Source organism: Heteronotia binoei, chromosome 18 (assembly GCF_032191835.1).
Source record: "Heteronotia binoei isolate CCM8104 ecotype False Entrance Well chromosome 18, APGP_CSIRO_Hbin_v1, whole genome shotgun sequence".
In the NCBI taxonomy this organism is placed as follows: Eukaryota; Metazoa; Chordata; class Lepidosauria; order Squamata; family Gekkonidae; genus Heteronotia; species Heteronotia binoei.
Window position 1 is genome coordinate 14,935,450 of NC_083240.1, and position 269,255 is coordinate 15,204,704.

The following is a 269,255-nucleotide window of genomic DNA, read 5'->3' on the forward strand; positions in this document are numbered from 1 at the left end:
TTAGGAAAATTCTATGATAGTGTTGAGAAAGAGGGAATGCAAGATGGTCACCAGAAGGCAAAGATTCTCTGTATTTGCCCCTGTGGCTAAAATGTGATGTTATGGCGAACACATGGCGGTCGCTGAAAACTGTAAGCCCCGTGTTTTCTGTTCCTCAGTACTCTGTAACGTCAGTCAAAACAAGAAAAATGTTGATTTGACATTGTCAAGTTCTGTGGCTCTCTGACCCCTACCCACCTCACTTTGTGGTATGTTTCTTGTGTGGGCAGAGAAACTCACAACATGATGACTAGATTCAAGTCTAGTAACACCTTAGAGAGACCAACAAGTTTGGGGGGGGGGGGTGCATGAAAATTTCCCTTTGTCAGATAGAAACGGAACTTTGACTCTCAAAAGTTTATACTTTGCAAGTCTTGTTGGGGTTGCTAAGGTGCTTGCTGCACTCATCTCTAGCTGTTCTCCTGCAAACCAACTCTGAGATATGATGACTGGATATGCTCAGGGAGGGGGGAAGAACGACGCACACGGCTGCTGTTTTCTGGGGCAGCCACGCATCCTCCATAACATCAGGTTCCAGCCTAGGAAATCACCCACCTGTGAGATGTTATTTTGAAGACTGTGCTTTGGGGAGTGAAGGGACAACGCTTGCTCTTTTGTTTCAACTCCTTGCACAAAACTCTTTTCGCTATACATTGCCCATGGACTGTTTAAAAAGACGTTATCCTCCAAAGAGCTGCTTCTTACATGGGCCCATCTACACATAGCAGGGTTGTATTAGTTTAACTGTCTGGACTTCCTTTAAAAGAATAGTAGTTTGGCAAATATTCAAATCCAGAAACACCTCGGAGACAAACAAGATTTTGGGGCTGTATGTTTTGGAGAGGGAAAGCTGTCTTTTCAGACTCTCAAAAACTCACACCCTGAAAATCCTGTCGGTGCCTGAGGTGCTACTGGACTAGGTGTTCTGGTAGGGTTGCCAATCTCCAGGTGCCACCTGGAGATCTCTCACTATTACAGTTCTCCAGGTGACCAAGATCAGTTCTGGAGAAAATGGCTGCTTTGGAGGGTGGGTTCTATGACATTCTACCCTGCTGAACGCACAGGAACACAGTTCAGGCTGGCTTGGCGTCAGGGGTGTGACCTAATATGTAAATGAGCTCCTGCTGGGCTTTTTCTACCAAAGAAAGCCCTGTGTGAAAGTGGTGATGTCAGGGGTGTGTGGCCTAATGTGCAAATGAGTTCCTGCTGGGCTTTTTCTACAAAAGAAGTTCTGCTTCTAACCCAAAGCTAGCAACCCTCCTGCAGAGCGACATGACTACCCTCTGAAACTAGTCTGGCAAAGACACTGAGAAGATGTTGTTAAAGGTCAATTGTCCCACCCCTCCTCACAGAAATACATATCCCAGAGTTCCCTGGAGCAAGTGGGCGGCTGCTTTATACTGTAGATTATCTGTAGCAGTTTTTCTGTAGTATAAATGCCCCCTTCAGGTGACCATTGACCTAATGGTGAGGATGCCTCGCAAACCAAGGTACAGGCAGTGTGTCTCGAAGACAAGGTTCAGATTTCCCAGGGCTGTCTTCTTTGAGCTGGGCACATGCATTAGCTGCTGAATCGTGTTTTTAAAAGTTTCTTGAATGTCATTTTCAGATTTCATTGTTTGCTTTCTAATTTAGAATTTATGAATTCAATGGGGAAAAGTTTGTCAATTAGTAGAATCAGTCATGTTGGAGATCAACAATCCACATGAAATTATTTCACACTTCCTGGGTGTTTTTTGAAGTTGGCAACCCCAGTCCCAGCTCTTTGGAAGGAGCAAAGGGTTTCCCCGCATGTGTTATTTCCATCGGTTGTGTACCCATGTTGCGTCTTTTTCCTTTTACAATGTGTTTTGCTTCCTCTAATGGTCGCTTCGATCGTTCATAACTGCTTCTCAATTTTTTCCCCTAAGAGAGGCTTTGACATTCCTCAGAAGCAGAAGATAGGGTTACCAGGTCTGACTCAGGAAATATCTGGAGACTTTGGGGGTGGAGCCAGGAGCAAGGGTGTGACAAGCATGATTGAATTCTGAAGGGAGTTTTGGCCATCACATTTAAAGAGACCATGCTCCCTTTAAATGCCATCTCTTCACTGGAAATAATGGAGCACTTTCTTTTGGGGCTCATAGAATTGGACCCCCGGTCCAATCTTTTTGCAACTTGCTGCATTTTTTTAAGGAGAGACACTAGATGCTATGCTGAATATTTGGTGCCTCTACCTAAAAAAAAAAGCCTTTCCAGAGCCCCAGATACCCACAGACTGAATCTCCATTATACTCTATGGGGATCGTTTTCCATAGAGTATAATGGAGTGCCCAGCAGACATTCAATCTCACACACACACACACTTTCTGATAACCCTGAGGCAGGGGAAGTGTTCCAAATCAGGGGATCCCCTGCCCCCAACTGGGGATTGGCAACCCTAGCCGAGGACAATTCTAGTAGGCTTTTCTGCATTCACATTTTATTTGCTAGTAAGTTCCTGTATCTTTGGGGGTCTTTTCCACCCACATTTTACTCCCCCCAGTGTTTGATTTGACATCACCTAGGTTTATCTCCAGCATAAAAACCTGCCGTTTGAATTTGTAGAGAGATATGCTGGAAACAAACCTGTGTAATATTTAATAGACCACTAGGGGGTGCAAAACGTGTGTAGAACAGGAAAAAAACCCAAAAGAAGCAGGAACTTACCAGTGAGTACAATGAGAATGTAGAACAACCCTAGTCTTTGGGGGACTCCTCTGAGCTCTACAAACCAAGATCAAGTTAAGGTACCCCATTCTGTTTCCCACTTTTCATTTGTACCTCTTGCTTCCTTCAGGGCATTGCCGCTCAAGAAGGGGAGCACTTGGTAGTGGGGGGTGGGGGGAAGAAAGGCAGGCTGCGTTATGTTTGGCTGACTTCACAAACCTTTGACAAGCCTCTATCGTCCAGAATTTTGACCAACCCCTGGAGATGATCCTTGCACATCCACTGTGTCCAAGATGTGCAAAGAGAATAAATTTGCACAGATCCTTTCTCCTTCTTCACAGAGGTTATTTATGCATCCCCCATGCAGGAAAGAAAGGCATGTTTCCCTTTCCCGTGAGACCCAGAAGCCTTTATAGAGGATGTGGGAATCAACTGGCACTTGCTTTTAGCATATTGTGCAAAGCAGTGCAGGAGAGCCAGTTTGATGTAGTGGTTCAGTGCACAGACTCTTATCTGAGGGAACCGGGTTTGATTCCTCACTCCTCCAGTTGCAGCTGCTGGAATGCCCTTGGGTCAGCCATAGCTATTGCAGGAGTTGTCCTTGAAAGGACACCTGCTGTGAGAGCCCTCTCAGCCCCACCCACTTCACAGGGTGTCCGTTGTGGGGGAAGGAAATAAAGGAGATTGTAAGCTGCTCTGATTCAGAGAGAAGGACGGGTTATAAATCTGCAGTCTTCTTCTTCTTCACATGGCTGTGTCCTGGGGTTGCTTGCCTCCCTTTGGGACCCTTCAGACAGCCCAAATTGCACACAGTCGCATCACTCGCCAAGTTGCCATCTGTTCACATCCTCGGCCAGGGAAGCACTCCTTGGGCGAGCATTTTCCTCTATCGCCCTCCTGCAAGAAGCCAGCCTTAAAACTGAGGCAGAACATTCCAAATGCCGGCACTGCCCATCCCATTCGTGGGCTGTGTATTTTCACAGGGGCCAATTTTTTTTTTTTAAATGAAAACTCAACCTGTTGGGAGATTTCAAGGGGAGGGGATGTGATGGAATTTTCTTTAATCTGTATATAACATGTAATTTTTTTTTTTTTTGAGAAAGGAAAAAAAAAATCCCAATTTTTTTTCCTTATTTTATTTCTTCCGTAACAGTATTTTTATTATATTTTTGTTTTGCTTTAGATATCATTATTGTGAAGAAATAATGTTAATATAAGTAATTAGTGAAGGACCAAAATGGTATAATTAAGGCTGTATGTTGTATGATTGATAACCAGGGAGTAGGGTTTGGTTATTCTTTTTTTAGATGTTGTCTTTAATGTGCCAAATGACCCTTGGGTAATAATAGTGCTGTTCTTGCTGCCGGTTTCCAGACAATCATATATTACATTTAACTATTCTTTTGGGCATTTGCATTTAGAGTTAAGCATTCTATTTATTCAAATCTTTATTTCCTTTTATGGTTTGGCAAAAGAAAGGAAATTACAACCAGAAATTTCAGAAGATGTCCTTTAAAAAGAGCCAAGACATTCCACATTATGGGCATTGTGGCATTCAGGGCAAATGTGCATACAAGATACCGATGACTTTAAGAAAACCCTTCCCCCCAAAAAATCCCTCCTCGATTTGCTAATGGTCTGATTCTAAGACTTGCTAAGTCTGCTCCAAAAACAATACCGCACACCCCTCCGCCCTCCGTTTGCAATGTGCTATGCTTGTCTTGTTCCACATGGGGTCCTGGCAAATGCACAATCATTCAGTAGGTGGTCTGCACTGCCAATTTTGCTAATTACCTTTTCAAAGTAAAGTAGAACGTGGACTGGCTTGGGATTCCCCAAACCAATGTTTGGAATTATCACAGTTCTTTTGTCTTGTCCATCTGCACCTAATCCAGTAATAGGTCTCGATGTTGGATGCTGGGAACCAGCCATAAATGCTCTCCATTGGAGCTCCATGTGTACAGGGATGTATGCACGCAAGCTGTTCCCAATTCAGCAGGAGATCTGTACACAGAAGTGGACTGCCCTGCTGGGTTGCTGGAAGACTACATGATTGGCCAGTAGATTAGTAGTCTTTTCAGCACACTGATGCTCACCACCAATAAGGAAAATGGCTGTATTAGAGTTTTGACACTAGAGTAGTGTGGTTTTTTGGGGGGGAACGGGGCCATTCTTGTCAACAGAGCAGACCCAACTGGAGTATAATTTTCAGATGTTCCAAACAAACCTGGAACAATTAGCACTCCACCTAAAGGGCTATCTGCACTGGAAAGGTCAAAGCTCTGTGGCCTACTGTGGGTATGTGCTTCTATTCCATCTAAGATAATCAAATTAAACAAATCTCAGTTAATGGGGCTTTCCCACATTCTCATTTTCCTCACTTGTGGGTTCCTGTCACTTTTGCTTATTTAGAGAGATCCAGGTGTGCAGCCGTGTTGGACTGAAGCAAAAGAACAAAGTAGGAGTCCAATAGCACCTTTAAGACCAACAAAGTTTTATTCAGAATGTAAGCTTTCGTATGCATGCATACTTCTTCAGACAAGGATTTTTTTTTCTTTGTTAAGCACATGTTTAACTCCCTCTAGGGGTCTATTTGATATTACATTGTCCACTATATCCCTGCAGGTTTTATGCCGGACAAAAGGGAGGTAGTATCAAATTGACCACTAGAGGGAACCAAACATGTGAGGAATAGAAAAGAGGGGGAAAAAAACCCAAGGCAACAGGAACACAAAAGTAAGAAAAATAAAAATACGTAAAAGCCCAGGGTTACATGAAGCTTAATTAACTAGTTAATTCATTAACTAAATATACATAATTTGCATAGTAATAAAACTCCTGAAAAAGTAAATATACCTTTTGGGGATATATCCCTTTCAGTGCGTACATACTTCTCAGCAAGTACCATGTCAGAAGAGGCATTCTGGTCTATCAAAGAAATAATGCTTCTTCCAAAACGGCACCCGCATGCCTCTTCCCTTACAGTCATCAAAAATGCTTGTATTAAAATAATTAACATTTTTAAAAATTTCTGTTTGAATAATTTGGGGGATCTTTTTTTGTAGTTGATCAAAAGCCAGCCAATTACATATTTCAGGCCTCCCAGGTTTTGTAAGTTCTTGTCCATCATATTGGTGTGGTCTCTTGTGCTCTCTTGAAGCTTCAAATAATTATTTGACTCTTTTAATTGCACTGCTTATAACATTTGATCAACTGCTAAATAGGGTACATAGATCCAGGTGGAATTCATTGTGCAAAAACAGGTCCTGGTATCTAATATCAGATGGGTTCTGACATGCAAAAAGAAGAGCAAAAGAAAGGATAAATTCTGTGCTTTTGTCTATGTTAGATTTTTGCCACTGAAATCTGATCCTTACAAATGGTTTGCGTTTCATACCCAAGACCTCAAAGTTACTTCCAACGTCCATTAGCAAATTTCAATCTAAAAATGTCAAACCAAACGAGTGTTCTTCGATAGTTTCTTGGCGAAGTGGGAAATTCAGTCTTAGTAGGGCAGCAGTCCCCTCCCCCCGCCCCCCCCCCCCCCCCCGGTGCCATTTTTAAGAATACTGACATAGAAGATGTCTTTTGAAGCGTCCAGAGTCACAACATCAGGCATTAGTTCCACAATCCCAGAACGGAGGAAGAAGCTAAGCTTGTACACTCCTCTAGCCTGTTCCTACTGGCTCTGAACTCAGGTTAGCTGATCCATACACTGTCAGATGACTGGTTCAACTAACCCAGTATAGTTTATTCTGATTGGCTGGCAAAGGTCCTTCCTAGTCCTGTTAACTAAGATATATGCTTGGGGCCCTAAATAATAAGGGCATTTTTTCACTTGTGAAGAAACAAGACAAAAATCTGACCAGGCTAGATGGGGAACTGGCTGTGAAAGGTCAACGGGGTATCACTTGATATGCATATTGCAAAGGAATGCTTTCTTTGAGGGTGGTCTCTGCTAGGATCACCAGTTTCCAGGTGGTGGGTGGAGATCTCCTGAGATTGCAACTGCTCTCCAGGCAGAGATCAGTTCACCTGGGGGAAACAGCCACTTTGGAAGGTGGACTCTCTGGCTTTATACCCCACTGAAGTCTCTCCCCTCTCCAAACCACACTCTCCTCAGGCTCCACCCCCAAATCTCTGGGCATTTCTCAACCTGGAGCTAGCAAGCCTATTTGGAGCATTACGCCCCAAAGCTGAGAGCCTTTCGTCTCTGCTCCTGACACATTTATCATGTCAATACAAAGACCAGCAACAAGGAGGGGATTTTAAAGTGTTCTTTTTAAAGGACTGTTGCAAGTGCCAAACTGCACGTCGTGATGGAAACGGGAACCCCGTTTTGTCTATTTCAAACAAACCCCAAGAATCAGCACTTAGAATAACACAAGAAAAACAAAATACTTCTTTCCCATCCCTGTATTTTCGGTGGAGAATCCTGTAAAGCACTTGTCGGTTGATGCGAGCACTGGGGAATTCTCTTGCATAAACTCCACAGGAAAAGCTGAGCGCGGCTCCTCTTGATTGCAGTTGCGCAAGAGAACATCCTGATGGGTTGCGTCATGTATACGGTTAGGCATAAATGAAGCATCAAAGCACTGGAATGAGGGGTTATTTTTTTTTCCTCCAACGTACTGCAATCTACTGACTTAACATTCATGATTTTTAATATGCTGTATTTTTTATTTCTTTTGTTGTGGTCGGAGGGAAAGCATCATGGGTGTAGAGATTTAAACTTTTTAAAAAATGAAGGAATAATGTAATCTGTTTGCACCTCTGCAGATGGTCTGCAGGAAAGATAATTTCCTTATACGGTGGTCAGTAGCGTTGTTCACAAAGCCATGGAAGTGTTTTCTCTTATATTTAACAGATACTGTGATTTCTTTTTAAAAAGGTTTTGTTTCGCCTTAATCCAAGTGTGTTTTTTCCCCTCTTCTTTCCTTCCTGAGTGTTGTCCTTTTTTTCTTGGTCCTTAATACCACTTTTAGAACTATTTTTTTAATAAGCAAAAATGGCAGCTTCCGTTTTCCAACAGACAATTCATATGAGAGCAAATAATTCTAAAGCCATTTCTCAAACGGGCACGTCTACACCACAGACTTAAACTGGTTTAATGGTCATTCCCTCTCCCCAAGGAGAGGGCAGGCTTAGCAGGAATTTCCGCATCCCCACAAAAACTTTGGTTCCCAAGATTCTTTGGGGGCAGCCAGTCCCCCATTAAACCGATTTCAGACCGATACAAATCTGTCCTTTAGATATGCCCGGTTGCCTATCTCAGCTGTCTTTCTTGCTAATTTCAAAATGCAAGCTTTTTTAATGCCCGTTGCCTGCCTGAAAAAAAAAGATGTAATTTTTCTTGTTTTTTAAAAGAAACTTATATATATAATGGTAGCAAGGATTATAATTTTGTGTTATCTGTCATCATTCTTCCCTCTCCAATCCTCCGCCGTTGTTACAGTATACAAATTTGATCTAGGATATTATTTTTTTTCCTTTTAGAACTGTATAGTCTTTTTTTTTTTAATCAATTGTAAATGTCGGGGTTTTTTTCAAATAATGTTTTAAAAACATTGAGAAAGAGGAAGGTGCTAGTTCTTTGGCATTCTGGAGTGTATATTGCTTCTGTTGTTTATAAGTAAAACTGCATGACTTGTGTTTTGAAAGTCATTCTTGTGTCCGTATGTGAAATTTTTATTAAAAACAACAAAAAAATCCAGTAGATGCACTTATTGTATATGTGATTAGGGGTATTTTTTCCCTTTTCTTTGGATTTTTTTTCCTGGTTTTTTTTTTTCTCGTTAGGGGCTAGAAGCCTCAAACTGCCAAGGAAAATTTTAAAAAAGTGGCAGTTATTAATTAATATGAAATCGCTTTGTTGGGAGAGTAAATGAAGTTAAAGAGAGAGAGAGAGAGGACTTGTAGAATATAATTAAAAAAGCGATTTTGCAAAAATTTCACTTGATGCTTGTGATAAAAAAGATGACTTGTGTAGAGAAATTCCTTTAAAAAAATAATGACTAGAAAGCGCTGATTTTGAGGTTAATGCTGTAGAATAGGAATGTATACCAAATGTAATCTTTCCAATGCTACGACGGATTTATACATGAGATTGATATGCAATAAACTTGTGTGCTTTTTTAAAAAAAAAGGATGCCGGTCAATTTTCTTGAGAAGCCTAGGGTTGCCAACCTCCAGGTGAGGGGCTGGGGATATCCCAGAATTATAACTGATCTCCAGACAAAAGAGATCAGTCCCCCTGGAGAAAATGGCTGCTTTGGAGGGTAGACTCTATGACATTATACCTTACTCATATCCCTCTCCAACCCCACCTTTCCTAGGCTCCATCCACAAAATCTTCAGGGATTTCCCCAGCAGGAGTTGGAAACCCTAGGGAATACATTAGCAACACATACCTGTAATGAACAGATGCAACTGCCTTATATCAAGTCAAACCATTGGCCCATCCAGCTCAGTATTGTGTGCACTGATTGGAAGCAGCTCTCCGGGATCTTAGTCAGAGAAAGGTCTCACCCAGCAACTTTTACTGAAGAAGCCAGGGGCTGAACCGGGGCCGTCAGCAAGAAAGATATGTGCTCCACCATCCATCCATTCAGACCTTTAATGGCATAACATACATATTTAGACGTATTCAGAGCAGAAAAAGAAGGTTTAAACATTTGAAATAAAACCAAAATATAGACATAAATTACATATACAGTCATACAGGGACAGATTTAAATTTAAGAATATCTGCCCAAAAGTTTGCTACAGCCTGAGTAATCTCCAATTTAGTATCATTCAATAAATATCGACGGGGCAGATTGGTCCAGTAATCAGTTCGCTATGCCAGGTGAGAGACTGTCAATCCCTCTAGGTTAGGAGTTAGCAATTCCAAAAATTTATTTTTCTAGGGCCCGTTGTATTTCTTCCTGCAATGGGCTTTACCACTAGTCATTCAATAAATGTCAACAGAGAGGCAGATTAATCCAGTAATCAGCTAGCTGTGCCAGGTGAGACCATCAATCCCTCTCGGTTAGGAGTTGGCGACTCCAAAGATCACATTTCAGAAGCTGCACCTAACAAAATTCCCCTCTTGTCCTCAACTCGGCTTCGACTGATGGAGACTTTCCATAGTCTCAAGACACAAAGAGGTCTTTCCCAGCAAGATCTCAGATTTGAATTTGGACCTTATGCCTATCGATATCCTCTTCCCATTTTTTTCTTTCTCTTGTATGAAGCATCATTGTATGAAGTTCATTACTGTAGTGTTGTCCATGAGATGGTGCCAGAAACTCTCATGAGCTGCTCCCATCAAGGGAGAAAGCCTGGGATTTCTGTCACCCAGGAGTGCCCCCTGAGATTTCACAACCTATGGATAACTCAAAGCGACAGGTCAAAGGGGGTATATCCAGAGGCAAGGGCACATCTTAGTAGCTTGCCCTAGAAAAGGAGGAGGACAGTCTGGGAGCCTGAAACCCCCTCACATCTGTAATCAGAGGCCTTTGGGGGAAATATTTGGGATATTGTTGCTGCCAGCTAAAAGGGCAGTTGGGCCAGAGTCCTGGGGGATCCTCATAACCGTAAAAAAAAACCATTTTTGATACTGCCATATAAAGGATTCCATCCACTTTACTTCTTTGTAGTGTTTTATTAATGCCCTCTGATGATGTGATGTAAACGAAGCCCGGACCAGCAGTATACGAAACACAAAACAGGAAACAAAGGGAACAAGGGAGGAGTTCTAAAGCACTAATTTCAACTTCAAAAACCAAGACCAACATATCACATTCTCCAGAATCTGGAGAGAAATTTAGATCATACAAGTCTGAGAAGCATTTCTATAGCAAACAAAAGCAAAGCACTTAACTGCCACAGCTGCTATGGATGTGAATGGACCTTCAGGATAAAGACACTGTTCAGTGCAAATATGGGGAATCTCCTAGTCCTTCGGCTTGCTATTATCCTTGGATAAACTGTTCCTTTTGGCTACCAGCCACACCAGGGCCCTCGCCACACTAAAGAACCAAGGGCTACATCTGGAAACAGATGTACTCTGATTCAACAGTCGGTGCTTTTGCTCCCACACTTGGAGAAGATAACGACTTCTCTGTCTTGAAAGATGTCAGCAGCTGTCTGAAGCATCAAATGGAAGCCTGTGTGTAAAGGGGTGTGTGTGAAATTTCTGGAGAGGAACCACCTTGGTCAAGGGCCCAAATGAAGGCAGGCATTATGTACAAGAGGTTGGGGGTTTCACATAAGGGAAAAGGCCTTGACAGAAAAGATCCATTGTTGGAAAGATGGGAACACCCTTGCAAAATTCATCCACATCTGGGCAGAAAACATATTCTCAATCACCAAATAAAAGCTAATGACCATGCTTTCCATCACAATCCCTCCCCTGCACTTGCCAATGAATAATAAAAGTGAACCACAGGGATAGTGTCTTCATGTTACTCCAAACCAATGTTCCCTCCAAACTGAGTTAGCAGGAGCTAGCTCACAGATTTTTAGCCTCCAGCTCGCACCTTTTTGTCCTAGCTCAGGAAAAAATGGCCCTAGAGCACAATAATTTATGCAGTAGTTTACAACTTCAATGGCAGTAGCTCACAAAGTAGAATTTTTGCTCACAAGACTCTGCAGCTTAGAGGGGACATTGCTCCACACTACTGTAGAAAGTCTAAAGGCATCTTTCTTCGTCTATGGTTCATCTTTAAAAGCCAGACTCTCTATGGAAAAAGAGAGATCAAGATGGGTAGCTGTGTTAGCCTGTCTGTAGCAGTAGCAGACAAGAGCAAGAGTCCTGTAGCACCTTTACAGACTGAGAGAATTTGTTAATCTGAAGAAGTGAGTGGTGACTCATGAAAGCTCACACCCTACCATGAATTTTGTTAGCCTTTAAGGTACTCCTGGACTCTTTTCTATGGGGAAAATCTCGGCACCTCTAGCTTTACATGCAGTAGTGATGAGCTCCACAGGTGATCCAGTACCAGTTAAATTTAGCTTGGCAGGAGTTTGTAACTAACCACAAAGAAAGTGGAAAAGCTCAAATGGTGAAAGATGAATGCTCACGCACACACTTTCCACCACAGCTGCGGCCATTAGGGGCAGGGCCTTTTTTGAGCAGGAACACAGTCCCGCTGGCTTGGCATCAGGGGGTGTGGCCTGATATGCAAATGAGTTCCTGCTGGGCTTTTTCTACCAAAAAAAGGTCCTGATTAGGCGTGATTTTGAATCCTGCATCCCTTCTATTTCAGCCTCAAAGCCTTATTTGGATTTTGCACCTTCCTACTATTCATTATTTTTATACCATTTCCTATTTCCCTGCATTCACTTTCCCCCTGCGAACTATATACAGGGCTTTGCTTTTGGGAGGAGGGGGGGAAAGGGTTGAAAAAACCCCAGCAGGAACTCGTTTGCATTCAGGCCACGCCCCCGAATACCAAGCCAGCCGGAACTGCGTCCCAGCTCAAAAAAAGTCCTGCATTTCTCTTGTTGATGGAATATTCTGCCATACAACCCTCCCCCACCATGTAGAAAACGAGCGCAAACAGAAAAGATCGGACTAGAAGTTCAGTTCGCTTATTGTAATTATTTATTTAATCAAAGGATACTCTGCACCTGATCAGGTACTATTCCCTCCTCTCTTGGCAGTAAGAAATTGCACTTAGGAGCACTCAACTTCACAAAGTTGCAAAAGAAAGCAAAGCTCCGGGAGAGTTGCAGACGACGGGGCTTTGGACAATGCCGCGTCTGAATTGCGATTTTTAAAAGTCCGACATTCTCATTTTAAAACACAAACGCCCGTTTGTTCCTGACTACAATGAACAACATTGCACAGCAGAGGGCGCGCTGAGACAGCAGAAGGAGCCCCTTCGCTGGGGGCGATTTTCGCTTTACAACCAAACTGGGGAGGCCGAGCCCCGCATTCTCGGGTGATTCTACTAGAAACATTACGTTTGTGACCGGCAAAACTTTTCTGCGGCTGTCGTGTCGTCGTTGCGTGATGGGGCTCTGAAAGGCACTGGGTCGGTCTGTGAATCGCTTCCTATCCTAAACTCTGTTATGGACCCTATAACCACCGGGATCCAATTAAAACACACGCATCACCTTTACAAAAACACCGCCTGTTATGGTCCCAACATGCTGCTTGCCGTAGAAACGAGGAGCTCCAGAGAGAGTCAGTTCAACTGTCTTGTTCAAACCCCTAAAATAGTACAATCTCCTGCAGGGGGCGATTAGGACTGCGAGGAGACTCCACGCAAGTGAACGCACCCAGGGATTTTAGCCCGAGCCTCTGCATGTTTACTTGGCGTGCAATACAACACGGTTTTACTTGCAAGCGTGCAGCTGGCTCCTTGGCGTGCAGTCCTATTGGCTCTTACTCCTGAGTGTTAGACACTTTGCCGCCATTCGGCTGCAAACTGAACTGTTTGTAACTTTACACTGCCGGGAGACCCTCGAGACTTGGCTTCCCCGGAAGAGCGAAAGGAAACGCAGCAGCAGCAGCAGCCGCCGCCTTGCAGACGGCTCCAGGTCGGAGCAGGGTCGACAAGGGCCCTCGCTGAGTGGCTTCCCTTCCCACGGTTTAGCCGCGGCTGAGCGAGGGAGTGCCCTGCCCAGGTGGCCTTCTGTCCCGCCCCGCGCCGGGAGGAGTCGCTTCGTGGGCGCGCTCCCTGGATTGCTTCGCCAGTTTCTGCTTCGCTCCTCTGCGGCGGCACCTGCCTTTTGCTCTCCAGGCCGGAGACCGGGCGATGGAGACCGGGGCGCCCCGCTGCGCAGGCCGGGACTGAAGCTGAAGCACGTCCTGCAATGGAGACGCAGGTAGGAGCCCGGGCGCATTTGGTGAGGGCGGCGCGCGGGAGAAGGGTCCATTTGGAGAGAGGCCCATTTGGAGAGGGGCGCCTGCTTGGAAAGGAAGCTAATTGTGGGGGAGGGGGGGGGTTTAAAAGAAGGACGCCCAGCCGACCTCCTCGCTTATGTTGCTAAGCTCCAGGCGGGGGCTGGACGTCTCCCGGAATTACACATTCCTCCAAACGACGGAGATCAGTGCCCCTGGAGAAAAATGGCTGCGTTGGAAGGCGGGCTCGTTTTAATTGAAGTCCCTTCCCAAATTCCCTCCTCCAGGCGTCTCATTCCCCCAAATCTCCGGGGATTTCCCAAGTGGGAGTTGGCAACCCTACTCTCACTCTTTGGTGGGGGCAGGCTCGCATTTTGGCCCCCCGCCCCGGAATGAAGGAACATTCAGTGAGGAGTCGGTCTCTGTCTTGGGCAGTCGGCGCATCGTTCGGTGCCGTCCCAGCCACTTCCGCGCAGAAGTGAGTTCCTAGGGTCCTGATTGCTAGGAAGCTCGATTGAGCGTAATTTACTTGTGAGTAAGCATGTCTAGGGTTGCCCTGTGCGCTCATGGGATACGGTCCCTCCTAAAAAGAACTTCTTGGCGACAACTACGTTTTAGCGAGGCGTTAAATAACTAAAGAGGGGGATACGATTTGTTCGGGAGTAAAACGTTTTGCCGCCTCGCCGGGCTTCGGGAACTTCCCAGGGGAAGCCTGCATCGCTCGCTTACTTAGGAGACAGCTGCGTAGCATTGGGTGGGATTGGCTTCCTCGTGAACAAGGGCCAGGAAGGAAAGGCAAGCCGTGGGGCTGACGGGTTGGGCTGAGAAGGTGAGAGACTAAACACGCTTGTCGTAAAGGGGAGTGGGGCGCTTGACAACTTTTCGGAGTAGCAACTGGTCGGGGTGTGGCCTTAGAACAGGTGTGGCCAAACTTGCTTAATGTAAGAGCCACTTAGAATAAATGTCAGATGTTTGAGAGTCCGCAAGACATGAACATCAGATGCTTGAGATCCGCAAGATAGGGAGGAAGGGAAGAAAGGTGAAAAGAAAGCAAACAGATAGGGGGAGGTGAAAAGAAAGCAATTTTAACTTTACATGCATTCTTCAAGCTGCCAGCTGGCTGGACTTAGAGGAGTGATCTGCCTTCTGCAAGCCAGCCAATGGGCAGTGTGGGCTTTGAGAACCACATAATATGTGTGAAAGAGCCACATGTGACTCCGGAGCCACAGTTTGGCCACCTCTGCCTTAGAAGAACTTTATGTGAAATTGTTGCATGAACAGTTTTAAAATATGTGCTTTTATTGCTTTAATGCAGGGGTCCTCAACCTTTTTAAATAGGGGGCCAGTTCACTGTCCCTCAGACTGTTGGAGGGCCGGACTGCCATTACTGTACAAGGCCGCGGGCCGTTAGTTCTCCGTCTTCTGCATCTCTCTCCCTTCCCCACACCACACACCCTGGCCTGGAAACTCACCTCACCTTGGTATCACCTCACACTCTGTCTCCGCCACCTCAGCCCAGTGCCGGAAGTGTGCGTTGCTAACGCAAGTTTAGGTTGAACGTCACTTCCGGTTTGATTTTGCCATAACCTGGCGGGCCGCATAAACGTCCTCAGCGGGCCGCATCTGGCCCGCGGGCCGTAGGTTGAGGACCCCTGCTTTAATGTATGTCTTCTGAACTGGAGACTGGAAGGTGATCTGGTTATTCCTGGTCTGATCCAAAAAAGAAGCAGATAAGTTTCTCTTTCCATGCCCCCCCCCTTTGCTGTTACATAAGAGAAGCCATGTTGGATCAGGCCAGTGGCCCATCCAGCCCGACACTCTGTGTCACACAATGGCCAAAAAACCCAGGTGCCGTCAGGAGGTCCACCAGTGGGTCTAGAAGCCCACCCACTGTGCCCTCCCCAAGCACCAAGAATACAGAGCATCACTGTTCCATCAATATGCTGTGGCTAATAGCCACTGATGGGAGACAACTGTGAGTCCATGCAATTAATAACCCTAAATGATCCCTTCCCAGTGACTTACTCCCCTCTACTTTCAGAAGTTCACATTGCTTGGGTAGCCTGGCTTTTTTTTTTTAATACTGACCTGGTGCCTCTGCCTGGAAGCACTGCCCCTGCTCAGCAGCTCAATGAAAATATTCCATGACGTTAAAACAACACACCAGAACATTAATCCAGATGGGCAACCTTGTTGGTCTGAAGCAGCAGCACAGATGGACCAATTTCCCACTCACCTTACACCGCTCTCACACGCCTCTTCTCTGCAGAGCTTCCGTGGGATTTCACACTATCTGCCCTGGGGCTGCAACTCGCATAGCAAACAGAAACTGGTTTTTAGAAGATCTTGTTTGCTGCAAGAAAAAGGCGGAGTGAGTTGCAGCCCCGGGACAGATAGTGTGAAATCCCATGAAAGCTCTGCAGAGAAGAGGAGTGTGAGAGCGGCATAAGGTTGGGTTTCGTTGCAACCCATTGCAAATGCAATCATTCATTGCATTTCCAGAGGCACCTTTAAGAACAACGAAAATGTTTTCAAAGTGTGAGCTTTGGGTGTGCAGGCACGAATGTATCTGAGGAAGGCGCCACTGGATTCAAAATCTGTTCTACTCCAGAACATTAACACTTCATAGACGTTCTCAGTCATCCTTATGAATAAATATGTTTGAATGATCCTTAAGCAGCCGGACTGAGTGATACTGGGAAGAGCAATTTACCTCTGGCTGCCAATGAGTTAAATATCAGAGTGGCATTCAAATTGGACACCTCCCAGTCCAAGCTGTTAACCTGACACCCAGTTCTTCTCACCGGGATTCTTTGTTCACCTCCCCACCCCTTTCTCAGACTGGCTTGGAAGAAACTCCCATGGTATTCAGTGGGGGTAATTTCCACATAGCAAAGGAAAACCATCCTGTTCTAGTACACACACCCCTGTGTGAATCATAGAGTTGGAAGGGACCTCCAGGGCCATCTAGTCCAACCCCCTGCAAAATGCAGGAAATACACAAATACTGCCCCCTCACACACACACAGTGACCCCTGCTCCATGCCCAGAAGATCAGACTGTTGCTTAAGGTTCCTGGCCTGCTTGCAACTTTGCCTTGATGGACAAAGCACAGAGGCCAAGGCCCCCCTCAAATCCTGCTCTACTCCAGAACATTAACAGTTCATATACCGTATGTGCTGGGGGGGGACAACAGTGGGAGGGCTTCTAGTGTCCTGGCCCCACTGATGGATGTCCTAATGGCACCTTGGTTTTTTTACCATTGTGTGACACAGAGTCTGGGACTGGATGGGCCATTGGCCTGATCCAACATGGCCTCTCTTATGTTCTTCCCCAGGGTTACCTCCTTACCCTGCCTATGCAGACAGGGATTTCCTTTAGTCTAGTAGCTAGGCTTTCCAACCTTGGCTTGGGAAATTCCTGGAGATTTGGGGGCGGAGCTTGGGGAGGGATGGAACCTCAGCAGGGGTAGAATGCCATAGACCAGGGGTGGCCAACGGTAGCTCTCCAGATGTTTTTTTTTTGCCTACAACTCCCATCAGCCCCAGCCAGCATAGCCAATGGCTGGGGCTGATGGGAATTGTAGGCAAAAACATCTAGAGAGCTACCGTTGGCCACCCCTGCCATAGACTCTACCCTTCACATAGACTTCCTTAGGGGAAATGATCTCTGTAGTCTGGAGTCCAGTTATAACTTTAGGAGATCTTCAAGTCCCGCCTGGAGTTTGGCACCCTGCTTTACCTATGAGAAAAGGCTGAAGAGCCTGGGACTTTCAGCTGAGAAAGGACATGACTGTTCTAAAAGTATGGATGGGGTAGAGAGAATTAGCAAGCAGAACCTTTTCTCCCTCTGCCATCCAGCAAAGGCGGAGATTCAGGATGGAGAAAAGGAAATACACAGCAAGACATTAAAATGGGGAATTCTCATTCAAACGGGAAATACGCTGCCAGAGGATGTAGGGATGGCCGCAGGCATAGACAACCGTAAAAGGGGCTTAGAGAGATTCGTGGAGGACTGGTCTATCAATGGCTGCTAGCCATGATGACTAAAGGGAACATTCAGAGACACCAAACCTCTGAGTCCGAGAGCCAGGAGGCAACATCAGGGGATGGTCTTGGCCTCTGTGCCCTGTTGTTGGCCCTCCAGAGGAACTGGTTGGCCACTGTGTGAGGCAGGATGCTGGACTAGATGGACCCCCGGTCTGATCCAGCAGGGTTCTTCCGATGTGCTTATGAAGGCCTTGGCCTCTGTGCCCTGTTGTTGGCCCTCCAGAGGAACTGGCTGGCCACTGTGTGAGGCAGGATGCTGGACTAGATGGACCCCCGGTCTGATCCAGCAGGGTTCTTCCGATGTGCTTATGAAGGCCTTGGCCTCTGTGCCCTGTTGTTGGCCCTCCAGAGGAACTGGCTGGCCACTGTGTGAGGCAGGATGCTGGACTAGATGGACCCCCGGTCTGATCCAGCAGGGTTCTTCCGATGTGCTTATGAAGGCCTTGGCCTCTGTGCCCTGTTTTTGGCCCTCCAGAGGAACTGGCTGGCCACTGCGTGAGGCAGGATGCTGGACTAAATGGACCCCTGGTCTGATCAGCAGGGTTCTTCCGATGTGCTTATGAAGGCCTTGGCCTCTGTGCCCTGTTGTTGGCCCTCCAGAGGAACTGGCTGGCCACTGTGTGAGGCAGGATGCTGGACTAGATGGACCCCCGGTCTGATCCAGCAGAGTTCTTCCGATGTGCTTATGAAGGCCTCGGCCTCTCTGCCCTGTTGTTGGCCCTCCAGAGGAATTGGTTGGCCACTGTGTGAGGCAGGATGCTGGACTAGATGGACCCCCGGTCTGATCCAGCAGGGTTCTTCTGATGTCCTTATGAAGTCCTCAGCCTCTCTGCCCTGTTGTTGGCCCTCCAGAGGAACTGGTTGGCCACTGTGTGAGGCAGGATGCTGGACTAGATGGATCTCTGCTCTGATCCTGCAGGGCTTATGTACTAGTAGCCACTGGTGGACCCCCTCCTATGATCACCTTTTAAAGCCATTTATACACAGGGCCATAAAATAGGCTGCCTTCTCCTTTCCCCCATTGTTGTCACAGCTTGTTCAATGGCAGCTCCTCCTCTGGTTTGCCGCACTTTCTGTTTTCCTAACCTGGGTGGGATTGTTATCAGCTACAGCCCGGGCCGTGCCCAGACCTGCTGGCTGAGAATTCAGAGGGTGTTTCCCGCTGGATTTCTGTTGTGCTCAACACAGCCAGGAGCCTTGCATGCTAGAGAGCAGGTCTCAGCAGGTGCAGGTTGTAAATAATTGCCAAAGGTGGCATGGTGGACACAGAGGCGGGGAACCACAGAGCGGAGGTGTGGGCATATGGCACTGAATGCTCCCCACAAGGGGGGGGGAACACCCCAAGAGGCCTGCTGTAGAAAAGGGACACAGCAAGGAGAAAAGACTAAAACCATTCTCCCTGAGAAGCTAGTTTTCTTGGTTCAAAGAAGAGTTTTATGTGTTTGGAGTAGCATTTGCAGGGCTTTTTTTGTAGCAGGAACTCCTTTGCGTATTAGGCCACACACCCCTGATATAGCCAATCCTCCAAGAGCTTACAGGGCTCTTAGTACAGGGTCTACTGTAAGCTCCAGGAGGATTGGCTACACCAGGGGTGTGTGGCCTAATATGCAAAGGAGCTCCTGCTACAAAAAAAAAGCCCTGAACATTTGGTTATACAGCCTGTGCTTGGTGTAGCCCTGTAGTCTTGGTAAGAACTAGAGAACAATCTCAGGTCAGATTCAGACGAAGTGGACACCCCTGCTTGTGGGTTAGCTGATTCATAGCGGCCTTGTAAAGTTTTCAGAGTTGGCTTGCTGTTGCCTGCCTCTGCAGAGCAACCCTGGTTTCCTTTGATGGTCTCCCACCCAAGTTCCACCCAGGGCTGATCCTGCCTGGCTTCTGAGATCTGATGAGATTGGGCTCGCCTGGGCTATCCAGGTCAAGGCATGTGGGTTAGCATAATAATTATTATTTTCTGTTGATTAACCAGGGCTTTTTTTGGTAGGAAAAAAGCCCAGCAGGGACTCATTTGCATATTAGTCTACACCCTGACATCACCATTGTTTCGCACAGGGCTTTTTGTGGGGAAAGCCAGGCAGGAGCTCATTTGCATATTAGGCCACACCCCTGACATCACCATTGTTTCACACAGGGCTTTTTGTGGGGAAAGCCAGGCAGGAGCTCATTTGCATATTAGGCCACACCCCTGACATCACCATTGTTTCACACAGGGCTTTTTGTGGGGAAAGCCAGGCAGGAGCTCATTTGCATATTAGGCCACACCCCTGACATCACCATTGTTTCACACAGGGCTTTTTGTGGGGAAAGCCCGGCAGGAGCTCATTTGCATATTAGGCCACACCCCTGACATCACCATTGTTTCACACAGGGCTTTTTGTGGGGAAAGCCCGGCAGGAGCTCATTTGCATATTAGGCCACACCCCTGACATCACCATTGTTTCACACAGGGCTTTTTGTGGGGAAAGCCCGGCAGGAGCTCATTTGCATATTAGGCCACACCCCTGACATCACCATTGTTCCACACAGGGCTTTTTGTAGGAAAAGCCCGGCAGGAGCTCATTTGCATATTAGGCCACACCCTGACATCACCATTGTTCCACACAGGGCTTTTTGTGGGGAAAGCCCGGCAGGAGCTCATTTGCATATTAGGCCACACCCCTGACATCACCATTGTTCCACACAGGGCTTTTTGTGGGGAAAGCCAGGCAGGAACTCATTTGCATATTAGGCCTCACCCCCTTATGCTAAGCCAGCCAGAACTGTGTTCCTGTGTCTACCTATGATTGGACCTTTGTGGAGCCCAGAATGCCACCTGGTGTACTGGGCCAGTTTTCCTGTTTTCAAATTCCATTTTGGTTCGGTTTGTTAGTGAGGTCAGGAGAGGAGGGGCGAAACTAGGAGCTCAGCACCTAATGGTGAGGATAAGAATTACATAATTCAGTATCCTTTTCCAACACATTGACTTTGTTATTTCTCATTAGCGACATGCTAACTCTGTATTTGCATCTGTGGCCACTCAGGCGATGACTAACGTATCCTTAATTCATTTGTTTGAAGGAAACATGTTTCAAAGATGCTTGACAATTGTTTGGTGTTTCTTGGATGCAGGGCTTCTTTTGTAGCAGGACCTCCTTTGCATATTAGGCCACACACCCCTGATGTAGCCAATCCTCCTGGAGCTTCCAGTAGGCCCTGTACGAAGAGCCCTGTAAGCTCCTGGAGGATTGGCTACATCAGGGGTGTGTCGCCTAATATGCAAAGAAGCTCCTGCTACAAACCCCCCCCCCCCTGCTTGGATAGGTCACATAATATCAGTTCCTTGGGCTGCCTGCTCAAGCTGAGAAACACCTGCAGATTTGGGGGATTGGAGAGGGGAGGAACATCCATGCGTTCTAATGCCATAGAGTCTACCTTCACCTGGAGATCAGTTGTAATAGCAGGATGTCTCCAGTCACTACCTGGTGGTTGGCAACCCCATCAGCCCTAGTCATACTGGGTGAAGAGGAGTGTATGTTAAAAAGCAACAGGTTTTGAAACCATCTCCACCTGCTAGGGTTTGTTTTGGTTTTTTTGTTCCAGTTCTTAGAATTCACCCAGCCTGGTGCCCAGGGCTTGGGCGGTGAATGCTGTTAGGTATGAAAATGCAATAAAAGCAATCTTACAATGCAGTGTGAATAAGTGTAATTATATCCTTCTCAATCCATTGCATAATTAGTTCTCAAAACTTGTGCTGTGCTGTGCCTTCAAATCTGGTTGCCGCGAGCTATGGGGTCACTTAGTCCTGTTTTGCAGGAGTGGTTTTTTGGTGACTGGATGCATGGTTGCGACTTAAGATCCAGCACATTTCAAATATGCTGTTAATTCATTAGTTGCCTTTAAGCAAGCGACACACTCTCGGGATTCACCCCCCCCTCCCCAAATCTGCGTTATTGAGGCGGAATCATAAGACAGGCCAGCTTTACAGGGCTGTTGTAAAGATAAAGTACGTGAAGTGTTTTGAACGCTGAAACAGATTAGCTTTGCTACTGGTTTGGGGCCAAGAGAGTGAGAGACCATGAGGACATCTCTGTGTTACATCTTAGGGTTGCCAGCCTCCAGGTGGGGCCTGGAGATCTCTCACTTTTACAACTGATCTCCAGCTGGCAGAGATCAGCTCCCCTGGAGAAAATGGCTCCTTTGAAGGGTGGACTTTGTGGCATTGTGCCAGGAAAAGGAGAAAAGAGCTGTGGCAGAAGACCAAGCTAGACATCCTTTTTCACAGACAAAGTCAGCCATTTAAAAATGCCGCAAGGGCCCATTCCTCAGCAGGCTTGCAGCACAGCGGGAACAGGGGATGTCCCGCTGTCTATTGTGTTTGTGAAACATAAACACTGACGTTGTGGATCCAACACAAAATAGAAGCATGCGTGTCCTAGTTGGTCCAGAGCCACGTTCTCTAAATCCTGTTATGGCAGTCTAGACAACATCACGCCTTGCTCTCAATATCTGCCAGTGTTAGAATTGCCAGCCTCCAGGGGGCGGCTGGAGAGCTAGAATCACAGCTGGCCTTCAGGGTGCAGGGATCAGCTGAGCTGAAGAAAATGGCCGCCTTGGAAGGTAGACTCTGGCATTCTACCCTATTGAAGTCCCTTTCCAAACCCTGCCCCCCTTCAGGCTCCACCCCCTGGGATTTTTCGACCTGGAATGGGTGGTGGGCTTGGTAGACATTGGCTGGCAGATGTACCCCGTATATCCTCTCCACATTTAAAAAAAGATAGATCTTTTTTTTCCTCAGTATCATGAATCAGCTTAACAGTTCTAATCTACCTCACAGGGTCGTTGTGAGGATAAAATGGGGGTAATGTTGTAAGCTGCTGTGGGTCCCCGGTGGGGAGGAAAGTGAGGTCTAAATTGTAATGTCCCCCTTTGGCTGTGGGTTCCCAGGTTAGAGTTCTCACTGTACTCAGGTCCATTCAGCAGAGACAAGCTGGCTCAAAGCATCAGCCATTTAATCGCAAGGAGACAACTCCAACCATCAGCAACTTCAGCTAACATACAAAACTGGAAACTGAAACAAGAGCTCCACCCAATAGGACCAAACTGAACCATATTAAGGAGGGGGGAGCAGACTGTTCCGTTACATATACGGAATAAATATACCACATAAATGAAGTGACTAAAGTGGTTGAAGGCAGGTAGCTATGTGGTAGGGCACATCGTGTTTAGTTTAAGAGAGAAAGTCTCTAAAGGAAGACATGAGAGAGGTTGGTAAAATGACACTCAGTGTGGAGAAAGCATAGAGAATTTGGCCTCCCTTGTCCAAGACAGCTCATTCCTCTTGACCTGCGGTCCCCAACCTTTTTGGCACCAGGGACTGGTTTTGTGGAAGACAGTTTTTCCACGGACCGGAGAGGGGGGCAGCAATGGTTTCAGGATGATACAACTGTGCACTTTATTTTGGTGTGGTGGTTAAGTGTGCGGAACTGGGTTTGATTCCCCACTCCTCCACTTGCAGCTGCTGGAATGGCCTTGGGTCAGCCATAGCTCTGGCAGAGGTTGTCCTTGAAAGGGCAGCTTCTGGATGAGCTCTCTCAGCCCCACCCACCTCACAGGGTGTCTATTGTGGGGGAGGAAGGTAAAGAAGATTGTGAGCCGCTCTGAGACTCTTCGGCGTGCAGGGCGGGATATAAACCCAATATCTTCATCTACCTCACAGGGTGTCTGTTGTGGGGGAGGAAGATAAAGGAGATTGTGAGCCACTCTGAGATTTTGAGTGGAGGGCAGGATATAAATCTAATGTTGTTGTCGTCGTCTTCTATTATTATTATTTTATTAAACATATGAACATATGAAGCTGCCTCCTACTGAATCAGACCCTCGGTCCATCAGAGTCAGTCTTGTCTACTCAGACTGGCAGCGGCTCTCCAGGGTCTCAAGCTGAGGTTTTTCATGCTTATTTGCCTGGACCATTATTATTATTAGTATTACTACTACTACTGCATTTTAATATATAATGAAATAATTACACAATTCATGGCCCGATTGCTAATAGGCCGCGGCCTGGTCCCGGTCCATGGCCCAGGGGTTTGGGACCCCTGCTCTAGACTCCTGGGTATGTTGTCTTCTTCTCCCATGAAGGGAACAAAGGCTTAAGATCCTCCAAGCAGCAAAGGGGGGGGGGGGGGACTGGCTGTTCCGTGGCCTAGGATGCCTGCTGCCGCTCCTCTGCAAACTGCCAGGGGTGTAGTTTCATGTTATGTTTCTCTAACACTTGTGAGCATATTGGAAGGCAATCATCTAAGCCAGGGGTGGCCAACGGTAGCTCTCCAGATGTTTTTTGCCTACAACTCCCATCAGCCCCGGCCAGCATGGCCAATGGCTGGGGCTGATGGGAGTTGTAGGCAAAAACATCTGGAGAGCTACCGTTGGCCACCCCTGATCTAAGCAAAGATTCTTGCATCCAGAAGGCTCAAAAATATTTTTTCCTGCCTGGGGATCTCAAAGAATCTTAATCTGGGATTGCCGCTCAAGGATACTGGATGGGTGACTCCATAGGCACGCGCCGTTCCTCTGGAGGAAGACTAAATCGTTGCTTGTGGGCCTTGCAGGGAGAACAGTTCTAGCAGGCAGTGAGCTTTGGGAAGTCGTCCGACCAGTTGGGCTGCATTTTCACCCTGAACAAAGCTGTGACTTTTGCGTTTGCGCTCTGAGGAAGGAGGGACTTCTCTCTCCTCCGCTTCGTCATCTGCAATGAGACTCCAGCCTTGGATTCAGAAATGTCTCCATCCGGATGTGTTCTCTGCTAATTTAGGGAAGCTGCTGTCTCATCCTTGGCTTCTCTATCTCTGGTCTCAAGCAACTGTAGTTCCTGTCGGACAGCTCCAGTAGAGCCATTGCTGTTTTTTCCCCTGGCCTGTTACCCAGGATGTTCCCAGTTGTCTGAGTCTTGAATACTGAAACTGCTTAGGGGGTCTGTAGGGCTGCCCAGTCTCCTCAGCCAGTGGTGGGGAATGGAGGGCTGGGTTGCCATCTCCAGGTTGGGGACTGTTGGGTGGAGCCTGGGGAGGACAGGGACTTCAGTGGGACACAAGGCCGTCGAGTCCCCAATTCGAAGCATCCATTTTCTCCAAGGGAACTGATCTCTGAGTGCCAGTTTGGTATACTAGTTAAGTGGGCGGACTCTTATCTGGGAGAACCGGGTTTGATTCCCCACTCCTCCACTTGCAGCTGCTGGAATGGCCTTGGGTCAGCCATAGCTCTGGCAGAGGTTGTCCTGGAGAGGGCAGCTGCTGTGAGAGCCCTCTCAGCCCCACCCACCTCACAAGGTGTCTGTTGTGAAGGAGGAAGATAGAGATTGTGAGCCGCTCTGAGATTCAGAGTATAAGGTGGGATATAAATCCAATATCATCATCATCATCATCATCATCTCCTTCTCTGTAGTCTGGAGATGAGCTGTAATTCTGGGAGATCCCTAGGTCCCACCTGAAGGCTGGCACTTCCCTCTAAGCTGCAGAGGCTTGTGAGCAAAAATTCTACTTTGCGAGCTACTGGCATTAAAGTTGTGAGCAACTGCATAAATGGTGCTCTGGGGTCATCCTTCCTGAGCTAAGACAAAAATGTGTGAGCTGGAGGCTAAAAATCTGTGAGCTAGCTCACGCTAACTCAGCTTAGAGGGAACACTGCTGGCACCTGTAACTGGGCCTCCCATTTTGGTATGTTCTTTCCAGGGCTTTTTTTGTAGCAGGAACTTCTTTGCATATTAGGCCACACCCCCTTGATATAGCTAATCCTCCAAGAGCTTACAGGGCTCTTCTTACAGGGCCTATTGTAAGCTCCTGGAGGATTGGCTACCTCAGGGGTGTGTGGCCTAATATGCAAAGGAGTTCCTGCTACAAAAAAAGCCCTGATCATATCGCCTTTTCTTGGTTATGAACTGGACTTTTATGAATTGTTTGCTGGTCTATGATCATTATAAATAAATTAATTCATTCATTGGTACAATTTTTTTTTCTGATATCCATGTTGGAAAGCAGAGTCCATCATGCCTTCTTTCCCTCCGCTCCCTTTCTAGGCTCCCTGAAGCCGTCCGCAGCACTGGTATGTCCCAGCGGCATTCAGACTCCTCCTTGGCAGACGAGGCCCCTCTGCTCTGGCGCCAGCTCAGCTCTGAGTTACAGATCAGCGCCACTGTGGTGACCCCAGAGGGAAAGCCCAACGCTATGGCAGCCCTGGAGAACACCGCCTTTTCCGATGACCTCTCGCCGCCTGCCAGCGGGCCCCGCCGGATCATCCTCAGCACTGAGAGCCCAGTGGTGGCTCTGAAGGTGGGCACCCAGCAGCTCATTCCCAAGGGCCTGGCCGAGTCTCCCCGAGCCAAGCCCCCCTCCCGGCACCAGAGCTTCTCGGCCGTGGTGCTGAGCAAAGAGACCTCCCCACGATGTGACCCCAAGCGCTTGTCGGCCCCCAGCATTTCTTTCGAAGATCTGGAGGAGGAGCTGGGCGAGGGGACGCTGAAGCGCAACCTCCGCAACATGTCCTACCGGGCGGCCATGAAGGGCCTCGGGAACGCTGAGGCATCGGAGGCTCCCAGGTTCAGCGCCACCTTGAGGCCCCTCTCGGAAGAAGCCAACGGACAAAGAGCTCGGAGCCCTGGCAGAAATAAGGTAGGCCAGGGGTATCGAACTCATTTGTTACGAGGGACGGATCTGACATAAATGAGACCTTGTTGGGTCAGGCCAGGCCACGTCGGGTTGGGCCAGGCCATGTATGTGCCTGTTAAAGATTAGGTTGCAGAGATATACATTTTATAAAGAATGCAGACACACACAAATTTTTCTTTTCTTTAAACATGTTTATAACATTAGCACTCATTGGTCTTAAAGATGCTTTCTTTGTTTTTCTCCCGTGGGATCCAGGGAACTGGACAAATGAAGCGCAGGCTCTTTCCTTCCTTCCCCAGGGAATGGGGGAGAGGAGCCTCAGCCAATAGAAGGAAGAGAGGCTTGGCTCAGTAGCTCTGCTGTGTGATTGAGAGAGCCTGGCAAAGCAAACTATTCCTCCCCCCCCCTTCCTTCCCAAGGGAGGACCCTCAGCCAGTGGAGAAAAGAGAGGCTTTGCTCTGTAACTCTGTGCAATTGAGCAAGCCTTGCAAAACAAGCTGTGATGCAGAAGGAAGCAAGAGAGAGGGAGAAGGAAGCAGATGACAGCCAGTTGCTTGAGGGCCTGATAGCAGCCCTCAGGGGGCCTGATTCAGCCCTTGAACTGCATGTTTGACAACCCTGAGGTAGGCCCTTGCAATGAACTGCATCTTGAGCATTTAGGGAGACCAAGGCAAACTCAGCCCTGACTTGGATAGAAGCTAAGCAGGGTCAGCCCTGGTCAGTATTTGCGAGGAAGACCACCAAGGAAGACTAGGGCTGTGATGCAGAGGCAGGCAATGGCCAACCCCCTCTGAATGTCTCATGCCTTGAAAACCCCACCAGGGGTCGCTGTAATTCAGCTGTGACTTGACAGGGGGTGGCGGCAGGGGAGGGGTGGGGGGGAGCAAACTCAGGTCAAGAAGCTCTGAGCTCTCCAGGAAGGCAGCAAAAGATGACCCATCTCAGTTTTCTCCCAGTGTGTGTGTGGATAGATCTGCAAATGTGAGTGGCTGCATTTGCTGCTTGCTTATATACTGTTTGCTGGTATTGCTTTCCCAGTAGGGAGCATAGTTTCTTGCAATCACTAATCTGACCTTTGACACTTTGGGTGGGTTGTCCTAAGTTGAGGTATGAATTGCAGGGACCAAGTACGTCCACTCGCCTGGTAAAGTCTGGCTGGAAAACTGAGACATTGATATTCATGCTTGTTTTGGAGGGTTTCGGTATTAAGGAGCTTTCCTTCCCCCCACTTCTAAGCTGCTGAACTATTTGGAAATCTTTGGTTTGAAAAGCACTTTGCAATTAGTTTTGGATTTTCTAGTCTCTAAATAACACGTTGTTGTCCAAGAGCGCTGCTCCTGCAGCGTTCTCTTCAGTAGGCATTGCAGTGAATTGGAAAAAAAAAAACTGGTTCAAAAAGGAAGGATTGTGGCTCACTGAAAGCAAACAGCCAAATTCGTTTTTTAAAAAACAAGGTGGGAAGAATTTGAGCATTTTGAACATGACAAATCTTGAAAGAATGGCAAATGTAAAGGTTTTTGCTTATGGAGTCTTGATTGAATGGATCTTCACCCCCTCCCCCTCCAAGATTCAAAGCGGGGTGGGAAATCTTTACAGTTTATGTAATTATTCTAAAGCAGGTGGTGTTTGCTAATAGGATTTAAATTCTTATGCCTTCACAAATGGCCAAAGATGGCTGTTGCACTGACAACTTTGAAAGGTGTTAAATGTTTGGTGGTTCTTAATGCAGCATGACGTAGCAGGTAAAGGTGCAGTGAGCTAGGTGTGCTTCACCTTATAAGTCTAGGTAACTCTAGATAACTATAGTTTAAGAAGACTGAAGATTTATACCCCCACCGTTCTCTGAATCAGAGTCTCAGAGCGGCCCACAAACTCCTTTATCTTCCTCCCCCACAACAGACACCCTGTGAGGTGGGTGGGGCTGGAGAGGGCTCTCACAGCAGCTGCCCTTTCAAGGACAACCTCTGCCAGAGCTATGGCTGACCCAAGGCCATTCTAGCAGGTGCAAGTGGAGGAGTGGGGAATCAAACCCTGTTCTCCCAGATAAGAGTCCACACACTTAACCACTACACCAAACAAGTAGCCATGTTAGTTTGTCTGTAGCCACAGAATACAGCAAGAGTCCAGGGGCACCTTAAAGACTAATGGAATTTGTGGCAGGGTAAGGGCTTTTGTAAGCTCACTTCCTCAGGTATCTGAAGAAGTGAGCAGTGACTCACAAAATCTGCCACAAATCTCGTTCATCTTTTTAGAAGCCCCTGGGCTCTTCCTCTTCTCTAAGCACCCAACTGTCGCAAGATTTTCTCCTGCCAGTCCCCACGTTGCCTTCTGCGTTGTAGCTCTGTGTCCTGACGCCCTTCTCCAGGGTCTCAGGTGGAGGTCTTTCCCATCCCCTGCCTTGTCTTTCTAATTGGAGATGGAACCCAGGACCTTCTGATGAAGAAGAGGAGGGGAAAGCAGTGAATAGGAGAGGGCAGGAAGTGCCGTGGTGCAGGCAAACACTAGCCAGGCACCGGCGGGAAGCTTCAGCGCCATCTTGAGTGGGGACCCCTAGCTAGTACCCAGCAGCGAACCTTTTTAAACAAAAAGTTACATGGGGCTTACCTAATTTGGTGCCCTCCCCAGGGCCAGCACCCTAGGCAAATGCCTAATTTGCCTCGTAGAAGGGCCGGCCCTGCTCTCATCCCTCTCTTCACTCCCGCTTCTTCCAAACTGCTAGCTGCTGTTGTTGCCGCTCACACCCTTCCACCTTCACTCGGCTCTGATAAATAGGTATTGTTGTCAAACTTCAGAATATGGCAACCAGATTCATTTCAAGTATTAGCTGCAGAGATCACGTAACGTCGGTTCTCAGTCAACTCCCAATACTTAACAGTACGCCTTCTGACCCAAATTAAGGTGCTGGTGATTGCAGCCCCAGCAGTACAATGGGTGGGCAAGAGTGGGGGAGGGGCAACGCAGAGACAGAGACACACTTAGTTGGAATATAAAAAGGCCACAACTTTATTCATTACAGCTGTAGAGGTTTGGCGTGGCATGGGGTGCTGGATCTAGCGTCGTATGACCTGCCTTGCTTACGTCTCTCAGCACAGCCTCTCTTGATAAACCTGCACAGTTAAAAGGAACGCATGTTTGTCTGAGCTTCTGGTTTGCCTTTCTTCCTGCCCTGTGTGAATACCTTCAGAATGAGCCAGTTTGGTGTAGCGGTTAAGTGCGCAGACTCTTATCTGGGAGAACCGGGTTTGATTCCCCCACTCCTCCACTTGCACCTGCTGGAATGGCCTTGGGTCAGCCATAGCTCTCATAGAAGAGCCAGTTTGGTGTAGTGGTTAAGTGCGCAGACTCTTATCTGGGAGAACCGGGTTTGATTCCCCACTCCTCCACTTGCAGCTCCTGGAATGGCCTTGGGTCAGCCATAGCTCTCATAGGAGAGCTAGTTTGGTGTAGTGGTTAAGTGCGCAGATTCTTATCTGGGAGAACCGGGTTTGATTCCCCACTCCTCCACTTGCAGCTCCTGCAATGGCCTTGGGTCAGCCATAGGAGAGCCAGTTTGGTGTAGTGGTTAAGTGCGCAGACTCTTATCTGGGAGAACTGGGTTTGATTCCCCACTCCTCCACTTGCAGCTCCTGGAATGGCCTTGTGTCAGCCATAGCTCTCGCAGTAGTTGTCCTTGAAAGAGCAGTTTCTGGGTGAGCTCTCTTAGCCCCACCCACCTCACAGAGTGTCTGTTGTGGTGGTGGGGGAGAAGATATAGGAGATTGTAAGCAGCAGAATATAGGAGATTGTAAGCAGCAGATTGTAAGCAGCAGAAGGGCGAGGTATAAATCTGCAGTCTTCTTCCAGTGTTCCCATTTTAGGATATCTAGAGCAGCTTGCTGGAGCTGGCCATATCTGGCCTTAATTATCATGCTTGCATGCTGATGCACAGCCAGAGAAGGGTCAGAGATCCAAGCGTGTGCAGGAACATCGTAGCTTAACCCTGTGGAGAGAGGAAACTGGTGGTTTTCGATCTGGGTGCAGGCTGGCTCTGAAGCGTCATTGGAAAGTGGCGAGTTAACGGACAGTTTGAGGATCTCTTTGGGATGTGAGTGAACGTGTCAGGGGCGGGGAGAGGGGGAGGAATTGTGTAACTTAGAAAGGGAGTGGAAGACTGAGAGATGAAGCCATTGGAGACCTGGAGGCCTAGCATCTGGGTTTTCCTGGAAATGTTAATTTAATGAGACGAAAAGGATGCTGTGGGTTAGAGTTCAAGGGAAGATTGTCTTTGAGGGAAGATGGAGCCCAGCTGCTTTGGGGGGAAGAAGATGAAGAAGAAGCATAAGAAGAAACTTGATTTATGGTGGAAGATGGCGGCCACGGTGTAGCAGCGTCCACAGAGACTCTCCTTGGCTTCTTAAAATTATGTATCTAGAGCAGGGGTGGCCCACGGTAGCTCTCCGGGTGTTTTTTTTTGGCCATGCTGGCTGGGGCTGATGGGAGTTGTAGGCAAAAAGCATCTGGAGAGCTACCGTTGGCCACCCCTGCTCTAGAAGAATAATTAGAACTTGTTTGAGTTATTATACTTCTTCTAAAAGTCATTAGTTTATTTTGACTCACTGAACTCACCCAGACAGAAAAACGGGAAAGAAAAGTTGCCAGACAAAGCTGACAGGAATCCTCCTCCTCCCCTCAGCTACTACACCCCTGCAGATAAGGACTCGAGCTGCTGAAGATAAATGCTTTCTATCTTCACAATTTAAACCTGGAGTCTGTATAAAGGACACTCTAATTTGGTAAGCTGCAAAATATTGGATTTATACCCCGCCCTTCACTCAGAGTGGTTCACAATCTCCTTTACCTTCCTCTCCCACAACAAGACACCCTGTGAGGTCAGTGGGGCTGAGAGACCTTTCCCAGAAGCTGCCCTTTCAAGGACAACTCTGTGAGAACTATGGCTAGCCCAAGGCCATTCCAGCAGCTGCAAGTGGAGGAGTGGGGAATCAAACCCAATTCTCCCAGATAAGAGTCCACACACTTAACCACTCGCCAGACTGGTGTAGTGCTTCTTGAGCAGGGGGATTATTTGTCACTTCCGCTCTTGGAGCCCTTTTGTGAAAAAAAAACACAAACCTGAGTACAGGGAGTCACTTTTCAAAGAAGGTCGAAGAGGCTGCCACAATTGCCTTGTCAGCTCAAGCCTTCGCTCCAAGGAGCGATGAAGTTGCCCACGGTGCCAGCAGGGCGCAAACAGCCACGTCATTGGCTGTGTGCTTGGCCGAGACTGGCACAGGTGTGTATCTGTCTCAAAGGCTCTCTGGGGCAATAACTTTTCAGTCCCGCGGGGACAGAGATCCGCTTCAAAGCAAGCAGAATCACTCTGGGGGAACACTTCCTTCTTGAGAATCAAAAATGAAAATCTATGAATAAATTGCCGTGCGTGGAATCATCCCTTGGGAAAGCACCTTGCATTCGGTTTAACTATTTGTCATCAAGTCACAGCTGACTTATGAACCCATGGGGGTTCCCAAGGTGAGGGATGTTCGGAGGTGTTTTGCCATTGCCTGCCTCTGCGTAGCAGCCCTGGCCTTCGTTGGTTCTCTCCCATCCAAGTACTAACCAAGGCTGACCCTAAGGTTTCCAGGTCTGGATTGGAAAATACTTGGAGACTTTGGGGGTGGGACCAGGAGAGAGTGGGGTTTGGGGAGGGGAGGGGCTTCAGCAGGGTCCAGTGCCTTAGAGTCCACTCTTCAAAGCAGCCATTTTCTCCGGGGGAGCTGATTTTTGCCAGCTGGAGTTCAAGATGTAAAAGCGGGAGATCTCCAGGCCCCTCCTGGGGGCTGGCAACCCTTTGGGGCCAGCTACAGTCTCAGCTCAGCCTGGCTGGCTTGATGATAGAGCATTTGCTCGGCTTGTGGAAGGCCCCATCTTTAGTCATTGTCATCGTCTTCGTCGTTGTCTTCGACGTCTTCATCTTCTTCTTTTTCGTCGTCGCCTTCGTCTTTTGGTTTGGGAAGACATTTTTCTCCTGAGCCGACTGGAGAGTCACTACAGATTCAAACACCACAGATGGATCAAAGTCTGCTTTTAAGGCGGCTGCTTCTTTGTTTGTTTTACAATATTTCTGGCCAGCCTGTTCTGATGTCTGTGAGCACAACCCTGAGCATTATGTGTAGCAGAGTCACAAGACACTAAAACAAATAGTAATGCATCATCAGACTGCAGAAGTTTGAAACCATTATACTTATCTTAAGCATAAATATAAGGTGCTCAGATTCCAAACAATAGACGCATTTCTGGGAACAGGGGAATGTTAAAAGGAAAGTTTTTTAATGTGTTTATGGAGGGCCTGTGGTAGGGTTGCCAACCTCTAGGTAGTGGCTGGAAATCTCCGGCTATTACAGCTGATTTCCAAGTGACAGAGATCAGTCCATCTGGAGAAGATGCAAAGTTCCCTGGTCCTTTTGCCCATCTGGCAGTGGGGTGCGGTGGGGGGCATTCCAGGGGTGGACGGGAACATTGCAAGACATCCCCAGTGCAATGACATCACCCAGAAGTGATGCCACTGTGTTGGGGATGTGGTGCAGGGGATGCTCTGGGTTTGGGGCAAGCTGTGGTTAAGTTGGGCTTAAACCATAGAGTTTGCCCAAAAACTAGAAGAAGACGATATTGGATTTATATCCCACCCTCCACTCCGAAGAGTCTCAGAGTGGCTCACAATCTCCTTTACCTTCCTCCCCCACAACAGACACCCTGTGAGGTGGGTGGGGCCGGAGAGAGCTCTCACATCAGCTGCCCTTTCAAGGACAACCTCTGCCAGAGCTCTGGCTGACCCAAGGCCATTCCAGCAGGTGCAAGTGGAGGAGTGGGGAATCAAACCCGGTTCTCCCAGATAAGAGTCTGCACACTTAACCACTACACCAAACTGGTGTAGAGTGTCCCCCAATGTGATGACATCACTTCCGGGTGATGTCATCATGTTGGGGACATCATGCAGTGTACGGAGGGGCTGTGACATCTTGCGATTTGGTTGTTGGCTTCTGTTAATACACCCCAAGATCACATTGCCCATTTTTGTTGCTGCATCACACTGGGTACTCATATTTAACTTACCGTCCACCCATATCCCTAGATCTTGTTCGTACACGCTGCTACCCAGAAGTGTATCCTCCATCCTGATTGCACCTGTTTTTTTGGCCACTGTGTGACACAGAAAGTTGGACTGAATGGGCCATTGGCCTTATCCAACATGGTTTCTCTTATGTTCTTATCCAGTTTGTGTGTTCCTCATTTTTGTTACCCAGATGTAGAAATCGGCCCTTATCTTTGTTAAATTGTATCTTATTCATTTCCACCCACTTTCCTAGTGTGTTCATATCCCATTTAATTATGTCTCTATCTTCTGCTGTGTTTGCTGCTCCTCTCAATTTGGTGTCCTCTGAAGACTTAAATAGCCCCTCCACACCCTCATCCAGATCATACATATAGTAAAGTAACAGCCTGATCTCGTCAGCTCTTGGAAGTTAAACAGGGTCTGTATCTGGCTGTGGAAAAGAGCAAGAGCCCAGTAGCATCTTGAAGACTTAACAAAATTTGGGGTAGGAGATGAGCTTTCATGAGTCACAGCTCACTTCTTCAGATACTTCAGCCCATGGCTGGGAGACCACCACAGAAGACTCTGCAGAGGCGGGCAATGGCAAACCACCTCTGCTTAATGCCTTAGAAACCCTAGCTGCGGTTGCCATGTCAGCTGTGCCTTGATAGCACTTTGTCACACACAAACGTTTAAAGAGGGGAAATGCAGGGATCAGGGCTTTTTTGTAGAAAAAGCCCAGTAGAAATTCATTCGCATGTTAGGCCACACCCCCTGCCATTGCCAGAAGTGACGTCACCCATTCAGTAGGTTGCTTTCTGCATATTGCAGTACAGTGCCATCAGCTGCATTTCATGGATGTGTGTTCTCACACAGCCCAGTGAGAGACCTTGTCTCCCCCCCCCCCTCCAAACATGGCTAAAGAGAGAGCCACATGTGGCTGAGTGGGCAGTGGCAGGCCCAGCTTCTCCTGGGAGGGAGCGCTCATGGAGAGCCAGTTTGGTGTAGTGGTTAAATGTGCGGACTCTTATCTGGGAGAACCAGGTTTGATTCCCCACTCCTCCACTTGCAGGTGCTGGAATGGCCTTGGGTCAGCCATAACTTTCGTAATTGTCCTTGAAAGGGCAGCTGCTGTGAGAGCCCTCTCCAGCCCCACCCACCTCACAGGGTGTCTGTTGTGGGGGAGGAAGGTAAAGGAGATTGTGAGCCGCTCCGAGACTCTTCGGAGTGGAGGGTGGGATATAAATCCAATATCTTCATCTACCTCACAGGGTGCATGTTGTGGGGGAGGAAGGTAAAGGAGATTGTGAGCTGCTCTGAGACTCTTCGGAGTGGAGGGCGGGATATAAATCCAATATCATCATCTTCTCTCACTCTCTTCACAAGCCCGTTGGAGGCTGGAGGCAACAGAGAGGACAGAGCGCACAGTCTGGGGGCACGTGGCTGCCTAGTGCCTTCCCTTTGCCAGAGACCTTTTTTTGAGCCGGAGCCTTGGCCAAGCCAGCTGGAACTGTGTCCCTGTGCATTCCTACTTAAAAAAAAAAAAAAACCCTGTCAGAAGCAGTGTTTTCTTGGGGGGGTGTCATGATAGGCGAACACCTCTTTGCTCAGCCTGAAATGACTCTCGTTTTGCCAAGCATCCTCATTGAATGCTCAGGTGTTTGTGAGCGTCCCGGATGTACACAAATCTGTGTACATAGGTCGTTGCTGCTTCCTGCTGAAGGGAAGCAGGTCCTGCTGTTGTGTAGTAAGTCAAACAGCCTGCAGCAGCCTCTTCTGAATTCTCCTTTAGTCTCTAAAACCGCTGCCTCTCCTGGTGTTCTACTTTGGCCGAAATCTGCGGCTCTCCTCAGAAACTTCTTAGTGGGAAAACGAGCGAAATGAATTCCCCTCACTGTGAGCTGGCTTTCGTTGCGACGTAACTCTGTGTGATTGGCGGCTGTTTTCCTCAGGCCAAATCCAGATGATCTCTCTTTCTCCCCCCCCCCCCCCCATGACGATATTAGTACAAGGGTCAGAGGCAGCCGCAGGGAGGAGCGAGGCTCGGTAAATCATTAAGAGCCAGAAGGCTACCAAACAGGCCTGTTCATACTGGATTTGTGTCTTCCTCTTGGAAACACTTTAACAAACACACTTTGTTTCAGCTGCAGGACAAGGAAACAAACACACACAACGCTTGGGACTGAAACTGGGGGCCATGAAGGGACAACAGACAACGTTGAACACTGCCTGAAATGTTGTTTGTGTTCCTTGCTTAGTAAATCATCATCCTCATGTTCACTTGAGAGTGTTCCCAAGAGAAGCCCTGTTTTGATTTGCAAGTCCCCGTTTCAGGGACGAGCTTTCCCTGCTCGGGACTTAACTGAATTGGGGAGGCGATACAACTCAGTGGTAGAACATCTGCTTCGAATGCAGAAGTCCCCGGCATCTCCAGTTGAAAGGATCAGGTTATAGGTCAGGGGTGACCAAACTTACTTCATGTAAGAGCCACATAAAATAAATGTCAGATGTAGGTAGGTACATAGGTAGGTAGGAAGGAAGGAAAGCAAAATAGATCGGGAGGGAGAAGGAAGAGGTGGAAAGAAAGCAACTTTAAATGCATTCTCCAAGCTGCCAGATGATTTGGTTTGGAGAAGTGATTTCAACAGATGGGGCAGTGGAGGCTTTGAGAGACACAGAATGTGTGTGCAAGAACTACATGTGGCTCCCAAGCTGCAATTTGGCCACCCCTGTTATAGGTGATGAAAAGAACTTCTGCCTGAGACCCAGAGAGCTGCTGCTGGCTAAGTAGGCCGTGAGCCAATGTGGCGTAGTGGTGAAGAGAGCTGGACTAGTAATGGGGAGATCCAGGTTTTAATCCCCCCTCATCCCGTGGGAGCTCGCTGGGTGACCTTTGGCTAGTTACACTCTCCCAGCCTAACCTCCCTACAGGGTTGTTGTGAGGGTAAAACGGAGGAGAGGAGAATGGCACAAGCAGCTTCAAGTCCACGCTGGAGAGAAGGGCAGGGTATGAATGAATTATATAAAGTAAATAAACAGTGCTGTTGATGGACCATTGGTCTGATTCCGCCTAAGGCAGCTTCCACGTGCGTTTTGCCTTTTAAACTATTGCTGTTAAAATTCCATAAGCATAGCATTATAGCAATACATATAAATGGCTATCAAACACCTGCTCATCAAGCTGCCTTTATTAAGGCAGTCGGCCGATGCTGTGCAAATTGCACTGGTTACTGGCTGAGTACCGGATCCGCTTCAGGGTTCTAGTACTAACAATTTAAAGCCTTACGTGGCCTGGGACCGACATACCTGCGGGGACCGCCTCTCCCCGTATGAGCCCTGAAGATTGTTGCAATCTGCCAGTCAACATCTTCTGGTCGTCCCTTGGCCAAAGGATGTCTGACCAGGGCCAGGGCCCCGCCCAGGTGGAATCAGCTCCCCATGGAGATCTGGGGCCTACCGGACTTGTTACCATTCCGTAAGGCCTGTAAGACGGAGCCATTCCACCAGGCTTTCGGTTGAGGCAGGTGGGCGTCCTTTATTTTCACTGTCTACACCAGGGGTGGCCAATGGTAGCTCTCCAAATGTTTTTTTTTTTTTGCCTACAACTCCCATTAGCCCCAGCCATTGACCATGCTGGCTGGGGCTGATGGGAGTTGTAGGCAAAAAACATCTGGAGAGCTACCGTTGGCCACCCCTGGTCTACACCACCTTTATCCTCCCCCACCCCGATGTACCATCTGAACTATTTGGGCCAATAACTGTATTGTGCTCTGCAATAGGAGCCTGCCCCACCTTGCTATATTTACTGAGTTAAGAACATAAGAGAAGCCATGTTGGATCAGGCCAATGGCCCATCCAGTCCAACACTCTGTGTCACAGAAGAACATAAGAGAAGCCATGCTGGATCAGGCCAGTGGCCCATCCAGTCCAACACTCTGTGTCACATAAGAACATAAGAGAAGCCATGTTGGATCAGGCCAGTGGCCCATCCAGTCCAACACTCTGTGTCACAGAAGAACATAAGAGAAGCCATGTTGGATGAGGCCAGTGGCCCATCCAGTCCAGCACTCTGTGTCACAGAAGAACATAAGAGAAGCCATGTTGGATCAGGCCAGTGGCCCATCCAGTCCAACACTCTGTGTCACAGAAGAACATAAGAGAAGCCATGTTGGATGAGGCCAATGGCCCATCCAGTCCAGCACTCTGTGTCACAGAAGAACATAAGAGAAGCCATGTTGGATCAGGCCAGTGGCCCATCCAGTCTAACACTCTGTGTCACAGAAGAACATAAGAGAAGCCTTGTTGGATCAGGCCAGTGGCCCATCCAGTCCAACACTCTGTGTCACAGAAGAACATCAGAGAGCCTTGTTGGATCAGGCCAGTGGCCCATCCAGTCCAACACTCTGTGTCACACAGTGGCCAATATATGTGTGTGTGTGTATACACACACATATCACACACATATACACACCACGCACACACACACACATATATACACACACACACACACACACACATATATATATATATATATATATATATATATATATATATATATATATATATATATATATATATATATATATATAGTTGTGTTGCTTAATTGTATTTTATTGATTTATTGCTGTATTTTAACTGGTTTTCTTATGCTGTCATCCGCCCTGAGCCCACTTGGGAAAAGGATGAAATATAAATCCACTGAATGAATAAATAAATAAAATCCTTGGTGTGTCAAAGTGGATCTCGTCTCCTAAGGCTGGCAGCAGATCTCCAGGGTCTCAGGGGGGAGGGTCTTTCACATCACAGGACTGTCAGATCTTTTTAGCTGGAGATGCCGGGGATTGAACCTGGGCCCTTTTGCGTGCAGCGTAGATGCTCTTCCACTGAGCCATCCGTGGTCCCTTCCCCCAAACAGATGAGTCAGAAGCAGCAGTGACGCTTGGCAATATGAAACCAAGGGTGAGGCCACAGTCATGGCATCCCTGCTAAGCAGAAGGTGCCTTTCCAGACATATGAACATATGAAGCTGCCTTATACTGAGTCAGACCCTCGGTCCATCAGAGTCAGTCTTGTTACTCAGACTGGCAGTGGCTCTCCAGGGTCTCAAGCTGAGGTTTTTCACACCTATTTGCCTGGACCCTTTTTTGTTGGAGATGCCGGGGATTGAACCTGGGACCTCCTGCTTACAAAGCAGCTGCTCTACCACTGAGCCACTGTCCCTTTCAGCTCTGCATGCGCACAAAAACTTCTACCCAGAATTACATTTGTTGGTCTTCAAGGTGCCCTTGGACTCAGACTTTGTTCTGTCGCTTCAGACCAAGAGGGCTCACAAACTGGATCTGAGGGAGAGGCTGGGAGATCTGGTGGGGATCAGGACAGGGGAGGAGGCTGGTTGGGAGCAGGGTCGTTTTGTAGAAAAAGAGGTGCCAGAGCTCATTAGCACAACTCACTTGCACCTGCCGCACCCCCCTAACATCACCGGAAGGTGTACTAAATTATATCAGCTCAGCATCTACCTTAGAATGCTTCTGGAATTACAACTGTCATCATCAAACTTGACTCCCGTCATACTTTTAAAATTACTTTCTCCTATATGGCCACAGTGGCATGAGGAAGATTTCCATCTGTCTGCTTTACCTGTTTTGGTTATTTTCCCCTTTTTTGTGGGGGGAAATATTAGAAAGTTTGTCCAATCTTAGAGTTCAGCAGAAGTTTCACAAGGGGATTGAACAATGGAGGCCAGAAGCAAGTATTTTTTTTTTGGGGGGGGGGGAGGATAAGAAAGAAAGCACAATGAAATGTAGAGCTTCCGGAGCTCCGCTCCTGTGAGCTCCTGCCCAAAACGAGGCCTGTTTGAGAGCCACTTCTGGATTTCTGACAGAGGTATCTATGTGCACATTGACTAAATCTCTCTCGCTGGTTTTTTGACAGAGAAACTTTGGGCGCAGGCGGATGCAACGGCATGGTGGCTCTTTCAAGGATGGTGAGTGCGGAGTGGGAAGGCTGCTGGATTCTAGGGTGTGTCCTGGGCAGAAGAAGGAAGATTGAGGTAGTGCAGTGGTTAGAGAGTTGCTCGGACAGGAGCAACTCAGGTTCAAATCCTCACTGAGTGGTCTTCAACCCATCCTGCCTTCTTGCTCAGCCCAGCTTATCTCTAAGATGGAGGAGAGAGCTGTATACACTGTATATGAGTGATCAAACTTGCTTAACGCAAGAGCCACGTAGAATAAACATCAGATGTTTGAGAGTCACAAGACATGAACAAATATTACACACACATCTTAATTAAAACTCTTAATACTTCATTTGCACAGAAAGATAAAATACATATGTATGCACTTTACAACACGACCATGCAAGGAGGAGACTTTTTTTAAAAAACAAAAGCTGGGAATAATAGTCCCCATAAGACCAGCATAGGGAAGTCTACAAATACTGCTTTTCAGCCATAGAGCCAGCTAAAATCACAGTGTTTGAAATAGGATCTGTATCCAGGAGAGCTTGCAAAGGCAAAAGACAGTGAAAAACAATTGTCTCCAGTTCTTTGTAGGAGGATTGTTCTCCCCGCCCCACCCATGTCTATACAAACTGAGATGTCACAGTGAAACACGTTTTTTTCAAAAAAATTTGAACTAAAAAAACCCTTTCAGATCCAAATAGATCACAGTTAGCCTTTTTAGGTCTAGTAAACTTTCTGTATGAGAGAGAAAGTCAGGGATTTTCTCACATCTGCTGCCTAGGAATCGACTTCTGGCAAAAGTTTACTTGGAAACTACCCAATTTAATTCCTATTACGTTCATGAAGCTGCTAATTAATTTGATGGGCCAATAAAAAAATTTCTGCTTGTGCAAGAACATAGTAGAAATATTTCCAACTCCTTGATGGTGCTTCTTTGAGGAGTGGCATTTAATCAGCAATAAAAGAACAGCCCGCAGAAAGGCACTTCAGAGCACTGGGCCTACAATCAAAAAGGTGGTTAAGTGCACGGACTCTTACTGAGAGAACCAAGTTTGATTCCCCACTCCTCCACTTGCAGCTGCTAGAATGGCTTTGGGTCAGCCGTAGCTCTTGCCGGGCTGTCCTTGAAAGGGCAGCTTCCGTGAGAGCTCTCTCAGCCCCACTTACCTCACAGGGTGTTTGTTGTGTGAGAGGAAGATAAAGGAGGTTGTGAGCTGCTCTGAGATTCAGAGTCAAGGGCGAGATATAAATCCAATATCTTCTGGTGGACACCCAAGTGCAGCTTTCAGATCAGCTGAAACTTGGGCTCACGTTGTTCATTCTGCTTTTGTGTGTATCCAATCCTCCTTTCCTCTACCATGGCACTTGAGGGTTCCCAGGAATTCTCCCATCCAACTGTAGCTTCAGCAAGATGGTTGCATTGTGTGTTGTGGGATGAGTCTTGACTGACCTGAGACTACAGGGAAGGAGTACGGGAGGCCGCAGAAAGCCATGTGGAGACTTCTGAGCATCTGTCTGGCTTCTCTTCCAGACCCCCGCCTGTATCAAGAGATCCGAGAGAGGGGCTTGAACTCCATCAGTCACGAGTCAGATGATGATCTGCTGGAGGTGGAAACCATCCCTGAGGAGCCTCCCACGGCCGACTCCGTCATTGTGGTGAGGAACTATCGCCCTGCCCACGTCACCTGGAGCCAACTTCCCGAGGTAAGAAAGAGGGGCTGCCGCCTTTCTGGAAAGTGGTCTTCAATTCACTTTTTCTTCTCGTGCCTCGTTATGTGTTGACCATGAACCTACTACAAGGTAGGTTGCCCTCTGCTGAGTTAGGCCACTTTTCCTTCTAACCAGGCACAGAAACAGATGTAGCTGAATTAGACCCTTGGTCCATCAAGTTTAGCATTGTCTACTCTGACTGGCAGCAGCTCTCCAGGGTCTCCAGCAGAGGTCTTTCACATCATCTACTGCTTGGTCTTTTTCCTGGAGATGCTGGGGATTGAACCTGGGACCTTCTGCATGCCAAGCAGATGCTCTACCACTGAGGCACAGCTCTCCCCATTGTCTACTCTGACTGGCAGCAGCTCTCCAGGATCTTGGGCAGAAAATTGTCTCTCCCCAAAGCTGCTTCTGGAGTTTCTTTAATTGAAGATGCCCGGGACTGAACATGACACCTTCTGCATTCAGGAGTATATAATTTGCCACTGAGTATTAGGCATTGCAGCAGCCCTGTGGTGCAGAGTGGGAAAGCTGCAGTACTGCAGTCTGAACTCTCTGCTCACGACCTGAGTTTGATCCCGGCGGGAGCTGGTTTCAAGTAGCCGGCTCCAGGTTGACTCAGCCTTCCATCCTTCCGAGGTTGGTAAAATGAGTACCCAGCTTGCTGGGGGGGGGGGTGGGGGGGAGTGTAGATGACTGGGGAAGGCAATGGCAAACCACCCCGTAAAAAGTCTGCCGTGAAAACGTTGTGAAAGCAACATCACCCCAGAGTCGGAAACGACTGGTGCTTGCACAGGGGACCTTTCCTTTAAACATAAGAACATAAGAGAAGCCATGTTGGATCAGGCCAATGGTCCATCCAGTCCAACACTCTGTGTCACACAGTGGCCAATATATGTGTGTGTGTACATACATACATACATACATACATATATATATATATATATATATATATATATATATATATATATATACACACACACACACACACACACATACATATACATATACATATACTGTGGCTAATAGCCACTGATGGACCTCTGCTCCATATTTTTATCCAATCCCCTCTTTCCTTTCCATTGGGCATTGCAGGCATGTTGGGCAGGCCACTCACTACACTAAATCCATCAGTGGATGGAGGGTTAAAGCCCCTCCCACTTCCCTGCAAGCCCTGGGGCAAATTGAGGCTTTGGATGCCTGCAGTTTGCATTTGAATTTGATGGCCCCTTCCAAGTGAACAGATCTATCCCATTGAAAAGCTGCTTTCGGGTGGTGTCCACTCCTTTTTTGAGCTGACTGTGCACTTTGGTTCAATATTTGCATGTCACTCCCTTCCTTGCCTGTGAGGTTCGGTAATCGACGCAGACTCTGGGAATCCCCTGCAGCAGCCACACGCATTTGAGGAAGTCATGCGGAAGAGTTTGGCTTGGGTGGCCTGGCCAGAAGGAGCAATTCCTTCCGGGGCTGCCCTGCTGTCCTCTGGCTGCTGTCCCACCCTCCTTTCTCTTCATCATGATGTTTCTTTGAAACGTCCTCCAAGGAGGAGGAGGAGGATAGATCCAGAGAAACTGGCCGTGTTAGTCTGTTGCTGCAAAATAGTCAAGAGGCCAGTAGTGCCTTTACTTGCTTACCTGGCAGGGGAGACACCTTGATCACGAAGGAAGTTTTCCCAGGTAGAGGCTCATCCATTGTACATCCATTGCACTCCTGCGATTTCCCCAAATGTGGGAAACTCAACTGCATAATTTGTGGTAGCGGGGGACTGCATTCACGCTTTCCCCTAAAAATTTTTAGAGAGCCAGTTTGGTGTAGTGGTTAAGTGTGTGGACCCTTATCTGGGAGAACAGGGTTTGATCCCCCACTCCTCCACTTGCAGCTGCTGGAATGGTCTTGGGTCAGCCATAGCTCTTGCAGGAGTTGTCCTTGAAAGGGCAGCTGCTGTGAGAGCCCTCTCAGCCCCACCTACTTCACAGGGTGTCTGTTGTGGGGGGAGAAGATATAGAAGATTGTAAGCCGCTCTGAGTCTCTGATTCAGAGAGAAGGGCGGGGTATAAATCTGCTGTTGTCTTCTTCTTTAAGACTAACACATTTTACTACCACGACAGGAGCACATTCAGCCAGTGCTGAGAGAGCTGCACTGGTTGCCTGTTGTGTTCCAAGTTCGCTTCAAGGTGTTGGTATTAACCTTTAAAGCCCTTTATGGTCAGGGACCTGCCTATCTACGGGACCGCCTTTCCCCATATATCCCCCAGAGAGCACTGCGATCAGGGACACAAAATCTGCTGTCTGCCCCTGGCCCAAAAGAAGCCAAGTTATGCATAACGAGATCCAGGGCTTTTTCATTGGCAGCACCAGAACTTTGGAACACCCTCCCAGAAGCTATAAGGGCCCTGCGGGATTTGTCGGCGTTCCGCAGGGCCTGTAAGACTGAACTGTTTAAACAGGCTTTTGTGGTTGATTGAAAATGGGCTGCCACCGGACATCCTACAGAATGCTGGCGATCATAGTCAGAAGTCAATACCGCCTAGATTGGACTAAGACAGCGCTAATAGTTTTAAAATTGATAAGTAAATTATGGTTTTTTATGTTTTATTGAATTGATTGTTTTTATGATGTTGTAAGCCGCCCTGAGTCCGCTTGCGGAGAGGGCGGGATATAAATGTAAAGTAATAAATAAATAAATAAATACTGGAGCATAAGCCTTCAAGAAACACAGCTCTCTTCATCAGATGCACACCCTCCATGCATCTGATGAAGACAGTTGTGTTCCTCAAAAGCTTATGCCACAGTAAAATTTGTTTGTCTTAAAGGTGCTACTGGACTCTTTACTATGATGACTACAATGATGATATGGTGGAATAATAATAATAATGCAGAGTGGCTCCACCTTGCAGTGAGACTGCCTGAGCTGGTTTGTTCCAGAGCTTTAGCAAAATCCACCTCGACACCTGTGTTTGCTTTGGCAGCAGATTGCAGGTGAGACGGTGGCTGCGTTGGAAATCACACAGAATGCAGCTTTGTTACCGCTGCAGTTCCCAAGAGTATCCCTGCCCGATCGAGATCAGAAGTTCAGCATCTGGTCTCTGAATAACCCCCCAAAGATTTCCTAGGAGCAGGGCATGGAGGTCAGTTCCTCCTCTGGTCATTGCATCCAGGAGATTGCACTTAAAAGTCCCCTGCCTTTGAACATGTGGTAGCAGCAAGTGCCACAAGCTAATGGGGCATTGTGCAAAGAAACGTGTCCTGAGACTGTTGCTGTTCAGGCAGGCAGTCGAGTCCGACTCTTTGTGACCCCATGGACCAAGTCATGCCAGGCCCTCCTGTCTTCCACCATCCCCCGAAGTCTGCTCAAATTCATGTTAGTTACATCATAACGCTGTCCAGCCATCTCATCTTTTGCCGTCCCCTTCTTCTTTTGCCATCTGTCTTCCCCAGCATCAGGGTCTCCTCCAGGGAGTGCTCCCTTCTCATTTGGTGGCCAAAGTATTTGAGCTTCAGCTTCAGCATCTGGCCTTCCAGGGAACAGTCTGGGTTGATTTCTCTTAGGACTGACTGATTTGATCTTCTTGTGGCCCAAGGGACTCTCAAGAGTCTTCTCCAGCACCACAAAGTATTTGAGCTTCAGCTTCAGCATCTGTCCTTCTAGGGAACAGTCTGGGTTGATTTCCCTTAGGACTGACTGATTTGATCTTCTTGTGGCCCAAGGGACTCTCAAGAGTCTTCTCCAGCACCACAAAGTATTTGAGCTTCAGCTTCAGCATCTGTCTTTCGAGGGAACAGTCTGGGTTGATTTCCCTTAGGACTGACTGGTCTGATCTTCTTGCAGCCCAAGGGACTCTCAAGATTCTTCTCTACTACCCATCAATTTCATTGTGTGCCCCTGAGTTCTGAGAGAGGGAGAGTAAAAAAAAGACCTTTCTCCACACCGTGTGTGGTTTTCTAAAGGTGTCATCTCTCTCCCCGGCCATCTTTATTTTTCCTTGAGGCATAGCCTTTCCCCCGGGAAGCTCAGAGCAAGGTGGTGTGGGGGGAAGCCAGAGATGTGGGCCTTTCTCACTCACTCAAGGTTGCCTTCTGCAGGTGCAGGAAGCTGGCATCTTGGAGCTGATCTCCCCTGAAGAACGGAAGAGGCAAGAGGTGAGTGCAGCCCCAGGGGGGAAGAAACAGTGAGAGAAGGAATTGGTGCCTGCCAATGCTGGGAAACTGAGAAGAGCCACACTGAGAAATGCCTCTCCCCAGCTTAGCGCTTCTCCTGATCATCGAATCATACAGTTGGAAGGGACCTCCAGAGTCCTCTAGTCCACGCCCCTGCACAATGCAGGAAATTCACAAAATACAGCCCTCATTAACCCTTGGAGAAGCCCGCAACACCCTTCTCCACTTACGTGATTTTGAGCAGCAGATGCCTTTTGACTGGGGGAGTTGGGGAACCAAGGAGAGCTCCAGGTGAGCCAGGCCTGCTTGGGCTGGCTGGGGGAGGTGGCATATGCTAATGAGCTCCACCACCTATTTTTCTACAAAATGACCCCTGCTGCAAACACACAACTGCACATGTAGCATTCCAGAGCAGGATTAATATTTGTGCTCTCACTTCCTCTTTCTTGCCCTGCGCTGCCACACTTCTCTAGTACAATCCTGCAGGCCCTGCAAAACAGAGTAGGGCTATGGTTAAGGACAGCATTGGGTGCCTAGCTGATGGGTGCAGCAGGTTTAGGCTCCCCATCCTTCCCTGCCCTCCCTGCTTCTCCCCCTCCCTCCCCTGCCCTCCCTGCTTCTCCCCCTCCCCTCCCTGCTTCTCCCCCTCCTTTCCCTGCCCCTCCCTGCTTCTCCCCCTCCCCTCCCTGCTTCTCCCCCTCCCTCCCCTGCCCCTCCCTGCTTCTCCCCCTCCCTCCCCTGCCCTCCCTGCTTTTCCCCCTCCCTCCCCTGTTTCTCCCCCTCCCTCCCTTGCCCCTCCCTGCTTCTCCCCCTCCCTCCCCTGCCCTCCCTGCTTCTCCCCCTCCCCTCCCTGCTTCTCCCCCTCCTTTCCCTGCCCCTCCCTGCTTCTCCCCCTCCCCTCCCTGCTTCTCCCCCTCCCTCCCCTGCCCCTCCCTGCTTCTCCCCCTCCCTCCCCTGCCCTCCCTGCTTCTCCCCCTCCCCTCCCTGCTTCTCCCCCTCCCTCCCCTGCCCTCCCTGCTTCTCCCCCTCCCCTCCCTGCTTCTCCCCCTCCTTTCCCTGCCCCTCCCTGCTTCTCCCCCTCCCCTCCCTGCTTCTCCCCCTCCCTCCCCTGCCCCTCCCTGCTTCTCCCCCTCCCTCCCCTGCCCTCCCTGCTTTTCCCCCTCCCTCCCCTGCTTCTCCCCCTCCCTCCCTTGCCCCTCCCTGCTTCTCCCCCTCCCTCCCCTGCCCTCCCTGCTTCTCCCCCTCCCCTCCCTGCTTCTCCCCCTCCTTTCCCTGCCCCTCCCTGCTTCTCCCCCTCCCCTCCCTGCTTCTCCCCCTCCCTCCACTGCCCCTCCCTGCTTCTCCCCCTCCCCTCCCTGCTTCTCCCCCTCCCTTCCCTGCTTCTCCCCCTCCCTCCCCTGCCCCTCCCTGCTTCTCCCCCTTCCTTCCCTTCTCCATATATTTTAGACTTCCCCTCTGTTTGAGTACACTGCCTTAAGCTTGTATACTATTGTTTTATTTATTTGGTTGCTATTTATTAACTTACGTTGTATTTGTTGTTGTTACCTTCTCTGAGCCAGTTTCAGGACGGCGGGTTAGAAATTAGTTGAGATAAATAAATTGTTCCTGCGTGCATCTTTTTTTGTATTAATTAGAAAAATGTTTTCCTTCCTCCCTCCCTCCCTTCCTTGCAGGCCATTTTTGAGATCATCACATCCGAGTATTCCTACATGCGCAGCCTGGACGTTCTGGTGACCCACTTCCTGAAGTCGGAGGAGCTCAAGGAGACGATGACGCAGACGGAGCACCACCACCTCTTCTCCAACGTTGGGGATATCCTGGCAGCCAGCAAGAGGTGAGGGCGGAAGACCACCTGGGGGCATTCTTGGATGTCAGTGTGGAGGTCTTAAGTTGTAGGTATTCGTCGAGCCAGGGGTCATCAACCTTACAGGGCTCTTAGTACAGGGCCTACTGTAAGCTCCAAGAGGACTGGCTACATCAGGGGGTGTGGTCTAATATGCAAAGGAGCTCCTGCTACAAAAAAAGCCCTGGAGGGTGGGAAGGGATGAACCAGTGCTTGGCTCTTGCGACCCTTTCGGATTGGCCCAGGGATCCTGGAGGTTGTTTTGTCTTTCTCTGGGCATAGAGCAGGGATCGCCGGAGGAGTAGGTGGAGGAGGTAGCTGCAAATTTCCTGAGGTGGGCAGTGGGTTGGACTAGATGACCCCTGAGGTCACTTCCTGCTCTGAGTTTCTAAGAAGAAGATGATGATATTCGATTTATATCCTGCCCTGTACTCTGAATCTCAGAATCTCAGAGCGGTCACAATCTCCTTTACCTTCCCCTCTCCACAACAGACACCCTGTGAGGTAGGTGGGGCTGAGAGAGCTCTGATAGAAACTGCCCTTTCAAGGACAGCTCTGCGAGAACGATGGCTGACCCAAGGCCATTCCAGCAGCTGGAAGTGGAGGAGTGGGGAATCAAACCCGGTTCTCCCAGATAAGAGTCCATGCACTTAACCACTACACCAGACTGGCTCTAAGACCCGGGACCCTCCATTTTTAGTCTGTAGCAGCTCGTGCACACAAGAGCTTGCGTACGTTTAGGTATTAAACAAGTTAAGAGTCCAGTGGCATCAACTTTGCATGTGCCCACGAAAGCTGAATAAAACTTCATTGCTCTTAAAGATGCCACTGGATTCTAACTTTGTTCTTCTGTCTGAGATCAACACGGCTGCCCATTTGGGTATGAAAGGCTAGGCTCTGTGCAAGCGGGATTGTTTAGTAGCTGGCGGTTGGATACAGTGACCCCAATCAGCCCCCTCTGGGCACTCCTTTTACTGGAGGTGGTGCTTGAAAGAAACTTCTTTTGACCGTGAAAAGTGGTTGGGCAGGGAGCTAAAGATCCTCTTGTGTCTTAGTTTCTTTGAGGACTTGGAAAAGAGACACCAGGAGCATCTCTTGATCCCAGACATCAGTGACGTCGTGGAGGATCGGGCAAACTTCCATTTCCACCCCTACGTCATCTACTGTTCCAACGAGGTCTACCAGCAAAGGACCCTGCAGAAACTGCTGTGAGTGCCTGCGGCCATCCTGCACTTCAGTGATTCTCAACAAGGCTTTGTTTTTGCCAGGGTTGTGAAAAGGGGGCCTCTGAGCATGGGCAGAGTGTGTGTCCCTCCCATGCCCCATCCTCATAGTGGAAAGTGGAAGGAGCTGCTTGGAGGTAGCAGCCCCCAGGAGGCCAGGCTAGCCCTTGCTCTCCGTAGCTCAGAAACGAAGGGGGATGGGTCCTTGGATAGGAAATGGCTGACAAGGGCTGGGGCTGCTGTGAAGAGGCAGGCCATGGCAAACCACTTCTGCTTGTCTCTTGCTTTGGAGGCCCCACAAGGTGGAGCTTCATGGAGCTGCCATGAATCAATTGAGTCTTGATGGCATCTCTCTCCCTCCCCCCCTCTCTCCCTTCCTCTCTCCCTCTTGATGGCATCTCTCTCTCTCCCTCCCTCCTTCTTCTCCCCCATCTCTCCCCCTCTCCCTCCCTTCCCCTCTCCCTCTCTCCCTCCTCCCCCTCCCTCTCTCCCCCTTTCCCTCCCTCTCTCTCCCCTCTCCCTCCCTCTCTCTCCCCCTCCCTCCTCCCCTCCCCCTCCCTCCCTCTCTCTCTCCCCTCCCTCTCTCTCCCCCTCCCTCCCTCTCCCTCCCTCCCTCTCCCTCCCTCCCTCTCCCTCCCCCTCCCTCCCTCTCTCTCCCCCTCTCCCTCCCTCCCCCCTCCCTCCCTTCCTTCCTTTAGATTTTTACACTGCCCTTTCTGCAAGCAGGCTTAGAGTAGAGTACAGTAGTTATCCATAAAAATACATGTAAAACTCAGTAAGTAATTTAAAATACCATCCTATAAATGCCTAGTACCCATACGGCGCTGTAATACAGTTTTATTTTACATGAAAAGTGGGGAGGGGTGGAAGCAGTTAGCGGGCTGGGTAACTGTTGAAGCCTCTCAGACCTTTAGACCAATGTTAATAGCCATTGATGCTGAAATTGTCACCGTCCTCAACTGTATGATTGGCAGGACATCTCTGCCTTACAGGCATCTCTGCCTTCAATGAAATGTATTTCGCTATTTTATTTATTTGCATCGTCTGTATGACGTCTTTCTCACTTGGATTCAAGGCAGATTACGCAGAGTGAGTCAATAGAATCGACAGGAGGGGCAGTCAACAAACGATACAATAGAATCAGGGTGGTGGAACCCATTGGGAATCTAAAAACAGTATTGAAGTACACCGTAAGCCTTAACATGACACATTAATTGATACAAAAATTGCATAGCAGAAGCCCTGGCTGCAGGAAGCTGAAAACAGTAGTATCAAAACCTAGAGCTGGAAAGTCATAGACCACGGTCCCTAATAATTTATCCAAGTAACTTTGTTATTCATTTAGTGCAGTATAACTCTGTTGAATGCATAGAAAAGTTCCCTTTGCATAGTTTTGCACAGGTTGCAGAAAGCCAGGAGAGTGGAAGCCATCTTGACCTCAGGCATGCCATTTTGCAAGGTTGGGGCCACAACAAAGAAGGCACAGAGCCTGTTCGCCAACCAGGATCCCTGATTGTCTTGCCCTCAAAGGAACACCTTTGAGGTTGGGATAGAGACAGTTGTAGGTACTTGTGGCTGAAGCACTGAAGATGGGCAGGGAAACCTGATTGTGCTAAGCAACACCCAGATCTTGTGCAGCAAATCTATGCTGGCAAAAGCATAGTGACATTTTGCAAATGACAATTGTGTGTTTCACCATCTGGACAGGCAGACTACATTGTTAAGACGTGTTGCATCTTGTTAAGGGTTTGGTAAAAATAGAACCCTGCTTCCCACTGTGGCCCTCCAGGTGTCTCCAGAACCACCCACAGCAACTAATTCAGGGAAGTATGCTGACTGAGCATGGAGGTTTCATTCAGCCATCATGGCCAATAGCCAGTGGCAAATCTCTCCTCTGTGCGTGCTTCTGAATCTGGAACCCTCCCTCCCTCCCTCCCTCCCTCCCTCCCTTCCTTCCTTCCTTCCTTCCTTCCTTCCTTCCTTCCTTCCTTCCTTCCTTCCTTCCTTCCTTCCTTCCTTCCTTCCTTCCTTCCTTCCTTCCTTCCTTCCTTCCTTCCTTCCTTCCTTCCTTCTTTCCTTCCCTCCCTCCCTCCCTCCCTCCCTCCCTCCCTCCCTTCCCTCCCTTCCCTCCCTTCCCTTCCTTCCTTCCTTTGGCAGAACTATCTCCCATCAATCTGCCCAGCCCTCATTTGAATCCCTCTAAGCTGGTGACCACCACATCTTGTAACGGTGAGTTCCAAAAGCCCAGCTATCCGTTGAACTTCAGCCAAGCCAAAGGAGAAGCTGCTGAAAAGGAGCCAAAGCAAGAACTTAACACAATGTTCCCTCAACCTCTCGCAGAACCACAAACCCTGCGTTTAAAGACACGCTGAAACAAATCGAGCGGAAGCCAGAGTGCGGCAGCCTGCCCTTGTTCTCCTTCCTCATCCTCCCCATGCAGAGAGTGACCCGCTTGCCTCTCCTGATGGACGTGAGTAAAAGCTCAGGGCAGGAGTAGTTTGAGAGGAACCTTGCCTACTTATTGGCCAGCCACGATCCCTGATTGATTGTCTTGCCCTTCAGAATACATTAGTGAGCAACACCACTTTCCTACCTATTGGCCAACCAGGATCCCTGATTGATTGTCTTGCCCTTCAGAATGCATTAGTGAGCAACACCACTTTCCTACCTATTGACCAACCAGATCCCTGATTGATTGTCTTGCCCTTCAGAATACATTAGTGAGCAACACCACTTTCTTACCTTTTGGCCAACGAGGATCCCTGATTGATTGTCTTGCCCTTCAGAATACATTAGTGAGCAACACCACTTTCCTACCTTTTGGCCAACCAGGATCCCTGATTGATTGTCTTGCCCTTCAGAATGCATTAGTGAGCAACACCACTTTCCTTCCTATTGGCCAACCAGGATCCCTGATTGATTGTCTTGCCCTTCAGAATGCATTAGTGAGCAACACCACTTTCCTACCTATTGGCCAACCAGGATCCCTGATTGATTGTCTTGCCCTTCAGAATGCATTAGTGAGCAACACCACTTTCCTACCTATTGGCCAACCAGGATCCCTGATTGATTGTCTTGCCCTTCAGAATGCATTAGTGAGTAACACCACTTTCCTACCTATTGGCCAACCAGGATCCCTGATTGATTGTCTTGCCCTTCAGAATGCATTAGTGAGCAACACCACTTTCCTTCCTATTGGCCAACCAGGATCCCTGATTGATTGTCTTGCCCTTCAGAATGCATTAGTGAGCAACACCACTACAACCTGGTTGGCTTGACTCCTGGCTGCACGCAGGCAAATTGTATATTATAATGAAAGCACCTTCAAGGATGCTTAAAGCAGTGATATTGATCTGGTTTGTAAAATCTAATAGGATGATGGTTCTCCTTAGCTTAGGGTTGCCAGCGTTGGGTTAGGAAATACTTGGATGTTTTGGGGACGGAGCCTGATGAGGACGGAGTTTGAGGAGAGGAGGGGCATCAGTGGGGTAGAATGCCATAGAGTCCACTTTCCAAAACTGCCATTTTCTCCAGGGGAACTGAACTGGAGTTCCGCTGTAATCCCAGGAGATCTCCAGTCACCACCTGGAAGCTGGCAACGCTGCCTTAGATTCATAGGCACAACGTCAATAGAGCGTGGTCCTGCCCTTGTGTTGACTTAGCTAATTTGCATGCTTAGTTGAGCAGGGCCAAGGGGTCTATGCAAGCATTGAGGGCCCTTCCTCCCAAATTCCTGGAAAACGTACTCCCCCTTTTGGCCTGTTTGGGCCTAGCCTTGTGGCCAGAAGAGCTTTAGGTTGGAAGAGTTCCCAGTTTCCATGATAGCCAACTTCTGCTCCCCCATCTCCTGAGGAACTACAGTGAATCCAGTGGCTTTTGATTTGACGAGATGCAGTCCTTGTTGAGTTGCCCTTTTTTCAATTGCAGACGGTTTGTCAGAAAACTCGGATGGGCAGCGCAGCTTACAATGCTGCCACGAGGGCGCTGAAAGCAATAAGCAAGGTGAGTGCGTTTACTCATGTGCAAGGTAGCTGTAGTGGTGGCTTACTAGGATCGTGTTCTCTTCAGGGGCTGAAAGGCAATTTAAATGTGTCCCAACAAGAGCTTCAAGCGTTAATTAATTGGCGAAGCAGTGTGGCGCAGTGGTTAAGAGTGTTGGCCTTGTATCTGGGAAATCCAGGGTTACATCTCTACTTGTGCCGTGGAAGCTTGCTGGGTGACCTTGGGCCAATCACACACTCTCAGCCCACCTCACAGGGTTGTTGTGAGGAGAAAGTGGAGGAGAGGGTAATGATGTAAGCTTCTTTGGGTCCTCACTGGAAAGCAAATCGGGGTACAAATGAATTGTCAATACATAAATTGTATGTGTGCGTTTCATATCAGCATATACCGCAATACCAGCTGTTTATCAGCCATTGAATTGATTTCTTTTTTTAAAAGAAAATAAATGAAACAAACATGCTAATAAAGGTAAAGGTTGTCCCCTGTGCGAGCACCAGTCGTGTCCGACTCTGGGGTGACGTTGCTTTCACAACGTTTTCATGCAAGACTTTTTATGGGGTGGTTTGCCATTGCCTTCCCCAGTTATCTACACTCCCCCCCCCCCCCCCAAGCAAGCTGTGTACTCGTTTTACCGACCTCGGAAGGATGGAAGGCTGAGTCAATCTTGAGCCGGCTACTTGAACCCAGTTTCCACTGGGATCGAACTCAGATTGTGAGCAGAGTTTAGGACTGCAGTACTGCAGCTTTACCTCTCTGCACCACGGGGCTCTCTAAACATGCTAACAGGACAATCTTTAAAGAGGCAGAAAGAAGGAAGATTGCTTTGTATGCGGTGCCTACCAGGATCATTCCTGCTGGCTAACTTGTGTCAGCTTGTAGCAGCAACATAAAAGCAGGAGTCCGGTGGCACCCAAAAGGCTATCCACGTTCATTCCACTGTGAACACTCATAAATCAGAGCTTGCTTCATCCGCTGCATAAGGTGGAGATCCCTGAGGCCAACGCTTCTTTATTCACAACAGAGAGGATTCCTCCTTCCCTACCGATGCTAATATCCTGCATGCCTGGAGGTTGAATCCATTCAGCTGTATCTGTGGAACTTCCCAATAACATCCGCTTATCTTGTTTTATCTCGCACAAGCTGTTATGTTAATCCTGCTTTGCTTATCTTTGGGGCACCGAGCGAGCCCTTTGCCTTCCTCATTGGATCTTATTTTAACCTGGCCTTTTCCTGGAACCTTCCTCCACCGCCCCCCTGTTGTGAATAATGGATTTGCAGTCCCCTGCCTTTTATGAAAGTGAGCACCGACTCACGGAATCCTTAACGCCTGCATTAATTCGGTGCCTCTCTTTTAAAAAAGGGCTGCTGGACTGCTGTTTTATTTGATCTGGGTTGCAGATTACATAGGAATGGGCTGAACCCTCGTTTATTAAACCCTCGTTTATTAAGTACTTGGGATGTCAGCACTGCCAAGCTGACAACCTTCTCAACAGAGATTCCGTACAGTGTCGCCATAGTCCAAGAAATGTCTTTGCATATCATAACAGGCTTCCTCGGGAGGTGGTGGGCTCTCCTTCCTTGGAGGTTTTTCAACAGAGGCTAGATGGCCATCTAACAGCAATGAAGATCCTGTGAATTTAGGGGGAGGTGTTTGTGTGTTTCCTGCATTATGCAGGGGGTTGGACTAGATGACCCTGGAGGTCCCTCTGTGATTCTGTTCTATGATTTATCTTGTGGGTGGATCCTGCACCTAAAAGATCAGTAGCTCAGCCTTTCATAATTTCAAGGCCTCCAAGCCCTTCAAGTCAAGTTGGGAACCAGTTTGGTGTAGTGGTTAAGTGTGCAGACTCTTATCCGGGAGAACCGGGTTTGATTGGCCACTCTTCCACCCACACCTGCTGGAATGGCCTTGGGTCAGCCATAGCTCTCGCAGAGCTGTCTTTGAAAGGGAGCTTCTGTGAGAACTCTCTCAGCCCCACCTACCTCACAGGGTGTCTGTTGTGCGGGAGGAAGGTAAAGAAGATTGTAAGCCACTCTGAGTCTCTGATTCAGAGAGAAGGGGTATAAGTCTATAGTCTTCTCTTCTCCTCCCCAGTGTAAAATTTCTGGCGAATCCAATGTTTGGATTCTGAGATTCAGAGTGTAGGGCAGGATATAAATCCAGTATCTCCTCCTTCTTTGAAACCATTTTTTTAGGCACTTAAGCTGCCCCTCTAACACAGTCTGCCCATGTGACACAGACAGGAAGGGGCCATGGCTCACTGAAAGAGCCTCTGTCTTGCATGCAGAAGGTGCCAGGTTCAATTCCCAGCATCCCCGATTAAAAAATATCTGGCAGTAGGTGGTGTGAAAGGCTGCTCTGCCCGAGACCCTGGAGAGCTGCTGCCAGTCAGAGTAGACAACGGTGACCTTCGTAGACCAATTGCTTGACTCAGTGTATGGCAGCTTCATTCATGTTCATGATCAGTATGATTAAATTAGTACCGTAGTTCTTAAACAGCTTGCAGAATTAAGTTGATTTTATTAGCATATCATGGAAAACTAGAGCTGGTCATTCTTGATGGGTCACCAATGAATCATAGAACAGACCCAGCTTTTCTACTGGACAGACCCAGCTTTTCTACTGCTGAAACAGGAAGAAATGAGTCCCCTTTGACCATCCAAAAGGCCATGCTTGGCCTCTATGCCTTGTTGTTGGCCCTTCAGAGTAACTGGCTGGCCAGTGTGTGAGACAGGATGACCCTAGATTGGACCATGGGTCTGAACCAGCGGGGCTTTTCTTAAATTCTTACTGTGGGGGGTGGGAAGAGAGGAATTGAGTGAGTGAGTAAAAAGCAAGACTGGATCCAATCTGTCAGAGTTTGGAGAACTGTGTTTGGTGTAGTGGTTAAGTGTGTGGACTCTTATCTGGGAGAACCAGGTTTTTCCCCCACTTTCAGCTGCTGGAATGGTCTTGGGTCAGCCATAGCTCTCGCAGAGCTGTCCTTGAAAGGGCAGTTTCTGTCAGAGCTCCCTCAGCCCCACCTACGTCTTTTATATTGCATAGTAGTAGTCTCAGGGGTGGCCAAACTGCGGCTCAGGAGCCACATGTGGCTCTTGAAGCCCCCACTACCCCACTGGCTGGCTTGGAGAAGGCTTTTCTCTCTTTAAATCACTTATCTAAGTCAAGCCAGCCAGAGGCTTGGAAAATGCATTTAAAGATGCTTTCTTTCCACCTCTCACCCTCCCCTATCTACTTGCCTTCCTTCCTTCCTTCTTCTCTCCCTCCCTCCCTATCTTGAGAGGCTCTCAAACATCTGACGTTCATGTCTTGCGGCTCTCAAACATCTGATGTTTTTTTATGTGGCTCTTACGTTAAGCAAGTTTGGCCACCTCTGTACTAGAGCCTTTAGGCTGGACATGGCAGGGGCTGAACCAGGGACCTTCATGCCAAGCAGGGTCTCTCCCTCCAAATCACAGCCCATCCCTCCCTTAAGTTTGCTTTATCTCCCCCCCCCCCGTGTCTAGCTGGTGAAACAGTGCAATGAGGGTGCCCACACCATGGAGAGGACAGAGCAGATGTACACACTGCAGAAACAACTGGAGTTCGGGAAAATCAAGGTGAGAACAGAAAACTGCATGTTGCCTCCTGGGTAAATGCCAGAGTACAGAATGGAACAAATAAAAAATAAACAAAACATCTTCTTCGTGGTCTCTGTGCATCACACCAATGGGAGAGGCGCCGGCGCCGATCACGATCGGTAACTTCAAAGCCGCGGATTTCCGCGCCCCCGCCCCGGTGCGCATGCGCAGGCACCCCTCCCCTGCGCATGCCCAACGGGGCAGGAGCGGACATCCCGCCAGTTCTCTTCTGACCGCCGCTGAGATCAGTCGATCTTTCCTTCGGTCGGTGGATTACTTGCTTCAGCCTTGCTGGTTTTCTTTCCAGTGCGGATTCTTCTAGCGTTATCGCTTTCCTTCATTTCGTGAGTGGGGTGGAGTGTTATTTTTGTTATTTTTCCTTGACTCCAGTATCCCTTTCCCTTCCCTTCCCTCTTCCCCCCCTCACCCTCCCCACGCTTTCGCGTATGGAAAAGCGCTGGGGCTTCTTCAAACGGTGCAGGCGGTGTGGCAGTAAGATCGCCCCTCCGGACGGCCATACCCTTTGTTTGCTGTGTTTAGGAGAGACACATAAACCGGACTCCTGCACCCATTGCGCGAGGTTTTCCAGACAAACCCGCAAAAACCGAGCGGCTCGTCTCGCGGCAGCCTTGGTCGAACAGGCACTGTCTCCGAGGAATATGGCGTCATCAGAAAGCGCGCCAAAATCCTCGACGTCGGTGGTCGATACCGACAAAACCTCCCTCGATGCCGATCGCCCCCTGAAAAGAGCGGGCTCGGCTTCGTTACCAGAGACCTCGACACCAGCGAAGAGGTCTAAGGAGGATAAAGGAGCTTCTGCGGGGTCGAAGAAAAAGTCCGACAAACAGAAGCATAAGAAGGTTCCTGCGACCTCGTCACCGACATCGCCGCCCGATCTAACAACTCCAGTGTTACCGCCTTTAAAGTTGCTGGCCTCCCCGGCTCGGCATCGACCGACTGTGCCGCTCGAATCGATGTCGACGCAGATAGCGATCTCTTCCGACTCCGACCGAGATCTGGAATCGGCGCAACGTCTGGTGAGCGATGACAGCCCTTCGGACCTCACTCAGGAGGAGAAGGACAGCTCTCGAGATCGACCGGAGACGACTCCTCGGGATCGATCCCGCAGTGCGCAGAGAGTCTCCCCTCTAACACTGAAACGGGTGCCACATCCGGACCAGCTTAAGACATCCCAACGGGACCGATCCTGGAGTCCTCGGTATCGACGGGATCGTCGGTCATCGAAGGAGAGATCTCCGGAGGATCGATCTCCTAGGAGGCACCGAGAAGTTTCCCCACGACTGCGAACACCGCCACCGCTCTCGTGGGACCAAAGGCAATGGCAATACCTCTATGGGTCCTGCCCGATGCCGTCTATGTTTCCCTGGTTCCCTCCTCGTCAGCCTGATTGGGACCAACGTTCGGAAGCATCTTACCGTTCGAGGACATCGTACCGCCCCCCGAAGTGCAAAGCGTCGGCGTCGATGTCGAAGCCTCCGGCCGAGGAACCGGCTAAGAGGAAGAAGTCTCCTCCCACCGAAGAGACTGTGGCCCCGGAACCGATTCGCGATCGACCCGCTCAGTCAGACCAGTCGGAGTCCCCGGACTCACCGAGATCCTCCGAGGGCTCTATCCAAGAGGAGCAGCTGTCCTCAGAGGAGCTATCTCCCCCAAACAAGGTCGGAGAAGACCAGCCCATCTCCCCTTCGGAGGACTTAAAATCCTATGGGGAACTGATAAAAAGGATGGCTCAGTCTATATCTTTGTCGACCATTCAGCCTGTGCCTGTCGTTACCGATAGCGTATTCGACATCGTTCAGATGGATACATCGACGGCCGTAGCGCTTCCATTGACAACGGTGATGTTACACACTGCAAAAGCTTCATGGGACAAGCCTGCTTCCACCCCTATTACATCGCGCAGGCTTGATCACATGTACCGTATTCAAGAATCCTCAGCGGACTTTCTCTTCAATCACCCCCGACCCAATTCAATCGTAGTGGCTTCATCCTCCAAGGCCAGGAAGACCCACGCCACCCCTCCAGACAAGGAGGGTAAGAAGCTAGATGGTCTGGGGCGAAGATTTTACACGGCAGGGGCATTGGGCCTCAAGGTCGCCAATTACGCGGCCTGCATGGGGCGCTATCAATACGCCCTATGGGATCGTGTGTCCACCTTACTCCCAGGGCTTCCAGAACACTCCAGAAATGCCCTTAAGAAAATCCAGAACGAGGGCACGGCATTGGCCAAGCAGCAGTTAAACTCCGCTAAACACGCTGGGGATATAGGTGCCAAGACTCTTACTTCGGCTGTGACTCTTCGGAGACACTCATGGCTGAGGTCCACAGCCTTACAGGCCGACACCCAGGCTTATGTCGAGGACTTACCTTTCGATGGAAAGGGGCTATTCAGCGCCACCACCGATACGGTGCTCCAAGACATGGACAAAAGCATCCGTACCTCCAGGAATCTGGGGGTACCGGCGTCATCCAGGCAGCAAACCAAGCGTCCATGGTCCAAGGCATGGAGCAAGAAACCCTTCCAGAAGCAATCTGGGGACCAACAATGGCGGCCCAAGACCTCGGGCTCCTTCAGCAAGTCCCAGTACGGGGCTAAGGCCAAATACTCGCCTACCTCCTCCCAGTCTTCCAGGCAAAAGGGGAACAGGCCGGCTAAACAGGGCCTTTGACTTCCCCCCCTTCCTTTACCACACCCCCACCAATTCTTCAGACCACCCCCGCCTCTGGCCCTTTTTCCGAGCGTGGTCGTCCATAACAACAGACCACTGGGTGCTATCGATAGTCCGGATGGGCTATCTAATCGAATTTCTACAGGAGCCGAAGGCTCCAACATTCGTCTACACCACCCCGTCTCCCACCCTCCGAGAGGAGGTGAGGACTTTGCTCGAGAAGAAGGCCATAGAACCCGTTCCGCCAGACCAAGTCCGAATGGGGTTCTACTCCCGCTATTTTACCGTCCCGAAGCGGGATGGGGGCCTGCGGCCCATAATGGACCTTCGGGGACTCAACGACTTTATACCACACCAAAAGTTTCGTATGACATCCCTGTCCAACATACTTCCTCTGCTAAACCCTGGAGACTGGATGGCTACATTGGACCTCCAGGATGCTTATTTTCATATAAGCATCCATCCAGCTCACAGAAAATTTCTAAGGTTCGCCATTGGGACTTCGCACTTCCAATACCGTGCGCTTCCCTTTGGGTTGTCAACAGCCCCAAGGGTATTCACAAAGACTATGGTAGTGGTGGCGGCCCACCTCAGATTGCAGGGCATAGCAATATACCCGTACATCGACGATTGGCTTCTGGTGGCCGGATCCGAACCCGACCTCCTGAAGCATATCTCCACCACCCTGAACCTCCTCCAACAGTTGGGGTTACGAGTGAATATGAAGAAGTCCTTCCTCCATCCATCCCAAAGGATCCAATTCATTGGGGCGATTCTGGACACACAACAGTGCAGGGCATTTCTGCCGGAGAAAAGAGCAAAGGACATTATAGACTTAATACACATTTTCCGGTCAAGCCAAACCGTAACTGCACTCCAGATTCTGCGATTGCTGGGACTAATGGCAGCCACTACGGCGGTGCTGACGTTTGCACGGCTGCACATGAGGAGTCTTCAGTTGTGGTTCCTGAGACGATTCCGTTGTGGGATGGACCCTCCGCTACGCAGGTTTTCCATTCCGCAGGAGATCCTGGCGTCTCTGACATGGTGGTGCCACAAGCAAAACTTGCTTCAAGGGGCACCGTTCCACAGGCCACAGCCGACAGTGACTCTGACCTCAGACGCATCCCTATGGGGATGGGGGGCACATGTCAACGGTCTTTGCGTGGGCAGCAGATGGCCCAGGGACCACCTGCAATATCATATCAACTTCCTAGAACTTCTGGCGATTCATCACGCTATCCTCTCTTTCAGGCCACTGCTAGCAAACCGAACTGTAGCAATACTGACGGACAACACCACGGCGCTGACCTATATAAACAGGCAGGGCGGCACGGTGTCTCGCAAGTTGTGTTTTCTAGCATTGCAGGTATGGCAGATTTGCATGGAGATGAACACTTACCTCTTTGCAGCTCACCTCCCGGGCGAGCAAAATGTATGTGCGGACTTCCTCAGCAGGGGAGGAGCGTCCCTGCACGAGTGGGAATTGAACTGGACCTTCCTACAGCCGGTCTTCCAGGAGTGGGGGACTCCGGAGATAGACGTCTTCGCCACTCGGGACAACAGAAAGTGCGAGAACTTTTGTTGCCGGGGGGGGAAAGATCCCTTGTCGCTGGGGGACGGTCTTCTGCTTCGCTGGTACCGCCTCCACCTCTATCTGTTTCCCCCGATCCCGCTCATCACACGGGTAGTGCAGAAACTATACTCAGAGCGTCCGAGGGGCATCCTGATCACCCCCTGGTGGCCCAGGCAACACTGGTTCGCCCCTGTGCTACAGTTGTCCAAGGGCAGGTTTCACCACTTCCCAGGGGAGCCGGACCTACTTTCCTCCCAGCAGGGCAGGATAGTTCACCACGACGTCCCGCATCTGAAATTGACGGCATGGAAGCTCGGCTGAGCGAGCTGTCAGAGAGGGTGCAACACGTCATCCTTAATTGTAGGAAGGAGTCAACGAGGAAGTCCTATGCCTACAAATGGACTCAGTTCGTTAAATTTGCCTCTCAAAGGGGCAGTGACGCAAGGAGGGCGGGCCTCCCTAGCATCCTTGACTTTTTGGTCTCCTTGTTGGACAGGGGACTGACGGTCTCTTCCATCAGGGTGTACCTGGCGGCCATCTCAGCCAACCATGAGCAAGTTGAGGGCAGGTCGGTGTTCACTCACCCTACCACCAAGAGTTTCCTGAAGGGGCTGGTGCGGCTGTACCCCTCTGTCAGGGCTCCTTTGCCTTCCTGGGACCTACCCGGGGTTTTGGAGGGTCTCATGGGAAAACCCTTTGAGCCTATGGCCACTTGTTCCCTGCAGCTTCTTTCATGGAAAGCGGCTTTCCTGGTGGCCATTACCTCAGCACGTCGGGTGGGAGAACTGGCGGCTTTGCGATGTGACCACCCTTATCTGCAGTTCAGCACGGAAGGGGTGCGTTTGCGACCAGATGTGACCTTCCTACCGAAGGTGGTGTCTGCCTTCCATTTAAACAAGGAGATTTACTTACCGGTCTATTTCCCGAACCCCACTTCGGCTTCGGAAAGACGTTTTCACGCTCTTGACGTGAAGCGCGCACTCTCCTTTTATTTACATAGAATCAAACCGGTGCGCAAGGACTCCAGGCTCTTCGTCTCGTATGCCTCGGCCTCTATGGGGCAGAGAATCTCCTCACAGAGACTGTCCAAGTGGTTGACAGAGACAATTAAGCTGTGCTACTTGCTGCGTAAGCGGCCTCTGCCGGGGCCTATCAGAGCTCACTCCACGAGGGCAATGGCTACCTCAGCTGCGTTCATGAAGGGGGTGCCTTTGCCGGACATTTGCAAAGCAGCTACTTGGTCCTCCCCGCATACGTTCATCAAACACTATGCGCTGGACCTTCAGTGGAGACAGAGTTCGTCGGTGGGCAGTGCAGTTCTGCAGTCGCTCGCCTATTGACGGACCACACAACCCTCCTCCAGGTATGTGGTGAGCTTGCTATTCTCCCATTGGTGTGATGCACAGAGACCACGAAGAAGATAAACAGGTTTCCTACCTGTAACTGATGATCTTCGAGTGGTCATCTGTGCAGTCACACTACCCGCCCACCTTCCCCACTGCTGCGGGTCCGTCCAGGGCTCCTGCAGCGGTCAGAAGGAACTGGCGGGATGTCCGCTCCTGCCCCGTTGGGCATGCGCAGGGGAGGGGTGCCTGCGCATGCGCACCGGGGCGGGGGCGCGGAAATCCGCGGCTTTGAAGTTACCGATCGTGATCGGCGCCGGCGCCTCTCCCATTGGTGTGACTGCACAGATGACCACTCGAAGATCATCAGTTACAGGTAGGAAACCTGTTTTTCCATGGTTAGCCAAATGCAGGGCGGCAAGCCTACAATCCTTCAATTGGGGTGGGGGGATTCCCCCCCCCCCTTGCAGTTTTGTGTTTACAAGAAGGTGAGGAGAGGCAGAGAGAGAGAGAGTTGTCTGGTATCCATGGTAGGGATGTAGCAGAGAGCCGTGGAATGTGTCAAAGCAGGAATCTTGGGGGGGTGTCTCCCTTTTCTTAAGTAGAGAAGATGCCTACAGGGCAGGAATGTAGTTTTGCTAGGGAGCCACTCTAGGATCAGAAGAACGGGGTCCTAATACCCAGTCTGCCATGGAATTTTGCTGGGTGACAGTCACTCATTGTCAGGGTCGTTGTGAAGGGGGGAAGAGTACAGGAGAGCACTGTAAGCTGGTTTACCTTCCCACTGGGGAGAAAGGCAGAGTGTAAATGAAGGAAATAAGTAGCCAAAAAGACCCATGTTGTGTGCTCAGCCCTAATCCTGTGGCAGCGAGTTCGGTGAATAGCCATTTTGTGGAATTCACTGCCACAAGATACACAAAGGCTCACCAGCTTTTTAAAAATAATAATAATAATAATAATAATAATAATAATAATAATAATAATAATAAGCCGTTTAAGTGGCTGGGCTGTGAAAGTAGACGTTTCCATGGTGTCACGACATCCTATTCAGCATTTATTATAACGTAACCTGCCTTCTCTCTTCTAGAACTTTCCCCTGATTTCTGCTTCCCGCTGGCTCCTGAAGAGAGGGGAGCTTGCCCTGCCCCTGGTGGAGGAAGGGGGAATTTTCCGGAAGGGCTCTGGACGGGGGAGCTGCTACCTCTTTGTCTTTAATGATGTCCTGATCATCACCAAGAAAAAGAGGTGAGAGGTGGAGGTCAGGGTGGGGACTGCCTTTGGGGTCTTTTGGTTCATGAGAAGTTTCACCTCCTCACAAGTGGGACAGGGTGGAGAGGACATACACAGCATCCTGGTTTTCATGAAGACAGGAAAGGTTGAAAGTCAGTGTGATGTAGTGGTTAGAACAGGAGTCCCCAACCTTTTTGAACCTGTCAGCACCTTTGGAATTCTGGCACAAGATGGCGGATTCAGGCACAAAATGGCTGCTGCAGGAAGTTGAGCCATCCACAAAATGGCTGCTGCAGGAGGTGGGGCCAAATACAGAAGAAGCCCAAGTGAAGGAGAAAAGAGATTTAATTTTAAAAAACGCTGTAAGAAGCAAGAGAGAATAAAACCAACAGTAGGGTAGCAGCCACCACTGAAACATTATTTTGATATGCATAGGCAAATGGATCTTCAGTGGCCAGTCAGAAGTCCTGCTGTGAAACAGCATCTATTGGCCCTGCCAGCTTTCTAAAAACATTTGGTGGGCACCAAGAGAAGGGGTCAGGAGGCATGATGGTGTCTCTTGACACCACAATGGAGACCCACTGGCTTAGAACTTCAACCTAGGATCTAAGCCAGGGGTGGCCAAACTGCCGCTCGGGGCCACATGTGGCCCTTTCACACATATTATGTGGCGCTTGAAGCCCCCACTGCCCCATCGGCCAGCTTGGAGAAGACATTTCTCTCTTTAAATCATTTCTTCAAGCCAAGCCAGCTGACAGTTTGGAGAATGCAGTTAAAGTTGCTTTCTTTCCATCCCTCCCTCCCTTCCTTTCTGTCTTGCAGCCCACAAACATCTGAGGTTTATTCTATGTGACTCTTACATTAACACAAGTTTGGCCACCTCTGATCTAGGAGATCTGTATTCAGATCCCTGCATTGCTATGTAGCTTGCTGGTTGGCCTTGCTACAATGGCACGCTCACTGTTGCCTTCCTCATACAGTGGCTGGGAGAATGAAATGGGGAAGGGGAACCAAATATCCCACCCTCAGCTCTGTAGGGTCGAATTTTGACTAATCAGTGATAACCCCAAGATGTGATGTATCACTCAAAAAAAAAAGTTTAGTGTGCTTCATGCATGTAACCTTGTTGTGGTCCTCAGACGGGGAGGGACAGTGGCTCAGTGGTAGAGCATCTGCTTGGTAAGCAGAAGGTCCCAGGTTCAATCCTCGGCATCTCCAACTAAAAAGGGTCCAGGCAAGTAGGCGTGAAAAACCTCAGCTTGAGACCCTGGAGAGCTGCTGCCAGTCTGAGTAGACAAGACTGACTTTGATGGACCGAGGGTCTGATTCAGTATAAGGGAGCTTCATATGTTCATTTGTTCCCAGGTCCCCTCACCTCTCCAGCAGGGGGGTTTGGAGGGCATTCCGGGATGAGTGGGGGACATTGCATGATATCCCCAACACAGTGACATCACGTGGGGGGATGTTATGTGGACGATGCTCTGGGCTTTGAGTAAACTCTACGGTTAAATTGAGCTTAAATCAAAGAGTTTGCCCGAAAACCAGAGCATCCCGCCCAGAAATCAGAGCATCCCCCCCCCCACAAACACGATGTCCCTCTTTAGGGGAAGGCAATGGCAAACCACCCTGTTAAAAGTCTACTGTGCAAACGTTGTGAAAGCAACGTCACCCCAGAGTTGGAAATGACTGGTGCTTGCACAGCAGACCTTTCCTTTCCTTCTCCCACTGGTCAGCTGGTTCGTGGCAAGGAGCAAGCCCTGAAACTGGTGGATCTCCCACTGGAACCTGGAGGTTGGTAACCCTGTCCTCAGAATAGGCATGCAGGATTGGTTGGAAGAACCTTTCCATTGTTGTGTGTGTGTGTGCGCACGCCTGGAGGCCACCTGGGAAGTTTGTTTTGGTAGCCAGCTTTATGCTGAGAATATTCCAGTCTGCATTTCAGTTTTAAAGTTGATAAGCTTGCTTTGGTTTCCGGAGGGTCGTGTCCTGAGCTGAAACTTGGGCAGAGCCTAGGTCAGTTCTTCCCCGAGGCAAGGCGTAATGGGGAACAGCTGCAACAATGGGAAAATCTACATGGAAAAAGGGGTTGCAGATAATCCAAAGACAACTTGGCTCTGACGCACAAAGGGAAACCCATCCATCGCAGGCTTTGTGAAGTTTGGTCTAATGAACAAGAGATAGAGATGAGAAGATTTGGGGGCAGGGCGGATGGGTTGTAAACGAAAATCTCTTTGCCAAGCCTTTTCTTACACCTGAAGAAAGTACACACAGCTTCCCTTCAGTTGCCTCAGAAAGTCCATTTGGGGTTTATTTTTCACTATTTTTTCCCCAGCTTTAGGGCAAAGGTAGAAATGATGGGCAGGGAGGCCGATATCCAGCTAGCTGGACCAGCGGTCCAGTTTGCCATGAGCCAGCTTCCTGTGTCTGAAGTTGCAGGATACTGTGCACAAGCAAAGGGCGCTCCTGCCCTCTGCCGCAGAAACGCTCCAGAAAACGTGGTTGACGAGAAGCAGGAAGCTGTGGAATTTGCTCTGGAATGCCAAGTGGCTGGATTCCTGGGGGACTGCTGATGGCCTGGTTATGAGAACGAGCTTTCCCTTGTGGAATTTTCCCCCACTCTGTCTGGAGACTCCCTGTCGCTTCTCCTCCCAGTTTCTCTCCCCTTCCGCTCATCTTGTCGTCGCTTGAGTGACATCTCAGGGGAAATTCTTGCCCCTAAGCTTGGAGTGCTGGTTGCTCAGTCATGAAGGAGTGGTGAGGAGACGGACGGAGTGTGGGAACGGCAGATGTGGGGCGTGACCCGTTTTGTTCCCAGGCTTCATGTGGCCATTAGAATGGAGGGGGCCAGACCCATTCCCATCCAGGGTAACCTCATCCCATCTTTTTAACAGCCTGCTGTAATTTTTCCAGAGGTTTGGAAACCGGATTGTCCTGCTTTGGTTTGATTCAATTTTGATAGCACAGAAAAGGAGGCTTAAAAGCAAAGTTTCCTTTTTTTATAAAAAAGGTCAAGGTAGTCCCCTGTGCAAACACCAGTCGTTTCCGACTCGGGGGTGATGTCGTATCACGAGTTTTTAAAACGTTTTTAAAGTTTCCTTTAAAAGATCCCAATTTTTTTTTAAAAAAAGTTTGCCTGGTGATGGGACAGAATCCACTCGTCACAGTTCAGAATGATCTTTGTTTCCTCCTGCCTCTTTGGAGAATGGTGTCAGTGTGGGGTAGCGGTCAGGGCTTTTTTTTGTAGCAGGAACTCCTTTGCATATTGGGCCACGCCTCCCTGATGTAGCCAATCCTCCTGGAGCTTACAGCAGGCCCTGTCCTAAGAGCCCTGTAAGCTCTTGGAGGATTGGCTACATCAGGGGTGTGTGGCCTAATATGCAAAGGAGCTCCTGCTATATATGGCTGGCGTGCTGTCCTTGGATATGGGAGCCCTGGGTTCAGATCCTCACTCTGCCATGGAAGCTTGCTGGGCAACCTTGGCCCATTTGGGCTAACGTCCCTCACAGGGTTGTTGTGATGACGGATTGGAGCTAAGGAGCTGTTTTGGGTGCTCATGGGGGAGAAGGACCCGGAACTTCACCTGCCATGGCAGTAGCCACCTGCAATGCTTGGGTTTGATTTGACTGAGTGCTACTCGAATGATTATTTTAATATTGTAAAGTTATGTTTTTAATTATTTATTAGGATGTACCCCACCATGAGCCCTGCTGTGCAGGGAAGGGCCAGTTAGAAATTGAATGAATGAATGAATGAAATCAAGTAAATTCTCCCAAAAACTTGAGACTCCCCCCCCCCCTCCCCGCTGGAGATTTCTGTGGTGCTCAGAAAGGTCCAGCTGAAGGGAACTCCTCCCCTCCATCACTCTTTTCAGGTTCTGCCTCTCCCCTCTCCAGACTTGCCCAAATCTACTAAGTTATAAGCAGGTGAGGAAGGGAAAGGGGGTTTGAGTGGTGGATTCAGATTTGGGGGGAGGGCAGGTTTAAATCTCCCCTCTGCCATGGAGGCTTGCTGGATGATCTTGGGCCAGTCACGCACTCTCAACCTAACCTACTTTGCAGGGTCGTTGTGAGGGTAAAATGGAGACGGGAGAACCCTGTCAGCCTCCTCACTGGGGAGAAAGGCAGAGAATAAATGAAGTGAATGCAAATGTTAACAAAGGCCACTTTATGGCAGGAGGAGAAACCAAGTATAATTTTAGGATGTTCCTTGCTTGTTGTGACTTCTGACTTATGAAGTGCTCTGAGCTTGTATTGCTTGTGTGATTCTGGGAAGTGTGGCTGAGTACAACACCACCACCCCCCGAGTCAGATACAAGGGGAAACTCCGCAGTTCTCAGAGTCCCACTGGCAATGAAATTTGCTGAGAAGCACCAGTATGCTGCAGTCCTTATAGCATTGGGCTGAAACTAGGCATCCCAGATTCAAGAGAGTGGTGAGTTTGGTGTAGTGGTTAAGTGTGCAGACTCTTATCTGGGAGAACTGAGTTTGATTCCCCACTCCTCTACTTGCACCTGCTGGAATGGCTTTGGGTCAGCCAGAGCTTTCATAGGAGTTGTCCTTGAAAGGGCAGCTGCTGTGAGAGCTCTCTCAGCCCCACCCACCTCACAGGGTGTCTGTTGGGGAGGGAGAAGATAAAGGAGATTGTAAACCACTTTGAGTCTGATTCAGAGAGAAGGGCGGGGTATAAATCTGCGGTCTTCTTCTTCACATCCCTTCTCTGCCATGCCATTCCTGATTGAGGTAGGGTCAAGCTAGGCTGAGAAGGGCCGTTACGAGGAGATTTTGGAGCTAAAATGCAGGAGGGAGACGTCATGTGAGCTCTCTTGAGATCCTGGGGGAGGGGGGAAATGTTGGCTAAAATTTGTGATGGGTGGCAGTCACTGGGAAGAAGAAGATGATATTGGATTTATATTCCGCCCTCCACTCTGAAGAGTCTCAGAGCGGCTCACAATCTCCTTTCCCTTCCTCCCCCACAACAGACACCCTGTGAGGTGGGTGGGGCCGGAGAGGGCTCTCACAGCAGCTGCCCTTTCAAGGACAACCTCTGCCAGAGCTCTGGCTGACCCAAGGCCATCTCAGCAGGTGCAAGTGGAGGAGTGGGGAATCAAACCCGGTTCTCCCAGATAAGAGTCCGCACACTTAACCACTACACCAAACTGGCTCTCTGCAGTTTGGTGTAGTGGTTAGACTGCAGATTTATACCCCGCCTTTCTCTCTGAACTCAGAGCGGCTCACAATCTCCTATATCTTCTTCCCCCACAACAGACACCCTGTGAGGTGGGTGGGGCTGAGAGGGCTCTCACAGCAGCTGCCCTTTCAAGGACAACTCCTGCTATGGCTGACCTAAGGCCATTCCAGCAGGTGCAAGTGGAGGAGTGGAGAATCAAACCCAGGTCTCCCAGACAAGAGGCTGCACGCTTAACCACTGTACCAAACTGGCTTTCACCAAACTGGGAGCAAAATGTTATGTGGAACTGTGATTTAATTCTGTCATGGCTGTTGTCGCTTAGCTTTGCGATTCCCATCTTATATTGCCTCTTTCTTTCTTGTAGCGAGGAGAGTTACGCAGTCCTGAACTACGCCATGCTGGATCAGATATCGGTGGAAAAAATCGAGAACCCCGATGTTCCCTCTTCTCCCCCAGGCAAGCCGGGACCCAGCAGCATTCCCCGTAGCGGCCACTTGTTCCGCGTGATCATGAACAGGGACAGCGAAGGCAAGCGGGAGGTGGTTGTGCTGGCTGCAGAATCCCTGTGAGTATTGTGGGTTGACACAAGGTTCCCTGTAGAACATGCAGCTGTTCGTGTTTTCCAAATGCGTGTGATTCAAAATCCTGGCTCCAGATTAGACAAGGGTCACAGCAAATACAAGACGTCGAGGGGCAGAACGATCTTGCCTGGGCTCCGAATTTTTTAACCCCTCCCCAAATGGGAGATATGGTTTCTCCTGCTTTGTACTCATCACAATTCAAAATCCCATCCCATCAAAGGGCCTTTTCTATGGCCTGATGTCATATTTTTCCATCTGCAGTTGTAGAGGGCCGCTGTAAAAGAGATCCCAATATTTTTCTTCAATTGTTTTGAAGAAAAATAGGTGGAGGGACTTATTAGCATAATCCGTTAGCATATGCCACCGCCCCACCAGCCTAAAGCAACCTGATGCAAGAAAGGAGAGCGCCGGGTGAGTGAAGCCTGCTTGGGCTGGCTAGAGATCCAGCCAGCCCAAGCAGGCCTCGCTCACCTGGGGCTCTCCTTGGCCGCCCCCTCCACCCAAAAAATGCCAGCATGCCACCCACCGCCCAAAATCACATAAGAAGTGGAGAAAGGGTGACATGGGCTTTTCCAGGGATTAATGAGGGCTGCTGGGGGTGTGGCAAAGCTCCTGGTGGCTGGCTGGCTGTTCCCTCTTCTAATCCAGGGATTGTTATGCAGCTGCACCTACTATTCAATGGACAGAGTAGGTGGGGAGGAGGAGGGGGAACCCTCAGAAAGGTTCAGGAGCTGCACTCCTTTGAGCTCTTGCTGAATTCAAGGCCTGCCAATAGCGGAGTGTGTTTGCCTCTGTTTAAACTATCAAACATACCTTGTTTGATTGTGGGTATTATCAAGAAGTATGTGTTAAGTACATCCAACCCTTATTAGAGCGATCTCCAGGTCACCTAGATTCAGAATTAAGTATAAAATGCTTTTGTTGGATTCTAATCTCAAGGTTATGTTTGCTTGCGCTGCATTTCTGGCTGGAGCTTTTACAACCCACAAAAATTATGTAAAGAAGTGATCGAGGGACTTTTGAGTCCTTGTACGTTCCTATTTTATAAAAGATAAGTTATTTACTTATTTTTCTTCCTTGAATACTATAAAGTTCCCATTTAATTCTTTTCTTAGCAATGGCTGCATCTTCTGCACGGCATTCAGCAGTGTTTTAACCAAGTTGTGCTGGTTACATACTGAAATAAACCGCTTTGAGTTTTGAGTTTGATTCCAAATTGGCTCATGCAAATTTAACACGTGTGTTGATCTTAAATTCAGGAATGTGTGCAAATGTACTGCATGCACAGAGCCGCTCATCTGATGACATTCTTTCCAGCACAAAGCTAACCCAGTCTTACCTGTTTCATCCAGGAGTTCCCAATTGTTATGGGCACTTGGCCGTCTGCCCACACCTTTCTTGGTGCCCAGCAAGTGTTTCTGGGAAGTGGGTGGGACTTCTGAGTTGCCCCTGAAGACTTGATTGGCTTTGCAGATGAAAATGACCTGGTTTTGCCCTGTCCTGGATAGCCCAGGCAAGCTCAGTCTCATCAGCTCTCAGAAGCTACGTAGGGCCGACCTTGGCAAGTACTTGGAAGCAGGGGTGGAATTCTAGCAGGAGCTCCTTTGTATATCAGGCCACATCCCCGATATAGCCAATCCTCCAAGAGCTTACAAAAAAGAGCCTTGTAAGCTCTTGGGGGATTGGCTACATCAGGGGTGTGTGGCCTAATATGCAAAGGAGCTCCGACTAGAATTCCACCCCTGCTTGGAAGGAAGGCCTCCAAAGGAACACCAGAGCCGGGCTGCAGAGGCAGACTTTAGAAAGCCACCTCTCTGAAAACATCCAAGCCCCCGGAAGTGCGTGACTTCCAGGCACGCACACGCAAATGTGCACACACATGCAAATATCATTGTTTCAGTGGCAGTTGCCACCACGGTATTGGTTTTATTACTCTCTTTCCTGGTATAGTTTTAAGTTACCCCTTTTCTCCCTTGCACTTCGGATTTCCGGTGTGTGGATTTCCGGCTCTGCCTCATGCAACCGCTCTTTTATGTCGCAATCACCACCTGTATCAGAATGGGTCAGTTTCAGACTTTTCAACCTGTAATCTTAGTGGTTCACCACATGGGGGCAGCAGCACATCACTTTATGAGCCTCTGATTGCAGCCCAGGCAGGTGGTGTCCACAGCTCTCCCCGTTACACTCTCCACACAGGCAGCTCCAGAAGGCTGCGGAAATGATCAGCCCAACAGTAGGGCAGCAGTTCTGAAGAGAACGTATGTCTGTCTGCACGAACTTTGGGGGATAGACTTCCTAAAGATACAGCCCCACACATGCTCTTTGCTTTCGGCAGGAGTGATCGCGCAAGATGGATCACAGCTTTGATGCACCGGGAGGAAAAAGAGAAGGACACAGCAGACAAAGGAGGTACAACTTCTGGCATGGAATCCTTGCCTTTTCCTCTATTCCTGCTTCTTTGTGCCTTTTCCTCTATTCCTGCTTCTTTGTGCCTTTTCCTCTATTCCTGCTTGTTTGTGACTTGCATGTGTGAATGAGCCCCATCCCAAATCCAAGTAGCTTCTTTCCACTAGTTTGACGAGCTTTCTCCATTAAAAAAAATGAGCATTTTTAGCAGTGGGTTCACATGATTTTGGTGCAAGCATGTTCTCATAATGCTGCTTAGAGCTGGGATGCAGAAGCAGCTATATGTATTGCACAAGCAACTATATTATGCTTCCACAATAGGAGAAGACTGCAGATTTATACCCCACCCTTCTCTCTTAATCAGAGACCCATAGCGGCTTACAATCTCCTATATCTTCTCCCCCCACAACAGACACCCTGTGAGGTGGCTGGGGCTGAGAGGGCTCTCACAGCAGCTGCCCTTTCAAGGACAACTCTGCCAGAGCTATGGCTGACCCAAAGCCATTCCAGCAGGTGCAAGTGGAGGAGTGGGGAATCAAACCTGGTTCTCCCAGATAAGAGTCCGCACACTTAACTACTACACCAAACTGGCTAACTTTGAATGTTTCTGGGCTCAACCCAGAGCTGAGTGATCCCACAGTTTGCCTGGCACTTTCACACCCCAAAGGAAGGGATTAAAGGACCCCAGTTTTGAACATGCATCAAGAGCAGTTACCAACCTTACAATGCAGTGTGTGCACTATTAGAAGCCCCTGGATTTAGCAGAGCATAATTCTGTTTGGGATTGTACTGACGGCCACTTGGGCTGAGGAATGCTGACCCACACAGGTGCAAAAACCACGTGTCAGCTTGAAATATGTCTGACAATTATGAAGGGGAGTGAGAGTTTCAGGGTGGTGTCGTAAAAATGCAAAAATTCCTATTACAAGCCCATAATTTGTATATTTGATTGACACTGCAGATAAGTAACTTTTCCGCTGCCACCCCAAATGTGGTGTTTTCCAGGGCAGATGATCCCTCCCTTCATCTGCCATTCATCAAGTGCAGAGAAGTGCATGGATCGTTATAAACACCCAGCCCACATTTTGATGTGTGACAGTTGAGATGTGTGAATGAACTCTGCTGGTCCTTGCAGGCATTTGAGGCGATTTGAGCCCATAGGGAGGGGCAAGGCTTTTTTTGTAGCAGAACTCCTTTGCATATTAGGCCACACACCCCTGATGTAGCCAATCCTCCCAGAGCTTACAGTAGGCTCTGTACTAAGAGCCCTGTAAGCTCTTGGAGGATTGGCTACATCAGGGGTGTGTGGCCTAATACGCAAAGGAGTTCCTGCTACTAAAAAAGCCCTGGGGAAGGGTTTCATTTCCCCCTCTTTTGACTGCCTGTTTGCAAATGCACACCTTTGCTCTGAGGTTGCAGTTCTCAGTCAAGGAATGTATGAAACAGCCTTGACACTTGCTGAAATCTCATGCTTTGTACCCTTAGCTGGATATGCTTTTTACCCTTAGCATTTTGCCCTGAGGGCAAATGAGCAGGAGTGGCTGCCAAATATTCTTGCTCAGATTGTCTTTCTTGTAGGTCTGTCCTGTAAAACACTCCCTACTTCTATTTTCTGGGTATTGTTTGAAGTAAAATTGGTGAGTTGGAATGTTTAGTGTTGGGGGGAAAACATAGACATTGTGGGAATTTCAGAAACTTGGTGGAATGAGGAGAATCAGTGGGACACGGTGATTCCTGGATATAAGTTATATCGGAAGGATAGGGAGGGTAGGGTTGGAGGTGGGGTGGCTCTGTATGTCAGAGAGGGTATACAATCCAGTAGGACTGAGGTCAGAGAATTAGATTCCCTTCTAGAAATGCTTTGGGTTGAAATAGAGGGCCCAAAAGGAAATTTAACTATGGGAGTTTGTTATCGCCCACCAAATCAAAAGAGAGAGGACGATTATAATATGATGGAAGGATTAAAGATAGCGGCTAAATGCAAAAACTGTGTCGTAATAGGTGATTTTAACTACCCACCGATTGATTGGATCAATATGTGTTCTGGTCAAGAGAAAGAGATTGAGTTTCTAGACGCTCTCAATGACTGTGCTATGGAACAGATGGTCACAGAACCTACCAAGGGTGGGGCGATCCTGGATTTGGTCCTAAGTAATGCCCAAGACTTGGTGAGAGATGTAAAAGTGACTGCACCGCTTGGGAGCAGTGACCATAACGTTATTGATTTCGCCATTTGTATAAATAGGGAGTTGCCCCAAAAGACCAGCACAACCACGTTTAACTTTAAAAGGGGTAAATTTTCTGATATGAGAAAGCATGTGAAGAGGAAACTGAAAGGAAAGGTAAATACAGTCAAAACCCTTGGGGAAGCTTGGAGGCTATTTAAAACTACAATCCTAGAAGCTCAGATAAAATATATACCACAAGTTAAGAAAGGCACAAACGGCTGTAAGAAAAGGCCTGCATGGTTAACAAAGTAATGGAAGCTGTAAAAGGTAAGAAGGATTCCTTTAAGCGGTGGAAAGCTAGTCCAACTGAGATTAATAAAAGGGAACACAGGCTGTGGCAAATCAAATGCAAGACTGTGATCAGGCAAGCAAAAAGGGACTATGAGGAGCATATTGCAAAAAACATAAAAACAATAAAAATTTCTTCAAATATATTAGAAGCAGGAAACCAGCCAGGGAGGCAGTGGGGCTCTTGGATGACCATGGGGTAAAAGGATTACTGAAGGAGGATAGGGAAATGGCTGGGAAGCTGAATGCATTTTTTGCCTCCATCTTCACTGTGGAAGATGAAAAGTGTTTGCCCACTCCAGAACCACTAATTTTGGAAGGGGTGTTTAAAGACCTGAGTCAGATTGAGGTGACAAGAGAGGAGGTCCTACAACTGATTGACAAATTAAAAACTAATAAAGTCACCAGGTCCAGATGGTATACATCCAAGGATTCTGAAAGAACTCAAAGGAACTTCTGGATCTCCTGACAAAAATATGTAATTTTTTATTGAAATCTGCCTCCTGAGGACTGGAAGGTAGGAAATGTCACCCCCATCTTTAAAAAGGGTTGCAGAGGAGATCCAGGAAATTACAGGCCAGTCAGTCTGACTTCAATACCGGGAAAGTAGGTAGAAACCATTATCAAGGACAGAATGAGTAGGCACATTGATGAACACAAGTTATTGAGGAAGACTCAGCATGGGTTCTGTAAGGGAAGATCTTGCCTCACTAACCTGTTACAGTTCTTTGAGGCGGTGAACAAACATGTGGACAAAGGGAACCCAATAGATGTTTACCTTTACTTCCAGAAAGCTTTTGATAAAGTTCCCCATCAAAGGCTCCTTAATAAGCTCGAGAGTCATGGAGTAAAAGGACAGATCCTCTTGTAGATCAAAAACTGGCTAATTAATAGGAAGCAGAGAGTGAGTATAAATGGGCAGTCTTTGCAGTGGAGGGCAGTCTTTGCAGTGGGGTGCCGCAGGGCTCAGTACTGGGTCCCATGCTCTTTAACTTGTTCATTAATGATTTGGAGTTGGGAGTAAGCAGTGAAGTGGCCAAGTTTGCAGATGACACTAAATTGTTCAGGGTGGTGAGAACCAGAGAGGATTGTGAGGCACTCCAAAGGGATCTATTGAGGCTGGGTGAGTGGGCGTCAACATGGCAGATGAGGTTCAATGTGGCCAACTGCAAAGTAATGCACATTGGAGCCAAGAATCCCAGCTACAAATACAAGTTGATGGGTTGTTAATTGGCAGAGACTGACCAAGAGAGAGATCTTGGGGTCGTGGTAGATAACTCACTGAAAATGTCAAGACAGTGTGCGATTGCAATAAAAAAGACCTACGCCATGCTGGGAATTATTAGGAAGGGAATTGAAAACAAATCAGCCAGTATCATAATGCCCCTGTATAAATCGATGGTGTGGTCTCATTTGGAATACTGTGTACAATAGCACTGGAAAAAGTCCAGAAAAGGGCAACTAGAATGATTAAAGGGCTGGAACACTTTCCCTATGAAGAAAGGTTAAAACGCTTGGGGCTCTTTAAGCTTGGAGAAACGTCAACTGAGGGATGACATGATAGAGGTTTACAAGATTATGCATAGGATGGAGAAAGTAGAGAAAGAAGTACTTTTCTCTCTTTCTCACAATACAAGAACTCATGGGCATTTGATGAAATTGCTGAGCAATGGGGTTAGAACGGATAAAAGGAAGTACTTCTTCACCCAAAGGGTGATTAACATGTGGAATTCACTGCCATGGGAGTTGGTGGCGGCTACAAGCATAGCCAGCTTCAAGAGGGGATTGGATAAAAATATGGAGCAGAGGTCCATCAGTGGCTATTAGCCACAGTATATTATTGGAACTGTCTGGGGCAGTGATCCTCTGTATGCTTGGGGGGGGGCAAAGTGGAAGGGCTTCTAGACCCACTTGTGAATCTTCTGATGGCACTTGGGGTTTTTTGTTGGACTGGATGGGCCATTGGCCTGATCCGACATGGCTTCTCTTATGTTCTTAAGGTAGGAGCATGCAGTAGAGTGGAATGCTATTTAAGGGCATTGCAGGGAGGAAAGACTCCCCACTAACCATGTTAAAAAGAAAGCAAAACCTTGATGCATCTGCTCAATTGAGATGTCAATCACGAAAGCCTTATGCTCAAGTAGATGCTAAAATGTTCCTGGTGTCCTTTTTAATTCAGATAAAATCCAGTGTCAGCATTTGAAGATGATTTAGTGCACCCTCTGCTGGTCATTGTAGCACATTACGCCGTGTAGTTTGCTCAGGCCCTGGTAGCAAATTGTCTCTGTGTGGATGACTAGAGTACCCATTTCTGTCCCTTCTCCCTGGCAGGGCTGTTGCGCTCTTAACAGGTAGCACTCTAGCTAGAGGTGCAGCACTTTCCCTATAGTCTCTGAACTGTTTGGGTTTATAGGAAGAGTCCCGCTGGATCAGCCCAGAGGCCCATCTAACCTAGCATCCTGTTTCAACCATACCTTTCCAGGAAGTGCTTGAGCAGGGTAAGAAAGGTACCGTCCCTCTGCCATTGGTTGGCTCTTAGCAACCGGTATTCGGTTATACTGTCTCTGAAATATGGAGGCTGCCTTTAGCTGGCATGGCAAATAACTATTGATAACATGACTCGGCTTTTTTTTGTAGTGAGAACTCCTTTGCATATTAGGCCACACACCCCTGATGTAGTAAGTCCTCCAAGAGCTTACAGGGCTCTTCGAACAGGGCCTACTGTAAGCTCTTGGAGGACTGGCTACATCAGGGGTGTGTGGCCTAATATGCAAAGGAGCTCCTGCTACCAAAAAAAGCCCTGCACACACACACCCCACAATGAATTGGCCTAGTTGCCTCCTCAACGAGGAGCTATCACTACATCTTGTGGCAGTGAGTTCCATAAATGAAGTGTGAAGAAGAGGCCTTTTTTTGTCTGTTGCCATTTACATTCATTGGAGGAAGCCCTTGTGTTATGTAAGAGTGAGAAAAAGTCTTATTTCTCCACTTTTCTGTGTGCCGTACATAAACTGTATCAACCCGTATTGCGTTCTTCCTCCTTAAACCACTCCACCCTGCCCCAGTCTTTCAGCCACTGGTGGCTAAATGGAACCTCCATGTTCAGACACAGTATACCAGCTTCTGGAGGGCAGCAACGGTGGAGGCTTTGGCTTTGTGTCCTACTTATAGGTCTTCTGGGGACATTTGGTTAGCCGCCTGGGGAAGCAGAATGCTGGACCAGATGCACTTTTGGTCTGATCCATCAGGGCTGCGCTTGCTTTCTTACAGTCTGGGGGTTGTCATTGTATGGCTGTGGATCATTTAGTGAAGAATCTTCATGCTGTTTTCCTGCTAGGGGATAGCTGGGAGAGGTGTGACAGTTCAAGCAGTTATAAAGGATCGGGGGAAGGAGGCGCAGTGCAAACGCCCTCTTGGGAATGGGTGGTTTGTCTTGGTCTTTTATCCTCCATCTCTGTATTCCCTCCCGTCTGTCCCCAAGGTCTCAAACAGGTGGAGATAACCAGAGCTTACCTGGCCAAGCAGACGGACGAGATCTCCTTGCAGCAGGCGGACGTTGTCCTCGTCGTTCTCCGAGAGGATGGTGGGTGTTCTTTGTAAAGATTACTTTGTGGGGAGGTGTCTCCTACTTGGAGGAGCTGAAGTTGACCCGTGAGGTTGTAGTTTCAGATCTTGTCTCCGTCACAAACTTATTGTAGGGCCACAGGCATAAGGTACTTTCTCAGCCCCGCCTCATCTACGGTATGGCACAGATTAATACTGGCCTGCCTTAACAATAAAAGCAGCCCCGTGGCACAGAGTGGCAAAGCTGTGGTACTGCAGGCTGAGCTATCGGCTCACAACCCGAGTTCGATCCCAGCAGAAACTGGGTTCAGCTTAAGCCTCCATTCTTCCAAGGTCGGTCAAATGAGTCCCCAGCTTGCTGGGGGGAAAGTGCAGATGACTGGGGAAGGCAAATGGCAAACCACCCCGTAAAAAGTCTGCTGTGAAAACGTCGTGAAAGCCGCATCACTCCTAAGTCGGAAACGACTGGTGCTTGCACAGGGGACTACCTTTACCTTTTTTTTTTTCCTACCTTAACAATATTGCTGTAAGTATCGTTGTAATGGCATCTGTATACAGTGCTTTGAACACCAAAAGCAAGCGCTGTATGTTAGTATTATATCTACGGTGGGAGAGTCAACAGAGCGCCAGACGAAGACTTGGGGGTCCTGAATTCTGATCCCCAGTCAGCTGTGGACCTTCCCAGGTGATCTTCTCCAATACGCTCTCCTGCTACCTAACCTATTGTTTCAGAGATGCAATGGTTGGAAAACCAACAAGGAAGGATGGGCTAAAATGGTTAATTAAAACGTATCGTTGTCAGAGTAAGCTCCACTAGATGGATTTTTACCTTGTCGATTTTGGGTGGTTAATGTGTTACACAAACATGATGAAGATCTGGCATTTGAGAAGGTTATGGTTTGCTGTGGAGTGGTAACTGGTGGCTTTCACCACACGAGGGTGCTTTGAGACTCCAGATTGGTGTATTACCATTCCCTGAGATTAGCATGCTCAAGTGGTTTGGAGTGTGCCACGTTCAGGGCACAGCATGTTTTCCATATCTGCATAATGAAGGTGTAAAAATTCACCATACTGAGCCCTCAAGCTTTAGGGTGTATTCCCTTCCCCCTTCTTAAGCAAAGCCACCCATGTTTCTAGTCCCCAGAACTGCAAGGCAAGTTCTGATCTTGAGGACTGTCAGGTAAAATCTCACATGCCAGGCTGTAGAAGGTGGATCAGTGTGCAAGAAAAGAAGCCCGAGAGCTGGTGGCTGGCTTCCAGAAGCTTATGGGGTAAACTCTCCACCCATCGCTCACCTTGAGCTTAACGCTTCATGTCAAGAGGATGTTATCAATTTTGTCACACCCTGTTCAGGCCCCAACCTGTGTGGCCCAGGCTGGCCTGATCTCATTTAAACCTGGAAGCTCAGCAGGGTCCAGTACTTGGATGGGAGACCACCAGGTTTTTGTGCAGAGGCAGGCAATGGCAAGCCATTTGTTTGTCTCTTCCCTTGCAAACCTTACAGGGCCACCCTAAGTCATCTAAGAACATAAGAGAAGCCATATTGCATCAGGCCAATGGCCCATCCAGACCAGCACTCTGTGTCACACAGTGGCCAACAAAAAACCAGGTGCTGTCACAAGGTCCACCAGTGGGGCCAGGACACTAGAAGCCCTCCCACTGTGCCCCCCCCCCAAGCACTAAGAATACAGAGCATCACTGCCCCCTGACAGAGGGTTCCAACAATATGCTGTGCAAAATGGCCACTGATGGATCTAGGACTGGGCAGCGCTACCCACGACTATGCTGATCCCAGTAAGCATTCATAAGACCATCCCCAGCGCTTGCTTAAATTCCTGCCATCTACCTGTCTGCCTTAACTCTCTCCTTCTAGGCTGGTACTTAGGAGAGCGTCTGCGTGACGGGGAGAGAGGCTGGTTCCCTCAAGCCTGTGCCCAAGAGATCACCAATCGCAGTGCCGTGCAGCGCAACGTGCAGCGCATGGAACGTCTGCGCATAGAAACAGATGTGTAAGCTGACTCCTTTTTGCCACTGGGGACGTGACGCCTTCAGCTGGGCCAGAAACGGCAAGCCTGCTCGTTGTTCCCTGTAAAGTTTTCTCCAGGTTTGGAAGAAGATACTCCTGTCAACGTTTTGGATCTAGAGCTGCTGTCCAAAGATGCAAACACCCCTTCAGCCTGGCAGATGCGGCTTGTTCAGCAAGGGGTTAGCAAATTGGAAGCCCCCAAGCCAAATTCACACACCCCCTCCTTTTCTGCCAAATCCAAAGGCGACCATTGAAAGATCGGTGTCCGTGACAAGGTAGCTGGCTGGCAGATGGTTTGGGGAAGAGGGGTACCTTGTACTTGCCCCTCTCTGTTGAAACTCAACAGCCCATCAGGGCTTCAAGAGAGTCGTCTTCTGGATCAAACCACACTTTGGCAGGCATTTTAGGCAATCTCTGCGAGACGCTGGTGAGGAAACAAATGCAGACCTGCTTCTTGACAATGGACGTGTGCCCAGTTTGCAAAGGACAGGAGCGTGCCCGTCTGCCTCTGCTTTTATGCCAAGCTCTGCCATCGACAGGGCGAGCTGCCCTGCAGCTATGATTGTCCTTGTGCTAACTGGGGTGACCTTGGAGCACAGCTGGATTTTTTCTTTTTACTGTGCAATTTTAGAAGTGTGAGTGCTGCAGCGTACGACGGGAATAAACCTGATCGTTCAGGGCTTGGATGCTAGGAGAGCGGCTGCGTCTCAGAGCAGATTGCTTTCCACTCACTGGCCTTTATAGAGCAAGAGAAAGAGCCCCTTGGGCCAGTGGAGGAGGGACAGCCATAGCTCTCCTTCCTTATTCCTCCTCGCAGATGCACACTGGGTCACTTGCAAGGAGAGAGAAACAGGGCAGTGAACCAGATTGTCATGCCTTTTGGATATAGGTGGAGTGTAGAACCTTTGACAGTGCTCTGACTTTGCGAAGGGTCACAGGAGGTGAGTAGCGGAAGGGCTGGGTGGATCACCAGGGTCTTTAACATGCCCTCCAAAGAGCAGATCCACCTGCACCATTGGGGGGCTGGAACTGGTCCTAAACAGACTGCAGCAACTGTTTCCAACTTGCCTGGAAGCCACACATTTCTGGGACCTTTGGCGGGGGTTGACCAGTTGTGGAATTGGTCTGCCCTTCTGTGGTCAAAATGGGTGGATTTCACCTTCATGAGGGCCAGCCTTTTTTAAGGGGAGGAATTCTCCGGGTTACAGAGGAGAGTCTACTAGCCCCAGTGGAAAGGGGGGTGGGGGGGGGATCATAAAGGCCCCTCCCTCTGCTCACCATTTTGGTTTCTCCTTGGAGGGCTTTTTATCTACAGAGTTGCCAAAGGGGGTGGCCGCTCAGACAGCTGCACAGAGTGTGGAGGAATGGAGTATTGCCACGTTTGAGGGGTAGATGGCCCAGAGCGATTGAGCTGGGGATGCTACCTTTTTTTAATTCGCTGCCCTCCTGTAATGAATATGGTTGGTGTTAATAGTTAACGTTGCTTGCGTCTGCTGCTGGTGCATCAAGACACCAGGAAAGCAGCAGGCAGGTAAGAAATTTTCTAGGACAGTTTCTGTTTTTACTTTGGACGCCATTCTGGATTCTCGAAAGTGCATCTTGCTGGTCTCTAGAAAATGGTTAGAGGAACCTGAGGTGTGTGTGTGTGGGGGGGACATGGCTGTTAAAGCCGCACAGAGCAAGAGTGGATTGTTCAGAGCAGAGCTTTTTTTGTAGCTGGAACTCTTTTGCTAATATAAGGCCACACCCCCTGATTCAGCCAATCCTCCAAGAGCTTACAGTGCTCTTAGTACACGGCCTACTGTAAGCTCCATGAGGATTGGCTACATCAGAGGGGTGTGGCCTAATATGTAAAGGAGTTCCTGCTGCACAAAAAAGCCCTGGTTCAGAGCATGGAGCTCCATTGGATAAAGAGGGCAAGACGACATTGGGAGAGCGGTGGCCTGTTCTGGGGGATGGGATCTGAGGAACAAGGCTGCGTTGTCCTAAGTAGAAAGATTCCTCCTTGGTAGAAGAACCATCCTTGAATCCTGCTCGTGTTTGCAAAACTGCAGAGAGAAAGGAGATTAAAAGAACTGAATTGGGATCTTTGTCTCCCATCCTAAGGGGAATTAGCGCATGGGTGCAGAACCAAGTTTCTACACCAGAGGTCGAATCTTCATAAACTGTATGTATTGCGGTGTGAGAGGGGGAGAGAGAGCTTTTGACTTGTTCTGAAGCAGCCCTTTCCGGTGGGGAAAAAATGGAGTAAATAAATCCTCTGAAGCCAAACTGCTGGGGAAAAGACAGATGTGAATATTCCTGCTTTCTGTGCCAAGTCCAAATTTACTTCCTTTTTTTTTTTGTCCGTCATCTTTAGGTGATTTGTGTAGCTGTGTGCGTTTAAACCCTGAGGCAACTTAACTTCAGAATGGTTTGAAGTGTGCCCACTTCACATGCTAAGAGATAACTAGAGGAATGTTTTAAATGTATAGCGGGGGGTGGGGGGGCAGAGAGATGTCTGATTTTAGTGAAATGATGTTCATCTGGCAGCTAGCGGGGGCTCCTAACAGCAAGTGATACGCTTTAAGCAGAACCAGTCTTTTAAGGGACCTATTCAGGCCAGGGGGTTGGAAAGCGGGGCAGATCCTCCTTGCTGTTGAAACAAAAGCATAGATAAGGAAAAGGATTCAGTCTAATTCTTCCCTGTTGCTTTTTTTCATGTGTGTGGGGGGGAGGGGAGTGCCTCCATCACTGGGAGAGTCTCAGACCTTTGCCATGCCAAATGATACAGTCCAAAGAAAGAGCCTTGATTCCACTGAACGTAGATCTGGTTTTAAGCCACAAGGTGAGCTCCCCTGTAGATTCCCCCATGCCTGTTCTTTCCAAGGTTCCTTTTCAGTTGTCACATCTCTAGGCAACCAGGGCGGCCTTTGAAGGAAGAAGCTTGGAAAGATTATGTGGAAATGTCACCTCATGGTAACGTTTGCCTATTGCATTTTAACGTATTGCTGTTTCCACTCACGCAGAGTTTGCAAGACGTTGCCGGCATCTGAAATGCAGGGAATCTTCTTTCCCACTCTTGCATTCTCTGATTCTTTAGGCTTAACTTACTGATTTTCCTCCAGCACCAGCCAGAATAGCAGCCCCCCCCCCCCTTGCTGTTGTAAAGTCCTTCTGCTTCAAGACCCATCTTGAGGCTGTGGCTGGCTCTTTTAAACGGTGTCACCTTTACCGTTTTCGCACACAGCTAACCTCGCAGTCACAATCCTGTTCCCTCCGCAGCGTCTGTCAGATTTCCCACCATCTGCGCTGGAGTTACAGGAAGTGCCGCAGCTTTTGCGTCGCAAACGTAAACCGCTAAAACCCAGTTTACGTTTGCTACGCAGAAGTTGCAGCGCTTCCTGTAACTCCGGTGCAGATGGTGGGAAATCCGACCGGACACTGCGGAGGGAACAGGATTGTGACTGTGAGGTAAGCTGTGTGCGAAAACGGTATATGTGTGGCCACCTTCAGTTCCAGTCTGCTGTCCTGGGCAGGAGTTTAGCAGTTAGTTCTGGTAAGTCAGTGATGCCTGGGAAAGTGAGTGCGAAGCTGGGGTAATTCCCAGGAAACAAAGTATGTGTATATAATACTGCTGTATATTTGCATTGTGTCAAATATTTAAGTAAATAAAGTCTTTTAATTTGCTATATATTGCAAACCAGATATTCTTTGAGGGCGCGTGTGCCCTCCAGAGTACTTGCGAGTCCTTGCGTTAGGTTTGTGACTCTTTTAAACATTAACCAGCAGCTTGCCCAGCACCACCATTCATTTTCATTTTATCCACACTGCTTCATGCTCAGGGAAGTGGCTGTCCCGTCTTCTGTCTGTGTCACAATAACTCTGTGAGGTAGGCTGAGAGGGTGCCTGCCCTTATGACTGAGTGGGGATTCAAACCGCGATCCCTGTGCCTCCCCTCAACAATTTTACTCTCTTCTGAAGCTTAAAGGAATTCCTTAAGCAGTGTGAAGAGGTGGAAGATACCAGTGGGTGTAGAGCAGGGGTGGCCAAACTTGCTTAATATAAGAGCCACACAGAATAAAAGTCAGATGTTTGAGAGCCACAAGACATTAATATCAAGGAAGGAAGGAAAATAGATGGGGGATGGAAAGGTGGAAAGAAAGCAACTTTAAATGCATTCTCCAAGCCACTAGCTAGCTTGGCCTGGAGAAGTGATTTAAAGAGACAAATGCCAACAAGGCTGTGGAGGCTTTGAGAGAAACACAATATGTGTGTGAGAGCCACAGTTTGGCCACCCCTGTTGTATAGGATAACTGTGGCAGACGAGGACCTGGAGCAACTGTGGTTTGGATCCACACTTCTACCTTGGAAGCTCACGGACAAGTCACAAACTTTCAGCCTGGCCTACCTCGCAGCGTGGTTGTGAGAAAACCGAAGACAGGAAAACGATGTTCTGAGCCACTCTTGAGTCCCAACTGGGGAGAGAAAAGTGGAATATAGTAAATGGAAATGCATGAACCAAAATCCTGATTAGGTACACCAAATGGGTCTGACGAGTGTCCTCATGTGAACACACAAAGGGGCTGTGCAAGCAGATTCTTCTGGGGCCCAGCTCTGGTTTTCTCACACACCTCTCTGGATCCATGCCAGTAAGGCAAGGGCATGTCCCTAACTCTGGTGGTCAGCAAGAAGATGCTAGTGGTGGAAGGGGGTTCCCAAGAGGCAGAATGCTTAGTTGGGGATGAGGGTACAGGGGAATGCCACGGAGCCAAAGACCATTTTTCCCTTCCTTTATTTAAAAAAAGTTTTCATTTTGCTTCTCTTTTTTTGGACGTAATACTGCCGCCAACTCCACAGAATACAGGGGAGCATAAAGTTGTGTATAAATGCCTTTTTTTATACAAACGAGTAAGAACTCCGCTCCTTTTTTCAGGGATACATTTTGTGACGATGCTCGAAGGAAAGTCTCTTGCTGCCAGCAGTACAAAGGGGAGAAGTAGGAAGGTGGGTAGGGACGGTGGCTCAGTGGCAGAGCATCTGCTTGGTAAGCAGAAGGTCCCAGGTTCAATCTCCGGCATCTCCAACTAAAAAGGGTCCAGGCAAATAGGCGTGAAAAACCTCAGCTTGAGACCCTGGAGAGCCACTGCCAGTCTGAGTAGACCATACTGACTTTGATGGACCGAGGGTCTGATTCAGTATAAGGCAGCTTCATACGTTCAAGGTACAGCAAGCAGACCTGTAATGGATTCTGCAAAGGGAACAGGAGCTCGACCCACCAGGAACAATTTCCTCCTGTTCCCTCCCCCCACTGGATGGTTAACAGAAATGCGCTTGTGTGCCACTCCTGATCGGCTGGATACCACATCATAATTAAATGTTCTTTCGAAGGTGCCAGACCTGTGCACATTCTGCTCTTTAGGATTTGCTATTGAATTTAGCAGGCCCCAAATCCCAGCTCTCATTTTAGTGAGAAAAAAAACCTCCTGGTCTCTTAGACTTGGAGGTATATAATTTCAACAGTGATAAAATCGCTGTAGGGGTAATCGGTGAACTTTCTGTGATTTACCTTGGAAATAACTCTCTTTCCATGATTTTGAGGTTCATTGGGAAAAAAGATGATGATACTGGATTTATATCCCGCCCTCCACTCTGAATCTCAGAGTTTCAGCAGCTCACAATCTCCTTTATCTTCCTCCCCTACAACAGTCACCTTGTGAGGTGGATGGGGCTGAGAGAGCTCTCCCAGAAGCTGCCCTTTTAATGACAACTCCGTGAGTGATGGCTGACCCAAGGCCATTCCAGCAGCTGCAAGTGGAGGAGTGGGGAATCAAACCCGGTTCTCCCAGATAAGAGTCCGCACACTTAACCACTACACCAAACTGGAAGGGTTCTCTCCCTTTCAAAAAAAAAAGCTCTAACACTGATCTCCCTAGGAGATCTCCTCACTAGTTCTCCTTTTCTCAGAATTTTCACCTTGCCAGGCTTCCTGCATAAAATGTCCTACACCAGCAGGGAGCCTGGGAACTGGAGTCCCAATTGGCCTGCCTGTTCAGTCCGTTCTTGCAAGAAGCCATTGGGACTCCCTTCCCCCCCACCCACCCCACCAGAAGGGCTTTAAATAGATACAATAGCAACGTATGCTGCTGGCAAGTGGATACAATGGTTTTGACAAGTGAAACTGAACTGCCCACAACTGGCTTACAGAGGCATGTCACGAGGGATATTTAATAGTCAAGTAGTATGCCTGGAGGAGAGTGGACATTACCCAAGAAAATGGCCAAAGATACCCATCTAGGCAGCTGGTTAAAAACCCATGTTTGGCCCCAGCTTTCTGACCTCAGTTTCAGAATTTGTTTTTAAATAGCACCAGTACAGAGCTCAGTCTCCAAACCCAAAGAATGTAGACTGATTCCTCGAGTATCCTTTAGGCTGGCTTAGGTTAGCGGTTCCTTTAGAACTGTGGCAGTGTGGAAGTCAATTGCAAACGTAACTTTCCAGTTCTCCTGGCTGCACTCTGAAGTACAAAGCCAAAAGTTCTAAACCAGAGGCGTGAGATGTTTGTTTATTCCAGCTGCCTTAGGAAATGTGGGAGGCTCGTACCTGGTCCGACCAGGAGCCCTTCTGCAATCTCAAATAGCACCTAAGAGGTGGGACAGTAGTTAACACCCCCACACAAGACACCAGCAACTTCCCCAGTGAGAGGCGGGCTGCTGGGTTCAAGAGCGTTGAGCAGCCCAACAAATTGGTACTGTGACAACCAAAGTCGTTGAGCCACTGTAAACATCTGCATTGGCGTGAATCATGCTGAGTGGGTAAAAGGTCTCTGTGCTGGCTGGGTGGGGCAGCTGCCCCTGAGGTACAAAATGGTTTCCAGCCCTCAGCAACCCCCCAAACTACATTTCCATTATGATTCTCTGCTGCCACATGAGTTTCTCAGTGGAGAAAATGGCACACACACAGTGGCACCGCTTTCTTTTCTCTTTAGGTTTTGCCTTTCAAAGTCTTAGAGCCACAGGGACCAAAATGTCCCCATTTGGAGATGGGTCATTTTAACAGTACTTGTTTCCCCCCCCAGGCTGCCAGGCTCTGAGGAGAATAGTTCACAAGTCCAGTTGCTTTTTTCTTTTTTTGCTTTCCTCCAAGAGCTACTCAATCCCACAGGGCTTTTGGAGTAGCGATCGCAAAAACACAACATTTAAACATCCGCCCATAAATATCTTTACATAAATACAAAATGTAACTTGATATTTTCAAAAGAACCAAAAAATAAGTCATAGTTACATGCTGCACTCCCAAAGTCCAGAGCAGCAAATGGCTATGTGTACTTACAAATTGCTTCTGCACTTGCGTGGAGATGAAGCTGGGCTTCACCCCTGCTGGTTTTGGCGGGAGACAGACATGTGCTGGTTCAAGAGGTATCCTTCTCCTTCACGAGTTGATCTCAGTTTTGCAGTTCGAGAAGAGCTTGCGGGCGGTGAGCTGGTGCAGAGACGGAAGCGGTTCTGGCAAACCATTTCCTGCTCTTGCGGCTGGACTTTTTTCGCGACCCGTCTTCACAGGGTCATGTTCTCCTTGGAGAGGACGAGGACAAGCCCTAATGCTTCAGAGAGGACAAGGCCATTCTGGAGGAAGCCTGGTAGGAAGTCCGAGATGGTACAACTGAAAGCACAAAGCGTTGCTGTTAGAGCTCACTGGGGTCAGACAAAGAGGGCCTGTTTTGCTCAGGTGGGCAAAATCTATAGATACAAAGAACGCTGCAATTGAACAGATGGCGTTTCATACACAGGGTTGGCGCGTGGGGGTAGGGCAAGCAGGCGTCCTCTTCTGGGGTGCCAGCTGGCCTAAGGGCACCACGAGGCGCCCCCTCTCCCCACACCCTGCGCCTGCTGCCGTCCTGACTTTGCCGAGGCTTTGAAGGAGCTGGGGATGTTTAGCCTGGAGAGGAGACGACTGAGAGGTGATAGGATCACCATCTTCGAGTCCTTGAAGGGCTGTCATACAGAGGATGGTGTGGAATTGTTTTCTGTGGCCCCAGAAGGTAAGACCAGAACCAATGGATTGAAATTAAATCAAAAGAGTTTCCAGCTCAACATTAGGAAGAACTTCCTGACCGTTAGAGCGATTCCTCAGTGGAACAGGCTTCCTTGGGAGATGGTGGGCTCGCCTTCCTTGGAGGTTTTTAAACAGAGGCTAGATGGCCATCTGACAGCAAAGATCCTGTGAATTTAGGGGGAAGTATTTGTGAGTTTCCTGCATTGTGCAGGGGGTTGGACTAGATGACCCTAGAGGTCCCTTCCAACTCCATGATTCTGTGAGGCTCAGGAGGCCTCGGCGAAGTCGGGGGCGTGGCAGCAAGTGTGCTCAGAGCCGGCTCTGAGCACACTCACTGCCTTCCGGACTCTTCCGAGGCCTCCTGAGGCTCAGGAAGCCTCGGCAAAGTTGGGGGTGTGCGGCAGTGACATCATAGCGATGTCATCAGGGCACGCACGAATATATCAATGGGGAGTGTAGGAGTGCAGTTCAGCCTAAGGGCGCAAGCACCCCTAGTGCTGGGCCTGTTCATACAGCTAGGGCGCTGCTTTCAAAAGTCTCTTTATGGTTATTCCTTTTTATTTCTGAATTTTGTATATGGTGCTGAAGCAGCACTGCAGTATTGATCCACCCTGCAAAAAAAAAAAAAATCATGCTATGATTCTGTGTTGTAGATTATTTCAGTGTGGTCTTTTACTGATGCACGACTGCATGGCTGTTTTGTTTGCCATGTTTTATTAATATGCAAACCACGATGGTGGTAAAATACTGTGCCAAAAATCCTGCTGCGATCATACGTTTACAAAATCTGGACATGATTGTACTTAATGCTGTTTCATGGGGGGTTTTAGTGCATTGTTTTATCAAAGTGCAGGTGTGTTAGCTGTGGAATGTGGCCTAATTCCACATGGAGTTAATCACACCTATGATCCTATCAACTTCACACGGTCCAATTCTGGAGTCAGACTTAGCAATGATAATGAAATTAAAATGGGAGAGGAATGGAATGCAGGGCGAAGCAAACTTCTAAGCACTAAAGGAAAACTTCCGAGGCATCTATTCAGCATGGGATGGGACAGGAAATATCTAGGTGGCCACTACTTATTATTTATTTAACAAGGTTTTAATCCCACCTTTCTGCCTTAGGAGACCCACCAACAAATTAAAACATCATCTTAAACCCCATTAAAAACCAACAAACCAATACATCAAGTTAAAAAACCAGAGCTTAAAAGAAGTTTTTGTTGTTCAGTTAAAATAAGCACAGAGGAGAAAAGGTGAAAACATTGGGGGAAAAGGAGGCAACACCAAGCAAAACCAAAAAAACCACAAAAGGATGACTGGAGGGATCGTGCTGAAAAATGCAACACAGGCCCTCCCACCTTTCTTCAGTATTGCAAGGTCAGGCAGAACAAAGAAAGCAGGTGCATCGCCATTTCCAGAAAACACACCCTAAGAAAGTATGCTCTCCACATTATGTTCCGTCTTGTCTTGCCACTTTTCAGGAAGAACAAGACTGCTCCATACCATTTCGGACTTCAGCCAGCGTTTCAATGTCCCCTTCTGCGAAGCCTTGCTCAAGTGCCCACAGTTTGTTTGTTTTTAAAGTCCAACCTTTGAAACAAGTAACATCCAGTCCGAAGTCAGAAATGACAGAAGAAGAACCTGGGCCATATGCTGTTTCTCGGAGTAGGGGGAGATTTGAATTGCTAGACTGAAAGCAGCTACCCCATCATTTTTGTGACACCCCCCCCTCCCCCATTATATCACAAGCTGCCATGGCAGCTAGTTCAATATTTAAATTAGTATTGCTACAAAAAGAGATACCCCACTCACGTGGTTCCACCTGTTGGCTTGTGCTCGTAAGCAGCTGAGGTGGCCCTCCTAGGAAACGAGAAAGATTAAAAGTCTCAACCCAGTGCTAGGCCCTGAAGCTTCGGGGAAGGGTGGGATCTACACTATATGATGGTTCATCCTCATTTCCCCCCCAAGGGGGACCCTTGCCATTACATTAATTCAGAGAAAACCTGCATTTCTTAACAGAAGCTAAAGTACCTTTATTGGCAGGGCTTTTTTGGTAGCAGGAACTTCTTTGCATATTAGGCCACACTCTCCTGATGTAGCCAATCCTCCTGGAGCTTACAGTAGGCCCTGTATGAAGAGCCCTCTAAGCTCTTGGAGGATTGGCTACATCAGGGGGGTGTGGCCTAATATGCAAAGGAGTTTCTGCTACAAAAAAAGCTTAATAGGCTACAATACCCAAGATCCTTTGGGGGGGGGAAGCCATGACAGTTGCACCTAATTATCTGGATGGGAGGCAAGACTGGTACAGAGCCACTTTGGATGGAATGCTTGCAAAGAGCTGTTGGGATTGTCATATTTCTCATTGCAAGTGGTGAACTGCACTTCTAGCTGCTCACCTGTGCACAGTTCCCTGCACCTAGTAAAACAGCACATCAGTGAGAACACCTGTGGTGTTAATTTTCTGTATTGACATGAAAAGGGGACAACCCTACCTAAACAAGCTGCCAGCTTCTATCATTACAGCTGATCTCTAGATGACAGAGATCAGTTTCCTGGAGAAAATGCCAGCTTTTGAGCCCAGGAGGGTAGCCGCTACATGCTCACATCCCCATTCAGCTCCCACCTCTTCCAAAACTCTGCCTTCCCCACATGCTTCCCAGCATTTCCCAAGATGGAGCTGGCAACCCTGCACCGTGACTGTTGTGAACAAGTAGGTAAGCTCTACTAATAAGCAAACCATTTCTCTGGGCAACCAACTTACCTTCTTGACACCTGGCTCCTATGTATCCATTAAGGCAAACGCATCGTCCATTTCGGGGGTTGCAGTAAGCATTGGTCATGGGACACTCGCAGGACAGAGTGCAATCAGGGCCAAATTTCTGCAGTGGGCAATCTGGGTCAGTGAAGAGTATATACAAAGGGGAGTCAAATTAGCATCTTAAAAAGCAAACTGGTATCAGCTATGTCCCTATGTTTAGAGGGAGAGACAGACAAACAAACTCTGCTCCCTGCTCTTAGAAGACTATCAAGGAGAAAGCTTCAAGTTAGCATATGAGGGAGAGGAGGAAGTATAGATGTTGTGCATAAGGAGGGAACGCCTCTTCCAAGAAGCTGAACGTATGAAGCTGCCTTATACTGAATCAGACCCTCGGTCTGTCAAAGTGATTATTGTCTACTCAGGCTGGCAGCAGCGCTCCAGGGGTCTCAAGCTGAGGCTTTTCATGCCAACTTGCCTGGACTCTTTTTAGTTGGAAATGCCGGGGATTGAACCTGGGACCTTCCGCTTATCAAGCAGATGCTCTATTGCTGAGCCACCGTCCCTCCTTCTACTCGAGGCTTTGAAAACCCTTGTGTAAAGGCTAGCATATCCATCCAAAGGCAAGCGGGCCCATTTGAGACCCTCTTCCCCTCCTCCCAGCCCTTGACAAATAACCCCCTTAACACTCTCACCTACGTCACACTTGCTGCCGGTCTTCCCTGGAGGGCACAGGCAGTGCCCCGTGGTTGGGTCACACGGCGTGCCATTTCCACAGTTGCACTGATGTTGACACTTTTCTCCAAATCTCCCCTCCTCGCAGCCTGTGTCCAGCAACAAGAGATGTGTCAGTACAATGGCCTACTGTACAGGGAAATGGAGCTTGTCCTCAATTCAAGGCACCTCACTGCCATACACACCACCAGTTCCATCTAGGAAGTGCTAACAACTAGCCTTTGAAGAAAGCCAAGCTGAAAGAAGCCGGTTTGCCCACAGCTACCGTGCCTCTTAATTCTGTAAAGATGATCATTGACTACTCATGGAACCTCCTCCCACTCCAGAAGAAGATTGCAGATTTATACTCCGCTCTTCTCTCTGGATCGGAGTCTCAGAGCAGCTTACAATCTCCTTTATCTTCTTCCCCCATACCAGACACCCTGTGAGGTAGGTGGGGATGAGAGAGCTCTCAAAGAAGCTGCCCTTTCAAGGACAACTCTTGTGAGAGCTATGGCTGACCCAAGGCCATTCCAGCAGCAGCAAGTGGAGGAGTGGGGAATCAAATCCAGTTCTCCCAGATAAAGAGTCTGCACACTTAACCACCACACCAAACTGGCTCTGAGCCAGCCAGAGGTTGGATTGGTTGGCCAAATCAAGTATTTCTGGCCTGCTCCTTGTCTGAATGGAAGTAATTCCATCTGGCCCCAAAGAACTGAAAAGTTTAGAGCAGAGGTCCTGGCCCCTGCCTTCAAGCCACAAATCAGGCTCAGCCAACCCCCTCCAGAGGCCATTCCATGCTACCCAACTGAGACTTGAATCCACGAGGCAGAGGCCTTGTCGAGCATGAGGCTTGCCAAACATTTGGCAAACTCCCGAATGAGCAAGTCATGCTCCAAACAGAGATGACCAAGCTCAGAACACTGAGAGACAGCGTTTCCCTGTGTGCAATTTCATGTCACAGTTTCATTCTGGACTTGTTTGTTTGGTTATTTGTGGTTTATGAACCCATGTCATGGGATTAGGTGCCAACACTGCAAAGGCCTTGTCCCTTGTCTGTAGTAAACTTTCCCTAATATACATTTCATCAACCATACAAAAGCAGAGATAGGAATTGCATGCAGACCCTCTCTTCGTTATTCCTGAGCCTGCCTTTATAGTGCTAAGTCAACTGTGGTAATTCAGCTGAAAATGGGGGCCCACCAGAAGACTAAGACTAGAGCTAATGAATTTAAGGTATAGGAGGGCAGATTTCAGATGAGTGTTAAGATAAACATCCTAATGGTGAAGGTTGTTAGACAACTGAACCAACAACCTAAGCGAAATTTGCTGAGGACTTTTCAGGCCCAGGTTGGACTGCCATCTTTTGGGAATGCTCTGGCTTTGGAGTTCCTGCCTTAAACAAGGAGTTGGACTTGATGGCCTTTAAGGCCCCATCTCTAGGACTTTATGATTTGTCTCCGTTTGAGTTCTTAAAGGATACACACCTGTCTGGCATCGGTTGCCATAGAAGCCAGGAGGACAAATACATTCCCCAGTCACCGGATCACACGTTGCTCCATTCTTACAATCGCACACCTCCTGACAGCCAGCTCCATGGAAACCAGCTGGGCAGGCTAGGGAAGACAGGTTGGAAAGTGGCAGAAAGATATTAGCATCGTTTATCTCTTGGAAGTAAACCTGAGGGAGCTTTGAAAACAGCCCAAATCCTTTACACGGCTCATAAACTGCTAAGCTTTTGCTATGACACTCTAGGGTCGAGGCACAGCTGGAGCCTGAGTAGGAGGGGTCTAGCAGGCTGATGGGAGGAGCCTGATTCTCCTTCCACAAAATGGTGGGCCACTGCTGGAGCCTGAGGAGAAAGGCTCCTCCCCCCCCCCCAGACCATCTAGTCCAACATAATTCTCTGGTGTGCCATCAAACACCTTCAACCCCACCTGAGGCCACTCAGAAGCAACTCGTATCTGTGCTTATCAAATGAAGCCTAAGAAATGAAATACTCTGGCATGAATAAGACAATCTTCTTTGGCCGTTTGTCCAGCCGAGCCACATGGACCTGAGCGACTGATGAGAGGGTGGCACAAACTTCCAAGGAACCAACGCACCAGAACTGATGGGTTGAAATTAAATTGAAAGAACGTCTGGCTAAACATTAGAAAGAACTTCCTGACTGTTAGAGCAGTTCCTCAGTGGAACAGGCTTCCTCAGGAGGCGGTGGGCTCTCCTTCCTTGGGAGGCTTTTAAACAGAGGCCATCTGACAGCAATGAAGATCCTGTGAATTAGGCGGATCATGAGAAGGAGGGCAGGAAGGATTGCATCAAAGCTTAGTGTTAATGGCCCTTCCTTACCCACCCAGGGAAATGCTGATTTGACATTTTGGGGTCAGTCAGCAACTTTTCTCCAAGCTACTTTGGAAAGGGATCCTGGAGGTTTTTGCCATCTTCTGGGCATGGAACAGGGGTCACTGGTAATGTTCCCTCTAAGCTGCAGAGTTTTGGGAGCAAAAATTCTACTTTGTGAGCTACAGGCATTAAAGTGGTGAGTTCCTGGCATTAAAGTGGTGAGTTCCTGCATAAATTAGTGTGCTCTGGGGCCATCCTTCCTGAGCTAAGACAAAAAGGTGTGAGTGGGAGGCTAAAAATCTAACTCAGCTTAGAGGGAACACTGGTCACTGGGGATATATGGGAGGGAGGGAATTGTGAATATTCTGCATTGTGCAGGAGGTTGGACTAGATTGCCCTGGAGGTCCCTTCCAACTCCACGATTCTATGACACTCTTCATTCCCAGCATTACAGCAGTGGGAGGGCTTAGCTGGCAATGGTGCCAACAAGCCAGAGTGGCTGTACCTTGCTTGGGGCAACGAAATACCTTCCACTGCTTGCATGCCAATGGGTGGCTACTGAGCCTACAATGTATTTCTGGACAAACAACCACCACCATCTTACTGGGGCTTACAATGTTCACACAAGGTCCCATAGCGGCCTTTGTCGCAGTGGCAAGCGCCTGTCACTGGATCACAGGTTGTGTTGTTTCGGCAGGGGCAGTTCAGCTGGCAGTTGGCCCCATACTTCCCTGGGGGACATCCTGTAGGGAACACAATTTTTCACATCATTGACATCGTGAAGACCGCAAAGGGGTGTTTTCTTTCAAGCTCTGCAGGGAAAACTGGGAATTGTGACACAGATTTCTCAACTGGCTGGCTTCCCAAGTTTTCCCCGCTCATTTAAAATTTGACTCTCTTCCCCTTAGCAGCCTTCCTCACTGGAAATCCCCCAACATTTCCATTTTGGATTACCTCTCCTCTAGCTGACCACAAATTCAGTGGGCATAAAAGAAAAGTACTTTCAAGTTCTTTCTAGTCATAGAGCAGCAGTGGCCAAACTGTGGCTCGGGAGCCACATGTGGCCCTTTCACAAGTATTGTGTGGCTCTTGAAGCCCCTGCTGTCCAACTTGGAGAAGGCATTTCTCTCTTTAAACCACTTCTCCAAGTCAAGCCAGCTGGCAACTTGGAGAATGCATTTAAAGTTCAAGTTGCTTTCTTTCCACCTCTCCCCCTCTATTTTCCTTCCTTCCTTCCTTCCTTCGTTTATTCTGTGTGGCTCTTACGTTAAGCAAATTTGGCCACCCCTGTCATAGAGGTTTTAAAAAATAAAAGATTTGTAGCACAATAAAGATTTGCAGAATAAGTGACGATAGCAGCCTGAATTGTCCTTCAGCTTGTTAGAGCTCAGAAAATAAATAAGCCAGCCATGGCGAGTACTTGGATGGGAGACCATCAAGGAATACTGGGGTTGCTCTGCAGAGGCAGGCAACAGCAAACCACCCCTAAACATTTCTTGCCTTGGGACTTCCATCAGGAGTCGCCATGAGTGGATTGTGACTTGATGGCACTTAATTATTATCAGAGGTGGAATTCTAGCAGGAGCTCCTTTGCATATTAGGCCACACACACCCTGATGTAGTCAATCCTCCAAGAGCTTACAAGGCTCTTTTTTGTAAGCTTCTGGAGGATTGGCTACATCAGGGGAGTGTGGCCTAATATGCAAAGGAGCTCCTTTATTTGTGATGTTAGTTTTAAGGAACATGAAGTCAGTTTATCGGATACACACAAAGTCAGCAGAGGCAGACACAGGGAAAGGAAGGATATAGGACAACGTCATGAAAAGTAGTCTCTGATCCTGCTATGCAAAGCTCAAAGCTGTTCCTCTCCACCCACAGTTCTGAGCCTCTCCTTGACACATGTAACTGGGCAGGGCTTTCTCTTGAGAGAAAAGTGGCTGGGCAATCTTTTCCATTAAATGTGGGAACCCAATCCTAAATTAAATAGTTCAAAAATTAAATGCATCAAAGACACACCTCCTACAACCGCTGACCACTCAACACTGTGACTCTTTCCTTCCCTCCCCAGGGGACTGGTGGGGGATGATAGAAGTAAGAGAGGCTTGGCTCAGTAGCTCTGCTGTGTGATTAAGACAGTCCTGAAAAAACAAGCTTTGCCTTCCCCTTCCTCCCCAAGGGAGGAGCCTCAGCCAATGGAGAAAATAGAGGTGTTGTCCAATTGAGCAAGCTTTGCAAAGCAAGCTGTGATGCAGAAGAAAGCAAGAGAGAGGGAGAAGGAAGTCTGTGGTGTCCCGTCCCCCCAACACACACTCCTTGCCATGATGATGGGTGGCAACCAAGGGTGACAGTCCTTGGCAACTGTCTCTTTTGCCAAGTGGATAAAATGGCTCCAAAGCAATGAGGAGCAATTTCAGCATCTGTAACTGGTGATAATGCAAACTTCCTTCCTTCACTAGCTGAACACTAGCAAGCTTTAATTTGCTTTGAAGATAAAGATTTGCTTGTGCAACAAGGGTGCTTAATTAGCTCAAAGATGCTTGGAAGACTATGCGACTGCCAGTTCCTGCTACTGCAATGAGTCACTATGCTGAACTTGCATACATCTGAGCACTGCAGAGAAAAGTATATTAGACCTCTTTCGGTTCACAGCTTTTCAGTCCCACTCTTTTGCTATTATTTATTTTTTCTACACCCATCCGTGCACATCTGCCAAGGGTAATATTTAATGGATCTGAAGCAGGCTCTGGGTCAGTCGAGAGTCTAGCTAAAGCCACCATAAATCTGTTAGCCTTCAGGGTGCTCCAAGACTCTGTCTAGAGGCTAATAATGTTACCCCATCTGGAACTGATCACACAAAATGCTGCTCTCTCCACGCCTGGCTAGTAAATTAAGTTCAGCTCAGTTAAAGCCTTTCTCCTTGAAATGCACAAGAAATGCATGAACATCCAAAGAGACAGTCACACACCTGCCATGAGAAAGGTGCTGGTTATAACCTTTAAAGCCCTATATGTTCTGGGACCTGTCTACCTTTGGGACTGCCTTTCCCCATACATACCCCAAAGAGCACTACGTTCGGGGTCCCAAAATCTCCTTCAGATCCCTGGACCGAAAGAAGCTCAACTGCCCACCACCAAAGCCAGAGCGTTCTCGGTAATAGCCCCAGCTCTGTGGAATGCCTTCCCCGAAAACATTAGGGCCCTGCCGCAGTTCCGCAGGGCCTGTAAGACCGAATTGTTCAAACTCACATTCAACAGTTAATGGCTTCAACGGCTATTATCCCACAGCACCAACAATCACACTCAACTAACATAATGGAAATCAGAACCTTGCCATCTTGGACTTGACAGAATGGATTGATGACTGCAATATGCATGGAAATGCTTTTATTCTTTAATATTCTATGACCGTTTTCGCACACAGCTCACCCGGTAGTCACAATCCTGTTACCTCCGCAGCGTCTGGTCAGATTTCCCACCATCTGCGCCGAAGTTACAGGAAGTGCCGCAGCTTTTGCGTAGCAAACATAAACCGCTAAAACCCAATTTACGTTCGCTACACAAAAGCTCAACTAACATAATGGAAATCAGAACCTTGCCATCTTGGACTTGATGGAATGGATTGATGACTGTAATATGCATGGAAATGCTTTTATTCTATATTTCACTCTTTAACATTCTATGTTTGTTTTTAACTGCTGTTAGCCATCCCGAGCCCATCAGGGGAGGGCGGGATATAAATTTGATAAAAATAAAATAAAATGGGAAAGGCAAAGAGCAAATCTACTGTGTGTGAATTTAAACAGGATCTGTCCTAGGCAGGGCAGTGTCCCGTACCACCCCCAAGAACACTGACAGGCTAGCTAGTACCTGGGCTGGAGCAAAGACATAAGGCCTAGTAGCACGCTTGTTTGCTGGGAAGACAAGGAACCACAAGAAAAGAGTTACCTAGTTCACAGAATCTCCCTGTCCACCCAAGACCACATAGGCAGGAGCCGTTTGCTGCAAGGCAGATTCCCCTGTTATGGCAGGTGCATGTCTGCTGACAACCAGCCCCGTACTGATTCTTCTGACAACCTGGGAGAGAAGAGAATGAAGCAGACAGACTAAGGGCAAGTCGAATCTGTACAGCTCTTAACTGATTATAACAGCAGTGTCCAGGCCACAAAAAAGTCTTAGCTGAAACATGAGCACAATCATATTAAAATGGGCCTTTTTGGCGACGTTTGCACACAAGGGAACGTGTACATCAGGGAAGCACTGTGCAAAACTTATTTTGGCACAGTCATATATCGGGTCATCTTGCTCTCTCTTGTTTTTTGCAATATTCTATCAAAGTGTACATCGCACATCCCAGGAGGGAAGGTGGAATAGTATAGCTCAGTCTCGTCAGATCTCAGAAACCAAACAGGGTCAGTACTTGGACAGAAGACCACCAAAGAAGACTTTGCAGAGGAAGGCAATAGCAGACCACTCTGCTTCTCACTTGCCTTGAAAGACCCCTGCCATGTCAGGACCAACTTGACAATGCTAATATACATCACTCATCAGTAATATAGAAGGGAAGAGACAGCAACTGGGATTTGTAGCACTCCAAAAAATTGAGGGTGGTGCATAGGGGTCGTTTTGTAGAAAAACAGGTGGTGGAGTTCATTAGCATAACTCATCAGCATATGCTGCCCCCTCATTAACCAAAAGCAACCCGATGCAAGAAAGGAGAGCCCCGGGCAAGCGAGGCCTGCTTGGGCTCACTAGACATCCAGCTAGCCCAAGCAGGCCTCGCTCTCCGGGGGCTCTCTTTGGCTGCCCCACCCCCCAGTCAAAAGGCCAGCAAGCCATCTGCCACCCAAAATCACATAAGTGAAAGGGTGGAATGGGCTTCTCCAGGGGTTAATGAGGGCTGCTGGGGGCGTGGCAAAGCTCCTGGTGCCTGGCTGGCTGCCCGCTCTCCTAATCCAGGGATTGTTATGCAGCTGCACCTACTATTCAATGGACAGGGTAAGTGAGGAGAAAGAGGGGGAACCCTGCGCTGCTGTGAGTTCCTGCTGAATTCAAAGTCTGGTGGTGCACACCGTCCCCTTCCCTCCTGCATGTATCCTCACAGCCTCCCCAAGAGGTTGATGAGACTGAGAGAGAATGACTGGGCAAAAGTCACCTTCCAGAGAGCTTCCACGGAAAAGAGGAGACGTGTACCTATAACCTCAACTCCCAGTTCACACCCAATCCATCCACGCAATTCTCTTCTTAGAACTCTCTCAGGCAATACGACTAGGTAAATATTTACCCTCCTCGCAGCTGGGACCAGTTCTCCCTGGCGGGCAAACGCAGGATCCGGTCACGTGATGACAAGTGGCGCCCTCACCGCAGGAACACACGAGCGCGCAGTCAGTGCCGAAACGACCAGCCGGGCAAGCTAAGAGTTTTTTCCCCCCCACAAAAATCAACAGGAAAGAAGGGCTTGTTTACAAGAGAGTCATCCATAAACCACCTCAAGTCACTGCAAGGGAAGTCATGATCATTATCCAGAAAGAAAGCCACCTAGAACCACAAGGAAAGGCAAGATATAAATGCTCTAATAAAGAAAGAAAGAAAAATATTCCTTCATGTATCCCCTCGCTCCTCCCTTTGGCTTTTTTCGGGGGGGCCGTTTCAGATTGTAAGCGCCTTGGGGCCAGAGAACGTCTTCTTGTATGCTGTGACAGTGCACGGTAGCAGAGCTAGAAGCACCGTGTCAGCTAGTGGCCATCTCCAAATTCCACAGCAGTGAAACCTGACAATATCCATAATTTTATAAACTAGGCTCTGGGGCATGAACAAAAAAGGTCCAAATGTTGTAGCTTTGGACCACAGGGAAAGCGAATCAGTGCATAACAAAGTCACCTTCCTCATGCACCCTTGTGCATGTGTGTTACACATCTCAACCGGTTGCCAGAATCCCAGCCCACTCACCGGTACTGCAGTCAGCCCCCACGTATCCAGCGGGACACTGGCACACCCCCGTGGTGGTCTCGCAGTGCCCCCCGTTCTTGCAGTTACACTGCCTCTCACAATTCGGGCCGTAGCGTCCAGAAGGGCATCCTGGAGGGGAAAAAAACCCTAGGTTTTTTTTTAAAAATCCAAGGCAAAAGTTCTGCTGCTGCTGCCAAAGCATAGTGACAGGATGCTAACAATGGAAGGTCTTACTCAATAGACCATTGCAAGAGGTTTCACAGAATCACAGAGTTGGAAAAGATCTCCAAGGTCATCTAGTCCAACCCCCTGCACAATGCAGGAATTTCACAAATACCACTCCCCTACACACACACTCAGTAAGCCCTGCTCCAGTCTCAGAAGATGGCAAAAAAGAAAAAAAGAAACAATAATTTTAAAAACTGATGCATGTTAACACACCACATGGTGCCTCTAGTGCTATGGATCACAGAGCTTCAATCCATGATGGATATTTGCAGTGTAGTCTTTTGGCTGGCTCAGGCTATAAGAATGCTTCTTAAAAAAGCCTTTTCTCAACATGTATTCCTGGTATTTAGAGAAACTTGGCCTTTTGCTGGAGTGTAACCAGAACATTAAGAATCCTTCATTGTTTCGTTTCTGAATTCTGTAGAGTGTTGTGTGCTGCTTCCTATTTCTTTGCGTCTCTCCCCCCCACCCTAAAATACACATTAATAAAACATTGCTAAAAAGCAATCTTCCTTCAAATAACTGCATCAAGATTCCCTTGGAAGAATGTTGACAAAATTGGAAAAAGAACTCTTGAAGAAGAAATCATATTTATGACCATAGCTTTTTATAGTGTTTTATCACTACACATGGATAACCAAGGCACATTGAGAACAAGTGTGATATACCAGTGACTTTCCAAGAGTCTCAGGCAGAAATCTTTCACTTTGTCTCCTCCCTGATCCTTTTTAAATGGAGATGCTGGGAACTGAACCTGGGATCTTCTGCATGCAGAGCAGATGCTCTACCATTGAGCCACATCCCTTCCCATTCTGACCTCTTTTCAGGGCTTTTTCTGAGCAGGAACACAGCTCCGGCTGGCTTGGCATCAGGGGGTGTGGCCTAATAAGCAAATGAGTTCCTGCTAGGGTTTTTCTACAAAAAAAGCCCTGCCTCTTTTACTGCTTTTCTTTGTGGGTGTGAAAGTCATCCTTGCAAAGAGCAGGGGCAACCACGGGGCTTTTTAAAAAAAGGAATGCAGTTCCAGCTGGTTTGCCATCAGGGGGTGCGGCCTAACATGCAAATGAATCCCTGATGGGCTTTTCCTACCCAAAAAAGCCCTGTGTGAAATAATGGTGATGTCAGGGGTGTGTGGCCTAATACGCAAATGAGTTCCTGCTGGGCTTTTACTACAAAAAAAGCCCTGGGCAACCAAATCCTCTCAAATAAGCAGCTGGCTAGCTAGGTGGGGCGGGGTGGGGGAGACTAGGGCTGCCAAGTCCAATTCAAGAAATATCTGGGGACTTTGGGGGTGGAGCCAGGAGACTTTGGGGGTGGAGCCAAGATCAAGGCTGTGACAAGCATCATTGAACTCCAAAGGGAGTTCTGGTCATCACATTTAAAGGGACGGCACACCTTTTCAATTCCTTCCTTCCACAGGAAATAATGAAGGATAAGGGCACCTTCTTTGGGGGCTCATAGAATTGGACCCCCTGGCCCAATCTTTTTGAACTTTGGGGGGTATTTTGGGGAGAGGCACTAGATGCTATACTGAAAATTTGGTGCTCTACCCCAAAAAACACCCCCCCCCCAGAGCCCCAGATACCCGCAGATCAATTCTCCATGATTTTCTATGGGAATAAATCTCCATAGGGAATAATAAAGTTCCCAGCAGACATTTCCCTCCCCTCCCCCCACTTTGACGACCCTGAAGCGAGGGGAGGGTCTCCAAACTGGGGATTGGCAACCCTAGGGGAGACCCAAGCCTCTTGCTTGAAACGCAGCCTTTCCAAGCTGGCAGAACCCGTGCGGATTTTCCAAACCTGCCCAAGGGATGGAGGGGCACAACTCCTGTTTCATGTGGCCTTCCCCTCTGATGCTTGAAACAGGAGTCTCCCCAGATGGCCTATTTGCAAGAACCGCGGCAGGGCTGCCAGCTAGGGAGGAATCCTTTTCATGTAGCAGCTTAGCAGGCGTCTGCTAAAGACATTACACAGAACATGATGGAGAGAGTTGGGGGTTTTTTTCCCTTCCTCTTTTTAAAAGTGGAACATTCTTTCCTTTCAACCCACGTGGACCAATGAGCAGCAGTTCCATGCAGGATCTTACGCGCAACAGAACTAGCCGTACTCAGGAAACAAGGTGGTACAAATAGAACTGTTGGGAAATGGGGGTGGTGGAATGGCCATCCCCATTCCAATTTTGTTTTGCAAGAACGCGCAGAGAAGTGGCTCTCTACAATTCTGTCCTTTCAAAGCACAGCAATATAGCATCTCCGAAGATGTCAGCTAGTGACTTAACAGTTTTCTTTCTGTGAAGGGAAAGAGGGACCTACGGTAGAAAACAGCCCCGTTGTTCATTGATTTTACAAATCTTTCACTGAGTTTCCAAAGGGATAAAAGCTGTGCGCAAGCACACGTGCAGTTTAACCCTTAGAATTAAACTTCCTAGCTACTGGAAAGAAATGGAGAGATTCTCCTCTTTACAGCTGTGCTCCCTTTGCCACTTTCCACTCCTCCTAAATTCTAGTTTCCCTGGGAGAATTTATAAAATAAAATCCCAGAATTGGAATATTTGCAATTCGCTTCAGCTTTCAGTCTGTTTGTATCTTTCCCTCTCTGTTACCAACATGCAATCATACATGGCCCAACAAAGCAAAAAAGCAATTCTAATATGATCATAGGGTTGCCAAGTCCAAGTCAAGAAATATCTGGGGACTTTTGGGGTGGAGCCAGTGGACATTGGGGTGGAGCCAGGAACAAGGGCGTGACAAGCATAATTGAACTCCAAGGGAGTTCTGGCCATCACATTTAAAGGAACAGCACACCTTTTTAAATGTCTTCCTTCCATAGGAAATAATGAAGGATAGGAGCACCTTCTTTTGGGGCTCATAGAATTGGACCCCCTGGTCCAATCATTTTGAAACTTGGGGGGGGGGTACTTTGAGGAGAGGCACTAGATATTATACTGAAAATGTGGTGCCTCTACCTCAAAAAACAGGTCCCTCAGAGCCCCCGAAATCTCCAGATCAATTCCCCATTATACCCTATGAGAATCGATCTCCACATAGGGAATAATGAAGTGCTCAGCAGACGTTTCCCTTTCCTCCACCACCTTTATGGCGACTCTGAAGCGAGGGATTGGCTTCTCTACTCAACGAGTTGCTGCCAACTTCTTCAAAGTAACACAGACACACCATCCAAGAGGAAGCCTTTCAATCGGAGACTGAAGCCTCCAGAGGTGGAAAGGCACATGGTCCTCTGGGGGGGGGGGCGGGGCTTCCCCCCCCGCCTGCTGGCCAGCTGACTGGGGGCGGGAAGCAGCCTGGGAAAGCGGAAGAACCCCCGCTGGGACCTGGGGATTGGCAAGCCTGTATGATCATACATGAGGACTGCATGATAGTCTTTCTGTGCTGTGTTTTAGTGACGCACTCAAGTTGATACACTGCTAAAATACTGCACCAAAAAGAATCTCGATGCAATCGTACATATAAGACTGAGACAAGATGACTTTTTTGGCAGTGTTTTAATCCAACTCATGTGTACCTTAGTAAAGGAAAAGGCAAACACAAAGGAATGAAAAACTGCATCAAACAACACACTCAAGACACTCCAAAAAACCCTACAACAATGGAGGATTCCTAAAGCATCATTCTCATTTTGGAAGCAAGTCCATTTAATTTGGCCTGCCCGAATCTGAGATAAAATTCTGGGTATGAGAGTGTTAGAAGTATTTTTCCCATGAATAATAAAGGTTACAGCCAAGTGCTTTATCAGCAATGCAGCAAAATGCTCCCTCCCTCCCCGATAAGGGAAGGGCTTCTAGAAGAAAAAGATATTGGATTTAAATCCTGTTCTATACTCAGAGCGGTCACAATCTCCTCTACCTCCCCCCCCCCCACCCACACACAACAGACACCCTGTGAGGTAGGTGGAGCTGAGAGAGCTTTTTACAGCAGCTGCCCTTTCAAGGACAACTCCTGTGATAGCTATGGCAAACCTAAGGCCATTCCAGCAGCTGGAGGTGGAGAAGTGGGGAATCAAACCCGGTCCTCCCAGATAAGAGTTCACGCACTTAACCACTACACCAAATTGGCTCTCAAACTGGCTCTCAAACATTTCTACATCCTCAGGGCCTTCCCTCCTACTGGAGCAATTCAAAAAAGGAACAATCTATGTGGGAAAGTTGTGGTGTCACCATTCTTAGAAGGTAAAGCTGGCCCATTTGAACATTGCACACAAAAGCAACTGTTTAGGGAGAACTCACGCTGCCGGCAACTGCTGCCATAGAATCCTGATGCACAGATACACTCCCCGGTCACTGGGTGGCAGTCATGGTTCACTCCCGCGCACCGGCAAATCCTGCCACAGTTTAGCCCAAACGTCCCCGGCAGACAGGCTGTGCAGGAGAAAGGGTCAGCATAACAAGAGCTACTAAGAGAAAGGGAGGTTTGGATTCATTTCAGAGCAAAACAACTGGTGCAGAAATTCCATCCCGGGGCCAGCCCACATGTGGCTTTTTCCATAACAGCTGGAACTGCAGTTAGCTTTGGACTGAACTGTACATACTTCATACCCCCCTGGACACATGAGAGCAATAAAACAAAATGAAATCACACATTCTGAAAAGGTGTAAACAATGAGGACTAGCATCGTCTTCCCTAATGGGTTTTGCTGGAATGATTTTGAGCTGATTAAAACATATGGCGAAGTTATATGCTATAGTCTTCTAGAGGTAGTTAGTTCTCTTCCAGCTGCACTAAATATGCCCCCCCCCCAAAAAAAACCCCCTCTTCCTTAAACATGAAGTGATAGCATGTTAGGGAGATGAGAAGTGTTCTGGGCATTCCAGTTTTCCATGGGCCAGTGGTGGAAATAGTGCTGTCAGGTCACAGTCAGCTTCATAGGGTTTTGATGGCAGCAGATAAACAGAGGTGGTTTGTCATTGCCTGCTTCTGCATAACAACCCTGGAGTTCCTTTGTGGTCTTCCAACCAATTTCTAACCTGGGTCAGCCCTGCTTCTGAGATCTGATGAGACTGGGCTGGCATCAGGGCTGGATTAACAATTAGGGCCTATGGGCCCTCATGCCTTTAGGCACCCCGGGCTGGCTTCTCCCCCCAGTTTCCCCCCTGCTTGCAGCCCTCCCAGCCTGCACGCACAGCCAGCAACTGAGTCGCTCTTTGCCTGACTTGCCTGGTACAGCTGATGCTGGCATCCTCGCCAAGTTTGCCTCTCTCTGCCTCTCCCCCCGCAGCTTTGTCAAAGGGGCTTCTGAGAAGGTGCCTGCAGGCTGCAGTGGGGGCCACAGGCAGCAGGACGGCCACTCCAACTCTGAGATAATTTGCAAAAGGCCCCCCTGAGATTTTGACTGCCTAGGGGCCTCCATAGGGTTTAATCCAGCCCTGGCTGGCATGAGCCATTCAAGTCAGGGTAGTATGAAGAGTTATTGGTGTTCAGATGTGCAGTTCCCCAACCTGTACTATTTAGAATCATAGAATCACAGAGGTGGAAGGGACCTCCAGGGCCACCTAGTCCAACCCCCTGCACGACAATGCTCTTTTCAGAAGGTGTAATCCATAACTGCACTATGCAAGTTTCTGGTCCTGCAAAAGTAAACTTGAAAATGTTTGGGCACTGTTTGATTATTCTAGAACAGGAGGTGGGATTAGTCAGCACACTCAGTAGATGAGGGGCAGGATTCCAATGCCCTTCCATAAATCCTGTGCCCTCCCCAAGGTTTACAGACTAAATTATGTGAAATATGCAATATACTTATAATTTGTTTAAATGTATACAAGCTGTAGGATATGCATTTTCCTGGTGAAAGATTCTGATTCTTTTTTCAAAATGATGACCATCCTACGTGTCATGCATCATAGCACTGTTCACAATTATTAGAAGGAAACTTTCTGATGCTCAAGCATTCAGTGACTGTCAAATTCTTATTTTTCCATGAGGCCAGTTAGGCCTGCAAAAGTGCCATCCTAAGGAGATTTACACCCTTCTGAGTCAGTTGAAGTCAGCGAACTTAGAAAGGTATAACTCGGTTTATGATAGCACTGCAAGAGTCTCTGTCTCCAACATGGTTTGGGATTGCCAGCTTTTTAAAAATGGGCAGTTCTGTTTCTTGCTGTACATTGACCAGGAGGAATTAGGAACAGTCAGCTTCTATCTCCATGGTCTGAAACACCTGCTGTTTTCTGCAACCCTAACAGCTGTTTAAGGGACCCCGGGGGAGGGGGGTGGCGGGGGGGGGGCAGTCAGCTGGCAACAATAACCCAGATACCCACAGCAATGACGTCTCTCAAACATTTCACACAAGAAATCTTGCATCTCACTGCATGTTGCGTTCCACCAGCTTTAGCCTCCTATTGGTTTGCTCAAAAGTAGTTAGGGTTGCCGTGTTCATCTTAGGAAACATCTAGTGATTTGGGGGTGGAGCCAGGAGTGAGGGCGTGACAAGCACAACTGAACTCCAAAGGGAGTTCTGGCCATCACATTTAAAGGGACTGCACACCTTTTAAATGCCTTCCCTCCATTTGGAAATAATGAAGGATAGGGGCACCTACTCTTGGGGCTCATAGAATTGGTCTACTTTATCCAGTCGTTTTGAAACTTGGGGGGTGCTTTGGGGAGAGGCAACAGAAGCTATGCTGAGAATTTGGCGCCCCTATCTCAAAAAATAGCTCCCCAGAGCTCCAGATACCTATGCATCAATTCTCTATTATACCCTATGGGAATCGGTCTCCCTAGGGTATAATGGAGTGCACAGCAGGCATTTCCCTCCAACTCCCACTTTCTGATAACCCTGAAGCAGGGGGAGGGCCTTCAAATCGGGGAATCCCCTGCCCCAACTGGGGATTGGCAACCCTAGAAGTAGCCTCCGTGGATTGAAAAGCCAAAAAAATGTTCCCCCATTTGGTAAATAGATATTCCAGAAAGAAAACAATAACAACACAGTGGCCCCTAATAGACCTCAGCAAGTACAGCATGAGTTTGTACGACTTCAGGGTACACACAGGGGCACAACTGACCACTTCGGAGTTGTTAACATCTAGAAACCTCAGCAGTGGGAGGGAAAGTGGCCTTTGAAAACTAACAACAACACTAGCAGGGCTTTTTATTGTAGCAGGAACTCGTTTGCATATTAGGCCACATACCCCTGATGTAGCCAACCCTCCAGGAGCTTACAGGGGTCTTCTTACAGGGCCTACTGTAAACTCCAGAAGGATTGGCTACATCAGGGGGTGTGTGGCTTCATATGCAGACAGCCCTGCGGCAACGACTGAACAAGGTATCCCCAAAAAGTTACCAATGAACAAACAAACAAGCAAACAAAAAGGGACAGTGATTTACCAGGGAGAAGTACCTGAAAAAAAGGACCAGCCCTAGCAAAATACAGACAGTTGGAGGGTCTGAAATGGCAAAACTTTGGAGACAGAGCCTCAGAATCCACATGTGCACCAGGCGCGCTGTTTGTGCTACAGTGGTCCTTGCCAGGACTGGCTCTCCGGTTTATTAATCTAATCCTCTTGGATGGAGCACACTGCTCTGGTTTCCCATTTGGCAATTTCACCTCTGTCAGGATTATGTGAGCATGCAACACCTGCCAGGGCCTGACCCGCCATTTGGCCAGGCCAAGCGGGGCTTTATTTACTTATTTATGTCTTTGGAGCCATTCGGAGGAGCCCAGCCTGGTTTGTGAGCCTGGCCAGAGAAGTCTGCACGTACTTTTCTCGCATCCGTGGCCCGTGAACCCTGGTGGGCAGCTGCACTCGCCCGTGATGTGGTTGCAGGGTAGTCCCGGAGCACAGTCACAGCTGGAGGCGCAGTCCTTCCCGAAGGAACCGGGCAGGCAGGCTGCGGGGAGCATAAAACACAGAGTCAGCGCCGGGGCAGCAGACGTTATCCAGGCAGTGACGACAGTGCGGTGGAGTTATTAAAAACGGCAGACTGGGGTTATTGTTGGAGCCTTAGGGGAAAGCGGGACTTTAATTTCCTGCGGACTCAGCTGCTTGCTTTCCAGCTGGGTGGTCTTCCAACTGGGAAACTGATAACAAGCCAACATCTTTCTTTGGACAGCCCTTGCCCTGAAAAACTGGCTGGTGCTACACATCCTCTTCTCCTCCCCAGTGTAAAGTTTCTGGCGAATCCAATGCTTGGCCTTAGCCGGGATTCCAGAAGTCCCTGATGTGGGGAACCTGGTGTTCATGGAACATGGAAGCGGATGGTTGAGGGTGGTTCTGGATGCATGATTCGTAGTTAAGGTGTGGGAGATCTTGAGTTCGAATCTTGAAAAGATCCTGAGTTTGAATACAGAAAGGAAAGGAAAAGGGATCTGTACCTGACCTTAGGTTCCTAGTATGGGCAGGAGTGTGGCTTACAACATAATTATCCTTTTCTCTAACAAGGGTGTCAAACCTATTTGTCATATCCATCTGATATAAATGAGAGCTTGTTGGGCTGGGCCATGTTGGGTTGAACCGGGCCATGTCGGGCCGGGCCATGTGTGTACCTATTTCAGATTAGGGAGCAGAGATCAAAACTTTATAAAGGACACAGACAAACATAATTAAATATTTAAAAAAAAACTTAAAACATGCTAAAAACCTAAGCACTCATTGGTTTTAAAGATGCTTTCTTTGTATTTCTCTCATGGGATCCAGGGAACTGGGCAAAGGAAGCTCTGGCTCTTTCCTTCCTTTTCCAGGGGACCAGAAGGGGAAGGAGCCTCAGCCAGTAGAAGGAAGAGAACCTTGGCTCAGTAGTTCTGCTGTGTGAGAGAGCCTGGAAAAACAAGCTCTGCCTCCCCCCCCCTTCCTCCCCAGGGGAGAAGCCTCAGCCAATGGAGAAAATAGAGGTTTTGCTCTCTAGCTCCTGTGCAATTGAGCAAGCCTTGCAAAGCAAGCTGTGATGCAGAAGGAAGCAAGAGAGAGGGAGAAGGAAGCGGATGATAGCCAGTTGGTCAAGAGCCTGATAGGAGCCCTCCAGGGGCCTAATTCGGCCACCAGGCCACATGTTTGACACCCTTGGCCAGAGCCGGATCTAGGGGGGGTACTTGCCCCGGGCGCCAACGGAGAGGGAGGTGCCAAATTGGGCATGGAGCCCATTGTATTCTATGGGACTATAAGATAGAATGGCCCATAAGGGGGTGCCATTTTTTTATTTTGCCCACCCCCCCTCGAAAAACATGTAGATCCGGTCCTGCTCTTGGCTTGCAACATCATTCTCCTTTTCTTCGTTTTATCTTCACAACAATCCTGTGAGGTAGATTAGGATGACGATATGTGACTGGGTCAAAGCCACCCAGAAAGCTTCTGTGGCAGACTAGGGATTTGAACCCAGGGCTCCTAGGTCGTAGTTCAAGACTCCAACCACTATACCACACTGGCAAAGCACTTGCTTTGTATGCAGAAGGTTCAGTCCTTAGCATTTCTGTTTAAAGGATGTCAGGGTTATGGAAGTTCAAAACACTTTGCCTCTCCTTGAAGCCCTGGAGAGCCATTTCTCACGCCCAGCTAGCTGGACCACTATTCTGACTCAGCGCAGCGTATTCATTTAGGTCAGGAGCCCAGATTTTAACATGTGTCCTGGTTGACATTTCCAACTGGATCCCTGAGGTAGCTCACAAATCAACATGATGACCACCAACCCTTTCAAAGCACAGAAGAGGAGATGGTTCAAAATGGAAGGCCAAAGTCTTCAGCCAGACAGAGAGAGCGATATAGGGTTTCGCTCCTGCTAAGTCCACTCTGTCAGGAGCAGAATGACATGTGAGATCAGCAAGCAAGCTAAGTCAAGCAGCCTCCACAGTTGGCAACACCCGTTCAGTTCAGACCCAGGCCACAATTATCATAACCAGGCCTCAGATTCAGCAGGAGCTCTCAGGAGCACAGCTCCTGAACCTTTCTGGCGGTTCCCTCTCTCCCTCCCCACCTACCTTGTCCATTGAATAGTAGGAGCAGCTGCATAACAATCCTTGGATTAGGAGAGTGAGCAGCCAGCTAGCCACCAGGGGCTTTGCCATGCCCCCAGCAGCCCTCATTGACACCTGGAGAAGCCCAAGCCACCCTTTCTCCACTTCTTATGTGATTTTGAGCAGCGGGTGGCTTGCTGGCCTTTTGATTGGGGGGGGGGGCAGTCCAGGAGAGCCCCAGGCGAGTGAGGCCTGCTTGGGCTGGCTGGGTCTCTAACCAGCCCAAGCAGGCCTCGCTAGCCTGGGGCTCTCCTTTCTTGCATCGGGTTGCTTTTCGCTAGAGGGGGGCAGCAGCATATGCCAATGAGTTATGCCAATGAGCTCTGTCACCTATTATTCTACAAAACAGCCCCTAAGCACAACTATGGGTAGAAGTTTGGGTTGCCATCCTCCAGGTGGGGCCTGGAGATCCTCCCACTATTACAACTGATCTTCAGGCAACAGAGCTCCGTTCACCTGGGGACAATGGCTGCTTTGGAGGGTAGACTCTACGGCTGGTACCCTGCTGAGGACCCTCTCCCTCCCTAAATCCTCCCCTCCCCAAGCTCTACTCCCCATATCTGCAGTTTTTTCCCCAGGTAAGAGCTGGCCACCCTGCTCCCAGTACATCAGGGGTCAGTTGGCTCCGCTTGCTGCTCATTGCCAACTCCAGATCAAAGGCCCACTGGGAAGGTCCCTGGTAAACTCAAGGGCCTGAGTCTGTCCCTGCATCCATCCACACACTCAACCCATCAATTCCATATTGGATGGGTCATTGGCCTGCTGCAGCATGCCAAAGACCACACAGGCAGCCCCCTCCTCTGGCAAGCTGCCGCTGCAGTAAAGAATGGAAAATGTCCAGATCCCTTGTCTGAGCCCCCAACACGTCACATCTTGATTGCAGAGTCCGTTACACATGAACCTGCTAGGGTTGCCAATCCCCAGGTGGGGGCAGGGGATCCCCCGGTTTGGAGGCCCTCCCTTCTGCTTCAGGGTCATCAGAAAGCTGGCTGTTGGACTGGATGGGCCATTGGCCTGATCCAACCTGGCTTCTCTTATGTTCTTATATTCAGGCGGGTTCTAGGGTTGCCAAGTCCAACTCAAGAAATATCTGGGGACTTTGGGGGTGGAGCCAGGAGAAAGGTTGTGACAAGCATAATTGAACTCCAAAGAGAGTTCTGGCTATCACATTTAAAGGGCCCACACTCCTTTTAAATGCCTTCCCTCCACTGGAAATAACAAAAGATAGGGGCACCTTCTTTGGGAGCTGATAGAATTGAACCCCTTAGTTCAATCTTTTTGAAACTTGGAGGGACTTTTGAGAAGAGGTGTTGGATGCTATGCTCCAAATTAGGTGCCTCTTATCTCAAAAAACAGGCCCCTCCAGAGCCCCAGATACCTGCAGATCAATTCTCCATTATACCCTATGGGAATTGGTCTCCATAGGGAATAATGGCGTGCCCAGCAGACATTTCCCTCCCCCACTGCTTTCTGATAACCGTGGAGTGGGAGGAGGGCCTCCAAACTGGGGATTGGCAACCCCACCTGGGGACTGGCAACCCCAGCAGGTTAATGTGCAACGGACTCCGCAAACAAGATGTGATGTGTTGGGGTCTCAAACAAGGGATCTGGACACTTTCCATTCTTTACTGTAGCGGCAGCTTGCGAGAGGAGGGGGCTGCCAGTGTGGTCTCTGCCATGCCTCAGCAGTTCCGGTGGCTAGGAGGAGGAAGTGTAGCAATGCAATTAGCGTGGGTTAGGTGACACAAGGGAGGCCAACAGAGCTTTACCAGGTTTTCTAAAGCAACAGAATCTAGCTAGACTGTCTGTCTGAGCAACAATCTGCTCATGGGGAGGGAGGGGGAGGGAGAAGGAGAGAAAGAGACAGAGAGAGAGAGAGCAGTTACAAACTGCCCATTCTCACTTGCTGATTTTGCAGGTTGCTGTCCAGTTTGCCACCAGACTGCCAGACTCCAACAGAACTGCCTGTCTCACCTTTTTCACAGTGACGTCCTCTCCACCCTGGCGAGCAGTCGCAAGCACCTGTGATGTGGTGGCATGAAATGCTGTTCTCACAGTCACACCGCTTCTCACACCGGTCCCCGTATGTCCCCTCTGGGCAAGCTGCAAAGAGAAGACAGGGATTAGCATCTTAGCCTCCAAAGAAGCACAAGAAATCCACCTTCAAATAAACATAGGCCAGGGACCAACAACGGCCCTATGAACTGGCACAGCGAAAATATACGTTGAACTGATGCCCTTCAGTTGGAGAAACAAATGATAGTGAGGGGTGTAATATGAACGGCTGAGAGAAAACACTGAAAATACAAATATACGGGGCATGCTACTGAAAATATCAAAACTTGCAATCAAACTTGGCTGCTTGGAAGTCCACTGGGGCAGACAAAATACTTCATAACGTTCTGAACAAAGCCAAGACTGTTTTGCAAGTGGGGCCGTCCATCCTCTGGATTATCAAGGCAGCTCCATTCATGTGGAGACAGCCAAAAATCCCAGAAAGTGGAAGAAGGTGGATAATACCTTTATGGCAACTAACGGGCATCTGTTGAAGCCATAGTTCCTTTTCTGTTCTTTTGCAGGGATTTAGCATGGATGTGACCAGAGGCACAAGCCTTTTGCAACAGTTGAGGGCTTTCGGCCTTTGGTTGTTAGCCTGTGTTTTGCCATCTTTAGCTGAGTCAGCAGGTCCAGGATTAGGCCAGAAAGTGATTGTACTGTGTTGTATTGTTTTCTGTATGCTGATTTAAAATTCTTTCTTTCTCTTTCTCTCTTTCTTTCCTCCATGACCTACATGTCTTGAATAAAATTATATTACCATATTTCATACCTTGTAGCTTGCTTTGAGTTTCCCACAGGGAAGACTAGCAAGATAAATGTACTGATATAAATAATAAATGCCATGTTGTAATTCCGCATCTGGCCGAAAAAGATGTTTGCACAAGTTTCAGGTTTGGGTGATTCCCTAATGTACCCTTCTGGCTACTCTCCAAGTTCTTAGGAGACCCACAAGAAGGGTGGATGTATGGAGTGTGGACACAGACAACTGATCAGCTCTCAGTCTCATAGAAGGTAAGATGCAATACGGGGAAACAACAGCCACGGAGAAAACACAAAAGGGGGTGGGGAGGAAGGAGAAAATAATACAGATTGCCAAAATATGTTGTGAAAGCATGGCTGAAGAAGAAACATCATCGCATAATGTATTCTGTAACATGTTACTTATATTGTGTTTTGTTATAATTTACATTGTAAGCCACCTTTAGTTCTTATAAGGAAGAAGGGCAGCTAATAAATGATAAATTAGATATCTGCTGCTTTCAGGAGCTACTGACTGCTGCATTCATTTCAAGAACTCAGGAAGGAGCTCTGCTGAAGGACCAAGATACAGAATGAGCAGGGCTTTTTTTGTAGCAGGAACTCATTAGCATATTAGGCCACACCTCCCTGCTATAAATCCTCCAAGAGCTTACAGTAGGCCCTGTACTAAGAGCCCTGTAAGCTCTTGGAGGATTGGCTACATCAGGTGGGTAAGTAAGTAAGTAAATTTTTATTTATACCCCGCCCTCCCCGCCAAGGCAGGCTCAGGGCGGCTTACAGAGCATGATACGAAATCATGATATCACAATAACAGATAAAATCAATAACAATATAAATACAAATGTAAATTAGTTTTAAAAAGTTAAAACAGTACAGTGGTGCTACAGTCTCTATTTATCCGGCAGCGTAATATTTATTCTGGTTACATCTTAAAGGCTTCTTGGAAGAAGGCAGTTTTGCAGGCCCTGCGGAACTGATTGAGGTCCCGCAGGGCCCGCACCTCCTCCGGCAGCTGATTCCACCATTGGGGGCTTTTATAGGTGGGTGTGGCCTAATATGCAAAGGAGTTCCTGCTACAACAAAAAGCCTTGAGAGTGAGACATTGGAGATTACCTGAAGGTTTCTTCTCTTCAGTGAGGAGAAATCATGCATACTGGCTAAGTCACACCTCTTTTTGATCCAGGCAAGGCTATGCAAATCTGTGTAGACTGTATTGGCTCAGAGCGAGGTTGACCCTCCAGTCTTAGAATAGCCCAGCTCCATGACAGATTTTGCATCCAACTAGATTCTATTTAGCAATGAAATATGAATGGCTTTGCCCTACTGCAGAGAAGAAACCTTCAGGTATATTGCAGTGACATCATCATGCTGAGGATGTTGCATGGTGACACTCTGGTTTGAGAGAAAAACTCTATGGTTTGGACCCATAAAGTCTTCCATAAAACCAGAGTGTTGTCATGTGATGTCCCTCATGTGATGTCAAGAGAGGCTAGTCTGAATGGTCCCTTTTTTCTTTTCTAAGACTGGAGATGGGTCCTTTCTTCCAGGCTTTTCTGCCTTCCATACTAATAAGGCAGGAGTCACCCACAAAGGGGAGCTACGCTCAAGCATCCTGCTGTAGCAGCAGAGCTACTGAAACTGGGGGTCAGCCTCATTCAGAGCCAGTACTAAAAGGTAAAGATAGTCCCCTGTGCAAGCACCAGTTGTTTCTGACTCTGGGGTGATGTCACATCACGACGTTTTCACAGTAGACTTTTTACAGGGTGATTTGCCATTGCCTTCCCCAGTCATCTATACTTCCCCCCCACAACAAGCTGGGTACTCATTTTACTGACCTCAGGAGGATGGAAGGCTGAGTCAACCTTGAGCCAGCTACCTGAACCCAGCTTCTGCCTGGATCAAACTCAGGTTGTGAGCAGAGCTTGGACTGCAGTATTGCAGCTTTACCACTCTGTGCCACGGGGCTTCTCTAGAGCCAGTATAGTGTACACAAATTTCCACAGCCCTGCCTGAAGCAAGAGGAGGCATGATCTAACCAGTTTGGATGATTTCCCGTACTGAAGGAGAAGGGTGCTTCCTTATCTAAGGGCACTTGGATCTCTCAAAGCAGCTTTTGCAAACACCTCCTTGTTAAAGGAAATAGTTCTTGGGTGAAGGTAGGGGTGTCTCAGACTGTGTCATTTACCATTCACCAGAGTTTCTTCCTGACCACCACCAAGTCCGTAGCTGAAAAGAAGCACAAGAAGTCCCTTTGCTCCAGCAGAAACTTAGGCACAGAGTATTTTCAGCAGAAACTGTGCCAGAGAAAAGGTCCAAGGGGGAAAAAAATTGGCATCCTGAGGCATTGGGAGTGCTGAGTAGGGAAGAAAGAGAGGAAGCTACGAGTAATGCACATCACGCCATGCTTTTCATAAAAGCGCTCTCCCTCTGGACTTATTCGGGTGTGAAAAGCTCTCTCTTGAATGGAGCCAAATGTTACTGGAAGTGTTATTTCTGGCCACTGTCAGAAGACTTTGGATGCCAGGACAATCTCACCACAATCCAGGGTATTTAGCGAGACGAACCCCAGTAGTTGTAAGTTTGCTGTTACTTCTGTCCTTACCGAAAAGAGACTGAAGTCTGAAGCAGCAGAAAAGCCAAATCAAGCACTCTTCGTAAGGATTGGGTTCCCCGAATCCAGGCAGCCTAATCTGTATGCCAACAGTTTGCTAATTAAGCAAAATTAAGCATGTTAACTGTTGTACTGTTGGCCAGTTGCTCTGTGGACCTTGGCAACTAACACAAAAAGCTGCAAAGGATCAGAGGACTTGTACAAGAGGGTAGGTTCTGCTAGAAAATTAGGAGAAATCTCCTAACAGCTTGACAATGAAACCACAGAGAAAGGGGCTCCTTTGCTGGAGCAGGAGCATGGAGACCCCCAACACCTTTCAGGAATGCTCTGGTTAGCGCTTCCTGTTTTGAACAGGAAGTTAGGCTAGATGCTCTGTAGAAGCAGTCTTCTGCCTATTGGTTGTAACCTTCAGGTGGATCCCACCAGCTGGGTCATAGCCTCTATAGAGCCGCCAGACATTTTGCTGTCTTTTGGAAGAACCTACTGCTAGTTGGCATGCACAAGGGGCCAGCACTCAATGGCTCCTGTCTTCCTTTATACCCATGCTGAGAGGAGTACCAACTACAGTCAGTGGTGGAGAGAATTCCACCAGGTTATGTTGAGCCTGTGGTGGGAGCTCAGAATGTGAAGTTTCTAGAATCTACTGACAAGGTTGCCCCTTGTTGGCCTCTCCTGCCCTTATGGAAGAGCCTGGCCCCAAGGTTTAACCACATAGCTGGGTGGCAAGAAGGGGCCAGGAGCTGCCTAGAGCAACACAGTGGAAAACTCATATTGAATCGGACAGAACATCCTACAGAGCTCACTGGAAGACCTGTGAAGCAGTGATGAAACTGGCAACAAAGCGTTACTTCTCTGCTATCATTGTATCAGCCAATTCCGGACTAACCCAATTGTTTAAGATATCTTAGCATTAGCTGACTCCTAAATCTCAGTCTTCATTGTCCAAGGAACAGGAAGTTAGTTCAGATGTTTGTGCAGGGTTTTTTTTTCTTTTTGGCTGATAAAATCTCTCAAATACGTTCTGAAGTCAGTTGCAACATGGCTCAGACAGATAAAAAGGCCCATCTGTACATGGCCTTTTTATCGGGTCCCAGATCTGAAAAAAGTTGACCCATAAGAACACAAGAGAAGCTATGTTGGATCAGGCCAATGGCCCATCCAGTCCAACACTCTGTGTTACACAGTGGCCAAAAAGCCCAGGGGTCATCAGGAGGTCCATCAGTGGGGCCAGGACACTAGAAGCCCTCCCCAAGCACCAAGAATACAGAGCATCACTGCTCCAGACAGAGTTCCATCCATACCCTGTGGCTAATAGCCTCTGATGGACCTCTGCTCCATATGTTTATCCAATCCCCTCTTGAAGCTATCTGTGCTTGTAGCTGCCCTTTCAGCTTTATAAGCCTCTTTTGATCAGACCATTTGCACATATCAAGGTTTTGCTTGGGCTTCCATCACCATGGAAGGATGTAGCAGACATTTCACCTTGCTGTGACTTCCCTCGCTGGTTAAAAGAATGGAAGGCAGACTTGTTTCTTGCTAAATCATTGGGCAGAATACAGCTCACAAAGCACTGCCCTTTCTCAGTGTCTGTTAAGAGCCAAGTGCTCATTTTTAAGAACAAAGAAATGAAAACTGGAATGCAAAACCAGTCAGGAACTAGGGACATACCCCCAAATCAGACAAAACCTCAGATAACAGAGCTAAGAAGCAACAATTAATTAAAAGGAATTCAAAAGAATGAAGTTTGAGTCCAGTGGCACCTTGAAGACCAACAAAAGTTTATTCAAGGGATCAGTTTTTGTGGGCAAGCACACTTCTTCAGATTTAAAAGAAACATACGTTTTTTGTAAACGGCACAAATGTTCCAAAGATATCCCCCGCTCTGCCACGGAAGGTCACTGAGTGGTCTTGGGGCAGTCGCTCTCTCTCAGCTTAACCTACTTTGCAGGATTGTTGTTGTGAGGATAAAATGGAGGAAGAGGAGAATGATGTTGCAAACCACTTGTGGGGGGGGGGGGGAACTAGGATAACGATATCTAAATGAAGAAAGAAAAGGGGGTCTGACCTAGCTGCTGCCACCATGTAGTTAGAGTGCTCAGCACAGTAGCCTCTGCTGAGATGCAATGGGTCAGGGGCTCTTTCTGGGACTTGTAGGTCTTAGCTACTGCCCAGCAATGCCTGTCAGAGAAGAGAAGAGAAGAGAAGAGAAGAGAAGAGAAGAGAAGAGAAGAGAAGAGAAGAGAAGAGAAGAGAAGAGAAGAGAAGAGAAGAGAAGAGAAGAGAAGAGAAGAGAAGAGACGAGACGAGACGAGAAGGGGGAGGGGAGGGGAGGGGAGGAGAGGAGAGGAGGAGAGGAGAGGAGAAGAGAAAAGAGGAGAGGAGAGGAGAGGAGAGGAAGGGAGGGGAGTGGAGGGGAGGAGAGGAGAGGAGGAGAGGAGAGGAGGAGAAGAGGAGGAGAAGAGGAGGAGAAGAGGAGAGGAGAGGAGAGGAGAGGTGTGTGTGTGTGCAGGGAGGCACACATGTGCACACTTGTTTTTCTCTTCTCTGCCCCACTCCAGAGTTCTCACTCTTCCAACTTTCACTGTTCTCTGAAAATGTCTGATAAAGAATTGTGAGAATATGTGAGAACGGTTTGCCGAGATTGACAAGTGGCCAGATCAGGCTTCTGCTTGGGATCCAGGAGTATTTGAACAGCCTGCCCAGTCCAGCTGCAGGGCCAGCATCCACATACCCTGAGGCAGGGCTCACTGACTCCCCCACACTCATTTATTTGCTTGTGTTCCACTGTGCTCCCAGCTACATTCAATGCCCAGTGCCACTGGTAGAGATGGGCACGAACCAAGCTACGAAGCAAAATTGGTCATGAATTCTGCCCTGTTTGCGATTCATGAGCCGAAGTTGGTGATGAGTCTTTTAAAGCAGTTTGTGGCGGTTCGTGGATAGTTCATGAAAAGCAGAGGTTTAAAGGGATCCCACAAGACAGCTCAAAACAGCTGAGCAGCAGGAGCGCAGCTCAGCTGGATTTCGGGCTTTCTGCAAACCCTGCTTAAAGGGACTACAGTCCTTTTCAACCGGGTTTGCAGGCTCAAGAACTACAAATCGGTTCTGTTTGGGAACGAGCCACCCAGTTCAGTTCATGGTTTGGCCACAAACCTCATTTTTCTGGTTCATGCCCATCCCTGGCCACTGAGAACAGATCTGCAGGCAGTGGTGAGCATGGGCAACGAGAGAGCTCACAAGTGAGCAGGAGAAGAACACGTAGGCAACTGGCTCAAGGCAGTCCACAGCCATATTCATAGAATTGCCTTTTCACCTCAGCTACTTTTATCTTACGGACTTGAACAAGCTAAAGGGCTAATTAAACACAGAACTGAAGATATAGAGTGATAACCTGACCTCTCTAGTGCATCAAAACTTGCGGTGTTGCTAAATATCAAAAGCACTATTGAGCTGGGATCATATCTGACTTCAGTGGAAAGAAGAAATCTTAGAAGGGCATTTACTTTAGCTAGATGTTCTGCCCTTCCATCTGCAGTTATGCAAGGCAAGTACAATAAAATCCCTTACTTTGAAAGGCTATGCTCGTGCCCTTTAAGCGAGGTCAAATCTGTAGAGCATATGTTTTTCAGTTGCCCGTATTATAGGGAGGCTCGTTTTAGAATTATTACTCCATTAGCTGATAGGACACCTGGTTATATCAACACAAACAAAGCAAGTCTCTATTGGCTTTTATCAGATAAGAACCCAGAGAGTACATATACAGTCGCTGAGTTCTGTGCATCAATTCTTAGACTGCAAGATTTGCGTTTTAAAGGTTCTTAAACTTAGATTTTTACTCTGTATATTAGGTCTGTTTTCACTTCTCCATATTCTGTTTATACTGTATCCAGGTCTTGAGACTGTAATAAACGATGATGATGAACACGTAGGCAGCTAGGAGGCATATGGGCCGAGGAAAGGGAAGAAGGGCATGTGTGGGAGCCTGGGGATGAGTAGGAGGGGAGGGGGCCCCTGAGAATTCTCTGCCCAGGGCCACTCGGAACTCGGAACCAGCCCTATCGGCTGCAGACCTGACACAGTCCCTCCTCATCAACCTTCCTATCACTCAGGAGACCAGCAGAAGAAGTTTAGTGGAAAGTGTGGAAGAAACTCAAACCATGCACACTTGCTGGGTGAAAAGCTGGCCCTTTGCCCAAAGACCTCTGAGGACTTGGCACCAGTCCTAAGTCCTCCAATATGGAATTGAAATGCAGCAAAAAAACAAAACAAAACTGAGGCTAGCTCGGAGGTTTGGCAAAATTCCCAGCAGTTGCCATTTCCCAAGTGGGACAGGCAGTAACCCAAGCAGCGTGGCTCATGTTGCAGCGCGTGAGGTTGCCCCCGAGGGCATGCCAAGTCCACTTGGGCCTCGTTATCTGGCTCTCGCCTCAGACAGAAGGAGCAAATGGCAGCAGTCCAAGGCAAACATTGAGAGAAGGTAAAAGGAAGGTAGAACGGCTGGCCTTCAAGAAGGCAAGTCCCAATACTTTCCATAAATGGAAGGGTAATTGAAACCAGACTAGGGTGATGCCTGTTGTAATTTGCATCTGGAAAATTCCAGCAAACATTAGAAGACCCGTTCAGAACTCCTTTTGGGTCCTGCCTCCTGTTGGACACATCTCAGCCCAGGGAAGAACTTAAACTCAGGAGCATTCTCATTTAGCCCCCCGTCAAATGTTCTATCCTTGTAGCACCAAGCCTTGGAGAAAGTCCAGAGAAGGGCAACTAGAATGATTAAAGGGCTGGAACACTTTCCCTATGAAGAAAGGTTGAAACGCTTGGGACTCTTTAGCTTGGAGAAACGTCGACTGCGGGGTGACATGATAGAGGTTTACAAGATAATGCATGGGATGGAGAAAGTAGAGAAAGAAGTACTTTTCTCCCTTTCTCACAATACAAGAACTCGGGGCATTCGATGAAATTCGATGAAATTGCTGAGCAGACAGGTTAAAACGGATAAAAGGAAGTACTTCTTCACCCAAAGGGTGATTAACATGTGGAATTTACTGCCACAGGAGGTGGTGGCGGCCACAAGTATAGCTACTTTCAAGAGGGGTTTAGATAAAAATATGGAGCACAGGTCCATCAGTGGCTATTAGCCACAGTGTATGTGTGTATATATAATTTCTTTTGGCCACTGTGTGACACAGAGTGTTGGACTGGATGGGCCGTTGGCCTGATCCAACATGGCTTCTCTTATGTTCTTATGTGTCACAGAGTGTTGGACTGGATGGGCCGTTGGCCTGATCCAACATGGCTTCTCTTATGTTCTTATTGCTGTGTTGTAGATAGTTTCCGTTCTACCTAATTTCCTGGGGGAGGGGGGATTATTAAAACTCTCATAGTCTGGTTCTATGCTTCCACTGATTCGAAACTCCTGCCTCCCATCATATGAAAGATGCTTCCTGGTGTCCCCTGAATCTGAATTTCTCTCTGGATTTTTAATTTCCCTGTTCTTATTTCCAAAGGGAACGAAGACATTCAGAAGCTGTTGCACTTCACATTTCAAAACTATTTATCAGCCAACGTGCACATTTATTTATTTGTTAGGAGTCATCATTACCTAAATTGGCCCCAGGTTCTTTGCTTTCCCAGTATGGTGTTGGAAGGGATTTAGATCAGGAAAATGTAGCTTAAGCGGGTGGGAAGGCTAAATGCTCCTTCCTGCAGAACTGATGCTCCATCCAATATTCCTGCTCCATCCACTACCTCACCAGCTCCATCCAGGCTGTCTTCAAGTGAAAATGAAACATTCTGGGAAATCCATTCACAGAGAGCCTACAGAACATGTAATTAGCACCCCAGCTACTTACGGGTTTGGCACTTCTCTCCTGTCCATCCAGTACGGCAAAGGCAGTGCCCCGTCTGCTTCTGGCACAGCCCCCCATTCAGGCAGTCACAGCTTTCCTTGCAGTCCATTCCGTATTTTCCTTGGGCACACTCTAAGGGGAAAGATGCATTCAGGGAAGGCATGTGGTATATATAGACTTCCAGCATTCGTCTTGCAAGGATAAGCCAACTAGCTGCAAAAACCTAGCTCTACGACATTGCACATTTCGGTTTCGGAGGGCAGCCGTGCAGGTCTGCAGTAGAACAGCTAGATTCGAATCCAGGAGCACCTTAAAGACCTACAAAATTTGGGGGGATGGGTATTTGCTTTTGAGAGTCAAAATTCCTTTTGTCAGGCGCTCATTCAGTGTTTCCTCAACATTCCCTCTAAGCTGTGGGGTCTTGTGAGCAAAAATTCCACTTTGTGAGCTACTAGCATCAAAGTTGTGAGCGAGCAATTTGGTTACTGCATAAATTATTGTGCTCTGGGGCCATCCTTCCTGAGCTGAGATGAAAATGTGTGAGCCAGAGGCTAAAAAACTGTGAGCTAGCTCACACTAACTCAGCTTAGAAGGAACACTGGTGTGCTGACATACAGCATGATTGAACATATGAACATATGAAGCTGCCTTATACTGAATCGGACCCTTGGTCCATCGAAGTCAGTAGTGTCTTCTCAGACTGGCAGCGGCTCTCCAGGGTCTCAAGCTGAGGTGTTTCACACCTATTTGCCTGGACCCTTTTTTTGGAGATGCCAGGGATTGAACCTGGGACCTTCTGCTTCCCAAGCAGATGCTCTACCACTGAGCCACAGGTCTCTTTACATGGACCATTAGCAACATATACTTTGGAATCTATTTGGAGGCTCAGTGAGAAGGCAGACCATAAAAACAGTAAATAAAATGATACAGTAACAAAACTCAACAACCAAGCTTTGCTTGCCAAAGCCACAGTCCTGTCATCTTGCAGAGGGAAAAGAATAAGGAGAGAATAAGATGGTCTAATCCATCTTCATGGAGATTTTTATGATTTTAACATGTTACCTGCCCTGCACTACAGTTGGGAAAGAGTTCCTAAACCAAGCAAATGTATAAATACACAAGCTGAATTCCTCATATTGAATGACAGCTGGCATCACATTATTAAAATTAATTTTAAGATTTCTGCTTTTAAAGCCAAGCTGGACTCTCGAACAAAGATTCGGAGAGTGCATCTTGCGTGTCTGCCCTGTCCCTCCTCCCAAGAGGGAAGCTAGCTGATTGGCTGACAGGTGTATTCTTACCCAGCTCACAGGCCAACCCAATCCATCCTTCGGAGCATCTGCAGTGCCCAGTTACAGGATCGCACGTTCCACCATTTTGACACAGGCACTGCTGCTGGCAGCTTGTTCCGTAGAAGCCGTCTGGACATGCTTGAAAGGGAGGAAAAATCACCACCACCATTGGATCACATTCAAACAGAGTCTTAAAATTTTACACTGGAATGAATTCTCAGAATCCTAGTTTGACTTAAGCTAAGGAAGGTAAGTTAATGCTTGGATTTTACAGAAGAAAGAGACCACGTAAGCATTCTGGGAGAGGGGGAACAAAAGGTAACGACGGTAGAGCAGGCAGGACTGGTGTCAAGGGTTGACAGTGTTGGATGCTTGCCAAGTCCCATAGCCTGGCAGAGGGCCCAGCCCTGACTGGAGATGCAGGTTTAGTCTCCCATTTCCAAACACAGGAATGTCTGGAAGCAGAAGGCAAAAGACTCACACTCTGCATCTCGTCAGGCATAGGATTGCCAGCCTCCACGTGAGACCTGGAGATCTCCCAGAATCACAACTGGTCTTCAGACCACTGAGATCAGTTCCTCTGGAAAAAATGGCTGCTTTGGAGGGTTAGACTCAGCGGCACTGTACCCTCCTCGAAGCCCATACTCCCCAGGCTTCACCTCCAAATTTCCAGGAATTTCCCAACCTAGAGCTGGAAACCCTAGCCAGGCACCCTTTTAAATAGCCCTAGAACTACTGCACCAGAAGAGTCATTCTTCTTGACCCTTTCATACACCAGCTGGGCTAAAAACGAGGGCAAGGAAGTCACATTCTGCTCCCCCGCAGTGTAGCTCCAATCATGGGGAGGGGAAGGAGTGAGTTACAGTGAGAGGGGGAAAAAGGAAAGGGGGCTGCAATTGGGAAGGGAGTCACAAATGGAAGGTGATTGTAATGGGGAGGGGGAGCATCAAGGGATTGTTCCAGCAGAAAAGAAAGGTAGCACAATCAGCTGGGGAGACCTTGGATCAACTGGACCAGCTGTTTGTGCTGGATGAATGAATGCCAGAGAGCCAGTCTAACAAAAGGTAGATCAAGGCACTGGTAGCCGATACCTTGCTTGCAAATAAAAAAAAAAACGCTAAGAGACACCATAAATTTTAAACAAAACAGTGTAATGTAGAGGTCAGTGGTGTCCTGACAAAGCTTCAAATAGACAAGAGTATGTAGCAAAAAAACATTCACAGAAGACAGTTCAAAAATAGTCTTTCCAAGGAGTAACAATATTCCAGTATTTAGTTTATGGAACTATTACAGGGGTGGCCGATGGTAGCTCTCCAGATTTTTTTTTTTTGCCTACAATTCCCATCAGCCCCTGCCATTGGCCATGCTGGCTGGGGCTGATGGGAGTTGTAGGCAAAAAAAACATCTGGAGATCTACCGTTGGCCACCCCTGAACTAAAAGAAGCCCTTCCAAAGACGTCTGTTCTAGATATCAAGACGTTTCATCCGTCTTTCTTCAGTTTGGAGGCTTATTTATCACTGGAACCCAATCTTTACAATGCATTCACAGGAGACCAACAAGGCTCAGGACATGTCTGTCAGATTTCCAGGTTCGCTAAGATCCTATAGTTTCGATACCTTGCTTGCAGGCGGCTCCTGTCCATCCAGGCGCACAGAGGCACTGCCCACTGACATGGTCACAGGTGGCACCATTGAAGCAGCTGCATTTGTGGCTGCAGTTCTCCCCGTACCAGTGAGCCCGGCAAGCTGCAGAGGAAGCAGACAGACGAAAAGGAGTTCTTGAATGCAACGTTGAAGCTCACTGCACCATCCCCAAGGGTCGGCTGGGCCAAGAGGGCATCTGGTTTGAAGAGGGCTTTACGGTACGTCACTTACTCTGGTTGCAGTTCGGGCCAATCCAGCCAGCAGGACATATGCAATGCCCCGTAATGGGATCGCAGTGGGCTCCATTCAGGCACTGGCAGGTCTCCCGGCATTCCACCCCATAAAACCCATCTGGACAGGCTGGGAGGGAAGAAGAACCCCACAAGAGAGTGTAAATGTGACTTCTGATGCAGAAAGGCCAGGCATGTAATTTAGAGGTTTCCCTTTCGAGTGTCTGAAGCCCTTTTTAAAAATCACTCTCAGAAATTCTCACAGTAAGTCCAGGGCTAATGTGAAATTTGAATGGAGGATGATGCTACGCCAACTCCACAGCTGCTACTACTGCTCCTTCAGCACCAGCCATAGGTAGTCTGCAAAAGAATATAGCCAAAAAAGACAGCCCCCAGCCCCAAGGAGCTTGCCACCTGAATTTCAACAGCAAGGCAAACAACAGAAAGGGGAAAGCAGACGGAAGACACAGGAGGTGCTGAGCCATTTGGTCCTATAGTAAAATGTAATCCTATTGTGAAATTTTAATTTGAAGGGTTCTGGATAGGGAACTGGCTTTTAATCGAGAAAGCTTCTATTAGCCCTCTTTTGGTGGTCTGAGGGTACAGTAAAAGGAGGGGAGATGGTTTTCTCATGCAGGAAGGATGAATTGGCTGTGATGTTCATTACGTGTTCTCTGATGGGCCAGAATCAGGGCTTTTTTTGTAACAGGAACTTCTTTGCATACTAGGTCACACCCCCTGATGTAGCCAATCCTCCAGGAGCTTACAGGGCTCTTAGTACAGGGCCTACTGTAAGCTCCAGGAGGATTGGCTACATCATGGGGGGTGGGGGGTGGCATAATATTCAAAGGGGTGCCTGCTACAAAAAAAGCCCTGGCCGGAATAATTATTCATAGGAAGAAGTAGAGGCAATGTGAAAAAATGGCACCCAGGCAGTTGCCAACTAGGCAACGAACAGGAAGAAAACAGCCAATGAAAAAAGACGGCAAGGAAAGGAGATCAGAGGCCAGTTCCCCCTTCAGAGATCACAATGTTCATACCTTAAATGTCAAAAATCATGAGCAGAGAACATTCCCCTCTCCAGAGAGTGTTATTTTCACACCTAAAGTGCTTGTGGGGGTAACATCTGGCACAGGGTGGCTTTTCCTTTACCAACTGCTGCAAAACAATTTACAACCAAGCAGTGGAAACTAATGAAAACTCACCTCGGTGGGTACTAAAAATACAGGACACGAGCAGTCAGAGGCGTCAAGCCTCCGCTCACAGAAGCATACAGTGGAAGTTACTTACAGCGCTCGCAAAAGGTGCCCCTCCAGCCAGGAGCACAAGTACAGGCCCCACTGACGTGGTCACACGTGGCTCCATTATCACACTGGCACCGGTGCCGGCAGTTGGGGCCAAAGCTTCCTTCAGGGCATTCTTGGGAGAAAAGAAGGAAGGGGAAAGAAAGATTGTAGGAAAGAGGCAGTTCTGTGGGTCTCAACGTCAAGCACAGCTAAGGAGGATGTCTATGTCTGCCAGGCAACCATTATCGCCCTGCTCTGGGGCCCTGGGGCCTTTGGCAGCTTCCCAAAGTGTTGGCCACTGATGCCTGCCCTGTGTACATTAAGCACCCTGTGTACAGCCCTGGTGCTGGCACTGTGTACGTTAAGGTCCTGTCAAGAAGACTCTTGCCATTATTATCTTGTAGTACTGTCACTTTCCAGTGTCTGCGCTTCACTTGCTACTATCTCTGTGTAACAGTTACAACATTCCTCTCTGCCTAGTCTCAAGAGTTACCAAGGTCGCTCTTTCCTGATTATGTGCACACTTGTTTAGGCACCTGGGAAAATATTGGGGGAGGGACTGCTTGCTTCCGCTTTTCTTTGAATGTGTAATGGTTTGGGCCAGGGCTATAAGAAAAGGGCAAAAGCCCGCCAAAGCCAGTTTTTGCAAGGACCGTCTTGCTCTGACCTCTCTTGCATCAATAAATAGCTATTCTTGAAATGGACTGTCTCTGATCCTTGAACTTCCGGGGTCTTGAAAGGTCCCATCTGGGTGAGGGCCTGCATTGGAGGCCTTCTGAAGCTATGCTTGTGACTCCAAGTTTTTTATGAATGTTTTTTTGTGGGTGTGATGGTTCCCCTGTTTGGAACTGTTTCCTCACAAAGGGTACCAGCCTCACCCTCTCTGTTGGACAGGCAATGACAACATTGACATCAGTTGCATGCTCAACAGAATGGTCAATAGGAAAAGGCAGGAAGGACGCACTCACTCTGATCACAACGGGCTCCCGTGTAGCCAGCTTCACAAATGCACTGCCCCGTCACAGCATTGCAACTCCCGTCACTGTTGCTGCAGTTGCAAGTGTTAGAGCAATCGGGACCCCAACGGCCAACATCACAGGCTGAAAAGGAGAGCACATTACAAAAGTCAGTGGAGGAGGAAGGAAAGTTTCATTTCTCAGAGAGAAAAGCTCTTTGGCAGAGCCTATGACAGTGCACTACAATACAGGCCTTAGGTGAGTAAGAGAGTAAGATGGCCTTTGCATGACAGGGAGGGAAAGGAAAGGAGAGGACAAGAAAAGGAAGGAAGGAAGGAAGGAAGGAAGGAAGGAAGGAAGGAAGGAAGGAAGGAAGGAAGGAAGGAAGGAAGGAAGGAAGGAAGGAAGGAAGGAAGGAAGGAAGGAAGGACACTACCTCTTTGGCAATTGTAGCCAGTCCAGCCTGGGGCACAGCTGCACTTCCCCGACTCTGGGTGACAGTAGCCTTCATTACCACAGTTGCAGCGCATCTGGCAATCCTGCCCAAACCAGCCAGGGGGGCATACTGCATAGAAGTAGAAGAGGAGATTGGATTTATACCCCGCCCTTCACTCGGAGTCTCAGAGCGGCCTACAATTTCTTTTCCCTTCCTCTCCCCTCAACAGACACCCTGCGAGGTACATGGGGCTGAGAGAGCTCTGAGAGAACTGCTCTTGAGAGAACAGCACTGAGAGAGAGCTGTGACTGACCCAAGGTCACTCAGCAGCCGCACGTGGAGGAGGAGGTGGGGAATCAAACCGGGTTCTCCAGATTACAGTCCACCACTCTTAACCACTACACCAAACTGGCAAGTGATGCTTGGAAAGGAGGACACTGGCTCGCAGGAAAGAAGACAGGAAACACGAAGCCATTTATTGCCACCTCTACCCCTGCTCATGATGTTGTACAAAACCCTGCCCCAAAGAGCTCACTGTTTAATATGTGACAAAAGGACTTACCGTCTTGGCAGCGGCTGCCTGTGTATCCAGGGCGGCACAAGCAAACGCCTGTGGGAGGGTCGCAGCGACCTTTATTTGCACACTCTGGGCAGATTTCCTGGCATCCCTGCCCCCAGCGACCTTCAGGGCAATCTGAACCAGAGAGAGAGAGAAATGCTAGAGATCCAACTCAGCAGTGACTTCTGGCTCTCCTTCTGCTTGTGCTCAGGTCATGTGGGGAGGGTGGGCAAAGCAGGGAGGCCTTGATGAATCATGTCCGAACCATGGCTCCCCTAGCTAGCCTTATTTTGAAAAGTAAGTAGCCAAAGGGACCCATGCACAGTCATTCAAGCACGGCTATCTGCCTTTCCAACTTTCACCAAGGCAGCTCCTTTGCTCTCACAGAGCTTGCACAGGAGATGTGATCTCACAGAGCAGTGATACAGTTCCCCTCTCCCTCTGGTGCCATGTCTTTAGATTTCCCAGCAGCGGACAAAGGCATTGTTTTCCCCCTCTTCCATTTTATCCCCACAAGCACCCCGCGGAATAGGTTAGGATGGGAGTGTGCAGCTGGCCCAAGGTCACCCAACAAACTTCCACGGTAGAGTGGGGATTTAAACACAGGTCTTACGGAGCCCAGTCCCAGGGATGAAATTCTAGCAGGAGCTCCTTTGCTTATTAGGCCGCATACCCATGATGTAGCCAATCCTCCAAGAGCATACAAAAAAGAGCCCTGAAAGCTCTTGGAGGATTGGCTATATAAGGGAGGCGTGGCCTAATATGCAAAGGAGCTCCTGCTAAAATTCCACCCCTGTCCAGTCCGACGACTTAACCATTACACTATGCAGTACAATATCGAAGAAGAAGAACTGCAGATTTATACCCTGCCCTTCTCTCTCAGAGCGGCTTACAATGTCCTATATCTTCTCTCCCCACAACAGACACCCTGTGAGGTGGGTGGGGCTGAGAGGGCTCTCACAGCAGCTGCCCTTTTAAGGACAACTCTTGCAAGAGCTATGGCTACCCCAAGGCCATCTCAGCAGCTGCAAGTGGAGGAGTGGGGAATCAAACCCGCTTCTCCCAGATAAGAGTCCACACACTTAACCGCTACACCAAACTGGCTCTCTTTATAGCACTGTTGAGCAACAGGCTGGTTTTTTTTCATGGCCATTTCTGCCTCCCAGTCTCCTGATCTACCTGCAGAGAGATAGGATGAGAATCTCAGCTTCAAAAGCTACACAATGGAAAGAAATCAATAGTTGGTGCTCACCCATCCCTGTACCTCCATGCCAGGGAAAACTAGGTTTCTGTCCACTAAGCAGCTGTTGACAGCCAGATGTTTTGAGACTCACCCTGGCCGCAATCCACTCCGGTCTTTCCAGCCACACACTGGCACTTCCCTGTGAACCGGTCACACGGTGAGCCATTACAGGAACAGGCCTTCAAGCAGTTCACCCCGTATTTCCCTTTGGTGCATTCTGCAGAGTTAAATAATTGGAGAGAAAGAACCACGGTATAGCGGCAAACCCAGACACTACATCTTACAAACTTCACGATGTAGTTTGTGCCAAGAAAAGGGGAGTGTGGAGAGGATGAAAAAACAAAAGAAGACTTCAGCTCCTCAGCAGCAGATGTAAATTGTTGCACTTCAGAGCAAAATTAAAAGATCCTCATGGACCTGAAGCAAGAGGGTTGCGTTTCCATTGCCTGCTTGAGGGAGGCAGAGGTGGGAAAGCTGCACCTGATGAAGCACTGGGGTGGTACCCCTCAATGCCCTGGTGCATTCCTCCACCCGTGAATGTCCAGCTGGGCAGGACACCTTGGCATATGTCCTCCCATGAGTTGGGAGGAAGGAAACAGTCAGCTACATCCAGGGCTTTTTTTTTTGTATCAGGAACTCCTTTGCATATTAGGCCACACCCTCCTGATGTAGCCAACCCAAGAGCTTACAATAGGCCCTGTCCTAAGAGCCTTGTAAGCTCCTGGAGGATTGGCTACATCAGGGGTGTGTGGCCTAATATGCAAAGCAGTTCCTGCTACAAAAAAAGTCCTGGCTGGTCAAAGGCTTGCCTTTCAGATATCAAAAGGAGATAATATTCGATGCGGTGCAAGCATATGTAGAGTCCTTAGTCTTGCACAGAGTTTTGCCCCATTGCCAAAATCTTCAGATCCATTCGGGACCTTTGGGAGATCCCTGACCTTGGAACTGTTCCGCTCGTGAGTCGCTATGTTTGAACTCGGCTCAAGCTCTTCGAAACAAACAGATGCAAACACAAGGATCTGAAAGAAGCCGAGGCTGGAGGAAAGAGATGCACACCGGTTCGGATTTAAAGCAGCAACGGCGTTGATTTTGTGCATTCCTTCCTTTGCACTAATTGGTGGCAGATGCAAGCCTTCATTCTTTAATAGGTTCCACATTTTGGATGGAAGGCCAGACCCTGATATTGCCATAAAAATGTACATTATTTCCTGTAAGCCTTTCCTGAGGACTTGAGACTCCACCACCTTTTTTCTGAGCCTTTGCAAAAAAGCCCATTAGCCAAATTGCTCCAGCATGATGTTCCAGAGAAGAGTGGCAGTCAGAAAGGATTTTGGAAAGGGCTCTTGCTTCCTATTATGTAGGTCTAAACGATGCAAGACGCCGAAAATTTGTCATCGGATCTTCCCATGTTTTTATTTTTTTATGAAAAACCAGCGGTGGCAGGGACTGCAGATGTTATTAGATTTGCTGGAGGGTGGCAAGTGAACCCTTTCCCCAAATTAGATCGTCCCAGCTCTCCAAAGATTCTCTCTGCCCAAAAGCAGAAGGAATAAACTCTTCTTCTTGTCACTGCCCCAATTCAATTCAGCCTTGTCCTTGGACATTAGTAAATAAAAAATGTAAACTCCGGGAAATGTGTTCATGGAAATGTGTTCCCACCCGCCAACACTTTGTACTTTAGCTCTGAAAAGTGGGATCTCTCTCCTGGGAGACAAAAGACAATCTTGTGGAACAGGGCCTGTGTTTTTTTTTTTTTTTGCAATGTTTTATTAATGTGCACATGCACATTGGTAATGCAAAGGGGAAGGAGCTGAAATTAATTGAAACCACAACAAACTGAATCTTCTGCACCTGGGAACCCTAAGTATAACACCTTGAGTCATACGATTTTTAAAAGGTGAGGAAATAAAGAAAAGGCTCAGCAGTGTGTACAATATTAGAAATGCTTCTAGTGAGCCTAGAATTAAAGAGGACTGCGGGGATTTTTTTTTGAGCCGGAATGCAGTTCCAGCTGCCTTGGTGGCAGAAGGTGTGGTCTAATATGCTAATAAGTTCCTGCTGGGCTTTTTCTACCAAAAAAGAAAGTCCTGGAGGAATGGAATACCAAGCAGAGTAAGATTCCAGAACCATGAAAAGAAGCACAACAGAAGAAGAACACTGGTATGATCCCCAGGCCTGTAGCTACAGTGCAGCCCAGAGGGGCTGGGTTCATCTTTTCAAAAAACCCCTTCCAACTGTATGGCCCCTCCATTGGAGGGCCCCCACAAGTGGTAGCATTGCTGCTGGTCTCTCTGCCACGAGAGGGTGGCAGGAGCAGCGGAAGGACCGGAGCTGCTGTAACTGCCCAGGCAAAGGGGGGTTAGCTTGTGGAACTCGAGCAGCTTGCAGTGCTGACAGCCAAATCTCTCCAGAATAAAAATCTAGAATCACAACCTTGGTCTGCCTGAAGGTCAGAGTGGGACCATTCAGTCATAACTGGTATTTCCAAAGGGTTTGAAGGAACGTCCCACAGGTGAGGGTAAGTATTACATCAAGGCCCTGATCAGAATATCCCACAGTGTCTGAAGCAGACTAGGATGCTAACTTTTGTCTAAGTTTATAAAGTCAGTGACAGTTTCATTCATCCCTGGGAAGATAGCGATTGCTTATAAAAACAAAGGAGTTCATTCACCTCAGGATTCTCACTCATTGCCCAGTAAAGTTCTGGTCAGTCTGTACCTTGCATAAGGTCCTTACCCTGAGTGCAGTTCTCTCCGTGGTAGCCTGCTGGACATTCTGTTTGACACTCTCCATTCACATGGTCGCAAGGAGCCCCAGAAGGACAATCGCATTTGCTCCTGCAGCCGGCACCATAATGGCCAGAATCGCACTCTGAAAATAAAGATGAGAAAGACATGGCAGCATCAGTTATTCAGTTCCAGGCTGTCTAGAGAAGAGGCTGTCTAGATCAGTGCTTTATGTGTCGAAAGCCTCAGGTTTGGCTCCCAACACCTACAATTTTCAAAAGATTCTCCAGTAGCAAGGCCAAGAAAGGGACTGCTGATTGAGGCTTTGCAGACCCACTGCCAATCATATTAGACAACACTGGAAGAAATAGTCTAACTGAAATTACTCTAACTGAAGAAGTCTGCATTCATTTGAAAGCTTGCACCTATAATAAAACATTGTTGGTCTTAAATGTGCCACTGGATGCAAACTAGGGCTGCCAAGGTCCCAGTCCGGGTGGGGGTTCCCCCGCCCAGGAGGTTCCCAACCCGCTGGCCCACATTGAGCCAGCAGGGGGAACCTCCCCCGACATGGTCGGTGCAATGACATCACCCTGAAGTGATGCCATCATGCTGGCAATGCTGCGCGACGGCCACTCTAGGCATTTCCAAGAAAACTCTATGGTTTTCCCGGATGCTCTAGCCATTTGGGAGGGGAAACTCTATAGTACAATAGGTACCAGAGTTTCCCCCTCCCAAATGGTTAGAGTGTCCGAGAAAACCATAGTTTTCCCAAAAAACATCTAGAGAGGCGCAATGATATCACTTCCGGGTGACGTCATTGCGTTGTGCATGCAAAAAGTCCCCTGCCGGAGTATGGCATGGACTTGGCAATGCTAATGCAAACTTTGTTTTGGTAGAAGACAGTTACAAATGGCCAGGTCTGCTTTTTTTTTGTAGCAGGAACTCCTTTGCATATTAGGCCACACATCCCTGATGTAGCCAATTCTCCAAGAGCTTACAGGACTCTTCTTACAAGGCCTACTGTAAGCTCCAGGAGGAATGGCTATATCAGAGGGGTGTGGCCTAATATGCAAAGGAGTTCCTGCTATATAAAAAAGCCCTGCAAATGGCCATATTGCTGATGAACATGCTTTACATGTAGAAGGTCCCAAGTTCAATTCATGACATCTTCGGTTCCGGGTTTTCAGACAGCAGATTCTGGGGCAGACTTCTGCCTGAGAGCATGGAGGACAGCTGACATAGGAGGACCAAGTTCTAGACTAGAGCACTGGCCCAGGTAACATCACAGATTTGAGGCCTGTGAGCAGCCGAGCGATATTAACTGGCTGACTCAGATTACCATACCCTTCTGCTGCCAACCTCCAGGTGGGGCCCAGAGGTCTCCTGAAATTACAACCGATCTCTGGATTGCAGAGATCAGTTCCCTGGAGGAAGTGGCTGCTTTGGAGGATGGACTCTATGGCACCACATCCCTGCAGAGCTCCCTCTTCCCCCAAAACTCCACCCTCCCAAGGCTCCACCCCCAAATCTCCAAAATTTCCTCAATCTGGAGTTGGCAATCCTACTGCTGGAGGAAGGGCAGATGAAGCGTAGCAGAAGCTATACGAATGAGCTGTGAACGAAAAGGGCTCCAGTTTAAATGGCTGCATAAATTCATGATCTGGACATAGGCCAAGCCACGCTCTCTCTTGGCCTAGGCCTCCCCCCGCTGCACATCTAGGGATAAGAATACTGGACTAGGGAATGCAGCAAATTAACATGCATGAATCACTGAACAATGAATCCGATATACAAAATATATAATATAAGACTGCTACCCTAGGGTTGCCAGGTCCCCTCATCCATCTGGCAGGGGAATTTGGGGGGTATTCCAGAGGTGGGCAGGGAGTAGGCTTCCCAATCCCCAGGTCCCAGTGGGGGATCCCCCGTTTTGACAGGCTTCTCCCTGCCCCCAGCCAGCTGGCCGGCAGGGGAAGCCCCGCCCCCACAGTCATCCTAATAATAATAATAATAATAATAATAAATTTTTATTTATACCCCAGCGTCCCCGCCGAAGCAGGCTCAAGGCGGCTTACAGGACATGGTGGGTCACACCATGATGTAACAATAAATACAACATAACCATTAAAATACATTTCTTAAACCAGCGATTAGATTAAAATTTAAATTACAGTATAAATTAATGGTGCTACATTCTTAATATACATGTAAACATAGCTTATAGATGCGATGGTTCCATCTTAATATGCCAGCTGGAAAAGGACAGTTTTGCAAGCCCTACGGAACTGATTAAGGTCCCGCAGGGCCCACACCTCCTCTGGCAGCTGGTTCCTGTAGTTTTAGAGCTCCTGCAGGTTTAGAAACCTGCAAACAGTTTTTAAAACGTGTGCCTTTAAGACTGAGCAGGAAGCAGGAAACAGGAAGGGCTTCATGGGAAAGGATCAGTAACAGTTTCCTCAGAGAACGGCCCCTCCCTTTCTTTTGCTTTCGTTTTCAGAGCAAGTAAAGTTCTGCAGGAACAAGACCCAGTAAATATTTGTGTGTGTAAGAGAGGGAGCGGGCAGGGGATTCCCTGGTTTGGAGGCCCTCCCTCCGATTTGAAAGTGTGAGGGGGGAGGGAAATGTCTACCACTCTATTATTCCCTATGGAGAATGATTCCCATAGGGAATAATGGGGAATTGATCCGCGGGTATTGGGGGCTCTGGGGGAGGCTATTTTTTTAGGTAGAGGCACCAAATTTTTAGTATAGCATCTAGTGCCTCTCCCCAAAATACCCCCCAAGTTTCAAAACGATTGGACCAGGGGGTCCAATTCTATGAGCCCCAAAATATGGTGCCCCTATCCTTCATTATTTCCTATGGAAGTAAGGCATTTGAAAAGGTGTGCTGCCCCTTTAAATGTGATGGCCAAAACTCCCTTGGAGTTCAATTATGCTTGTCACACCCTTGTTCCTGGCTCCACCCCCAATGTCTCCTGGCTCCGCCCCCCAAAGTCCCCAGATATTTCTTGAATTAGACTTGGCAACCCTAGCAGGGAGGCTGCGTTTGGTATGTTGCATGAGGATGTTATGGTATTTGGGTGAAATGCTATATGGTTTTTTTCTCCCTTAAAACCATAGAGTTTGCCCAAATACCAGAGCATCCCAGGGCAGCATCTCCAGCATGATTGCATCACTTCCGGGTGGCGTTATTGAACCAGAGACATTACATAATAATGCTCCTGTTTAGGGGAGGGGTTTTCCCCATCAGCCAGCTAGTCTGTGGTGGAGAGGAGCCTCCAAACCCAGGGGATCTCCCTCTGGGACCTGGAGGCTGGCAACCCTTCAAGCACTGATCCAGAGGAGCAACTCACTTGTCTGGCACTTTCTACCATGGTAACCAGGTTTACACAAACAGGTGCCATCTTTCTTGTCACACTCCTGGGTGTTCCGCTGCACACACTGGCATTCCTCAGAGCAGCCAGCACCGTAGGCCCACTTTGGACAAGCTAAGATGGGGGAGGGGGTGGGGAGAAACAGTGAAAATGTCAATGGGCTGAAGAAAGAAATTGCATTTTACAAACAAATGCCAAGAGGGTTCCCCAACCACTCCCCACCCCCCGCCTCTTCCCTGACTGAATGGTAGAACTGGCTTACCTAGATGACAGTATCGCCCATACAGGCCAAGGTCACAGAGGCAGGCCCCATAAATCCGGTGGCAGCGCCCCCTGTTGGCACAGTTGCATCTCTTCCTGCAGTGCTTCCCAAAAAATCCTTTTGGGCATCCTGAAAAGAGAAGGTCACATGGGCTTGGTGTACGGGTGGGCAAAACCAGAAAGGTGTCAGTTTCAGAGTTTGTGAGTTTTGGGCCATGCCTATCGGTACTGTGAACTTGGTAAATAATGTGCCTGGAAAATGAAATTCACCTTGCTGATAATGTTCATTTTCTCTCAAGGTCAAGGAACACTGTTGTTTGTCCCTCGCACTAGGCATTCAGGGGTGCGAGCACATGTGTGCCCTGAGGTTCAACTTCTATTTAGTGAAGATGGTTAACAGACGTTGGTGGACCTACCCTTCATGAATTTTATTTAAACCCTCTTTAAGGCCATTTTGTGCAGTGGCCCTCACTGTATCTTTTGGCAGCAAAATCTATAAAATAATTATTTGTTTTTATTTGTTTAATCAGATTTGTATCCTGCCCTCGCCTCACGGGCTCAGGGTGGCTAACAACATTTAAAACAACAATTCAGCTTAAAAACAAGATAATATAATAAAACAACAGTATTACAATGTACAAAACTGTAAGCTGATCATCCAATATTACAATTTTCAAAACTATAAGCTGATCATCCAATATTCATTTAGCATCGCTGCTAATATTGCTTTGGCACTCACATATTGCTGACATTATTACTACTGTTAAGTCGGTGCTCAGATGTTATTATCATAGTGCCGGTCAGGCTCTCAGAGCTATGATGTAAATATAATGAAGCGGTTGCCTGCCTCAGGTGTTAAATGCAGGCTGAAATTATGTCATGCGCAAAAGTCTTTCTTCTGAATCTACCACTTATCAATTTTTCTAGAAGTCTTCAAATTCTAGTAGGATGGAAAAAAGAGAAATCATGTTTTCCACCTACCTAGTATCTATACAATGTGCCTCATTTCACAGGCCTCTATCACATTCTCCCCCATCATCTTTTTTTCCCTAGCTACATTTTTCTAAAGTCTCAAATACTTTAACCTTTTCTCAAGGATTATCCTTCAGAATTCGGTGTCTATATTCAAGAACACAGAAATATCTGCAGGGAAATGCAAAAAGGTTTTCCAGCATTCCTGTAAATAACCCCCTCTGACAACTTACTAGGGCTATCTGAACAGGGAAGAAAACGGTTGCCGATCCATGCACATTACAATGAGCTCACATTATACGACGGAGTGCATGTCAAATCCATGGAGTCAGCAGAGATTGTTGTCAGCCACCACAAGCAAAGCAGGCAAAGTCTTCTTCCATCTGATAAGAACATCAGAGGGCCTGGGAGCAGGAAGGATCTTCTGGGCCAGCAAGCGAGGTTTTAATTTTGTTTGTCTAAACAGTACCTTCCTGCACATTCTTACCAGGCCCCCCCTACCCCCTCCCCATTCACAGATGCCTTCCTAAGGCCAAAAAAACCTTTGAAACTTCAACTGCCTTTTGAACTCATTTTTACTTTGATTGAATTGCATTTCCCATCAAATCGGTTCCATATGTTCCTAGCCATTTTTGTGAAGTCACCATAATGGATTTTGTTATTTATCTCACGTTTCCAAAGTTTTGGGGACCATGTCGAAACATGGCGACTTCCAAGAGTAGGAGAAGGGAAACTTTGCAAACCTCCATAAGAACATAAGAGAAGCCATGTTGGATCAGGCCAATGGCCCATCCAGTCCAACATTGTCATACAGTGGCCAAAAACCCCAGGTGCCATCAGGAGGTCCACCAATGGGGCCAGGACACTAGAAGCCCTCCCACTTTTGCCCCCCCCACCACCACCAAGAATACAGAGTATCACTGCCCCAAACAGAGAGTTCCATCAGGCTAATAGCCACTTCCATTTTGTGGCACGGAAAAATTTGAACTGATGGGATTGTCCATGGATAAAAACATCCCCAGATACTTGGGTGAAGATGGCTGCTCAGCCATGGAAGCACAATTAGTGGCATCAGGCAAGACAAATTTGCCTATGGTTCTTAACTGTTGGACTTTTAATCCTGGCTCCACATGACAATCACATAAAGCCAACTTGTATTTTATGTGGAATTTGTAAATGAGCATTGTACCGATGTTCTCTACCAGTAAGCATACAGAGTCAGAGTTCTGCAGTTGAAAGGTATAGGCTATCTAGTTCAACCCTGCATCTAGCACAAGTTTGCCAAACAAAGCAACCAGCAGGAGTTTGGGGGTTGGTGATGGTGATGGTGTGGGAGGGCTGCATTGCTCATATGATGATGTCACTTCCATGGAATACACAGGAACAGTAGCTCTAGGAATCACATTTAGAGTGGTAGGTCTATAGAAAAACCAAGATCTCTAGATTGCTAGAGCTACTGCCATCACTTCCAGATGCTTTGTGAAAGTGATATAATCATGAGAGCAACACTCATCAGTTTTTGATTTTTAACTTTCATTTTAATTTTCCATTGCTGCTGCTCCATGCAGTGGCAGCGAATGGGAACTTTGGGCACGGGTTTCCCAACCCCAACCAGCACCTTGACAGCCCTAATCTAGCACGACACAGAAAATCCAAAGCTAGAGTGTCTCTGACAGATGAGCGCTTGGCTCCTGCTTGAAGATCTCTAATGAAGGACTCCCACCAACCCCCCAGGGCTTTTTTGAGCAGGAACGCACAAGAACGCAGTTCAGGCTGGCTTGGCATCAGGGGGTGTGGCCTAATATGCAGATGAGGTCCTGCTGGGCTTTTTCTACAAAGAAAGCCCTGCTAGGTTCCATGGTCAAACCACTCTTATCATTGGGAATTTCGTCTTAATATTTGAGCAAAGTAACTTGTAACTTCATCCCATTAGATCTAATAATGTTCTCCCAAAGAGACTATAAATCAAACACCTTTCCAAATCCCTGATCCCTTGCCTTCTGGGGACAGATCTAATTGGATCCCCTGCACTGCTAGTGGCAGATTATACATCTCAAGCTTACCATCCTCACACAGCTCTCCACTGATTCCGGGTGGACAGCGGCAGGCCCCCGTTACCGGATCACACGTGCCTCCATTTTGGCAGAGGCAGGTAAAGCTGCAGTTCTTGCCAAATGTGCCCTCTGGACAGGCTGTAAAAAAGGGAAACCATGAGAGATGAAAACTAACACTTGAAGAAAGGTGCTATGAACCAAGAGAGGATAGAGGAAAGGCCTTGAGGGAGGAGACCAAAGCAAGGGTAGCCCAGTCACCTCTTTCCAGCAGCAGATAACTAGGAAGATCACAAGCATGGGAGTGATTCCTTTTCTTGGTTGGTTGTTATTCTCACCTATTATTTAGAGTTGGCCTTTGAACATTCTTGGCTTTCATGGCTAATACTTATGGTATGGTCCATGTCCTTTTGATATTTGTGATCGCAGAAAAAAATCATTACATAAATATCTGAGCCAGTTTGGTATAGTGGTTAAGTGCGCAAACTCTTATCTGGGAGAACTGTGTTTGATTCCCCACTCCTCCACTTGCAGCTGCTGGAATGGCCTTAGGTCAGCCATAGCTTTCGCAGCAGTTGTCTTTGAAAGGGCAGAGGCTATAAAAGCACTCTCAGCCCCACCTACCTCACAAGGTGTCTGTTTTGGTGGGGGGAGGTAGAGGAGATTGTGACTACTCTGAGACTCTGAGATTCAGAGTATAGGGCAGGATATAAATCCAATATCATCATCATCATCATCTAGAAAAATGGCATATGTAGTACAGTGCTTTATTCCAGGACTATCAGACAGATTTGTGACAGGTTTAGGACTCACAGATTTACTTGGTAAAAGCTTCCATTGGTTAGAGCCCATTCATCAGATGCATGAGCTATCAGCCAGAAATCCACCTTTTCCAAAATTCATGATGTTATGGATTCACTAGTTAGCCTTATGCTAGACATTACCTGCAGTATGACGGCACAGACCAACGTTTTAGAGCTTTCGTAAAAATGAATGAAACAGTGGGTCACTTAAAACCTCAATGAGGGGGCATGACTCAGTGGTACAGCGCATACTTTACAAGCAGAAGGTTCCAGGTTCAGACTTTAGCATCTCCACTTAAAAGATCCTGGGTAGCAAGAAAGACCTTGCTCTACCTGTGAAAAGCTGTGGACAGAACATCTGCTTGGAATACAGTTCCCTGTTCAACCCACAGCATCTTGAGTTAAAAGGACCAGGTAGTAGGTGATGTGAGAGATTTCTGCCCAAGAGTTTGCTGCCAGTCTGAGTAGGCGATACTTATCTTAATGAACCAATGGTCCGATTCAGTATAAAGCAGCTTCATAAGTCCATATGAAGTAGATTGTACTGTGCTAGTACATTGTACTGTGACTTGATATAAGGCAGCCTAGTGTATACACGTTCAGTTATAATAGATATGGTTAATATGATTGTTTGAATGCAGGTCACTCTTTAACCATGGAAAGCCTGTAATACCAGGGGCTGAAATCATAGGAAGAAGTCAGAACCATGATTATACTCTTAATTATGGTTTCACATGATGTATGATTGACATGACGACAATGATGAATGAAGATAATAAAAGCAGCATTTGCTAAGGTTTAAGTAAACATCTGCAGTTAAAATAAGCCATGGTTATAAGTTATCTGAACTGAGCCTGGGGGGGAATTGTAGCAGGAGATCCTTTGCATATTAGGCCACAACCCCTGATGAAGCCAATCCTCCAAGAGCTTACAAGGCTCTTATTCCAGGGCCTACTCTAAGCTCTTGGAGGACTGGCTACATCAGGGGAGTGTTGCCTAATATGCAAAGGAGTTCCTGCTACAATTCCACTCCTGACTGAGCCTATACATCTGAAGGCCAATGAATTTTCAGAAAGTGCTATATTATTATCTGTCTTTAAAAAAAACCCAGTGACTAATATGGTGCTTTCCCCATTAATGAAAGAAAAGCACTAAATACAATGTAATGCTGCATACATTTAAAGCATGCCGAATTTTCAATTTTAATGACAGTAAAGGAGATTTTGAGGAGAGCTAGATTTAGAGAACAGAAGCCGCTCTTCCCCCCAAAAGGGAACATCAATTAATAAGGGGAGGAGGGTGTGAGTCACTTCTGCCTACAGATCAAACAGGCCCTAGAGAGGAAAAAATCTCTTCTCCCAGACTGTCAACAGCTTTCAGGCCAGACACTGAGCCGGAAGACAGAATCCCAAAGATTCCCATTAGTGCCTTAAATAATTCGTTAGCCTTTAGGCATGAGATATTTCTAATTCACCACTGATAGGTTTATAACTTCAGTCTGAGTGCAGAAAGCTCAGATCTAACGCCAGATCAGCACACACGTGAAAGTCCGGATCGACAGACTGAGTTCCCAAGAGGTAGATACAGTAACAACCTTCACGCGACTTTATTGGGGATTTTGTCTGGTAACTGTAGTCTTGGTTCATTCCAAGAAAAACATGGCAGGGCTCAGACTGTGGGACAATGGAGACACGTCAGGAGCTCCAGTACTATTTTAAGTTAGTCGGGCCCTTGACGCTTCTTTCTTTAGCAGGTTTTTGGAAGGAAATACTTCAACAGTTTATAAAATATGGACCCTCCCTGTCCTGGGGTTCCACGGTTCAGCTCAACTCACTCTGGTTGCAGACGATTCCACTCCAGCCATCTGCACAGTCACAGCCTGACCGGTCCTCGTTGCAGATCCCCTGGTTCTGACAGTCATCACAGGTTAGGCTACAATCGTGGCCAAAAGTTTCATCCAAGCAGACTACAAGACATCAAAGGGCACATTACTGAGGGTACCTGAAAGATGATCATACAGAGTACTTAAATTTGCAGATCATCGTCCCCATTTTCTCTGCATGTAAGCCAGGCCTGAGCATGCAGATCCGTAAGTTTGACTTAACTGCAGTGGGATTCACTTTCTGTTTTTAGAAGCCCCATGGAGCATAGCGGTAAGCTGCAGTACTGCAAACTCTGCTCACAACCTGAGTTCGAAGCCGGGTTCAGGTAGCTGGCTCAAGGTTGACTTAGTCTTCCATCCTTCTGATGGATGAGTACCCAGCTTGCTGGGGGTAAAGTGAAGATGACTGAGGAAGGCAATGTCAAACGACCCCGTAAAAAGTCTGCCGAGAAAATGTGATGTGCCATCACCCCTTGAGTTGGTAACAACCGGGTGCTTGCACAGGGAACTACCTTTACCTTTATCATCTATGTTTGAGGATTGTAGCCACAGATTCTGTTCAGAAATCAAGAAAAATCATAGCTTAATTGCACTAACTAGGGAACAAAGTTGGAGCCCAGTGGCACCTTTAAGACCAATAAGATATCTGAAGAGGTGTGCATGCACGCAAAAGCTTATGCCCAGAATTGAACTTCGTTGGCCTTAAAGGTGCCAATGGACTAAAATTTGGTTGCTTCACACCAACACGACGACCCATCCAAATCTAAACTAACTCCATATTTAAACTTATATTTAACTTTATTGTTGAACGATTTTATGTTTTTATTGGTTTTTTTCTCTTTTTTCGCTACTTGTTGTTACCCGCCCTGAGCCCACTCATGGGGAAAGCGGGTTAGAAATTGAAGATAATTTTTAAAAATAAATAAATAAATAAATAAATAACTATGGTTGGTGTGATTCTCTGAATAAGGTAAAGTGTGCTGTTCAACCACAGCCATCCTACGGCAATCTCACGGGCTTTTCAAGACAAGAGATAAATAGAGATGGTTTGCCATTGCCTTCCCCTGCACAGCCCCCTCTGTCTTCACTCTCATCCTAGTACTGACCCTGCCTAGCATCCAAGCTCTAGTGAGACTGGGCTACTCTGGGGTATTAGGGGTGCTACATTCTGTGGGTGCCTATTTTTAATCAGGGTTTGTCAAACCAAAATCTGAAACCATGATTTGAAGTTGTTGTTTTTTTAAAAAAAAACACCCCAAAATGCCAGCTTGGTGTAGTGGTTAAGTGCGCGGACTCTTATCTGGAAGAACCTGGTTTGATTCCCCACTCCTCCACTTGCAGCTGCTCGAATGGCCTTGGGTCAGTCATAGCTTTCACAGGAGTTGTCCTTGAAAGGGCAGCTGCTGTAAGGGCTCTCTCAGCCCCACCTACCTCACAGGGTGTCTGTTGTGGGGGGGGGGGGGAGGAGGTAAAAGGAGACTGTGACCGCTCTGAGATTCAGAGTATTGGGTGGGATCCAATATTCAAAGTATTGGGTGGGATCCAAAATCCAATATCTTCTTCTAATATCTTATCATCCATGGTTTTGCAGGATTTGCAAATGCAGAATCATGTTTTGTTTCCTGGTACGGCCTCCCTGGCTATAGAGTAAAGACAATGAAAATAGCATTTCTTGAGGCAAACCAGGATTTCATTGATCATCTGCTAGCTCAGGGGTGGCCAACAGTAGCTCTCAAGATGTTTTTTTTTGCCTACAACTCCCATCAGCCCCAGCCATTGGCCATGCTGGCTGGGGCTGATGGGAGTTGTAGGTGAAAAACACCTGGAGAGCTACCGTTGGCCACCCCTGAGCTAGCTGAATCCTGGCTTCCCAAGCTAACCACAATTAAAATACACCTTGTTAAATCTGAACCGAGTCATGGTACTGACCTGCCATGGAAACACAATGTTGGTAACTTGGGTGGAAAACATCATGCATTCTAACAAAAAAGCTTTTCAGTTTTGCAACTAAAAAAGGTCATGATTGGAATAAATTAAAAAATATTTGCATTAATGTACGAGGGGGACCCTAATTCTGTATGAAGATTTGGTCTTACAAATAATATATCATTTTTTTCCTAAGAAAGAGTCGAGCAGCTTGATGTTTGGTGACTGCACAAATGTAAGATCCGTGACCGCAAAACAACAGAAGGAAGATGCTTGTTACTCTCAGGGCTTTGAGCAGGAACGCAGCTCTGGCTGGCTTGGTGTCAGGGGGTGTGACCTAATATGCAAATAAGTCTCTGCTGGGCTTTTTCTACAAAAAAAGCCCTATGTGAAACAGTGGTGACATCAGGGGGTGCGGCCTAATATGCAAATGAGTTCCTGCTGGGCTTTTCCTACAAAGAAAGCTCCGGTTACTCTATACAGTTGCAAAATGCTTACTGAATTTCTCAGACAGGGTGTGCTCCCCTCTGGCTTCTGCCTCCTCCTCTTCCTCATCGTATTCATCCTCAAAGAGCTGAGTGAGTTCATCCCGCAAGATGGCCACGTGGGGGAGGGGACGCATGATGGGGTGGCGACCGTCCAGGGCTTCTACGGATTCTTCAAGCACTAGGCAAAGAGCGAGTCATTTCCAATTAAAGCAGGCCGCTCAGAGGAGGATGAGAGGCAGCAAAAGTTCGGAGGTCAGAAACTGGGAAATCAATCCCAAAAATATAAAACCAAGTACAAAATCCGGCCCCTGACAGCCCAGCGATCTCTACTGAACAGCAGGGAATAGACACTTACAACTACAGCTCCTTCGGTCGTCTTCCAGTTTGTAGCCAGTCTGACAGCCGCATTGATAGGAACCCAGCAGGTTCTGGCAGGAGTGTTCACACCCGGCATTGTTGAAAGAGCATTCATCCACGTCTTTGACATAGGAGGAAAGTAAAAAATAAATTGGACTCCAGTTCTGGAGTAAATTCCCCTTAAAGCATTTCACTGACTCTTGAGAAATCCCATTAGTCATTACATTAAAAAAATCTAGCAACTCATATCTTTGGTCCTTGTAGTTCAGTAAGGCCTGCTCTGAATGGTTATAGTCAGTGGTTTTTTTGAGCAAGAAAGCACAGGAATGCAGTTCCGACTGGATTGGTGTCAGGGGTGTGGCCTAATATGCAAATTAGTTCCTGCTGGGCTTTTTCTACCCAAAAGCCCTGTGTAAAACAATGGTGACATCAGGGGTATGTGGCCTAATATGGAAATGAGTTCCTGCTAGGCTTTTTCTACCAAGAAAAGCCCTTGTTGTAGTTTTCCAGAGTCTTCTGGAACCCAATACCCAAGAGTCTTCAAGTGGAGACACCAAGGAGTAAAACTGGGATCCTCTGCATCTGCTCTGCCCTTGAGACATAAGTCAACAACTATACAGGACCCAGGGGGAACAATAGGTGGCTACAATACAATACCACCCCTGTACTGAATTTATAATTAAATCACCACAAATATCTATTTGTTTCTGTTAGTCAGTGCAATGATTCTTAATGTCTTAAGCATACATCTCAATAGCAAACAGTCTTTCATACAAGGTCATACAATCGCAGGGACCAAAACTGCCTACCGAAGTTACAGAAATGCAACTGCTCTCTTGGAAGTTATATATTCCTCCCTTTAGCTATTATGGTGCAATTTCAGTCCAGTGATACTGGGGAATTATTCTGTATGAAGTTTACAGCTATAACAGCAGTCCATATGGGCTGGTTTCATAAACCTGTCCACCAGTTGATTTCAAGGATAAGCGATATCCTCTTTTCCTGTAAAATTTACATGGGGGAGGGGTTGTGCTTTTATAGATGGAGCATTCAACATCAAAATCTCTTGTCAGGGAAAATGCTCCGTTAAAAACTGACAAGAAATTTTAACGCTCATCCTTGAAATCAGCTGGTGAACAAGTTTATGAAACCAACCCATATTGATTGCTGATACAGCTGTAAACTTCGAACAGAATAATCCCCCAGTAGCACTGGACTGAAACTGAAACAATAATAGCTGCAAGTGAGGAATATACAACTTCCTAGTTATGTTTCTGTAATTTCTGTAGACAATTTGGTCCGTGATTGTGTGACTTTGTATGAAAGACTCTTTGCTATTGAGATATATGTTTAAGACCCTTGAGACATGGCTGCGTCCCAAATGGAGACATTCCAAATGGAGATGGGTCTTTTGTTCTAAATTCTAATATGGGGAGGGGCTGTAGTTCATTGGAAGAGCCTCTGCTTTGCATGCAGAAAGTCCTGGGTTCAATCCCAGGCACTTCCAGTTACAAGGACCAGGCAGTAGGTGACGTGAAAGACCTTTGCCTGAAACCCTGGAGACCCGCTGCCAGTCTGAATCACTTGTACTGCCCTTAATGGACCAATGCTCTGATTCAGAATAAGGCAGTGTCACTTGTAGATACTCTAGGGCAGGGTTTCCCCAACTTTTCTTTCCCATGGCCCGGTTATTTTTACACTTTTCCTTCGTGGCCCACTAAAATTTGGGGTGGAGCCAGGAGACTTTGGGGGTGGAGCCGGGAGACAGGAATTATGTCATTTCCTGTGGTGTCAAGGACCAAGTGATGTCACTTCCAGGGCACACTGAACCAAAACTCCACCTTTTCCTGTGATGTCACTTCCAGGTCACTCCCCCCAAACCTGCCTCTTCTTCGGAAGTAAATTCATTTTCAGAAAAATCTCTCTGAAACTCATGCTGAGCCAAAATGGGGGTGGAAAGTGGGCAGTCCTCTCTTTTCACTCCCACACCTGCATGCACCTATCTGTTTGTGTATTCTTCTCCACTTTGCAAGCACTCCTAATGCCCATGTTCAATTGCCTGCATCACCTACACATCCCTTCCTCAACGGCACTGGCCAGTGTATGCAGTTGGGAGTGCTGTTGCCATTGACAGCAGGAATGCCAGCACTGTGTACCACCCACACTGGGCCCTGGCAGTTGCTCTACCTCAAAATATGCTGACACATTTAGTATGCCCTTCCTTCAGCTGCTACTAATGGAACCCTGTCTCAAGCTACAACCAAGCTTGCTTGGTTTCAAGAAAAGCTTTCGATAGCTATTTTTAATACTTTTCTTTGGTTGAAACACTGGGAAATTGCTGTGAAAGGTAGCAGAGAATTGTACTTCAATTAATGAATTAATTTCAAGTTATATGAAGTTCATACAAGCTTTTCTGCAGTTATCCCAAAAAGGATTTATGAGGGGCTTGCAGCTTTTTACTGGCTGTGTTTCCCATGCCATTAAAAGCAACCTGTTGTGCAGATATTTAGCCAGTGAACTACTTTCATCCTTTTTAATATTTACAGGAGGAGTTTAATTTTGGGGTCAGACAGCTGTTAAAACCAGGACCAGTAAAATGGTGCCAAGTTCATAGTACCATCACTTCCAGTGCAGTTGAAATATACAGCAGTAATCTTCAATAATCTCTTTCTCCCCTATACCTCTCACTCACTCACACAGAAATCTCATAGAAAGGCCACCTGGCTACAACTGGAGGTGCCAACTTTTCATTGGCAGAGCTCCTTTGTCTGCAACAATAGTATGATGAACAGAAAAGTTTAATCCAGTGAAAATGGAAGGAAAGAAAGAAAGGGGAAGAAAGAAAGGGAAAGAATGAAATGGAAAGAAAGGAAAAGAAAGACATGGAAAGAAAGAACATGTTGGATCAGGCCAGTGGACTATCCAGTCCAAAATTCCCTCATACAATGCCCAAAAAGCACCAGAATGTCCACCAGTGGGGCCAGGGCACTAGAAGCCCTCCCACTGTTGCTTCCCGCCCCCACCCTCCAGCACCAAGAATACAGACAAAGCATCAAAGAAAGAAAGAAAGAAAGAAAGAAAGAAAGAAAGAAAGAAAGAAAGAAAGAAAGAAAGAAAGAAAGAAAGAAAGAGTGTCACTTGTAGATACTCTACGGCAGGCAGGCAGGAAGGAAGGAAGGAAGGAAGGAAGGAAGGAAGGAAGGAAGGAAGGAAGGAAGGAAGGAAGGAAGGAAGGAAGGGGGGAAGGGAAAAAAAGCCTTCCTCACCATCAGATGACCCCAGCAAGCAAAAATTCTGCCCAGAGGTTGTTTGGTAAAAAAAAAAAAAATAGCTACTGGAATGCCCACTCCCTGCCCCCTCCTGGCTGAAAAAAATACACACACCCTTCTTTGCTGCCCAGGCCTCCCGGGGAAATCTTCCCAAAAGAACATACTGCAAGGCGCATGAAAGCTCATACCGTGAAGAACACTTCATGGGTCTAAAGTGCCAATGGATGTCAGCTTTTCTCTCAAACACTGGAAGCAGGGGAGAAGGAAGAAGAGGCACCTCAGCTCCTCTCTGCACAACACAGAGATGGGGTGGGGCTAGCTTTGCTGGGGGCAGGGCTAGCTTTGGCTTTTCTTGTGACCCGGTAGTGAGGCTTCCGTGGCCTGGTACCGGGTCATGACCCTGCAAATAGGAAACACTGCTCTAGGGGTCATTCATAAATTTAAAGTAAGGGATCACCTATTAATGAATTGCAGAAAGATCAAGTAATTGGCTAGCATGTGTGAACCAGTGTTCCCTCTAAGCTTAGTTAGCATGAGCTAGCTCACAGATTTTTAGCCTCCAGTTACACATTTTTGTCTTAGCTCAGGAAGGATGCCCCCAGAGCACACAACTTTAATGCCGGTAGATCACAACTTTAATGTTAGTAGTTCACAAAGTAGAATCTTTGCTCACAAGACTTTGCAGCTTAGAGGGAACATTGGTGTGAACCAGTCTTAAGAACAAAAAAAGCAAGATTTCTCAAGGAGAATATGAAATTATTTTCCTGTACATCTGGCTTAATTTCCAGAGTGGAAATTTTTCCCCCTTATATATGGCGATGCACAATGATGGCGACTTTTAGAAATGAAAGTTCAGAAATCCACTGAAAGGTTTAGAAAACAAGAGCCATTTCCCCAACATCTCCATTTTGGGAATAGGGATAAAATGCATCCAGAGATGGAGGTAGTGACTCAGAAATCAACTGGCCTAACTTGGAAATCCCCAAACTTTGACAAAGAAGTATTAAAAGCACAGTTCCCAGAATTTCTGAGATCAACAGAGATTCCAAGCATGCTTGGAAGCTTTCTCTACAGAAAGTTAGAAAGTGTAGGAGAACCTCCTGCTTTCCACCAGCCCTATGAACAGCCTGTCTCCTGAGTGTTGAAGCTTCACAAGTTTGAAAAAGCGCATGAAGGAGAGAAGAATGGAACTGGCAGATAAAGGGGTCAGTGATGCTGGTGGAACTCTCCTGGGCTGGGTATTTTTAAGCACTGAAGAATTCTTGGGGGAAATGCTGAGGTTTTTTTTTCTGAGAAGTGTCCAAAAAAGACTCAAACTGAACATCTCATCTGGATGAAAGAGCTTGGAAACAGTTTCATAACCATAGCTGGCAGGAACTAGCTTATGAACAACGAATGATATCTCTAGGGTTGCTATAGTTCATATCGGGGTGGAATTCTAGCAGGAGCATCTTTGCATATTAGGTCGCACCCCCCCCCCCCCGATGTAGCCAGTCCTCCAAGAGCTTACAAGACTCCTTTTTGTAAGCTCTTGGAGGATTGGCTACATCAGGGGTGTGTGGCCTAATATGCAAAGGAGCTCCTGCTAGAATTCCACCTGTGGTTCACATCAACTATAGGTGGGAAATTAATGAAGATCTGGGAGCGGAGTCTGGAAAGAGTGGAGTTTGGGAAGGGGAGAGACTGCAAAACCCACCCTCCAAATCTGCCATTTTCTCCAGGGGAAGTGATCTCTGTAATCTGGAGATCAGTTGTAACTCCAGGCCCAGCCAGGAGACTGGCAACCCGAGATACCCCCAGCCTTCACAGACAGCATCTTATAAGTTCATCCACTTCATCTTTTTGTTCTTTATGCACCAACACCAAGAAAAGGAAGCCTGTGATACTGAGAGTGTCCACAGCTCCCTAGGCTGTGGATTTACTAGAAACTGAAACAAATATAAGAATGCAAAGCTGCAGTTTCTGAGCCCCATGGTGGTCCTTCTTGCAGCAGCTGGAGCCCAAGAGGGCACCCTTTCTTACCATCACAGCTGCAGCCATCTGTGTTCAGCCGGTAGCCAGCGTAGCAAATGCACTCGTACCCTCCAGGGTAATTATAGCATTCCTGTTGGCAGCAATGAGAACCGGCACTGCATTCGTCTGTATCTGCAGAAACAAGGAAATTTTTTTTAAAAAGTGTGTCTGCTGGCATCATAATGGAGGTGAGGAGGAGGAGATACAAATTCACTTATTTATTTTTCGAGTCTTTCTAACCCCGCTTTTCTTTCCAGTAGGGGCCCAAAGCAGCTTACAAAACAAACCCCAAAACAGGGTTTGAACAAATAAACAGTGCGGTACTTCAACTGGTCCTGGATCAACTGACATGTCTCACTTATAGCCACAGGTTGTAAACCATGGGCTACTACCACCAAAGGGCCAAGAGCCATTTGATCCTTGTCTTTCGATTCACGGCAAAAGGCTAGAGTTTCTGTCAGTGCCCAGGCTTAAATATCTATAACAAAGGAGGGGACAGAGGCTCGCAGTCCAGATCTTGCTCCTCTGATGCAGAGATCCCAAATCTTCATCTTGCTGTTTAAAAACCTTGAGGCTGATTCACAAGCACTCTAGAGGTGACTTTTGATTTGCTGCTCTGGGTGTCTGCGAGGACAGCTCACACTGACAGATTTAACCAATGATAGAATGCAGAGTTGGTAAAATGGGATTGTACCACTACAGTTTGCAGGGGGTGGGTTGCAGCAGCAGAAGAAGAAGCGGAGGAGGAGATGGAGGAGGAGATTGGATTTATACCCCACCCTTCATTATACAAAGAAGGTTCAGAGTGGTTTACAATCTCCTTTCCCTTACCCTTCCCACAGCTTTCCCTTACCCTTTCCCCTGTGAGGTAGGTGGGGATGAAAGAGCTTTGACCAAAACTTCTCTAGAGAGGAACAGCTCTACGAGAACTTGTGACTGACTCAAGGTCATACCGGCAGGTGCATGCAGAGGAGTGTGGAATCAAATACTTTCTCCCAGAAAAGTGTCCGTGCACTTAATCACTACATCAAACTGATGCAGGATAAGTCAACGGCTATTAACTGGAACCTCAGTTTTGGCAAATCTGCTTTTAAATACCAAATGCTATGAGAGTCTGTTTAACTCATGTCCTGGTTATGAGCATCCCAGATACTGTTCTCTGATGGAATCAAGATGCTGGTCTAGAGGGACCTTTGGTAGATCCAACTAGGTAATTTGCATACTTTCAAGATTAAAGAATAAAATTGCAATTATCCCTGTAGACTTTCTGTGAATTACAGTGTTTGGAATAAATGCAGTCAATTGCACCGAATTTGGACAGTGCTGAATGACCCAGTAAAATATCCAGATTGATTGCCCCAGACATGGGGAAAGCTGAGAAAGCCTTCCACAAAATCTACAACTTGAATGTAGAAAGGATGCAGACAGAATTAGGTTCAAAAATTCTCTGAAGGTGGCCCGGCCACTCAAGACACAGAACTACAAAGACCTGTGCTTGGCATTGCGCAGCTCAGATAGATCCAGCATATAAAAATTTAAACTCTCACTAAGCCAGTTCCCAACGCAGGAAATGCCTGGCTGGTAAGATCTGCAGAGAGCTGCTGATTAGGTTAATTGCCTGAACGGGACTCGATACAACATAGGATAAAATTAAACGCAGACATCTGCAATCGTGCTGTTTACACATGCACACTTCCATGCACAAGTGGCCTAGCCAACAGGCAGCCTATAACCAGATGGGGACCTGTGTTTTAGAATTTTGCTCATTGACAGAGGTCATGTGATTGTCAATCATTCTGCTGGTGTTGTGAATGAGGTAGTGCCAGTGAGCAAAGGCAATTTCGAACCACCTCTGCTTCTCACTTGCCTCAAAAGTCCCTTGTTGGGGGTCACCAAAAGTAACTTGTGACTAGTGTTCCCTCTAAGCTGAGTTAGTGTGAGCTAGCTCATAGGGTTTTTTAGCTCCCAGCTCACACATTTTAGTCTTAACTCAGGAAAAATGGCCCTAGAGCAAAGTAATTTATGCAGTAGCTCACAATTTTAATGCCACCAGCTCACAAAGTAAAATTTTGGCTCACAACACAGCTTAGAGGGAGTATTGATACCACTGTGGATGCATTTCTGCATAAAGGATGCATGTGAAGGTTCATTTGTTGGCCCCTTATCTTGCAGGACAAGCTGGGAAAGCCCATACCTCAGTGACAGATCGTCAACTTTGTATTCAGACGGTCCCAGGCTCAACCTGTGGCAACTCCCTTTCAAATGGGGGGGGGGAGCTGTGCACAAGATCATGGAGAACTGCAGCAAGTAAGAGCAGACAGTTCATGCTATATGGGCCACTAGTCTGTACAATGCAATTCGTATGGTCCTTCGTGTGTGAGCCCTCATAGCTCTGGAGCAGAGAATATGTTTTACATGCAGAAGGTTCAGAATCCAGCATGTCTTCTGACCTTTGTTTACTTCTATGCCACCTTTCCATCCAAATAGAGTCCCCAAGGTAGGTGAATGGTGGCTCTATAAATGTAAATGGCCAATTGCAGTATGCACGTTGTACATTTAACCTTTGTCCCACATCAGAAAACTGGAATAAAGGAGCAATCCTGCTGGTGCAGTTCATGTGGGAGCAAAATACAAAACAATACACCATGGGCGTTTTCGCACTGACCTTAATAGGCAGTGACGCCCCTCTTCAGCATGCAGGATCAGCCCGGATTTCGCACCAATTGCTGCAGAGCACCCGGAAGAGCCGGAAAGTCCCGCGGCTTTTGCGGCGCAAATGGAAACTGGATTTTGGCGGTTTCCATTTGCACCGCAAAAGCCGCGGGACTTTCCGGCTCTTCCGGGTGCTCCGCGGCAATTGGTGCGAAATCCGGGCAGATCCTGTGCGCTGAAGAGGGGCGTCGCTACCGATTAAGGTCAGTGCGAAAACGCCCCATCAGTCATCCATTGATAGGCCTTCTTGGTAAAGAAGATCATTTCTTCATATATCCAATTACAAGTTCAGTTATTTTATTACCAATGCAAGTTTTCTGATCTTCATCCAGTTGGTACCCCAGGTTACAGGCGCAGACAGGTCCGGAACTCGTGTGACGGCAAAGATGGGAACAACCACCGTTGTTGGTCTCACAGCTGTTCACAATTTCCATTTCTATCCCTGGAAAGGCAACAAAACACCCTGAGAATTTCTCCTGCTTACAGATGGATACACATTTTTTTTACATCCATCCTATTTTGGTAATTCACTAGCCATTGGGAATAGACCTCAACTACTCTGAGAGGATCATTCACTCTTTCGAGTGGATGTCGTTTCCTCCTGTGCTTTGCAATGTATGCAAGGGTGGAATTCTAGCAGGAGCTCCTTTATATATTAGGCCACACACTCCGATGTCACCAATCCTCCAAGAGCTTACAAAAAAGAGCCTTGTAAGCTCTTGGAGGACTGGCTACATCAGGGGTGTGTGGCCTAATATGCAAAGGAGCTCCTGCTAGAATTCCACCCCTGGATGTATGTAATATTATTCGAATTGCCCCAGGAAACAGGGTTTTCTGCCCTCTCTGCATAATAACTCTCCTCTCCCCTTGCCCTTCTTCTGTTTGTAGCTTTGGGTATAAATCACTCTACCAACTGAATGCAACACTTCTTGCATCTCATGAACCGGGTATTGAATCACAAAAACTTATGCCATAGTAAAATTGTTAAGCCTTTAAGCAGTCACAAAACAGTGGAGGACTAGCATGGCTATCCTGCTGAAATGCATTCTTGTCACAGCCATTGTTGGCAATGCTTTGTACAGATTCAAAAATTTCAGGACAGGTGTTTGGAATGACAGAACTCAATTCTAAACTGAAAAAACCAACATGCAGGTTCACTCCCCTACGAAAGTTTCTTCTACTGGAAAGACAACCAGCCCACCTCAAAGCCCACCCCCTCCCTGATTGCACAAGGTCAGATTCCCAAGCCGCAACAGCAACCTCAGCTTTATATTTTAACAAGACAGAAGCAGATAGGGAGCAGATACTTACGATAACATTGCTTGCCATCTGCCCCTAGTTCGTAGCCTGGATTGCAAGTGCATTTAAAGGAACCGCGAGTGTTCAGGCAACTGTGTGCACACGTGGCCAGCCCAGCCACACATTCGTTTATATCTGGAAGGAGGGAATATGGGGAAGGCTTATTTGTCTGCATCTTGTTCTTTCTCCAGTGAGACATCCCATATACTGGCATGCTATTTACTTATAACACCAAGAGCCAGTTTGGTGTAGTGGTTAAGTGCATGGACTCCTATCTGGGAGAACGGGGTTTGATTCCTCACTCCTCCAATTGCACCTGCTGGAATGGCCTCAGGTCAGCCATAGTTCTGGCATAGGTTGTCCTTGAAAGGGCAGTTGCTGGCTCAGGGCAGGTAACATCGGAAATTACAAAACATTAAAAACCCAGTTATCCCAATAAATACTTTAAAACAAGTATTTTATTCTTTATTCTCTAAACTGTTCAGTTTTATTCTTTGTTTCATTTACAGTCTGTTTTTCTCATCAAGAAGCTGCAGGTGGATTACAGAATTAGAGATCAATGCAAAAAGCTGATGTGCACCCCGTGAAATACATAGCAAAGGAGGCAACAAAAGTGGATCGTAGAAACTACAGCACAAATCAATAAAAGTAGTGTAATACATCCAATAAACAAATAAATAAAGCAATAAAAAACCCATGCCCAATATTTCCCACAGAGATTAAACCTGAGGTGCTATTCTGTTTATAAAAAGCACAATCTTGAATAGTGTAGTTCTACAGCCACCCTATTCCCTTTATAAAAGTATATTTTGAGAGCTCAAGAAATGTCATTTTCCAGCAAGGGGTGCCTATCATGATTCCCACACCACAATTCAGGATGCCACTCAAACCATATTTGACTCCAGTAACGCCTTAAAGACCAAGACAATTTCACGGGGTATAAGCTTTTGTGAGTTTAACAAAGTGGACTGTGACTTACAAAAGCTTATACCTTGAAGAACGTTTCTGGACTTTAAGGTGCTACTGGACTCAGATTTGGTTCTGTTACTACAGATCAACAGGACTACTTCTCAGAAACTAGCTTCATGGAACACACCTGAGCCAGTGAAATGCATTAACAACCGAAACTGATTGGTGGCAGCTACAAGCATAGCCAGCTTTAAGAGGGGATTGGATAAAAATATGGAGCAGAGGTCCATCAGTGGCTATTAGCCACAGTATATATATATGTGTGTGTGTATATATGTGTGCATATGTATGTATGTATATATGTGTGTGTGTATATACACACATACATATATTGGCCACTGTGTGACACAGAGTGTTGGACTGGATGGGCCATTGGCCTGATCCAACATGGCTTCTCTTATGTTCTTATGTTCTTATTGGCCCATCTCCCTGATCCAACATGGCTTCTCTTACGTTCTTATGTTCTTATTGGCCCCTCTCCCTGTCTTGCAGGTAACAAAAGCCCAACTTTGACTAGAGGTTCCAACATCCTGCCTCCAATCTTGTTCCCACCACACAACTTTCTATTACTTTCAGGATCCTGGAATCCTTTTTGCATTGTTTCTTCGGAGCACAGAATTGGGGAGGGGGTGTGTGTGTCAGACTTTTTAAAAAAGCTTTAAGAAAATATTATAATAAGTCCCACTACACAATTCTTGGATTATCAAGAACAGACTGCTGGAACAAGAAGTAACTGGGATATTTTTATGAGCGTTGTCTTCCTGAATGGTTGAAGGCTCATTTATCATTTTTTAAAACCAGACCCAACCACTAATTATAACATCCACCAAGATTAACCTGGCATTTACAGGAAAAACAAAACAAAATGACTTCTGGTTCCTTTGCACAAAGCCCTTATGATATGGTCCATACCTTCGCATGCTTTGTGGTCATGCCCCAGCCTGTATCCGGGGTGGCATTCGCAGTGTGCCACCCCACGGCGATTTTGGCATTTGTGCATGCAGCCTCCATTCCGATCAGCACATGGATTTCTTACTAGAAAGACAAAGAGAGAGTGTCAGTCAGAAATGTGCACACAGAGAGCTTCTTAACCCCTGCTGCAAGAGGTATGAGTGTTCCATCCCCCTCTGGAACACTTATGGACATAAAATTAACTAGCCCAATCCAGATCACAGTATGCTACTGCAGAAGAGGATGAGATCTGGATGAGTGAAGCAAAAATGGCCATTTTTGCTGATGTCCCTTGACAACTGCAAAGGAAAGCAGGAAGAGGAGATGACTTACTTCCAAACTGATATCATGAGGATTGTTTTGCAGATCCCTAACTTAGACCAAACCACAGAACATCAGAATTCATTCCTGGAGAAAGGAAGTGATTGCAAAACCGGATTTATGCTGTTGATTACAGCTCTCCAGTCAGTTTTCTTCCCTACAAGGCACCAAAGTCACCTAACCTCTTGCATCACCAGCCTGGGATGGTTGTTTTTCTGCTGCGTGACTGACCACTGCAACTCAAGGGTGCCATCTAGGCTGCAGCACAAGCCCTGCAGACTGGGTAGCCAGTCAGTGAACCCCAACAACTAATCTCGTTCCTCCAGGCCCTAAAAAGGCAAGTTCTGAGGTTGGAACCTTCCATCAGAGTAATGCTTCTCACTATTAAATGAACCTGCCAGGCTAAGTTTCTGCTTCCTTTGGAAAGCGACTGCCAGTTGGCATCACTCTAGATCTGGAGACACCTGAACACTTAGGGACTGATCCTTGGCAGAATATTATGGACAGGGGCCTGGATTCTCTGTCGGGAAATGCCATGCCTGCTGATGTCAGTGTCTGACATGTAAACTCTGTCCAAAAAACACACAGATCAGGGCAGCTTGATGGGACGATGCCTCTGGATGTCATCTGGTTTCCATTTTCGAGCCAGCCAAAAGCCAAGGGATATGCCATAACAGATCTATTACAACAAAAAGTTGGCGGAAAGTGCCTTCAAGATGCAGCCAAGATACGGTGACCCTGTAGGGTTTTCAAGGTATAAAATGTACACCCAGGGGGGGCGGGGGGTGTTGCCATTGCAATCTGCCTCTGCCTAGCCACCTTGGGCTTGCTTGGTGGTCTCCCATCCAAGTACTAACCAGGGCCAACTCTGCTTACTTCTGAAATCTGACAAGATCAGGCCGACCAGATTATCATATGAAACCAGAGAGCTCACAGGTATGCTCTTTTGCTTCACTCATCTGACAGCAATAAAGATCCTGTGAATTTAGGGGGAGGTATTTGTGAGTTTCCTGCATTGTGCAGGAGGTTGGACTAGATGACCTTAGAAGTCCCTTCCAACTCTATGATTCTATGAGTAAGGTATATGACTTAGAACACTCCGTGTAACATATATTGAAAAACAAAGGGCGATTTCCCACACAGCTTACCGAGGAGCGAAGTCCCTCCTCACCGCACAGCGTCTGCTCAGATTTCCCACCAACTGCTCCGCGGATTCAGGAAGTGCCGCACCTTTTGCGTTGCTAACATAAACTAGGATTTTAGCGATTTCCATTTGAGACGCAAAAGGTGCGGCACTTCCTGAATCCGCGGAGCAGTTGGTGGGAAATCCGAGCAGACGCTGCACGGTGAGGAGGGACTTCGCTCCTCGGTAAGCTGTGTGGGAAATCGCCCGAAGTTTTAAACCACAGTATTTTTCACAGAATTAGCGTCAAACACCATCGGCACTGTCAGACCAAGTTATTGTAAGTGTATTAACTGGTTTTTAATGTTGTTAAATGTAAAGTTTTATATTGTTAAATTTAAGGTTTTATCTATTATTGTATGTTTTATGAAATGCTGTTAGCCGCCCTGAGCCTGCCTAGGTGGGGAGGGCGGGATACAAATAAAATTTATTATTATTATTATTACATGTTAATTTAGAAAAAATTTACAGTCCATTTTATTGATTGACTGAGTGAGCGAATGAGTGAGTGAACTTATATTCCGCCCTTTCCCATAACAGGCTCAGAGCAGATCACAGCATAAATTAAACAATAAAAACCAACAAGTGAAATTTAATACACTAAAACCAAAACAGCAGAATGACAAAACAAAATAATGATGCATCACTGGGGAAAGGGCACATTTCACAAAGTATAGGTTTTGGCCCATGAAGAAATGATGATGTTAAAACCAGCTGCAGCACCTCAACAAGACTATATAAAGTATGATGTCACAACAAGGGAGGCCGGCTGATGGAATGGTTGGTAGAATAGGACGCCCGCTGCCTCAACCAAAAGTCCAGCGGAACAGCTCAGCCTTACGGGCCCAACGAAATGGCAGTAGCTCAGGTAGGGCCCGGATCTCCATAGGAAGCTGATTCCACCAGGCAGGGGCCAAAGCCAAAAAAGCCCTGGCTCTGGTTAAGGCGAGACAGACGTCCTTTGGGCCAGGGGTGGTCAGGAGGTGATGTGTAGCAGCAATATACAATGTACAATATACAATGCTCTTTCTTTGTTTATAGGACTTCCTGAAGTCCAATGCAGGTGTGACTGCAATTCCCAAACTGGTGTGGGTGCAACTGGACTGCTGTTTCCATCCACTTTCAGAGTGAATCCTTCCTCAGGCAGCTCACAAAGGGACACAGTATTTCAGTTGGCACTGCTCTGTATCTCCAATGGATCTACCACGGCTCCACACTTCTATTTGTCCTTGGCTTCTCTTGCTTTGCTCTTCTATGGTTTAAAACTTTGTTTTCCAATATATGTATTAAAGATCTCATGGAGTGTTCTAAATCATATACCTTGCCCAGATTATCATGGCATATTATAAACTGAAAGATTTGGGGTTTTCTACTGTGATGCAAGGCTTTGTGTTGTAGCAGGAACTCCTTTGCATATTAGGCTACACGCACCCCTGATGTAGCCAATCCTCCAAGAGTTTACAGTAGGCCCTGTAAGAAGAGCCCTGTAAGCTCTTGGAGGGTTGGCTACATCAGGGGGGGTGTAGCCTAATATACAAAGGAGTTCTTGCTACAAAAAATGCCATGGTGTGATGTTATATACACAAACTGGAGACTTCATCTATCCGGCAAAACAGGCCGTCCCGTCGCAAGATCTTGCTTTACAGAGCAGAAGATGCAACAGCAAACGATTCATGAGTGAGGATTTCTGCCTCATTTGCAAAAAGAAGTTATGTATGTGGTGTGGGGGATTCTTGAAAAAGCAAAAACGTAGCAGCCTTTCCAGCAGAATGCTGGCAACCATTTATCCCCCCCCGAAAGGATATCCAGGGGAGAAGATCAAGGCCAAGTCCTTTCAAATACCTCTGTATGAGAGATCTGCCACCAACCACATGCCAGAAAGAGATGCGATTTCAAACTTCCTTTGGAGGCTCTAATTTTAACATCTCAAGCCCCGCGGTCTTGGGTGCGTCTCCCTGTCAGCTGCCGTCCCCTCCTCCTTCCTAATCTCCGCCGTTCCAGCTGAGAAGATCCAGCTGCTTCCCACCTGAGATGCTGAGGAGATGCAAAACAATCTTGGATATCTCTAATGCCGCTTCCTCGCTGCCGCTGGAGCCTCCCAACCTGATACTGTTTCGTTTGGGTTGGCTGGGTTTCTTCTCTTCTTCCTCCGCAGCCAAAACAATCCCATAGAAGGTGTCCAAAGGAACAGAAATGTGTACAATTGGCATTCACTTCTAATACAAGTCGGCAAGCCAACTGGAGCGACTGGCCCCAGAGGGGTCGTGGTGAACGATTAGCCATTTCCTGACCTGCTAAGTCAGTCTCTTTCTCTCTCTGAAAGATTGCGGGCATTCTAAGAAGATAACTCCCCTTCCATTCATAGGAGGAAGAAGAAGATGATGATAATTATAATGATGATATTGGATTTATATCCTGCCCTATACCCTGAATCCCAGAGCGGTCACAATCTCCTTTACCTTCTCTCCCCCTCAAAAAGGCACCCTGTGAGGTAGATGGGGCTGAGAGAGCTCTCACAGCAGCTGCCCTTTCAAGGACAATTCCTACAAAAGCTATGGCTGACCCAAGGCCATTTGAGCAGCTGGAAGTGGAGGAGTGGGGAATCAAGCCTGGTTCTCCCATCACAAAGGAAGTTGCTAAGGGTGGGGCCTTATCTGTAGCAGCATCTCAACAGCAAAATGTCCTCTGCACGACTATCTTCCTGGTACTCAGCCTTCAGAGGTTTAGGCTCCAATCAACAACATTCTTTGATTACTAACTTTTAGTTGGTATGCTAAATCTCAGGTTGTCAGGTTTTTTTTTTAAAAAATGCTAATTTTGTAATCACATCTCTTTAATTGCTAATTTTGTAGTCAGACGGAGGTTTATATTGCTATGGCTTGAAACTTTTCCACAAAACTCATTAACGTTTTCTGAAATCCTCACCGTGAAAGACTGGGACGCAAACCTTGCAAACAAGCCAATAAATCCTGACATACAAAGTTTCCTGATGACAATTTAGGTCAGTGGTCCATCAAGCTCAGAAAAAGTGTGACCATTCTCACAAAATCACCGGACCACTGCAAAATGGCACATTTTGAATTAAAGATTTAGACTGGTGAGGATCAACATTTGGAAATTCAACAACTGCAAATTTTCTCTCTCTCTCTCTCTCTCTCTCTCTCTCTCTCTCTCTCTCTCTCTCTCTCTGTGTTTCATTCCATCAGGGCTTTTTTTGTAGCAGGAACTCCTTTGCATATTAGGCTATACCGTCCTGATGTAGCCAATCCTCCTAGAGCTTGCAGTAGGCCCTGTAAGAAGAGCCCCATAAACTCTTGGAGGATTGGCTACATCAGAGGAGTGTAGCCTAATATGCAAAGGAGATCTTGCAACAAAAAAGCCCTGCATTCCATGTTCTGGAAGGAATGCTGAGGAAACTCACCAACACAATGCTTCCCATCGTCCTTCAGCTGGTAGCCGGGTCGGCATTGGCACTGATGCTGCGAGACAGTGAGCTGCAGGCAATCATGTTCACATCCGCCGTTGTTGATGGAGCAGGTATTGATGCCTAGAAAACGGAATAGGGTCAACAGGATTAAAGCAGGCGAAAAGCATGGAGAGACGTTAGAGGATGGTGCATTCATGAAGGAAAGGGCCAGGGGTGAAATTCTAGCAGGAGCTCCATTGCATATTAGGCCACACACCCCTGATGTAGCCAATCCTCCAAGAGCTTAAGCTCTTGAAGGATTGGCTACATCAGGGGTGTGTGGCCTAATATGCAAAGGAGCTCCTGCTAGAATTCCACCCCTGGAAAGGGCCATTTGAGGTGCCCACTCTTGTGCCTGTCCCAGTTCCCTCAACCAACACAAGATTTGCAATGTTCTAATGCTTTTATATTCTTTGTCCTGGGGACCCTATTTGGCTGGAAAGGTGGCATAGAAAGTTTTTAAATAAAAAAAAAATGCCATCTGGATGTTTCACAATCACAGGGAAAAATACCACACTGCACACATATGCATTGGAAAACAGTTTTGTCAAGAAAAGGATAGATTAATGTACCCTGATATGCTAGTTTTCAACATGTGGAGAGATGAGGGACAACTCAACCTATCTACTTGGTATGCTTTTTAAAAACATGTTTTTAAAACATGCTGATATGGTTTTTTTATATTAAAAAATGCCATCTGAATGTTTCACAATCACAGGGGGAAATACCACACTACACACATATGCATAGGGAAACAGTTTGTCAAGAGAAGGATAGATTAATGTACCCTGATATGCTGGTTTTCAACATGCGGAGAGATGAGGGACCACTCAACCTATCTACTTGGTATATTTTTACCCCACCCTTCCTCCAAGCTGAGTACGTGGTTCCGCCTTGTTTTTCCTTCACGGCTGAGGTAGAGAGAGTGACTGGCCCAAAGTCACCCAGCAAGCTTTGTGAGTCTGACAGAGTAGAAATTCAAGCCCCCTGACCACTACACCTCTTCACCAAAACAGGCACACTTATAGTCAGGAAAAGCTTTATTGCTTAATCCTGTTGGAAGACAACAACTGGCCTTGAGGCAGCCACAGAAATTCACCAATTCATCATGCCCTTGTCCCACGCTCTGGATTTTTCCCATCGGAGACTGCTTCACAATACAGTCTGGAACAGAAACTTGGAGAGTTTCCATAAAAGGCTATCTCCAGTTCTCCAGGAGCAACTCTTCCCTCACTGCCCAAAGAGAAGAGATGATTGCTGAGAAAGTGGCAGAATCGCCACGTCTATCACATGAAACTCATTGCCCTGCAGGTTGGCATCGCTGCAGGTAATCAGCAGCCTCTGGGTGGTCTCCAGAGAGAGCTTGGGTAACCATTCAGCTTTGAAAAGCCAGGCTACATTTCTCCCTCAGCCTCCCAAAGCTCATATAGAGTTCCCTTCTTAAAATACGCTGGTTTCTTTCCTCCGGTTAGAACACACAGCGGCAAGGTTCTCAGTGGCTTTGCTTTGAAGCGTCATTGATTTTTAACCACGGCGGCTGGAATATACCTCAGAAGTGTGATGGGAAATATAAATAATGATTATTTTTAAAGATACAGACTCAGTGCAGGGTGAGGAGGCTTTTGGGAATAGAAGACAGGCCAAGAGATCAGTTCCTGAGGAGAAAATGGCTGCTTTGAAGGTCAGATGGCATGGTACCATACTGTGGTAAGGTTCTTCCCCTCCCAAATCTCCAGGAATTTCCCAATCAGGGGTTGGCAACTCTAGTAACCAGGCACATTCAGCCAAAGAGGGGGTGGAGCTGCTGATGCTATTTCCCTCCTCATCCCTCATTGCAGAGAAATGCACATGCCCAGCAGAACTCTGGTATAATATAGGGGGTTCAACGCATGGAAGAGGCGAGGTGTACAGCATAGTAAAGGCTGAACTCAAAGACTGAGGAACTGGGCCAACCGGGCCAGCTTATGTACACTTCAAGCTTCCTGCGCTAGCACGCCATTGTGTCATTCAAACCAGCCAGGGGCTCGTGATTGGAGCAGGGCAACAGGTATTTGGATCCTGCTACCATTGTTCTTGAGTCCCCAAGCTCAGTCCTTACGGCTCCAACGAGCCAGGCAGGAACACACACGAATAGTCTTCATTTTGGTCTGCATACACAACATCTGGAGACTGTCATATTTTCAGGTTTCAAGATGCTTGGGAAAATGAAGGATGGAAAGGATGTCAGGAGCAGCACAGGTGAGATAGTAGTGGCAGGCATCCCCCATGTGCCAACTGAGGCTATTGCCTATGGTTGTCAATCTCCAGGTAGAATCTGTAGATCTCCCGGAATTAGAGCTGACCTCCAGCCCACAGGGATAATTTCATCTGGAGGAAATGGGTGCTTTGCAGGATGGGCTCCATGGCATTATACTCCATTAAGGATCCTCCCTTTACTCAGCCTACACATCAAACTATTAGTTTTTTATCACTCCAGGCTAGAATTAATATCACTCCAGGCTAGGAGAGTTGATTTCCCAGCATCTGAAAAATCAGAGAGGGAAATTCCTCTTCTCTAACAACACCTCACCACAACGGATGTATTAAGCCTTCCCATTACATTCAGTTCTATTTCTTCCCATTGCAACTCTGTCATCTCACATTCAGTAAGTCAACATGCCTGACAATCTTTGGGGCAACAGACTGGCATTCCTGTCCCAATAGACTTCCAAATATGATCATTCCTTAAGACCAGCTGGAGGTATATCCCCAGTGGCTCAAGTCATGCACACACTCTCTCTTTCTCTCCCCCTAAAAATGGAGATCCATGTATGCTCTGCCCTGACCAGGATAGCCTGCATTAGCCTGATCTTGTCAGACAGCGGAAGCTAAACAGAATTGGCCCCGGTTGGTACTTGGATGGAAAATCACCAAGGAAGTCTAAAGTTGCTACAAACAGACAGGTAATGCCAAACCACCTCTGAATGTCTCTTGCCTTGCAAACCCTCGTAGGGGTGTCAAACTTGCAGCCCGGTGCCAAATCAAGCCCCCGGAGGGCTCCTATCAGGCCCCGAGCAACCAGCTGTCATCTCCTTCCTTCTCTCTCTTCCTTCTACATCACAGCTTGCTTTGCAAGGCTCTCTCAATTGCACAACATAGCTACTGAGCCAAGTCTCTCTTCCTTCTATTGGATGAGGTTCCTCCCCTGCGGGTCCCCTGGGGAAGAGCCAGAAATTCCTTTGCCCAGTTTCCTGGATCCCATGGGAGAAATACAAAGAGATCACCTTTAAGATCATTGGGAGCTAATGTTTTAAGGATGTTTTAAGGGGTTTTTTTTTAATCTTTGTGTTTGTCCTTTATAAAGTTTATATCTCTGCTGCCTAATCTTAAATAGGCACGCACATGGCCTGGCCCGACCTGACATGGCTCGGCCCAACAAGGCCTCATTTACGTCAAATTCGGCCCTCATAATTTATTTATTCATTTTAGTACATTTCCATTCTGCCCATTCCCCGTGGGACTCAGGGCAGAGCACAACATATAACAAAACAATAAAATACAATAAAAACATTTTATGAACAGGCAACTCAACAGCACTCAGAAAATGTCCACATCACCACAACGTTGTCCAGCCTGGCCGTCTCACATCATGACAAGATGCTGTCCCATAAATAGGGTTGCCAAGTCCAATTTAAGAAATATCTGGGGATTTTGGGGGTGGAGCCAGGATACTTTGGGGGTGAAGCCAGGAGACATTAGGGGTGGAGCCAAGATCAAGGCTGTGACAAGCATAATTGAACTCCAAAGGGAGTTCTGACCATCACATTTAAAGGGACAGCACACCTTTTCAATGCCTTCCTTCCATAGGAAATCATGAAGGATAGGGACACCTTCTTTTGGGGCTCATAGAATTGGACCCCTTGGTCCAATCATTTTGAAACTTGGGGGATATTTTGGGGAGAGGCACTAGATGCTGTACTGAAAATTTCGTGCCTCTACCTCAAAAAACAGCCCCCCCAGAGCCCCAGATACCCGCGGATCAATTCTTCGTTATTTTCTATGGGAATAAATCTCCATAGGGAATAACAGAGTTCCCAGCAGACATTTCCCTCCCCTCCTCCCGCTTTCTGATGACCTTGAAGCGGGGGGAGGGTCTCCAAACTGGGGGATCCCCTGGCCCCACCTGGGGATTGGCAACCCTACCCATAAAGATGGCAGATGTTATTCCATTTTATAGCACAGAGGACAATGCCGACATAACAAATGAGTTTGACAGTCCTGTCCTGCAGGGACACCATATGTCGAAAGTAACTTGATGGCAAAAAAGAACAAAAAGCAAAGTATGCTTTCCTTGGAGGCAGGGGATAGTGGGGTGGGGTGGGGGGGAAGTAGCAATGAGGCCCAGCAAAGTCAAACCAGAATCACACCATGGAATGAAGAACTACATCACAGCAGATTGGGCATCACAGCTCAAAGAGGCAACCCGAGTACTGCCCTTGGTCTCCGTCAGTCTCCTTTGAAACACTACGGGACCCACCGGAGAGAGCTTTCAACAAACAGAAAAGAAGGCTGATGGGTTACGTGCCGAAAAAGGGGTTTAAGAAGTCAGATCAAACGACTACTTGAATGGGCTTTCGGTAATGTGTAAGCCAAGTACAGTGTGACTTCTGAGGCCCGGTATAAAAACAAGGTAACTGTAGATGGCATTGTACAGCCAGAAAGGCAGCCCCTCTTGCCTTGGTCCTGTCTGGCTTTCCCCTTCCTTATTAAATCCATTTCTGCTCCACTCTGCCAGCGTTGGGGAAACTCTTTCGAACAAAAGGGGTCTCTGTTGTGGCTAGATCAACCTATCTGGCATGTCGACCGAAGTCTGGTTTGGAGAGCTCAGCTCCTGCGGGCACGTCACAATCTCCAAATAGCAGCCACAGTCCTAAGCAGAGGTTTGGCTTCGCGTGCGAGACAGAAAGCCGCAGAGCTGGTGCTTGTCTCAATGTAAACGATCCCCCAGCAAAAGCCCTTGAAAAACCCTAGTCTGTGACCTTCTTGACAGAACCATTTGGAAGCCCAGGCAAATGCACACTCCCTCACGACTCAAACAATATGCTCAGGGATGGTAATTTGTTTTTTTTTTAAAGAAGAAGACGACTGCAGATTTATACCCTGCCCTTCTCTCTGAATCAGAGACTCAGAGATCTCCTATATCTTCTTCTCCCACAACAGACACCCTGTGAGGTGGGTGAGGCTGAGAGGACTCTCACAGCAGCTACCCTTTCAAGGACAACTCCTGCGAGAGCTATGGGTGACCCAAGGCCATTCCAGCAGCTGCAAGTGGAGGAGTGGGGAATCAAACCCGGTTCTCCCAGATAAGAGAGCTATGGCTGACCCAAGGCCATTCCAGCAGCTGCAAGTGGAGGAGTGGGGAATCAAACCCGGTTCTCCCAGATAAGAGAGCTATGGCTGACCCAAGGCCATTCCAGCAGCTGCAAGTGGAGGAGTGGGGAATCAAACCCGGTTCTCCCAGATAAGAGAGCTATGGCTGACCCAAGGCCATTCCAGCAGCTGCAAGTGGAGGAGTGGGGAATCAAACCCAGTTCTCCCAGGTAAGAATCCGTGCACTTAACCACTACACCAAACTGGCTCTCGAAAGGCCATACGCTGCCTGACAGTCCTGCAAAGAGCTGGAAATCTGATTTCCTGCTTCGTTTTTTTCTTGTTGCCTTGAACAAGATCAACTTGGACGGAGCAAGCAAGAGATGAATGTTACAGAAAAAGTTTGTTGGGGTAGCCATTAAAACAAATTCGGATATATTAAAACGGGTAATAAAAACATATTTGAAGCTTCCATAAATAATGCTATTGAGGTCCTCTCTTTCCTTCTGAAAACATAGTTAAAATGATGCAAAAACACTTTGCAGTGGCTTATCAAGGAAGAAAAACAAGCTAGAAGGGTTTAATATGAGCATCTTTAATCTAAAATCACCACAGCAGCTATGAAACCATACACTGGGATTCAAAGCCTTAAAACCATCTCTTCCTGTTAAAGCAGTTTTTAAAATGCAATAAGCTTTACTTGTTTTTAAAAATACATCTACAGAATTACAAGCTTCTTGTTTATTTGTTTTTAAAGGGATTTTGGGTGGGGAGGATGGGCCCTCATGGGTTAAAGCAATGCAGAAATGTCTACATATCTCTGTAAAAGATAAGGCAATTGGGGTTAACAAGGTTCAATACCCGTTTGACAAAATATTTTTAGGCTCTCAAGAAAAATTAATTTTGAAAATTTACTGTTATCTACTACAGATGAGGACGCAAGATGAGATTGTGAAGGACTGTGTGGCACAATGGGCAAAGAATATAGGGCATAATATTATGTTAGATGAGTGGGAGACTCTATGGAATTCAGACATTAAACTAACCATATCGATGTCTTTTAAGGAAAACTTGTATAAGACGTTTTATAGATGGTATGTAACTCCTCAAACACTTTCTAAAATGTATTCTAATATGTCTAACAAATGTTGGAAATGTACAAAACAGGTGGGGTCATTTTATCATATGTGGTGGACTTGTGAGAAGACGAAAGAATACTGGAAGATGGTCCATGAACTATTACAGAAGATTTTGAAGACGCAGATCCAATTTAAACCAGAACTGTTTTTGTTGAATATATATCCTAGTGACTTTACAAAAGAACGAAGACATTTGATGGCACATATTAATACTGCAGCTAGGATTTTGTTTGCTTAGAAATGGAAGCTTCAAGAGTTACCTACGAAGCAGGAGCCGATTGGGAAAGTACTGGAAGCAGCAGCGATGGACTATTTGTCTTTAATGCTTGCTGGGAAATCCAAGGAGGAAGCAAGAAAATACTGGGAGAAGTTATATGTATGGTTAGACACTTAAACTGCTTTAATAACGAATGGTGGTAAATATTCTTCAGATTATTTGATTGGAACATGAACCAAACATAATCTAAATTGATGATTTAAAGGGGAACTTTCAATATAATTTCATATGATTAATGTGATAGGAGATTAAATGCCTAATAATAATGACACGATGGAAAAAAATTGTATTTGAGGATATAACGGTATGCAGAATGTATTCTATTTTTCTGAACAGAAGTTTTCTTTTTACTTTTCTATATCCATCTTCCCTTTCCCTTTTTTCCACTTGAAAATAAAAATCTTTTAAACCAGAAATGTCTACATATCTCTATAAAGCTATACATAAGTAGCAATCAGGGCTCTCTTTTTTTTAGCAGGAATGCACAGGAACACAGTTCTGGCTGGCTTGGTGTCAGAGGTGTGTGGCCTAATATGCAAATGAGTTCCTGCTGGGCCTTTTCTACTAAAAAAAAGCCCTAGTAGCAATCATGCAAATTCCCCACCTCATCAGAAACTGTACAGTCCAGGATGGTTTTGTGGCAAGACGTGCAGGTTAAAAAAACAAAAGGGCCATACGGCCCAGAGGTGAAGCAAACATTTTGCCTGTAGAAGGACCTAGATCCAGTCCCTGCTGTGTCCAGTTAAAACAATCTGAAGTAACCAAACAGAGAAAGATTTTGGAGAGCCACTGCCATACAGTACAGAAAGTGCTGAGAGAGATGAACAATGGCCGTATTCAGAGTGACAGCCCCCATAAATCCATGTTACTATTTATTGGGCTGGGGGCAGGGGGATCCAGAAGAACCCCATTCCAGGTTTGGGTAACCTCAGATCACCAAGTGGAAAACAGGAAAGCACTGACAGACACCTTAGCACAATAGACTAGTGATCCCTATGGGGAACCCATGAAAACCATGGGCCCTGTCAATGGGTTTCCTGATGCCCATTTGCTTCTTCACCAAAGTATCTCTTCTCCAATGCCAAGAGCTAATCCTAGTTTTCCTCCTCTTCACTGGAGCAGGAGATGCTTCAGAAGACTGCTGGAAACAACTCCAGGAAGTGCCTATATAGTAACAGCTACCTCCATCATAGAAGAACACAGCCTCCCACCATTTTGTGACTGGCCCTGGTCCGAGCAGCAGCCATTTTGTGGAAATTGCTCTCCATTCTCAAACTTCCAAAAGAACCCACAAGCACCAAAGGATTGGGGAGCCCTGGAATAGACAGCAGTGAGGTAGACTGACGGATCATTGGTCCAACATAGTACAAGTCATGTTTGAAAGACAGGCGACCTGTTACAGGCCAGCCTTGTAGTTGGATAGGGATGGGGCGTGGGTGTCAAAGACATTAAGTATGAGTGGGTTTTCTTTTCTGTGGCAGAGCTAATGCCAAGGGAAGAAGACGGGATGGCAACATCTGGTTTGTCATTTGTCATGGTTCCTTCATTTTGTGGAGCTATTTGTAAAGCAAACTGCTTGGGGTGTATGGATTTTGTGGAGCAATTTGCTGACTTCCTCTTGATGGGTGAAGTAAACAATGCAGGGGATGTGTCCCATTCTCTCTTTTGCATCAAATCAAGATTCTGTACCACAGAAATGAAGAGTCTGCACTCTCAGAATTAATTAACACCACATGCACTCGATGGATCTTTCTGCATTAACTCTTCTCTTGTTCAGAAAATTTAAATGAATACACACACACATTTGAATTTTCTGAACAAGAGAAGAGTTAATGCAGAAAGATCCATCCAGTGCATATATATTGGAATGCATCATATTTACATAGAGCCAGTTTGGTGTAGGAGAGCCCCGTAGTGCAGAGTGGTAAAGCTGCAGTATTGCAGTCGGAGCCCTCTGCTCACAACCTGAGTTCGATCCCAGCGGAAGCTAGTTCAGGTAGCCAGCTCCAGGTTGACTCAGCCTGTCCTTGAAAGGGCAGCTTCTGTGAGAACTCTCTCAGCCCACCCACCTAACAAGGTGTCACACCTACCATTAAAAGCGGGTGTATAGCGCTCAAATCTGAACTGCTGAATATTGAATCGATGCAGGGCAGTTCAGACGAGCATCCAAGAATGCGATTCATTCTGTTGTGCGCAATCAGACATCCAATACTATTACGCTCCTTTCTTGGAGCATGCGTAATCAGATGGTGATTTCTGGGAGGGGAGGGGGTCCATTGAACATGCACCCAACTGTTTGGAGCTGGGAAATCAAAACTTTCTTCAGAGGCAGGGGGGAAGGGCAAAAGTTTCCAGAATTAACATTGCCGATCCAAACCACGGAACTGCCAGGAATTATTTTCCTAGAAATTGGCAGTGACAATGATATCTTGAAATCCTCCACATTGAAAAAAAAAGAATTTTTTCCTGTTCTGAATAGTAGGATAACGTCCCCCCCCCCCCCTCCGATCCTGTGTTGATTGGAGAAGCAGAAGCGTCACCTCAGATTCCCGGATGATCTGGCAATGCGCATGTCTGCTGGGGCTTTCTTTTTAAAAAAAGGTGAAAGGCATTATCGCGCGTGAGCTGTCCAAACAACAAAAAGCCGATCTTGTGCCGCTGTTTTGAAAAAGGGCCGGACTTTATGTACTGTCAAATTAATGCACCATTCATGCGTAGCAAGCCTGGATGAGCCCGGATGACGATTGCCAAATGTGGCTGTCTGAACGAACACATTTGATCCGTCAGCCAGACGGAGCTGTGTCACCACTAATGGTACATGTGACCGCACCCCAGGTGCCCCACAGGACCAACAAACATCATCAAGAGGCCATGGTCTCTGCTTGAGGTTGTCTAGTGCTGGGATTCAGAACACAACTGCCTCTGGATTGCCTCTGACTACCTCTCCTCCCACAAGTTCTTCTGCCATTAGGAAATGTCAGGTTGACCCCAGAGGTCCCTGTAAACGAGGGAGCAGGGCCTGGCTCTTTCATGCCCCTTTAAACCTCACTGGCAAAGCCAAATGGAATACAGAGAAGTCATGCGCCCCTTTCTTAAGTTTTCCCACAGGGAGAGATACCAGAACTTGACTCTTGCATGCTCTTGACAACAGTCATGGAGCTTAGGGCTGCCAAATTCCTGGGCCAGGCGGGGGTTCTTCCACCCTGGAGGTTCCCAACCCGCTGGCCCACATTGGGCTGGCAGGGGGATCCTCTCCCGATGTCGCCGATGCGATGGTATCACTCAGAAGTGATGTCTGTGCCGCCGTCATTACACGCCAGCCGCTCTAGGAGCATCCGGGAAAACTCTTTGGTTTTCCTGGATGCTCTAGCAATTTGGGAGGAAAACTCTATGGTCCTCTATGGCCGGAGGCCGCGGGGGATTTGGCAACCCTAATGGAGCTTGAAGGAGCACATTCTGCTCCCTCCAGGAGGATGTGCATATGCTAGCATGTGCATGTCAAGGGAGGAAGAAGATATTGGATTTATATTCCGCTCTCCACTCCAAATCTCAGAACAGCTCACAATCTCTTTTACCTTCCTCCCCCATAACAGACACCCTGTGAGGTGGGTGGGGCTGAGAGAGCTCTCATAGAAACTGCCCTTTCAAGGACACCTCTGTGAGAGCTATGGCTGACCCAAAGCCATTCCAGCAGCTGCAAGTGGAGGAGTGGGGAATCAAACCCAGTTCTCCCAGATAAGAGTCCACACACTTAACCATGACACCAAACTGGGAGAGGGTATGATTCTAGGGTGGATGGGCACTGGAGGGTATCTTGCTCAGTTCCTCTCCAGAATTGGAGCTGGCCTTGCTCATGCCTGAAATGCTGGGAGAGTCGACCACCCCATTTCTGTGCTTGGCAGGCTGGTTCTATGAAACAGTCGGATATCTGTCGCTCACTCGCTTGATTTAGTTTTTCTACCCCAAAATGCTGCTTGTGTGGTAAAAAGACAATATTCCTCTCCCCAACAAATAACCCCATGTGACCCTCATCTATTTCCCCACTGTGCATGTCAACTGCAAAGTGTTCTGTTTGCATTTGCCATGCGGTGTACATTCCAGCTTGGGACACCTAATAAGAACCAGAAGTCATTCCTCTGGCAAGGCATGTGGCTGTGTGGATATGCAGAAATACAGGGGCTTGGCATCACTGTCTCTTCAGAAGTATAGATGGCCTTTGGAAGGACCAAACCAGCAACATGGAATTGCACTTTAATAAACAACCTCTCACCCTCCGAGCTCACTGGAGCAAGTGGGGGATGAATAAATGCACTAATTAAGTAAGTAGCAAGGGACCCCAGCAAAATTTTAACAAGGTATTTCCCAACAGCTACAAAAGGGTCAAAATAAGAACAATTTACCAGAGACAGCTCTTTATTGTAGTTTAGTCTTAAATTTCTCTGTTGGCTTGGAGCTGGAGTTCCAATAACCTATCAAGCACAGGGCTACACAAAAACTGGAGAGGTCAGCCTGAGTCTCTCCAATGGGAGCCACGCAACAAAAGAATTTGCATAGCCCTATCCAGAGGTCATTTTGGAGAAAAATAGGTGGTGGAGTTCATTCAGGGATTGTTTTGCAGCTGCACATACTATTCAGTGGACGAGGAGGTGGAACTCTCAGAAGGAGGAGGTGGAACTCTCAGAAAGGTTCAGGAGCTGTGCTCCTGTGAGTTCCCACTGAATCTGAGGCCTGGCCTTACCTGAGTGAGCAGAGGCATGACCTAAGCGCTTCAGTTTGGTGTAGTGGTTACGTGTGAAGACTCTTATTTGGGAGAACCAGGGTTGATTCCCCACTCCTCCACTTACAGCTGCTGGAATGGCCTTGGGTCAGTCATAGCTCTCGCAGAGGTTGTCCTTGAAAGGGCAGCTGCTGTGAGAGCCCCACCCACCTCACAGGGTGTCTGTTGTGGCGGAGGAAGGTAAAGGAGATTGTGAGCCGCTCTGAGTCTCTGAGTCAGAGAGAACAGCGGGGTCCAAATCTGCAGTCTTCTCCTTCTTTTACTTCACTACACAGAAGGAGAAAAGAGGAATTGATAATGACAAACAGGGAGCTCAAAGCAATGCACACCTTTCTTCTCCAACTTTATTTTGCCAGTAGGGTTGCCAGTCCAGCACTAGTAACTGGGGGGAGACTGGGATATGAAGACCTGGTCAGATGGTGTCACACACTACACTGTCACTTCTGGCTGTGCAACTAGAAGATGACATAACTTTGCCACATTACGCTCTAGTAATTCCCCAAACCTCTATGGTAAAAACCATAGAGATCAGGAAAATCCCCAGTGCATTGAACAATGAGACAACATCAGTTCCGGGTTCCTAGCCAGAAGTGATGTTGCGATACTGAGCAATTCTGTTCTACTCTGTCATCTGTCCTCCTGCCGCTCAACTGAGCATCAGTAGGGAACAAGGAGCACCGGCATGGCATCCCCCACTCCTAAGAAGAAGAAGATATTGGATTTATATCCCGCCCTCCACTCCAAAGAGTCTCAGAGCGGCTCACAATCTCCTTTACCTTCCTCCCCCACAACAGACACCCTGTGAGGTGGGTGGGGCTGGAGAGGGCTCTCACAGCAGCTGCCCTTTCGAGGACAACCTCTGCCAGAGCTATGGCTGACCCAAGGCCATTCCAGCAGGTGCAAGTGGAGGAGTGGGGAATCAAACCCGGTTCTCCCAGATAAGAGTCCGCACACTTCACCACTACACCAAACTGGCTCTCCAAGCAGGTATCTGGCAAGGTATCTGGCAAGCACTCCTAGCAGGTATCTGGCAAGCAGTGTTCCCTCTAAGCTGAGTTGGTGTGAGCTAGCTCACAGACTTTTACCCTCCAGCTTGCAGATTTGTCTTAGCTCAGGAAGGATGACACCAGAACACACTAATTTATGTAGCTCACAACTTTAATGCCAGTAGCTCACAACTTTAATGCCAGTAGCTCACAAAGTAGAATTTTTGCTCACAAGACTCTGCAGTTTAGAGGGAACATTGCTGGCAAGGTATCTCCCAGATTCTAGTTGACACACTGACCCATACACCATGTTGCCTTGTGTGGATCAACAACTCTAAATAATCTTCTGATACTTTCAGCTTGTTCTCTGTGTTGTTGTTGGTTGCAGTCTCCCAGTGTGTATTAGTGTTTATCTGTAAAAGTTTGTTTTCCATTTAGAAGCCATAAAGAGACCCCTTGTTGAAGCTGTCAGAGTCTCTTAGGTGCAGGCTATTGAGCAGGGCTGAAAACCAGATGGCTAAGATCACCTCTACTCACCATGCCTAAGAGAATACTACAGATTTTGAGAAGCGACTGAAAGGAGAGAAAGAAGTAACACCATGTACATTTTCAAAGACAACTAGAGGGGGCAAAGGGAGTGGTTGGAGTCACCTAAGGAGACATTTTTGCTGTACATCTGAACACTTCTGCGATGTGTGGAACAGCCCACTTCCTGTCCTAAAAGAACTACAAATGCTCTTCATCGTAGAGCAAGAGTTCGACGTGCAAAACCCAGGGTGAAAAGCCAAGTCATCCACTCTGTCTGCTTGCTTTTTTTAGTTCTCTTCTTGAGTTTTTGTACCCACAGGGACAAAAGCAAAGCCAATTCCCAAAGCACGATTCTGGAAACACGCCGCACTTTAGTCAGCAATGGCTCATGGATTTTGTGGCTTCTGCAGCAACCCCCAAACATCTGTGGCTCTTCGCCCGCTTCCATCTTTTGCAGCAAGAGCTTTAAAAAGAGCCCTTCCTTTTCTTCAAAATATTCCTGGCACTGCCTTCCTGCTCATTGAGTTTGCCAACGGCTTCCTAGAGTGAATTTGCCTGATTGATGCCTTTGGAGTCTGTGGAAATTCTTGTCCATCAGAGCTCAGAATCTTACCAGGAAATTCAAGGTTCCCCTCAAATTTACACTTCTAGTATGAATGGCATGGAAGGTGGACAAAATGGAAGGAAAGATTGCAGGTGGTCTGAGCTGACCAGCCTGAAGAACCTGACAGGATTCCCTCCCAGGGCAAAAATGAGAGAACACTCAAAGGCTGCTGGTTCATCAGAGAGTTTAATGAGATGTCCTCACAGTTCACACTGAAAGAGATATTTCCCATATTACAAGAAGAAGAACTGCAGATTTATACCCCGCCCTTCTCCCGAATCAGAGACTCAGAGCGACTTACAATCTCCTTTATCTTCTTCCCCCACAACAGACACCCTGTGAGGTGGGTGGGACTGACCGAGCTCTCCCAGAAGCTGCCCTTTCAAGGACAACCTCTGTGAGAGCTCTGGCTGACCCAAGGCCATTCCAGCAGGTGCAAGTGGAGGAGTGGGGAATCAAACCCGGTTCTCCCAGATAAAAGTTCACGCACTTAACCACTACACCAAACTGGCTCTCTATGGGAATGACAGGAAGTTGGGGAAGGCTGTATGTACTCAAAGGATCACCAGTGGGCCATTCTAATCTATGCAGACCTCTCCCGATTACCCCCAAATTGGAGCTGGGACCTATTGCAATCACCAGTGGCTCCATTCTTTATGGCTGGGACAGTTGAGCTTATTTTTATTTATTTATTTATTTATTTAAGATTTATATCCCGCCCTTCCCACAAGTGGCTCAGGGCGGCTTCCAATAGTAGATCCATCAAAATTACACATATAAAGGGATCCATATTTAAAACAGATAAAACAGATAAAACAGATAAAACCCTAGTTATTAATACACATAAATATTTCAGCTTACCCTTGGGGGCTAATACTTAAGCTTCCACATTTGTTTATTTTTTATTATGAAAGTATAAGCCTCCAGAAATCCAGAGTTAACATGATCCAGTAAAGCTCCATATAAGTGACACTGAGTATGCCAGGGGTGGCCAACAGTAGCTCTCCAGATGTTTTTTGCCTACAACTCCCATCAGCCCCAGCCATTGGCCATGCTGACTGGGGCTGATGGGAGTTGTAGGCAAAAAACATCTGGAGAGCTACTGCTGGCCACCCCTGAAGTATGCAATAAAATAAGAATAAGAATGAGGGGAGCAAGAGGGAAATTTGGGCAGGAATCCTCACATGCAGAAGTTCAAGAGCAGAGAGTAGGGGAGAAAAATATAATTTTCACTGTTACCATTCCAGATGTACACCTGTCTGCCCAAACATGCCTACATACAGGGGTGGAATTCTAGCAGGAGCTCATTTGCATATTAGACCGCACACCCCTGATGCAGCCAATCCTCTAAGAGCTTACAAAAAAGAGCCTTGTAAGCTCTTGGAGGATTGGCGACATCAGGGGTGTCTGGCCTAATATGCAAAGGAGGTCCTGCTAGAATTCCACCTCTACCTACACAAATGCCCCTATTAAAAATGGTTCCCAATGTTGTTCTACTAGTGAAGAGGGCAGGAGACTCTTTTCACTTCCCACCAGGATTCAGTCAGTTTAGTGGCAGACTCTAACAGAGAGAACTGGGTTTGATCCCCCATTTCTTCACATGCAGCCAGCTGGTTGACCCTGGCCCAGTCACAGTTCTTTCAGAGCTGTTTTCTCAAGAGGAGTTCTCTCATACCTCTCTCATTTCCACCTTCCTCACAGGGTGTCTGTTGTGGGGAGAGGAAGGGAAAGAGATGGTAAGCCACTCTGAGACTTCAAGTGAAGTTGTTGTTCAGTCGCACAGGTGAGTCCAACTCTTTGCGACCCCATGGACCAAGTCATGCCAGGCCCTCCTGTCTTCCTCCATCTTCTGAAATCCGCTCAAATTCATGATAGTTCAATCAGTAACGCTGTCCAGCTGTCTCATCTTTTGCCGTCCCCTTCTTCTTTTGCCTTCTGTCTTTCCCGGCATCAGGGTCTTCTCCAATGAGTGCTCCCTTCTCATTTGGTGGCCAAAGTATTTGAGTTTCAGCTTCAGCATCTGACCTTCGCCAACTCTCGAGAGTCTTCTCCAGCAGCACAGCTCAAAAGCATCTATTCTTCTGCACTCAGCCATCCTTATGGTCCAGCTCTCACAGCCATACATTATTACTGGGAATACCATTGCTTTGACTATACGGACTTTTGTTGGCAGGGTGATGTCTCTACTTTTTATTATACTGCCTAGGTTTGCCATAGCTGTCTGAGTCTGTGCCAATAGCTGTCCTCCCAAGGCACAAACGTCTTTTAATTTCATGGCTACATTCACCATCTGCAGTGATCTTGAATCCCAGAAATGTGAAGTCTGTCACATTTCATCAAGTGAAGGGTGAAGTATTAACAGGGCTTTTTTATAGAAAAAGCCCAGCAGGAACTCATTTGCATATTAGGCCACACCCCTGACCCCCAAGCCAGCCGGAACTGCATTCCTGTGCATTCCTGCTCAAAAAAAGCCCTGGGTATAAATCCAACTACTCTTCTTCTTCTTCTTCCTCATTCTTCCTCCAAGCTCTCCTCCTGTTTTAATACAAGTATTGTCCTCTCCCCCCAAAACATACCCCAAATAGCTTAAGCTCACCCATTTTGACACAATGGATCAATTTTTAAAATGCAGTAAATGTATGAAGCTTTGTCTTCTCTGTGCCATTACTCCAATAAACAACCTGGAAGCAAAGTCTGAAGAACTGCAGTGTTGGGCTAGGAGGGTCTCTGGGCTGCTGCCACATAAGGCTTTCCTGCCCTTCTCCCTCCACAGCCCCTCTCTTTGGCAGATGTAAAACGATCCATCTTTCTATTCCTCCCTGAGTGAGGCTTGGAAAACCTGTCAAAAATACTGGTGCTTTTCTTTTTTAATGAAAACCACGTGACTTCAAAGATCAAGTTAGAGCAAATTCTCCATCTCTCACAGTGTAAATATTTATGTAGACAGAGATCTGGCTGAATGAAGCTCTTTCATGCGCTTGCAAAAACGCCAGGCATGGAGCTGTGCACGTTCGAGGGTCCTGGGTGATTGCACAAGGATCACCTCCTCTACTCCTGGCTTGGCACGCCTCCTTCCCTCTGCCAGGTCTCCCAGAGGTTTTGCTACATCATCAGCATAATATGTCCATCAATGCATTGACAAGAAACCTCTACCACAGTCCCTGCAGAAAGCACCATCTGATTCATGCCCTGTGAATGAGATGCCATCATCCCCCCAAACAATAAAGAAGAAGAGTTGGATTTATACCCCCACACAAGGTCACCCAACTGACTGCATGGGGAGGAAGAAAAAGAGTTGGTTAAAGGGCTGGTTTTGTAGAAAAAGCCCAACAAAAGCTCATTTGCCTATCAGACCACACCCCCTAACGCCAAGCCAGCCGGAACTGTGTTCCTGCTCAAAAAAAGCTTGGGTTTTCATACCTCACTTTTCTCTACCTGAAGGAGTATCAAGGGGGCTTTCAGTCTCCTACTCTTCCTCTCCCCACAACAGACGCCCTGTGAGGTAGGCTGGGCTGAGAGTGTCCTGTGAGAACTGTGACTGACCCAAGATCACCCAACTGGCTGCATGTGGGAGAGGAGTGGGGACTCAAATTTGGTTCTCCAGATTAGAGTCCACTGCTCTTAACCACTACACCAAACTGGCATGAGATGCCTGAAGTCTTTTGTTCCTTGTTCAATACACAGATGTTGTATACATCCCTTTTCTTCCCAGATAACACAGGGAACATGACCGTGCTTGAATCTCTGCACATGTTCTGTCCATAGAACCACCCCAATTTAATTCCAAATGAAGCCCAGTAAGTTGAACTATTTTGCTGAAAAATTTGGCAGAGCTCATTTTGTTAAACCTAGACACATATACATTTTACATGCAAACAAGTGAATACGTGAATAAATGCACATCGATTTTTCTTTCATCTAGTATGATCATAGGATCAACACCACCAGAAATATAACTGTTTTTAAAAACTAAACTATCTGAAAACTGGTCTTCATCAAAATCTAAGGAAAATAAAACACTTTCACTCAGAACATCAAAGATCAGGCAGACAGATACTTGCCCCCCCCAGTTGGAATGAAGAGGCAGACACAGTGTGTTGGGTATAAAAAACCGGGCCGCTTTATTGAAAGAACTTATCAAACCTATAACTGGCAGGGATGAGGCCTAGAAGGACAAGCCCTGGGGTCACCCCCTGACCCCGCCTTGTCCTAAGAGGGCGAGCAACCCTGCCCCCAGCACAAGCCCGCCGTATTCGGGTTGTTGCTGAGCGGCCAGGCCCCCAGCCATTCTCCACCTGGGCTAGCATCAATCCCCCATGGAAAGATCCGCCCAGGTGAGGCTTTTCCGTGATCTGCATTCCCCGCACTGAGCCGTGTAGCCCATCTGCGGTTCATACAGACCACCTGCACACCTGGTGCTAGGCCATAGGTGCTCCCCTGAAAACACTGTGGCCAATACATCCTCCAGCCTGCAAATGAACAAAACTCCTACTAGCAAACCCTAACACTACAAGGCGGTACAAGGTAGGCAAAAAACAACTCCACATGGGCCAATTCTGTGAAGATGAAAAAATTTCTACCTGGCCCCTAATAAAGCGACCGGTTGAAACCTGCACTGCCAAAAGGGGAGGGCAGGCGGGCAGAGAGCCCAAAACAAACTGTGTAGCTCTGGGCGGGGCCAGGGCCTATATAGCCCCGACGCCGTGCCCAGAAAAAGCACCTGGATGCGCCGGGGCTGTCACTCTTCCGCTCCCTCCTTCCGAGGGGGCAAAGACGTCCCCCAGCCTAAACGCCGGCAATGCCGGCTTGGCTGGGAAGGGGCCAGACCTTTTGTGAAAACCATTCTATCCATTAGTTCCCACAGCCAAAAATCACTCATCTGCAACAGCTACCTCCAAAGGATGCAACCATGACACTGTGGACCTTAGCCCTTCCTTAACCAAGACCCTCTGAACAGCAAGCACATGACAGAAAGGCATGTGACACCAGAATCACATAACAGGAACAAGAAGATTCATAGCTAGCAGAGTTATGGCCAAGACCAGAGGCAGAAGCTCAAGAGAGTACGATTCCCAAACTGGGGGGGGGGGGGGAGCCTAGGGAGGACAGAATTTCAGAAGGATGTGATGTCACTTCCACATGACAGACTAGGAATTTCCCCTAATCTATTTTAAAAACCACAGAGACTAGGGAAAATTCCTAGAGTGCCACTATGGAGGCCATTTTTTTCTCCCACTCCTCAATTTCTTGAGAATGGGAGATTGGGGATGGAGGCAGGGAATTCCTTGCTGGAGTAAGGCAAGTGGGAAAATCTACCAAGGAAAGGAAATGCCATCCAACAAGCAACAGGTGGGCCATGGTGAGGAAAAAGCTAAGAATCACAGCCATGGAAAATCTTCAACCATTCAGCTACCCTGCCGTGCCATCTTGATAGTTTTCTAAGTGCAAGTGTAAAGAGAAGCAGGAGGCATGGTTTGATCTCTGTTCATGAAAACTGGCATCAGATGTTTCCAAAAGATAGCAAAAACAAGGTTCTGTAGGGACTTACAGCCCAGCAGATGGGGTTCCGTGACCCATATGAGGGTTCTGACTCAAGACCACTGCCATAACATATGGGCAAGTTCATACAATTCTTCAAATACCCTCAAGCCATTTCTTCCAGGAATTAACAGAAAACCATCAATGACCTTCCAGCATCAACAAAATATGTTCATCATGGTGAGACCATGCTAATAAGTGCAACGCCATATTCTAAATTACTTTCATAATAATCGTTTTCATAGACAGCTGTGCATACATTTTAGAAAAATATATATCCTGCTTTTTCATATAAAAAAGTGCTTTGCCCAACATACACAGAGAGAAAGTACACTTGGACTAAATCAACAAACTCCATAACATTAGGGAAATGCCTGATTTAAAAGCCCAGACCAAACACTGAAAGCATCAACTATGAAAAGCATTCTGCAAAACAGGTCTTCAAGATATTTTGGAAGGATCTCATGGAAAAGGAGCAAGTCCTCCAAGAGAAGGGAATTCTACAGTGTTGGGTTGGCTGCCAAGAAACAGTGGTCTTAGTGCTCCTGAGTCTCAGGGCAAAAAGTCCAAGAAGGGCCACCCCCTAAATCACTACCACCCCACCACTGCCCTGCCACCAGCACCAAATGGGTTTGCCAGCCTCCAGTTGGGGCCTGGAGATCTCCCATTTTTACAACTGATCTCCAGCTGGCATAGATCAGCTACCCTGGAGAAAATGGAAAAGTTACAAAAAATCACCAGTCAACAATAAAAATATTCACACTCTCAATGTGTATACATGTATTTGATTTAGTGCAAATATAAAACAAAAAAGACAAAGGACTAATAAGGTATTTGCACTCCCCCAGCAACAGAGGTTTAGAGCATCCATTGATCCATGTCCGAAACAAAGTTACTGTGGCTCCGGAAAACAGTAAGAAAAGAGGCTGATGAAGTATGAGACAAGTGAAACCGTGAGGACTCCTTTCTGTACGGTTCCTCCTTTTTCTCTCCAGTACGTCACAAGCGGAACCTTTAAGGACTCCACCCTACAGCACTTATTTATGAACTTGGTGAAGGCTGTTTCCTACGTAGAAACTTTAAAGTGCATGACTTGGGGGAGTACAAATACTTTATTGTTCCTTTGTCTTTTTTTGTCTTATATTTGCACTAAATCAAATGCATGTACACACATTGAGAGTGTGAATTTTTGTTGAATTATTGTTGACCGGTGATTTTTTGTAACTTTTCCATTTGTACATCGGTAGCAGTTACTTATATTGTATCCCCTGGAGAAAATGGCTGCTTTGAAGGGTGGACTCTATGGTATTGTATCCGGCTGAGGCCCCTCCCCTCCTCAAACCCCACCGTCTCCCATAGGGTTGCCAAGTCCAATTTAAGAAATATCTGGGGACTTTGGGGGTGGAGCCAAGATCAAGGCTGTGACAACCATAATTGAACTCCAAAGGGAGTTCTGGCCATCACATTTAAAGGGACGGCACACCTTTTCAATGCCTTCCTTTCATAGGAAATAATGAAGCATAGGGGCACCTTCTTTTGGGGCTCATAGAATTGGACCCCCTGGTCCAATCGTTTTGAAACTTGGCAGATATTTTGGGGAGAGGCACTAGATGCTGTACTGAAAATTTGGTGCCTCTACCTCAAAAAACAGCCCCCCCAGAGCCCCAGATACCCACGGATCAATTCTCCACGATTTTCTATGGGAATAAATCTCTATAGGGAATAATAGAGTTCCCAGCAGACATTTTCCTCCCCCCGCTTTCTGAGGACCCTGAAGCGGGAGAAGGGTCTCCAAACCGGGGGACCCCCTGCCCCCACCTGGGGATTGGCAACCCTACTGTCCCAGCTCCACCCCTAAAGTCTTCAGGTATTTTCCAACACAGATCTGGCAACCAATAAAGGATGGCCCTCACTCCATGCAAGGTGGATGGAAACCACCGCTGCTGCCTGATCCCCAGCCTGGGCAGTAGTAAGTAGCATCAGGACCTTGTTCTTATTCTTCTCTTTCCCCCTTCTTCAGGGGAGGCATGGGCAGTTAGAAGCCCCCAGATGTGGGTCTTGGGGCAACTGTCCCTATTCCCATTGGCTAAGACTGCCCCTGCTGCTGAGAAGATATTCCTACCAACCTCTGAATGTAGCACACAGTAGGAGTCACTGCTATGGAAAAGCTCTGCAAAATTATCGGATGGAGCGTGGCTCAGGAGTAGACTACCTACTTTTGTGCATAGAAGGTTCCAAGTTCAGTCCTTGACATCTCTTGTTTAGAAGCAGAGCGATTCCCTACTAGCCTTATGCCGCTCTCACTCTTCTCTTCTCTGCGGGGCTTCCCTCAGATTTCACACTATCTGCTCCGGGGCTGCAACTCACTCTGCTTTTTTCACGCAGCAAACAAGTTCCTCTTAAAACCGGTTTCTGTTTGTTGCATGAAAAAGGTGAAGCGAGTTGCAGCCCCGGGGCTAGGGTTGCCAATCCCCAGGTGGGGACAGGGGATCCCCCGGTTTGGAGGCCCTCCCCCTGTTTCAGGGTCATCAGAGGAAAGTGGGGGAGGGAAGGGAAATGTCTGCTGGGAACTCTGTTATTCCCTATGGAGATTTATTCCCATAGAAAATAATGGAGAATTGATACGCAAGTATCTGGGGCTCTGAGGGGGGGCTGTTTTTTGAGATACAGGCACCAAATTTTCAGTACAGCATCTAGTGCCTCTCCTCAAAATATCCCCCAAGTTTCAAAACGATTGGACCAGGGGGTCCAATTCTATGAGCCCCAAAAGAAGGTGCCCCTATCCTTCATTGCTTCCTATGGAAGGAAGGCATTCAAAGGGTGTGCTGTCCCTTTAAATGTGATGGCCAGAACTCCCTTTGGAGTTCAATTATGCTTGTCACAGCCTTCATCTTGGCTCCACCCCAATGTCTCCTGGCTCCACCCCCAAAGTCCCCAGATATTTCTTAAATTGGACTTGGCAACCCTACCCGGGGCAGATAGTGTGAAATCCGACGGAAGCCCTGCGGAGAAGAGGAGCGTGAGGGCGGCATAAGGCTAGTGGGGAATCGGTCGCAGTAAGTAGCCAACATGGGAATCTCCTGAGACCCTGGAGATTCATTGCTCATAAGAATAACAAGATGGACTCATCGTCTGATTTGATATATGAGAGCATTCTATCTCAAGGGAGTATATATTTCCCATTTCATAAGTGGATGTGAAATACGTTGTCACACCATAGTAATAAACTGATAATTCCTCTCCCGCAGTCTGGACATAATTCAGCTGAGACTGGAGTTCTCTTTCTCTTTGTCCTGGGGTTTCAGCCCAGATTTAACCTGTGTTTCCTTCATAAAATGTTGTTTTCTTTAATCACAAGCATCAATACAGACAGGGCTTCGGCCCAACTATAATGAGAATCAAATGTCCTGAAAAACATCCCAAATGCAGTGCTTCATTTGAGCCCCCTAGAAGGCTAGTTTTTGACTTTGCCAACAAAACCCTCTGGACAGACAGAAATTTCGAAGCGACGTCTACAACCGAGTCTGATTTACCTTCTCTTAAAAAGGGTCTGCTTCTAGTGTCAAGTCCCCATGGATCGACGGTATATTCCATCCGCTTTTAAAAGTGTAAATGGACACAGGTCAATTTCCAGAAATGAAAAATAAATATAGAAATGCTTTTATTCTGTTTTGGTTTCCCAGCCAAGTTCTTACTGGTTTGAGAAGTTTCCTTTTTATAAATTCCATACTGCACACGCTTTACAAGTTTACCGCACTTTCTCCCTGTTTCTATTAAAAACAGAGATCGCAGAGCCTTCAATCCATCTCGGAGAAATGAAAACATAATCCAAGACGAAGGATGGAATTGATAAGGATGAAATGATCAGGCTCCTCTAGGGAGAAACAAACAGGGATTAAGAAACAGACCAACAGTCCACCACCTACCTAGATAGTGTTTTTTTAAAAAAAAAATCCTGCCCTTATCAAGGTGGAGAGAGACCATGACTGGCACAAGGTTACCCACTAGGGTTGCCAAGTCCAGTTCAAGAAATATCTGGGGACTTTGGGGGTGGAGCCAGGAGACGTTGGGGGTGGAGCCAAGAGCAAGGGTGTGACAAGCGTAATTGAACTCCAAAGGGAGTTCTGGCCATCACATTTAAAGGGACCGCACACCTTTTGAATGCCTTCCTTCCATTGGAAATAATGAAGGATAGGGGCACCTTTTTGGGGGACACATAGAATTGGACACCCTGGTTCAATCTTTTTGAAACTTGGAAGGTATTTTGGAGAGAGGCACCAGATGCTACGCTGTGAATTTGGGGCCTCTACCTCAAAACACAGCCCCCGCAGAGCCCCAGATACCTGCGGACCCATTCTCCATTATTTCCTATGGGAATACATCTCCATAGGGAACAATAGAGTGCCCAGCAGACATTCCCCTCCCCTCCCCCCCCTTTCTGATGACCCTGAGGCAGGGGGAGGGCTTCCAAACCGGGGGATCCCCTGCCCCCACCTGGGGATTGGCGACCCTATTACCCACTCAGTTTTGTGGCTGACTGCGGATCTGAATTCTGCTGTACTTCATCTTGCTATGACACTCTAATTCAGGGGTGTCAAACTCATTTATTATGAGGGCTGGATCTGACATAGAAGAGACCTTGTTGGGCCGGGCCAAGCTGGGTTGGGCCGAGCCATGTTGGGCTGGGCCATGTGTGTACCTATTCAAGATTAGGTAGAGATATAAATTTTATAAAGAACACAAACACACACACACACACACATATATATATATTAAAAATGCTTAAAATGTTAGCACTCATTGGTATTAAAGATGCTTTCTTTGTATTTCTCCCATGTGATCCAGGGAACTGGGCAAAGCAAGCTCTGTCTCTTTTCTTCCTTCCCCAGGGGACCAAGAAGGGGAGGAGCCTCTGCCAATAGAAGGAAAAGAGGCTTGGCTTCAGTAGCTCTGCTGTGCACTTGAGAGCCTGGCAAAGCAAGCTATTCCTCCCCACTTTCTCCCCAAGGGAGGAGCCTCAGCCAATGGAGAAAACAGAGGTTTTGTTCTGTAGCTCCTGTGCAATTGAGCAAGCCTTGCAAAGCAAGCTGTGATGCAAAAGGGTGCAAGAGAGAGGGAGAAGGAAGCAGATGACAGACAGTTGCTCGGGGGCCTGATAGGAGCTCTCTGGGGACCTGATTCAGCCACTGAACTGCATGTTTGACGCCCCTGCTCTAATTGCTACAGATCACTGGCTTCAAGACACTTTTGGTGCTTGCCCTGACCTGGATAGCCCAGGCAAGCCCTATCTCATCAGAACTTGGAAGCAGGACAGCCCGCGTGGGAGTAGGCCAAGTAGGCGGCAGGCTAGGGTGCCACCTGGCCTAGGGGCGCCAGAAGGCGCCCCCTCTCCTCATGCCCGCTGTCGTCCTGACTTCAGCGAGGCTTCCCGAAGCTCAGGAAGCCTGGGCAAAGTTGGGGGCATGGCAGCGAGTGCACTCAGAGCCCTAAATGTGAAAGTCATTGAGGCTTCTCCCCCCCCCCCCCCATTTGAAGTGACATGCCCAGCGTCCCTCTAAAAAGACGGCACTGATACCAGCAACTGACCCATCTGACTTTACAGATGAGCATCCACGGCCATTTTCTGACACACTCCTCACAGGCACGTTCAAAACGTGAGGCTGTAACCATCCCTTAGTCTAATCAGTCTCGGTCACTGAACAGAAAGCAACTAATTGCTGCGGTTTGAAAAATTCTCTGCAGGGCACAGAAGCGGCCCCACGCTCCTTTGCTTCCAAACAAGCCATAAAGGAAAAGGTTATTTTGCAATGAGATGAATCACCCTGGCAATGTTCACTTCATCTAAGCACAGCCTCGACATTCGCCCTGCATTCCTGACCCCACAAACACACTGAGTGAGCACCAGTCTGACCTCTGAAGTACCATCTTTCCTCTTCAGCTTCCTGCAAGATGAAAACTGATCTGGGCTAGGAGGAAAATGTCAAAACCCAAGTGTTATTTAGAGCCAAGGTCATCTGGGAAAGCCCAGAGCTTTTGTATATTAAGTGGCCTGTTGTCTTGACAGAAATGTTGTTTCTGTTCTCTTCTGATTCCTTTCAATGAAGAAGAAGAAGACTGCAGATTAGGGTTGCCAAATCCAACCCCAGAAATATCTGGGGACTTTGGGGGTGGAGCCAGGAGACTTTGGGGGTGGAGCCAGGAGACACTGGAGTGGAGCTAGGGGGGAGGGGGGGAAACGGCGCCGGGGAGCATGGCAAGCCGCCCCGCAGCTGCCGCTTCTTCTCCGCTCGCCGTGGCTGCTGAGATGGGCTCAGGCTGAGCCCATCTCAGCAGCCACAGTGAGCGGAGAAGAAGGCCGCCGATCTGAGCCCATCTGAGCCCATCTCGGAGGAGCAGCCACGGCGAGCGGAGAAGAGGCCGCCGCGCCGCTGCCGCCTTGCCCGCTCCGCCTCTGGGGTGGAAGCGGAGGGGGGGGGTGGAGGTGGGCCGGGAGAGTGGCGAGCCGCAAGTCCGGGTCCTAGAAGGGCCCGGATTCGCGGCTCGCCATGCTCCTGGCCTGCCTCGCCCTCCCCTGCGCTGCTGCCGCCTCTTGGCTGCTCCTCCGAGATGGGCTCAGCCTGGGCCCATCTTGGAGGAGAAACTGCGGTGGGCGGGGAGGGGCAGCAGCGGCGCGGCAGCCTCGCCGGCTCCAGGATCCGGCGGCTTGGCGCCGTTTCCCCCCTCTCCCCCCGCTTCCATTTTTGGGGGGAGCGGGGGAAGAGGGTGGAAATCCTGGGGTCCCCCGCCAGGGCGGGAGGGTTGAGAAGCCTACTGCAGATTTATACCCCGCCCTTTTCTTTGAATCAGAGACTCACAGCGGCTTACAATCTCCTATATCTTCTCCCCCCACAACAGACACCCTGTGAGGTGGATGGGACTGAGAGGGCTCTCACAGCAGCTGCCCTTTCAAAGACAACCTCTGCCAGAGCTATGGCTGACCCAAGGCCATTCCAGCAGCTGCAAGTGGAGGAGTGGGGGAATCAAACTCGGTTCTCCCAGATAAGAGTCTGCACAATAACCACTACACCAAACTGGCTCTCATAGTGATATAAGCCCAAGGGAAAGCTTCCAAGACAAAGATATATATGCCTGCCCCTCCATGCCTGCTTGTAAGGAGATGAACTCTCTAAAATAAAGCTACAGCTCCAGGTGTAAAAAGAAAAAAGAAAATCCTCCCTTCCAAATTAAAAAAAAAAGAGAAACAGGACCAAACAGACCGCTGTCTTGGAGCAGCTTTACTCCACACGTACTGCCCAAAAGATTTGATAACTCAATCGGAATGTGTGCTGTGCTTTCTTGTCCCAGAGGTAGACGCAGCTCTCAAGCAAAGCACTTCTGGAGGTGGGGAAAAAAGATTCCCTTGTTTTGGCATGTTTTCCAACCCAATACTTCCCACCATGTTGACAGGCCACCAGGGGCCCACGCATGCAGGGGCCAGTGAGATAACCACTTATTTTCTGTACTGGTTCACCAACTCACAGCCTTTGAGCCCTCCACCAAAAGTGGAAACACCGTTACGGTACCCCACCACAAAACCCACTCAGCGATTTGAGTGGTGGCCCTCACACAAACACACATGAAGCTGCCTTGTATCAGACCATCAGCTCATCAAGGCAGTGGGTCTCCAGGGTCCCAGGCAGAGGCCTTTCACATCACCTGCTGCGGGTCCTTTTAACTGGAAATGCTGGAGATTGAACCTGGGGCTTTCTACATACAAAGCAGAGGCTCTTTCAATGAGCCAGAGTCCCTCCCTAGACGACAAGCTTGGCCTTTACAGCTAGTCTAGTCCCTCCCTAGTCTAGTCCCTCCCTAGACGACAGCTAGTCTAGTCCCTCCCTAGACGACAAGCTTGGCCTTTACAGCTGCCCCAAATGCTTTATTTAAGCAGGGTCCAGACCACCATCTCAGGGCAGCAGTATGCCAACCCGGAAATGAGCCAGCAGAAACAGATGCACCCTGGAACATCCAGATGGCATGCGGCCCACCACCAGAACAGGGATGAGCCGAGGGCACCTCAGAGGAGCATCCACAACACTCATGTGCCTTATTTCCAGGGCTTTTTTGTAGCAGGAACGCCTTTGCATATTAGGCCATGCCCCCCCTAATGCAGCCAATCCTCCAAGAGCTTACAGTAGGCCCTGTAAGAAGAACCCTATAAACTCTTGGAGGATTGGCTGCATCAGGGGTGTGTGGCCTAATATGCAAAGGAGTTCCTGCTACAAAAAAAGCCCTGCTTACTTCTCCTCGGGCGCTTCCCGGTCATCCAGAGGAAAGGCACCTCGGAAATGCCTTGCAATTTGGTACCACTTTTTAAGTCGCTCTATGGATGATGAGGGATGAGGTGAGTATGGGAGTAGGTAGGCCACTAGGCAGATGTGCACGTGAGACCTGCGCTTTTTAAGCCACACAGGGGCCGTCCCTGTGGCAGCTTAAAGTGCCAGTCTGGATCCAGCCTTACTGTCAAAGAAAAAGATCCAAACAACCTGACTTGGCCTAACCAAACCCCTTCTCCATCCCATCTACTTGTCCTTCTGCCAAAAAGCTCAAGGGGGCATATATGGTTCTTCCTTCCCTGCTTTCTCCTGTCCGGTGAAGAAAGTGAGCCTGAGAGAGAAACTGACCCAAGGACACTCTGTGAGCTTCATGCATGAATGGGGATTTGAATGCAGGTTTCCCAGATCCTAACCCAACACCCTAACCAGTATAACATGCTGGCATGAATGGGGATTTGAATGCAGGTTTCCCAGGTCCTAACCCAACACCCTAACCACTGTAACATGCTGGCATGAATGGGGATTTGAATGCAGGTTTCCCAGGTCCTAACCCAACACCCTAACCACTGTAACATGCTGGCATGAATGGGGATTTGAATGCAGGTTTCCCAGATCCTAACCCAACACCCTAACCACTGTAACATGCTGGCTCTCCATTTTATGGTTTGCAGACCAGGGCTTTTTTATTCGTGCCCCCAACACTGTTTTTTTCTTTCTCTCACTCCATTTTTTATGTTTTTAAATGCTTAACATGCATCCTGCAGAACTCAAATACTGGCTTGCTGCTTTGTGACTTTTTAGTAGGTCCTAATAAAAAAATTGTGCTACTGTCGCTGTTCTGATAGCTTCAACAAAGGAATGCAATTTTTGTGCTAAAAATGATCATCTGGAAAGCCCCTTGTGGTATTTTCTTGGCACACCGCTCCGTCTTCTCCTCCAAGAATCTGGTTCTCTAAGCCAAAGGCCTCTCTTTATTCCGGGCAAACAAGCCAACAAAAAGAGTTATTCCTACTTGTCCTCTAAAACATAATTCGATATAAACAGGCGAGTGAGTTTAAAGCATTGAGTCAGTGTTGCAATGTACACATGATATCAAGCCATGGTTAAGGAAGCTTAACCAAGATTTGCCACAGTCTGGATTGACAACCCGTGACTTGTGATAAGCTAACAAATACGAATCAGAAACGAGGGTTTTGCAGTAGAATTGAAAACTAGACTGTGCTAAATATGGTTTGATGTGATGCCTAAACTGACAGACCGCAATTACAAATTTGGGGTTGTCAGGCACTCCCTAGGAGCTTAGGGGGTGGAGCTAGGGGAGAAAATGATGTTGCATGATGCATCAACACCATGTCAGGGCAAAACCCCAGATGTGATGCCAGTGAGTCAGCCAACAAACTGGACTTCCTCCAAAACCCTCTGGTATTACCACAGAGCTCTCAGGAAATTCCAGAGCATTGGTTGATGCATGCAGGGCTCTTTTTCTAGCAGGAGTTCCTCTGCATATTAGGCCACGCCCCCCTGATGTAGCCAATCCTCCAAGAGCTTAGAGGGCTCTTCGTATAAGGCCTACTGTAAGCTCCAAGATGATTGGCTACATCGGGGGGCGTGGCCTAATATGCAGAGGAGCTCTTATAGAAAAAGAGCCCTGGATGCACGTATGTCACATCGGGGGTTTTGCCCAAATGTGACATCATCACATGGTGCAACATCATTGCCACCTCCCAGTTCTCACACCAGCCTGGACACAAGAGTGGGTGGAAGAGCCAGACTGGACCCATGGGGGAACTGCTCACTCAAAGCTGACAGACAGCAAGGCTATTACAAATATAGCTCAAGCCTTAGATGCTACTGCATAGAAAATGATAACAGAGAATGGTCGAGGGCCTGCCTGTCTACGGGACCGCCTTTCTCCATATGTTCCCCAGAGAGCACTGCATTCAGGAATGCAAAACTTACTATCTATCCCTGGACCAAGGGAGGCTAGCGGGATATAAGATAAAATAAATAAATAAATAAAATAAAGAACAAGCTCTATAGCAGCATGTACCAGTTGTACATCTGGATGGTTAAGCCAAGGATCGGGCTCAAAAACTATGGTTAGAATATGGACCAATATGACAAGAGGTCTGAATCAAGCCAAGAACATTTTAAAGGCTGTCTCCTAAGGGTAGTTCCTCCTCTTCTATCCCTCCAAAGCCCTCAAATGTGCTTTGGCCAGTTTGGTGCAGTGGTTTGGCCACTTTGGCGTAGTGGTTAAGTGTGTGGACTTTTATCTGGGAGAACTGGGTTTGATTCCCCACTCCTCCACTTACAGCTGCTGGAATGGCCTTGGGTCAGCCATAGCTATTGCAGGAGTTGTTTTTGAAAGGGCAGCTGCTGTTAGAGCCCTCTCAGCCCCACCTCACCTTCTTATACGCCACCCTGTTTTGAGCTGATTTAACATGTTTGTTTCCCAGGCTAATAAATCCTTTTCAGAGGGTAAGTCTGTGCATACCAGGACCTCAGCAATAGCATGTACCATGAGCACGTGCTACCCACAGTTCTCCTAATATGCGCAGTTGCCTTGAATAAAGGAATGTGAATCTTTGGCATACATGTCCAGTTTCAGCATGCGCAAACTGACTACTGGATTTCCCTGCGTTCTAGTTCATGCATGCCAAAGCTGCATGCAAAGTATATGCATTCCCCTGTCCAAATGACATCACGGCTAGTGTATGGTTGTACTATGCATGGTTCCTAATCTTCTGGTATGCAAAGGGCTACAATAACTAGGCAATCCTTTGCAAACAATAGAAGAATAAGACTGCAGATTTATACCCTGCCCTTCTCTCTGAATCAGACACTCAGAGCGGCTTACAATCTCCTATATCTTTTCCCCCCACAACAGACACCCTGTGAGGTGGGTGGGGCTGAGAGGCTCTCACAGCAGCTGCCCTTTAAAGAACAACTCCTGCAATAGCTATAGCTGACCCAAGGCCATTCCAGCAGGTGCAAGTGGAGGAGTGGGGAATCAAATCCAGTTCTCCCAGATAAAAGTTCGCACACTTAACCACTACGCCAAACTGACCAAACCACTGCACCAAACCAGCCACTACACCAAACTACATCAAAAGTATTTATCTTGATTTCATAGCATTGTGCAGCAGAGAATATTCATCAGGATCAGGTAAGATCCCTCTGGTTGGCATTCTAGTCCCAGCTGGGTGGCCTGGGATACTCCAAGAGGTCAGACATAGATGAGATTCTGCTCAAGCTTACCAAGGCAGGTCCTGCCATCTGTGTGAAGGCGCGATCCTGGCTTGCACTCACAATAATAGGACCCCAGAGTGTTCACACATCTGTGTTGGCAGCCCCCATTGTGAACTTGGCACTCGTCGACATCTGGAAGAGAAGTGGAAACATTCAGAGTGGTGGGCATGAGAGAAAGCTAAACTCAGCACTTCTGTTGGCCAGCTCATCCCCAGAAGCATAACTCAAGAGGGAACGATATAACCACTTCCCTCCTCATCAACACCAGTGAGCAACTGGGAAAGCATCCTGCCTCACCAGCAGTAGCTCGCCTTGCAGCCTTAAGCAAACATCCTAGAAAAGGAGACAGTTTTGCAGATTCCAGGGCTAGCTCTGTCAGGAGCCAATCAGACACTGGAACACTTAAAAGGGACCAAGCCACAATTCCCAAAGTCCCTGTCATTAATAGCACCATCCTAAACAAAGTCACTCCCTTCTAAAACCAGTGAAATCAACAGGCTGCTTAGAACGGTGCACTGCCTAATCCATCTTGCTTAGGATTGCACTGCTCCAGACCCAGGCTGGATTTCTGCTCCTACTTCTTGGTTTGAAAAAATAAGCTTGATTGTTAGGGTCACCAGCCTTCAGGTGGGGCCTCAAGTTCTCCTGGAATTAGAACTGATCTCCAGATTACAGAGATGAGTTCACTTTGATGGGTGGACTTTGTGGTGCCAAATCCCTGTTGAACTCCCTTCCTTCCTCAGACTCCACCTTACCTAGGCAGTGCCCTCAGATCTTCAGGAATGCCTCAAGCTGGTGTTGACATCCCTGTGTGTCCATACTTTGTTTTATTGTTTCACTGCTGCTTCAGAGCAAATGTACTTGTGGTATAGTGGTACCAGCACGGTTAGACTTCAGGGTGAAAGTCCAGGGTCCCAACTACTCTGGCTCAAAGGGTTGGGAGAGCGAATGTGGGCTATATCTAAAGATGGGTGAGCTCCACCCAGTTCACCATGAGCTTTGTTCTTCAACTACTAACCCCCAGTGTATTCTGGGAACTATAGTTTCCAGAATGCTGGACATTAAAGACAAAGTCCATCTCTAACAATTAAATCACATAACTGACTGGGTTTGCCAGATCCATGTTGAAAAATACTTTGAGAGTGGATCCAGGAGAGGGTGGGGTTTGGGGAGGGGAGGAGCCTCAGGATGGGACAATGCCATAGAATCCACCCTTCAAAGCAGCCATTTTCTCCAAGGGAGCTGATCTCTGCCAGCTGGAGATCAGTTGTGAAAGTGGGAGATCTCCAGGCCCACCTGGAGGCTGGCAACCCTATAACTGACTGTTCAAGCAGCTTATAGCAATATCAGACAATCATCAAGCCAGAACACGTAAAATAACTATCAGGCAATTAAAAGTTTATAAAACAACTCATAAAATAATTCAGACCAGCACTAGTAAAATTAAAACAGCCAACTGAACAGAAAGCCAAAGAATAAAATAATTCGGACCAGCACTAGAAAAAATAAAACAGCCAACTGAACGCAAAGCCAAAGAATGTTTCAAAGCTAAAAAGCAAAAACACGAAAGTCAGCAAAATGATAACATCAAGACAACATAAGAAAAGGCAATTATACATTTAACATTTTAAAACTTAAACCAAACCCACCAAATTAGTTCCATTTTCTGTATCTGCAATGCACTTCCCTTGGAAGGAGGGAGACTATAAAAGCATCTAGAAACCCAGACATTTGGAGAAATGAATGCACAGCTGCATTTGCCTCTATGCTACGCCAGCTCTGCATAATGTATATCGTACTAACCCCGCTAACTACCATTCCCAAGTGAACCAAAGCATAAGTTATGAATAACAATCCTCTCAGTGTATTCTCTTGCTTCTCCTCCACTGCCATCTTTTACACTATGGAAATATAAACAGCAAACTCTTTGAGCAGGCATCTGTGGGGAGAGGGGGAAGTAGGCCATCAAGAGCACTGGTTAGAATATATGAGCATTTTGCACAGCCAAAAAATCTTTACAGGAGCTCCAGCCATTATGTGTATGCGTACAATAGGGTTGCCAATCCCCAGGTGGGGGCAGGGGATCTTCCGGTCAGGGTCATCAGAAAGCGGGGGGGGGGGGGGAAATGTCTGCTGGGCTCTCCATTATTCCCTATGGAGATGGATTTCCATAGGATATATTGGAGAACTGGCCTGCAGGTATCTGGGGCTCGGGGTGGGGGGGCTGGTTTATTGATGTAGAGGCACCAAATTTTCAGCATAGCATCCAGTGCCTCTCCTCAAAAGACTTTGTGTTTCATGTAGACAAGTGATAGTTCCTGCCTGGCTCATTGGAGCCTTTAAGACTGAGCTTGGGGACTTGGGAACAATGGGATCCAAATATCTGTTTCTCTGGTCCAAAAACCAGCCCCCTGCTGGTTCAAATGACCCAATGGCGTTCTACTGTGGGAACTTCAAAGTGTATATAGTCAGCCCAGTTGGCCCAGTTTAGCAGCCTTAGTTTAACCTTTGCCATGCTGTAATCACAATAAAAGAACTTTGATTCACAGCTACCAGTCTCCTCATGCATCGAACCCATTATTTAACAGTTAATTTTAAGAATGCCCAAGGTCAGGGGTGGAATTCTAGCAGGAGCTCCTTTGCATATTAGGCCATACGCCCCTGATGTAGCCAATCCTCCAAGAGCTTACAGGGCTCGTTTTTGTAAGCTCTTGAGGATTGGCTACATCAGGCGTGTGTGGCCTAATATGCAAAGGAGCTCCTGCTAGAATTCTACCACTGCCCAAAGTAAACCCTTTAGGTGCAAATCCCTGAAACAGATACCAGTTTTCTGCTAAGTTATCACCCTGGTGCCAAAACCTTCATGTCAAAGTAGGTAATAAAAAAAGCACCCTTCACAGTCAAATGCACTTGTTCAAAGCTTATCAGCGTTTCCCTTCCTGCTGCAGAAATTATTTGGGCCATAATAAAATCTCAACCCTGCCAGCTTCATCTTGATGTATGCCCTCAAGGGGATGTCATTCTTTCATCATGTTGAATGCCAAGCAGCCCAGGACTTCCTAGCAACACATTACATCCCGCTGAACCTTCAAGGGTGTGTCCATGTGCGGAGCTTTCAGTCTTCTTTGGATTATTTAAATGCAGAAACAGAACCATGGGGAGCAGACTTCAAGATGAGGATGTGGATCTGTCAAAGCATTTCTGTCCACAGAATGTGAATTTACTTCCACCGCATCCTAAAATACCCCCTGAAGTGCTGACCATGGGGGTCCACTGTATTTGGGTGGCATTTCGGTCTGCAGGGTAAAGAGGGAGACAAGAAGGTTGCACTTGGCATGTGGAACTTCCACCCACAAAAACACTCTGATGGATCCAAGCTGTACAATGTCCTTGGCCTTAAGCTGAACAAAAAGTGCACCGTTGTGCTGGACTGCCCATGATTCCCAAGTCTGCTGTGTAGGCAGACCGAGGAGGCAATAGAAATGGTGACTGATTGCCATGTACATTTCAGCAGCCCTATACACATTGTTTGGAGGAAGCACTCAACCTAAAGGTAGGACCAGAACCAATGGGCTGAAATTAAATCAAAAGAGTTTCCAGCTCAACATTAGGAAGAACTTCCTGACAGTTAGAGTGGTTCCTCAGTGGAACAGGCTTCCTTGAGAGGTGGTGGGCTCTCCTTCCTTGGAGGTTTTGAAACGGAGGCTAGATGGCCATCTGACAGAAATGAAGATCCTATGAATTTAGGGGGAGGTATTTGTGAGTTTCCTGCATTGTGCAGGGGGTTGGACTAGAAGACCCTGGAGGTCCCTTCCCACTCTATGATTCTATGCTGTGCCTTAGAAGTAGAGCATGTGATTTGCATGCAGAAGAGCCAAGGTTCAGTTCCTGACATCTCCAGTTCAGATGGGTCAGTGTAGCCAGACAGGGTTCTATGAAATACAATGTCCGTGTCCTTTTGCTCCTAGATAAAAGCCTTGATTATGCTACGTTTAAGACTGCTTTTGAAATAAATATGAAATAAATACAAAATTAAAATTCTCTAACAAAAGGAGAGGGGAAAGGGAAATCGTCTCCCACCCCACATACTCATCAGAAGCTCTGTAGACAGCCTCCAGACGTGCAGTTATACATGCACAGACTCTTTATGCAAGAATAGGGATGCAGAACAGGGCCATAGCCTCCACCAGCCTTTGGAAATCCCGGCTTCAGGAAAAACCACTTTGGCTTTTGGGGGGATCTATGAATACTGGGCTACTGAAGAGGGCATTTAATTCAGTCAACCTCCTGACACGGTGTCAATCCTGCAACCTTCGCTGCTGATTGCTGGTTTCATCTTGCTTGGGATCTTACTGGTGCTTTTCATGCCATTCTCTTGTTAATTGCTGGCGCCTTCCTGCTAGGATTTGGGGGGTTTTGCTTGTAGGTGTTTGTATCCAGGGCTTGTTTTGTAGCAAAAGTCCAGCAGGAACTCATTTTGCATATCAGGCCACACCCCCGAACATCACCATGATTTTGCACAGGGCTTTTTTTGTAGAAAAAGCCCAGCAGGAGCTTATTTGAGTATTAGGCCACGCACCCCCGACACCAAGCCAGTCAGAACTGCGTTCCTGCGCATTCCTGCTCAAAAAAGCCCTGTTTGTATCACCTTCTGTTTTACCTGTAAGCTAAAAAAGGTAAAGGTAGCCCCTGTGCGAGCACCAGTCGTTTTTGACTCTGGGGTGACATTGCTTTCACAATGGTCGTTTTCGCACTCACCTTCCGCCAGCGCGACCCCCCTCTTCACCGCGCAGGATCTGCGCGGATTTCGCACTAAATGCTGCGGAGCAGCCAGAAAAGCCGGAAGCTCCCGGCGCAAAAGCCGCTCAAACTGAAACCTCCAAAAAGCAGTTTGGCGTTTGCGCGGCTTTTGCGACGGGAGCTTCCGGCTTTTCTGGCTGCTCTGCAGCGTTTAGTGCGAAATCCGCGCAGATCCTGCGCGGTGAAGAGGGGGGTCGCGCCGGCGGAAGGTGAGTGCGAAAACGACCAATGTTTTCATGGCAGACTTTTTACGGGGTGGTTTGCCATTGCCTTCCCCAGTCATCTACACTTTCCCCCCAGCAAGCTGGTACTCATTTGACCGACCTCGGAAGGATGGAAGGCTGAGTCAACTTGGAGCCGGCTACCTGAACCAGCTTCAACGCCACGGGGCTTCAAAGGAAAGGTCCCCTGTGCAAGCACCCATCGTTTCCGACCCTGGGGTGACGTTGCTTTCACAACGTTTTCACGGCAGACTTTCCTCTGTACTATTCTTAGCAGGAAAATGGGTTCGAAATCCTGGTGCCTAGTAACACAACAAAAGGAGAGAAGGGTAGAAAATCTCACCCATTCTAAAACAGCATCCCAACAGTTGTAATGCAATCAGCTTGTATAATTTGGAATGCGAAGTTCTGGCTGTTTCCCCCCCTACCCATTTTTGTTGTTGTTGTTCTCCTTTTTGTTTTGCTTCAAATCAGCAGTGTGGAAATGGGAGACGATGAGATCGGAAGGGTTTTCAGAGTCCTGAAAATGTATTGTGTGCTTCTTTTTTTTTGGAGCCCAGTTTTCTGTTTTGCTGCCTTCAGAAATGTCCACTGTCAAGCTGGCTTCTTTCCCAGAGAGCAAAACACTGAGGAGACTGGCAGAGAGGTGAGACAAAAGATGTTTCCCGCCAGCAGGAGAGAGACTGGTGATGAGCAAAAATGTTCCCTTGCAAGAGTCACCCGGACCACTGCTGAGCTAAAGTCACTCTTTGCATCCCAAAACTGCTCTTCTAACTAATGAGAAGGGTCATTTTGGGATTCGGGCCAAAACTTGCTGCCCTCAATTGACAAGGGCCCTGCATGAGGTCGGACGTGCACTTGCAGGGCCAAAGGAACTGAAAAAACGCAGCCTGAAAAACCTTTAAAAAAAAAAAACCCACAACACTAGGTCTTCCCCCTTTCCCATGGCCCTGCTGGGAAAAGATCACATCCACCAAGCTTAGCGCATGGAAAGTTCCAGAATCATCTGCCACTGTCACCCTGAAAGGTGGTTTACAATTAAAAACAAAAGCTACTGGACATAAGCAGCATTAAAAAAAAACATATACATAAATGAGAAGCATAAATATTCATAAAACAGAAGCAGGTCTTTAAAAAGCTGATGAGATAAAGCTGGTAAGTGTAATGGACTAAAGACATATCATAACCTTAACCTAATCACATCTTCCTAAAAAGAGAGGGGGAAATGCAAACGCAAATTATCATTTCTACATATGCAGATTCAAAATTTATAGTCAAATCCTGTCTGCCTTTAATTCACCATCACTTGACTGACCTAACTGTGGCAAGACTAAGAGGTCCACCACCTTGCTCATTGGAAGGGTTGCCAATCCCTAGGTAGGGGCAGGGGATCCCCCCGTTTGGAGGCCCTCCCCCCGCTTCAGGGTCATCAGAAAACAGGGGGAGGAAGGGAAACATCTGCTGGGCACTCTATCATTCCCTATAGAGACCGATTCCCATAGAGTATAATGGTGAATTGATCTGTGGGTATCTGGGGCTCAGCATCTGTTGCCTCTCTTCAAGTTTCATCCCTCCAAGTTTCAAAAAGGGGGTCCAATTCTATGAGCCCCAAAAGAAGGTGCCCCTATCCTTCATTATTTCCAGTGGAGGGAAAGCATTTAAAAAGTGTGCGTTCCCTTTAAATGTGACGGCCAGAACTCCCTTTGGAGTTCAAAAATGCTTGTCACAACCTTGCTCCTGGCTCCACCCCCAATGTCTCCTGGCTCCACCCCCAAAGTCCCCAGTTAATTCTTGAATTGGACTTGGCCAGTGTGGAGGCTGGTGGTTCACATACACTGCAGACACAGTCTGCACAGCCCAGCAGGGCAACAGCTGAACATCCATCCATAACCTTCACCGCCATATTGTAAAACCAAAAAGAGCTGCTCTGACCAACAGAACTGTACCACTCTGCACAGTTGGGAGAGTGGGTGGATTCTGGAACTGTCACCTCCCAAGAAGTTGCCTGGTAAACCTGTAGACAGCTATGCTTTACTGGTCATTTGAGCCTCCCTCTGTGCATGGAGCTACTGCCATTCAGAACTGGGGAGGAGGGAGAAGTGAGTAACCTCAGCAGCACTTGTTTGAGAGAGCCTGGGAATATTTTGACTCTTTTGAACAGAGGAAATTAGAACGAACTGAAACAGCAATGATGTGCCAGGTGATAATTAAAGTGATTCTCCTAGACACGTCCATGGAAAATGCCCTTAAACCAGATTAGTCATGTTGATCAACTCCTTTGACTAACCAGGCTTAGTGCAAATTCTTTGGCTTGCAGACTGCCGGCAAAGGTGTCTGACGAATGCCGAATGTTTGCACTTAAATGTTCCAGTCACACCCTGGTAGCTGATGTTTTCTTCAGCGCTGAACGTGTAGCCCTTGTTTGCGCTGGAACTGTGGGACATTGCGCTGATCACATCTGACTACACCAAATCAACCCATGTAGATAGTGAAATCTCAACTTCTGAATGGGTCCAAAGGAGGAATGTGTCCTTCTCCTTGGGCTTTGGGCAGGGAATGATGGCAGAGGAGGACCAGAGGGGGTATGAGCCTGAGTCTATAACTGGATCACACCTGGATCCAGAGACAAAAATACTGACTTTAAGAACATAAGAGAAACCATGTTGGATCAGGCCAATGGCCCATCCGGTCTAACACTCTGTCACACACTGGCCAAAAAACCAGGTGCTATCAGGAGGTCCATCAGTGGGGCCAGGACACTAGAAGCACTCCCACTGTTGCCCCCCCACCAGCACCAAGAACACAGAGCATCCCTGCCCCAGACAGAGAGTTCCATCAATACGCTGTGTCTAATAGCCATTGATGGACCTCTGCTCCATATGCTTATCCAATCCTTTCTTGAAGCTGTCTATGCGTGTAGCTGCCACCACCTCCTGTGGCAGTGAATTTCATATGTTAATCATCCTTTGGGTGAAGAAGTACTTCCTTTTATCTGTTCTAACCTGACTGCACAGCGATTTCATTGACTTTAGAACCACTGCTGGTAACAGTGGCTCCAAGACTCTAACCAGGAACCTTGCAAATTGAAGGTAGGACACAACAGGCTCAAGCTCAGAAGGGAAGAGACCAGCAGACCCAGTCAATGCAATACCCCTGGAACTACACTGTTCTACAGAACAATAATCTTGAGTGTGTATCACGCACTAAGAGTGGGGAAAAAACAGCAAGTGGAACACCAATCAGGTTAGAAGGTAAGCTGCAAACTACAGAAGTGTTTTGTGCAGGCCTTTTTTTAAAAGCAGGAACTTATTTGCATATTAGACCACACCCCCTGACACCAGCCAGCCGGAACGGCGTTCTTGCTCAAAAAAGGGACAGACGGTATAAAATTGGAAGAGATTTTTCTCTTACATCGCACCAGGGCTTTTTTTGAGCAGAAATGCACAAAAATGCAGTTTCAGCTGGCTTGGCGTCAGGAGGTGTGGCCTAATATGCAAATGAGTTCCTGCTGGGCTTTTTCTACAAAAAAGCCCTGTGTGAAACAATGATGATGTCAGGGGGTGTGGCCTAATATGCAAACAAGTTCATGCTGGACTTTTTCTACAACCCCCCCCCCAAAAAAAAAAATTTGCACTAAATCCAGCAGTGGATTGGGCTACCCAAGTACTACAATGTTGTAAGGATGCTTCGGAGTGCAGCTGGAGTTTTGATGGACACTGTACTAGCACCATCATTTTATTTATGTATTTGATTTATATCCCGCCCTCCCTGCCAAAGCATAAGAACAACATTCCATGAAACAGAGTCCTGCCAGATCAGAATGAAGATTGAAATCTAGTTTTCGGTCTTGATTCTAAACACAGCCAGACAGAAAGATCTCCAGGAAGATCACATATCAAGTGCAAAGGTCTTCCCCTGATATGTCTCCCACCACTGCTACGTATTCAGAGGTACACTGCCTTGGAGCATGCCAGCTACATTTAGCTGTTGTGGCTAACAGCCATTGAGGGATCCATGCACTCTGGAGGCTTGTCCAAGGTCGTCCTGCCCACTAGGCAAATTAGGCATTTGCCTAGGGCGCCGGGAGGGGGGGTGCCAAATTCTGCTCTCCCCGCTTTCCCCCAAGACAAAGGCCTAATTGCTTTGCCACGGTCACCAGCTCAAGGCGGCAGCAGCAGCAGCAATTCGGCAAGCAGTGGGCAGGCCACACACACACCCCGTGCGCTTAGAGGAGTGCCGCCCGCCAGCCTCCTGCTTACCAGTTTGGCGGGCATTGTGTTCTCTTAATAGACAGCAGGAAGAGGCTTCGCTCCCCCCCCCATTCCCTTCCTGTTCCAGAAAGGAGGGGGGAGCGAAGCCTCTTCCTGCCGTTTATTAAGAGGACGCCATGCCTGCCAAAGTGGGAAAGCAGGGGACTAGTGGAGCTCCTCTAAGCATGCGTGGGGGGAGGCCCACTGTGGTGCCGCAAAGAAGAAGATGATGATATTGGATTTATATCCCACCTTCCACTCCAAAGAGTCTCAGAGCGGCTCACAATCTCCTTTGCCTTCCTCCCCCACAACAGACACCCTGTGAGGTGGGTGAGGCTGGAGAGGGCTCTCACAGGAGCTGCCCTTTCAAGGACAACCTCTGCCAGAGTTATGGCTGACCCAAGACCATTCCAGCAGCTGCAGGTGGAGGAGTGGGGAATCAAACTCAGTTCTTCCAGATGAGAGTCCGCACACTTAACCACTACACCAAACCGGCTCTCTGGGGAGGGGGCCGGAGGGGGGCTTGGGGAGGGGGGCGGCAGACACTGAGTCTGCCTGGGATGCCAAGTGCCCTAGGGCCGGCCCTGGGTTTGTCTAATCTGTCACCTTAAGTGGATATCTGAAGAGGTGGAATGCAAATGTTCTAAATAAACAGACCTTTAAAAAAAAAAGAATCCCATCAGCATCCCCCACTGTATCTTGTGGCAGTAAATTCCATCAGTTACATATCATACTGCAGGAGAAGAAGGCCTTTCTTTCATTTGTCCTGAATCTACTGCCAATTAGTTTCACTGAGTAACCCCAAATCTTGTGTTATGAGATGAGGGGGGGGGGAGGGAATTTCCGCATCCACTCCCTCCACACCATTCATAATTTTATAATCCTTTGTCGTGTCCCTGCTCCTTGTTGTCCTTTTTCTAAAACACAAAAGCCTCAAATATGTTAGCCTGTCCCTTCTTGGGAAAGGGCTCCAAATCATATGTGGCTGTTTGTCATAGGAGTGGATCAAGTGTTTGATGGGAGGGGGAGGGGCTTTTGCATTTTAAATGGTTGCTTTTTAAACATTTGTTTCCACTTGAATGGAGCCCATTTATGCCAGAGCAGGGTGTTTTATTTTCTCCCCCCCCCCCTTCCATTGGACGGGAGTGATGGAAGCGGATGGCTTGCTGGTTGGCACAGTTGGCACTGTGCCCCCCAACGCTAGCTGCCAACCCTCCTACAGTACTTTTGGAACCAAAAACAATAAAAGACGTTCCAGACGCTAACCTACGTAAAATGCTTTCCCACTTTCTCAGTGGCAGCTGCTCAGACCCTGCTACTGCCTTTCTAAAAACGATGTAAATAAAATTAAATAGGGGATATCGAAACATTCTGAACTCTGAACACAACTGATGTGATTATTTAAATACATTTTTTGTAACTTGTATACCTTCTAAAGTCTCTCCAGATTCAGAATCCAGCAAGACATAAGAAAAAGCAATCTTCCAATGGTCTACAGATTGAAGACCAACTTAGATAAAATTGGACTTCCTGTGGGTTTTTTTAAAAAAGGCTAACAGTAGCCAGGGGTTGGGTGTTCAGAGTGAGACCACAGCACTAGGAGCCAGTTTGGTGCAGTGGTTAAGTGTGCAGACTCTTATCTGGGAAAACCGGGTTTGATTCCCCACTTCTCCGCTTGCAGATGCTGGAATGGCCTTGGGTCAGCCATAGCTCTGGCAGGCGTTGTCCTTGAAAAGGGCAGCTGCTGTGAGGGCCCTCTCAGCCCCACCCACCTCACAGGGTGTCTGTTGTTGAGAATAGAAGATATAGAAGATTGTAAGCCACTCTGAGTCTCTGATTCAGAGAGAAGGGCGGGGTATAAATCTGCAGTCGTCTTCTTCTTCTTCTCCCCTTTGCACTGTTCCTCAAATTCAACACATGCAATCCAGAGCTGCAATTTGCATCGTGGATATCAGAACCTTTACCCCAATCGGGGTTAAATGTTAGATTTGATGGGGATGATTTGAAGGAGCAGAAATTGCTGGGAGGGAAAGGATTAAAACCTAAAGTCCCTTCTTGAATGGTGCCACATGGACCAGGTTATTCAACATAAGGGAGTGATCAGGGGAGGAGCTGAGGGTCAGTGGTAGAGCATCTGCCTGGCATGTAGACAGTCTCACGTTCAATCCCTGGCATCTCCAGTTAAAGAGGAATAGGCAATAGGTGTTTCGAAAGACTCCTGCCTGAGATCCTGGAAAGCTGAGCCAGTCTGAAGAGACAGGACTGAATTTGATGAACCAAAGGCCTGGTTCAGTATAAGGCAGCTTCGTGTGTTAATCCCAGCTCTCAAGCAACATGTTTAATTTGGCCCTTAAAGCTGATAAAATCATCATTCCCTTCCCCAAGGAAATCTAAGGCCAATAGTCCTATTAAGTAGTGCTAAGACTTCCCAGCACCTTTGCCAAACTATACTTCACACGATTCTTTGTGTTAAAAACAATTAAAATGTGCAGAGCCGATTATGTCCCTTTGGTCTCACTCGAATATGCAGCATTCCCATTGGCGTTCATACCTCAGAAGAAGTCGTTTGTCAAAAAAGGAAAGAAAAGCAGCCTCCCCTGAAGAAGAATCCTGTGCGACTCAAAAGCCTCCCGTCATGACACAACCTGCCTTACAAGAAGTACTATCTGATCAGATCAGGAATCTTTTTTTTCTTTTTTGGTCACCCATCCAGTTAATTATTCATGCAGAAACACTACCAACTCATCAAGGAAAGGAAGCAGAATAGCAGTTTTATTTGCTGACCCTGAACACTCATAAAAAGCAAACACCCTTCATGGCTTGCCAACAGCTCTGTTGAGCACAATTAAGGGTGTGTGCAGATGCCCACAATTTGAGTGGCAAGCATGCTGCAGAACAGCTCATGTTGCTTTGTTCAGATGTACCCTCTTCTCTCGTGGGCTGAGCTCAGAATCCTTTTCTGTGTAGCTGCAGTAGATGCTAGAAGTGCATAGCACTGACTGGCTAGAATCAGTGATGTCACTAAGTCACCTTTCCCCTGCTCCGTGGAGTAGCTTTTAACATTTCAAAAAAAACCAAAAAAAACCTTTTTCTTAAAAGACACATTGCCTGAGATCACAGATAAAGAAGGAAAAGCCTAAAGGCTGGAATCCAAAGGGTCAGTCAGATCAGTGGTACATGTTGTACAGCTATGCTTTCCACATAAAAGCCTACTAGTGCATTCCCTGGGAATATATGCAGAAAATCTATATATCTGAACACACGCTAATATTTTCAGCACATATTCTGACTTCTCATGATTCACCCCAGAAGAGAAATTAAAAACAGGAAACGATACAAAATGAATCATTTTTTAAAAAATCTAAAGGCGCCTAGAAACAGCCCAAATTGCTAGGCTACTTACCTTGTTCAGGCAGGTACAGAAAGACAGTAAGTGAGAACATTAAGCAAGGTAGAAAGATGGGGATTAACTTTTTGCTTTTTTCCCCAAGTGAGAGGTAGGATTGTGTGGAGTTATGTGCTTGGAAGGCTCAGAGCTCAGTGACAGAACACACACTGGAATGCAGAAGGCTCCAGGTTCAAGATCTCCAGCTTTCCTTCATCAAAGGCTCTCAGGTATCAGGGCTGAGAAAGAGAATTGATGTGACTCAGTATAAGAGCCAGGACTTTTTTTTTTTAGCTGGAGTGCTCAAAATGCAGTTCCAGCTGACTTTGTGTCAGGGGGTGTGGCCTAATATGCAAATGAGTTCCTGCTGAGCTTGTCCACACAAAAAAGCCCTGATAAGAGCCATCTATGGTGAGGGCCCACAGATCAGGGAGAGCATATCATCCTGAAAGCCCCAGGTTCAAACTCCAGCTTCTCCAGCTAAAGAATCTCAGGCTCCAATGCTAAAGGGTCTCAGGTTCCTTGCATGAGACTTTGGTAAGGGGCTGCCACTCAGAGTAGACAGCTAGACCAAAGTTCAGATCCAGTTTAAGGCGGCAGCATCTGTTCCTATGCCTGCTTTAATTGGCATCAAGTCATATTTCACTACTGTTACACATCACCCCTGAAACTAAGGTGTATGAATGAAAAGTAACAAAAGACCCTGGGAACTGGAAGAAGATGAAGATGAAGATATTGGATTTATATCCCGCCCTCCACTCCAAAGAGTCTTAGAGCGGCTCACAATCTCCTTTACCTTCCTCCCCCACAACAGACACCCTGTGAGGTGGGTGGGGCTGAGAGGGCTCTCACAGCAGCTGCCCTTTCAAGGACAACCTCTGCCAGAGCTATGGCTGACCCGCCATGCTAGCAGGTGCAAGTGGAGGAGTGGGGAATCAAACCCGGTTCTCCCAGATAAGTGTTCGCACACTTAACCACTACACCAAACTGGCTCTCCTGGAAGACTAATAACAATAAAAGCCACAATTGACTGTTTACAATATTTATTGTTATTTATTACATTAGATTTATATCCTGCCCATTCTACAAAAGACTCAGGGCGGCTAACAACATAAAAAATAAACATAGGCAGCATCAGTAAGCAGTATTAAAACAATAAAACAATCAAAATCACAGTGGTGCTACTACCTCAGTTGTAGGCAGAATCATATAACATCTTCCTCTCTATACCTAACCCACCCCAACTCTATACCTACAAAAAGGGAAAGGTAGTCCCCTATGCAAGCACCAGCTGTTTTCCAGCTTTGGGGTGACATCGCATCACGACGTTTTCACAGCAGACTTTTTTACGGGGTGGTTTGCCATTGCCTTCCCCAGTCATCTACACTTTCCCCTCAGCAAGCTGGGTACTCGTTTTACTGACCTTGGAAGGATGGAAGGCTGAGTCGACCTAGAGTCGGCTACCTGAACCCAGCTTCCGCCGGGATCGAACTCAGGTCGAGAGCAGAGATTAGGACTGCAGCACTGCAGCTTTACCATTCTGCACCACGGAGCAGTTATACCTCCCCCACCCCAACAAGAGCGATGGAGCATCATTTTGCCAGAAGGATAAGTTGCACTTCCAGAAACTCAGAAAAGAAAAGAAAAAAAGAGCATTATTAATGCCGTCATGTTAATCTCCGATACTGCTTACCAACCATGCCATTGCAGTTGCAAACAAAGGTCAAGAAAATTCATATCCTACCGCAAAGTGTGTTAGTCTTTAAGGTGCAACTGGATGCTTGCCCTTTTCTAGCAGTGCAATGAATAAATCAGCCTTCACGTACCTGGCCTCAGTGCGGAGTGGTCATATCCTGTGTGCCCCAAGTAACATGGGTAGCAGTTTCTCCAGAGGTAGCGGTAGTGAAGGCTGGAAGCCCCGGAGATGCCCTGCAGAATGCCAACCCACCAGAGGGCTACCCCTAGTTGCCTCAGCTCCTGCCCCATAGTGTGAAGATGCGGGAGAGGGCAAAGCCAAGCTGGACCCTCACCCCGTGGAAGGCAAAGCTGCAAAGTCTCGAGTGTGCCTGTTTCAGAATGGCAGCAGGGCTGCCCCCCCTCCTTTCCCTCCTGGAAGTCTCAGTTGCTCTCTTGCGGCTCAAGCTGCGCGAAGAGGCAAAGCCGTCCGGAGAGGATGCTCTGGCGTGCAGCGTGCCGTCGGAAAACAAGGGCTCCCGCTTCCTCGCAGCACATGTCCTTGGGAGGCTGATCCTTCCAGCGCAGCCCTCCCACACTTTTAAAAAATGTTCTCAGCTTTCAATCCGCCCCCTGCAGGTAAAGGCCAAGCCCAGCGGACGGGTCTCCCCCCTCCTCGACTCACACGCACAACTCTCTCTCTCTCTTGCTCCTTCTTCGCCTCTGTTTGTGCAGCCCTGAGCCAAAATTCGTGTGACACTACATTCCTCATACACACACGCACACACACACGGATAAAACTATATGGAAGAAGCAACTTCGCTCTCCCCCTCACTCCCCAAGAAAATAGTAAGGATAGTAGTTATTCTTTCTGAAGGGCTCTGGGGCATTATCTAGAACCTGGCTGGAGGCCAAAATGGATTCTAAAATTGGCCATGTTAACAATGAAAGAAAATAGGAGAGTGAGGGGGGAAGGCAGAGGGGAGGGAGGGTTAAATCAACACCACATTTTGGAAAGCCCAGCTTTAGATGCTTCCATTCCAAAAAGTGCACTTCTCTCTTTCTCTCTCAGATGTGCGCAGTGAAATAGCAAGGAGTGTTTTCCTTCAGGAATAATAAAAACGCTACACAAACAGAATGCATATTTCAAAACCCCCAAAGGGCAATTCACACCCTGTTGTCTCCTAATGAATAACAATTGTTAGCATTTACATTGTACATTTGGAGTACTCACTGTGAATGTGATTGCCGCAGTCCTTCCAACAGCCCTGTAAGGAGGGCTAAATGAATTCCAATATAGCAACGGTGGCCAAACTTGCTTAATGTAAGAGCCACATAGAATAATCATCAGACGTTTGAGAGTCGTAAGACATGAGTGTCAGATGTTTGAGAGATGTGAGATGGACGGATGGAAGGAAGGCAAATAGATGGGTGGAAGGGGAAGGGAGGGAGAGATGGAAAGAAAGCAACTAACTTTAAATGCATTCTCCAAGCCACCAGCTGGAGAAGAAGAAGAAGATGATATTGGATTTATATCCCGGCCTCAGAGCGGCTCACAATCTCATTTACCTTCCTCCCCCACAACAGACACCCTGTGAGGTGGGTGGGACTGGAGAGGGCTCTCACAGCAGCTGCCCTTTCAAAGACAACTTCTGCCAGAGCTATGGTTGACCCAAGGCCATTCCAGCAGGTGCAAGTGGAGGAGTGGGGAATCAAACCCAGTTCTTCCAGATAAGAGGCCGCACACTTAACCACTACACCAAACTGGCTCTCCGCCAGTGATTTAAAAAGAGTGATTTAAAAAAGAAGTGATTTAAAAAGAGAAAATCTTTCTCCAAACCAGCTGACGGTGCAGTGGGGGCTTCAAGAGCCACACAGTAAGTGTGAAAGAGCCACATGTGGCTCCCTAGATACAGTTTGGCCACCCCTGCAATTCAGGGATCTGAGGCTAAGGGAACACATCACACATAAATGAGCATGAAGTTGCCTTATAACAAATCAGACCATTGGTCCATCAAAGTCAGTATTGCCTACTTTGATGGGTAGCAGCTCTCCAGGGTCTCAGAGAGAGAGGTCTTTTACATCACTTGCTGCCTCGTCCTTTTTTACTGGGGGTGCTGGCAGCTGAACCTGGGCTGGGGCCACCTGCATGCAAAGCAGAGGCTCTTCTGCTGAGCTACAGACAGTCTCCATGTTTGGCAAGTTCGCAGTTCCCACCCAGTGAGACAATGAATAATCTGAGATTTGAATTCGGGGGTTTGCCGGTTGACAGGCTGTATACTTTGCAACTGTGCCACATTGGGACACCTGTTGTGCCCCCATATAAGCCCCTGATCCCAACTGCTTTCAGGTGAAAAACTGTAACCGAGGGCCGCACAAATTATGGTGATGATGCAAGCTGGAGAAACTACTTCTGCAGTCAAGGGAAATCTGATATGGACTCGATCCAGGGCTTGGATTCAGCAGGAGCTCACAGGAGCACAGCTCCTGAACCCCCAGTGTGGAGAGAACTCCCCACTGCACACAGATCCCGGGACATATGCAAATATGCTACTGAGCTCCTGTACCGTTTTCACTTCAAAATGACCCCTGACCATGTGACCTTTAACATAAAGAAATGAGAGGAGCCCTGATGGATCAAACTGAAGGTCCATTTACTTCAGCAACTTTTTTTGTTTGGATCAGCCTGACACTCTGTTAGCTACCGCACACCAAAGCTCGCTTTACAAAGAGGGCATAGAGACTAAGAAATAGTGGCTCACCCAAGCAGTTTCACTTGAGTTTATGCTGAGCAGACATTTGAACCTAAAACAGCCACGTTCAGGCGTCTCTCTTCTACGCAAATAGAACAGGACAGTCAAATCCTCTAGTTGGGATGGGAGAGATCCTCCCTAGCTGAGACGATCAGGAACCAGACCACAAAGTCATGACCATTGTTCTCCATCACATTGGCTGGGGAGGGTCCCGTTATCCTGAAGACTGAAGAACCCTCCCAGGGCTACAGGTGAAGACGCCCCAACAGCATCAGCAACGTCACTGAAGCCTCCAGATCTAACCACATGATTCAGTCCTCTCTTTTGAGTCCAGGTCCACCACAAAAACTATCAGTCAGATGTGCACATCTAAGGTCCCCACTGGAAAGTCAATCCCCAGGTGTGCAGAGACTGAGACCGATTCCCCACTAGCCTTGTCCCAGGCTCATGCTCCTCTTCTCCGTGGGGCTTCTGCCTGATTTTGCACGAGCTGCTGCAAGGCTGCGACTCCCTCCGCTTCTTTCCCAGCCTCTTAGCAGCTTGTGCAAAAACGGGTGGAAGCCCCATGGAGAAGAGGAGCATGAGACTTGGACAAGGCTAGTGGGGAATCAGTCTGGTTTGCATTGGCATCCCTATGTAGTTTTGGTCCATTTGTCCCCTGGCAGCCAGGCAAAAGGCAGATCCGTTCTGAAGTCCTCTCCTAGCTGTCTGATATCCTGCAATGGTGGCGGGGGGCACAGAAAATTAAGTCAGGTGACCTGCAGAACATCAATAGTTAACCCTGAAGTACAGAGAACTGATTCTGTTTCCTACAACGAGTTACTGCCTTTTTCCCCCCTTGTTGCTGCCTTTTTTTTCCTTGTCAGGGCATTCGTTTTCCTTCCAAATATACTTTATTAGATTTTTTTTAATGGACTAGTAAATATCTCATTTCATTTGCTATGCAGTAAATGTAGCGTTGTGATGATTTTATATACATTTTCCATATTTTTCCAGTTACACTGTTAAATCTAGACTGTAAGGAGCCTTTGTCGACTAGCGTTTGTGGATGGCGATCGCTAGCATTCCGTGGGATATACATGTGGAAGGCTCAGTGGGCCAGACGGAGGTCTAGGGTACGGATGACACCGCAAGCAGAATCAAATGCTGTCAACATTCCATCACCGATTACTCCCACTCAGCTATTCAAATTCTTATGAGAATTCTGTGACATCACCGCATGCCACCGAGCCTACGGATGCCAGATATGCAGCTGCACCAGCTTCTAAAGCGGAGAAAGACTTCCTGGATTTTTACATCCAACACTCTGACATCTGATGGTCTGAATGAAGAGATAGATTGGGACCGATTCCCCACTCACCTTGTTCCGGTCTCATTGCTCCTTTTCCCTGCGGGGCAGCTGCTGGATTTTGCACAAGCTGCCCCAAGCCGGCGAGTTGCCCCACCCCTTTTCAAGTTCCCTCTGCGGCTAGTTTTCTAGAAACTAGTTTTCAGAGGATTCTGCCTGCTGCGGAGGGAACTTGAAGAGAGGCGGAGCAACTCGCTGGTCCGGGGCAGATTTCCCACGAAATCCAGCAGCAGCCCCACAGAGAAGAGGAGAAGGAGAGTGGCGTACGTTTCATGGGAAATCTGTCTGGATGTCTGCTACTTTAAAAATACCTGCGTCATCCAGTAGGCCCTGTCTATTAGCTTTGCTAGTACGAGGGATGATGCAACTTGTCTACCGGTGCATTAACCAATATTCATGTAGTGCATCATCTTCCATCCTCCCACTGCCTAATATAAAGATATCACTGCAGTTGGATCAATGACGAGGGGCAGTTACAAATGGGACATTTATGTCCCATAAAATTTAGAAAGGTTGCTATTTCTCCTGCCTCATCTTTGCTTGGCTCTTCTGGGATTTTTTTTTTTTTAGCCTCCTGGATTCAAGCTGTTTTATGGCTCACTTTTTAACCTCCTGTTTTAGAGGTGTTTTAATGTTCATGCTAAGAGCTCCATGGCGCAGAGTGTTAAAGAGGCAGTACTGCAGTCCTAAGCTCTGCTCATGACCTGAGTTTGATCCCTGGTGGAAGCTGCATTTTCAGGTAGCCGGCTCGAGGTTGACTCAGTCTTCCATCCTCCGAGGTCGGTAAAATGAGTACCAAGCTTGCTGGGGGGAAAGTGCAGATGACTGGGGAAGGCAATGGCAAACCACCCCGTAAAAAGTCTGCCGTGAAAACATTGTGAAAGCAACGTCACCCCAGAGTCGGAAACGACTGGTGCTTGCACAGGGGACTACCTTTCCTTTCCCAATGTTCATGCTACTGATAGTTTATTGTATCTGTGTTTTAATGTTCTGCAAGCTGCCTGAAGGGCATACCATACTAAAAGATGAACAGAAGTTAGAGCTACTGCCAAGAATGCCCAGCCTATTAACCTTATCTTCCCACTTGGGAAAGGGTTCATCTGCTTATTTAAGGTTGGTTACATAGATATAGGTACCATAAGAGTTGTATCCCCAAGTTCTTTAACCGGATTCGGACAACATGAACTGACATGCCCTAGTAACAGCTAGCAGGGCTTTTTTTGTAGCAGGAACTCCTTTGCATATTAGGCCACACACCCCTGATGTAGCCAATCCTCCAAGAGCTTACAGTAGGCCCTGTACCAAGAACCCTGTAAGCTCTTGGAGGATTGGCTATGTCGAGGGGTGTGTGGCTTAATATGCAAATGAGTTCCTGCTACAAAAAAAGCCCTGACAGCTAGTCTATAGTAACCTTCATTCAGTACATCCCTCAACAGAATTCAGTGATTCATCCACCTTCACTGCCTAGAACTGCATTTCCCACCGCATGGTTCTGTCATTTGTTGGGTGTGGCAATGTCAATGGAAGAGAGAAGGCATACTGCCAAGATGTTTGTGTTCCATTACCCACGGTGTGCTTGTTTTGTGCAAAGAAAGCCTTCGCATCTTTCAGGATGCAACAGCCCACATGAGCAAGGTGGGGGTGCATCACTCAAAACATGCATGGCATTCAGATGTGCAAGCATTCAGAAAAACATGCACCAACAAAGGACACCAGGTTCTGTTTACAATCCCTCAGCCTTTCAGTCGCTTGCTTTTGGAAATGATGTGTTGAAAGAACAGTGAAATGTTGTCGGGTGTTGCTTTAATACCAATAAGATTTGCTTTGGAATGCTTTAAAAATTAACATTTACATGTAGGAACCTGAAGAACAGAAGCACACACAAATCGGGGAGGAGGGGGGGGTTGAAACACAGAAATTAAGCAAAAACAGTTCCATTCTTACATACTTGCACAAGGGCCTCTACAGCATAGATTAAATTAACCACATATACTGATTTAATAAAGTGGTCAGTGTGTGAACCACATTTCCCCCCCCCCCCTTTCATTCTAGGGGTCCTTCTGGGCTGGACTTTGCAGGCTGAATTTGTGGTCAACCAGATTAAAATTAAGATCTGATTACAGTACAGTTTCTGAGACCTAAAAATCATCACACAGAATCTAGCTGTGAGTAATCTTAAGAGTCCAGTACTCCCAACACTAAACAAAATAAATCTGAAACTTCGATCACTAGTCAGTTGGGTGTACAGCCAGTTTGGTGTAGCGGTTAAGTGTGAGGACTATAATCTGGCAGAACCGGTTTTGATTCCCCACTCCTCCACATGCACCTGCCGAGTGGCCTTGGGTCAGCCACAAGTTCTCTCAGAGCTGTCCTCTCAAGAGCAGTTTCTGTCAGAGCTCTCTCAGCCCCACCTACCTCACACAGGGTGTCTGTTGTGGGGAAGGGAGATTGTAAGCCCCTCTGAGATGCCAAGTGAAGGGTGGGGTATAAATCCAACTCTTTTTTTTTCTTCTTCTTCATCCATAAATCGTCACCAAGTGACCTTGGGCCGGCCACAGTTCTCAGCCTAACCTACCTCACATGGTTATTGTGAAGATAAAATGGTAAAGGGACAGTTCATGCACACAGCCCTGAGAAACTTGGAAGAACAGGATAAAAAATGTGATAAGATACACAGAAGTAACGCCCCCCCCCCCCAAGAAACAGTCTGTCAGGTAAGGGTTTTGCAATTTAATTAAATGTGACTCAAAGTTGCCTTTAACCCTTTGCTAAGAACCTTTCCCTATTTCATCCACTAATGGAATCCAAAATGGAATCCCTGGAAAGTGAACATGGAATTTTGCTTTGCATTTCATCTTCTCTTGCCATGAACTATTTGCACAGGGGAGCAAGCCAGCAATGGGAAACCCACAGACATCTCAGCTGTACTTTTCAGTGTGTTCCCTGCACGCAGAATTAAATGCAAATGTTATTCCACTAGGACAAATACCACCCTGCTAATCCCTCACAGACATTCTCTTTTGTATTAAAAGGAGCAGTGCACGTATGGCAGATACACACCACAGAGGCCTTAACTCTCGCTATAAAAGCAGCCCGCTGAAAGACAAGATTATCCGTCTCGGTGGATAGTCTAATCGGTCAGTTATTAGGATGATGCGGCTGTATTTCATTCATTTTGGAACTGGTGACAGGAGGAACAGTTAAAGAATGGAGAGAGCAGATGCACTGATAAGGTTCAACGCAAAGCTCCATTTTTCTAACTCTATTCAAATTGGATCTACAAGGGAACGCAGTGAGAGAACGTTTTGGCTTCCTTGATGCTCTAAATCCATTCATTAATCTAGAGGGTCCCTCCACGGAATTTGTCACCTGAGTATCCAAAAGCTTCACAAAAGCATGAATGGATTTATTCAGGCAATGAATAAACCGAAAGGGATACCTGTGGGCTTCAGAGACCACAGCTGCAGCCGGGATGCGTCCTACTTGAATCTCACTGAAGTCAGTTCAGGAAACGAGGTCTGTCATGCCGAAGCTTTTGCTTTGCACACAGAAAGCCACAGGTCTGACTCCTTAGCATCTTCAGGCTGCAGGAGGTCACATGATCATCCTTAGCTGAGGAAGAAATAGAGATGCCATCCTCCAGGTGAGACCTGGAGATCCCCTGGAATCACAGCTCATCCCCAGTCTACAAAAATCAGTTATCCTGAAGAAAATGGGTGCTTTGGAGGGTGGACTCTCTGTGGCATTGTACTCCGCTATGGCATTGTAACCCAGGCTCCATGCCCAAATCCCCAAGAGTTTTCCAACCTGAATCTCTACTCCCCACCCCAATTTCCTGTCTGTGGCCACGGAGTGCCTCAAGGCCAGATTAACAGTTAGGCCAACTAGGCACCGGCCTATGGGTCCCCACACCTTCAGAGGCCCTTGGCAGCTCCCACCTTCCAGTTTCCCCCCTGCTTGCAGCCCTTCCAGCCTGCATGCACAGCCAGCAACTGAGCTGCTCTTTGCCTGGTGAGGCTGCTGCTGGCGTCATTGCCAAGTCTGCCTCTCTCTGCCTCTCCCCCGCAGCTTTGTCAAAGGGGTGTTTAAGAAGGTCCCTGCAGGTTAAAGTGGGGGCAGCAGGCGGTGGGCAGGCACTCTGACTCAGAGGTAATTTGCAAAGGGACCCCCAAGATTGTAACTGCCTAGGGGTTTCCACAGGGTTTAATCCAGCACTGGAGGGCCTGGCAACCCCATTAAAAAAAAGATTGCCCTCCTAGATGAGAAAGGAGATCTCCTGAGACCCACCTAGTTCAATCAGGGGAGGGATGGTGGCTCAGTGGTAGAACATCTGCTTGGTAAGCAGAAGGTCCCAGGTTCAATCCCCGGCATCTCCAACTAAAAAGGGTCCAGGCAAATAGGTGTGAAAAACCTCAGCTTGAGACCCTGGAGAACCGCTGCCAGTCTGAGTAGACAATACTGACTTTGATGGACCGAGGGTCTGATTCAGTAGAAGGCAGCTTCATATGTTCATATATATGTTCAATAGGATAAAAGAGAAGAGCAACAAAAAGTGTTCCAGCATTTTGTGAGTCCAAGCTCACTTCAGAAAAAGCATGCTGTGTTCATTCATTAGGCAGACATATGCAAATTCAAACCAGCAAACAACAGAAGGTGGGCGCTACGAAAAGAGCTGATTTTTAAAAACAAACTGGCCTCTCACTGTAACTCCCTCCTTACTTTTCTGTTGTCTGCAGCCTTGATTATAAAGATGTCTGCCTAATGGAAGAACACTCCAACGCATCTCATGAAGTGAGCTTTGAGTCACAAAAGCTGATGCTGGAAGAAACGCTGCTCATCTATAAGGTGCAAATGGACCCCTGTTTAATTTTGCCACAATACAGCTACCCATCTGGCGTTTCCTTTCAACAGAATCAGATGCCTCCGGGGCAGGGGGGGGGGGGGTGGCTGCCAGCAGGGCACAGAAACGATGGCTCTTTCCAGCATCTGTCTGTCTGATGGCACTCAGAGATAAGTTTCATTGCATTCCCATGGCCAACAGTCACTGACAGACTATTTATTTCTCTAGTGGCACATTTTTTCAAAACCCACCCAAGCCAGTAGCCAATAGCACTTCTTTGCAGCAGTGAATCAATAAACGAGGCATTATATGGAAATGTGTTTCTTTTTTTGTTCTTCCTAAATCTGTTACCAATCATAGAATTACATTTGACAGGTCTCGTACTCGTTAGCCACAATACAGCCATGTGCACACACCAATCTTACACACCAATCTTACACATCTATAATCTTACTGAGCGGACCCAACCATTGTCAGTGTTGCAAGATGAGACTGGACACACCCTGGGAAGCTGTCTCGCTCATTTATCCCCAGATTTTGACATTCCAAACTCCCTAACCTCAACTGAGAAGTGGAAACAATCCACTAGGAATCCTTTCTGGCTTAATTTTTCATTTCCAAATTTTGCACACAACCCTGCGCTTGCATGTACATTTCTGTTTCCCTTAGATTTTTTTACCCTATTCCAAGTCAAGATTGTCTTATCCGTCCATGCCTATATGCACGCAGATAATACAGGGGGGAGAAAAATTAGCAGGAAGAACAAAAACTAAATCAAAAGTGTAGACACCCCAGTTTTAAAAAATGAAGGCACGCACACAAAAGCTTCTACCCAGAATTAAACTTTGTTGGTCTTAAAGGTGCCACTGGACTCAAACTTGGTTGAATCTCTCCCAGCTCAACTAGAATGAAAGAAAAGTGAAACAGTGCAGCGTTAACTTCCCAGCACAATAAATGAATTGAAGATGAAGACCTAGCCAGCCTCAGCTTAAACTCACGAGCCAAGTCTGATCAGCATAATGAAGTTAAGGCACACCAGTTTCTTACAACCTTAAGGAGTGCAAAGTGTTATTTCAGTGCAGACAAGGGGTGGCCAAATTGCAGCTCAGGACCCACATGTGGCTCTTTCACACATTTTGTTGTGGTTCTAAGCCCCCCACCCCACCCCATTGCTCAGCTTGGAGAAGGCATTTAAATTAAAGTTGCTTTCTTGACTCCTCCCCATCTATTTCCATTCCTTCCTCTCTTCCTTCAGTTCCTTCCTTGTCTTGCACCTCTCAAACATCTTATTTATTTTTATTTATTTATTTACCTTAAATTTCTATCCCGCCCTCTCCGCGAGCGGACTCAGGGCAGCTTACAATATTTATATTTACAATTTAAAAGCCAATAAAATACCGTTACAATTTAAAACCATTACGTGGTGCTGCACCACTTCGATATTCTTCTTTTCTGACGGCGATCGCATAGTATCGTAGCTCTATAATGATGCGGGGTGGCAGTCCTCTCCCGGTTAGATATTAAAGGCCTGTTGGAACAGTTCAGTTTTGCAGGCCCTGTGGAAAGTAGCGAGATCCCGCAGGGCCCTTATGACCTCCGGGAGAGCATTCCACATTTCTGATGCTGCCACCGAGAAGGCCCTGGCCCATGGAGAGCATAGCCTAGCCTTCTCTGGTCGAGGGCCACAGCATCTGACATTTGTGTCTTGCGGCTCCTACATTAAGCAAGTTTGGCCACTCCTGGTTCAGACTATATGCAACTATCTTTAGACATCAGTCCAACCACACACCAGCCTCAGTTCCTCAACCACAATTTCATGATGGCGTATCTCACTTGAAGCATATAGCTTCTGTGCCTACCCAGGGGCAGGACCAGATCTACATGTTTTTTGAGGAGGAGGCAAAATTAAAAAATGATGCCCCCTTTATGGGCCATTCTATTTTATAGTCCCATAGAATACAATGGACTCCATACCCAATTTGGCACCCCCCTCTGTTGGTGCCCGGGGCAAGCAACCCCCTCTGCCCCCCCCCCAGATCTGGCCCTGCCCAGGGGTGTGAGCCTTGAACCCACAGCCACTTGGAGCGCCGTTCAATGTTTCAACACTTGGCCTTGTATTAGAAGAAGCTAAAAATGTCCCTTTAAAGGAGGTTATTTCTTTTTCAGCTTTTTTTTTTTTTCTGGAAACAAAACTCATAAAATACAATTAGCTTTCTTAAATGTTTCATAACATGGTGCTACGGAAGGGAAAAAATAGCATTTCCCTCAAAATTGCAGACATTTTTCGTGGTCGCCTCTGGCCATGGTAAAATTCCAAATTAAAATGTGTGGTTTGGAGTGTAATGAATCTCTCTCCAAATGGTACAGGGAACTGGAGAAGATGTCCAAGTCAGGAGGGAAAGAGCTGTTTTGTTGAGATCCGAATGTACATTTCGGAAAGAAAGGAGGCCAGCAACTCCCGGTCCTTCTCCGTGGGCTCAGAGGAATTAAAATCACACTCTTAATCGACTCTTAGATTGTGCCTGTTAATCACAACGCCCATATGGTCTTCATGACATTCATGACAAACACTTCTTTAAGTGGTTTATTCAATTAACACTTCATTAAGTGTTAATTTGTATCAGTTTTTTCAAAAGAAGTTCACAATGCAAATGGGACAGCATTTCACGGACCATAGCTGCCGTACAACACAAGGTGATGTTGGTGGGGGTATGGTACATTTGGGCACAATTCTGTGTCAAGTTTTTTTTTTTTTTAAAAAAACAGCCTTAAATATCTGAGAGCAGCCCCGTGGTGCAGAGTGGTAAAGCTGCAGCACTGCAATCCAAACTCTCTGCTCACGACCTGAGCGATCCCAGCGGAAGCTGGGTTCAAGTAGCCGGCTCAAGGTTAACTCAGCCGTCCATCCCTACCGAGGTTGGTAAAATGAGTACCCAGCTTGCTGTGGGGAAAGCGTAGTTGACTGGGGAAGGCAATGGCAAACCACCTCGTAAAAAGTCCTGCTGATGAAAACATAGTGATGTGACGTCACCCCAGAGTCGGAAACGACTGGTGCTTGCACAGGGGACTACCTTTATCTTTACATGTCTGAGACAAAACCTTGTCTTGAGGGGTACTCCTCAATATACTTCCTCAATGTACATCAGAATAAGGAAACGGAGGAAGGAGGATCTAATTGCAGAAAAGTTTGGGGGTTTTTTAAAGAAAAAAATCCGAGTCGCTTCTCTGCAAGGATAATTCGCACTTTGTTTTGGACAGTGGTTCAGGTTTCAGAAGAAAATTATAAAGCCATTTTATACTATTGGACCAGTGGTCCCTCTCATACAGGTTGCTTTGACATGGTGGGTTTTTTTCAACATGTGGAAAGCAGGAAGCCCCTAACTTAAAAGGAAATGACCACATGATCTCATGCTCATTCTAAAGAATGACTCACGACAGACATTCCCGTGGCTTTCTGCAAAACCTGTCTTTCGCCCGTTCAAAGAGGGAACTGTGGAGCTGCTACACCCATAGCCACCAGGGAGAGGTCTCGTGGAGCAAAGTTCTGTTTTCCAGCTTGGTGTGGGGCAGCTTGCTGCTGTAAACCATTCCATCATTTTTAGTCTTTTAAAGGGACTTCCCTCTGCTCCTGCATTGCGTTGCTAGCCCACATTGCAACATTACAACCTGGTTTGGCAGGGAAAGAGAAACTGAGGCTTTTCACGGCTGCAGGGAGTCCCAGTGTGATAGGGGAAAGGGGAACGCAAGCAGAATGGCAGCCCCAGCAAGCAGCATGAGAACGGGTAGGGGGGGGCAGATACTTGTGCCTGCACTATTTGCTGCTGGGTGCTGGCATGGTTGGGGCATGTTTTCACAAACCGATCTGGAAGCTGCCTCAGTATGCTCTACTCAAACTGGCACTTGGCAACCAATGGGAGTCTGGAGGTCCAGTAACATGCAGCCATTGCCAGTGAAGGTGTGATATCACTTCAGGAGAAGGAGGAGGAGAAGAAGAGGAAGAAGAAGAAGAAGAAGAAGAAGAAGAAGAAGAAGAAGAAGAAGAAGAAGAAGAAGAAGAAGAAGAAGAAGAAGAAGAAGAAGAAGAAGAAGAAGAAGCAGAAGAAGAAGAGAGAGAGGAGGAAGAGGAGGAAGAAGAAGAAGAAGATGGATTTATACCCCACCCTACACTCAATCTCAGAGTCTCAGAGTGGCTTAAAATCTCCTTTACCTTCCCCCCCCACAACAGATACCCTGTAGGTGAGGAAAACCCAGAAGTGATATCAGTCTGCTCTAAGAAATGACAGAAAATCTATGGTAAAACTGTAGTGTTTCTGACGATTCCTAGAGTGGACTGTTTTCACATCCAGGTTTTCCCTGGAAAAGACATCATGCCATGGTCTGGCAGCCATTTTAAAGAATATTTTTCTCCCTTTGGCCACAGGAGCAGTGGGTGGGAAATAGAGCCAGGGGCTGGGAATCCCATGAACCCATGGAGAAAATGGCACTCCACCACAGCACAGCAATCAGCAAGGGTCTCTTACCACTGGCAGTTGCCACTTGAAATGCTTTTAATGGGAGATAGCCGGGGCTGAAACTGGGATCTTGGAGGAGGAGGAGGGGGATTTACCATCCCCCGCCTTCACTCAGAGTCTCCAAGTGGCTTACAATTTCCTTCCTTTTCCTCCCACAACAGACACCCTGTGAGGTAGGTGGGGCTGAGCGAGCTCTTTTGAGAACTGCTCTTGAGAAAACAGCTCTGAGAGAACTGTGACTTATCCAAGGTCACCCAGCAGCTGCATGCAGAATCAAACCCGGTTCTCCCAGATTACAGTGTGTGCTCTTAACCACCACACCAAAACTGGCATCAAACAAAACGGTATAGTCCTTCCCATTATACAAAGCTCCCATTATACAAAGGACCATTAGTCCATACGGTCTACTAATGAAGAACACTCAGTTATTACTGAAAATCCAAACCAAGTATTATTATTATTTATTACATTAAATTTCTATCCTGCCCTCTCCACAAGTGGACTCAGGGCAGCTCACAACATTCATGTTCACAAGTTAAAAACCAATAAAACCAATAAAACATAATTAATTTTTTTTAAAAAAACCATTTCATGGTGCTGTATCACTACAATGTACAATATAGGCGGGTTCTTTCTTTTCAGACAGTGATCACCAAGTACACTATATGATGTCAGATGGCAGCTCTCTCCCGGTTAAATATTGAAGGCCTGTCGAAAACAATTCGGTCTTACAGGCCTTGCAGAAAGTAGAAAGATCCCGCAGGGCCCTTATGGCCTCCGGAAAGCATTCCACGATTCTGGTGCTGCCACCGAGAAGGCCCTAGCTCGCGTCAAACGCAACCTTAGCCTCCTTTGGTCCAAGGGATGGACAATAGATTTTTTGTCCCTGAATGCAATGCTCTCTGGGGAATATGCGGAGAAGGTGGTCCCGCAGATAGACAGGTCCCCTGACCATAAAGGGCTTTAAAGGTCAATACCAACACTTGAAATGGACTCGGAACACAATAGGTAACCAGTGCAGCTCTTTCAGCACTGGCCGAATGTGCTCCCATCGAGTGAGCCTCATTACAGCCGCCTGCCGCAGCGTTCTACACTAGCTGTAGTTTCCGAGTCAGCGTCAAAGGTAGCCCCATGTAGACAGCATTACAGTGATCTATTCTTAGATGACCGTAGCATGGATCACAGTGCTAAGTCATTGCGCTCCAGGAAGGGGGCCAACTGCCGCACCCACCGAAGATGAAGAAGGGCGGATCTAATAGTGGCTGCTACTTGGCCTCCATTGTAAGAGAGGACTCAAGGAGCACACCCAAGCTCTTGACCTTAGGGGCCGGTATTAGTGGACACCCCGTCAAGAGCTGGCAGAAGATCTCCCCCACTGGACCACCCCGGCTCAGGTAGAGAACCTCCATCTTCGTCGGATTCAACTTCAGCCGACTCAGCCTGAGCCAAGATGCTACGGCTTGAAGAGGCCAGGTCTAGATTTTCCGGGTACAGTCGGACTGGCCACCCATCAATAGACAGAGTATCTTCTACAAACCCTAATGAGAACACGGCACTTGATCCCGAAAGATTCTACAAACCTTAATGAGAACACGGCACTTGATCCCGAAAGATTCTACAAACCCTAATGAGAACACGGCACTTGATCCCGAAAGATTCTACAAACCCTAATATCTTCTCCTTAGTATAAACACAAAGAGCCGAAACAAAAAATATGATGATCAAGGACCTCCATACTTTGTGAATGATAAAACCGCATGTGTACAGTCACGTTTTAAAATGAGAACTATGCAGGGAGGGGAGAGGGGATTTAACCCTTCAACCTCTCCTCAGTTTTACAAATTGCGAAGGAGCTGCCTACATTTTTACTAGCATATCAGGCTAACATCATCTGGCTGTGACTGACACGGACGCTCTACAGACTGAGCAATCCGTTCATGTCCAGTCATCACGTCTGAATGTGGCAAGTCCAGCTGTCAAACGCATCTGATATGAAATCTGCAGCAATCACACCTCTGCTTTCTGAAATAGATTATATAAAGTCCTTATCCAGTATGGGTGATCACTACACACACACACACATGTACTAGCGGTCTAGTGAATGTCTCTTGGTGAGCATTGATGCTGCCTGCATCCTCAAACACTGCAATCAGCCACACACACATAAAATGGGGCTGTCCAAAAGGATCAAATCATCATCATCATCATTTTTCTTCTCCTCCTCCAAAAACAACCCCATAAAGAGCACAGCATTTCTGGAAACGCACTGAACACTACTCAAGTAACTTTATTGTGCTTGGCCGCTTGTGGACTTCCTTGTCAACTCATTCAGCTGACAATACTCTTATGAGTGAATTTCAATCTGGCAATATATTATTACGATCACTGAGAAATTATTATCTCTCCTTGAGCGCAGTTGCTGGGACATTAATCACTGTTTTAGGGCCCTGTTGACATTCATGAGAACAAGACATATAATGCTAAGGAATTTCATTGAATACTCGTCCCCTCCTTAGCATCCATTTTCCAGTGTGTTAGAACATTCGTATAAGTATCTCAGCATAGGCAAGCCAATTGTCAACCAAAATGATTTGAAATGAAAAGTGTTAATTTGACAGAGTTGCCAGCCTCCGGGTGGGGCCTGGAGTTCTGCTTTTATAACTGATCTCCAGCTGGCAGAGATCAACTCTCCTGGAGAAAATGGCTGCTTGGAAGGGTGGACTCTAGGCATTGCACTATGCTGAGGCCCCTCCCACTCCCCAAACCCCACCCCCTCCTGAATCCACCTCGCAAAGTCTCCAGCTATTTTCCAACACAGACCTGGCAACCCTAGACAGGATTGTTGCTCTTGAAAATTAAACGTCTAAACCAGATAAAGACTAATAGATTGCATTTACCTACCAAGTTACAAGCAATGTTCCCTCTAAGCTGCAGAGTCTTATGAGCAAAAATTCTACTTTGTGAGCTACTGGCATTAAAGCTGTGTAGGGTTGCCAAGTCCAACCCCAGAAATATCTGGGGACTTTGGGGGTGGAGCCAGGAGACACTGGGGTGGAGCTAGGGGTGAGGGGGGGAAACGGCACCGGGGAGCGTGGCAAGCCGCCCCGTCTCGGAGCAGGTGACGCGCTGCGCCGCTGCCGCCTTTTCTCCGCTCACCGTGGCTGCTCCTCCGAGATGGGCTCAGCCTGAGCCCATCTCGAAGGAGCAGCCACGGCGAGTGGAGAAGAGGCGGCAGTGGCCTCGCCTGCTCCGCCTCTGGGGTGGAATCGGAGGGGGGGGTGGAGGCAGGCCGGGGGCGTGGCGAGCCGCAAGTCCAGGTCCTAGAAGGGCCCGGATTCGCGGCTCGCCATGCTCCTGGCCTGCCTCGCCCTCCCCTGCGCTGCTGCCGCCTCTTGGCTGCTCCTCCGAGATGGGCTCAGCCTGGGCCCATCTCGGAGGAGCAGCTGCGGTGGGCGGGGAGGGGGCGGCAGCAGCGCAGCGGGATGGGGCGGCTCGCCATGCTCCCCGGCGCCGTTTCCTCCCCTCCTCCCGCTTCCGTTTTTTGGGGGAGCGGGGGAAGAGGGTGGAAATCCTGGGGTTCCCCGCCAGGGCGGGAGGGTTGGGAAGCCTAAAGCTGTGAGCTCCTGCATCAATTATTGTGCTCATTCTTCCTGAGCTAAGACAAAAATGTGTGAGCTGGAGGCCAAAAATCTGTGAGCTGGCTCACGCTAGCTCAGTTTAGAGGGAACACTAGTTACAAGTCATTGCAGAGAACAGATTTTTGCTTTCAGTCAGATAGAAAGGAATTGGATGCAACACGTAGGCTTGGACCAATATATTTGTACAGTAAACATAAACTGTTTTGACGCCAATGTAACTAACCAGGCTTCCTCCACAAAGAAATTCGAGAATTTCATTTTTGCAATGGTGTCAAGAATGATTCTTAACAGCTTCCTAGAACTTCCCTTGATTTATTAGTCAGCATACATTTGAAGTATAGACATCTATCTTTTTAGTTTCCTTTCTAAAATGAGATCTGCAGAAAAGGATTCTAACCCCAAACCTTCTCAGCCTGTGCTGCCAAATCATACATTCTGGACTATCCTTTGAGAGGGCCACCTGGGATCATCTCTGCCACTTGACTGAGGACCAATTATTCTCCAGGCTGGGAAGTTCCTGGAGATCTGGGGGTGGAATCTGGAGATGGCAAAGATCTCAGCAGGACATAATGCCATAGAGTTCACCCTCCAAACTTGCCATTTTCTTCAGGGTAACTGATTTTTGTAGTCTAGAGATCAATTGTAATTCCAGGAGATCAGGCCCCACCTGGAGGTTGACAACTCCAATTTAGAACCCCACCACAAGAATACATAACTCCAGGAGGGGCTGACGCAGTCAGCAGAGCCTGTTTGGCATGACATTCAAGACAGCTTCTTGAAAGAAAGGAGGAACATAATGCGGTGCCATAAATCTCAAGTGCGTAGGTGCGCTTTGAAACTCTGGACAATGGTCTGAACACTGGGAAAGGTCTGACAATGCAGCTCTCACTCTGATCTCAGCAAAATGAATTGCTCTCACTCCCTTCCCGAGTTGTCAAGGGAGATTTGCACAACACAAAAAAGTGAATGACACCATTCTCTACTTAATCAATATTCCAGACGTCTGGGGAATTTGCACTTCCATTTGCAAAGGTTTCTTAACTGGAGCGACACTGATCGTTGGAACATTCATAAAAGGAGGATCCTGCCTCTTTCTTGTGAGGGCACATCCCATCTCAGGTGAGCTTTTGGGGCGGGTGGGATATCTGGCAACTTCTCACATTCTTTCAGGTCATCAATTTCTAACTTACTAGCAGAACCAACTTCCACTTATAAATCTATCAGCAAACGATCCAAACAGGTCTCAGGATGCTTGAAGCCAGTCACGGAAGTATTCTTGCATGTACTCACGCCCATTTTCTGCTCCAGGCTCTTGGTTGGCAAGATATTTACTAAGGGTTGTTCCAGCCTCTTTTCAAAAGAAACCAACTAGAACACCTCTTAAGAAATAGCTGCATACCTGGCTGGACACCAAATATGCACTCATTCACCAGGGAGCTATCTATCATCCCACCTTTCCTCCAAGAAGCTTAGATTGGAATACACGACCTTCCCCCCCGCTCCATTTTGCGCTCACAACAACCCTGCAAAGTAGGTTAGGCTGGGAGGAACTGGCTCAAGATCACTCAGTGAGGTTTGCAACTGAGTGAGGGATTTGAACTCAGGTCTCTCTGATCCTAGGCACCCCTATAATAGACTGGTGATATTTCACAGACCAAAATAACAGTTCCCCTATTCCCAAATGAATATTTGGTAAGGTCAGTGCTCCAGTGGGGTTGAGGCACCCAGTGGTCCTACCCTGATTACGGCCTTGCAGTGGATGACCTTCAAAAACAGGCTAAAATGCTGAAATTTCAGGACAAGGCCTGAAAACAGTAAATCCCCAATTACATACGGATACGAACCGGCCTGACAGTTATTCCTAAGGAAGAGGAACCTGCAGCTCTCCTGGGAGAACAAGAAATCTCTGAAAAGGAATTGTCCGTATTCCAACAAAGGTTGCTGTCGTTGTTGAAATCCTCTGCACCTCTCCAGGAGAAAAGATCACTGTAGTCTGCAGTTCACTTGTAATTCCAGAAGATCTCCACACCCCAACCCAGAGGTTACATCCTATTTCTCATTACCTTGGAACCGTACCACAATGACCACTTTGTTTCTCTACATTTTCTGCTTCTGCAGCAACATCTGCAAAAGGAAACGAGCAACCTAACTGTGCATGTATTGCCTTTGCTAAGAGGAAGAAGTGTTTCCCTCCTCTCTACCAATGACATCTTGAATCTGCAGATAAGTGGCTCAGCTCTTCTTGAACATGGCCATGTTGCAGCACATAATGGAGGGCTTCAATGAACGGGGCAGGAAATGTAACACATTCCAGTCGCAAGCTGTGTGCTACGATGGATGGATTCCAGACAGATCTCAAAAGCCCCTTTAAAACATGGAAGATATTAGCTGATAAATGAATCAATAGAACTTCTCCCCTTCACCCCAAACGCATAATATTATTGCTTCCTGAAATGCAGTAAAAATCTGCAATTTCATTTTAGTATGATGGTGATGGCCCTGTTTTAGAAAACAAAGGGTTTAAAAGTTGAAAAGGGCACCCTTCTGTTCCCAGAAGAGGGTTTCCCCTCCCAGTTTTTCTGATTCAGAAGTGACATTTAGGAACAGCAGAATAAAAATCAACTGAGACAGGGGAAAAAGAAAGGAATAGAAAATTCTGGACGGTGTAGTGGTTAGACTGTTGGACTTCAGCCAGGAAAACCCACATTCAAATCCCCACTCAACCACAAATATCAAGGAGGGACAGTCAGGGGTGAAATTCTAGCAGGAGCTCCTTTGCACATTAGACCACACCCCCTGATGGAGCCAATCCTCCAAGAGCTTAGAAAAAAGTGATTTGTAAGCTCTTGGAGGATTGGCTACACCAGGAGTGTGTGGCCTAATATGCAAAGGAGCTCCTGCTAGAATTCCACCCCTGGGGATAGTAATTGTCTCTGCCTAACTACCTCATGGGATTCTGTGAGGATCAAATGGGTGAGGGGGCTATGTACACTTCACAGCCCCCAACAACCATCCTCACAAATCGTAATCTCAGAATAAATGACAATACTTTAACACTTTGTCATTTATTCTGAGATTATGATTTGTGAGGATGGTTGTTGGGGGCTGTGAAGTGTACATAGCCCCCTCACCCATTTGATGTTTGCAAAGAACTACTGACTGATTTCAACCAGACAGCAGGCCTATGCACCTAGAAAGCAACCTATGTACATAGAAAGCATCTATAGATATTCTACAGGTGGCAAGGTGATCTTAACGGGGAGGAGGAACCAAGTTTCAGTTCACAGAAGCATGAGGAACAAAGGAATCCAAGAGTTTTTAAACCTGTTTGCATCCCTTGATTGTCTTGGCAAGCATCATAAATTGGCCTAACCATTTCTGTCCAATACTAAATGCCATTACGCACCAACTGACAAATATTGTCAAATATCCTCTGCCTGGTATAAAATATTGAAAAGAAACATGGTTCAACAAACCAATTCTTGCAAGTGTTTGAGGTTTCCCTTGTCAAAGCAATTATTTAAGACCGATTTCGCACTCAGCTTACCCTGCGGTCACGTTCCTCTTCTCTGCGCAGCGTCCATCGGATTTCCCACTATCTGCACCGGAGTTACAGGAAGTGTCGCAGCTTTCACGCAGCAAATGGGAACTGGTTTTTAGCGGTTTCCGTTTGCGGCACGAAAGCCGCGATGCTTCCTGTAACTCTGGCATAGATAGTGGGAAATCCGACGGACACTGCGCAGAGAAGACGAACGTGACCGCGGGGTAAGCTGAGTGCGAAATCAGTCTAAGTTTCCCCTTCTGCTAAGTTCAGTTTCACAGGTTCTGCCCCCTATAACTTTGCTCCCTGAAGTAAGGTAGGAAAGCACTTAAGAGATGGAGTGTGAAATCCCACCCCCACTCCCCAATCTTCATGGTGCCAGGTCGGGGTGGGGGGAGATGTTTTCCAGACCCTTTAATGATTTCATGAGAAGTTGGTTGGGAATCTCCCTCTTAATTTAACCCTTTTTCCCCAACAGTATAGTATCTGAACTGACATTAACAACATCATATTTATATTATTTCCTTTTTGCTGGTGAGCGTAGATCAGGGGTGGCCAAACTGCGGCTCAGGAGCCACACGTGGCCCTTTCACACATCTTCTATGGCTCTCAAAGCCCCCCCTGCCCCATCAGTCAGTTTGGAGAAGGCATTCATCTCTTTAAATCACTTCTCCAAACCAAGCCAGCCAACAGCTTGGAGAATGCATTTAAAGTTAAAATTGTTTTCTTTCCATCTTCCCTCCCTCCCCCATCTATTTTCCTTCCTTCTCTCAGATATCTGATGTTCACGTTTTGCAGTTCTCAAACATCTGACATCTAGGCTCTTACATGAAGCAAGTTTGGCCACCCCTGGCACGGATCGATGTATTGTCAAATTCCCAGCTCATGGCCCAGCTAAATAGTAGCCAAGCCCACCTAGATTTACTCAGCACATACTCCCATTTTCCCAGTTCAGTTGTACTCCCTGAGTCTAAATAAAAGATACCTAAGCAAGCCTGTAACATACCAACATGCACCAAAAACACGTGGGGCGTTGAGATGAAAGCGTTCTTTTGCACAGCTTCCCATCTGAAACAAAAACAAAACACCCCAGTGGTTTCTGGCTAACGCTCCCCAGCATCCCACTGCCCTGATTGCCTGCCTGTTTGTTCAAGAGGAACTTCAAACAGGAGGTCCCCAGCAAGCTCTGCAGCCCCATGTCACTGGGACCGTGACAAGGACCATCCATCAAGTCAAGCAAAGTAGCAGTCTTTGAACCCACAACTTGTACACTCAGGGTATCCTCAACAAAGCAGTCAATCTGTTTCCACCATAGACCTCTGCCTCGCCCACGATCAGGTCCCATGTAAACAATCACAAATGTCACAATAACATTCACGCCTTGGGAAAAGTCGGGATGGTTTGTATATAAGGTCTACCAAGGTTTCTAATTAAACACAGCAAAACAAAATGAGCATGCACAGTCATTACCCCAGACTTGTTAATATGCATGCTCTGCCTTTTTTAATAAATAGTCCAGCAGCTCTCCAGAGAGTTACTGGTGTTATGGCACTTTGTGGTTAAAGTACTTTCCTCCCTTTCTCACAATATGACAACGCGTGGACATTCAATGAAATTGCTGAGCAGTTGGGTTAGAACTGATAAAAGGAAGTACTTCTTCACCCAAAGGGTATTAACACATGGAATTCACTGCCACAGGAGGTGGTGGTGGCTACAAGCATAGACAGCTTCAAGAGGGGACTGGATAAACAGATGGAACAGTGGCCCATCGGTGGCTATTAGCCACAGCTTATTGTTGGAACTCTCTGTCTGGGGCAGTGATGCTCTATATTCTTGGTGCTTGGGGGAGGCACAGTGGGAGAGCTTCCAGTAGTCCTGGCCCCACTGGTGGACCTCCTGATGGCACCTGGGGGGTTTTTGGCCACTGAGTGACACAGAGTGTTGGACTGGATGGGCCACTGGCCTGATCCAACATGGCTTCTCTTATGTTCAACATGGTGCAAGTTCCTGAGAATCAAGGCACTGCTTATTTAAAGATATGGCAGAATCTGCTGTTATATTTTACATGCTAACCTGAATGTAAAGGTGTTTGATGCATTTGCCAGCTTGCTGTTGGGGTTAAACAGTTGGACAAGATCTGGGAGACGCCAGTTCAAATCCCTGCTCTGCGATGAAACTTGTTAGGTGGCCCTGGAGAAAATGGTTGCTTTGAAGGGTGGACGTCATGGCATTGTACCATGCTGAGGCCCCTCCCCTTCCACAAACCCTGCCCTCGCCTGGCTCCACTCCCAAAAGTCTCCAGGTATTTTCCAACACAGAACTGGCAACCTTAGATTGTGCCCCTGTAAGAGGCCCCTGGAGGATGATGGGAGAGGCAGTCGTATAGGTATGAGGGCCTCAGACTGTATTGACTGCATTTTATGTCTTTATAAGAACCAGACTATAAACTAAGTTAAATAAATACAACACGGGATTAGAACCTAGATACCTCCACGGCTGAATCAGAGGAATTCTAAGAAGAACCTGGAAATCAGAAAATTCAACACCTCTTCTCCCCCTCCCCCCTTTTGTACATCTTGTGCATAAGAACATAACATAATAACATAAGAGAAGCCATGTTGGATCAGGCCAATGGGCCATCCAGTCCAACACTCTGTTGTGTCACACAGTGGCCAAAACCCCCAGGTGCCATCAGGAGGTCCATCAGTGGGACCAGGACACTAGAAGCCCTCCTGCTGTGCCCCCCCCCGCCCCCCGGCACCAAGAATGCAGAGCATCACTGCACTACATGCTCATCCCTTCAGTTTACAGGTGGACCACTGTACTTTTGCCTTCTGCACGTGGAAAAGTACAAGGAAATAAATGTTTCGCTGAGCCCTCTATTTCATGTTATAGAAGAAGAAGAAGATATTGGATTTATATCCCGCCCTCCACTCCGAAGAGTCTCAGAGCGGCTCACAATCTCCTTCACCTTCCTCCCCCACAACAGACACCCTGTGAGGTGGGTGGGGCTGGAGAGGGCTCTCACAGCAGCTGCCCTTTCAAGGACAACCTCTGCCAGAGCTATGGCTGACCCAAGGCCATGCCAGCAGGTGCAAGTGGAGGAGTGGGGAATCAAACCCGGTTCTCCCAGATAAGAGTCTGCATGCTTAACCACTACACCAAACTGGCTCTCTTTCACATGCCAGAAGATTATAGATTTCACATGCCAGAAGATTAAGTGAGAGAAACCTTGAAAAAGTACAGTTCCCCTACCCAGCCTTGTAGCATGGCAGACCCTAAGGATATATTGATGAATGGATGTTATGCCCATGCTTGGTATCAAAGGAGAACAATACAAGGAAAAACAAAATCTTGCATAGCTATACATCTTCAGTGTTTACCACCCCTCCTCCCTGATGTCCTAGGGTTTGGGGGTTTTTTTACTTGCAGGCAGCTTTTTTTACATGGGGAACATAAAGAAATTTTACACTACCAGCTGAAGTAGCTAAGGAAATAGCAACGTGGAACTTCCATATTGAGATGCAGTGTATCCCTGAATGCCAGTTGTTGAGGATAAACTGGAGACTGCAAGAAGACCAAACCAGTCAATCCTAAGGGAAATCAACCCTGACTGTTCCTGATGCTGGGAAAGACAGATGGCAAATGAAGAAGGGGACAGCAAAAGATGAGATGGCTGAACATCGTTGCCAATGTAACGAACACAAATCTGAGCAGACTTCGGAGAATGGTGGAAGACAGCAGGGTCTGGCGTGACTTGGTCCGCAAAGAGTCGGACTCGACTGTGCAACTGAACAACAACAAATAAGGCGGGTCACCATGTAAACATAATTCAAAACTAAAAGGATAGTCTTTTCCAGGGTGGTTCTTTTAGATGGGATGCTGAAACAAGAACGATTTCATTAAATGGGCAAGACGTTTAGCACCTCCCGGTTTAGTCTGCATCGACTGCTTCAGAAGAACCTTGTCTGAACACCTCGTCACCCCATCCCCAGCTGTTATTTTTAAAAGGTTAAAAAAAGTGAGGTGACCGCAAGTTTGGGTCACAGGTACAGGTCAATGCGAGTTTGGGGCTATTGTGGGGGTCAGACATCACGCTAGCCAAAGCTACTTCCCTGTTACAATTGCATAACAGTGTCAGCGACTTGTGACTTGGGCTGACAGAGGGGGAGGATTGATGGTTCATTTTCCCCCTAGTGTCAAGAAATCTTTCATCATTCAACAGCCTAATCCTTGTCTAGGGAATTCTGGGGAAATGAAAAAATGGCTTAGCTTGGCTCAAAGATGGGCAACGCTGTTTCTTTCACACATCTCGATAGTGTAAGGAGCCTGGAAATAATTTCTTTCCCCCAATAAAACATGTCCAATAAATGCACACAAATACATACAGTGAAGTGCCAAGGATACAAAACATACGACGGTCTAGATTTCTCAACATCCAACCCACAAAGAGACTTTTCTGCTGTCGGGCTGATTTTCATGTTTATCCATCTGGATTGGATCTGTTTTCTCCCACTACACCTAATGATAAGGATGAGCACATTCCCTCCATTTTATTTCCTTCTCTTTTTATCCATTGCATAGGAATCCTCAAGCCACATTTCCACAGACCTCTCCAACAAAATCATATTGCATCTGAAGAAGGAAGCTTTCCGGGGCTTTCTTTGTAGAAAAAGCCCAGCAGGAACTTATTTGCATATTAGGTCACACCCCCTGATGCCACTCCAGCAGGAACTGCATTCCTGCTAAAAAAAAACCTCCTGAAGCTTTCACTCTTGAAAGCTTACACCTGGAAATCTTGTAGGACTTGAATCTTGCCCTTCCAACAAGATCAGAAAAATTCACCCCTCCCTTGCTAAATGGAGCCCAGCAGCCTCTGAGCCATGCAGGAAAAACAGTGTGCAAAGAGGCTCTTGTCAAATTAATATTTTTTTTCTATGGATGTGGTTCTAGGAGGAGCTATGCAGGCCTGGCATGGGGAGGTCTTTACTTTGGCACTGGGACTGCTGCCCAGAGACCTGTGACAAACTGGAACTTTAAAGGTGTTGGCTGATTTAAGACTGTTTTGTTTAGGTTTGAGGCTTGCAAATGAGAAAAGGGGAACTTGGGGCAACCTTGCATTCAAAGCACATTTGTTCTGGGTTCCAGGCTGTTTCCTGCCAGCCCTGGCTCACAGAAGTTAGGCCAAGGCTAAATGTCACTTTACTACAAAGGAATGGAAGGACTGAGTCACCCAAGGCAGTAGTGCCCTAACAGCCAGCCTCCAAACATCCAAGGAAGCAGGCACTCCAGATTCTGCCTGGCTCCCCTCTGAAACTTAGCCTCCTTCCTTCGGCACCACCAAGACTGCTGTCTCATTGGAAATGTCCCAAAATTTGCTGGGATTTTGCATTCATTTAAAACCAGAACATTTCCCTCATGTGTGTTTCCTCTCTTATTTTGGTGAAGAGCCAGTTTGGTGTAGTGGTTAAGTGTGTGGACTTTTATCTGGGAGAACCAGGTTTGATTCCCCAGTCCTCCACTTGCACCTGCTGGAATGGCCTTGGGTCAGCCATAGCTATCACAAGAGTTGTCATTGAAAGGGCAGCTGCTGTGAGAGCCCTCTCAGTCCCACCCACCTCACAGGGTGTCTGTTGTGAGGGGAGAAGATACAGGAGATTGTAAACTGCTCTGAGTCTCTGATTCAGAGAGAAGGGTGGGGTATAAATCTGCAGTCTTCTTATTATTATTATTTTGCGGTTCTGAATTCTTATTGTGTTTAGGAACACATCATTGTTCGGTTCTGATTTCCAGACTCCGTACAAAGCAGCATGCAAGAATCATCTGCTGCAGTTTTTGGATTCTCTGATTCATTTGCATCTTGTACTCCACATGCTATTATGCATGTTTCTGCAATAGGGCTGCCAATCCTCATTTGGGGGCAGAGGCTCCTCTGGTTTGGAGGCCCTCCATCTGCTTCAGGGTCATCACAAAATGGGGGGGAAGGAATGTCTGCTGGGCACTCCATTATACCCTATGGAGACTGATTCCTATAATGGATAATTGATCTGTGAGTATCTGGGCCTCTGGGGGGGGGGCTTTGTTTTGAGGTAGAGGCACCAAATTTTCAGCATAGCATCCAGTGCCTCTTCTCAAAACACCCACCAAGTTTAAAAAAAAATTGGACCAGGGGATCCAATTCTATGAGCCCCCAAAGAAGGTGCCCCTATCCTTCATTATTTCCAAATGGAGGGATGGCATTTAAAAGCAGTGTGGCCCCTTTAAATGTGATCACCAGAATTACTTCAGATTTCCATTTGTGCTTGCCCCCCAGCTCCACCCCCAAAGTCTCCTGGCTCCACCCCCAAAGTCCCCAGATATCTCTTGAGTTGGACTCGGCAACCCTATTCTGCCACCATCCATACTCTGATCCCAGATATTTACACCCATAAGCTCATTTCACAATTCCTTTCCATAATATATATAACCTGCTGTTGCTGCCAAAAGGTTTATGTGTGTGTATAATCCTGACCCATGTTACTGGTTCACAAGTCCCTGCAAAATTCATGATGCAATGTGCAAATGCACATACGGCCTAATATTAACTTCTAGGCAATATGATAGAGCAAACAGGACTAGTTACAGTACATAGAGTTGTCAAGTCCAATTCAAGAAATATCTGGAGACATAAGAACATAACATAAGAACATTGGATCAGGCCAATGGCCCATCCAGTCCAACACTCTGTGTCATATATATATATATATATATATACACACACACACACACACATATATATACACACTGTGGCTAATAGCCACTGATGGACCTCTGCTCCATATTTTTATCTAACCCCCTCTTGAAGCTGTCTATGCTTGTAGCCGCCACCACCTCCTGTGGCAATGAATTCCACATGTTAATCACCCTTTGGATGAAGAAGTACTTCCTTTTATCCGTTTTAACCTGTCTGCTCAGCAATTTCATCGAATGCCCACGAGTTCTTGTATTGTGAGAAAGGGAGAAAAGTACTTCTTTCTCTACTTTCTCCATCCTATGCATTATCTTGTAAACCTCTATCATGTTTGGGGGTGGGGCCAGGAGACTTTGAGGGTGGAGCCAGGAGACATTGGGGTGGAGCCAGAAGCAAGGTTGTGACAAGCATAACTGAACTCCAAAGGGGGTTCTGGCCATCACATTTAAAGGGACCGCACACCTTCTAAATGCCTTCCCTCCATTGGAAATAACGAAGGATAGGGGCATCTTCTTTCAGGACTTATAGAATTGGACCTCCTGGCCCAAACTTTTTGGAAATTAGAGGGTACCTTGGGGAGAGGCACCAAATGCTATGCCAAGAATTGGGTGCTTCTACCTCAAAAAAATAGCTTCCCCAGAGCCCCAGATACCTGAAGATCAGTTCTCCATTATACCCTATGGGAATCAGTCTCCATAGGGAATAATGGAGTGTCTAGCAGACATTTCCCTCCCCTCCCCTGCTTTCTGATGACCCTGAAGTAGGGGGAGGGCCTCCAAACCAGGGGAACCCCCGCCCCCACCTGGGGATTGGCAACCCGAACAGTACAGCAGATAAAATAGATTGCCCATCCCCTTCCTGAATATGTAAAAGGTAAAGGTAAAGGTAGTCCCCTGTGCAAGCACCAGCCATTTCCGACTCTGGGGTGACATCGCATCAAAATGTTTTCACAGCAGACTTTTTACGGGGTGGTTTGCCATTACCTTCCCCAGTCATCTACACTTTCCCCCCCAGCAAGCTGGGTACTCATTTCACGGACCTCAGAAGGATGGAAGGCTGAGTCAACCTTGAATCGGCTACCTGAACCCAGCTTCTGCTGGAATTGAACTCAGGTCGGGAGCAGAGTTTGGACTGCAGTACTGCAGCTTTACCACTCTGCGCCACGGGGCCCTATATGTAGCTCTGATTAAAAGATGGCAGATTGTATAGTGGGAATCATGCTGGGACTTCAATTGTCTCAGTTTTTTTCCCTTTCCTACACAGCTCTTACACAGAACACTGGGGGTGAGTCAAGATATATTTATAGGCCCACATGAATCTAAAGGGTCAGCTGATTCTTACACGGTGAAGTCAACATGAGTGAACTCTGAAGCTGCTGAGCCATTCTGTCAAATGCTCCAGCACATGCTTAGACTGTGACTCAAAGACACCCTGGCACAATGCATGTTGACAGACTTTTTCAAGATGTAGATGACGAATTGCGATCTGGACACATGCTAGGGCTTCTCCAGACTGGCTCAGCATGCCACTGTTGGAAGGTAAATTTGCCACATAAAAGAAGAATCTGTAAGTAAGGGTTTCCACAAGTAATCATGTCTCACAATAGCACAGATGTTGCTGCTTTGCAGATAGCCTTTTATGTATTGTTTTTAGGGCTGCCACCCAGTTAAAAGAATCGAGAGTTGATTAGTCATACATATTTTAGTTGACTAGCTGATTACCAAATGGCATACATTTGCAAAAAGCTGTGCAGCAAAAAGCTGTTTTGTGCACACACACCCCTCAAAAAAAGCTGTCCTGGCCTCACTGATGGACCTCCTGACGGCACCTGGGTTTTTTGGCCACTGTGTGACAGAGTGTTGGGATGGATGGGCCATTGGCCTGAGCCAACATGGCTTCTCTTATGTTCTTATGTGACACAGAGGGCGTTTTCGCACTCACCTTCAGCCGGCGCGACCCCCCTCTTCACCGCGCAGGATCTGCGTGGATTTCGCACTAAACGCCGCGGAGCAGCCGGAAGAGCTGGAAACTCCCGGCGCAAAAGCCGCGCAAACGGAAACTGTTTTGCGCCGCAAAAGCGCCGGGAGTTTCCGGCTCTTCCGGCTGCTCCGTGGCGTTTAGTGCGAAATCCGCGCAGATCCTGCGCGGTGAAGAGGGGGGTCGCGCCGGCTGAAGGTGAGTGAAAAAACGCCCAGAGTGTTGGACTGGATGGGCCATTGGCCTGATACAACATGGCTGCTCTTATGTTCTTATGTGACACAGAGTGTTGGACTGGATGGGCCATTGGCCTGATCCAACATGGCTGCTCTTATGTTCTTATGTGACACAGAGTGTTGGACTGGATGGGCCATTGGCCTGATCCAACATGGCTGCTCTTATGTTCTTATGTGACACAGAGTGTTGGACTGGATGGGCCATTGGCCTGATCCAACATGGCTGCTCTTATGTTCTTATGTGACACAGAGTGTTGGACTGGATGGGCCATTGGCCTGATCCAACATGGCTTCTCTTATGTACTTATTACTGTTGATATTTCAAGACATGAGTAAGGGAAAGGTTTCCCACCCATCCCCTTCATACTATTGCTTTGGGAGGGAAAGTGGCATGGTATAACCTGATCCTGTTAGATCTTGGAAGCTAAGCTGGCTTGATACATAGAAGAGACACCACCAAGGAAGACTCTGCAGAGGATAGGGTTCCCAGCCTCCCACTGGAGGCAGGGGGTTCTACCAGTTTTGGGGCCCCCAACCTGCTGGCATGAAGCTGGCCATGCCCCCAAAGAGCTCCATCAGCTTTTGACTTGCCTGTGTGATGACATCACCTGGAAGTGATGTCATCACACTGGGTACATCGCATGGAGATGCCCTTGCATTTGGTTAAAAACTCCATGGCACCACTCTATGGCATTTTTTGGAAAGGTATGCTGCATGGAGACCAGGGTGCCCTGCTTCCTGCCTTTCTTTGCATGTATTATGAGAAAAGCAGCAAGACAGTAAGGTGAGGTTACTCAAAGGGAGGGAAGATTTCTCCATGACTGGAACCCTTGGCTTATTCCTCAGTATAGCACACCTACCGCTTGGCTTGTTTGTCCTGGCCCCAGCACTTTCCGTTTGCTGCTCATGGTCCTAGCCTTGATGCTAGTGAGGTTATATCCCTGGGTCCCCCACTTCCTATCTCAGGGCCTCAATCTGTGGAGATAACAATCCGCATGTCATGTAGTTCGCTGTCACGGGCTTGCCGCTCTGTGTCTGCCAAGACAGAAGCTGCACATGAAAATAAAACTGCACCTTTGGAGCACACTTTCCCTCCCCCATCCATTTCCCTCTGTCCTCAAACAGACAGTGCAAGCCAATCCACTCAATTCCAGTTCAACAGATTTAAGACCAAGAAAATTCTCAAAATGTTGCCGGGGCAGCAAACCCCCCCCCCCTCTTTGAAATTACAGCCTCACTCTCCCAGACAACACATAGCTGCAAATCAGGAACTCCAAGAACCCTAACATTCCTGCATGAAAAAAACACATCAAGGATCCATCTTTGAAAGACAAGGAAGATCTAGAACAGGGGTCCTCAACCCCCGGGCCGGGGACCAGTAGTTGGCCTTGGCCTGTTTTCCATGACCGCACAGCCTCGCCACTCCCCTGCCCGCGGCGCCTCCTCCCCCCCATTTCCTCCTCCCTCCTTCGCCCCTGCACAGCCTCCCCACCTCCTCCCCACTCCCACCAATCAGCTGATGGGCTGGGAAAGCCGCTGCAGCAGCTTCAAGCAAGTGGGAAGGAGGCAAGGGCAGTGTTGCTCGCCACTGCTGCCAGCCGCCCTTCCCTTCCCTTCCTGTCTCTTTGCCTCCCGCCCCCCTGTGCCTGGGTTCTCCAGCCACGGCATGCCTGCCTCCTCCTCTGTCACCTCTTCCGCTTCCCTTCCTGTCGCCTCCCCCCGCCCTGCTGGCCACGGCGTGTCTGCTTCCTCTAAGCCCACCAGCACCACCCAACCCCTCCTAACCTTTCCTTCCTGTCCCCTCGCCTCCCCCCGCCCTGCCCTGGCCGCGGTGGTGACAGAACAGGACAGAAAGGGAAGAGAAGGAGGGGGTGAGTGCCACGGGCTGGGGGAGGGGAAATGGGGGGGGAGGAAGCTGTGAGACTGCATGGGGGGAAGGAGAGAGGAGGAAATGGGGGGAGGAAGCGGTGAGGCTGCACGGGGGGGGAGGAGAGAGGAGGAAAATGGGGGGAGGAAGTGGTGAAGCTGCATGGGGGGGAGGAGAGAGGAGGAAAATGGGGGGAGGAGGAAGCAGTGAGGCTGCATGGGGGGTGGGGAAGGAGAGAGGAGGAAAATGGGGAGGAGAAAGCGGTGAGACTGCACGGGGGAAGGAGAGAGGAGGAAAATGAGGGGGAGGAAGCGGTGAGACTGCATGGGGGAAGGAGAGAGGAGGAAAATAGGGGGAGGAAGCGGTGAGACTGCATGGGGGAAGGAGAGAGGAAAATAGGGGGAGGAAGCGGTGAGACTGCACGGGGGAAGGAGAGAGGAGGAAAATAGGGGGAGGAAGCGGTGAGACTGCACAGGGGAAGGAGAGAGGAGGAAAATGGGGGGGAGGAAGCGGTGAGACTGCACGAGGGAAGGAGAGAGGAGGAGAATGGGGGGGAGGAAGCGGTGAGACTGCACGGGGGAAGGAGAGAGGAGGAAAATGGGGGGGAGGAAGCGGTGAGACTGCACAGGGGGGAAGGAGAGAGGAGGAAAATGGGGGGGAGGAAGCGGTGAGACTGCACGGGGGAAGGAGAGAGGAGGAAAATGGGGGGGAGGAAGTGGTGAGACTGCACGGGGGAAGGAGAGAGGAGGAAAATAGGGGGGAGGAAGCGATGAGACTGCACGGGGGAAGGAGAGAGGAGGAAAATGGGGGGAGGAGGAAGCGGTGAGGCTGCACGGGGGGCGAGGGAGGGGGGAGGAAAATGAAGGAGGAGAACAGGAGGGAAGAGGCGCCATGGGGGGAGGCCGAATTGGGTCCCCCCACCCTGCCTGCCCTGGGTTGTGGGCTGGACCTGGAGCCAAAAAGGTTGGGGACCACTGCTCTAGAAAACCCATCAAGAGAAATACACATGGCTCATGCATAGAAAAGAAGGGAGACAATAACAGACAGTGGAGGGACAGTGGCTCAATGGTAGAGCATCTGCTTGGGAAGCAGAAGGTCCCAGGTTCAATCCCCGGCATCTCCAAAAAAAGGGTCCAGGCAAATAGGTGTGAAAAACCTCAGCTTGAGACCCTGGAGAGCCGCTGCCAGTCTGAGAAGACAATACTGACTTTGATGGACCAAGTGTCTGATTCAGTATAAGGCAGCTTCATATGTACTGTCCTCGAGGCTTTCTATGCTCTTGGAATCAACCGTCCCTGGTTAGAACAAGATATAAAGGGGGAGGGGATCACATTGGTGGTTCATGTATATAGCAGGTAGGGGGTTGATATTTATATCAAGAAGGACACATGAAGCAGTGCTGGGGGAATGATGCCCCCCTTAGAGTGGGAAGGTAAGTTAGGGAAGGGATCAGCTTCTTGATCCATGTCTAAAAAGGTAAAGGTAGTCCCCTGTGCAAGCACCAGTCATTTCTGACTCTGGGGTGATGTCACATCGCAACGTTTTCACGGCAGACTTTTTACGAGGTGGTTTGCCATTGCCTTCCCCAGTCATCTACACTTCTCCCCCCCGATACTTATTTGACCGACCTCGGAAGGATGGAAGGCTGAGTCAACCTGGAGTCAGCTACCTGAACCCAGCTTCCATGAGGATCGAACTCAGGTTGTGGCTGAGCAGAGTTCGGACTGCAGTACCACAGCTTTACCACTCTGCACCATGGGGCTGCATCATCCATGTCTCCTTTCATATAAAAATCAGAGCCCCTCTTTACAGGTGCACTAAGAACAGGATTGCCCCTATGCATCAGCAGTCTGGAAAAAAATGCATTTTGAGTACTTAAAAGTTAAGGATAAGAGGTGCATGTTATAATTACATATGTACATGAAAACGATTCCCTAAGATCTACTCAGTTATTCAGCAAATGCAGGACCAAACAACAAGAGACATTTTTTTATTGTGCAGCTCTCCTTGCAGGCTGTGAGGAATGCCATTTTTAAAACCTACAAAGGCTCAGTTTGATTTGGGATTATGGTCTGCAGGAGGGGCGGGGAGGATGGGCTCCTGCCACCCCTCCAGCCATTTTTTTACCAGCCAAAGTGGCCCTATTCAGGAGCTATTTCCATAACTTTGCAGCTGCACGTGCACAAAATACTCCAGTATACCTGGATCCAATTCATTAAAAGTCTTGCATAGCTGAGCCTCAGTACAACCGTTGACTGTTTTTAATAAAAGGGAAGCATTCCCTTCATTTGAATCTCTACATGTAGCTGAGGTCTGAGTTGTTAACCCAGTTTGCGAATAGGGAGGTAGAGTTTTAATGAAGTTTCGGTCTCAAATGTAGAGGCAGTGTGGGCCAGTGGGCACAGGATGGGACGTGAACCTAAGTTCAGATGAGGCTGCTGTACTACCCTGGTCTTTGCAAGTGTGTGGGATTAGTTGTCAGGTCATATCCATGCTTTACTACCCAGCCATATGCTATGTTTTTTTCAATGGCACTGAGTTTTGTTCCTGGAAAAATTCCACTTGTTTCTAATATGTTGCTATGTTTTCTTTTTCAAAAGGATTAAAGGGTGGAAGTTCTCTACAGTATAGGGTTGCCAAGTCCAATTCAAGGCCTACCTGTGGACTTTGGGGGTGGAGCCAGGAGACATTGGGGGCGGAGCCAGGAACAAGGGTGTGACAAGCATAATTGAACTCCAAGGGAGTTCTGGCCATCACATTTAAAGGGACAGCACACTTTTTAAAATGTCTTCCTTCCATAGGAAATGATGAAGGATAGGGGCACCTTCTTTTGGGGCTCATAGAATTGGACCCCCCGGTCCAATCATTTTGAAACTTGGGGGGTACTTTTGGGAGAGGCACTAGATACTATACTGAAAATTTGCTGCCTCTACCTCAAAAAACAGCTCCCCCAGAGCCCCCAAAACCTCCAGATCAATTCCCCATTATACCCTATGAGAATCGATCTCCACATAGGGAATAATGAAGTGCTCAGCAGACGTTTCTCTCCCCACCCCCCGCCCCGGTTTCTGGCAACGGAAGCGACGGATTGGCGTCACTACTCACGAGTTGCTGCCAACTTCTTCAAAGTAACACAGACACACCATCCCAAGAGGAAGCCTTTCAATCGGAGACGGAATCCTCCAGAGGTGGAAAGTCACATGGGGGCTGTGGGGGCGGGGCTTCCCCCCGCTGGCCAGCTGACTGGGGGCAGGAAGGACCCTGGGAAAGTGGGAGAACCTCTGCTAGGACCTGGGGATTGGCAAGCCTACTACAGCAGCATGTTCAGGAGGGGAAAAACCAATAGAGGGCTTAATATCCTACCCATCAGATGGAAGTAGCCAAGAGAAATGTACCCCAAATCCCCAGCAACTAGTTCAAGAGATTGCTGGTACCTTCACATGTTTTCCCATCATCCTTCAGTCTTGACCCTGCAGGGCACTTGCAATAGAAGCTACCGATGGTGTTGCAGCACTGGGATTCGCAGCCTCCATTCCGGGCTTCACACTCGTTCACGTCTGCAAGTGAAGAAAAGAACTCTGTAGCTGATAACTACAATATTTATCACTGGAGTAAAATTAGGCCTCATCTGCCCTTGCAGCAGGAGTTGGTAGAATCCCTAGGTTGTGAGATGTGGTTAGGAGGCACCGTTATTGAATGTTCTAGAACCAGGGGTGTCAAACATGCAGTTTGGAGGCTGAATTAGGCCCCCGGAGGGCTCCTATCGGGCCCCCGGGGCAACTGGCTGTCAACTGCTTCCTTCTCCCTATATCTTGCTTCCTTCTGCATAACAGCTTGCATTGCAAAGGCTTGCTCAATTGCACAGGAGCTAAAGAGCAAAACCTCTATTTTCTCCATTGGCTGAGGCTCCTCCCTTGGGGAGGAAGGGGGGAGGAATAACTTGCTTTGCCAGGCTCTCTCAGTTGCACAGCAGAACTGCTGAGCCACACCTCTCTTCCTTCTGCTGGCTGAGGCTCCCCCTGAGGAACAAAGGAAAGAGCCAGAGCTTCCTTTGCCCAGTTCCCTGGTTTCCATGGGAGAAATACAAAGAAAGCATCTTTAAGACCAATGAGTGCTAACATTTTAAGCATGTTTTAAGTTTTTAAAAAATATATATATTTGTGTTTGTCTGTGTTCTTTATAAAATGTATACATCTGCTGCCTAATCTTAAATAGGTACATACATGGCCCAGCCCGATGCGGCTTGGCCCAACCTGACATGGCCCAGCCCAACAAGGTCACATTTAAGATTTAGCCCTCATAACAAATAAGTTCGACACCCCTGTTTATACTTTTTTAAATCCCCATAGGCAAAAAGGTAGCATATTAGGGGGGAAGTGTATTGCTCAGCTTAATTCCTGCTCTGCCAATTTTCTTTTTGCAGGGAACTTTTCACAAGATCACATACGTATTTCCCTTTTGCTGTGTTTTATCGGTTCTTATCTGGATTGCTTTCCTCAAAGACAACCAGTTGACACACCACGTAAATGAATCTCAGCGCTGTTTTGCCAAACGTGCAAGTGCATATTGATAATGTGCGTGGGGGAGATGCAGATGAGCTGAAGGAACTGAAAGCTGAACATGCTCCAGTTCCAAAATCTGAGAACATTAGGGATTTCCCTAGTTATCATGGGACGGAGAAGGAGCACAGCACAGCACAGAGCCAAATTCCAGGAAAACAGAGGGACAGAGAGGGGGATAGCCCTCCATCCCAGCTTCAAAGATTCAGCGCTGCTAGGGAACAATCCTTTTTAGTAGTAATGCTTCATTCTGAAGGCAACCTCCCCACAAAAGTCTCCTTGGCAGTTCTACTTCTATATTTTCCGCTCCAAATAATTGCATTTTACCAGACTTCTATCAGAACTGATGTTACAGCTCTCGGCGTGCTTTTATTGCTGCTGATTCTTGACATTTTTTCCATGGTATTGATTATTTTTATGGGGTTGGTTTTACAACAACTTAATGATTCACCTTCTAAATTTTTGCATTGCAAACTTTCTCGGGCACAGGTACTGGAAAAGGAAGATTTAAAACCTTTCAACGGAATATTTCTTGTTTTACTCAGCTCTCGTTATTTATTTTGCTCGGTGGCTTTTTAGAAATGCTGCGGAAAAGCGATACAGAAATTTTCCAAATAAAAATGCAATTTTGCAACCGTCGCTTTACCAGGAAGACGCCGCAGCCCCTTTGCCAAGCGCTGGCCGAGGCTAAGCTCTGATCAAAAGCCTCAGAAGGAGGCAACAAGCGTTACATTCGGCTCCGTTGATTCTTCGATCTGAGCTGTCACAGGCGGCTTGAGAAGAGAGGAGAGATCAGAAGCGCTTGACAAGGAGTCTGGCCTCCAGCCCCAGGGCTGCCACAACATACAGCGTTCCAGACTACTTCAGTTGTCAAAATATGCCGGGGAGGTAGAGGAGATGGATGGGCGCACCCACGCGCTCTCAAAACATTATGAGCCCTGACAGCCGGAATGAACTGCCTGTAGCAGATGTGGGAGGGCATGAGGGGCAACTGCGAGTCCTCGTGCTGGTTCAGGTGTCCAACGAAGGTCTCTTTGGCCGTGAAATGAGATACGCCAGATGGCTCCAGAAACTGCTACCTAGAAAACCTCAATACCCAACATATCTTTATAGTTAAATTAGGGCTTTTTAGCAGCAGGAACTCCTTTGTGTATTAGGCCACACACCCCTGATGTAGCCAATCCTCCTGGAGCTTACAGGGATCTTCTTTTTGGGCCTACTGTAAGCTCTTGGAGGATTGGCTACATCAGGGGTGTGTGGCCTAATATGCAAATGAGCTCCTGCTACAAAAAAAGCCCTTTATCCCCACCCTTCCGCCAAACAACTCCAAGAGACATATCTCATTCCCCCTCCCCCTTCATCCTCACAACGGTGTGAGGTAGGTGAGTTTCAGAGATGATTGCCAACTTCCTGGTGGCAGCTGGAGATCCCTCAGAATTACAAGTAGTCTCCAGACTACAGAGATCTGTTCCCCACAAAGAAAATGACTGCTTTGGAGAGTGGACTCTATGACATCATACCTGGCTGGCTGAGGTGCCTCTGTTCTCCCAACCCTGCCCTCCCCAGGCTCCACCCCCAAATCTGCAGGAATTTCCCAACCCAGAGGGAACTACTGGCCAATCCAGCCAGCTTCCAGGGCTGGATCTAGGAGGGGAGCAGAGGAGGCGCTTGGCCCAGACACTGCCAGAGGGGGGGGCACGCCATACTGGGTATGGAATCCATTCTATTCTTTGGGCCCATAAGATAGAATGGGCCCATAAGGGGCATTGTTTTTTAATTTCCCCCCCCCCCCCACCTCTCAAAAAACATGTAGATCCAGTCCTGCGAGCTTCATGGTTGAACAGGGACTTGAACTCAGCTTTCTCCAGTCCTAATCTGGCACTCTAACCAACACACCACATGGACTCTCCATGCAAAGTAAGTTTACAGTCTTAACTGTGTTCGTAACCAAAGTGCACTAAAAATGGAATCACAGAATCATAGAGTTGGAAAGGATCTCCAGGGTCATCTAATCCAATTCCCTGCACAGTGCAGGAATGTGGGGTTCAGGAAGAATATTCATCGGAATTAGCAGGAGGGGGAGAGCATTTGGAAAATGCTCAAAGGAGCTTCTAAAAAGGAAGCAATCTGCCACTACCTCACAGGACAAAGGAGGAAACTCAGGGACAGAGCATTTGAGAGCCAGTTTGGTGTAGTGGTTAAGTGTGCGGACTCTTATCTGGGAGAACCGGGTTTGATTCCCCACTCCTCCACCTGCACCTGCTGGAATGGCCTTGGGTCAGCCATAGCTCTGGCAGAGGTTGCCCTTGAAAGGGCATCTTCTGTGAGAGCTCTCTCAGCCGCACCTACCTCACAGGGTGTCTTTTGTGGGGGTGGAAGGTAAAGGAGATTGTGACTGCTCTGAGATTCAGAGTATAGGGCAGGATATAAATCCAATATCATCATCTTCTTCTTCTTCTTTGCACGTCCAAGATCCCAGGATCAGCCCCTGGAGTCTCTGGTAAAAAATATCTCAAGTAGCAGGACTGAACAAGGTCTGAGTTCATAGTCTTAGAAAACTGGATAATGCTGGGCTAAACAGACCAATAATCTAAAGGCAGTTCACTACCTCATATTGGAGCATACATAAGGAACAGCAGCGACTGTGGACAATACAGTTAATGATGTAGCAGAATTCAGGGTGACACCTACTTGCACGTCTGGAGCCAGCTAAGGATGCCTTACATCAGTGTTTCCCATTTGCAGGGTCATGACCCGGTACCGGACCACGAAAGCCTCACTACCAGGTCACAAGAAAAGCCAAAGCTAGCCCCGCCCCATCTCTGTGTTGTGCAGAGAGGAGCTGGGCTGCCTCTCCTTCCTTATCCCCCGCTCCCAGTGTTTGAGAGAAAAGCTAGCATCCATTGGCACTTTAGACCCATGAAGTGTTCTTCAAGGTATGAGCTTTCATGTGCCTTGCAGTATGTTCTTTTTGGGAGATTTCCCCCAGAAATCTGGGCGGCAAAGAAGGATGTGTGTGCTTTTTTCAGCTGGGAGGGGGCAGGGAATGGGCATTCCAGCAGCAATTTTTTTTTTAACCAAACAACCTCGGGGCATAATTTTTGCTGGCTGGGGTCATCTGGATGGTGAGGAAGGCTTCTTTCTTTCTTTCTTTCTTTCTTTCTTTCTTTCTTTCTTTCTTTCTTTCTTTCTTTCTTTCTTTCTTTCTTTCTTTCTTTCTTTCTTTCCCTGCAAGTGATGCTCTGTCTGTATTCTTGGTGCTGAGGGGGGGGGGGGGCAGGAAGCAACAGTGGGAGGGCTTCTAGTGCCCTGGCCCCATTGACGGACATTCTGGTGCTTTTGGGGCATTGTATGAGGGAATTTTGGACTGGATAGTCCACTGGCCTGATCCAACATGGCTCCTCTTATGTTTATGTTCTTTCTTTCCATGTCTTTCTTTTTCTTTCTTTCCTTCCTTCCTTCCTTCCTTCCTTCCTTCCTTCCTTCCTTCCTTCCTTCCTTCCTTCCTTCCTTCCTTCCTTCCCTCCCTCCCTCCCTCCCTCCTTTCCTTCTTTCCATTTTTACTGCATTAAACTTTTCTGTTCATCATACTGTTGTTGCAGACATAGGAGCTCTGCCAATGAAAAGTTGGCCCCTCCAGTTGTAGCCAGGTGGCCTTTCGATGAGATTTCTGTGTGAGAGAGTGAGAGGTGTGGGGCAGAAAGAGATTATTGGAGATTACTGCGGTATATCTCAACAGCACTGGAAGAGATGGTACTATGAACTTGGCAACATTTTACTGGTTCTGCTTTTAACAGCTATCTGACATCAAAATTAAACTCCTCCTGTAGATATTAAAAAGGAAAGTAGTTCACTGGCTAAGTATCTGCACAACAGGTTGCTTTTAATGGCATGGGAAACACAGCCAGTAAAAAGCTGCAAGTCCCTCATAAATATCCTTTTTGGGATAACTGCAGAAAAGCTTATATGAACTTCATATAACTTGAAATTAATTCATTAATTGCAGTACAATTCTCTGCTACCTTTCACAGCCATTTCCCCATGTTTCAACCAAAGAAAAGTATGAAAAATAGCTGTCAAAAGATTTTCTTGAAACCATGCAAGCTTGGTTATAGCTTGAGGCAGGGTTCCAGTAGTAGCAGCTGAAGGAAGGGCCTACTAAATGTGTCAGCATATTTTGAGGTAGAGCAGCTGCCAGGGCCCAGTGTGGGTGGTACAGCGCTGGCATTCCTGATGGCAATGGCAACAGCACTCCCAACTGCATACACTGGCCAGTGCTGTTGAGGAAGGGATGTGTAGGTGGTGCAGGCAATTGAACATGGGCATTAGGAGTGCTTGCAAGCTGGAGAAGAATACACAAACAGATAGGTGCATGCAGGTGTGGGGGTGAAGAGAGAGGACCGTACACTTTCCACCCCCATTTTGACTTAGCATGAGTTTCAGAGAAATTCTTCTGAAAATGAATTTACTTCCAAAGAAAAAGCAGGTTTGGGGGAGTGCCCTGGAAGTGACATCACAGGAAAAGGTGGGATTTTGGTTCAGTGTGCCCTGGAAGTGACATCCCTTGGTCCTTGCCACCACAGGAAATGACATAATTCCTGTCTCCCGGCTCCATCCCCAAAGTCTCCTGGCTCCACCCCCAAATTTTAGTGGGCCACAAAAGAGAAGTGTAAAAATAACCGGGCCAGGGGAAAGAAAAGTTTGGGAAACCCTGCCCTACATGATAACAGAAACTGGATCCATCAGAACTCTCTGGGCCAGATGGATTTTCTTTTAAAATCCATATTATGTCACCAAGATATAAATCTACATTTTGGCAAGCAAATTTGATGAGAGGAGTTTGCTTGAGAAACTGTATCCCAGCCAAATTCAGCCACTAGAGAGATGAGCTCACATGGACAAGAATGTATGCAAATGAATGAGTAACTGGTGGAAAACAGGTCTGCTGCGTGTCCGCATGAGTGGTACTCCAGAGGATATGGGAGCATTCTTCAGACATGCAAATGACTGCAGCCAAATAAAGTGAAACCACATTTCCAAACAGTGCTGTTGTGGCTGCTTGTTTTTGCTTAATGGATCAACCTGGCTACCTGGATTTTTAAAATCTGCTTTGGAGAATGTGTGACTGATTTCCCACTAGTGTTGCTCCATCCCCAGGCTTCTGTTTTCCACAGAGCAAGCTACAGATTTCCCACCAGTTGCTCCTCAGGTGCATTCTGAGTAGGGTTGCCACGTCCAATTCAAAAAATATCTGGGGACTTTGGGGGAGGAGCAAGGAGACATTGGGGGTGGAGCCAGGAGCAAGGTTATGACCAGCATCATTGAACTCCAAAGGGAGTTCTGGCCATCACATTTAAAGGGTCTGCACACCTTTTAAATGCCTTTCCTTCACTGGAAATAATGAAGGATAGGGGCATCTATTTGGGGGGCTCATAGAATTGGACCCCCTGGTCCAATCTTTTTGAAACTTTGAGGGTATTCTGAGGAGAGGCACTGGATGCTATGCTGAAAATTCAGTGCCTCTACCTCAAAAAATAAGCCCACCAGAACTCCAGATACCCACAGACCAATTCTCCATTATACCCCGTGGGAATCAGTCTCCATAGGGAATAACGGAGTGTCCATCAAACATTTTTCCCTCCCCCCCCCTTTCTGATGACCCTGACACAAGGGAGAGCCTCCAAACCAGGGAATCTCCTGCTCCCACCTGGAGATTGGCAACCCTAATCCTGAGCCGCGGCAAACTTCCAATTCTCTGCGCAGCAATGTAATGCTGAAAATATAACATTTACGAACAGCGCAGAGAACTGGAGTTTGCCATTGCTCAAAATGCACCTGCGGAGCAGTTGATGGGAACTGATCACTTGAGCCGGTGGGGGTGGGAACAGATGTCTTGGGGCGGAGCAACGATAGTGGGAAATCGGTTCCAGTGTAAAGTGCCATCGAGTCCCAGCGGACTTCTAGCAACCCCTCCTGGGGTTTTCAAGGCAACTAATAAAGAAAGGTAGTTTGCCATTATCTGTCTCTGTGTAGCAACTCTGCAATGGTGGTCTCCATCCAAGTACTAACCATAACCAACCCTGCTTAGCTTCCGAGTTCTGATCAAGTTACACTAGCAAGGACTATCCAGAAGGCTTTGGGAGATATACCATACGTAGGTATTCCCACCCCCAGAGAGAGAGAACTCTAGAACTACAGGAAAACTGGTTGTCATTCCCTTTATCTCTCAAGATGTCAAAAAGTCCTTTATATTAGCTGGTCCTGAGCTGTGGTGCTGGAGAAGATTCTGAAGAGTTCCTCAGATCAATCAGTCCTAAGGGAAATCAACTGTTCCCTGGAAGGTCAGATGCTGAAGTTGAAGCTCAAATACTTTGGCCACCAAATGAAAAGGGAGCACTCGCTGGAGGAGACCCTGATGCTGGGAAAGACAGAAGGGAAAAGAGGAAAGGTCCCCTGTGCAAGCACCAGTCGTTTGCGACTCTGGGGTAACGTTGCTTTCACAACGTTTTCACGGCAGACTTTTCATCTATGCTTTTCCCCCAGCAAGCTGGGTACTCATTTTACCGACCTCGGAAGGATGGAAGGCTGAGTCAACCTGAGCCGGCTACCTGAAACCAGCTTCCGCTGGGATCGAACTCAGGTCGTGAGCAGAGCTTAGGACTGCAGTACTGCAGTTTTAACACTCTGCACCACGGGGCTCATGAAGGCAAAAGAAGGGGACACCAAAAGATGAGATGGCTGGATAGCGTTACTGATGTAACTAAGTGGACTTTGGAAGATGGTGGAAGACAGGAGGGCCTGGCATGACTTGGTCCATGGGGTCGCAAAGAGTCAGACTCGACTGTGTGACTGAACAACAACAACAAAGACCCTTCAAAAGTCTTTAAAGTTTACAACCAGCCTTTTGAATCATGTCCAACAGCCAATGGGCAGCCAGCATCACTCTTTTAAAACTAGTATGACATAAGACTTGACCTTATATTATGAACTGTCTCTAGAGCCTTCAGGCTAAGGGGGAAAAAATAAGAGATTTTCCAAGAAAAAATATTTTTTCTAAAACTGCACAGCACCACTGCCATTCTGGCTGAAAGCTACAGACTGGAATTTGGTTGTGCCCAACAATAAATTTTCTCTTTGCCTTCTTGAGTTGCCAACCTCCAGGTGGGGCCTGGGGATCTCCAGCCTATAGAGATTGGTTTTCCTGAAGGTTGGAATCTATCACATCACATTCATTCTGAAGTTCCTTCCCAGACTCCACCTCCAAATCTCCAGGAATTTTCCAACCTATACTTGGCAACCCTACTGCCTCCTCTTGTTTTGACATCCAGTGTGAAGAAGACCTCTATGAAACTTGAAACCTTGCTTTATCAATGTGCAAATTAATGAAAATGGCATGAAGGCATGAAGCTATATTGCTTAATCTCAAAAAAGGGTATCATAGATCAAGAAGTAGAGTGCTAACGGTTACACATTTACCACCTTGAATGTGCCCATCAATAAGTTTTCATAAATAAATAAACATGCATAAAGTGAACCAGGCACGCATACATCTCTAGAATCATTTCCAAAGGCCTCAGACCTTCACTCCTTTGCCTTTCGTACCTGGTGGGGTTTTTTGAAACATCTTGCCCCCTTGTGGTAGATCTTTTCAAAAACAGTTTCTGGCCATTCCTCACCATGTCTAAGATATAACTACAATGGACACTTTGAGAACTTGATGGCTTTTGTCCTACACAGACCAGAGTCATCACATGGATGAGGGTGAACAAACTGGAACAGAACCCAGACATAAGGCAACAAGTGATGTTGTCGGGGAAAGCAGATGGTCTTGAGGCGGGTGGATTCGCTGAGCTTGGGAGGGGTCAAGTGGACTTGGCCAGAGAAAAACAGCAAAAGGATCAGCTCATCTCCACCACCCCCAGCCTCCTGCTCTTGCACACCCACTGCCTCTCTCCTAGCTTACTCCCAAAGACACTTTGAGAAGAAGGAGAAGAAGAGGAGGAGGAGGAAGATATTGGATTTATATCCTGCCCTATAAACCGAATCTCAGTATCTCAGAGCAGTCACAATCTCCTTTACCTACCCCCCCCCCCCACACACAACACACACCCTGTGAGGTAGGTGTGGCTGAGAGAGCTATGACAGAAGCTGCCCTTTCAAGGATAACTCTGCGAGAGCTATGGCTGACCCCAGGCCATTCCAGAAGGTGCAGTGGAGGAGTGGGGAATCAAACCCGGTTCTCCCAGATAAGAGTCTGCGTACTTAACCCCTACACCAAACTAGCTCAGAAACAGCTATTGGGTGAATGCTCAGAAGCATGACCCCTGGATGTCAAGCTAGGCTTCCCAGGTGCCTTTTAATAGCAGGCAAACTCTTGGTAACTGTTGCGGATGCCTACCAATGCTCGTCTGCAGGTGGAAGCAGGCTGGCAAAATGTGGAGTGGCAATCTTTGTTGCCATGAGATGACATCAGTTCTGGCATGACTCAGAAATGCCACCAGATGACACTCTAGCCACTTGCCCCAAAATTCCACAGACTTTGGGGGTGAGTGCTAAAGCGTAGACCTGGTGTGATGCCAGTGCATACCTGGCAACCTTATGGCAAGTCAATAATTAAACTGAGATGGTCTCTTTCACTTCACGGTACATGTTCATCAACAAGAAGTGAAAAGTGTGTGTGGGGGGGGGGGGGAGCTGGCAGAAAATAAAGCCATGCCAACATAAAATGATGGCATTGTTTGCAATAAGGGCCTAACCATTCATCCACCCTGAGGAAGGTTGGGCAGATGTGTGTTCCCTGCTGGGAACTAGTCGCCAATCATGTGGGGGTCCCCAGTTCAATGTCTCCCCCTCAGCCATCTTTCTGACCTGAAATGGCCCTGTGGAGACTCGCACTTTTGGAGACTGCATATATGTTTCCCCAATGAGGTCAAAAGCACCCTTGAAGCCATTTCAGACTGGAAAAACTGCAACCAGGGGGGAGGGGGCTGAAGCCCTTTCTACCTGTATACCTGGAGATGCTTTCGACCTGAGGATGCCAGCCTCCAGGTGGGACCTGGGGATCTCCCGGAAGTACAGCTCATCTCCAGACTTCAAAGATCAGTTTCCCCAGACTAGATGCTTTAGAGCAGGGGTCCCCAACCCCCGGTCCATGGACCTGTACCTGTCCATAGCCGGTTAGCAAGCAGGCCGTGAGTTGTATAATTATTTCATTATACATTACAATGTAGAAGCAGTAATAATAATAAGAAGACGACGACGACGACGACAGCGACATTGGATTTATATCCTTCCCTCCACTCTGAATTTTAGAGTCTCAGAGCGGCTCATAATCTCCTTTACCTTCCTCCCCCACAATAGACACCCTGTGGGGTGAGAGGGCTCTTACAGCAGCTGCCCTTTCAAGGACAGCCTCTGCCAGAGCTGTGGCTGACCCAAAGCCATTCCAGCACCTGCAAGTGGAGGAGTGAAGAGTCCGCACATTTAACCACCATATAGGGTTGCCAATCCCCAGGTGGGGGCAGGGGATCCCCCGGTTCGAAGGCCCTCCCCCCACTTCAGGGTCATCAGAAAGCGGGGGAGAGGGAAGGGAAATGTCTGCTGGGAACTCTATTATTCCCTATGGAGATTTATTCCCATAGAAAATCATGGAGAATTGATCTGCGGGTACCTGGGGTTCTGGGGGGGGGGCCTGTTTTTTGGGATAGAGGCACCAAATTTTCAGTATAGCATCTAGTGCCTCTCACCAAAATACCCACCAAGTTTCAAAAAAGATTGGACCAGGGGGTCCAATTCTATGAGCTCCAAAAGAAGGTGCCGCTATCCTTCATTATTTCCTGTGGAAGGAAGGAATTGAAAAGGTGTGCCGTCCCTTTAAATGTGATGGCCAGAACTCCCTTTGGAGTTCAATTATGCTTGTCACAGCCTTGATCTTGGCTCCACCTCTAATGTCTCCTGGCTCCACCCCCAAAGTATCCTGGCTCCACCCCCAAAGTCCCCAGATATTTCTTGAATTGGACTTGGCAACCCTACCACCACACCAAACTAAGAGAAATAAAGTGCACAATTGTATCATCCCGAAACCATCCCTTCTCCTCCCCCACCCCCCAATCCATGGAGAAATTGTCTTCCACAAAACTGGTCCCAGGTACCCAAAAGGTTGGGAGTCGCTGCTTTAGCGAGTAGACTCTATGGCCTTGCACCCCACTGAGCCCCTGTCCTTCCCAGGTTCCACCCCCAAATCTCCAGGAGTTTCCCAACTTGAAGCTGGCAACCCTACCTCCCAGCCCCCACCTATGGCCAGAGAAGACCTGGCAACCCTACCCCCAAGTGCTTGGGGACTGATTTTTCAGCAGAGAGCTCACAACCGACATCTGACAGAAAGACCCAACCCATGGAAAAAAATATAATATGTAGTTAGGTCCCCTCAGTGGAAAATTCACTCATGATTGCCCTGTGAAAAATTAAAAGCAAAATTTGTAGCATTGCTTGGTGTGGGGGAAACACAAAATAGTCCCATAGAGTAGAATAATTTAGGCCCAAACTGGCTGTGAAAGGGTCAGATGGATGTCTGCCCCATTCATATATAAAGTGACAGTGGGAAATGTGATTTAAAGTGCCAAAAGGGAGCAGGAAGGCTGGGTTTTTATAATGGATATCATTATACGATTGCCAGAGTGCTACTTTTATAGTTTGGATTTAAAAAAAAAAGGCTGCCGACAGTCTACAGCAAAATGACCTGACAACTTCACCTTTTAATGCTCTCCTGAGAATTAAGTCTATGCCTATACACACACTATATATAGCTATATATTGTGCAGAAGAGGCCTATGAAAGTTTATTAAAATGTAGTTGGAAGGAGCAGAAACAAAGAATAATGTGAAAAGATTTCTGTGCAGCTTGAAGGCCCAATGTGCAAATGCACCCTAAGCAATTCATCATTTTTTTTAAATTGCACAATCCAACTGCATACAATAGATTACGTCCCCTCACAGCTACAGTTTATGTTCTGAACTCTTGACAATTTTGCAAGTTGCTGCATGTATTGTATACAATGCATATCTCAGCTAATGATATGAAGGTTGGATTTGGGGCATCTGCCTTTGGCCAACGTGGGCCTGAAACAAAAGAACTGCGGTGGGGAGATAGAGATTCACAGGACTGCATCCATACAGCTGTTGTGCTCCTCCAATTGTCCACTTTCGAGATTTTCCCCTTGCTTTGTTCTGCTGTTTCCTAAAAAGCATACTATCTGGACATAAAAGTATCCATTTTCTCTCCACCAATGCCAACACAACATTGATGCCATTTTAGGGTTGCCAAGTCCCCGTGACCTCTGGGTACCATAGAGTTCTCCTCCCAAATTGCTAGAGCATCCAGGCAAACCACAGAGTTTTCGCGAAAGCTCCTAGAGCAGCCGGCACGTGACGTCACTGACGTAACTTACGAATGATGTCATCGCACCGGCAATGTCAGGAGGGGATCCCCCTGCTGGCCCACTGCGGGCCAGCAGGTTGGGGACCCCCCCCCAAAGAGGGAGAACCCCCACCCCGCCTGTGAGCTTGGCAGCCCTGTGCCATTTTGCTGCAGTCATCCCCTGGCGCCTGCCGCCATGCCTCCCTTCCGCCACTAGAAGGCCTTTTGCAGGCTTGAAAAACCAGTAGTTGTTTGGGTTGCCAATCCCCAGGTGGGGGCAGGGGATCCCCGGTTTGGAGGCCCTCCCCCCGCTTCAGGGTCGTCAGAAAGCGGGGGGAGGGGAGGGAAATGTCTGCTGGGAACTCTATTATTCCCTAGGGAGATTTATTCCCATAGAAAATCATGGAGAATTGATCTGCGGGTATCTGGGGTGGGGCTGATTTTTGGGGTAGAGGCACAAAATTTTCTGTATAGCATCTAGTGCCTCTCCCCAAAACACCTCCCAAGTTTCAAAAAGATTGGACCAGGGGGTCCAATTCTATGAGCCCCAAAAGAAGGTGTCCCTATCCTTCATCATTTCCTATGGAAGGAAAGAATTGAAAAGGTGTGCCGTCCCTTTAAATGTGATGGCCAGAACCCCCTTTGGAGTTCAGTTATGCTTGTCACAGCCTTGATCTTGGCTCCACCCCTAATGTCTCCTGGCTCCACCCCCAATGTCTCCTGGCTCCACCCCCAAAGTCTCCTGGCTCCACCCCCAAACTCCCCAGATATTTCTTGAATTGGACTTGGCAACCCTAGTAGTTGTTATTCTGCTGTAGCAAACGTGCACACACCCTCTGAAGCCCTTGCAAAATTTCCCAAAGATAAATTGGACACCCGACAAGAATTCAGAGGTCTGAGCACTGATCGTCCTAGGTGATGCAGTGGGCTAGGCCCAAGTGTCAGGCCAGGAGGCTCCTCATTCCAGCTCTAGATTCCCCAGCATATTCTGTGATGTCACTGGGGACACCGCTACGTGTTTTTCAGCTTTACATGCTGCTGAATTCACAGGGTCTGGCCAGGCTGAGGCATGCTGTGCCTGAGAAGGAAGATCCAAGTGGCTTTCTTTCTCACCACTTATCACATTTCTTGCATTGTGGTCTTGATGATGGAATATATTAGCATTCCCAGGTGGTCTTTCGTCCAGACCTAGATCTTCTTAGCTTCAGCAAAACTGCTCTATGATATAGCCCAGTTAGCATGTGGGATAATAATATGCAGTACCTTCCAAAGAAGAAAACTGGGTCTTCAAGCTGCATAAAAATCTGGTAGTTTGGCCCCATCAGTCAAACAAACCACTGTTTATATATACAGCTGCCCCAAGAGTGCCCAAAGTGTGTTACTTCACAGTGCGTTGGTACAGACATAGTACTAAACTATCATTTGGCAAAATGGCACCAAGCTGGGGGTGGAAGTCCTGTGACTCAGGGTTAAGACTCTCATAGATTAATTGCTCATCCCAAATGTACTTTAGGACAGTGGCCCCCAAACGTTTTGGCCGCAGGGACCAGCCAGCCCTCCCACCGTGGCCCCAGGGCCGACAGGGTGGGGGCACCGAACCTGGCCTCCCCTCCACCACAAAAGGCACCTCCTCCTCCCTCCGTTTTCACAAATTTAAGAAGAAGAATTGCAGATTTATACCCCGCCCTTCTCTCTGAATCAGAGACTCAGAGCGGCTTACAATCTCCTATATCTTCTTCCCCCACAACAGACACCCTGTGAGGTGGGTGGGGCTAGAGGGCTCTCACAGCAGCTGCCCTTTCAAGGACAAAGAGAGCTATGGCTGACCCAAGGCCATTCCAGCAGGTGCAAGCGGAGGAGTGGGGAATCAATCCCGGTTCTCCCAGATAAGAGTCCACACACTTAACCACTACACTACACCAAACTGGTTTAAGGCTGGGGAAGGGATGGAGAAGTGACTCCCTGGCATTTTAAAGACTGGCCCCTCCGTCGATCAGCTGATCAGTGGGCAAAACTGCGGCGGCAGCGACCCGCTGAAAAAGCTGCACTGCCCTTGCCTCCTCCCCACTTCCTTCCTAGCAAACTAGGACGGCCAGGTCTCCTGCTATGGTGGGAAACCTTCCAGTCTGGGTCTCAGTACCATTTGAAAAGGCAAGTGGGGGGGAAATGGGGAGGATTTGGCATCACAGTCACTTCTGATGCAAAAACACAGGCAATGTCATTGTTTCGGTGTGACATTCTAGGAGGCCTCCCAAAATCAATGGTTAAACTGGAACTGGCATCACTGCATTGGAGGCAACACTCTAGGATTAATTCCAGACTCTATGGTTTTAGGTGAAGCCTTGAGCATTGTCCCCAGAATGATGATGCCACTTCCCATTTCTTGCCAGAAGTGATGTCAAGCATTGGCATGACACTTAAGAAGAAGAAATTCTTCCAACAGGGTGTCAGCTACAGCTGGCAACCCCACAGCAAATGAATGCCAAATAAGCTGAACGGCTACTTACTCTTACTTACACTGAATAGGTCTTGCTTCATGGATGAGCACATTTCCATCTCTCTTTCTCACTTGAGGGTCACACCAATAATTAATACTTTCCATTCTCTAAATCCACATTAAAACTGATCTGACAGGCCTGTCAGGGTGCAGGGTGCCCTTTTCCCCTGGCGGAAGCATCATCTGTAGCTGAAATCTGTATTTTACTTTGCAGACCTCTGAAGATCTGCCAGACTTTCACATGATTCCCCCCAAGTTTACATTTCCTTTAATCCATCATTCCACCAACCTGCCAGGGTTAGGTGACTCATGGAAGAACTGCTCTAAATGTACTTTGGGAGAAATTGAGGGCTACTTTTTTTGAGGAATGGTGATTCCAGTTCCGAGGAGGGGAGGGGAGGGGAGGACAATGAGATTTCACTGAGGGTAGAACTAGGTTTAGGAAGGTTCAAAGATTCTCTCTGGAAGCATTGAACGAGGAATTGGCATCATGACACCAAAGACATTTGAAAATCCTAGAGCAGGGGTGGTCAAACTTGCTTAATGTAAGGGCCACATAGAATAAACATCAGATGTTTGAGAGCTGCAAGAAGAAGAGAGGGAGGGAGGGAAGGAAGGAAGGAAGGAAGGAAGGAAGGAAGGAAAATGGATGAAGGAAAAGGTGGAAAGACAGCAACTTTAAATGCATTATTCAAGCTGCTAACCACCTTGGCTTGGAAAAGTGATTTAAAGAGAGAAACGCCTTCTCCAAGCGGGCTGACGGGGTGGAGAGGTCTTTGAGAGCCACAAAATATGTATGAAAGAGCCACATGTGGCTCCTGAGCCATAGTTTGGCCACCCCTGTCCTAGAGTGTCCCGATGTGAGACCCTCTGAGCCCGCTTCGGTGGGGTAGGGCGGGATATAAATCAAATAAAAATGAAAATGAAAAAAAAATGAAAAAATGAAAAATGACGTCACTTAATCCCAAGAAACTGGAAGTGTCCCAAGGACTCACAGCCAAAGGCTGTGATTCTATGGCATCACATCGCTCCCCACTCCAAAATCCACCCTCCCCAGGCTCTGCCCCAAATCTCCAGGAATTTTCTAGAATGATTAAAGGGCTGGAGCACTTTCCCTATGAAGAAAGGTTGAAACCCTACAGACTATAAATTGCACAAAGTCTCAGAACAACCAGCAAATTCCACAGAACAATCAGCACAGTCAACAACCATCTTCCTTATCTTCAAACCCCTTCCAACCCTCCCAGCAATTAACACAGAACAATGGTCGCATTCAACAGCCAGTTTCCTTATCACTACCCTTCCAGGAAGCCCCACCAAACAATGGGCACATCCACAAACCAATTGCCCTTTCATCACACCCCCTCCAGCCTAGAAATAGCAGCTCTCCAGCAGCCCTGGCCCCACTCAATGCACAGCAGCCAAGAAGGTCAGAGCGCCTGCTCCGGCTGCAACGCCACTGAGGATGTTTTCCGCAGCTGAGAACGAAACGTCTGGAAGGAAAACTTTCTCCAGTAGAACACGGCACTTGAGCCCGAAAGATTCTACAAACCCTAATGATGTTACCAGCCGTGAAAACCTGAAATCTTTGATAAAGGTTGAAACGCTTGGGACTCTTTAGCTTGGAGAAACGTCGACTGCGGGGTGACATGATAGAGGTTTACAAGATAATGCATGGGATGGAGAAAGTAGAGAAAGAAGTACTTTTCTCCCTTTCTCACAATACAAGAACTCGTGGGCATTCGATGAAATTGCTGAGCAGACAGGTTAAAACAGATAAAAGGAAGTACTTCTTCACCCAAAGGGTGATTAACATGTGGAATTCACTGCCACAGGAGGTGGTGGCGGCCACAAGTATAGCCACCTTCAAGAGGGGTTTAGCTAAAAATATGGAGCACAGGTTTAGATAAAAATATGGAGCTATTAGCCACAGTGTATGTGTGTATATAAAAATTTTTGCCACTGTGTGACACAGAGTGTTGGACTGGATGGGTCGTTGGCCTGATCCAACATGGCTTCTCTTATGTTCTTAAAATGACACAATAAAAGGAACTGCAAACAAAGAGAGGAAAATGCAATTTGAAAAGTTAAAAAATTGCATCAGATAAAGAAAACCCTATAACAGCCCAGAGCCAAGAAAATCATAACCCAGCTAACAAATACTGCACAGGAGAAAGGACTGGAAAAAGTCTAGGGGAATTCAAATGGCTTTGCTAGGATCCTGAGAGCACGTGAGAGCAAAATGAGGAAAGCTTCTTGATGAAGGGAGAGCGCAGGTGCTATTCCAGATAAGGCCCTGTCCCTGAAACTCACCCATCCAGCCCATTGAGGGTAAGCACACACACAACTGTTCCTTCAGGGCTTTTCTGTGTAGCAGGAACTCCTTTGCATATTAGGCCACATACCCCTGATGTAGCCAGTCCTCCAAGAGCTTACAGGGTTCTTAGTACAGGGCCTACTGTAAGCTTCAGGATGGCTCCATCAGGGGTGTGTGGCCTAATATGCAAAGGAGTTCCTGCTACAAAAAAAGCCCTGAGTTCTACTAAAATACCTGACTGGTGAGCAGGCAGCATGAGTAGAGGCAAGGAGAACCAGGGGTTGACCACATGAGTGCATGATGATACTGCCCCTGATGCCAACTTTGCAAAGAATTGTGAGCAGAATGGAAACGCTTATTAGCCTCGCTCCAGAAAAACTTGTGTAGGAGTTCCTGTAATACTAACAAGATAGCCATTCTCATGCTCTCATTTGTGCAAGTGGTTCCATCAGATCGTGTCCAACCGGTCTGGACAACTTTGGCTCAAGGCTCATTGACTTAGAATCATAGAGTTCAAAGGGACCTCCAGGGTCATCCAGTCCAACTCCCTGCACAATGTAGGAAACTCACAAATACCTCCCCCCACACACAACCTCTGCTCCATGACCAGGAAATGACAAAAGAAAAAGAAAAAAAGAAGAAGAAAAACCTCCAGGATCCCTGGTCAAACTGGACTGGAGAAAAAATTACTGCCAGACACCGAAGTAGTGAGCAGCATTCCTCTTGCACATGAATAGCCCTTCTGAAAGCGGAAGACATGGTCCATTTGTGCAAGAGCATCTCTGGATTCTCTGTCTCTGGACCAGCCCTGTCAGATTACGCAGTTACCAGTTTCTTCCTCTCTTGCATGCACAATTGTGCACATACTATAAACAGCTCCGGTTGCCAAACACACACAGAGAGAAGAATCCTTCCCCGCAGCCCTTTCTTCAGAGTGCCATAAACCATGCAGTTGTTATTCAATCCAGACACCAGTAACTGAGATTTATTTATGTATGTGGGGAATGCAGGAAAAGGGCCACTTTGTGGAGGATACTGAGTTCCTGAAGGGGTTAGGAAATACAATCCTTTGGGATTCTTTCCCCCCTGTTTACTAAGCTTCAAAAAGCTTAAGTATTTAAAAACCTACCTGATGTTTTAGGAGTTCACAAAGAACTTTGCCCAGCAAAAGACAGCTGTCAAAGGGCGTAAGTTTCAGACAAGCAACAGCCTTTCCTACTAGAGCTAACAGAAATAAAATATTTGAACACATGGCACCATTGATTGGGCCAAAGAAAAATGCCTCTCCGCTGCACATCTTTTAACACGCTTTCAAGATCAAATAAGAGGGTCTCCCTCCTCTTCCCCCCACCCCCACGTACAAGTTCTCCCGCAAAAATCCTTTAATCTTATTCTTATGACTTCAGTGTGTTGCTAGATGGGGGAAAGCGATGCTTCATCGCCGGGGCTTCTGAATGGCAGGATGAAATAGGAGCATCCGGAGCTAGGGAGAGGGAAATCTAATGAAAATGCAATGCAGGGAAACATGAAACGATGAAATATTGTCCGTAAGAACAGGGATCTTCACACACGGGAACATTAAAAAGGAACAAACTCAACACTGTCTTTAGCAATTACTCTGCTGTAAATTCTCTGCTTGCTGGTTCAACACACAGGGTGTTAATGAGAAACCTTTGAATGAACCCCAATTTAGCCATTTCACGCTAGACTCTGACTTTGAAGCTACTTTGTTGAAAGATGATGCCCCAGCAGGCTGGTTTTGAAATACTGTGATTTTTTTAATGTCAGTTTTGTGTATTCTTTTACTGACCTGTTCGTCCTAAGTAGAAAGCAGAAGCACACTGCTGATACATGCAGGGCTTTTTTTGTAGCAGGAACTCCATTACATATTAGGCCATGCACCCCTGATGTAGCCAATCCTCCAAGAGCTTACAGCAAGCCCTGTACTAAGAGCCCTGTAAGCTCTTGGGAGGATTGGCTACATCAGGAGTGTGTGGCGTAATATGCAAAGGAGTTCCTGCTACAAAAAAAAAGCCCTGGGTACAGGATGGTATCTATCTCATTGGAGGATGTGCAAGTGGATGAGTCCAAGATGGTAATGAGTTCCTCTAACAGCACTGTCCACGCATACATGGTGAAAGCTAGCATCTTGTCTATAACATAGATTCTGATTCTCATGAATCCTGGGATCCCTTTGCTCATTGTCCATGACCAGCTCCTTCTGGCAAAGGTAGCTATAACATTCTCGGCAAGCTGCAGAGCCCACATGTTGCCGGGAGATTTATTCTGACTTGTCCAGCAGCCATGCATCAGCTGTCACCACCATGCAGGTGCCATGAACGAAAAGCAATAGAGGACAGACACTCCATCAAACCGAGAGCGCTTGGAAATCTACTTAACCAGAAACAGCTGTGCAAGAGACAGCCTGAGCAGACATTTTGACTGCTCAATAGAAAAAAAAAAACTAGGAATGTTTTTGCTGGGGAGGGGGTGCTTACCATGGACTCAGAATATCCCAGTTCTTTACCTTGTAAAAAATTTAAAGGAACTATGATTTAGAGACCAGTCTTCAATAATGGGAATCATTCCTAGGGCCAAACCAGAGATCCGGTATGATCTCCCAGTGCTGTCATTGTTACCTAGAAGCAGTTGCAGTTACCATCACACAAGTCCACCCATTCTTCTTAGCTGGGAGGCTAAGAAAGCCAGTGTGATGTAGCAGTTAAGAGCAGCAAACTCTAATCTGGAGGACTCGGTGCGATTCCCCAGGCTTCCACATGAATTCTTCTGGGTGACCTTGGGTCAGTCACAGTTCTCTCAGAACTCTCTCAGCCTCACCTTCCTTACAAGGTGCCTGTTGCAGGGACAGGAAGGGAAAGGCAATTGTAAGCCACTTTAAGATTCCTTAGAGTAGAAGAAAGCTGGGTATAAAAACCAATTGTTCTTCTTCATGGGGTAATTTAGATCAGGATAATGACACGGCATGAGAATTAGACCCATTATCCAGCACCGCTGCTCCAATCCTATTAGAAGTACCCTGCAACTGCCTTTAAGTAAAATGAAATGTTATTAGACCCATCTTTCAGATCTCTTAAAGCTCACCTGGTTTCTCTTTGCTCCCCCAATTTAAAGTTATGCGGCAAGCAAAATTAAAAGCACACTGGGCGCAAAATAGCTACACTTACAGCCAAGAATGAGGCTGATGCTCTGAAAAGTTAATGTTAAAAAGCTTTACACTGCGATAGCTCAAATCAGTTCGGTACATCAGCCCTGCAGCAAATGGTCCGCAACCAATTCTGCCAGTTTTCTGTTGAAGCCCTATTGGTTTAACCAAGCAGAATCTAATCTTGGACTTGCAGGCCTTCCCATGGAACCTAAGAATTGTTCATTGCATCCAAAAAAGATTCTTGGATTTCTATTTTCTGATACTTTGGAAACTCTGTTCAGGTTCACACAAAGGTCTGAATTCTTCAATCTTCTCAAGTGACCTGTACTGAGAATGAGAAAAGCCAGCCAATGCAACCTTCCAAAGTAAAGCTGTGCTCATTCTTCACAACTCCAACTGCAGCGTACTGGTTGCGCTTGGCCCAAGTTTTGCTTGGAGCCTGAAAAAGCACCAATGTTTTACACAAAAAAAAAAAGTTCAGGAGGTCTTCTATCCAGACTTGAACTTAACAGTTGGACGTTTTCGCAAAGACTCTTCTACAAGCAATGACGACTGCAGTGATTAATGATGTTTGCTCAACAACTAAGGAGAGATGAGCGCGTACAATCCACCACCATGGGCCATGATAGTGTTCGGTAACACTGGGAAAGGAGTTTGCAAAAGCCAGAGACGTTCTAAACATTTTAACCGCAGCCAGCTCCCCCCAGCGAAACATGCAAGCTGGTTTTTAAAAGGACAAGGGCTTTCTTACCAAAGTTTCTCTGCTTTTCATTTACAAGAAGTCATACGATAAAATGCTGTCTGCTTGATTGCAATGTGGGGGCAACCGGAAGGGCAGATTTCCTGCTGACCTTGGAAACCAAGTATGGGTCGCCTAATATTATTCTGACAGGCTCCACCCATTCTTGATTTCCAAGATCGAAAGCAAGATGCAGGCAGCCATTCTTTCATCAAGCAGCTGAATCTCCCATGCTCAGTGGCAATGGCAGCAGGGGTCATTTCATAGAAAAAGAGGTGCCGGCGCTCCTTAGCACAACTCATTAACACAATTCGTTTGCATATGTCATACTTCTCCTGACGTCACTGGAAGGTGTACTAAATTATATCAGCTCAGCATCGACTTTAAAATGCTTCTTGAATTATAATTGTCATAATAAAACCTTACTCCCATCATACTTTTAAAATGAAGAAGATGAAGATATTGGATTTATCATTCTCCATCAAACTTTTTATTTGTTGCATTTGAAACCAATCATATTTATAGTTTAGTTCTTCTGCAGTTTTCAATTCTATTTTCCCGCTTTGTATTTTTAGTAACTGGTTGTATGATAGTTGTTTTTCCTTGACTGTTTTGGCCGTTAACTTTATCACTTCAGCCGGCACTATCCATAAAGGTCTCCTCTCATCACCATATTTCTTGTACTTTATCCACACATTTAATAAGCTACTCCTTATATAATGGTGAGAGAAAAGACCGTCCATCTTCTTTTTTTCATAGTACAAATATGCATGCCAGCCGAATTTTTTTCCATGGCCTTCTAACATTAGAAGTTTTTTATTTAATAACGTTATCCATTCTTTTAACCATACTAAACAAATTGCTTCATGATACAGTTTCAAATCTGGTAATTGGAATCCACCTCTCTCTTTCGCATCTATCAGGACTTTCATTTTAATTCTAGATTTCCTCCCGGCCCACACGAATTCCGAAATTTTTCTTCGCCATTTATCAAATTGCTTAGCATCTTTCACAATGGGGATGGTTTGAAACAGATACATAATCCTTGGTAAAATATTCATTTTTACTGCAGCTATTCTACCCAACAGTGACAAATTGAGCTTGTTCCACTTTAGCATATCTTCTTCTATTTTACGCCATAGCTTTTCATAATTGTTCTTAAACAAATCAATATTTTTCATTGTTATCTCTACCCCTAGGTATTTTACCTTAGAGGTAACTTCACAACCCGTTAGTCTTTGTAGTTCTTGTTGTCTATTTTTCTGCATATTCTTACATAAGATTTTTGATTTTTCTTTGTTTATATAAAGTCCCGCCAACTCCCCAAACTCTTGTATTCTCATTAACAACAAAGGTGTAACTTGTAAAGGATTTTCATTTATAAACATTATATCATCTGCAAATGCTCTGTATTTATAGGTAAATCCTTTTATTTGTAGTCCTTCTAAATCTTTTTCTTCTTGAATCTGCATTAGTAAAATTTCAAGAGTCATTATAAACAGCAATGGCGAAAGCGGGCAGCCTTGTCTGGTACCTTTACTAATTTTCATTTCATCTGTAAGATCTGCGTTGATGCACAGCCTTGCACTTTGTTCAGAATATATTGCCTTTATCATTCTTATAAAACTTTCTCCAAGCTCCATTTTTTCCATCACTGCAAACATAAAGTCCCAATTTAAATTGTCAAATGCTTTTTCTGCATCCGCAAAGAATAGCGCTACTTCCTTTTCTGGATGTCTTTCATAATATTCTACAATATTTACAACAGTTCTAATATTGTCTCTTATTTGTCTTTTGGGAAGAAAACCGGCTTGGTCCTCTTTTATAAAATTTATCAAATATTGCTTAAGACGTTCTGCCAGAATTCTTGTAAATATTTTATAATCATTGTTCAAAAGTGAAATTGGTCTGTAATTTTTCACATTTGTAACATCTCTTTCTTCTTTAGGTATCAAAGAAATAACAGCTTCTTTCCATGTATTTGGTACCTTCCCTTTGACTCTTATTGCATTCATCAGCTTCTGTAATTTTGGTATTAATTCATCTTTAAACATTTTAAAATACTTGGCTGTATAACCGTCTGGCCCGGGAGCTTTATCATTTTTCATCACGTTGATTGCTGCCTCAATTTCTATTTTTTCAATTGGGTCATTCAAAATTTTTCTCATATTCTCAGTTAATGGCTCAATTTTTATTTTCTGTAGATATTCATCTATCTTTTTTCTCTTTACTTCAGCACCTTTAAACAGCTTGGCATAATACTTAAAAAATTCTCTTTTTATTCCCTCTTGAGTAACTACGTCTCTTTCATCTATCACAATTCTATTAATTATTTTATTTTCCCTCTTTTTTTTCAGCTGCCACGCCAAGTATTTCCCCGTCTTATTTGCTCCTTCAAACGATTTTTGCTGGAGCCTTTTCAAATTCCATTCTACTTCTTTGTTTAATAAATGTCTTAGTTGCGTTTGCAATATTGAAATTTCCCTTAGAATTTTCTTTTTCCCTGGTCTTTTCCTCAGCTCTCTTTCTTTTTTCTTTATTTCATTTTGAATATCCAGTAGTTGTTTTTCTTTTTCCCTTTTATCTTTATTGTTCAAAGTAATCAGCAACCCTCTCATTACTGCTTTATAAGCATCCCAGACCGTCTGAAAATCGATATCTTCTTTATCATTCACTTGGAAAAATTCTTTAGTTTCTTTTCCTAGGAAAGTCACTGTTTCTTTGTTCTGTAGCAAGTCTTCATTCAATCTCCATCTTCTCAATCTTTTGGACAGTTTTGTAATCCACATTATTGGGTTATGGTCAGTGCCAATTTTAGGCAAAATCTCTATCTTTCTTGTTATGAGGCCTAAATCTCTGGTTCCCCATAGCATGTCAATTCTAGAAAATGTCTTATGTCTTGCAGAAAAAAAAGTATAGTCCCGCACTTCAGGGTTAAACTTTCTCCATATGTCCTCCAAATTTTCCTGTTTTACTAATTCAAAAAAAGACTTTGGCAATTTTCCTTCTTTTCCACTATTTTTTTCCCCTCCGGATCTATCCAATGAGTTCTCAACTGTTCCATTAAAATCTCCCATTAAGAGTATTTGATCGTAGGTCAACTCATCTAGTTGTTGTGTAATGTCTTTAAAAAAAACATCTTTTGCACCATTAGGTGCATATAGTCCCAATAACAGCGTTTTTTTCCCATTTGATGTTATTTCCACTGCTACAAATCTTCCATCCTTATCTTTAAATACCAATTTTGGCTCCAGGTCTTGTTTAATATAAAAAACTACTCCCCTTTTTTTCTGGTCAGCTAACGAAAAAAATTCCCTTCCCAATTGTTTGTTCCATAAAAATTTATAATCCTTTTGTTTAATGTGGACTTCTTGCAAACAAATTATATTACAATTTTGCTTTTTAATCCAATGAAAAGTTGCCCTTCTTTTTTGTGGTGAATTTAGTCCATTAACATTCCAAGACAATAGTTTGTAATCCATCATGGTGCAAATTCTTTATTTTCTTCAAAAAATCTCCTCAGTTCTCGGGCATTTGTGATCGTGACTCTCTTCCCCTGAAGTTCAAAGCTCACACCCTCGGGGATTATCCATCTATACCTTGTGCCATTGTCTTTCAATTTTTCTGTCAACTTTTTATATGTTCTCCTGTCATTTATCACTTCTTTCGGTAGCTCCTTCATAATTCTCACTCTGCTACCTCTTACTATCAATGATTGTTCAAAGTTTCTCTTCATAATCCTTCCCACCATTTCCTTTGTCATGAATCTTACAACCACATCTCTTGGTAAGTTATTTTTTTTGGCATATAACGAGTTGACTCTATACATGTGATCATACATGCTTTTAGTCTTATCAGGGTCTTCTTCTAAGAATTCTGCGATTATGTTTGTTATATATCCTTTCAAATCATCATTCTCTTCCTCAGGTACTCCTCTCAAACGTAGCTGATTTTCCATTAATTTGCAGTCGTGAATCGTCACTTTTTCTTGTACTTTCAGCAAGGTGGTATCATGTGTTTTAACTTTCTCCTCCACCTCCTGTACTTTCTTGTCTATTTTCCCAATTTGGTTTTTGAGGTCATCCACTTCTTTTTTAATCACTGTAGTAAGTTCTTCCTTCAACTCTTCCATCATTTTCTTAACTCCTTTCATAATCCTGGCTTCCATAGCCTCCATTTGGTCTTGCATTTTTTCTAATGAAAGGGCTCTTGTTCGGAGCTGCCTGGGCTCTGACATTTAAGCAAAGAGCAAGGGGGATGCAATTAAAATACCAAAAATTTCCGTCGCACAATTTGCAAGTTTGACTACCAAGTTCAGAAGGTCTAAATTTTCTCTCTCAATTAAACTTTGTTCTGTTTTCTTCTGAGCTTCCCAGGCCCAGATATAAATTTTTGAAGAATTTTTCCCCTTTAAAAAAATGACGAAATTTTTGACCTCACCAATTTAAAATCTGACAGTCAGGTTCAATAGAGCAGGGCTTGCCCTTTCCAGCAAGCCCAATTTCGCTGGTTTCTGAGCTCCCAAAGCAAAGATATTTAACAAAAAAGTCTTTAAAAAATCCAAAATGGCGGCCGCGATTTTTTCTCCTTTTAAAGATTTTTTTTCCCCTTTTAAAATCACCCCAGGAGCCCACCAATAATGTAGTCAATAGTTCTTATCTTCTTACCCTTTTCCCTGTCGTTTCTGTCACTTTTTAAAGTCCCAAATCTTTTTAAAACGATGTTTTAAATTGGACCTCCCAGCAATGGCTGCCGATGTTTCTCTATGATGTAGAGTAGGCTTTTTTCTTTACTGCTTCCTGTCTCTGTCACCTTCAACCTTATAGATTGCTTGACGCACTTCCTGTCTTGCTCAGTAGAGTTAGAGGACTGTTCCAGTATATTCCTGCGCAGTATGGTTGTTTACATTCCACAAATCGTAAGTAGACACAACAATGATTTCTCTTCAATTTTTAGCAGTTTTTAACACTGTCTTTTATGTCAAAATAGTCCAAACTTCACCCTTCCCTTCTTCTACTTGCAAGTTTTATATTTTCCCCTTATTTCCACCTTTAAAACGTCTCTTTAGTCTGTAAATAGCTCCGGAGTGAAAGAAGAGTTTCTGTACCTTTTTTCCTCTGTTTATCCAAGTTCCACTGGTCTTCCAAGACTTTAGTTGTTTAAAAATGTCCCAGAAGGTTAGGATCGTGACGAGCTTATCAAAGCTGAAGGAATAAGGAAAGAACAAACAGAAATGGAAAGAGTTCTGCTTGGAGATAATGAGAAATTAATTTCAAAAGTGTACAAATTACTTTTACAATGGGCTACAGAAGATGAAGTAGTGAAATCTCAAATGATAAAATGGGCAATTAATGTAAATAAAGAAATAAAGATGGAATCTTGGGAATATCTGTGGAAAAATTCCATGAAACTCGCAACATGTCATAGTATTAAAGAGAACTGTTTTAAGATGATGTATAGATGGTATATGACTCCAAAAAAATTAGCAAAGATGAACAATAAGATGCCAGATAGGTGCTGGAAATGTAAAAAGCATGAAGGTTCTTTCTACCATATGTGGTGGACTTGTGAAAGAGCTAAAATGTTTTGGCAAATGATTCAACAAGAGATATCTAAGATCCTGGGATATGAATTCAATAAAGAGGCAGAGACTTTTCTGCTGGGATTACAAATGGAAAAATTTCCAAAAGAAGATAGAACATTAATATGGTACTTGCTCTCAGCTGCTAGGACATTGTATGCGCAGTTGTGGAAGCAAGAAAAAATACCAGAAAAATGGGACTGGATTATGAAAGTTATGTCATGGAGTGAAATGGACAAATTAACAAGAAAATTAAGAGACTGTGATTTAGAACTTTTTAACCAAGAGTGGAAGAAATTCAGAAGATATGTAGAGAAAGAGTGGAAAATAAAAGGACATTGGACAATTTTTGAGGATTAAGATTTTTAAGATAACAATATAACTCTTGAAGGGGGTTCTTCTTCCCTATGTTTCTTTTTTGTTTCGTTTTTTTTCTTGATAGTTAAGGGTACCTTTAATATCTGTTTTTTTAAAGAAAATAACACTGGCGGGGGTCAAGTAATTGGGGGAGGGGTGGGAGAAAGTAAGATGTGGGGTAGAATGATGGTCTTTTTCTTAATATATATTAAGCTTTTTATAAGTTGTAGTTATAGTTCTACTACCATATGTTACTAATAAAATTGTTTATTCATAAAAGATATTGGATTTATATCCCGCCCTCCACTCCGAAGAGTCTCAGAGCGGCTCACAATCTCCTTTACCTTCCTCCCCCACAAGAGACACCCTGTGAGGTAGATGAAGATATTGGATTTATATCCCACCCTCCACTCCGAAGAGTCTCAGAGCGGCTCACAATCTCCTTTCCCTTCCTCCCCCACAACAGACACTCTGTGAGGTAGATGAAGATATTGGATTTATATCCCGCCCTCCACTCCGAAGAGTCTCAGAGCGGCTCACAATCTCCTTTGCCTTCCTCCCCCACAACAGACACCCTGTGAGGTGGGTGGGGCTGGAGAGGGCTCTCACAGCAGCTGCCCTTTCAAGGACAACCTCTGCCAGAGCTATGGCTGACCCAAGGCCATTCTAGCAGGTGCAAGTGGAGGAGTGGGGAATCAAACCCGGTTCTCCCAGATAAGAGTCTGCACACTTAGCCACTACACCAAACTGGCTCTCCACACCAAACTGGCACCAAAAGGCACCAAAATGACTTTCTCCTTATGTAGCAATAGTGGCATGATGAAGATTTCCATCCGTCTGCTTTATATGTTTTGGTTTTTTCCCCATTTTTGCGGTGAAAACTATTAGAAAGTTTGTCATATCTTAAGAGTTCAGCAAAATTCTCGCAGGGGGTTTAAACAATGGAGCCCAGAAGCAAGCTGTGGGTTTTTGTTTTTTTTTTTTTTGGGGGGGGGGGGCTCCGCTCCTGTGAACTCCTGCCCAAAATGAGACCAGAGAGTTCATTCACTTGACACAAGTTCAGTGGTCATCCCTTCAACTTAACATAAAACTTGTGTGATGAGTGTCCATCAGCTGCAAAGCATCGTCCATCTCTTATGAATGGTCACACAAGCAGTCAAGCATATTGCATCTTGCTGAGAGAAACTGTAGAAAGCATGCATTCAAACCTCCCCAGGGAACTTGTATTCTTTCCCCTCAGTTTAGGACTCATCCCTACTATGTCTCCTTGGCTTTTCTTCTGGTTGCTCTGATGTCATTATGAAGTTTGAGAAGGTGGAGATCTCTTGGCACTTCCAGCTACTACTGGCTTCACTTTTACGACAGAAAGGTTGGGCAGGAATACTGGGGAAGCCTTACGGATTTAATTCCAAGGTCCATCCAATTCTACTTATTTTCTAGCCATGTTGGCACCAGGCCACAGAGTGTGATGTTTACATGTGTACATGCCTGTAAGTCTTTAAGTGAGCCCTCAAAAACTAGTTTCTGTTTCCCCCATCGAGGCCTGTATGAGAAGAAGATGATATTGGATTTATATCCCGCCCTCCACTCCGAAGAGTCTCAGAGCGGCTCACAATCTCCTTTCCCTTCCTCCCCCACAACAGACACCCTGTGAGGTGGGTGGGGCTGGAGAGGGCTCTCACAGCAGCTGCCCTTTCAAGGACAACCTCTGCCAGAGCTATGGCTGACCCAAGGCCATACTAGCAGGTGCAAGTGGAGGAGTGGGGAATCAAACCCAGTTCTCCCAGATAAGAGTCCACATACTTAACCACTACACCAAACTGGCTCTCCACACACCAAACTGGCTCTCCACAAGAGAGGTCTCAGTTCTATTTCTGTGTGTAGGATAGGTAAACTTAATCCTACACACCAGACCCAGAGGATACTACACAAAGAGCCTTGCTCTGGACAAAGCCAGACTGCAGGCCTAAGTACAATTACTTGGGAGTAACTCCCATTGAACTGAATGAGACTTGATTTCTAAATACACAACAGTTGCACTGCCCGTCCTGAAACTCTGTGACCGACAACAATCTACAGGAAGTTTCCCAAAGGGCAAAGAGGCCAGTGTTGGGCCCTGTTGTGCTCACACGGGGAACAGGCTCCAGCATTCTCCATCTGGTGCCTTTTTCATCACCATCCCAAATAGCTAACATCTGTAATTGGTTGTATACCTCAAGACACAGGAGAGAAAGGGGAAGCATTGAGGGCACATCTGGTGCCTTTATTTACAGAGGTTTGACATTCCCACATGAAATAAATCCACTGAGTTAAACCGATAACAACCTCCTCCCCACACACGCGCGCACTGGTCCCTTCTCCCTCTTCTTCAGGCAAAGGGCTCACAAAATAGACAAGCTTATTGTATAGGAATTTATGGCATCTCAAGGAAGAGGGGAAGCACTAAGAACAAGAGGCTCCTGGCTGCCAGCATCTGCCTGTTTCCCAGACAACAGTTGTCCCTTATAAACCTTCCTGGGAGAGATGCTGTAAACAGAACCAGCCGGCTTTGCTGGCTGAAAGATGAAGCAAATTCCAGGGGAACCCAGGAAAGAAAAAGAGAAGGGATCAGGGAAATCCGCAGAAAGCTGAGAATCTCTCTCTCTCTTTCATTCTTCCTCTCCAAAGGTGGGACCAAAGTCAACTTATTATTCGAGTAGACAAGTTGCCGCTTTAAGACCAACAATGTTTTATTCCGAATGTAAGCTTTCGTGTGCTGTAAGCAGACTTCATCAGACAAACATGGAATGGCAAGCAGTCCTAAATATAGAGAAAGGGGGTAGTGAGTTGGTATGTAGAGTTATGGAAATGTTTTTAGCAGATTAAAAGAATCACAAATTGGGGTTTGTGTTTGTTAGTTAGTATCGTTAACTGGGCGGAAACAACAGTGGAGGGTGATAAAAAGCAGACAGATGTCGCGGTTGACAATACTAACACACACAGACCCCAATTTGGGATTCTTTTACTTTGCCCAAAACATTTCCATGACCCTACATACCAACTCACTACCCACTTTGTCTATATTTAGGACTGCTTGCCATTCCATTTTTGTCTGATGAAATCTGCTTACAGCACACGAAAGCTTACATTCGGAATAAAACATTGTTGGTTTTAAAGCGGCACTTTACTGCTTTGTTCTATTGCTTCAGACAAACACGGCTGCCCACTTGGAT

At 47.2% G+C, this 269,255-nt stretch overlaps 2 protein-coding genes and 1 non-coding gene across 3 annotated transcripts; 2 read left to right on the plus strand and 1 right to left on the minus strand.

Annotated features, from left to right (window-relative positions):
• Positions 1–25,688: 25,688 nt before the first annotated feature.
• Positions 25,689–79,647, plus strand: ARHGEF16 (Rho guanine nucleotide exchange factor 16). The gene is made up of 14 exons (XM_060259454.1): positions 25,689–26,252; positions 39,250–39,301; positions 40,809–40,981; positions 45,071–45,127; positions 46,819–46,979; positions 48,044–48,196; positions 50,552–50,681; positions 52,139–52,213; positions 55,721–55,813; positions 62,531–62,688; positions 68,225–68,425; positions 70,777–70,850; positions 76,845–76,946; positions 78,801–79,647. Exons 1-14 carry the CDS (start codon positions 25,689–25,691, stop codon positions 78,938–78,940), a joined length of 2,133 nt encoding a protein of 710 aa, XP_060115437.1. The 3' UTR covers positions 78,941–79,647.
• Positions 42,614–42,773, plus strand: LOC132587416 (U1 spliceosomal RNA). The gene has a single exon (XR_009556426.1). It is a non-coding gene; the product is annotated as a U1 spliceosomal RNA (small nuclear RNA).
• Positions 79,648–86,134: 6,487 nt separating the features above from the next.
• MEGF6 (multiple EGF like domains 6) lies at positions 86,135–204,296 on the minus strand. The gene is made up of 35 exons (XM_060259098.1): positions 204,124–204,296; positions 189,651–189,773; positions 158,835–158,960; positions 153,871–153,993; positions 152,002–152,124; positions 150,995–151,132; positions 147,988–148,110; positions 142,695–142,817; positions 142,350–142,517; positions 139,878–140,009; positions 137,253–137,381; positions 134,219–134,347; positions 133,936–134,070; positions 130,591–130,725; positions 127,946–128,071; positions 126,615–126,746; positions 126,053–126,181; positions 125,629–125,760; positions 124,665–124,793; positions 123,376–123,504; positions 123,118–123,246; positions 121,510–121,638; positions 120,212–120,340; positions 110,906–111,034; positions 106,687–106,815; positions 103,221–103,352; positions 98,748–98,876; positions 98,083–98,211; positions 96,747–96,875; positions 93,417–93,545; positions 91,947–92,075; positions 90,441–90,569; positions 89,752–89,883; positions 88,803–88,850; positions 86,135–86,594 (listed from the first exon to the last, which is right to left on the minus strand). The coding sequence occupies exons 1-35, from the start codon at positions 204,281–204,283 to the stop codon at positions 86,530–86,532; spliced, it is 4,440 nt and encodes a 1,479-aa protein (XP_060115081.1). The 5' UTR covers positions 204,284–204,296; the 3' UTR covers positions 86,135–86,529.
• Between the last annotated feature and the right edge of the window lie 64,959 nt (positions 204,297–269,255).

Excerpts from the sequence above, each read along its gene's own strand:
- ARHGEF16 (XM_060259454.1), top strand. The coding sequence starts at position 25,689 with ATGTCCCAGCGGCATTCAGACTCCTCCTTGGCAGACGAGGCCCCTCTG. Across the intron at positions 26,253-39,249 it reads GGAGCCCTGGCAGAAATAAG|AGAAACTTTGGGCGCAGGCG; the intron begins GTAGGCCAGGGG and ends GTTTTTTGACAG. Across the intron at positions 62,689-68,224 it reads ATCATCACCAAGAAAAAGAG|CGAGGAGAGTTACGCAGTCC; the intron begins GTGAGAGGTGGA and ends TCTTTCTTGTAG.
- MEGF6 (XM_060259098.1), bottom strand. The coding sequence starts at position 204,283 with ATGGGGCAGGAGCTGAGGCAACTAGGGGTAGCCCTCTGGTGGGTTGGC. Across the intron at positions 158,961-189,650 it reads AGATGGCAGGACCTGCCTTG|GCATCAATACCTGCTCCATC; the intron begins GTAAGCTTGAGC and ends TCCGTTTTCTAG. Across the intron at positions 126,747-127,945 it reads CGGAGTGGATTGCGGCCAGG|ATTGCCCTGAAGGTCGCTGG; the intron begins GTGAGTCTCAAA and ends TCTCTGGTTCAG.